The 243793-nt window shown below is 40.0% G+C and overlaps 2 protein-coding genes and 2 pseudogenes across 8 annotated transcripts; 3 read left to right on the forward strand and 1 right to left on the reverse strand.

The window, feature by feature from the left end:
* Nucleotides 1-88513: 88513 nt before the first annotated feature.
* LSM14A (LSM14A mRNA processing body assembly factor) lies at nucleotides 88514-147753 on the forward strand. Of its 5 annotated transcripts, XM_090261075.1 has the most exons (11): nucleotides 88514-88822; nucleotides 112532-112695; nucleotides 116025-116154; nucleotides 124599-124721; nucleotides 129045-129221; nucleotides 129488-129553; nucleotides 131880-132062; nucleotides 132162-132336; nucleotides 133475-133706; nucleotides 139369-139417; nucleotides 147595-147753. In XM_090261075.1, the coding sequence occupies exons 1-10, from the start codon at nucleotides 88702-88704 to the stop codon at nucleotides 139390-139392; spliced, it is 1395 nt and encodes a 464-aa protein (XP_090117201.1). In that variant the 5' UTR covers nucleotides 88514-88701; the 3' UTR covers nucleotides 139393-139417; nucleotides 147595-147753. The 5 variants fall into 5 exon arrangements, with proteins under 5 accessions (XP_090117201.1, XP_090117203.1, XP_090117202.1 ...); XM_090261077.1 differs by lacking the exon at nucleotides 139369-139417; XM_090261076.1 differs by lacking the exon at nucleotides 147595-147753 and having other exon boundaries at nucleotides 132165-132336; nucleotides 139369-139799.
* LOC149994463 (cytochrome c oxidase assembly protein COX20, mitochondrial pseudogene) lies at nucleotides 99978-100497 on the forward strand (annotated as a pseudogene).
* A 6439-nt stretch (nucleotides 147754-154192) lies between the features above and the next one.
* On the reverse strand, nucleotides 154193-155462 carry LOC149994464 (annexin A2 pseudogene; annotated as a pseudogene).
* A 9837-nt stretch (nucleotides 155463-165299) lies between these two features.
* On the forward strand, nucleotides 165300-242928 carry GARRE1 (granule associated Rac and RHOG effector 1). 3 transcript variants are annotated; one of them, XM_090259910.1, is made up of 14 exons: nucleotides 165300-165344; nucleotides 191564-192855; nucleotides 215408-215617; nucleotides 219041-219181; nucleotides 219389-219484; nucleotides 219611-219772; nucleotides 221756-221914; nucleotides 226571-226668; nucleotides 230953-231078; nucleotides 232252-233285; nucleotides 236961-237126; nucleotides 237993-238130; nucleotides 240632-240710; nucleotides 241199-242928. In XM_090259910.1, the coding sequence occupies exons 2-14, from the start codon at nucleotides 192361-192363 to the stop codon at nucleotides 241505-241507; spliced, it is 3213 nt and encodes a 1070-aa protein (XP_090116036.1). In that variant the 5' UTR covers nucleotides 165300-165344; nucleotides 191564-192360; the 3' UTR covers nucleotides 241508-242928. The 3 variants fall into 3 exon arrangements, with proteins under 3 accessions (XP_090116036.1, XP_090116038.1, XP_090116037.1); XM_090259911.1 differs by lacking the exon at nucleotides 165300-165344 and adding an exon at nucleotides 184522-184579; XM_090259912.1 differs by lacking the exons at nucleotides 240632-240710; nucleotides 241199-242928 and adding an exon at nucleotides 239884-240147.
* The last annotated feature ends 865 nt before the right edge of the window (nucleotides 242929-243793 follow it).

The following is a 243793-nucleotide window of genomic DNA, read 5'->3' on the forward strand; positions in this document are numbered from 1 at the left end:
AGTATTTTTTTTTAAGGAAAAAGAACTATAATTTGACACTTGTACATTTTTCCTGCTTTTTGAACTAAGGCCTCACATTTCGTTTTACACTGGGCCCCACAAATTATGTAGTCAGCCTTTGGTTTGCAGGCCTGCACTCAGTCCACCGAGCCACACCAGCCAGGGCTATGTAGTCAGCCCTGATTGCAGATCAAGCTCTCAGTTGAGCAATCCCCCACTCAACCTCCATGCTACCCTCATTTGCAATTCCTGCAGGGCACAGAAAAGTGATTAACACGAGAAATACCCAGCTCTCGCACTGTGGCTCCTAAGGGAAAACAAACTGCACAAATATTGTAGAAAGACTGTGAAGAGAGCTGCAGGCTGGGACCAGTGGAACCATTATAAGGAAACAGAAAAAGAATTGCAAGATGACAGCCTAGGTAGACATGGCCCACCTCTTCTCACAACCACATCAAAATTACAACTAAAATAAAGAACAATCACCACTCAGAACCATCAAAAATCAAGTTGAATGGAAGTCTAACAACTGTGGAATTAAGGAAAGTACATCCATCCAAACTGGTAGAATGGGTGCAGACACACCCACATGTGGTGTGTAAAAACTCAAAAGAGTGATATCTCAGTAGTGAGGAGACCCAGCCCCAGGGTTCCAGTGCCAGGAAGATAAGTACCTACAACTTCTGGCTGTAAAAACCAGTTTGGATTACCAAGCAGTTCTTCTTAAAGAACTCACACATGGACTCACCTACTCAGACTCACTCCTTCTGTGCTCCAGCACTGGGGTAGCAGCTTGAAAGGCACTAGTGGCATGCAGGAATAAACTGAGGTGCCTGGCATCAAGGCCAGTAGAGGCCATCATTCTTTCTCTAAACCCTCCGCTCACAGAGCTGGCAAGCTGGTGTCATATTTTCATTTCCATCAACTTGGCTAACACTGTTTGACCCACGTTGGAGATCCCCAGAGACTTCACCCCACCCAATTTATGGACCCACCAAAGCTGTTTTTCTATATGAATAACTGGCCTTTGCTCATGCTTCACAACTTCCTAAATCCCCTCAAACAAGCAATAGTTGGCCTTAGTGAGCCCCATGCCTGGCACAGACAGCAGCCAACCTAGATTCACAGCTTGGCTTTGCCTGTGAATCTCCAAGCCCAGCACAAGAAGCAGGCATCTCAGACTGCTTTATGGCACACGCAGGGTGACCCCAGGCAGAACACAGGTGAGGGATGACCTTAGTCTGCACCACTTGAGATATTCCAGAGCTTGCATGTCCTGTGAACAACTACAGGCCATGTTGGAGCACCACTACCATGCTCCTGCACAGCTGATCTGACACAGAGGGTGGAGATTGCTGGTAAGCAGTCAAAACCAATCCTTGCAGCTAACTAGACTGGGTAAATACCTCCCATTGACCTGCCAATAGGAACCAAGGCTCAACTACAAGAGGAGAATGTACTCAGCCCACATGAAAGGTGCATCTCAAGTACCTGGCTTGAGTGATAGAGGAGAGGCTGTGCCACTGGACCGTATAGGACACCTACTACATTAGGCCATGCTACCAAGACATGGAGTCAAAGCAGCTCTACTTAATATATAAAAACAAATGCAGGGAGGCTGCCAAAATAAAGAGACAAAGAAACATGGCCCAAATGAAAGAACAATCAAAACTCCAGAAAAAAAGCTAAATGAAACAGAGATAAGCAACCTAACAGATGAGAGCTGAAAAAACTGGTTATAAGCATGCTCAAGGAATTTAGTGAGGACCTCAACAGTATAAAAAAGATCCAGTCAGAAATGATGGATACAAGACTTCCAGCCAAGATTGCGGCCTAGATTGAAATGCTCCGTCTCCCTCCACAACTAAGAAGGAATACAACTATCTCAAAAATAGAGACAACCAGAAGTTCCAGAAAATTGAGCTGCATGGAAGTCTAACAAACAAAGATATAAAGAAGAAATACTTAGCCAGACAGGTAAGAGGGAAGGAGCCAGGGCAGAGAGGAAGCAGTGTGGTGGTGGTGGCAGCAGCAGTGGCAGCAGTGGCAGGCTGGCAGAAAGCACAGCGATGCATTTTAAAAAGTAGGAAGGGACACCTGGGGAATGCTACCAGAATCAGAGCAGACCATGCAGCTCACAGTCCCAGCATTGGGGAAAATAAAGCCTCATTGCTTCTGACTGTGAAAACCAGTGGGGGTTGGGACAGAGAAAGAAGCTGCCAGTCTCTCAGCAGAGTCTGTTTAGAGGCCCCCACAGTCTTAGAACGATGGCCAGGGCAACACTAGAGGGACATTAGTCCCACGCAGGAAGTGGGAGAAGTGCCTGAAAAGGGGGCAAGTGCTGAGCAAGCAGGACTGTTCCCTCTCAGACCCCTCTCTCACATACAGCACTACAACGTGGTGAAGTGGGTCGCCCCATGTTGACAAATAACTTAGGCTCTGCCCCTTACAGCATAACAGGTGCAACAGCTATACCTAAGGCACAGAGGCAAAGAAACACAGAAGCCTGTCAAGATGAGGAGACAGAGAAGTATGGCCCAAAAGAGGGAATGGATCAAGGTTTCAGTGGGAGAACTAAGCAATGAGGAGATAGCCAACCTAACAGATGTAGAGTTCAAAACACTGGTGTTAAAGATGCTCAAAAACTTGAAAGATATGCTTAAGTATGATAAACGTAGAAAGAAAGAAATGAAGGCTATGATAAATGAAGCAAAGGAAAACCCACAAAAAAATCAATGGTGAAGGGAAGGAAACTGGGGTTCAAATCAATGATTTGGAACATAAGGAAAAAAAAACAGTCAACCAGTACAGAATGAGGAAACAAGAATTGAAAAAAATGAGAAGAGGCTTAGGAGCCTCTGGAACAACTTTAAATGTGTCAATATTCGGATCATAGGGGTGCCGGAAGGAAAAGAGAAAGAGCAAGAAACTAAAAACTTATGTAAAAAATAATGAAGAAAAACTTCCCAAATTTGGTGAAGGAAATAGACATACAAGTCCAGGGAGCACAGAGAGTCCCAAACAAGCTAGACCCAAAGAGGACCACACCAAGACACATCATAATTAAAGTGCCAAAAGTTCAAGATAAGGAGAGAATCTTAAAAACAACAAGAGAAAAGTAGAGAGTTACCTACAATGGGTTGCCTATAAGACTATCAGCTGATTTCTCAAAAGAAACTTTGCAGGCAAGAAGAAACTGTCAAGAAATATTCAATGTGGTGAAAACCAAGAACCTAAAACCAAAATTACTCTATCCAGCAGAGCTATCATTTAGAATGGAAGAGCAGATAAAGTGCTTCCAGACAAGGTAAAGCTAAAGGAGTTCATCATCACCAAGCCATTATTATATGAAATGTTAAAGGGACTTATTTAAGAAAAAGAAAATCAAAACTATGAACATTAAAATGACAACAAACTCACAACTATTAACAACTGAATCTAAAAAGTAAAAACAAAATCTAACTAAGCAAACCAGAATGGGAACAGTAACATAGGTATGGGGATCATTTGGAGGGTTATCAGCTGGGAGTGAGAAGGGGGAGGAATGGGGAAACGGTGCAAGGATTAAGAAGCACAATTGGTTGGTATAAAATAAACAGGGGGGAGTTAAGAATAATATAGGAAAGGGTGAAGCCAAAGAACTTATATGCATGACGCATGGATGTGAACTAAGGAGGGTAGGATTTCTGGAGGAAGGGGGATACTGGGAAGAGGGGAGCAAAGAGAAAAGAAGTTGAGACACTTTAACAGCATAATTAATAAAATATATTTAAAATAAAATAAATAAAATTAAATCACAATGAGATACCACCTCACACTGGTAAGAATGGCCATCATTAACAAATCAACAAATAACAAATGCCAGTGAGGAAATGGAGAAAATGGAACCCTAGTGCACTATTGGTGGGAATGTAAACTTTTGCAGCCACTGTGGAAAACAATATGGAATTTCCTCAAAAAACTAAAAATGGAACTCCCTTTGGATCCAGTGATTCCACTGCTGGGATTATACTCCAAGAATCCTGAAACACCTGTTCAAAAGATCCTGTGCACCACTATGTTCATAGCAGCATTACTTACAATAGCAAAGTGCCTGAAACACAATGGAACACTAGGCAGCAGAAAGAAGGAACTCCTACCCTTCATGAAAGCATGGATGGAACTAGAGGGCATTATGTCAGGTTAAATAAGCCATGCAGCAAAAGACAAATATCATATGATCCCACCTGCAAGAGAAACCTAATGAAGAAACAAACATCAAAAATAGAGCCGGAAGCATGGAAACAAGGACAAGACTGACAGTGACCAGAGGGAAAGGGGCAGGGAGATAATAGGGGGAAAAAAGAGGAAGGGTCTAGTCAAGGAACATGTATAAAGGACACACGGACATTGACAAAAAGGTGGGGATTGACTGTGGGAGTATGGGGTAGGTGTGGTAGGGGAGAGCAATGGAGGGAAAATTGGTGCAACTGTAATAGAAAAACAACAACAAAAATTTTGTATCCTGCTAAAAAAAAATTAGTTTCCTCCTATGTCGGTCTCTGATTAGTGTTTCAGAAAGTTTCTCCAGCTTCATTCCAAATGTCAGCAAAGATGATGGTCAAACATATAAAACTAGATGGCAGCACTTGCCCACCTTTTTAGGTCACAAGTATAAGTCACACTGTTATCATCTTTTAAACATCAAAACTAATCAGGGGTCAGAGGAAGATGGTGGAGGAGTGAGGGGAGGCTGTGCTTTCTGGCTCCCGAGACTCATCTGTAGTTTAGACTAATCGCAGACAGAACATCTCAGTGAGCAGCTGTACACTGGCAGGAATCGAGCCTTGGCACTGCTGGATTAGAGAAAACCATCTGGGAATGACCTGTTTGGTGAGGATAGCGGAGGAAAAATGGACAAGACAGAGTTTCTGACTGGGTTGGCTCCCTGACCTGCAACTGGAGGTACACAAAGGCCTTTTGGTGACCACAGGCTTCCCCAGAGAGGAATTGGGAGGAGAGCGGACCTCTGCCCGCTGGCAGAAACAGGACTGGGCCAGGTGGCATCTGGCGCTGAAAGACAAGAAACAGCGCACTGCTGTGCATGTGAGAATGTGATTTTCCTTTATATTTTTCTCTTGGTGCTGTGGAGAGGGGAGGAAAGGTGAGGGGTGATAGGACATTCTTCAGGAGCGCAGGCACAGAAGTGAGCTCGCCCACTTCCCAACCCTTCCCTTGGGTTGTACAGGCGCGCACAGGGAAGTGCCCTTATTCACTGGCCCAGGTGCATGGGGCCGCACATCTGGGTGCCCCTCGGACACACCCCAACAGACATAAGATCAGTGCCCCAACGGGTTCAGGGAGGGCCTGCTGGGCATGCAGACGACCGTGCGCAGACACCCCTGGAGAGCCTCAGTGGGCGCCAGGCCAAAGCACAGACTACTGCACGGACTCTGCTTGTGCCCGCCCAGGCAGATGTGGGAACAGCGGGAAGCTGCAGCACAGGAACAGCGGGCGGCGGTGACTCACAGATGCTCACTTCCACCATGCACAAGTGCTCGGGGCCCTACCCCAAGGGTCGAGAGACCAACTCCCAGGACACAGCTCCACAGGCCTGAGGCTAAGAACGAAGACCACCTTGCGCACACATGTGCGCACGTGCACGAGAACGCTGGCTGGCTCCAGCAGGCGCCAAACAAATGCCGGCCACCGCAGGCGCACACCGCTGCTGAAAGGAACAGGAACCTCTGGCCTGCCTCATTAGACCAGCTGTGGATCCAGAAAAAGAAGACACACAGAAAGGTTGAACTGAGTAAAATTTTCCTTTTATATATTTTTTTAATTTTTATTTGTATTTCAGTTTTTATTTGTATTTTATTTCATTTTAATTATTTTTAATTTTAATTTTTACTTTTATTTCCTTTTTAATTTTTAAAAAACTATCTCTTTAATTTGTTTGATACCATCTCTCCTTCTCATCCTTCCTCTTTAATTTTGTTTATTTGTTTGCCTGTCTAGTTTAGCCTCCCTTTCACACTAAATAAATAGAATATAACTACTAAATAAATCTAATACTATACAATTCCACTTTCTTACTATATTCTGCATTCTTCCCTCTTTTTCTTTTATTATTATTAATATACAATGTAAATATTACCTATTGTCTTGCATAGTCTTGACACTACTTGCTACTATTATTAATCTATCATCCCCTCTCTCAAAAATTATATTTTTCCTCTTTAAAAACAACTCTTATCTATTCTTTCTATAGTATAAAAGCTCTAATCTCTCTACATTTATATTAATACTGGCTCATTTGCTGACGATAGCAGGATAGAGGGTGGGGGATATTTTTGAGGGTGTAAGTTTCCTGCCTGGGCTATGTGTTTATGTTTTTAACAGCATCTCCACAAAAGAACTCAAGACAAAGTGGACAGAGTGACTCTCAATCAACTACCCAGAGGGAAGATCCTACGAAAGAGCATCTGAAATATAACCAGAGAGCCTAAACAAATGACATAAAGGGTATCCAAAGAACATCAGGCTCAGAAGATCAAAGAGACAGCACCATTGAAACCCCCAGATCTCCTATAAAGAATCGCATACCACAAAGGTGGGAAGTCAAAGCAGACAAATCCAAAAAACAAAAACAAACAAGAAGAATTCAACATGGTAAGATGCAGTAATAACCTCTCAATGAAAAGAAAAGAGGAATCCCCAGAAAGTAGGTAGATGGAATAGACATAGCCCAAATGTCAGACACAGAATTCAAAACAATGGTGGTGAGGAAGCTCAATATACTCGACAACCTCAAAAACAACTATGACAACCTCCAAGGAAGTTACAAACAGCTCCAAGAAAATTACAGGGAACTTACGGGGAACTACACCAGCATAAAAAAGGACAAAGAAACTATTAACAAGAACCAGGAAGGAATGAAGAATACAGTCTCTGAACTGAAAAACACAGTAGAATCAATCAAAAGCAGGCTAAATGAAACAGAGGATCAGATCAGTGAGTTAGAGAACAATGTAGAAAAAAATTCCCAGACAATACAACAAAATGAAAAAAGATTGTAAAGATATGAACAAGATGTAAGGGAATTACAGGATAGCATGAGAAAAAGTAATATCAGGATCATCGGAATAAAAGAGGGAGAAGAAGAGGAGCGAGAAATAGAAAAGCTGATAGAAGTAATGACAAAATTTTCCCAACCTGATGAGAGAAAAAGTTATGCAAGTTCAAGAAACATAGAGAGTCCCAATGAAGAGGAACCAAATCAAAAAACAAAAAACCCACTCCAAGGCACATCATAATTAAAATGGCAACATTTAAAGACAAAGAGAGAATCCTAAAAGCAGCAAGAGAAAAACAGCAAATAACATACAAGGGAGCTCCGATAAGGCTATTGACCAATTTCTCAACAGAAGCACTGCAATCCGGAAGGGAATGGTCAAAAATATTTCAAGCAATTAAAAACAAAGGCCTACAACCAAGAATACTCAGCAAGGCTCTCATTCAAAATGGAAGGTGAAATAAGGAGTTTCCCAGACAAAGGAAGACTAAAAGAATACATCTGCACAAAACCAGCATTGCAAGAGATGCTAAAGGGAATGTTTTAAGAAAAAGAAGAAAAAAAGAGGAGAGGAACACAGGTACAAAGGAAAATGAATAAATACATGTCAATAATAACCTTAAATGTAAGTGGATTAAATGCTCCAATTAAAAGACATAGGGTAACGGAATGGATAAGAAAACAAGACCCACATATTTGCTGTCTACAAGAAACACAACTCAAAACAAAAGATTTACACAGACTGAAAGTAAAGGGATATAAAAAAATATTTGAAGCAAATGGACCAGAAAAAAAAGCCGGGGTAGCCGTCCTCTTATCAGACAAAACGGATTTCAAAGCAAGGGCAATAAAGAGAGACAAAGAAGGACATTACATAATACTTAAAAGAACAATCCATCAAGAAGATATAACATTGATAAACATATATGCACCCAACATAGGAGCACCCAAATAAATAAAGCAAATACTAGAAGACCACAAGAAGGATATCAACAACAGCACACTCATAGTAGGGGACTTCAACATTCCATTATCAACAATAGACAGATCATCAAAGCAAAGAAACACCAAGGATATACAGGCATTGAACAACACACTAAACCACACAGACTTAACTGATATATATATATATAGAACTTTCCACCCCAAAGAAGCAAAATATACATTCTTTTCAAATGCACATGGGACATTTTCAAAGACAGACCACATGATAGGACACAGAACAAGCCTCAACAAATTCAAGAAAGTTGAAATTATATCAAGCATCTTTTCAGACCACAATGCCTTGAACTAAAAATCAACCTCAGAGAAAAAAATCAAAGACACCCAAACTCATGGAGAATGAATAACATGCTATTAAATAATGAATGGGTTAACAATGACATCAAAGAAGAAATCAAGAAATTTCTGGAAACTAATAATAATGAACACACAACAGCCCAAAACCTATGGGATACAGCAAAAGCAGTCCTGAGAGGGAAGTTCATAGCAATACAGGCATATCTGAAAAGGATAAAAGAATCTCAAATAAAAAAATCTAACCCTAAAGCTACAAGAACAAGAACAACAACAAACAAAGCCTAGGGCATTAAGAAGGAAGGAAATCATCAAGATCAGAGCAGAATTAAATGGTATAGAAACAAACAAACAATTCAAAAGATCAACGAAACTAGGAGCTGGTACTTTGAAAAAATAAACAAAATTGACAAGCCTCTAGCCAGTCTAATCAAGAAAAAAAGAGAGAAGACCCAAATAAACAAAATCAGAAATGAAAAAGGAGAAATCATGACTGATACCATAGAAATACAAAGGATTGTAAGAAATTACTACAAAGAACTGTATGGCAAGAAATTTGACAACCCAGAAGAAATGGACAAATTTCTAGAAACATATAACCTTCCAAAACTGAATCAAGAAGAAGTGGAAAGTCTCAACAGACCAATAACAAAGAAGGAAATTGAAACAGTAATCAAAAATATCCTGGCACACAAAAGCTCTGGACTGGATGGCTTCACAGGTGAATCTTACAAAATAGTTAGGGAAGAACTAACTTCTACCCTCCTCAAACTATTCCAAAAAATCCAAGAAGAGAGAAAAATCCCAAACTCTTTCTATGAAGCCAGTATTACCCTAATTCCAGAACCAGATCAAGACACAACAAAGAAAGAAAACTACAGGACAATATCACTGATGAACATAGATGCTAAAATTCTCAACAAAATACTGGCAAACAGGATCCAGCAATACATCAAAAAAATCATAAACCGCGATCAAGTGGAATTCATCCCAGGGATGCAAGGATGGTTTAATATTCACAAATCAATAAATAGAATACATCACCTAAACAAAATGAAAGACAAAAATCACATGATCATATCAATAGATGCAGAAAAATCATTTGATAAAATACAACACCCATTTTTGATAAAACACTCAGCAAAATGGAAAAAGAGGGAGCATACCTTAACATAATCAAGGCTGTATATGAGAAGCCTGAAGCCAACATCATACTCAATGGACAAAAACTAAAAGCATTCCCACTGAATTCAGGAACAGGACAAGGCTGTCCACTTTCTCCACTCTTATTCAACATAGTATTAGAAGTCCTAGCCACAGCAATCAGAAAAGAAAAAGAAATAAAAGGCATCCAAATAGGGAAGAAGAAGTAAAACTATTATATGCAGATGACATGATAGTATATATAAAAAACCCTATAAACTCCACTAAAAGACTACTCAATATGGTAAGTGAATTTGGCAAAATAGCAGGATACAAAATAAATATACAGAAATCTAATTATTTCTGTACACCAACAATAAAATATCAGAGACAGAGACAAAAAAAAAAGAAAATACCATTTACTATAGCAACAAGAAAAATAAAGTACCTAGGAATAAACTTAACCAAAGAGATAAAAGACCTGTATTCCAAAAATTATCTAACATTGAAGAAAGAAATTAAGGAAGATACAAATAAATGAAAGCAAATACCATGTTCTTGGATGGGAAAAATCAACATCATTAAAAAGTCCATACTACCCAAAGCAATTTACAGATTCAATGCAATCCCTATTAAAATACCAATGACATATTTCACAGACGTAGAACAAATAATCCAAAAATTCATATGAAACCAAAAAAGACTCTGAATAGCCGAAGCAATCTTGAGACAGAAGAACACAGCAGGAAGAAACCCAATACCAGACATCAAACAATACTACAAAGCCACTGTGATCAAAACAGTCTGGTACTGGTATAAGAACAGACATATAGATCAATGGAACAGAATAGAGAGTCCATAAATAAATCCAGGACTATACGGTCAACTAATATTTGATAAAGGCAGAAGGAACATAAAATGGAGTGAGAAGAGCCTCTTTAACAAATGGTGCTGGGAGAACTGGACAGGGACGTGCAAAAAGAATGAAACTAGGCCACCAACTTACACCACACATGAGAATAAACTCAAGATGGATCAAAGGCTTAAGTGTAAGCCGTGACACCATAAAAGTCCTAGAGGAAAACATAGGCAAGAACATTTCAGATATCCCACATAACAATATGTTCACGAATACATCTCCTAAGGCAAAAGAAATGAAAAATAAAGTAAACAAATGGACTATATCAAATTAAGGAATTTCTGCTCAGCAAAAGAAAACATCAGCAAGATGAAAAGGAAACCAACCATATGGGAAAACATATTTGCCTATGATATCTCAGACAGGGGACTGATTTCCAAAATATATAAAGAGCTTATATGACTCAACATCAAGAAAACAGAGAACCTAATTAAGAAATGGGCAAAGGAACTGAACGAACACTTCTCCAAAGAGGACATACAGAAAGTCCATAGACACATGAAAAAATGCTCAACATCACTAGCCCTCAGAGAGAAGCAAATAAAAACCACAATGAGATAACACTTTACACCAGTCAGAATGGCCATCATCAACAAATCAACAAACAACAAGTGCTGGCGAGGATGTGGAGAAATGGGAACCCTAGTGCACTGTTGGTGCGAATGCAGACTGGTGCAGCCACTATGGAAAACTATGGAATTACGTCAAAAAACTAAAAATGGAACTGCCTTTTGAACCAGCGATTCCATTGCTAGGATTATACCTGAAAAAAATCCTAAAACTCTAATTCAAAAGAACTTATGCACCCCTATGTTCATAGCAGCATTGTTTACAATAGCTAAGTACTGGAAACAGCCTAAGTGCCCATCTGTAGATGAGTGGATCAAAAAACTGTGTTACATTTACACAATGGAATACTATGCAGCATAGAAGGAACTCCTGCCATTTGCGACAACATGGATGGAACTAGAGAGAATTATGCTTAGCGAAATAAGCCAGGTAAAGAAAGAAAAATATCATATGATATCACCTAATACAGGAAACTAAAGAACAACATAAACAAATGAACTAAATAGGACAAGGAGTAAAATAACAGTCATTAGGGGGGAGGGGGAGGGAGAGAAGGGGAATAAGTAAGGGAAGAGTTTAGTCAGGGAACGTGTATAAATGAGTCATGGACATGGACAACGGGGAGGGATATGATTGTTGAAGAAGGGTTGGGCTGGGTGGGGGGGAGAAATGGGGGAAAAATGGGGCAACTGTAATTGAAAAACAAAAATACAATATTAAAAATAAATAAATAAAATAGAGTGTCCTCAAACAGGCCTAGCATGTAAAGTCAATTTTAGTAAGAAAACATCCTGCTAAAGAGTACAAAACTTGAACATTTCTTCTAATTATAACAACAGTTAGAGGTTTCCCCTCTCTGTCATGATGTTGATAGGGTTCATTGTGTGTGATAGTTGCCAGTGGCATTGTGATAGAAGGCAGAAGCACAGATAACGCTTTCAGGAAATATCAGTTTTCTGTGAAGTTTAATGCATATTCTACTGGAAATGCAGATGAAGCTTTTAGAAATGGGGATATTTGATGTTATCCCATTGTTTATGTATGACTTCCATGTGGTTTCTCTTGCAATTACTTGCTAAACTCAGAAAAACTGTGTTCCTCAAAGAGGCAAGCAACAGTTCCCAAGTACAGTTAAGAAAGGTAAAGTTAACATTCTAATGAACACGTACATTTTATAAAATGATTTCAACAGATAGAATTGGCCCCTTGCTGTCTCGTTGTTCTTATGCTTCATTGTATGCTTTAGTCAACATTCAAATTCATAGGATATATAAAAAAACAGACATTGGTTTCAGGTACACTAATGCATTTTGGGTATTCTATTAGAAATGCACCCAGGGAGAAGGTAAGATGGCGGAGGAGTGAGGAGAGGCTGCGGTTTCAGACTCCCGAGACCCATCTGCAGTTTGGGCTAATTGCAGACAGAACATTTCAGTGAGCAGCTGGACATTGGTGGGAGTTGAGCCAAAACACTGCTGGATTAGAGAAAATCCATCTAGGAACAACCTGTTTAGTGAGGATATCAGAGAAAAAGGGGATGAAACGGGATTCCTGACTGGGGCAGCTGCCCGAGCTGCGGCGGGAAGCACACAAAGGATTTTTGGCGACCACAGGCTGCCCCAGAGAGGAGTCAGGCAGAGAGCAGATCTCTGCCCGCTGGCAGAGACGGGACTCGACCAAGTGGCATTGGCGCTGAAGGACAGGAGACAGCGTGCTGCCAGGCAAGTGAGAACATAATTCTCCTTTATATTTTTCTCTAGTGGACGGTGGAGAGGGGAGGAAAGTTTGGGGGTGGTAGGCCGTTTTGGAGGAGCCCAGGCGCAGAGGCGTGCTCATCCACTCCCCAACCCTACCCTTGGGTCACGGGGGCACACATAGGGAAGTGCTCTCACTCACTGGCCCAGGTACGCGGTGCCGTGAGTCCAGGTGTCCCTCAGACACTCCCCAATGGACATAAGATCAATACCCCTACGGGCACAGGGAGGGCCCACTGAACAGGCAGAGAACCGTGCACAGACACCCCTAGACAGCTCCCGTGGGCGCAGGGCCCCAGGCCGGAAAGCAGACCAGTAGCGCAGGCTCTGTTTGTGCCCTTCCAGACGGGTGAGGGAAGGCGGGCGACTGCAGCACGGGAACAGCGGGAGGCGGCGACCCACGGACGCTCGCTTCCACTGAGCACAAGTGTCCCCGGCCCTGCCCTAAGAGGCGAGAGACCAACTCCCGGAGCTCGGCTCAGCGGGACTGAGGGCACGGGGCGGCGCGCGAGCGCGAAAGCACCTCAGCCCGGGGTCAGTGGGCGCCAATCCCGGGGAAAGCGCTCGGGCCGCCCGCGCGGGCAGGGGCGCGGGCAGGGACGCGCGCAGGGACACCTCGGCGCGAACGGGAACCACCGCGGCCTGGCAGCAGTGGGCTCCAACCGCAGGGCAAACTCTTGGGCCGCCCGAGCGCACAGGGGCTCGTGCGCAAGGGCACCTCAACTGGCTCCAGGGGGCAGCAAGGGAGCGCGCCGTGCCAGCAACTGCGGGCGCGAACCATAGTGGCAACTGGGGGCGCACACCAGTCCTGCAAAAAAACAAGAACCTCTGACCTGCCACACTAGACCAGCTGCGGACCCAGAAAAAGAAGGCAACACACCAAGGCTAAAACGGAGTAAAAACATCGCTTTTTTTTTTTTTCCAAATTTTTTCTCCCAAATTTTTTCTCCCTTGTTCTTTCTTTCTTCTTAATTATTTCTTTTCTTTCCTTCTTTCTTTATTCTTTTCCTGGGGTTTTTTGGGGGGGGTTTTGGGGGGTATATATATATATTTTTTTGTTTGTTTGTTCAATTTTTTTCTCTCTTTTTTCTTTCTTTCTTTCTTCTGTATTCTTTCTTTTCTATCTTTCTTTGTTCCTTTCTTTCTTACCTTTTGGGGTTTTTTTGGGGGGGTTGTGGTAAATTTTTTATTTTCTTCTCTTTCTCTCTTTCTTCTTTTCTTTCTTCTATTTTCTTGGGGATTTTTTTGGGGGGTGTTTTTCCTTCACCTCTTCCAATAATAACAAACTTTATCTCTAACGTGTTGCATATAACCTCTCCTTCTCATCCTTCCTCTTTAATCGTTGTTTATTCGTTTGTGTGTCTAGCTTAGCCCCCCTATCACTCTAAATAATATAATATAATTACTATATAAACCCAAATACAATACAATCCCACTTTCTTACTATATTATGTATTTTTCTATCCTTTTCTTCTATTTTTATTAACATACAATGTAAATATTACTAACTGGCTTGCACAGTCTCAAATATTATTAATCTATCACCCCCTCTATCAAAATTTATATTTTTCCTCCCCCAAAACAACTCTTATCTATTCTTCTTATAGTATAAAAGCTCAAATCTCTTTACATTTATATTAATACGGGCTAGTTGGCTAACGATAGCAGGATAGAGTGTGGGATAATTTTTGAGGGTGTGGGTCTCCTGCCTGGGCTGTGTGTTTATGTCTTTAACAGCATATCCACAAAAGAACTCAAGACAAAGCGGATAGAGTGATTCTCAACCAACTAGCCAGAAGGAAGATCCTATCAAAGAACATTTGAAATATAACCGAACAGCATAAACAAACGACATAAAGGGTAACTCAAGAGCATCAGGCTCAGGATATCAAAGAGACTGCACAACTGAAACTCCCAGACCTTCGATAAAGAATATTACACCACAAAGGAGGGAAGTCAAAGCAGACTACCCCCCCCCAAAAAAAAAACCAAATAAATAAATAAATAAATAAAAACAAAAAGAATCCAACATGGTAAGACGCAAAAATAATCCCTCAATGAAAATAAAAGAGGAATCCTCAGAAAGAGAGATAGATGAAATAGACATAGCCCAAATGTCAGACATGGAATTCAAAACAATGGTGGTAAAGAAGCTCAATATACTCGACATCCTTAAAATCAACTATGACAACCTTCAAGGAAGTTACCAACAGCTCCAAGAAAATTACAGGGAACTTGCAGAGAACTACACCAGCATAAAAAAAGACATAGAAATTGTTAACAGGAACCAGGAAGAACTTAAGAATACAATCTCTGAACTGAAAAACACAGTAGAATCAGTCAAAAGCAGACTAAACGAAGCAGAGGATCAGATTAGTGAGTTAGAAGATAATGTAGAGAAAAACTCCCAGACAATACAGCAAAATGAAAAACGATTGAAAAAATATGAACAAGATGTAAGGGAATTACAGGATAGCATTAGAAAAAATAATCTAAGGATCATTGGAATACGAGAGGAAGAAGAAAAGTAACATGGAATTGAAAATCTGATAGGAGAAATAGTGACAGAAAATTTTCCGAACCTGATGAGAGAAAAAGCTATGCAAGTCCAAGAAGCACTGAGAGTTCCAATCAAGAGGAACCCCCAAAAACCCACTCCAAGGCACATCATAGTTAAAATGGCAACATTCCAAGACAAAGAGAGAATCCTAAAAGCAGCAAGAGAAAAGCAGCAAATAACATACAAGGGAGCTCCGATAAGGCTATCAACTGATTTCTCAACAGAAACATTACAAGCCAGAAGGGAATGGTCAAAAATATTTCAAGCAATGAAAAACAAAGGCCTACAACCAAGAATACTCTACCCAGCAAGACTCTCATTCAAAATAGAAGGTGAAATAAGGAGTTTCTCAGACAAAGGAAGACTGAAAGAATACATCTCCACCAAACCAGCATTGCAAGAGATGCTAAAGGGAGTTTTCTAAGAAAAAAGAAGGAAAAAACAAGAGAGGACAGGAACAGAGGTACAAAGGGAAATGAATAAATACACGTCAATAATAACCTTAAATGTAAATGGATTAAATGCTCCAATTAAAAGACATAGGGTAACGGAATGGATAAGAAAACAGGATCCACATATTTGCTGTCTACAAGAAACACACCTCAAAACAAAAGATTTACACAGACTGAAAGTAAAGGGATATAAAAAAATATTCGAAGCCAACGGACCGGAAAAAAAAGCCGGGGTAGCAGTTCTCATATCAGACAAAATGGATTTCAAAGCAAGGACAATAAAAAGAGACAAAGAAGGACATTTCATAATACTTAAAGGAACAATCCATCAAGAAGATATGACTTTGATAAACATATATGCACCCAACATAGGAGCACCCAAATACATAAAGCAAATACTAGAAGACCACAAAAAGGATATCAACAACAACACACTCATAGTAGGGGACTTCAACACTCCATTATCAACAATAGACAGATCATCAAAGCAAAGAAACACCAAGGATATACAGGCATTGAACAACACACTAAACCACACAGATCTAACTGATATATATAGAACTTTTCACCCCAAAGAAGCAAAATATACATTCTTTTCAAGTGCACATGGGACATTTTCAAAGATAGACCACATGATAGGTCACAAAACAAGCCTCAACAAATTCAAGAAAATTGAAATCATATCAAGCATCTTTTCAGATCACAATGCCTTGAAACTAGAAATCAACCTCAGAAAAAAATAATCAAAGACACCCAAACTCATGGAGATTGAATAACATGCTATTAAATAATGAATGGGTTAACAATGACATCAAAGAAGAAATCAAGAAATTTCTAGAAACTAATGATAATGAGCACACAACAGCCCAAAACCTGTGGGACACAGCAAAAGCAGTCCTGAGAGGGAAGTTTATAGCAATACAGGCATATCTGAAAAGGCTAGAAGAATCTCAAATAAAAAACCTAACCACAATGCTACAAGAACTAGAACAACAACAACAAACAAAGCCTAGGGCAAGAAGAAGGAATGAAATCATCAAGATCAGAGCAGAACTAAATGACATAGAGACTAAACAAACAATTCAAAAGATCAACAAAACTAGGAGCTGGTTCTTCGAAAAAATCAACAAAATCGACAAGCCTCTAGCCAGTCTAATCAAGAAAAAAAGAGAGAAGACACAAATAAACAAAATCAGAAATGAAAGTGGAGAAATCACGACTGATACCTCAGAAATACAAATGATAGTTAGAAATTACTTCAGACAACTGTATGACAAGAAATTTGACAATCTAGAACAAATGGACAAATTTCTAGAAACATACAACCTTCCAAAACTGAATCAAGAAGAAGTGGAAAGTCTCAACAGACCAATAACAAAAAAGGAAATTGAAACAGTAATCAAAAATCTCCCTGCACACAAAAGTCCTGGACCGGACGGCTTCACAGGCGAATTCTACAAAACATTCAGGGAAGAACTAACTCCTATCCTCCTCAAACTGTTCCAAAAAATCCAAGAAGAGGGGAAAATCCCAAACTCTTTCTATGAAGCCAGTATTATCCTAATCCCCAAACCAGGTCAAGACACAACAAAGAAAGAAAACTTCAGGCCAATATCACTGATGAACATCGATGCTAAAATCCTCAATAAAATATTGGCAAACAGGATCCAGCAATACATCAAAAAGATCATACATCATGATCAAGTTGGCTTCATTCCAGGGATGCAAGGATGGTTTAATATTCGCAAATTAATAAATATAATACATCACCTAAACAGAATGAAAGACAAAAATTACATGATCATTTCAATAGATGCAGAAAAAGCATTTGATAAAGTACAACACCCATTTATGATGAAAACACTCAACAAAATGGGAATAAAGGGAGCATATCTTAACATAATTAAGGCTATATATGAGAAGCCTGAGGCCAACATCATACTCAATGGACAAAAACTGAAAGCATTCCCCCTGAACTCAGGAACTAGACAAGGTTGTCCACTCTCTCCACTCCTTTTCAACATAGTGTTGGAAGTCCTAGCCACAGCAATCAGACAAGAAAAAGAAATAAAAGGCATCCAAATTGGGAAAGAGGAAGTAAAACTTTCATTATATGCAGATGACATGATAGTATACCTAGAAAATCCTATAAACTCCACTAAAAGACTACTCGATATAATAAGTGAATTTGGCAAAATCGCAGGGTACAAAATAAATATACAGAAATCTAAGGCATTTCTGTACACCAACAATAAAGTAGCAGAGACAGAGACAAAAAAGAAAATACCATTTACTATAGCAACAAGAAAAATAAAGTACCTAGGAGTAAACTTAACCAAAGAGATAAAAGACCTGTACTCTGAAAATTACATAACATTGAAGAAAGAAGTTAAGGAAGATACAAATAAATGGAAGCAAATACCATGTTCTTGGATGGGAAGAATCAACATCATCAAAATGGCCATACTACCCAAAGCAATCTACAGATTCAATGCAATCCCTATTAAAATACCAATGACATATTTCACTGACCTAGAACAAATACTCCATAAATTCATATGGAACCAAAAAAGACCCCGAATAGCAAAAGCAATCTTGAGACAGAAGAACACAGCAGGAGGAATCACAACACCAGACATCAAACAATACTACAAAGCCACTGTGATCAAAACAGTCTGGTACTGGTATAAGAACAGACATATAGATCAATGGAACAGAATAGAGAGTCCAGAAATAAACCCAGGCCTCTATGGTCAACTAATCTTTGATAAAGGAGGAAGGAACATAAAATGGAGTGAGAAGAGCCTCTTTAACAAATGGTGCTGGGAGAACTGGATAGGGACGTGCAAAAAAATGAAACTAGACCACCAACTTACACCACACACAAGAATAAACTCAAGATGGATCAAAGACTTAAATGTAAGCCGTGACACCATAAAAGTCCTAGAGGAAAACATAGGCAAGAAAATATCAGATATCTCACGTAACAATCTCTTCACGGATACATCTCCTAAAGCAATAGAAATAAAGAAAAAAATAAATAAATGGGATTACATCAAACTGAAGAGTTTCTGCTCAGCAAAAGAAAACATCAGCAAGATGAAAAGGAAACCAACCATATGGGAAAACATATTTGCCAATGACATCACAGACAGGGGACTGATTTCCAAAATATATAAAGAGCTTATACGACTCAACATCAAGAAAACAAACAACCCAATTAAAAAATGGGCAAGGGACCTGAACAAACACTTCTCCGAAGAGGACATACAGAAGGTCCATAGACACATGAAAAAATGCTCAGCATCATTAGCCATCAGGGAGATGCAAATAAAAACCACAATGAGATACCATTTTACACCAGTCAGAATGGCCATCATCAACAAATCAACAAGCAACAAGTGCTGGCGAGGATGTGGAGAAACAGGAACCCTACTGCACTGTTGGTGGGAATGCAGACTGGTGCAGCCACTATGGAGAACAGTATGGAATTACCTCAAAAGATTAAAAATGGAACTGCCTTTTGAACCAGCGACTCCACTACTAGGATTATACCCGAAGAATCTTGAAACACCAATTCAAAAGAACTTATGCACTCCTATGTTCATTGCAGCACTGTTTACAATAGCCAAGTGCTGGAAACAGCCTAAGTGCCCATCTGTAGATGAGTGGATCCAAAAACTGTGGTACATTTACACAATGGAATACTATGCAGCAGAAAGAAAGAAGGAACTCCTGCCATTTGCAACAACATGGATGGAACTAGAGAGAATTATGCTTAGTGAAATAAGCCAGGCAAAGAAAGAAAAATACCATATGATATCGCCTAATACAGGAAACTAAAGAACAACACAAAGGAACTAAATAGAACAAAGAGCAGAATAGCAGTCAATAGGGAGGAGGGGAGAGGGAGAGAAGGGGGATAAGTAAGGGAAGGGATTAGTCAAAGAACCCGTATAAAAGACTCATGGACATGGACAACGGGGAGGGATATGATTGCGGGAGAGGGGGTGGGTTGGGTGGGGGAGAAAAATTAGGGGAAAAGGGGACAACTGTAATTGAAAAACCAAAATAAAAAAAATAAAAAATAAAAAAAAAAAGAAATGCACCCAATAAAGGAAGTAGATATGTCAAAAAATAATAATAATAATAATCAGGAATCAAAAAAGAAAATTCTGTGAGACGACACAGCTTAATTCTGTTGATAAATTTCAAATAGAGTAAACATTAGTACATCATTAAGTTTGGGGGGAGTCAAAGGCTATACACAGACTTTTGACTGTGTAGGGGGTCAGCACCCCTCACCCTTGTGTTGCACTAGGGTCAACTGTACATACTTCTTAAAAACTATTATGTTTACCTAAATTAAGTGTAAGTTCATGAGTTTTTAACAATAATACTTTTTTAGATATGAGAAAGAAAAGATCCATAGGTCAAAAGAAGTTTAGTTAAGGAATGTGTAAAAATGACTCATGGACATGGACAATGGGGAGGGATATGATTGTGGGAGAAGGGGTGGGCTGGGGGGCGAGCAATGGGGAAAAAAATGGGACAACTGTAATTGAAAAACCAAAAAATAAAATTAAAAAAAAAGAAGACCCTCAAGAAGAAAAATAAGAAGTTTATTAAAATCATCACGGATCCATAAGAGTCCAGAGCAGAATGCAGATAATAAATGAAGAATTGGTGACTACTCTGCTCCCACTGTGAAAGTCCCCTTAACCTGACCTGTTTTCTGGCAGCTGACAGGCATCTGTCTTCTCAGGAACAGACACCCACAGCTCTCCTGAGAACGCCAGTGGTCTAGAAGCTCATATTGCCCAGGACTCTGCTTTAAGGTCCCACCAAAGGGGTGTGGCTCACAATCATCATTACTGCATGAATTCCAAGCAGTGATCTGAGAAAAGGAGTAACACTATATTTCTGCAGTTCTTTTTTTTAAATCTTTTTAAAGTATAGTAGTTATATAATCTTGTATTGGTTATATTAATTTCATGTGTACAGTATAGTGACTTGACAATTTTATACCTTACCGGGTGATCATCCCACTAATTCTAATAAATCATCTGTCACCCTGTAAACTTAATACATTATTGACTATATTCCTTTCCCGTTTTCTCCCATTCTCTCACCTCCCCCTCTTCTGGCAACCATCCCATTGGTCTGTATTTCTATGAGTCTGTTTTTGTTTTGTTTTGTTTTGTTTTGTTCTCCTATAGTTCTTTTTAGTTACCAAACATTTCATATGCATCATCTTATTTAATTTTCACACCACTATAAGCAGTTATGAATATATTCACTTTAAAAATGAGATACTACAGTCCAGGGATACTGAGAGTTCTACATGGGGTCACAGTGGCTAAGCTGGATAGAATCCAGGACTTCTTGTCTATAAAATCAGGAAGCTCTTCACTTCACAATACTGGACAAAAATAGTTGACCATTTTATCCCTAAGTAGACTCCTGGCCACCATCCCTATTTGATCCCATCCAGTTACTATCCCATCACCCTCTATTTCCTTCCCAAATTATTTTATATATTGTCTGTCTCCTTCTTCCTTCCTCAAGACCTGACAAAATGGACCTGTGTTCACTTGGAACATATCTCTTAGAACATATGTGCCACCAGAGTAGGGACTTCATCTGTCTTGTCCACTACTGAATCACCAACATCTACAGCAGTGTCTGAAACATAGCAGGCAGGTATTGAAAATGAATGAATGAATGAATGAAATACTTCTGGGGCATAAGACTTTTTCAGCTTATAGCATGCCAAGGACTTACAGTCATATAGAGCATTAGAAAGTAATACACTTTTGAGACACTTGGTCAGATCAAGAGATTGACCCAACCTCTGTCTTCCGATAAGACTGGTCTTCCAGAAGACATGGCATCTTCAGCTCAGTGCATCATCACATCATGTCTGGATCCAGAGAAACCAGTTCTGTTTTTCTCATAAAAATCTGATTTTGTAAAATAGTCTTGATTTTTTTGCAATATAGTTTTACTTCTCTTCATTTTTTAATGTGTTTTATTGATTATAATGTTACATTTGTCCCAATTTCCCTTCCCTCTTCTCCCCTCCACCCGGTGGCCCCCCTCCCTCCAGTTGTCCCCCATTTTAGACCATTTCCATTAGTTGGGCATATAGTTCTTCTCAACCTCTCTTTGTCTATTCCATTCCCTCCTACCATGCTACTTAATTCCTATATCATCTCCCTTCCTCTCCCCCTTCCCCCTCCCTGCTGACCTCCCCCCAATATGTTTCCCATACCTATAGTTCTTTTTCCACTCTTGTTGCCTATTTAGTTTGCCTTTGTTTCAATTCCCTAGCTTCTGTTGTTGTTTCTTGTGATGTTTTCATTTTAATGTTCATAGTTTTGATCTTCCTTTTTCTAAACCAGTCCCTTTAACATCTCATATAACAGTGGTTTGGATCTAATGAACTCTTTCAGTTTTATTTTGTCCTGGAAACACTTTCTCTGCCCTTCTATTCTGAATGACAATTTCACTGGATAGAGTATTCGTGGTTGTAGGTTTTGGATTTTCATTACTTTGAATATTTCTTGCCAGTCCCTTACTGCCTGCAGGGTCTCCCTTGAGAAGTCAGCTGATAGTCTAATTGGGACCCCTTTGTAGATGATTCTTTTCTTCTCTCTTGCTGCTTTTAAGATTCTCTCTTTAACTTTTGACATTTTGATTATAATGTGTCTTGGAGTGGTTCTCCCTGGGTCCAGTTTTTTTGGAATTCTCTGTGCTTCCTGGACCTGTAAGTCTATTTCCTTCCCCAAGTTTGGGAAGTTCTGCTTTATTATATTTTCACTTAATTTTTCAATTTCTAGTTCATCTTCTTCGCCCTCTGGCAAACCAATGATTCTTATGTTGGGCCTTTTATAGCTGTCCCAGAGGTTTCTGATCCTCTCATCATTTTCCTTGCTTACCGTTTTTTCTCTCTGCACTGGTTGACTGTTTGTTCCTTCTTTGTGTTCTGGTTTGTTGATTTGAACTCTGGATTTTATTTCCTCACCATCTGTCTCGTATGTGGTTTTGTTCCTTTCAGTATGAGTGTTTTTTGATTCTTTCTCATCTTTTTCCAGATCTTTTGTTAATTCTGTAAGCCACCTGATAACAATGGCCCTGAACTGAGCCTATGACAGGTTTCTTATTTGTTCATCTGTCAAATTCTTCATCTGTTGCCTGGTGAGCTGCGCCACCGGGATTTCTATAGTTGTCTGCCTCATTTTGACAGATGCGTTTTGTTTTCTTGGGCCGGCTATAGGGGGCAGTGCCTGTGTACTCGTCACAACCCAGCGACCTGCGCCGATCCGCAACCTTTCTCGCCCGCGCTTTCTCGTCACTGCCCAGCGACCAGTGGCGATCCGCAACCTATTTCGCAGCCCTGTGGCGGTTTGTGTGGGGGCGGGGGTCCAAGATGGATTCACACAGTTATTTCGCTAGGGAACCGGGATCTGTCCTCCCGCCCCCTGGGTCTCACTGTTCGAGGCGATGTGGTGGCTGCTTCTCCCAGCGTTGGGGTCGCGAGCCGCTGGGGTTTGACTGCAGCCGGGATTGTCCTCCCTGCCACTGGGATTGTTCTCCCTGCTGCTGGGATTGTTCTCCCTGCCGCTGTCCCTGGTGCGACCGCAAACAGCACCACCCACTTTCGCTCTTACCTGCCCAAAGAGCGACGCTGGTTTATAACTTCATATGTTGGGCTTCCGTGTAGTTTTATTTTCTGGAATTTCTAGTTATCTTTTGTTTTGAAGTAGTTGTATTCCTCTGTAGTTGTAGAGGGAGGCCGAGCATGTCCGTCTAAGCCTCCATCTTGGCCGGAAGTCCACTTATCTTCATTTTTAATGTTCAATTAACATACACACATATGCCCTTATTAAGGGCCTATTGCTTGCAAATCATTAGCTTAATACAATGAGACATAAAAAATAACTTAATTTTTTTTTAAGTAACTTGATAGCAGGGACTTTGTCTTTAGGAATTCACAGGTTGATTGAAGAAAAAAAAAACAGTGAAGAGGTAAGCAAAGAGAAAAAAATACAAATAACAGTCCAACATAAAATATCACATAGTGGCACAAGATTAATTGCCAAGTTAAATGTGAACAATTTTTTTTTTTGCTATAGAAACTCACAGGAAGAAAAACACATGAAGCTGGACCGAAAGAAAAAATCTTCATATAATATAGAAAATAAATTTGAATCAGCCCTTGACGACTGAGTAGGTTTTATAAAATCATAAAGAATGAAAAAGTCATGAAAGCTCAAGTAAACTAGTTTTGCTAAATAAAGAAGAGAGCATGGTTTTGTGAATAATCCAAAAGAAGGCTCAACACAATGAGGTCATTAATGCCAAGATGAGAAGTCTTAAATTTTTGTTATAAGCAATAAGAGCCACTTAAAGTTTCAACATAGGCCTTCTCATGATTAGTGTGGTATTAGGAAGATTATTCTGGCATAAAGTGAGACTAAAGGGTGAGAGGAAGCTGTCACTAATCCACTCCACCTTTCTGTAGGGAGCTTTCCTTTTTCTTACATAAGCTTTGAGAAGAGTTATTCTCCAACAACTGTCTCTGGGTGAACATTTCCAAAATGACCACTGCTGCACATACCTTATTCAATTGGAAGAGAACATAGATAACCAAATCGCAGGCTGACACATTCAAACCCTGCTTCACAATGAGGCTAACCAAAGAAGACAGTTGCCTTCTTATATTATATACAAGAATAAACTCAAAATGGATTAAAGACTTAAATGTTAGATTCTAAATCATAAAAATTCTAGAAAAAAAGTCAGTAAAAACTTAGACATTTCTTTTTTTTTTTAATTTATTTGTCTATTTTTAGAGAGAGGGGAAAGGAGAAAGAGAGAGAGAGAAACATCACTGTGTGGTTGCCTCTCACTCGCGCCCCCAACTGGGGACCTGACGTGCAACCTAGTTATGTGCCCTGACTGGGAATTGAACCAGTGAAACTTGGTTCATAGGCCGACGCTCAATCCACTGAGCCACAGCAGCCAGGCAGTAGACATTTCTTGTAACAATACTTTTTCTGATATATCTCTTCAGGCAAGGGAAACAAAAGAAAAAATAATCAAATGAGAGTACATCAAACTAAAAATTTTTTGCACAGCAAAGGAAATGAACAAAATGTAAAGACAACCCACTGAGTGGGAGAACATATTCAACAATGATATATCTGATAAAGGGTTAATATCCAGATTTTGTAAAGAACTTATAAAACTCAATACCAAAAAATCAAATAATCCAATTAAAAAGTGGGCAAGCCCTGACTGCTGTGGCTCAGTGAATCAAGCGTCTGCCTGTGAGCCAAGTGTTGCTGGTTCGATTCCCAGTCAGGGCACATTACTAGGTTGCACGCCAGGTCTCCAGTTGGGGGCATGAGTGAGAGGCAACCACACAGTGATGTTTCTCTCCCTCTCTTTCTCCTTTCCTCTCTCTCTTAAAATAAAAAAATAAAAAACAAACAGACAAATAAATAAATAAATAATTTTTTTAAAAAAAAGTGGGGAAGACTTGAATAAATGTTTCTCCAAAGAAGACATGCAGATGGACAATAGACAAATGAAAAGATGCTCAACATCAGGAATCACCAGAGAAATGCAAATTAAAAACCACAATGAGCTATCACCTCACATATGTCAGAATGGCTAACATCAATAAATCAAAGAATGTTGCTGAGGATGTGGAGAAAAGGGAACCTTCATGCCCTTTTGTTGGGAATGCAGATTGGTGCAGCCACTGTAGAAAGCAGTATGAAGTTACCTCAAAAAATTAGAAATGGAACTGCCTTATGACCCAGCAATTCCACTTCTGGGAATATATCCAAAGGAACCCAAAACACTAATTTGAAAGAATGTCTGTACCCCTGTGTTCATTGCAGTGTTATTTACAACAGCCAAAATTTAGAAGCAGCCCAAGTGCCCATCAGTAGATAAGTGTAGTACATTTACTCAATGGAAGACTACCCAACCATAATTAAAAAGGAAATCTTACCTTTTGCAATAGCATAGGTGGACCTGTGTTAAGCCAATCAGAGAGAAGGACAAGTACTATATGAGTTCACTTATATGTGGTATCTAATAAACAAAATAAACTAACAAACAAATTAGAAACAGACCCATAGAGACAGAACAGACTGACATCTATCAGAGGAGACAGGGGCTCGGGGGCTAGGTGAAAAAGGTGAAGGGATTAAGAAAAAAAACCTCATAGACACAGACAACAGTATGGTGATTACCAGAGAGAAAGTGGGGTGGAGGGAGGTTGAAGAAGGTAAAGAAGGGATAAATGAAAATGGAAGGTGACTTGAGTTGGGGTGGTGAGCACAACACAATATACAGATTGTGTATTATAGTATATACCTGAAAACTCTATAATTTTATTAACAAATGTCACCCAATAAATTTAATTTAAAAAATAATAATAAATAACAAATGTGCATCATGAAAAAAAAAGACAAGTCTTGACTCAGCCTGTGTCCACTGGGCAGACAGGAGGTGTACTCCACTCAACTTCCTCCTCTCCTACACCCAGACAAAACATAAACATCTCCATTTTGTTCCAACCAGGTCCACTTGTTAATTTTTAAATGAGATCTGTGAGTATAATGTAAATATCCTAACACTGTCCTTAATCTTCTTCTTGTACTTGACATCAGTGCTTGTGCTATTAGGTCCTAAGATTTTGGGGCTTTGGATCCTTTTGCTTTGCCTTTTTTTTTTTTGGCTATGACAGCAACAGTCATCTCTTTACAGCTGAGACAAAGCCCAATTATTTGCATCTTGGTCTCTACTCTTTACCTTTTAGGGCTTTATGTCCTGGGATGGATGCAACAGAAAAAAGAATGCAGAAATGCTGTTGTTATGTGATGCCAATAAGTTATTTCTACTCTTCAAAGTACTATAAATATGGGAGCTAGTCTGTGAATTCTGCAAAACAGCATCTTGGGTAAGAAACTTAAAACACACCCACTCCCACCCTGTATTTGGCATAAAATATACCCACCAGCAGAAAACTAGATTGCAACTCTAGCACTTCAGTCTCAGACTTACCTTTATTTTAGTAAAGACTTTAAAGGATATAACACCGAATGATATATCTTCTGCTCAGGTATTATCAATATATCCTAGTATCTCCAAGTGAAATCCTTTGGAAGGAAGGAAATTAATATTTTGGGAGATGTCTTAGGTACCAGATCCTCTTCTCAGCAGTTTTCATACATTACTTATTTAACCTTCAAAACAACTCTTGTAGGTGGGTAATATCCCCATTTTACAGATAAAAAAGCTAAGGCTGAAGACAGTTAAATAACATAGCCAAGGTAGCATAGGGTGTAAGAAGTGGACCTGATTGAATCTTAGCCCCATCCTCATGGTGATATCCAACCCACCTTGCCTTCACATGCATTCAGGCTCCAAACAGTGTTGTCCCAAACTGCTTCTCCAACCCAGTGCACATTTTCACATATTTTATTTTTCTATGTATTCCCTCACTTATCACAGGTATTATGTTCTAGACGCCCCCCCCCACAAAGTAGAAACCTTACATTTATTCTACTCTCTTAACCCTACTTAACTTTAACAAAATACTTATACAGTACCGCAAAATCCCATGATATAGTGAAAAATCTGTGAAAAATAATTAAATATTATATATTTTAAAATCCCACAATACAGTGAGGCCATGATAAGTGAACTGTTATATAGAGAGGGACTACTGTAAATCAAAGTTGTTTCTCCAATCTAATTTCATTATTTCAAAAAATAACGTTGTAGAAAACCAACTAGCAGTAGTTGCTAAAACTGAATATACACATACTTTACAACTAGCAACTGTACTCCTAGGTAAATATCAACAGAAACATGTATATATTCAAGAAAATGTAGGTATAATGCAGATAGCAGCATGACTCACAGGAGACAAAAACAAAAAAATGGGAATGCCCCAATGCTATCCTCAGCAGAAAGGATAAATATTTACACAGGAAAATATAAAGAGCAATGAGAAGGAACAAGCTGCCAAAGACACATAAACGTATGAATATCACAAACATGTTGAGTGAAAGAAGCTTATATGAAGTTCAAAAAAAGGCAAAACTTGTCTATCATATTAGAAGTTAGGATAGGGGTTATCTGCCCTCGGGTGGAAGATAACAGGAGCTGATGATGCCTTAGCACAAATCAAGGCAGTGGCACCAAAGTGTCATTGTCTCACAGGGAAAACCAAAAAAAACTTTAAAAAGTCATTAAAGACTGTTCTTTTTTTCTTTTTTCTTTTCAACCCTCACCTGAGGACATGTTTATTGATTTTAGAGAGGAAGGGAGAGAGAAAGAGACAGAAACACCTATATGAAAGAGAAAGATCAGTCAGTTGTTTCCCATATGCACCCCAACCAGGGATGAAACCTGCAACCTAGATATGTGCCCTGACTAGGAATCGAACTTGCAAACTTTTGATGTATTGGACAATGCTCCAACCAAATGAGCCATCCAGTGAGGGCTCAAGACTCTTCTTGTTGAAGCATAAATACAATTAACTTTGTTTCATCTTGCCCTTGAACAGTTGTTTCTTTTGTTTGTTTGTTTGTTTGTTTTGTTGTTTTTTTAGAGAGAGAGGTAAAGGGAGGGAGAAAGAGAGGGAGAGAACCATCGGTGTGAGAGAGAAACATCAATCAGTTGTCTCCTGCATATGTCTTGACAAGGGACTGAACCCACAACTCAGGCATGTGCCTGGACCAAGAATCAAACTGGTGACCATTTGGCTATGGGATGACACCCAACCAACTGACCCACACCAGTTAGGGCAGCATATACATCTTTTTAATAGTTTGATAAATATGTAATATGTGATTAAAATGACAAGTATAGAAAGCACTTCTGTTATACACTGAGGTACTTTGTCTCAAGGAAAAGTACTTGTGGACAATTTGTGTTGCAAGCTGACCTAGCCACTCTTTTGATGAAATGTCATTTTTAGTTAAAGAGCAACTGACAAACAAGTTATTCAGTCCTGGGTATGTGGCACATATTTTCTCAAAATTGAATTAAATGAGCCTATCACTTCAAGGAAAACAATTGATAGTATTTGTTGGTGATGATAAAATTCAAGCTAACAGCAAAATTATTTGGGAAAACTTATACTTGTTGAAAAGAGTTTGACAGCTTCCCAGTACTTAAGACTCTTCTGATAGGCCACTTCTGGCTAAAATGGAGGTGAACGTAGACACGATTCACCTCCCTCCACAGCCATAACAATAAATAAAGCTTCCTCAAAACTAATACAACCAGAACTACCAGAAAATTGAACTGCATGGAAATCCAACAAAGATATAAAGAAGTAGTACTCATCCAGTTAGGAGGGTTGGAGCTAGGGTGGGGAGGACACATCGAGGTGACAGTGGCAATGGCCTACTGGAGAAAAGTGCAGTCACACATTATAAAAGTCAGGAGGGGCACCTAGGGAGCAATCTCAGCCCCAGACCATACTAAACAGCTCATGGTTCCAGCACTGTGGAAAATAAAGCCTCATTGCTTCTGACTGTGAAAAACAGTGGAGGGCGGGGTGGTGGAAGAAATTGCTAGTTTCTCAGCAGAGTCCATTTGTTTAGAGGACCCCCACAGTCCTAGAACATCCACAAACCCATTCGATTCGGGACCACAACCAGGGCAACAGCTAAAGGGGTGCCAGTCGCTTACGGGATGTGGGTGAAGTGACTGGAAAAGAAGCGAGTGTTGAGCAAATAGCATTGTTCCCTCTCTGACCACTCCCCCACATCCAGCACCACATAGCAGTGAAATGGGTCACCCAGCATTGACAGATTCCTATGGCTCCATCCCTTGCAACATAACAAGTATGGCAGCTCTGCCTAATACACAGAGGCAAACACTGGGAGGCCGTCAAGTTGAGGAGACAGAGAAGTATAGTCCAAAAGAGGGAGCAGCTCAAGGCTCCAGAGGGAGAACTAAGTGAGGAGAAGCTGGCTAACTTAACAGATGCAGAGTTCAAAACACTGATGATAGTGATGCTTAGAAAAATGATTGAGTATGACAGATGCATAAGGAAATAAGTGAAGGCTACACTAAATGAAATGAAGAAAAATCCACAGGGAACCAACAGTGAAGGGAAGGAATCTGGGGTTTGAATCAATGAATTGGAACAAAAGGAAGACATAAACATTCAACCAGTACAGAATGAAGAAATAAGAATTCAAAAAAATGAGTCTTAGGAACCTCTGGACCAACTTTAAACGTACCAACAACCAAATCATAGGGATGCCAGAAGAAGAAGAGGAAGAGCAAGAGGTTGAAAACTTATTTGAAAAAATAATGAAAGAAAACTTCCCTAATTTGGTGAAGGAAATAGACATACAAATCCAGGAAGCACAGAGAGTCCCATACAAATTGGATCCAAAGAGGACCACACCAAGACACATCATAATTAAAATGACAAAAGTAAAAAATAAAGAGAGAATCTTAACAGCAGCAAGAGAAAAGCAGAGAGTTACCTACAAAGGGGTGCCTGTAAGACTATCAGCTGATTTCTCAAAAGAAAGTTTGCAGGCAAGGAGGGACTGGCAAGAAGTATTCAAAGTGTTGAAAAGCAAGAACCTGCAACCAAGATTACTTTATCCAGCAAAGCTATCATTCAGAATGGAAGGGTAGATAAAGTGCTTCCCAGACAAGGCAAAGCTAAAGGAGTTCTCATCACCAAGTTCTTTTTATATGAAATGTTAAAGAGACATATTTAAGAAAATTAAGGAGATCAAAACTATGAACAATAAAATTACAACAAACTCAGAACTATCAACAAATGAATCTAAAAACAAAAACAGACTAAGCAAACAACTAGAACAGGAAGAGAATCATAGATATGGATATCATATGAAGGGTTATCAGCAGGGGTGTGGAAAGGGGAAGAATGGGAGGAAAGGTGCAGGGATCAAGAAGCATAATTGGTAGTTACAAAATAGACAAGGGGATGTTAAGAATAGTAAGGGAAAGGGAGAAGCCAAAGAACTTATATGCATAACCCATGGACATGAACTAAGTGGGGGGAATTGCTGGAGGGAGGGGGAGTACTGCGTGGAGGGGAGGAATGGGGAAAACCATTGGGACAACTGTAATAGCATAAACAATAAACTATACTTAAAAAGAGAAGAGTAAACAAGCTACAAATTGAGGGAAATATTCCCAATACATGTACATATCTGACAAATGACTTGCATCCAGCGTATATGAAGGACTTCTACAACTCCATGACAGACAATCCAATTTTTTAAAGGACTTGAGTAGACAGTTAACAAAAGACATATGATTGGCCAGCGAGCACAGGAAAAAGGTCTCAACATCATAAATTATCAACAAAATTTAAATTAACCACAATGAGATCCTCCTGCATACCCATCAGAACAGATAAAATGAAAAAGATTGACGATACTAAGTGTGACTGAAGATGAGACTCAAAGAGAATGCTCATGTTTTTCTGGTAGTAGAAAATGGTACAAATGCTTTGAAAAACTGTTAGGCACTTTTTAAATTTAAACCCAGCAATCCTACTTCTAGGATTCTATTTCCAAGAGAAATACAAATGTCCACAAAAAGCCTTGTATAAGAATGTTCATAAAAGTTTTATTTATATCAGTGTCAAAATTGAAAACAGCCCACGTGTCCATAGGCAAAGAGATAAACCATGGTATAGTCATATTAAGAGAAAGCTACTCATCAAAAAATTGGAATGAATTATTGATACATCTAACATCATTGGTTGACAACATTATGCTGAGTGAGAAAAGCCAGACACAGAATAGTACAAAGTGCATACTTTCATTCAGAAAGTCTAACACAGGCAAAGATGATCTATGGTGATAGAAATCAGAATAATGGTTGCTTCTGGAGGGGGGATTGACTGAGGAGGCACACAAGGGAACTCTCTGAGGGTGAAGGAATTACTCTTCATCTTGATAGGGCTATGAGTTAGAGTATATGCATCTATCAAAATTGACTGAACTGTACAGTTAAGATCTATGCATTTTATTATGTGTAAAATTGATTGAACTATACATTTAAGATATATGCATTTCATTATATGATTAAGAAAAAGAATCGAATTCATCATTCTTCTTTCCAAACCTTTTCCTCCCACTCTTTATTTAGTTAACACATCACCATCTATTTAGTATTCTTCAAACCCAACACATCCTAGACTTTTTTCTCCCTCTCCCTGACACCTTCATCTATGATATCACCAAACCCTTTAGAGTCCATCTCCTAAATAACTCTCAAATCTGTCCCCTCATTTTTATTACTAATGACATATGGTTAGTTCACAGCCTGAACTTATGAATAGACTTATAATTGGGCCTAGCATTTCCTAATTAATTCTCTACAATGCCTACAGAGTAATCTTCCTAAAATTCTTAATTTATTATGTCACTCCCTCACTAAAATTCCTTCATAGATTTATTCTACCTGTAAAAGAATATTCAAACTCCTGGCAGAACAAGCCAAGAACTACCTGGTCTCATCTATGAATGCGTGCAATGGATTTTCATGTCTGAAGTCATCTAGTCCCCATTAGTCCATGCTAGATTTGCAGCATCTTAGAGATTCCCATTTTCCCTGGATATCACCATAACTGTTGCTTTAATTGAATTTTTATATTACAAACTTCAAAAAGATTAGCTAAAAAATGAGGATTCTTAGTGATCAAATCAACTGTCCATTTTTATGGTTCACTTTATTTCAAAGTTAACATCAGAGGCTGATCTAACACCAAAACAAAGTCTTGCTTTCATCTCTTTGAAAATGTTTGAGAAAATATTGAACTGCTTTTCTTGGGGATATTATTTATAAAAGCAATGTCCAGAGCATGGCAGGTTAAAAGACATTACCTCTTAGATTCCTTCTAATTAAGATATTTTTCTAATATTCTGTGCAGTGAATGAAATATGGTCATAAATTAACACTCCTCCCATTACAGGTGGGGTCTATGTCACCTCCCCTTAAATTTGGGCTGGTTCTACAACTGCTTTGATCAATTGAATGTTACAAGACTGATGCCAGGCCCAGCCCCTAAGGGACAAGCAGCATCCATTTCTTGTGCTTGAAACACTCACTCTTGGAGCCCTCAGCCACCATGTAAGAATTCCAATGACTTTAAGGCCCATGCTGTAGGGAGATCCCAAAACTACATGAATAGAGAGAAATTGCCAGCCAGCCCCCAGATTAGGTCTCAGACATCATAGAGCATAAATGAATCTTCTTCACTGTGTTTTATCTGAATTCCTATCCGACAAAACTGAGAAAAATAACAAAATGATTGTTGTTTTAACTCATTAAATTGTGGGGTAGTTTGTTATGCAGAAATTTATAACTGGTACCATAAAAGCCTGATATCCCCAGCCTGTGTGGCTCAATTGGCTGAAGCGTTGTCTCATGGACCAAAGCAAAGGAGGTCAGGGTACATACAAGAGGCATCAATGCTTCTCTCTCTCTCTCTCTGTCTCTCTCTCTCTGTCTCTCTCTGTCTCTGTCTCTGTCTCTCTCTCTCTCTCTCTCTCTCTCTCTCTCAGTAATTCTGTCAGCAATGAAAAACCTGTCCTCCAGTGAGGATTAAATAAATAATAATGCCTGATAAAATTAGAAGTTTTAAATGGAATTCTTATTCTACAGAAATATGTTGCTAATTAAAAGAATCTGATTATACCTTTCAGATATCTTTATGAAATTATAAAGTAGATCAATTAGAAAAAAACAAAGAGTGAAAAGTTTGTGTGTGTGTGTTTGTTTTTAATGAGAGAATTAGAGGTTAATATTGGAATATTACCACATTTTGCTCTTTAGAATACACATGCTGGAGAACTTCATTTCTGGATGACTTCTAAATTCACACTTGACACACTCTTTAACATTTCATTCGTTTATTTATCCAAGGAATATGTATTGGATTCCTACTATGTGTCAGGTTTTATTCTGAATGCTAGAGACACAGTGATTAACAAAACTGAGTTTCTATCCTCAGGGAGCTTACAATGAGTGATAAAATATAAAAAGAGAAAACCAATAAGCCACACTTGTGCTCAAGAATAAGAAAATCATCTCAATGGGCAAGATACGGATATACACTGTTGTGATAGGAGGGCAACCCCAGGCCTGTTGGGGCCTGGGGATGCAGCCCATCATGGGCAGCCGGGAATTCAGTTCCTATAGGGTAGAGGACTTCCACTCTCTGCAAGACTATAGTGCCCAGCCAAACCTGAGGGTGGCCCTGGGCAGTAGGTGCCCGCAGGGCGAGGTAGGGAGCCCCAGGGTTCCGGGACTAAGACACGCCCACCCAGCCTAGGGGTTGAGCCCTCTCCCGCCCACCTCGCTGCACCTGCGCCTGCGCTCTAAAGCACCGTGCACGTTGGGAGGTGGAGGTGGTGTGGTGGTTGGTGGTTAAGCGGCAGATCTGTTCCACTGTTCGGGCGCTCGATGGAACTCCTGGATATCGGTTTTGCCGCTGCTCCTGTTCCAGCCCTATGATCCTCCCCACCTTCCCAGCCCTCAACCCCAGACACCCCTTCTGTTCCCCTCGGTCTCACTGCTTTCCCTACTTCCGATCTCAGGAACCAGCCAAAGTCTCCCCAGCCAGATCCGTCTACTGCATCCTGCTCTTTCCTAGAACACCACTCGGATTCTCGTCTCCTCACATGTACCTGGCACTACCTAGTTACACATATTGTGTCATTTAATCCCCTCTACAACTGAGACAGTGACACAGAGAAGTTAAGGAATTTGCTTAAAGTCACGGATCCAAAATGCACTAGAGCTTGAAGTTGATTGCAGGCTACCTGCTCCTATTCCACCTTGCATATCACCAAAATTGAATGCTTAGCCAAGTGCCATATGCTTTATTTAAGTTCCACTATATCTTAAACCCTTAGAGGGCGGTATTATTTCGAGAGCTGAGAATCCTAAGTGACTTGTCCAAGAACAACAGCCCAGCTTTTTCAGATGGCAAAACCTGGACAATTTACAATATCACATTGGCCTCTGTGTTTCTCCACACCTTTATTTTTTAAAACAGCTTTACTGGGGTGAACGCTGAGAAGAAATACATTTGCCAAAAAATTCTCCTCGTGGTTAACTGGGTCCAAATTCATAACCAGGATTTAGGGCTGTTGCTAATTGAGGCCTCTCACATTCTGCATTTCAGGAAACGTCATAAACTGAGCTGCCAACCTCCTACTCTGCGCTTGTGCCCCCTGACTCAACCCTTATTAGGGAGTTCCTGGTTTCATCTTTCCACCAATGAACTGAGACCTGCCCTATACTGTTGTAGCAAAACTGGACAACTATATCCTTGTTTGCACCTATACCAGCCAATCAAAACTGCTTCATAATGATGAATGAGAGCACACAATTCTGACCAAACAGGACTGTGCAGATTGGGGTTCCTCATTTGCATGAAAATGTATCAGTTGGGAACTAGGGTGTGAACCTTTCTCCATAAAAGATGGTTCCCCCCTTGTCTTAGTGGCCCACATTTCAATTGAAGCTGCATTTCCCCATTTTGCAAACTGTTCACCCCAATGAAGTTCTTTCTGCACCTCAGATGGGGAATTATTGTTGACATTGATATGACATACAAAAGCCTGCACATGTTTAAAATGTATTATTTGATTTTACAGACATAAAAATCAAATAAGCTCTTGAAATCTTCAGCACAATCATGACAGTGAACATATCCATCACCCTTAAAAGTTTCCTTCTGCCCATTTGTAATCCCTTTTCCCAATCACAGTCTACCATAACTACTGCTTAAATAACCATGATCTGCTTTTGGTCACTATAGATTAGTTTGCAGGACTTCCAGCCAAGATGGAGGTATAGACAGACACCCTGTGTCTCCCTCCACAACTAAGAAGGAACACTACTACCTCAAAACCAGAAGCAACCAGAAAGTCCAGAAAATCAAACTGCATGGAAGTCTGGCAAACAAAGATATAAAGAAGAAATACTCATCCAGCCAGGTAAGAGGGGCAGAGCCAGGGCGGAGAGGACACGGTGTGGTGGCAGCAGCAGCGGCAGCAGTGGCAGCAATACCAGGCCGGCAGAAAGCGCAGTCACACCTTTTAAAGTCAGTGGGGATACCTAGGGAGCATTCCCAGCTCTTCACCGGACCCAGCAGCTCATGGTCCCAGCACCAGGGAAAATCAAGCCTCATTGCTTCTGACTGTACAGACCAGTTGGGGTTGGGGTAGAGGAGGAAACTGCCAGTCTCTCAGCAGAGTCTGCTTGTTTAAAGGGCCCCCACAATCCTAGAACATCCGCAGACCTACCCACTCTGGGAATGACGGCCAGGGCAGCAGCTAGAGGGGCGCCAGTTTGATGCGAAAGTGGAAGAGGTGCCGAGAAAAGGGGCAAGTCCTAGACGAGTGGCATTGTTCCCTCTCGGACCCCTCCCCCACATACAGCGCCACAAAGTGGTGAAACAGGTCGCCCTGTACTGATGAATCCCTAAGGCTCCGCCCCTTACAACCTAACAGAAGCAACAGCTCTACCTAAGACACAGAGGAAAACAAACACAGAAGCCTGTCAGAATGAGGAGACAGAGAAGTATGGCCCAAAAGGGGGAACGGATCAAGGTTCCAGTGGAGAACTAAGCAACGAGGAGATAGTCAACTTAACAGATGAAGAGATAGACAACCTAACAGACACAGAATTCAAAACACTGGTGATAAAGATGCTCACAGGCTTGACAGATTTGCTTGAGTACGGCAAACGCATAAGAAGGGAAGGCTCTGCTAAGTGACATGAAGGAAAATCCACACAAAACCAATGGTGAGGGAAGGAAACCGGGGTTCAAATCAATTATTTGGAACATAAGGAAGAACAAAACAGTCAACCAGTGCAGAATGAGGAAGCAAAAATTGAAAAAAATGAGGAAAACTTCCCAAATTTTGTGAAGGAGATGGACATACAGGTCTGGGAAGCACGGAGGGTCCCAGGCGAGCTGGACCCAGAGGGGAACACACCAGGAAGCATCATGATTGAGATGCCAAAGGTGAAAGATAAAGAGAGAGTCCTGGGGGCAGCAAGAGAGAAGCGGAGAGTTGTCTAAGGGGGTGCCTATAGGACTATCAGCTGATTCTCAGAGGACACTTTGCAGGAAGGAAGGGACTGGCAAGCAGTATTCAATGTGATGAAAGGCAACCTGCAACCAGGACTACTCTATCCAGCAAGGCTATCATTTGGAATGGAAGGGCAGATGAAGTGCTTTCCAGACAAGGTAAGTTAAAGGAGTTCATCATCCCCAAGCCATTATTATATGAAATGTCAAAGGAACTTAAGGAAAAGAAGATCAAAACTATGAACACTAAAATGAGAACAAACTCACAACTATCAACAACTGAAGCTGAAAAATAAAAATATCAGAATAGGAACAGACTCATAGGTATGGGGATCATTTGGAGGATTACCAGGTGGCGAGGGGAATTGGGATATGGTGCAGGGAATAAGAAGCATAATCAATTGGTACAAAATACAGGGAGAAGTTAAGAATAATATAGGAAAGGGTGAAGTCAAAGAACTTATATAGATGACCCATGCACATGAACTAAGGTGGGTGGGATTGCTGGAGGGAAGGTGGGTACTGGGAAGAGGAGAGCAAAGGGGGAAAAAATTGGAACTACTGTAACTACATAATCAATAAAATATAATTTAAAAAATTAGTTTGCATTTTAAAGAATTGCATATAAATGCAATCAGATAATATGTGCTTTGGGGGTGAGGGGAGAATCAGGCTTAATTATTTTGAGATTCATTCATATTGCTGAGTTGTCCAAAGGTTATTTATTTTTATCCTGAGTAGTAGTTCATTATATGGATATACTGTAGGGAATTGCTCCTCGTGGTTTAGGGAATTGTAGCCCCAGCCTGAGCATGACTGCTGCTGGCATTCTGGTTATGCTTGTCTTTAAGTCTCAACATAAGTCTGTGTGTGAAACATAACTGAAGACCACTCAGAGGGGTTCCATGGAAATTGGATTTAAAGAATGCTTATTATGCTTTAGAACTTGCTCTGCTTTCTTTATCTGTAGTATAATATAAACAGTCTCTAGATAGGAATGTATGAAACCTTGCACCTACTGCCAGTGTGGTGTCAAGATGTTTGATAGACCCTGACACAGACTGGTGATTGTACTCTCTGTACTAGTACATGTAATCTGTTACTGTCAACTGTAATCCTAATGCCTCCAAACTATTAATGATTCATGAATCTTGACCTTGTATCTCTCATGTGTATCCTCCTCAATAAAAGGCATGAGGGAAGAAGGTCTAATTGCTGTTCTCCACTAGAGAGGCAGCCACCTTCCTTCCCTCAGACACAATGAAATGTCCTGGGTAAAAGTTTGTTCATTGGACATAATAAAGTCTCCTGGGTTAAGAGTTTGTTCCGCTGTGGTCACTAAGACTCTGCTGGACAGAGCAGCTTCCAACCAAGCCTAGGGTGTGTGAGGCACATCCAGCTCAATATACTGCAGTTTGTTTATCAATACATACATTGTTGGACTTCTAGTTTGTTTCTGTCTCTAGCTATTATAAAGCAATCAATATCGATGTACAAGTCTTTTGTGTGCACATATGCTTTCATTTGGATTAATACATAGGAGTTACAGGACTGTTTTGTTGTAGGTTTATGTTTAACATTTTAAGAAACTACCAAACTACTTTTCAAAGTGGTTCTTCCATTTTACAGTCACTACAGCAATGAGTGAGAGGTCTAGATTCTCCATATTCTCAGCCATACTTGTTAGAGAGTCTAAAAGTGTGTAGTGGTATCTTATTGCAGGTATAATTTGCATTTATATAATGATTAATGATGTTAAACTTCCTTTCATAAGCTTCTTTGCCATTCATATATCTTTTTTAATGATGTGGCAATTCAAATTTTTGCCCACTTTTATTGAAGTATATTTTATTGATTATACTATCACAGTTGTCTCAATTTTATCCCTTTTCCCCCCTCTGCCCAGTACCCCCCTTCCCTCCAGCAACCCCACCCCCCGTAGTCCATGTCCATGGATCATGCATATAAGTTCTTTGGCTTCACCTTTTCCTATATTATTCATAACTTTACTATGTCTATTTTGTACCAACCAATTATGCTTCTTAATCCCTGCACCATTTCCCCATTTCTCCCCCTGCCCCCTCCCAGCTGAAAACCCTCCAAATGATTCCTATACCTACGATTCTGTTCCTATTCTGGTTTGCTTAGTTGGATTTTGTTTTCATTTTTTATTTTTATTTATTTTTTTTTCAGATTTAATGTGTTTTATTGATTAAAATATTACATTTGTGCCAATTTCCCTTCCCTCTGCTCCCCTCCACCCGGTGGCCCCCCTCCCTCCAGTTGTCCCCCCCTTTTAGATTATGTCCATTAGTTGTGCATACAGTTCCTCCCAACCTCTCTCTGTCTATTCCATTCCCTCCTACCATGATCCCCAATTCCTATATCATCTCCCTCCCTCTCCCCACTCCCCCTCCCTGTTGACCTCCCCCCAATATGCTTCCCGTACCCACAGTTCCTTTTCCACTCTCGTTGCCTGTTTAGTTTGCCTTTGTTTCATCTCCCTAGCTTCTGTTTTTTAAACCAGTCCCTTTAACATCTCATATAACAGTGGTTTGGATCTAATGAACTCTTTCAGTTTTATTTTGTCCTGGAAACACTTTCTCTGTCCTTCTATTCTGAATGACAATTTCGCTGGATAGAGTATTCGTGGTTGTAGGTTTTGGATTTTCATTACTTTGAATATTTCTTGCCAGTCCCTTCTTGCCTGTAGGGTCTCCCTTGAGAAGTCAGCTGATAGTCTAATTGGGACCCCTTTGTACATAATTCTTTTCTTCTCTCTTGCTGCTTTTAAGATTCTCTCTTTATCTTTAATTTTTGACATTTTGATTATAATGTGTCTTGGAGTGGTTCTCCCTGGGTCCAGTTTTTTTGGAATTCTCTGTGCTTCCTGGACCTGTAAGTCTATTTCCTTCCCCAAGTTTGGGAAGTTCTGCTTTATTATATTTTCACTTAATTTTTCAATTTCTAGTTCATCTTCTTCGCCCTCTGGCAAACCAATGATTCTTATGTTGGGCCTTTTATAGCTGTCCCAGAGGTTTCTGATCCTCTCATTGTTGCTTCCCATTTCCTCTCTCTGCATTGGTTGACTGCTTGTTCCTTCTCCATATTCCAGTTTGTTGAAATGAACTCTGGATTTTTTTTCCTCACCATCTGTCTCGTATGTGGTTTTGTTCCTTTCATTATGAATGTTTTTCGCTTCTTTCTTATCTTTTTCCTGCTCTTTTGTGAATTCTGTAAGCCACCTGATAACAATGGCCCAGAACTGAGCCTCTGACAGGTTTCTTATCTGTTCATCTGTCAGGTTCTCTATCTGTTGCCTGGTGAGCTGTGCCACCGAGATTTCTATAGTTGCCTGCCTCATTTTGACAGATGCGTTTTGTTTTCTTGGGCCGGCTGTAGGGGGCAGTGCCTGTGTACGCATCACAATTCAGCGACCGGCGCCTGTCCGCGACCTATTTCGCAGCCCTGTGGTGCTTTCTTTGGGGGCGGGGGTCCAAGATGGATTCACACAGTTATTCAGCTAGGAGACCGGGATCCGTCCTCCCGCCCCCAGGTGCGACCGCAAACAGCGCTGCCCTCTTTAACTCTTACCTGCCCAAATGGCACCGCTGGTTTATAACTTCATATGTTGGGCTTCCGTGTAGTTTTATTTTCTGGAATTTCTAGTTATCCTTTGTTTTGAAGTAGTTGTATTCCTCTCTAGTTGTAGAGGGAGACCTAGCGTGTCCGTCTAAGCCTCCATCTTGGCCAGAAGTCCTGTTTTCATTTTTTTAGATTCAGTTGTTGATAGTTGTGAGTTGGTTGTCATTTTAAGGTTAATAATTTTGATCCTCTTTTTCTTAAGTAAATCCCTTTGACATTTCATATAATAGTTTGGTGATGATGAGTTCCTTAAGCTTTACCTTGTCTGGAAAGCAGTTTATCTGCCTTTCCATTCAAAATTATAACTTTGCTAGATAGAGTAATCTTGGCTGTAAGTCCTTGCCATCACGTTGTATACTTCTTCCTAGTCCCTTCTTGCCTGCAAAGTTTCTTTTGAAAAATCAGCTGATAGTCTTATAAGCGCCCCTTTGTAGGTAACTCTCTGCTTTTCTCTTGCTGCTTTGAAGATTCTCTTCTTATCTTCAAGCTTGGCATTTTAATTATGATGTGTCTTGGTGTGGTCCTTTTTGAATCTAGCTTGTTTGGGACTCTCTGTGCTTGATGGATTTGTATGTCGATTTCCTTCGCCAAATTTGGGGAGTTTTTCTTCATTATTTTCTCACGTAAGTTTTCAATTTCTTGCTCTTCCTCTTCTCCTTCTGGCACCACTATGGTTTATATGTTTGCATGTTTAAAGTTGTCCCAGAGGCTCCTAAGCCTCTCCTCATTTTTTCAATTCTTGTTTCCTCAATCTGTACTGGTTGGCTGTTTTTTTCTTCCTGTGTTCCACATAATTCATTTGAACCCCGGTTTCCTCCCCTTCACCACTGGTTTTGTGTGATTTTCCTTCATTTCATTTAGCATAGCTTTCACTTCTTCCCTTATGCGTTTGCCCTACTTAAGGATATCTGTCAAGCTTGTGAGCATCTTTATCACCAGTGTTTTGAACTCTGCATCTGTTAGGTTGGCCATCTCCTCGTCACTTATTTCTCCCACTGGAACCTTGATCCATTCCCCCTTTTGAGCCATACTTCTCTGTCTCCTCATCTTGACAGACTGCTGTGTTTGTTTTCCTCTGTGTCTTAGGCAGAGCTGTTGCTCCTGTTATGTTGTAAGGGGCAGAGCCTTAGGGATTCATCAGTACAGGGAGACCTGTTTCACCACGTTGTGGTGCTGTATGTGGGGGAGGGGTCTGAGAGGGAACAATGCCACTTGCTCAGCACTTGCCCCTTTTCCAAGCACTTCTCCCACTTTCGTATGGGACTGGTGCCTGTCTAGCTATTGCGCTGGCCGATGTTCCCAGAGTAGGTGGGTCTGTGGATGTTCTAGGACCATGGAGGCCCTTTAACCAAGTGACTCTGCTAAGAGACCTACAGTTTCTTCCTCTGCCCTGACCCCCACTGGTTTGCAGAGTCAGAAGCAATGAGGCTTTGTTTTCCCCAGCGCCAGGACCATGAGCTGTGTGGTCTGGTCTGCTGCTGGGAGCGCTCCCCAGGTTTCCCTCCTGACTTTTTAAAATGTGTGACTGCACTTTCCACCAGCCTGCTGCTGCCACTACTGGGGCCACCACCACATCGTTTCTTCTCTGCCCCTCCTACCTGTGTGAATGAGTATTTCTTCTTTATATGTTTGTTTGTTGGACTTCCATGCAGCTCAATTTTCAGGAACTTTTGGTTGTCTTAGTTTTTAGGTAGTTGTATTTCTTCTTAGTTGTGGAGGGAGATACAGTGTGTCTGTCTAGGCCTCCATCTTGGTGGGAAGTCTCTTTATTGTCTTAAATATGTCTCTAACATTTCATGAGGTAATGGCTTGGTGATGATGAACTCCTTTAGCTTTACCTTGTCTGGGAAGCAGTTTATCTGCCCTTCCATTCTAAATGATAGCTTTGCTGGATAGAGTAATCTTGGTTGTAGGTCTTTGCCTTTTCATCACTTTGAATACTTCTTGCCAGTCCCTTCTTGCCTGCAAAGTTCTTTTGAGAAATTATCTGACAGTCTTATGGAAATTCTTTTTTAGGTAACTCTCTGCTTTTCTTTTACTGTTTTTAACATTCTTTATTTTTAACCTCTGGCATTTTAATTATGATGTGTCCTCTTTGGGTTCAACTTGTTTCGGACTCTGTGCTTCCTGGACTTGTATATCTACTTCCTCACCAAATTAGAAAACTTTTCTTTCATTATTTTTTCAAATAAGATTTCAATTTCTTGCTCTTCCTCCTTTGCCTCTGGCATCCCTATGATTCAGATGTTGGTACCAGGAATGATCCGTATCTTGATCTGTGTAGTGGTTAACCACATATATACACATGGAAAAATTCACTGTACTGTACATATAATGGTTATGTGTTTTTATGTGTGTAAGTTGTAGCAACATAAAGAAAACTAAACAAAGTGTCTGTTGGTCATGAACATCCTGGTCCAGATAGTTACTTTGTCATTAACGATGGCAGCTGATCTTCAAGCTGCCAGGGAGGAAAAGGATCTTGTCTTCTTGCACCTGAGAGGTCTGCTACGTAAACTGCTACGAAGATTTCCACTGCTAGGAATATCTGACACTGCCTTACTTCTTGTCCTTTGTCCTTCCAAATAGGCCAGGTCATGTGTAGGCTTCAGTAGCCTTGTGAATCTGAATGTTTAGTTGAATCTAAGAAGACCCTCCCATATGCATTGCAGAGTGGTGGCACAGTAGGGTAGGCTTTCACACCCTCAATTCAATTTGACCAATGGACCATGAGATAAGGAAATAAGAAATGAAATGCTGACAGTGCACTGAATGCCTGTGTGGGAAAGTTCACTTACTTGTTCTCTGATGTTGAAAACTCTGCAGTATATGATGGGATACGTCATCTCCTTGTGGAGCAGGTGTGGGTTGGAGTAAAACCAAATTCACACTGAGAGGAGAAACTGCTTACTGTTCATGAAAGGGACACGGCCGGAAATCCAGCTGCAGTTGGGCTACAGGAACAACTTAATGTCTGGCTGAGTGGGTATTGGACGGTGACTGTGAAGACAAGAGAATGAACCCAAAGACTTCATGCTTGTGATGGGACTGCCACCCAATAAAGCAGGTGGAACACCAAGCTGATTCCAACTCCACTCGAACTTCAATCTTCATGGAGAAATGTTTGGGAGTACCCAAGAGAGTAGAGGGTAAACGCAGACAGATGGCTGTGTGGTGGCCAGCGGATCCAAGAAAAGCTTCAATGAAAACAGTTTAATATGATTCCAAGTCACCAATAAAAGTTTAATGAAAGCTCTTCATGTGTGTTAATGCCAGGTCAACCCCAGTCTGACAAAAGCTATGGACTGAGTATTTGAGTGAATTTAAGGCTACACTGAAGCCTGACTGGTGTCCTCTGCTGCCACCTAGTGAAAAATTAATGGGAATGCAAACATTTCCAAAGTGCCAGATGAGATTTTTAAAGCAGTCTGCTTTAGAGGCCTAACCTGTACTTTCAAACTGAATAAGACCCTTGATTTACACATGGTATAGAGAAAAAAAGACACTTTCTCTAAAAAGTTTAAATATGTTTCACAGTAGTGTCAGGCTGCCTTTGCTCTGAGAAATCATCCAGAGAACAGTCTAGGTTTCCACACCTAAGCTTATTTAGGGAAGAGAAAGAAAGGGGTTAGAAGTAAGAGGGAAACTCCAAGTCCACCTCCAGGGCCTGTAGGTCTACCTCGAGGGCCCATTGGAGTCTCCTGCTTTGCGCTTGCAGGTGCCATCGCCGCATCTTTCTGAACATACATTTTGGTTAGGATGAGTTTTACCCAACCACACATTCAACAAGTTATCTATTTACATTTCCCTGCTTTTCCGCAGTCTATATGTTGTGCTAGGTCCATCAACATTTCTTCTGGGAACAAGCAAAGTTCATTCCCATTTCCCATGGGGGAAGTTGAGACTGGGTTAATTTACAGATGGCTCATTTGCATATGTCAAAAGTCCGGTGGGCGGTTCAGCCACCACCATGTTTTGAAAATGAACAAATGGGAAGTGTAGGCGCAGATGCTCAAAAAAAAAAACTGGGCTGGAGGGAGGAGCCTTTGTGCACAGAACTTGCACAGCTGCAGTAGAAGCTGTGGTAGAAGCTGTACTCCCTCCTGCCAATCGCGCTGACTGGACCGCTGTGTTCTGACATTTTCAGTCTTTTGTTTGTAATAAAAAGAATGATGCTGAGGTCCAGGATCATAGAGGGAGGGTTTTAAGGGAAAAAAGGCATCGCAGTCATTCTGGCTACTTCCTACTGACATAGGGTGTAGTTAGAGTCTATATTTCCCTCCGTGTCTATATCTCTGTTGTTTCTTGTGCTGGCAGGGGTTGGTACTGAGGAGTAGACAGGAGCATGAGGGTGTGGTCTGTCTGTACTGTAGCTGTATTGACAGTTCTTTTGATGAAATTGACAAGGAGTCACAGGATGCAAGGTCCTAGGATGAGAGCTAAAAGTAGTGTTAGCAAAGGTGCAAGGAAGAGAAGGATGGACTTCAGAGGGGCAGTTAAGTCAAACCATGAACCTAATGAGTTGCTTATCTTATTCCTTAATCAGGCAGCTCGATCTGTTAGCCTCTTAACTATGTCTTGTACTATTCCAGATTGGTTGACATAAAAACAGCAGTCTTCCCCCAAAAAAGCACAGGAACCCCCTTTATGTGCAGTAAGGAGGTCTAAAGCCCTTCTATTCTGAAAGATAACTTCAGCTAGGGAGTTTACCTGATATTCTAGTTTGGAAACAGCCTGTGCTGTATCTTCTAGGCACTGTTCAAGCTCAAGGGATAACTGCTGATGATATCTGAGGGAAATTCTCAGCCCTGTTCCTCCCATTGTAACTCCAGTAGTAATGCCAAAAGCTGCCAGAATGGGGATTAGTACAGGAGCTCGCTTTACCCTTATCGCCATAGAAGGGAGAATAGGAATCTCTGAGTTGGGTGGCATCACCTGTAGGGGAAGGGCTAGAAAAGACAATTGTGCAAATCCCTGTCCAATTGGTAGGTAGACAGAGGTAGGCTTGTGAACTACACAGAAAGAAAATGCCAGAATACAAAGGCATACCTGAAGATGAAGGCAGTAGGCAAATCTGAGAGTTGTCAGAGATGTGCCTGTATTGAGTACCTCGTGGATGTACCAGGTACCTCCTAAAGGTATTGTCTGGGTTTCTTTTTCCCACAATGAGATAGTCTCTGCCCAGGTCATTCCCTGGATGGGGTCAGGTACTGAGGAATTTGCTATAAAAGGATGGTGTTGGTTGAGAGTAAGATTAAACCACTGGTTACAGCTGGCCCTCACAGGGGAGCCAGGATTAGAGATGCCAAAGGGGAATAGCATGGGAGAGGGATTTCCAGAACAAGAGGTATGTTAGAAATTCCAGTGAGTTTTAGTAGGGGAGGGGTCATGAACTGGAGAGGGTATGTAAATTTTGACACCAGGTTCAGACAAGAAGCTGGGTGATTCTCATGTTGCTCCTGGCATATTATATTGATCGTGAAGTTGCACAGAAGAGCTGGCAGGTGACCTACCAGGCTAGAAGATCCTGAATGTTGAGTACAAGAAACACAAATGGGTACTTGCTGGCCTTGAGGGACAGAGACCCCAGTGAAGACTGGTCCTGCAATAGATAAGGACTTAGAGACTAAAGTCAAGAAGTTTTTCAGATATTGGTTGGCTAAGGCCTCTGATCTCTGGAGAGCAGGGGGCCAGAGAGTGTTGGGTTTCTGTGAGTCATTGGAGAAAAGAGAAATATTAACAGATCTCCATATTATGACTAGTATAGGAATTGCAGAGTGTGCCTGTGGATTCAGGGTTATGCAAATCCAACACTGAGAATCAGAATAATTGTTAGCCAAATTTCAATAAGCTGAGAGTAGGATGGAGCATAGTCTTGAGAGATCAGGAGTGGATGTTAGGTAGGTAGATGAGAGAATGGTGAGAAGGGGGAGAAATTAAAAAAAAAGGTACACATTATGACTTAAAGATAAGAGAAATTACCAGTCAACTTTTCTACAAGACTTGCTCAACAGCAAATATTCAAAGGCAGATTTCATGAGGGATTGGGCTTCTTATGCCTCTGGGAGATGGTCAGGCAAAGTGGTCCTGAGGGTGTACATACATAGTCAGGGGTTCCAGTGTCCTCAGTGGTGTCTTCAGGGAGGTTGGTACCAAGATGGGCTTGTTTAAGGTAAGAAACGTGTACCCAGGCCACCTGACCCATGAGTTTGGATGCTGTGGGTGTAGTGAATAGGAATAAGTGGGGACCTTTCCTGCGAGGTGTGAGTGGTTTGTGACTGAGTTTCCTAACATAAACCTAGTCCCCAGGATTTATCAGTCCCAGCAAGCAACCTTCTTGGGGTTTGGATAGGGCGTAGTCAACGTGTTCCATAGAACGTGTCCTGTGGCTGTGAGAGCAGGAAGGTAATCTCCTAGGGAAACAAGATTATCTGATAAGTTTCCTAGGATATAAGGTCTCCCATACATGAGTTCAAAGGGACAAAGTAAGTGGGGCTCCTGGGGAGTGGCAGGAATACAAAGAAGAGCCACAGGCAGCAGGTGGGGCCAGGGTTCCTGGACCTGTAAAGCAAGCCGAGTTAAGTGGCTTTTAAAAAGCCCATTCATACGTCCTACCTTTCGTGAGGACTGAGGTCAATAGGGAACATGCAGCTTCCAGGTAATGCCCAAAGTTGTGGTGGCCTGTGAAGTAAATTTAGAAATAAAGGTCAGGCTGTTATCAGATTGTAGGGATCGAGGCAGTCCAACCCTAGGAATAATTTCTGTTAGCAAAACACAAACAACCTCATTTGCTCCTTCCAATATAGTGGGAAAAGCTTCCACCCAACCAGAAAAGGTGTCTATTAGCACTAGTAGATACTTGACCTTTTTAACTGGTGGCATGTGAGTGAAGTCAATTTGCCAACCTTGTCCTGGAGTTTGTCCCTTGGCCTGGTGAGTACGGAACAGTGGAGGTCTAACTCGCCCTTAAGCTGTCTCCTTTTGGCACACTGAGCATTGACAAGTGATCTTGGTGAAAGTGCTAAGAGGTCAGGTGTTATGCAGAGTGGGTGCCAACAGATTAGTGAGAGCGCTAGGTCCCAGGTGGGTCTGTTGGTTTAAAGCACATAGGATGTCTTCTTCGTGGCTCTGGGGCAGGATGACAGATCCATTAAGGGTAAAACATCCATTGCAAAGGGTGGCTCCTAGCTGGGCATAGTTCTGATGTTCCTGGTTCATATACAAGGGTGGGTTATCTGGCAAGAGAAAACATAGTTTAGCAGCTCCTTGTCGAGCCTGTAACCAGGCTTCATAGTCAGCTTTAGCATTACCTTGAGTTATGTGGGTGTTGGCATGCTGATGTCCACGGCAGTGAATGATAGCAGTCTTCTTTGGTAATTGGGCTGCTTGTAAAAGTTTTAGGATCAGCTTCTTGTTGACTACTGAAGATTGCTTAGCTGTGAGATATCCTCGTTCTCTCCAGATTGGAGCATGGGAATGCAAGATATGGAAAGCATACTTAGAGTCAGTATAAATTTTGATTCCCATACCTGCAGCTCTGTGGAGATCCCTGATGAGGGCAATGAGCTCAGCCTGTTGGGAGTTAGTCCCAGGAGGTAAAGGCCCCAACTCTATTACCCTATCAAGGTTCACAATAGCATATCCTGCCCCATGTTCCAGGGCCTTTAGGGAGCTGTCATCAATGTACCAGGTAGGTACAGGCCCAAATAAGGGGAAGTCTTGGAGGTTGGGAAAGGGGATGAGAAAAGAGTCTACAATTTCCATGCAGTCATACAAGGATGTGGTTGGCAAAGTGGTCTGTGCCAGGTGGAGGAACTTGGCAGGGTTGATAAAACTACCACATTCTAAATGGATGTTAGGGTTTTCTAAAAGAGTGGCATGCAGAAATTGGTTGCAGAAAAGTGAGATTGCCACTACCACTTGATGCATGAGCAGATTCTTGAGAGAGTGAGAGGCTACAAGATAGATTACTGCAGAAGGAATTAACTTAAGGGCATCCTGAACCAGCAAAGCTGCTGCCGTAAGGACTTGCAAGCAGGTCAACCATCTGAGCGAGGAAGAGTCTGGGGGCTTGGAGAGATAAGCGATGGCCTGTACTTGGGACCCTGTGCACTGGGTAAAGACACCTAGGACAAAACCATGATTAGAGTCAACATAAAGATAGAATGGAGCCCTGACTGCTGTGGCTCAGTTGATTGAGTATCGGACTGCAAGCCAAGTGTCGCTGGTTCGATTCCCAGTCAGGGCACATGACTAGGTTGCACATCAGGTCCCCAGTTGGGGGCACAAGTGAGAGGCAACCACACAGTGATGTTTCTCTCCCTCACTTTCTCCTTTCCCCTCTTTCTAAAAATAAATAAATAAACAAACAAATAAATTATTTAAAAAAAGAAAGATAGAACGGTTTCTCTGGATGTGGAAGAGCCAGTGCAGGTGCTGAGATCAGAGCCTGTTGTAGTCTGTTAAAGGAAACTTTAAGGTTAAAGGAAGGATCTAAGTGGTCCGTAAGATTGCCTGTTGTTGCCTGACAGAGGGGCTTGGCTATAGCCCCAAAGGCAGGGATCCAAGTCCAGAAAAAATTGGCCAATCCTAGGAAGAAGAGGAGGTCCACCTTGGTATCTGGAAATTGAAGGGTTTCTATAAGCATCTTCTTTCACTCATCACACCTTTGAATGAGGCGTTAAGGTTAGTCCTAAATAAATGACTTGTTGGGTAAATTTCGCCTTATGGAGAGACCCAATATCCCTTGTCAGCCAAAAAGTTGAGAAGGAGGGCTGTGTGCCAATGAGAGTCTTTTTCTGAAGGGCTACACAGCAACAGATCATCTACATATCAGATGAGATGACTGGGAGCCAGTCACTTTGTGCTAAGTCCTGTGCTAATGCCTGTCCGAACAAATGGAGGCTATCTCGAAAGCCTTGTGGGAGGACGGTCCAAGTAAGTTGCTGCATTTTTTGGGTATGTGGGTCCATCTAGGTAAAAACAAAGAGGTTCTGAGAGTCAGAGTTGAGCGGTATTGTGAAAAAGGCATCTTTGAGGTCTAGGATGGTGAAGAATGTTGTGCCAGGTGGGATAGAATTGAGTAAGTTGTATGGGTTGGAGACAATGGGAGTGATTGGGACAGTAACTTCATTGACTGCCTGATGATCTTGTACTAGGTGAAAGGACACATTGGGTTTCTTAACAGCTAGGATGGGAGTTTTGGCAGGAGAGCTTGCTGGTTGTAGGAGTCCAGCTTTGAGCAAGTGGTGAATGACCGGCTGTAGACCCTGCATAGCTTGTGTGCTAAAGGGATACTGAGACTGACTGAGGTATGAAGCCCCAGGCTTGAGGGTGACCTGTACCAGCTGGTGATGTCTGGTTACTACTAGGTTTTATGTGTTCCAAACAAGGGGGTTAACATTCACACTATAATGGTGCAGCTGATGAGGGGTATCCCCTTGAGAAGTTTCTTATGCTAAAGTCAAAAGGAAAACAGAGTCGGCCTTAACCCCTCCAGCTAGTTTAAGAGACAAGGATGCCCCTAGTTTGGCCAGGATGTCTCTTCCCAAGTGGGAGACTAGGCACTCAGGCATAACCAAGAAAGAATGTACAAAGGTTAAGGACCCTAATGTACATGTGAGGGATTTGGTAGCTAAGGTTTTAGTATGGACCCCATTAACTCCAACAACAGAGATGAGGGATGGGTGTAAAACACCCCCATATTCAATAAGGATGGAATAGGTCACTCCTGTGTCTACAATAAAGGAGACCAATGTACCTGCCACCGCCATGATTAACCTGGGTTCAGCTGTTGTGATGGTCAGAGATGGGAGCTCCAAGCCTGGGCACTGTCAGTCATCTGCAGCAAGCCCCAACAGATTGGGGATGCTGAAGTCTTCATCCTTTTGAGGTTGATCTGAATTGGACTGAAGCAGTCTACTGGCCCCCTGGTTAGAGACCAGTGGACAGTCGACCCTCCAATGTCTCTTCTGTCCACAGGATGGACAGGAACCTGGCGGGGGTTGTGGTTGGGGGCATTGTCGTGCCCAATGACCTGTTTGCTTACACCTAAAGCAAGGTTCTGGCAGAGGCTTAGGCAAGTCTGTATTCCCTTGTCCTTTCATGGGCTGACCCCTAATGGCGGTAGCTAACATTAGGTATTTCTGCTGGTCCCTTTTTAATTTTTGTTGTTTTTCCTCCCCCTCTCTGTTATTAAAGACTCAGAAGGCAATCCGAATTAGGTCCCTTTGAGGAGTTTTGGGTCCATCCTCCAGCTTCTGTAACTTTCTTCTAATATTGGGAGCAGAGTGTGTAATAAAATGAGTATTAAGATAGAACTTGCTTTCTTCTGAGTTGGGGTCCAGGTTGGTATATTTGAGAATGGCCTCTGTAAGACAGCTCATGAATGAGACTGGGTTCTCAGAGGCCTCCTGCATAATTTATAGGATTTTGTCATCATTGATGGCCTTAAGGGCAGCCCTACACATGCCTTCAACTAGACATATAACAAAATGAGACATCTTAGTCAAACCGGGGGACCCTGACTGATAGGATAGTTACAGTGAGGATCAGCAGTTGGGACTGCAGTGGGTCCTTCTGGATTTCTAGTAGGATCCCGGACATGTAGGGTGTCCGCAAATGTAGAGGTGGCAGACAGAATACGATCTTTTTCCTGTTGGGTGGTGGAGGAGGTTAGGATGACATAGGCATCTTGATGTGTTAATGAATAGGTCTGAGTTATATATTGGAACTCCTTGAAAAAATGGGTAGGATCTGCAGTATTAAGACCCTAGATGGCACTCAATTTGGGCTAAATCCATGAGGGAAATGGAGACATGTACCCAGACAATGCCCTCAGCTCCTGTCACCTCACGAAAAGGATACAGGCCCGAGGATGGTGGGGAGGAAGATGACACAAGAGCAGCACTAGAACGAGTGCAGAGAGGAGAAATGAGAGGCGCGGAGTCCAGGGGTGGCAATGGCTTGTCTTTGGCCAGCAAGTCAGGAGGGGAGGTAGATAGGGGAGAAGGGTTTACTGCGGGGGGAGCTGTTGACTGAAAGGGGACATAGGGAGGTGGGAAAGGGTGTCCAAGGTTCGAGGGGTCTGCTTCTGTAAAAGACAAGGATGGGGGTGGTCAGGGGAGCTTGTTGATGCAGAGGAAATGCAGGCAGAGATCAGTTGAAGGAGAATAAGTTGGAGGGGGGAGCAGTAGGAGCAAAGGGACGGTCTGCTGCAAAGAATAAAAAAGGCTTCTGCGTATGGAACTTCAGGCCATTTGCTATTATGCCTGAAGTAGTTGTGGTGGTCAGTAAGAATTTGAGGGTCAAATGTTTCATGTTCCAGCCAGCAGCGTTTGTTATCAAGAGGATATTGAGGCCAGGTAACAGTGGAGAGAGAAATTAGCTTTTTCAGCTTTACCTGGGACCCAATTTGACGGTCCGGAGGTTCTGACAGAGACAACCCAAAGGAGAGTCCTTCGGAGGTAGGGATTGATGTGCTACCATGGCACTGAGAGTAATGACCCAGAGGGTGAGCCTGAGACAAAATGAATCAGGAGGGTTTAGGGGTGTCCCCACTTAAGCTGCTGATTCTATGCGGTGCAAAGGCCCTGAGTGAACTGTTCAGGGGGAGGGCGTCCCCAGCCGCCTCTGAAAGTTCAACCGAGCACAAAGGCTCCGATGCACAAAGACCCCAAACTAACTGTCCACGAGGTGGGTGTCCCCAACTGCCGCTGGAAGTCCAACAAGGCGCAAGGCCCCAAGGAAGACAGACCTAGGCCTAGGATTTTCGAGCAGAGCCACAGTAGGCTCAGAAACAAGATGGTCAACCTGATGAGAGACTCACCCAATGAGATGAAACTCGACTAGTTGATGTCCAGTGTGGGTGGAGGGCAGGCCACAGCAAAGGGTCTAAAGATGGAGGTCGTTAGATGCGCAGATCTCTTGAGAAGGCGGGGGAGGCGAGACAGTACCTACAGACAGGATCAGGGGGTAAACCTGCAATGTGCTGCTGCAGCTCACTGCTCCCCTGCCTGCAAGCTGCCATTGACCGCTCCCAGAGAGAAGGGTGTCAGGCTGGCAGATCTCTCCAGCAAAGTGGAAGAGGAGGTGGGTGGCGAGAGGGTACCAACAGACAGGATCAGAGGGTAAACCCGGGATGTGCTGCCACTGCCCACTGCTCCCCTTGCCTGCAAGCTGCCAGTGATCACTCTCAGAGCCCCTCCCGGGTTTTGGCACCAAACTGTCCAGCTGCCCTTGTTCTGAGAAATCACCCAGAGAAAAGTCTAGGTTTTCACACCTAGGTTTATGGAGGGAAGTTGGAGAGAGGGGTTAGAGGTAAGAGGGAAACTCCTGATCCATCTCAAGGGACCATAGGAGCAAGGAAAGGGAGAGAGCGGAACTCCCAGTCCACCTTGAGGGACCGCCAGAGTATCTTGCTTTGCTCTTACAGGCACCATCTCCATAACTCTCCAAACATACATTTTGGTTAGGGTAAGTTTTACCCATCAACACATTCAACAAGTTATTTACAAGTAGTATTTTAGTTTTTCCAAAAACTATCATGTGATATCATTTGATGTAAAATGTCTAAAATTCTCATAATAAAAGTGGCATTATAAAGACAGATGACCAAAGACTATTTCAGTCACATAGGATATTGAGGAAACAGTCTTACTCCACTGGGTAATAGAAATTTTGGTGATTGCAAAAATCCCTAACATCATTTTTTGTGTAAAAGTGTTATCCAGGAGACTTCCAGTCAAGATGGTAGTATAGGTAAACACAGTACTTGAATCCTCCCATGAACACATTAAAATTACAACTAAACTACAGAGTATCCATCTTTCAGAACCCTATGAAAACTAGCTGAATGGAAGTCCTACTAGGGATTTAAAGAAGAAGCCACATCAAGGCTGATAGGAGGGGTGGAGACACGGAATAGGCTGGTCCCACACCCATATGTAGTGGTTTAAAGTTGGTAGGGATATCTTGGCTGCAGAAGTCTCCCCAGAGGAGCAAGGAATCCCAGCCCCACATTAGGCCCCCAAGCCCAGGGTTCCAGTGCCAGGAAGAGAAGTCTCCATAACTTCTGGCTGTAAATATCAGCAGGAATTAAGGCTGAGAAAGACAGAGGGCTTCCAGAGTCCCAGACAGTTCCTTTTAAAGGGCTCATGCACAGACTTACTGGAACTCACTCCCTCTGAGCTCCAGTGCTGGGTCAACAGCTTACAAAAACCAGGGACATATGGAGAAAAACTAAACTATATATCAGGGCAAGAGTTTTCTGCCAGACACAAGTGCTGGCAGAGGCCATTGCTCTTTTTCTGAGAACTCCTTACCACAAAGCTGACAGACAGATGCCATGTCTGAGTCACCATCAACCTGGCCCACATTTTTTGCCCCACCTTGGTATCCCCTAAGACATCACCCCCACCCAACTTGCAGACCCACACAAACCATTCTCAGTGGCTTTTTCATACAACTGGCTTCTCTTGCCTCATGCTTTAGACTTTTTAAAAAATCTCTCAAACAAGCACCATCTGGCCTCTGCATACACCGTACCTCTAAGTGGCCCCAGGCCTGACACTAGCAGCAGCCATCCTTGGTTCACAGCTTAGCTTCTGCTAGACATCTCCATGCCTAGCCCAAGTAACAGCCATCTGCAGATCACTCTGTAGCTCATGCTGACTGGCTCCAGGCAAGGCACAGGCAGTGGCTGACCTTGAACCTCCTGGGAGGTCCCAGAACCAGTGAACCTGGTGGACAGCTTCAGACCACTCCAGGTACAGAGCACAACAAGACACACTCAAGGGGTGGAATCAGTGACCACCAAAGCCCCACTGAAATACATCCTGCTCCATAGGGTTGACTCTTACACAGCAGTTCCCCTGCTGTAGTCACAGCCAGCCCTCCCAGCCAATCAACATGGGATCAATTCCTCCCAGTGACAACAACAGCAATAAAGGCTCAACTACAACAGGACAGTGCAGACAGCCCACACAGGTAAACACTGGAGTACCCAGCTCTAGTAACTGGGGAGTCTGTGCCACTGGGCTTTATAGGATACCTCCTACATAAAGCCACTCTACCCAGTCCAGGAGATACAGCAACTCTACTTATTTCATAGAAATAAACACATGGAAGCAGCCAAAATGAGGTGAAAAAGAAATAGGTCCCAAATGAAAACAAACCAAAAAATGAGAAATCTCCAAAAAACTAACTAAATTAAATGGAGACAAACAAACCACCAGATACACAGTTCAAAACAATGGTTATAAGGATGCTTAAAGAACTTAGAACTTCAACAGCATGAAAAAGGACATAGAAACCATAGAAAAAAAGTCAGTCAGAAATGAAGGATACACTGACTAAAGTGAATCAGCAGTAAAGTAGCTGGTGCCAAGAATCAAAACAGAAAACACCCAATCAGAACAGCAAATAGAAAAAAGAATCCAAAAGAAATGAAGATAGAGTAAGAGGCCTGTGAGACAACTTCAAGCATCCCCACATTCACATCGTGGGGGTGTCAGAAGTAGGAGAGAATGAACAATAAATCGAAAATTATTTTTAAAAATAATAAAGAGAAACCTACTTTGGCAAAGGAAGTAGACATACAAGTCTAGGAAGCACAGAGAGTCCCAAACAGGTTAGACCCAAAGAGGACCACACCAAGACACATCATATTAAAATGCCAAAGGTTAAAGACAAAGAGAGAATCTTAAAAGCAGCAAGAGAAATCAGTTAGTTACCTCCAAGGGAGCTCCCATAAGACAGTCAGGTCATTCCTCAACAGAAACTTTGCAGGACAGAAGGAACTGGCACAAAATATTCAAAGTGTTGAAGAGCAAGGATTTATCCAAGATTACTCTACCCAGCAAAGCTATTATTTAGAATCAAAGGAGAGATAAAGAGCTTCCCAAACAAGAAAAATGGAAAAGAATTCATCATCACCAAACCAGTATTATATGAGATGTTAAAGGGTCTTTTTTAAGAATAAGAAAAAAGGTAAAACATATGAACAATAAAATGGCAATAAATACATATCTAGCAACAATTGAATCTAAAAATCAAGCAGAACTGAAACAGAATCATAGACACAGAGAACATTTTGATGGTTGCCAGATGGGACGGGGGTTGAGAGAATAGATAAAAAAGGTGAAGGGATTAAGAAGTACAAATTGGTTGTATTCTCTATAGAGAATACAATCAATGATATTCTAATAACTATGTATGGTATCAGATGAGTATGAGATTTACTGAGATGGTCATTTAGTTATACAATGTCTAATCACTGGCGTGTACACCTGAAGCTAATATAATATTGTATATCAACTATAATTTAAAAATTAAAAAATTATTTAAAAATAAATAAATGGGCACCAAAAACAGATTAATAACAAAAAAGAACAGCCCTGACCAGTGTGGCTTAGTTGGTTGGGTGTCATCCCCCAAAGCAAAAGGTCACCAGTTCAGTTCCTGGTTAGAGCACATACCTAGGTTGCAGGTTTGGTCCTTGGTTAGGATGTGTATGAGAGACAACCAATCAATGTTTCGCTTTCACATTGAAGTTTCTTTCCCTCTCTTTCTCCTTCCCTTCCCCTCTCTCTAAAAATAAATAAATAAGTAAATAAGAACAACTGGATATTCACAGGGAAAAAGGACTTAGCCTCAACTGATTTCACACCACAGATAAAAAATGTATTTGAGGACTTCTGGCTAAGATGGAGGCCTAGACTGACACACTCCATCTTCCTCCACAACTAAGAAGGAATACAACTACCGCAAAACCAGAAATAACCAAAAGTTCCAGAAAATAAATGAAAGTCCAAAGTATGAAGTTGTAGAAAGGTGGTGCTCATTCAGACAGGTAGGAGGGGCGAAGCTAGGGTGGAGAGGTCAAGCTGTGCTGGTGGCAGCAGCAGCGTCGATGGAAGCAGGATGGCGGTAAGCACAGACACCCGTATTTAAGGGGAGGTGAGAAGCGCCTGAGGAGCACCCCTGGCTGCAGACCAGACCCGTCAGCTTGCGATTCCAATGCTGGGGAAGGCAGACCCCCATTGCCTTGGACTGTGAGGCCTGGAGGGGGTAAGGAAGGAGGAGGAGGCTCTCAGTCTCTCAGTGGAGAGTGAATGGCAGGAATCCATCTTGGACCCACACCCCCACAAAAAACACCACAGCATTCTGAGAAGGGCTGCCCAGTCGTGATGAGTGCACGGGGCTCCACCCCCTATAGCATAGGAGTTGTGATATCCCTGCCCAGGAAGCAAAGTTAACACAAAGCTGTCAGTATGGCACAGATTACGATAGAGATCCCAGTAATGCAGCTGACCAGACAGCAAATATGTAATCTAACAAAACAGCAGATAGGAAGTATTTCTGAGGCATACATCAGAGCTTTGGTTATAAAAATGCTTATAGACCTAACAGGAGATCTTAAATAAGATGGGGAAGGAGTGAAGGCTAGTCCTGCTGAAAATGAACAAAAATACATACAAAACTAGTGGTGAGGGAAAGAAAACCAGGGAGCAAATCAACAAATAGGAACATAAGGAAGGAACAAATAGTCGACCAGTGCAGAAAGAGGAAATGAAAAGTGAGGAAAATGAGGAGAGGCTCATAAACCTGTGAGACAATAAGCGGGCCAACATCTGAATCATAGGGTTGCCAGAAGGTGAAGAAAAAGAACTAGAAATTAAAAAATTATCTGAAAAAATAATGAAGCAGAACTTCCCTAACTTGGGGAAGGAAATAGACTTACAGGTCCAGGAAGAACAGAGAGTTCAAAAAAAAAAAAAACTGAACCTAGGGAGAACCACACCAAGACACATTATAATCAAAATGTCAAAAATTAAGGATTAAAAGGAAATCTTAAAAGCAGCAAGAGAGAAGAAGAGAATTATGTACAAAGGGGTCCCAATAAGATTGTCAGATGATTTCTCAAAAGAAACTCTGCAGGCAAGAAGGGACTGGCAAGAAATATTCAAAAGAATGAAAAGCAAAAACCTACAACCACGATTACTCTATCCAGTGAAGCTGTCATTCAGAATAAACAGGCAGAGAAAGTGCTTCCAAGACAAAGTAAAACTGAAGGAGTTCATCAGATCCAAACCACTGTTATATAAAATGTTAAAGGGACTTGTTTAGGAGAAAGAGGATCAAAACTATGAACATTAAAATGAAAACTGTATCACAACAACCAACAGCAGAAGGTAGGGAACCGAAACAATGGCAAACTAAGTAGGCAACGAGAGTGGGAAAAGAATTATGGGCATGGGGAACATTATGGGGGGAGGTCAGCAGGGAGAGGGAAGGGGGGAAAGGGAGGGAGATGGTTCAGGAATTAAGAAGCATAGGAGGAGGGAGTGGAGTAGGAAGGAAGATGTTGAGAAGAACTATATGCACAACCAATGGGCATGGACTAAGGGGGAGAGATAACTGAAGGGAGGAGGGTCACTGGGTGGAGGGGAACAAAGGGAAAAGAAATTGGGACAGACGTAACAGCATAATCAATAAAGTGTATTTTAAAACAATTATTTGAGCCCTGGCTGGCATGGCTAAGTGGGTTGAGTGCCAGCCTGTGAACCAAAAGGTCACCAGTTCAATTCCCAGTCAGAGCACACACCTGGGTGACAGGCCAGGTCCCCAGTTGGGAGTGTGCAAGAGGCAACTGATAGATGTATCTCTCACCCATTAATGTTTCTCTTCCTCTCTTTCTCTCTCCCTTTCCATCTCTCTAAAAATAAATAAATAAAATCTTTTTAAAAATGTAGTTGAAAGTGGAAGGAATTGTGAAAGAGATTAATTAGCTTTAAAATGTTTATGATATAATAAGATGCAAATATATGTAATGATTGTAATCATATTAAAACATTTATGCACTATAACAAAGACAAACAGGAATTAAAAATGAAAATGGATAAGAATACTGCGTTCACAGATTATTTGTTTTTCCCTGTTTTCCCAAACTTTGAATTTATTTGTTATATAATGTTTGATCTGGAGCATAATAAAGTTTGACATCAGTCAGTGTAAAGTTCCAGGATAACTAACCTCCAGTCCCTTAAAACTAAACGGTGCTTACTAAATTCTTCATGACATATCCATATGGTAGAATGCTATGCAGACAGTCTTTTGAAATTAGAAAAATATATAATGGCAGGGAGAAGTATTGATGGCATATGGTTAAATGTATGATTCCAATTTTACTTGGGCAAATAGACTGTTGGCTCATTGATAGATAGACATGTGACAGAGCACTATGACTATTGGGATATGTACCAAAAGCTAATATCTCTAAACAATACAATTACATATAAGTTTTATTTAGCTCTGTTGTAGCTGATCCTCGATTGCTGTTCATATGTCAATGGAAGGGATTAATTCTCATCTGACTGGCAAACATTGGCTGCTACCACTGTGGAGGATCTGCTTTGCACAAGCCAACTCTACAGAGCAGGACTTGCTTCAGGGGGGCTATCATGAGACCGTCCCTTGAGTGTATTGCTTGTGGAGGTGGTTGAGTGGTGCTTCTGTGTGGTCTGAAGCTATTCACTGGGTCCACTGACCCTGAGTCCTACTAGTTAGTGCAGGCCAATGTCAGCTTCCACTTTTGCCCTACCCGGGGCCACTGAGCATAAGCTACAGAGAGATCCACAGATGCTGCTACTTGTGCTGGGCCTAGGAGTGCCCAAGAGAGCCCAAGCTGTGAACAATGGCAGCCGTGGCTAGTGCTACACCTTAGGCCACTTACAAAGCAGTACAAGGCACACCAAGGCCAGATGCTGCTTGTTTGCAGGATTTTAGAAAAGTTCACAGTGTAAGCCAAGACAGGCCATTTGTATGGAAAAGCCGCTGGTAATAGCTTGGATGGGCCCACAATTTGGGTGGGGTGGGATGGGGTTTCAGGGAATCACTGGGGTGGGGGAAACAGTGTTAGCCAAGTTGATAGAGAATCAGACATGGCACCTGCCAGCCAGCTCTGTGGGGGCAGGGCTCAGCAAAGGAATAATGGCCTCAGCCAGCACTTCTGTCTGGGATAAAACTGCTCTTTTAGGCCTCACCTTAAAGCCAAACTATTCAGTTCCTCCAATATGTCCTGGTGACTTCCCAGATGGTGTCTCAGTGCTAGCACTCAGAGAATGTGAGTTCAAGTAAGTCTGCGCATGGACACTTAAGAGGAATGCCTGGCATTTCAGAATAACTCTGTCTTATTCAGCCACAATCCCCTCTGGTTTTCATAGCCAGAAGTTATGGTTACATCTCTTCCTGGCACTGGATACCCTAGTTGGAGGGCCTGATGTAGAGCTGGGACCCCTGGATCCTCAGCAAGGACCTCCACAGCTGAATAGCCCTCCTAATTTTAACTGCCATATGTGGATGTGGGGCCAGTCCATTTCACGTCTCTGCTCCTCCTACCAGCCCCATGTGGCTTCTTTTTTATATCCTTAGTTATAGGACTTCTATTCAGCTAGACTTCAGTCAGTTCTAAATCATGGTTGTTCTGTAGTTTAGACATAACCTTGGTGTGGTTGTGGAGAATGTGAGTACCCTGTTTGCCTACTCCACCATATTCTAAAATTTCTGTTTTTCTCTACCTCAAATCTTGACTAATTAAGTGGTCTAATGGTTAACCTGATTTATTGAGATATAAGTAAATTATGATGATAAGGACAACTATTGGCAAATAAAAGTGATAGTGTAAGCCAATATATTATTACAAAACACCTCTATAAAAATTGCCTTTTTTCTTTATAAAGATTTTATTTACTTAGTGGCAGAAAAAGTAGAAGGGAAAAAGAAAAAGAGAGGGAGAAAAACATCAATATGAGAGAGAAACAGTTCAAGTGGAGATAACTGGGGAGGCTGTGCCACTGGGCCCTACAGAAAACCTACTACATAAGGCCACTCTACCAATATCAGGAGACACAGCAGCTTTACCTAATACATAGAAGCAAACACAGGGACTTTCAGCCAAGATGGAGGAGTAGGGAGACATGCTTCACCACCCTCCACAGCAATAAGAGAAGTACAATTACTTCAAAACTAAAAACAACCAGAACTACCAGAAAATTGAACTACATGGAAGTTCAACAAAGATATAAAGAAGCAATACTCATCCAGACAGGCAGGAAGGGCAAAGAAGGAGCAGAGAATGGGGCAGAGAGGATGCGGTGTGGTGGCAGTGGTGGCAGCGGTGGCAGCGGTGGCAGCAGCAACAGCAGCGAGGCAGTGGCTATGACCAGCTGTCAGAAAGCTCAATCACACATTATAAAAGTCAGGAGGGGTACCTGGGGAGTGATCTCAGCCCCAGATAAGGCCATGTGGCTCACAGTGCCAATGCCAGGGAAAATAAAGCCTCATTGCTTCTGACTGTGAAAACCAGTGGGGGTTGGAGTGGCAGAAGAAACTGCTGGTCTCTCAGCAGAGTCTGTTTGTTTAGAGGGCCCCCACAGTCCTAGAATATATGAAAATCCACCCACTCTGGAAACCACAACCAGGGCAACAGCTAGAGGAGCACCAATCACATATGGGAAGTGGGAGAAGTGCCTGAAGAGGGGTGAGTGCTGAGCAAGCCAAACTGTTCCTTCTCAAACCCATCACCCACATACAGTGCCACGACATGGTGAAATGGGTCACTCCATACTGACAAACATCTAAGGCTCCGCCCCTTGTGACATAACAGGTGAGACAGCTCTACCTAAGACACAGGCAAACACAAGAAGCAGTCAAGTTGAGAAGGCAGAGAAGCATGGCCCAAAAGAGGAAGCAGATCAAGTTTCCAGTGGGAGAACTAAGAGACAAGCAGATAGCCAACCTAACAGACACAGAGTTCAAAACACTGGTGATAACAATGCTGACAGATTTGACAGACAATATTAAATACAACAAACACATAAAGAAATAAATTAAGGTTAAGATAAACACATAACGAAAGAAGTGAAGGCTAAATTAGGTAAAACTATGGAAAATCCACACAAAACCAATGATGAAGGGAAGGAAGCCAGGGTTCAAATCAGTGATTTAGGACATAAGGAAGAAATAAACAGTCAACCAGTACAGAATGAGAAAAAAAAAATTGAAAAAAGCAAAGAGAGACTTAGGAACATCAGGGACAACTTTAAACATGCCAACATCCGAATCATAGTGGTACCAAAAGGAGAAGAAGAAGAGCAAGAAATTGAAAACTCATGTGAAAAAATAATGAAGGAAAACTTCCCAAATTTGGCAAAAGAAATAGACATAGCAGTCCAGGAAACACATAGAGTCCCAAACAAGCTAGACCCAAAGAGGACCACATCAAGACACATCATAATTAAAATGTCAAAGGTTCAAGATAAGGAGAGAATCTTAAAAGCAGCAGGAGAAAAGCAGAGAGTTACATACAAAGGGTTGCCTATAAGACTATCAGCTGATTTCTCAAAAGAAACTTTGCAGGAAAAAAGGGACTGGCAAGAAGTATTCAAAGTAGTGAAAAGCGAGGACCTACAACCAGGATTACTGTATCCAGCAAGCTATGATTTAGAATGGAAGGATAGATAAAGTGCTTCCCAGACAAGGTAAAACTAAAGGAGTTCATCATCACCAAACTATGATTATATGAAATGTTAAAGGGACTTATTTAAGAAAAAGAAGAAGATCAAAACTATGAACAGGAAAATGACAATAAACTCAGAACTATCAAAAACAGAATCTAAAAAATAAAAACAAAAACAAACTAAGCTAACAAGCAGAATAGGAACAAAATCATAGGTATTCGGATCATTTGGAGGGTTATCACCTGGGAGGGGGAAGGGGAAGAAATGGGAAAATGGAAAATAGTGCAGGAATTAAGAAGCATAATTGGTAAATACAAAACAGATGGGGGATATTAAGAATAGTATAGGAAAGAGTGAAGCCAAAGAACTTATAGGCACAACCCATGGACTTGAACTAAGGGAGTGTGGAATTGCTGAAGGGAAGGGGGGTACTGGATGGAGGGGAGCAAAGGGAAAATATTGGGACAACTGTAACAGTATAACAAATAAAATATAATTTTTAAAAAACACAGGGAGGCAGCCAAAGTGAAGTAACAAAGAAACATCGCAAATGAAAGAACAGAACAAAACTTCAGAAAAAGAACAAACAAAATGAAGACAAGCAGTCTACAGATGGGGAGTACAAAATACTGCCTATAAGGATGCTCAACGAACTTAAGAGGAAGAGTAGAGTAACAGTGAAAACTTCAACAACAACAAAAAAGAAAAGAAAAGAAAAATAGAAGTAGAAAACCTAAAAAATAACCTGTCAGAAATATAGACTGCAATAACTGAAATGAAATATTATTATAGGGTATCAAAAGTAGAGTAGGTTAAGCAAAGTGTTTAATCAACAATTTCAAAGATAAGGAAACAGAAAACACCCATTCAGAACATCAAAAAAATAACAATCCAAATATATGAGGATAGTGTAGGTTGCCTTGGGACAACTTCAAGCATACCAACATTTGCATCATAGGGGTGCCAGAACAAGAAAAGAAAGAGCAAGGAATTGAAAACTTATTTGAAAAAATAATGCTGAAAAACTTCCCTAACCTGGTGAAGAAAATAGACTCACAAGTCCATGAAGTGCAGAGAGTTCCAAATAAGATTAACCCAAAGAGGCCCACACTAAGACACATCATAATTTACATACCAAAGATTAAAGACAAAGAGAGAATCTCAAATGCAGCAAGAGGAAACAGTTAGTTGCCTACAAGTGAGTTCCTGTAAGACCGTCAGCTGATTTCTCAGCAGAAACTTTGCAGGCCAGAAATGATTGGCACAAAATATTCAAAATGATGAAAAACAAGGACCTACAACCAAGATTACTCTATCCAGCAAAGCTATCATTTACAGAGGACAGATAAAAAGCGTCCCAGACAATAAAAAGCTAAAGGAGTACATTACCACAAAACCAGAATTAAAAGAAATGTTTAAGGTTTTTTTCAAGAGAGAGAAGAAAAAAATAAAAAATATGAATAATAAAATGGCAATAAATGCATATCTATCAATAATTACTTTAATTGCAAATAGATTAAATACTCTAATCAAAAAGCCTACAGTGGCTCATTGGATAACAAAACAATACCCTTACATATGCTGTACACAAGAAAACCACTTCAGATCAAAAGACACACATAGGCTGAAAGTAAAGCGCTAGAAAAAGATATTTTATAAAAATTGAAACAAAAACACTGGGGTAGCAATACTTATACCAGATAATATATACTTTAAAACAAAGGCTATAACAAGAGATGAAGAAAGATCCAGAAATTTCACTTCTGAGTATTTATTTGAGAAACCCCAAAACACTGAATTGAAGACATGTACATCCATATGTGCATTGCAGCATTATTTCCAATAGCCAAGACATAGAAGCAATCCATATGTCCATCAATAGATGAATGGCTGAAGAAGTAGTACATATATACAATGGAATATGACTCAGCCATTTAAAAGAATGAAATCTTGCCATCTGCAACAAGATGGTTGGACCTAGATGGTATTGTGCCATGTAAAATAAGTCAGAGAAAGACAAACACCAGATGATTTCACTTACACATGTAATCTTTAAAACAAAATAGAGAAGAAATGGACTCATAGATTCAGAGAAACTTTTGACAGTTTCTATATGGAATGGGATTAGAAGGGGTGAGTGAAAAGATGACGGGATTAAGAAGTACAAATTGGTAGTTACAGAATAGTCCCAGGGATGTAAAGGACAACAAGGAATATAGTCAATAATATTGTAATAACTATGTATGCTGTCAGCTGTGTACTAAATTTATTGAAGTGATCATTTTATAAGTTATATAAATGTCTAATATACCTGAAACTAACATATTATACATCAAAAAAAAAGAAAAGAAATTTTGCACACAACAAAGTAGAGCTGAATTAGTTATTGAGTAGATTACTTTCTCTTCTAGTTATAATAGAGCTGAGATTTGGAATAAAAAGACTTGAGTACTAGTCTTAGCATAGTTACTGGCTACCTGAGGTCAAAACCATCACCTACCCTGGTCTTACTTTCCCACTGTAAAGAGAGGAGCATGATATTATACTTGTCCTCTGCTCTACAACACTGGTTATATGAAGATCACAAATGACAAAATGCTTTGGGTATTTTTTGTTTGGTTTATAATTTTTTATTTTACTTTTTCCATTACCATTTAGTCCCCTTATATTACTCCCCCCGACCCTCGCCACAATCACCACACTGTTGCCCATGATCATGAGTGCTTTTTTCCCTCCACCCCTAAGCTCCCCCAACCGTAGCTGTCATCTTGCTTTCAATCTATGAGTTTGTCTGGATTTTGTCTGTTAGTTCAGTTTGTTCCTTAGATTCCACATATGAGTGAAATCATATAGTATTTGTCTTTCTCTGACAGTCTTATTTCACTTGACAAAATGTTCTCCAGGTCCATCCATACTGTTGCCAAGATGGAGGCGTAGACAGACACGCTGTGTCTCCCTCCACAACTAAGAAGGAATACAACTACCTCAAAACTAGAAACAACCAGAAGTTCCAGAAAATCAAACTGCATGGAAGTCCAGCAAACAAAGATATAAGGAAGAAATACTCATCCAGACAGGTAGGAGGAGCCGAGCCAGGGTGGAGAGGATGTGGTGTGGTGGCGGCGGCAGCAGCAGCAGCAGCGGCAGGCCGGCATAAAATGCAGTCACACCGTTTAAAGTCAGGAAGGACACCTGGGGAGTGTTCCAAGCACCTAACCAGACCTAGCAGCTCACGGTCCCAGCACCAGGGAAAATCAAGCCTCATTGCTTCTGACTGTGCAGACCAATGGGGTTAGGGGTGGAGGGAGAAACTGCCGGTCTAACAGCGGAGTCCACTTGTTTAAAGGGCCCCCACAGTCCTAAAACATCCACAGACCCACCTACTCTGGGAATAACAGCCAGGGAAGAAGCTAGAGGGGTGCCAGGCTGGTGTGGAAGTAGGACAGGTGCCGGGAAAGGGGGCAAGTGCTGGGCAGATGGCATTGTTCCCCCACATACAGCGCCACAACGTGGTGAAACAGGTCGCCCTGTACCGACAAATCCCTAAGGGTCTGCCCCTTACAACCTAACAGGAGCAACAGCTCTACCTCGGATGTGGAGGCTAACAAACACAGGAGCCTGTCAGAATAAGGAGACAGAGAAATATGGCCCCAAAGTGGGAACTGATCAAGTTTCCAGTGGGATAACTAAGCGGTGAGAAGATAGCCAACCTAACAGATGAGGAGATAGCCAGCCTAACAGATGCAGAATTCAAAACACTGATGATAAAGTTGCTCACAGGCTTGAACAGATATGCTTGAGTATGGCAAACGCATAAGAGAAGAAGTGAAGGCTGTGCTAAGTGAAACGAAGGAAAATCCACACAAAACCAATGGTCAAGGGAAGAAAATGGGTTCAAATCAATGATTTGGAACATAAGGAAGAAAAAAACAGCCAACCAGTGCAGAATGAGGAAGCAAGAATTGAAAAAAATGAGGAAAACTTCCTAAATTTTGTGAAGGAGATGGACATACAGGTCTGGGAAGCACGGAGGGTCTCAGTCTAGCTGGACCCAGAGGGGACCACACCAGGAAACATCATGATTGAGGTGACAAAGGTGAAAGATAAAGACAGAGTCCTGGGGGCAGCAAGAGAGAGGAGGAGAGTTGCCTAAAGTGGGGTGCCTATAGGACTATCAGCTGATTTCTCAGAGGACACTTTGCAGGAAGGAAGGGACTGGCAAGCAGTATTCAATGTGATGAAAGGCAACCTGCAACCAGGACTACTCTATCCAGCAAGGCTATCATTTGGAATGGAAGGGCAGATGAAGTGCTTTCCAGACAAGGTAAGTTAAAGGAGTTCATCATCCCCAAGCCATTATTATATGAAATGTCAAGGGGACTTACTTAAGAAAAAGAAGATCAAAACTATGAACACTAAAATGACAACAAACTCACAACTATCAGCAACCAAATCTAAAAAATAAAAACAAAATCGAACTAAGCAAAGCAGAATAGGAAGAGAATCATAGGTATTGGGATCATTTGGAAGATTATCAGCTGGGAGGGGGAAGGGGAGAAATGGGGATATGGTGCAGGAATTAAGAAGCATAATTGGTTGGTACAAAATAAACAGGGAGAAGTTAAGAATAATATAGGAAAGGGTGAAGTCAACGAACTTACATGGATGACCCATGGGACATGAACTAAGGGGAATGGGATTGCTGGATGGAAGGAGGGTACTGGGCAGAGGGGAGCAAAGGGGGAAAAAATTGGAACTACTGTAACAACATAATCAATAAAATATACTTAAAATTTTTTTCTTCTTTTTTATGGCCTATTAGTATTCCATTGTGTAAATATCCCACAGTTGTTTTATCCATTCACTACTAATGAACAGTTGGGCTGCTTCCATATCTTAGTGATTGTAAATGATGCTTCAACAGACATAGGGGTTTTTATGTTCTTTCAAATTAGTGTTTTGTGTTATTTTGGATATATACCCAGAAGTGGGATTGCTGGGTCAAAAGGCAAATCCATCTTTAACTTTTTGAGGTATCTCTATACTGTTTCCAGTTAAAATGTTTTGTTAACAATACATTAATATGCTAGTTGTTATCATCTTATAAATCCAAAGTCTGTTTGTTGGATCATAATTCCTAATGTTGTAGTCATATTGTTTTCCTTTGACAGATTATCTAGACTTCCCTAAACAGGTAGCCATGTGCTGGAAAAGCCCTCTCTCTCATTATTGGAATTGTACCTTAAATGTTGTAGTCATATTGTTTTCCTTTGACAGATTTTATCTAGACTTCCCTAAACAGGTAGCCATGTGCTGGAAAAGCCCTCTCTCTCATTATTGGAATTGTACCTTAACAATAAGTTCTTCCTTAAATTTTGCACCTTAAGTGCCTACCTTATCTCACCCTAGCCCTGGCCCTGGTGCCTTGGAGAGAGATACTTACAAAGCCATTATAATTTCTTCCTGGCCTATTTTGCTCTGGTTACTGAAGTTCCATCATGGTGGGTTTGGCCCTCAACATTCCTCTGCATGGAGCTGACAGTAGGCCTAGAAATCATAGGATTTTTTTTTTAAAGGTTTTATTTATTTATTTTTAGAGAAGGGAAGGGAGGGAGATGTATTTGAGAGAAACATCGACTGGTTACCTCTCGCATGCACCCAACCAGGGACCTGGTCCTCAATCCAGGCATGTCGCCTGACCAGGAATCAAATTGGTGACCTTTCAGTTTGTGAAAGAATGCCCAACACATTGGGCCACACCAGTGAGGACTAGAAATCATTGGATTTTTACTCATGTCCCAATTGTAGCTTCCCACAGAAACTGTTTCCCTATGCAAACTTCACATCTGCACATACACTTCAGGGGGAAAAAGGTACAGAACAGCTATGAAGCCCTCCTGTAGGTTCCCTTTTGAGTCTTGAACATGTGGGTCCATGTATCTCACTGAATTGGGGGAATTTTGAAATACTAATCTTTGAAATATTTTTTCTGTTCCATTCTTTTTCTCCTTTTTTTAGGACTCTAAATACATACATATTAGACCACTTGATATTGTCCCATAGGTTCCTGAGAATGTGCATCTTTTTCAATGATTTTCTCCATATACTTTATTGAATAATTTCTACTTACCTGTCTTCAAGTTGACTCTCCTGTATTCGACAGTTCCAGTCTACAATTAAAACTATCCATGGATGTTTTTACTTCTGGTAACCCTTAGCCCTGAGCTTAATTGTAAGACATGGCCATTTGGGTTTCAATAGAAAGCTTTAGGAGCTCACCAAGTCCCTCCTATTTGTCAGAACTTAAACTTCAAACTAGTACTGAAATTTCTGCCTAAAATTCTAGGTAAAACTTGCAGTTGGGTTCCCTGGGGTCTTGCCCTGAGCTTATTCCCTTTAGGAGCCAGCCAGGGATTTGAAGGGAATTTATATGCATATTTTATAGCTTCTCCCTATGACTCCCTCCTTTCTGGAATCCCCCCCTCAATTTCCAGCTATTTTGGCAACCCTAAAATCAAACCCCAATCTCCAACTAGTAAGATCACTGCTTTATATTTTAGCTCCATTTTACCATGTGTTATGTGTTGCTGATAACTGGAAGTGCCCTCAGAGGAAATGTCTGGTAAATTATAGATAACCCAGTTTCCTTCCCTTCTTACAAAACTCAAAGTCCCTTCAATTCCTACCTGCTTTAGATTGTTCATCATTGCCTTCAAGCAATAGCATTTTTTTTTTTTTTTGGCCCAGGGTTAATCATTGTTATCAGCAATTATATAGGTCCAATACAAGATATTGTCATTTCCAGAATTAAATCCCCATCTTTCACAGAATTTTGAAGAAGTGACTTTCCCTCAAACACTTGATTATAGTAAAATGATATATAGTAAAGATAGAAATCTTAATTATTCCCTTTCTTTAAAAAAAGTTTTCAGCTTCTGGCCAAGATGGAAGCATAGGTAGACATGCTTTGCCTCCTTGCACAACCATAAGAAGAATTATATCTACCTCAAAACAAAAAATAACCAGAACTACATGGAAGCCCAACAAACAAAGATATAAAAAAGTAATACTTATCCAGACAGTGCCACAAGGCTGTGAAACCAGTCACCCAGCACTGACGAATACCTAAGGCTCTTCCCCTTACAACATAACAGGTGCCACAGCTCTACCTAATACACAGAGGCAAACAAAAGAGGCTGTCAAATTGAGGAGACAGTGAAGTATGGCCCAAAAGAGGGAGCAGCTCAAGGCTCCAGAGAGAGAACTAAGCGATGAGGAGGTAGCCAACCCAACAGATGCAGAGTTCAAAATACTGGTGACAACAATGCTCAGGGAAGTAATTGAGTACAGCAAATACATGACGTAAGAAGTGAAGGCTACACTAAGGGAAATGAAGAAAAATCCACAGGGAACCAAAGTGAAGGGAAGGAAGCTGGGGTTCAAATCAATGATTTGAGACATAAGGAAGAAATAAATAGTCAACCAGTACAGATTGAAGAAATAAGAATTGAAAAAAATGAGAATAGAACTTCTGGCCAAGATGGAGGCGTAGACAGACACTCTGCATCTCCCTCCACAACTAAGAAGGAATACAACTATCTCATAACTAGAGACAACCAGAAGCTCCAGAAAATCGAGCTGCATGAAAGTCCAGCAAACAAAGATATAAAGAAGAAATACTCATCCAGACAGGTAGAAGGGGCGGAGCCAGGGTGGAGAGGACATGGTGTGGTGGTGGCAGCAGCGATGGCAGCAGCAGGCTGGCAGAAAGCATAATCAAACTTTTTAAAAAGTTGAGAGGGACCCTGGGGAGCACTCCCAGCACCAGACCAGACCATACAGCTCACAGTTCCAGAGCTGGGGACAATAAAGCCTCATTGCTTCTGACCAGCAAACCAGTGGGGGTTGGGGAGGAGGAAGAAATTGCCAGTCTCTCCGTAGAGTCTGCTTGTTTAAAGGGCCCCCATGTCCTAGAGTGTCCGCAGACCCACCCACTCTGGGAACAATGGCCATGGCAACAGCTAGAGAGGTGCCAGGCCCATACGGAGGTGGGAGAAGTACCTGGAAAAGGGGCAAGTGCTGAGCAAATGGCATTGTTCTCTCTCAGACCCCTCCCCCCCCACACAGTGCCACAACATGGTGAAACGGGTCACCCATACTGACGAATACCTAAGGCTCCACACCCTACAACATAACAGGTATGACAGCTCTGCCTAAGACACAGAAACAAACAAACACAAGAGCCTGACAAAATGAGGAGACAGAGAAGTATGGCCCAAAAGAGGGAATGGATCAAGGTTTCAGTGGGAGAACTAAATGATTAGGAGATAGCCAACCTAACAGACATAGAGTTCAAAACACTGGTGAGAAAGATGCTCACAGACTTGACAGATATGCTTGAGTATGGCAAACGGATAAGGGAAGAAGTGAAACGAAGGAAAATCCACACAAAACCAATGGTGAAGAGAAGGAAACTGGGGTTCAAATCAATGATTTGGAACATAAGGAAGAAAAAAAGTCAACCAGTAAAAAGTGAGGGAACAAGAATCAAAAAAAAAAAAAAAAGAAAATGAAGAGAAGCTTAGGAACCTCTAGGACAACTTTAGACATGCCAACATCCAGATCATAGGGGTGCCAGAAGGAAAAGAGGAAGAGCAAGAAACTGAAAGCTTATGTGAAAAAATAATGAAGGGAAACTTCCAAAATTTAACCAAGGAAATAGACATACAAGTCCAAGAATCACAGAGAGTCCCAAACAAGTTAGACCCAAAGAGGACCACACCAAGACACATGATAATTAAAATGCCAAAGGTTCAAGATAAGGAGAGAATCTTAAAAACAGCAGGAGAAAGGCAGAGAGTTACATACAAAAGAGTCCCCATAAGACTATAAGCTGATTTCTCAGAAGAAACTTTGCAGGCAAGAAGGGACTGGCAAGAAGTATTCAAAGTTATGAAAAGCAGGGACATACAACCAAGATTACTCTAACCAGCAAAGCTATCATTTAGAATGCAAGGGCAGAGAAAGTGCTTCCCAGACAAGATAATACTAGAGGAGTTCATCGTCACCAGCCCTTATTATATGAAATGTTAAAGGGACTTATTTAAGAAAAAGAAGATAAAAAATATAAACAGTAAAATGACAACAAACTTACAACTATTAATAAAGGAACCTAAAAAACAAAAACAAACAAAGCAAACAACTAGAACAGGAACAGAACCATATGGAGATCATATGGAGGGTTATCAGCAGGGAGAGGAAAGGGGAAGAATGGGGGGAAAGGTGCCAGGATCAAGAAGCATAACTGGTAGGTACAAAATAGATGTGGGGGGCTGTGTTAAGAATAATAAAGTAATTGGAGAAGCCAAAAAGCTTATAGGCATGACCCATGGACATGAACTAAGGAGGGTGGGATTGCTGAAGGGAAGGGAGGTGACAGACAGAGGGGGACTAGGGGGGGGAAATTGAGACAATTGTAATAGCATAATCAATAAAATAAACTTAAAATAAATAAATAAAAATTAAAAAGTTTTTGTTGTGATAAAACACGTATAGCATAACATTTTTACCATTTCACCACCAGCCCACCTCCAGAACTTTATTACCCCAAACTAAGATTCCATACCCCTGAAACAATAAAATTCCCACAACTCCCTACCCCCAGCTTCTGGTCACCACTATTCCACTTTCTGCCTCTATAAATTTGACTATTCTAGATACCTCATATAACTGTAATCATACAGTATTTATCCTTTTGTTGGAATATTCCTTTTTCAAAATTAGTAAACTCCTAGTAGAAGATGGCTCTTTAACCCCAGATTTTATCTCCATGCCCTCTACCTGCTAAAATAATAGTAAAGGAGGTAAAAGTGCAAATCTACAAGAGATGGGCATTTCAACAGAAATCAAGAGATGATAAATTTCAACAGACTTATTAAAGATGTACAGTAGAGAGTGGACACAAAGAATAAATGTTGTATAATTTCACTAAGATGAGGTATCTAGAGTAGTCAGATTCATAGAGACAGAAAGTAGGGTGGTGATTTCCAGAAGGTGTTGGGAGAGGAAAACAGGGACAGAGTTTCAGTTTGAGTGACAAAAAAGTTTTAGAGGTGGATGGTGGTGATGGTTGCACAACAATGTGAGTGTAGTTTATACCTCTAAAATGTATACTTAAAAATGGTGAAAATTGTAATTTTTATGTTATATATATTTTACTAAATACACAAAAATAGGGGGAGGAGGGGGAGGGGAACAGCAGCCAAATGGGAGCAAATTATTCTTTGGACCCCTATTAGAGTCTACTACAGCAAAGGGTAGGAAAAAGACATGAGGGTGAATCTTAGATGCACCCCCCAGAAAAATTGCAGAGGTTATTGTGTGATAAATAACTGGACACCCCAAAACTTGCACAATCTGACATTTAGAGGTTCACCAGTTAAATGTCTAAAGAGTGGCTTCCCACCTGATTCTCTTAAGTGAAGTCTCTCAATCAGCGAGACTGCTACAAACACAGAGGCCTCATTACAGAGATGATTTATGATCTCATTCTCATATATGCTCCAATGAAAGCCTCCAACATGAAAGACTACAATAAGCAAATAAAAAAACATAAGCAAGAAAGAGGCATCTGCGTATATGGAACTGTCTGTATAGCAAAGTCCTTACATAGAACAGGCACCACCTGGGCCTAACAGGCACACCTTACAGTGCATACAACCTAAACCTCAGTCCTGCTTGGACAAAATAAAAGCAACTCAGGAATGGAAAAGAACTTTAAAATATCTCTAAGTACTTATCCTGTGAAATAAACCTTCTTTATTATAGCTGAAAATTAATAGATAATTTTTAAAGTGGATGAATCAAGAACTGATCATGTAAGCATATTATTTAGAAACAAAGATAACCACCAAGAGAAACAGCTGAAAGAATTAAAAGTGGTTGTCTCCATAGGACCACAGTTGGGGAGAGGAAGGCTGGTAATAATTGGTATGCATCATAAGCCCTTCTGCATGACTTGATGATTTAACCTTATGCATGTATTAGCTGCACTTTGATTTTTTTGCTGTTGTTAGTTTTTTCCAAAGAAAATGACTGGAAGGTTTTTTTCTTGTGTAGCATTGTTTCATTCTGGAATCCTCCAATTAAGCTTTTGGCTAAACACATACATATGATAATGATAACTATTCAAGAACAGAGGGGTTTGTAAAAACATTGTGTGCCATTAGAGTAATCAAGCTCAGTTCTAACACATCTTGCCTTCTTAGAATAATTAGACCACACTGGAGGCCCAGATGGTGTGTTTAAGAAAGCCATGGGTGTCTTCCATAATAGTAACAAGAAAACATCATGCAGAACTACTCAACTAACAATTGAAATTTGCATGTTAACTTAGTATAAAACAAGAAATGAATAAAAATGCTTAGATTGGGGCAAAACATTTCACTTTAAAAACCAAACATAGAACATAGGTGCAGTAATGAATGTACTACACAACTTATTTTAAGCACTCATGTACGAAAATACAATCTTGAAAGCTAGAAGAAGTCCCCTCTATAACTTCTTTTTTAAAGATTTTATTTATTTATTTTTAGAGAAAGGGAAAGAGGGGGAGAAAAACATCAACGTGAGATAGAAGCATCAATAGGCTGCCTGTCCTACATGTCCTGACGGGTGACCAAACCTGCAACCCAAGCATGTGCCCGGACTGGAAATCAAACCTGCAACCTTTCCCTTTGCAGAACAACACCCAACCAACTAAGACACACTGTTCAGGGCATATACCTTCTATTTTTAATAAAGGTCACCTCCTACTGTGAGCATCTCTGTTGTAAATGCACAATTTTTAAAAAATCATTAATTATTAATTCATCAGACAGATATATTGCAAGTCTACTCTGTGCAAGTGTTGGCATAGGTAGGTAGTTAGCTAATTATTAATAAACTAAAGAAGCAAAGGGAATCAGATATTAAGAAACCTGCTTGCTTCACCAGGAAGCTACAGCTTCACACACTCCATAGGATAGTGCATTTCCCTGCCAAGGGGTTTAACACCCCTCCCTCCTCCATATAGGAAGGAAAAACCGGCTTTTCAATCTTCCTGGTCCACCCGTTCAGACTATGGAGGGGAGCGAAACACATGCACAATGGGAGCCAAAATGGCAACCATAGAGGTCTGTCAGTCTGACCTGGGTAGAGAATAAATACATTGGTGAGGAGGTGGACCCATCAGAAGCCCATGAAAGCTTGGGAAGTTGATTGGTTAGTTTGAAAAAGTGCCTGGTCATTCCTAAACCCGAGATAATATAATATAATCCCAGCTAACAAAGCCCTTCTCTCTCACCCAGTAACACTCCCCTGTTTGTTCATGCGTTCTCCCCATAGCAACCATATGGATCTAGCAGCCACCAGGGGCCAGGGGCCAACCACTCAGGCTCCAAGGACTAAGCTCTAATATGACACAGAAATGCTGGACACTGGCCTTTGTTTTGGCCTTGATGAAGACAAGAGTGGACTTTTTCCATGGCATAACAAACAGAGGTGGAACATTTGGAACCCAGGAGGGACACTCTTTTGGCTTTACAACTAGTGCCATAAATAAATCTTACCACACCACAATCTTCCATATTGGGTCTCCTTGAAATGCTTTCCTTGCGACAATGCAAGAACCCTACTTCCACCAGCAACTCAAGGTCCTAAGTTGGAGCTAAGAATGCAATGGTGGAAGGCACATACAGTCCCTGCTCTCAGCACAATTTACAGACTAGTGTAGAATACAGATAAGCAGCAGCAATTTCACTACAATGTGACTAGCACAATGGCAGAGTTAGTACAAGTTGGATAGAATTGTGTGGAAAGAGCATCTCAGATGGCGGCTCTCAGGACAGTAGTGAGATGGCTCCTGGATGAAATGGTATGTAGGCTGAAAGCTCCAGGAGGAGAATCTGAGATACAGTTAATACAGCTTCTGGAATGAAGGACAAAGGCTGAGGGTAGGAGGGAGATGGGGGAAAGTGAGGTGGCATGGCAAGAGGAGAGAGTTAAGCAGGATCCCATTCATACATTTATGTTTTGAAAATGACATACCTCAGGTAATTCGAAGAACACAGAGCAATAATAAGACACTGAAGGTTTTTGGTGGGGCTTGATAGCCAGGTATGGAATCATCAGACTTTCATTTTTAAATGTACAAATTCATTATAAATGAATCGCCATTATTTCACTTACTTTCCAATCACCCACGCTTCTTAAGCATTTCTATCATTTTTTGTTAAGATCGTTGGACAAATATTTGAATAATGGTAAAAATAATATAATTATAGACAGTTATTAGGCTTACAAAGCACTTTGCCATATGTACTCCTACTGCATATACTTAGAAGGCAGATGGAATAGAGAGAGCTTTGAGCATGGTTTCATCACTCTTCCATCCTGTGTCCATGGAAGATACTGATAATTGATCATGATACAAGGTCCTGATTGTCTCAGACACAATCTCAAAATTCTCAACACAGATCTCCAGGCAAGCAGTATCATCTGCTTGAGCTGTCACTTGAAAAGTTCAATTTGCTGTCCTAAAATAGCGTAAAGCACATACATTATGAAATCGTACAGACTGTGTTGAAATTCATGATTTTCCACCTCACTCCTGGGTCAAAATTATTTGACTCCTCTAAGCTTCAGTTTCATTATTTTAAAATTAGGAGTAAAAACATATATTTCTGAAGACTACTGTTAATTAAAAGGCAGTAAAAAATGAAATTATATAATCTGTGCATTTAACTATGTAAACTCAATAATTGTGCTCTGAAAAGAAACAGTGAGACAGAAATCAGTAACAATTCCACTCAATGTGCATGCACTCCAGAGCAAATAAGAGGTGGGAGACATCCTCCACTGCACCATTAATTAGTCTCTATTTCAGTGTGTTTCTCATAGCATGAGCATCTCATTGCACCGAGAGTGGTTCTGGTGTTTGAAGGGCTGTGTTTTCAAGAAAGAAAAAAAAAAAACAAAAAAACCCTTAATTGCAAGCCAACCCTGTCATATATTATTTAACTAAAGGACTAAGCAGACTATCCCAACTTTAGAGGAAAACTGGTTGTGAGGGCATTACCAGGGATGAAATGGATATCACCTTAATGGCTATAAACATGACCAAAAAATCTTCCAAATTCCTCTTCCAAGTAGGCTGTAATAATAGGGAAAAAATGGATAAAGTATCATATTTATTTTTACAAAGATCATAAAGTAGTTTAAAGGAACTAAATTCTAGAGCAAGGGGCAAGACTTCGTAAATGAGAAAAGATTAGTGGTGACTGGGGGAATTTGTCAAGTCTGGGCATAGGCAGCCAGATGATGGTGCCTGCCACAGTCAGGGGGCTCTGCTTCATTAAGAAGAAACAGCTGATACATTTTCTTTCTTTCTTTTTTCTTTTTTTATTATTTACTTTATTACAGATGTCCCCACTCCCCCTCCCCCTACTTCCCTCTGGACATCATCACACAATTTCTATGTCTACAGATTATACATACATGTTCTTTGGCTAATCCTTGGTACTTTATAAACATTTGTATGAGCTAAAGCAACAGGTGAGAACATATAAGAACCCAAAACACAGAGCTATTCCTCTTCTTTGGTTAAATGGGTGGCAGGATAGGAGGCTAGGGCCCAGACTGAAAGACAGAGAGAGATCTCCTTTAATTCCCAATGCTTGAGTCCAAGTCCCACTAGAAGGAGGGGTCCCTGAGGCTCTCAGAATATGTAATATCTTGCCCTTAAGACATTGGAAGCCCAGTTGAACTGAAATTAACTAAAGCTGCACTCCAACCCTAATTCAGCTCAGCTCTTGTTTGGATCAGAATTATCAGCTGTTCTTTCTAGCTGACTGGCAGAGGAAAAGGTATGTCCTCTCTGGGGGAAAAAAAAAAATTGCTCCAGTCATTTTGGTTCTTTTAAATACAATGTCCAAACATACAATTAAAAACTAGGAGATTCAGAGAAGCATGGAATTGTGACCCATAATCAAGAGGAAAAAAACAATATGTGCAGATTCTCTTGACCCAGGTGCAAGAATTAGCAGAAAAGAACTTTAAAATAGCTATTATAAATATGTTAAAGTAATCAGAGCATAAGAGGGACAGAGTGAAAAAAATGCAATTTCAACAACAGGGAAGGATATGATTGTGGGAGAAGGGGTGGGCTAGGTGGGGGGAGCAATGGGAGAAAAATAGGACAACTGTAATTGAAAATTCAAAAAATAAAATTTAAAAAAATGCAATTTCAAAAGAAAAAAAATAGATGTTCTTAAGAAGATCCAAATGGACATTCTAGACTGAAAAAGATAATACTGGGTGAGCTAAATAGATTATTGGGAAAGCAGAGAAAGGATCTGTGAGCTTAAAAACAGGTCGATGGAAACCACACAAAATGAAGCAAAGAGGAAAAAGAAAGAAAACAGAACAGAGTATGAGAGCCATGTAGAACAATATCAAAAGGTCTAACATATACCCCACAAGGAAAAAGAGAGAAGGTGGGCAGAACAAATATAACAAGAAGAGCTAATTATAGAAAAACTTCCAAATTTATAAAAAGTATAAACCCACAGATTCAATAAGCACAGCAAACCACAAGAGAACAATAAAAAACGTAAAGAAGATATCTAAGTACATCGCAGACAACCTTCTGTAAACCACAGATAAAATCTTAATTCAGCCTGAAAAGAAAACTCATCACATTCAGGGGAATAAAAATAAGACTGGCTAGTCATTGAAAGGATAACTATGGATAAACATAAAAGGCTATTTTTAAATTATATTTAAAATACATTGGCTCTTTAAAACAAAAAAGCAATAATTCTTATAGGGGTGTATAATATCTGTAGAAGTAAAATACATGACTATTGTGAGGAACATAGGCAGCTCTTCCTTAAAGCTAATCCACCCTCTTGACATCTGGGTGAATCTAGATTTTTGACCCCTTCCTTTAACTTGGTGAGTTCTGGAATATGTACACAGAGCTCTCAGTTGATCACAGGATTCCATTAGTTCTCTTTCCAGGGCCAGTCATACCGGATATTATCTGTCTCTTAACTCTCTCTGATACCAGAGCCTCCTGGCACCTGATCTTGATTATTCACATATTCTCACTATTTAGGAGATATAAATTTATGACCTGGGGTGGGAGGTATTAGAAGGTGCAGGGATAAATTTGTATTGCTGCCACCCAGGACAGTGTTTCTGTACATAAGCTCCCTATTAAACCAATTAAGGCACAAGCTGGATTGTCTGCCTCATTCTCTGGCTGTCATCCTCTTTGGTGTTTGGGGCTGCTTTGCATATATGGCCCTCTTACTAAACAACAATAACACATAGGAAAAATGTGAATAGAATGATAATGTTTTAGGTCCCTACATTGTTTATAAAATAGTAAAAAGCTAATTTAGTCTAGACTACAGTAAATTGTGTGTGTGTGTGTGTATAATCTTAGGGCAACTGTTAATATAATTGGAAAAAGGTAGAGCTAAAAACTCAATAGAAGAGGAAAAAAGAGAATAATAAAAAATACTTGATTAATGCAAAAGAAAGCAGAAAAGGAGGAATAAAGAAACAATAAGCAGAACAGTGGAAAACAAATAGCAAGATAGTTAATGCAAATGTAGCCATATCAGTAATTATATTAAATATAAATGGGCTAAATGCTCCAGATGAAAGTTAGAACTTGTCAAATTAAATAAAAACACAACATTTAATTATAAACTATTACAAAGCATACATAAATAAAAAGATACACATAGGTGAAAGTTAAAGAATTAAAAGATATACCAAGCAAACACTAGTCATGAGAAAGCAATTAGATTTATGTTAGTATCAGGCAAAGTAGACTTCAAAGCAAGGAGCAGATAGAAAGACATTTCATAATGATAAAAGGGTTGATTCATTGGGAAAGGGTAGCAATCCAAACTCCATGCACCTAACAACGTAAGTGAAGCAAAAATGGATAGACATAAAAAGAGAAATAGAGATTTTTAGTATACTCTCTCTGTAACTGATAGAACAGACAAAACAGTTAGAAGATTTGAAGAATACTTTCAACCAATTTGACTTAACACTTACAGAACGCTACACCCAATAACTGCAGAATACATATTCTTTTCAAGTGTACATCCAACAGTCATCAGGATATCAGACTGCAAAATGAATCTCAATAAATTTAAAGGATTGCATGCAGAGCATACTCTTTCACCATAATGGAAATAAATTATAAATTATTAACAAAAGACAACTAGAAAATTCTCCAAAGTTTGGAAATTATGCCACACAATAAAATAACTTTATGGGTCAAAGAAGAAATCACAACAGAAAATTAGAAAATACGTTCAACAATAATAATGAAAACAATACATGTTAAATTGTGTGGGATGCAGCTGAAGTACTGGTTAGAAAGAAAGCTACAGGTTTAAATGCTTATACTAGAAAAGAGGAGTGTTTTAACACCTATAATTTAAGCTTCTATCTTAAGAAGCTGGGAAGGGAAGTGCACATTAAACCCAAAATAAGTAGAAGAAAGGAAATAATAAAGGTAACAGCAAAAGTCAATGAAATGGGAGAAAACTAAATCTGGTTCTTTGAAAAGATTAATAAAATGGAAAACATCTAGCAAGACTAATCAAGGGAAAAAAGAAAGAAGACCTAAATTATAGGGGAAAAATCACTACAAAGGCTTTTAGACATTAAAAAGACATACACAGGATATTATGAGCAAATTTATGCCAACACATTTCACAACTTAGATCAAATTAACAAATTCCTTTAAAAAACAAATAACTTAATGAAACTGATATAAGAAGAAACTGGAAATTTTAAAAATTCTATTCTAAGAATGTAAAGCTTTATGAACGAGAAACTCATGAATCTGGGGATCAAGTACATTAACACTTGTAAAAGTGAGATGTGTTTTCAGGAAGATACCGTGTATTGACATTACGGCTGGCTCTACCTAATTTTTACTTGCTTCAAGAAAAAAATGCCAAGCTGCTAATAGGAGTGCAGTTAGCCGACAGCTTTCAATCCGGTCCTTGCTCTTCATGGGCAGCCTCAGCCAATGAGGGAGCACAGCAGGGGAACTAGGTCCTGACAATTTCTGCCTAATGGATGTTTTTTCTATAGTAAATCTAAGAAATCTTGGCTCCAGGACTCCCTGTGAGGTTGGTGGATACGTTGTCAGACCTGCAATACATTTTGAGACTCCTGCTCAGTCCTTTTCCCTTTTCCCTTTCACTGCTCTCTGTTTCAACATTCATATCTGAGAAGAACCAACTGATACACGTGCTGAGTTTACAACTCAACCCTGTGTAAGACATGGCTTTCCCAATGTGTATAAAATGATTGACCCACCATCCTGATACACCAAGATTGCAGGCTTGATCCCCAGTCAGGGCTCATACAAGAGTCAACCAATGAATGCATAAATAAGTGGAACAACTAATCAATGTTTCTCTTTGTAGGGCAGAAGCTCCAGCTCCAGGCACTTTGGATTCCGCGAGACTGGAAAATGACAGCGGAGCATTGGAAAGGGAATTCATACCAATTTATTCTTGTGGCGGTAGGTGAGAACAGGAATCAAAGCATCCGAGAATACAGGAATCATGGGAGTCAAAATTATCGACGCTGCCTGAACAACAGAGGCTTGTATGTATGAAACTGGAAAATGGAATGCGGCCAACAGGAATTGTGAGATAGCGTAACGCGCATTAAGAAATTCTCTTAGATAAGGTTGACTTGGGAAAATACCTACATGTGGAGGCAAGGATACTGACTATGGTCACTCTGACATGACGCTCTCGAAAGAAAGAAAGAAAGAAAGAAAGAAAGAAAGAAAGAAAGAAAGAAAGAAAGAAAGAAAGAAAGAAAGAAAGAAAGAAAGAAAGAAAGAAAGAAAGAAAGAAAGAAAGAAAGAGAAAGAAAATGATTGACCCAATATTTTATACAAAGTAGATCTTCAGTAGATGTCATTTCCTTTCTTTTAAGATTTCATTTATTTATTTAGTATGTTTTATTGATTATGTTGTTACAGTTGTTCCAATTTCTTTTCCCTTTGCTCCCCTCTGCTCTGTACCCCCATCTGCTCCAGCAATCCCACCCCGCTTAGCTCATGTCCGTGGGTCGTGCATGTAAGTTCTTTGGCTTCACTCTTTCTTATATTATTCTTAACTTCCCCCTGTTTTTTTTGGTACCAACGAATTATACTTCTTAATCCCTACACCATTTTCCCATTTCTCCCTTTTCCCTCTCCCAGCTGATAAGCCTCCAAATGATCCCCATTCCTATGATTCTGTTCCTATTCTGGTTTGCTTAGCTGGATTTTGTTTTTATTTTTTAGATTCAGTTGATGATAGTTGCAAGTTTGTTTTCCTTTTAATGTTCATAGTTTTTATCTTCTTTTTCTTAAATAAGTCCCTTTAACATTTCATCATTTCCTTTTCTTTTTTGCATCATTTAGGACATGCATGAACTGGAATAAGCAGGTGGAAAAGAATGATCTAACTTATTTTTAATTAATTGTTCTTAAGTGTATGGTTAACTCACATTTATTTTGACGTTTAATATCAGAAGTGTTTTAGGTCTTTATTTAGAAGTTTTGTGACCAGAAATATGCCATAGGAAGTTACTCTTGTTTATATCAATTAGCCTTTGGTAAAATTGTTTTTATTATGTCCTTTCTCTTAGTCATAGTTTCCAAAACCCTCTTAACAACATTAAGTAAGGGTTTACTGTATAATAAAATGGTTTTTGTCTTAAATTATGAAATTTTGGGGTGGTTTGTTACACAGCAATAAATAACCAGAGCACATTCCCAAATGAATACAGAGAGAAAAGAACTTCCATATAACTTTATACCTAATACTTTGATAAAATAGCATTTGAAAGTTATTATTTTTCTAATTCATTTATGCTGCCTGATTTTTTCTTTTAAAAATCTGTTATACCCATACAATTTTGTATTTAGCGTTTTAATTTAAATATTATAATCATGGGCCCATGTCACTATATAACCTTGGTCATAATATGAGGAGACATTGAATGTTTTTAAGTATATTTTATTGATTATGCTATTATAGTTGTCCCATTTTTTCCCTTTGCTCCACTCTGCCCAGTACCCCCCTTCACTCAGCAATCACCCCCTTAGTTCATGTCCATGGGCCAAGCATACAAATTCTTAGGTTTTTCCCTTTCCTTTACAATTCTTAAAATCCCCCTGTCTATTTTGTACCTACCAATTATGCTTAATCCTTGTACCTTTTCTCTCACTCTCCCCTTCCCCCTCCCCACTGATAACCCTCCATATGATTTCCATATCTATGATTCTGTTTCTGTTCTAGTTGTTTGCTTAGTTTTTTTTTGTTTTGTTTTTTAGATTCAGTTGTTGATAGTTGTGAGTTTGTTGTTATTTTAATGTTCATAGTTTTGATCTTCTTTTTCTTAAATAGTCCCCTTAACATTTTATATAATAAGGGCTTGGTGATGATGAACTCCTTTAGATTTACCTTGTCTAGGAAGCACTTTATCTGCCCTTCCATTCTAAATGATAGCTTTGCTGGATAGAGTAATTTTGGTTATAGGTCCTTGCTTTTGATCACTTGGAATACTTCTTGCCAGTCCCTTCTTCCATGCAAAATTTCTTTTGAGAAATCAGCTGTTACTCTTATAGGCACCCCTTTGTAGGTAATTCTCTGATTTTTTCTTGCTGCTTTTAAGATTGTCTCCTCATCTTTAACCTTTGGCATTTTATGTGTCTTGGTGTGGTCCTCCTTGGGTCTAGCTTGTTCGGGACTCTCTGTGCTTCCTGGACTTGTATGTCTATTTCCTTCACCAAATTGGGGAACTTTTCTTTCATTACTTTTTTCACATGTTTTCAATTTCTTACTCTTACTCTTCTCCTGGCATCCCTATGATTCAGATGTTGGTACTTTTGGAGATGTCCCAGAGTCCTCATTCTCTCTTCATTTTGTTTGTTTGTTTGTTTGTTTTTTGTCTTTGTTTGTTTTTATTCTTGTTTACTCATTCAATTCTGGTTAAATGTTTATTTCTTCCTTATGTTCCAAATTGTTGACTGGAACTCCAGCTTCCTTCCCTTCATTGTTGGTTTCCTGTGGATTTTTCTTTACTTCACTTAGTGTAGCCTTCATTTCTTCCATTATGCTTTTGCCATACTCAGTGAGTTCTCTGAGCATCCTTATCACCAGTGTTCTGAACTCTGTATATGATAGTTTGACTATCTCAGTTTTATTTAGTTCTTTTTCTGGGGTTTTATTCTGTTCTTTCATCTGGACCATATTTCTTTGTCTCCTCAATTTGGCAGCCCCCCTGTGTTTGTTTCTGTGTGTTAGGTAGCGCTGCTTTAATGTCCTGTCTTAGCACACCTGTTAAATAGATGAGGCAAAACCTTAGGTATTTGTCAGGGCGGGGCAACCCACTTCACCTGTCGGTGCGGGAGGGATCAGAGAGGAGATGATGCTGCTCCCTGGCTGCTGGAGGCTTACTCAGCATTTGCCCCATTTCCAGTCACCTAACCTTCTTCCTATATGCTGCTGGCACCTCTCTAGGTGCTGGCTCAGTGGTGGTTCCCAGAATGGGTGGGTTTACATAAGTTTTAGGATGATGTGGGCCCTTTAAGCGGACTCTCTCCAGAGACAGCAGTTTCTTCTGTCACCCGAACTCCCACTGGTTTTTACAGTCAGAAGTTACGAGGCTTTATTTTCTCTGCATTGGAACCTTGGGCTGCATGGTCTGGCCTGGGGCTGGGATCTCTCACTCTCATGGTATCCCTCCCAATTTTTATCCACCATGTGCGAATGTGGAACTGCCCATTCCACCTGCCACTGCCTCCTCACTGCCACCACACTGCATTCCTTCCACCCTGGCTCCCCAGCTCTGCCCATCCTACCAATGTGGATGAATATGGCTTCTTTAAATTCTTGGTTGTCAGACTTCCATACAGTCCAATTTTCTGGCAGTTCTGGGTGGTTTTTGTTTTGAGGTTAGCTGTGACCCTTCTTATTGTTGTGCAAGAGGCAAAGCATGTCTACCTACGCCTCCAACTTGACCGGAAGTCTGCATATTTTTTATTGACATACATTCACAGATCATAAAATGCATCTTTTTAAAGTGTATAATTCATAATGTAGTGCAATCATCACCACTAATTTAAGACATTTCATCACCCTAAAAAGAAACCTTACCCTGGTTGGTGTGGCTCAGTTGACTGAGCACCGGCCTGCAAACCAAAGGGTCGCCAGTTCGATTCCCAGTCAGAGCACATGCCAGAGTTGTGGGCCAGGTCCCCAGTTGGGGGTGTGCAAGAGAAACCACACATTGATGTTTCTCTCCCTCTCTTTCTTATTCCTTTCCCCTCTCTCTAAAAATAAATAAATTCTTTATAAAATTCCATCAGACTTTTTTTTTTAAGAAAGGAAAAAAGAAACCTGGTACCCACTAGCATTCACCCACCATTCCTACTTCCCAACCCTACCTCTCAGCCCTTTGCAATCACTAATCTATTTTATGTCTCTATGAATTTTCCTATTCTGCACATTTCATATCAATGGAACTATGCAATATGTGGCCTTTGTGTCTGATTTCTTTCACTTAGTATAACATGTAGCAGTACTCCATCTCTTTTTATGGCTAAATAATATCCCATTTATGAACATACCATATTTTGTTTATCCATCAGCTGATGGATATTTTGGTTATTTTCACTTTGGCTACTAATAAATGATAAATAAATAATATTGCTGTAAACATCTATGTAAAAGGTTTTTTGGGGGCATCTTTTTAATTCTCCTGAGAATATACCTAGAAATAGAACAGTTGCATCATATGATAACTCTATGTTTAACTTTTTGAGAAACTGTCAAACTTTTTTTCGAAGTGGCACAAGCAATATGTGAGGGTTTCAACTCCTTCACATCCTAACACTTATGATTGTCTTTTTGATTACAGCCATCCTAGTAAGTATGAAGTAGTGTTTTATTGTGTTTTTGATTTGCATTTCCCTAATGATAAATGCTGTTAAGCATGTTTTTCTTTGTTTATTTAGCCATTTACATATCTTCTTTGGTGAAATGTCTATACAAATCTTTTACCCATTTCTTTTTTAAAGATTGCATTTATTTTTAGAAAGAGGAGGAAGGAGGGAGAATGGGAGGGAGAGAAACTCGATGTGAGAAACATCAGCGCCCCAACCAGCGACTGACCATGCAACCCAAAAATGTACTTTGACTAGGAGTCGAACCGGCGATCTTTCACTTCACAGGACTGTGTCCAACCAACTGAGCCACACCAGACAGGGCCTTTTACCCACTTATAAATTGGGCAACTTAATTTGTGTTTTTATTGTTGACTGTTAAGAATTCTTTGCATATTCCAGACACAAGACCCTTATTATATTTGCAAATTATGCTTGCTCTGATTGGCAAATATTTTCTCCCATTTTATGGGTTATGTTTTCACTCTATCTCTAGAGTCCTTTGAAGCACAAAATTTTATGTAAGTCCAATTTACTATTTTTTTCTTTGATTGCTTAAGCTTTTGGTGCTATATCTAATAATCCATTACCTAATCCAGGTCACAAAGATTTACTCCAATGCTTTCTTCTAAGAGTTTTATAATTTTAACTCATACACTTAGGTCTTTGATCTATTCTGAGCTAATTTTTATCTCTAGTATGAGAGTGACTGTGAATCTTGCCTGTCAAGTGGAGATAAGGATAGACTCTTTCATATCAAGTTGGAGATGAAGGAATGAGTAAAGGAGGAAGAGTGAGATGTATGTTCTGGGAAGCAATTAATTCAGTGTGACCACAGCCTAAGGCATGCAGATAGTATGTTGGGAGTTACAATGAATAACTGTGACTGTGCCAAAGGATGATGAGGGGCAGGAGGCTTGTTTCCTCCTATTCTTCATCAGCCACTCTCCTGCCTCATTAAGCAAAGAAAAATGTAAGAAAAAATAGTATACTAGCTAGAAAATTAGCTTTGGACAAGCTTCCAATCCTCCCCATCTCCTCTTCCAAACAGATTGCCTCTCCATAACCCCCTCCAAAGTAGAAATTCTAGAGCATCTATTTCTGAAAACAGTCAATGGGAGGGAGTTGTTTTTTTTCCTGTAGGCTACCAGAAGTCATTAATGGCTCTTAATCTAAGAAGCAACATGGGATTTGGCTTTTAGGAAGCCATGGTAGTGAAATGTGTCACATTTCTCAACTTTTTTTCTGGCACATAAAATGAAAAGTCACATAGATAATACACTATGGGCTTCCACACTGATTAGCTGCATGTGTGCATAGTTTCTGGTGCCCTAGGGTGCAGGAAGCCACGAATTACAAAATGTAAAGTAGAATCAACAAGATTGGTGATTCATTGGGTATAAGCAGATAAGGACTCCTGATTTCAGGATTAGACACCTGGGTGAGTCCTGAGGCTAGTTATGGGGATGGGGAGCATGGATAGAGAACAGGTTTGTTTTGGGGAAGGAGGGGAGTAGACATAGATAATTTTAAATATGTTGCCTTCGAAGTGCCAATAGGACACCCAAGCAATTTCATATGGTAAATATGTAATTAATGTGACTCTGGAAGTCAGGAGATCTGGAATAAAGATATAAATTTAGAAACTTTCAAGTTATATCAATAAATGGAAAAAAATTAGCTCACTCAGCAAGCATGAGAAAGTAAGCTAGGTTTCAGGCCTGGAAGGTGGAGGAAAGAACAGAAATAAGAGTGCAACTCTCTGGCCACAATCTTGCACCTAACCAGGTATTTCACAGCATTCCTTTGAAGCCACTGTGTATCAGCTCCAACACAGCTTCTAGTGCTTTCCTTTTTCTCCTGCTTCCCCTCCTTGGTGTTGCCAGGCTTTTCACCATTTGTTCACTCAGCTTACCAGACATCCTGTCTATGCTCTCCCTTCCTCTAACTGTTCATTCATACAGCCATTTACTGAGCAGCTTCTCTATGCCAGGTACTGTACTTGGTCCTGACCATCCAGCAGTGACCAAAACAAAGTCCCTGCTTCAAAGCATCTACATTCCAGTGAAGAAAACAGATACACAGAAATAAATTCTCTGAACAAAATGCAAGCAGAGTAAGAGGAAGTAGAGTGATGCAGGTGTTCTTATTTTAAGTAGGACAGTAGAGAAAGTCATCTCTGGAGGAGACATTTGAGCAGAGATCTGAATGAATTGTGAAAGCGCTGAGTAAAGAAGAGGTGGCTGAAACAGAACGGGGGAAGCAGAGTAACCAGGGGCTAAATCATTTATGTCTTTATAAAGACAAAGTAAGGAGTGTGGTTTTCACTCTGTGTGGCGTGGGATTATGGGGGAGAGTATTGAGTAGAGGAAGGAAATGATCTGACTTAGATTTTAACAATACCCTTCTGGTTGTTGTGTTGAAAATAAACTATTGGGGGCAAGTGCAGAAGTTGAAGAACCTTTTCGGCCATTGCAATAATCCTGACCAGAATAACTGTGGCGTGTTACAGAGAAGTAGTTAAGATTCAGGTGGGCAGTTATAAACAAAAGTCCATTGGACGAGAGTAAAAGTTCAGGATGGTGGGGGCTTCTCATTGGCTGAGTGTGGTTGTTTCTCATTTGCTGGGCTGTTACTTGGACAAGGAGAAAAAACTTCCTCCTGCTAGGGTAGTAAAATAAGCATTTTCATGCCCATATTTGTAAAGTAAGCTGTGATGGGTGGTACCTCCCAGAAATTTCCCCTTCAGGGCTTCTGCACTCCTACTTTCAATAAAGTTTTCCTTTATTCATTTTCACAATTCAATGGGGAGCCGTGGGGAATGTTAGGTTTAGAGAAGAAACCAGGACTAGGGCTTTGGAAACACAACGTTGCCAATTAGACATCCAACTAGAGAGACTGAGTATATTGTTTATATGAATCCAGATTTCACAGAGTTGATCAAAGCTAAATACTCAGGATTGGTATGTGTATAATGACTTAGAAAGCTGTGAGCCTGAATGGGACCATCTAAAAGGGTTGGGAAGTCCCAGCTCAATGAACACTGAAGTGGGGGGACACAGTTGCCTCAACGGGTAAAGGACCAGGTCTTAAAGGAAATCGTCAGGAGTTTGGGGCGGGTGGGCAACTTTCAGGCAGAGAGATCGGGGTTTGCAAAGACAGAGGACTCGGGACAAAACACAACGCGTACTAAGGCCACAGCTGAGGTTAACAGGGCCGCGCGAACCCACAGTGTCAGGGCGGCACGAAGCACTTCGCATGTCTTCAAACTCTTCTCAGCCGGCGCAAGTAGGGTCGCCCTAGGCCAGGCCAAGCGACGCTGCAGACACAACGGACCTGGCGGAGAACTGCGGCGCCCCCAGCAGCTTGCTGAGTCTCGCGAGAGTGCGGCCTCGCTGGCCCAGCATACCCCGCGCCGTCACCGCTGCTGCCGCCGCCGCCGCCGCCGCGCCGCGGCTTGAGGGCGGAAGGCTGGGGGAGGGTAGCGGAGCCGGCGCTGCCGCCATGTTGAGTCTGAAGCGGCTGCTGTAGGCACCGACGGAGCGAGCGGGCGTGGGGAGCCGGAACCGCGGCGTGGGTTCTGTCTCTGGGAGCAGCCCGGAGCGGCGGCGGCGCCATGAGTGGGGGAACCCCTTACATCGGCAGCAAGATCAGCCTCATCTCCAAGGCGGAGATCCGCTACGAGGGCATCCTCTACACCATCGACACCGAGAACTCCACCGTAGCCCTCGCAAAAGGTACTTGGGGTGGCGTGTCGGGCCTCGCGCTCTGCTCCCGGTCTGCGTCCTCTTTGCTCCCTCCCTGTCGCCTCTGTCGTCCGCTGGGGGGCCGCTCCCTTCCCTCCCTCCGGGTCCTAGTGTCGCGGGCCGGGCCGCGGCCTCCCCCAGGGCTCCCTGGCTTCCGTGCCGAGATCCGTGCCTTCCATCCGGGAACTACGCGACCGAGAGCGGGGCGGGCGGGGCGACCCTGAAGTCCCAGAACGGGCAGGAGAACGCGGAGAGATGTGTCTTCCAACTCTGAAATTCGGTGGTCTGTCTTCTCACCACGAAACAAAGCCTGAGTAGTCAAAGAATTTTTCCGCCTCGCTTGAGTATCGTGCTGATTTCGTGATTCTACAGCACCATTTTCTCAACGTTCTCAGTTTCCGTTTGTTGTGGTATTCCTCAGGTGAACTGTAAATAATGTGCTAAAACTTTGGGTTTGCTCTGCGATACAGACAACCTCGAGCAGATCACATCCCTCTTGTCTCCTCTGTGGTATTTACCTGTTAAGGCGGAATCCTTCTCAAAAGCTTGTTGTTCAACCATTTCTTTAGCAATGCTTGCTGCACTCGAGTTGACCCTGTTTCTGGAAACCCGGTGGGGAGGAGGGGGTCAAGCTTGAACCAGGACCCTTGTTCCAAAGGCAGAACTGAGTGGGCCGTCGGTGGGCGCTGCCTGACCCTTCGGAAGGCTCGCTGGGACAGGGCGTTCTGGACGTTGAGAAGGGAGCTGTCCTACCCCAGTATTCAGCATCGCCACTGTGTGTGTGGGTTTTGCTTCCTTTCCACACGCGCTGGGCCTTCCTTCCGCCAGGAACCAGGAGTAAAACTTTTTCGCTCTTGATCTTAAAAAGAAATCTCACAGGTTTGGCATACTTATGAGAGGGAAGCGCAAAAACTAAGGTTATTTTCCCAGCACATCTAATAGACTTATTCGTAGACTTACGGAATAAGTAGCTTGGTAGGGACAGAGGTCCCAGAAGTCCCAGAGGTCCAGGGCTAGGAAGGAATTTTCTAAATCTGTTAAAGATAAATAAATCTTTAACTGGTAGGAGAGCCATTTCACAGTATAAAACAAGTATTTAATGACATTTTTTGAATGCTCTGGTAGATCTTTTTTAATAGCACTTGTGCTGGGACAAATTTTATACCTGTGTAAGGAGTCTTACTTTGCTTAGTTTCCTTTTCTGATTTTTTTTTTTCCCCAGATGGGTATTTAACTGTATAGTGTTTTAGTTTTAATGACTTTATGAAAAAGGCTCTCTAAAAGTTTTTGATGAGAGCCACATATAGATTGAAAACAGTATTCCTTAGTAAAGTGGTTTAATAGCTTTTTAAAAACCACCGTTTCACCTAATCTGAATTTTAAGGTATCTTGTTAGTTTAGTGACTGGTCAGTTAGTTGGCTATGCCACCTTTACTTCTCTCAAAAGAAAAAATTATACATTTTTAAGATTTCTAATGTGTTCATTCTATTAAAAATTATGAATATACTCTTCTATGCAAAAACCTAAAACATCTATGTTTTGTTACTAGCCCACATTTTTGTTTAAAAAGTTTTTTAAGCCGCTTCTAGAGTCAATTAGTTCATGTGCCAAACAAAATTTTAATCTTGTATCATGACTTAATAAATATAATGATATATTTATAGTGATATAAGGACAGCAGTAAAAATATTTTTTATCATTTAATTTATATGGCTTTGATATAAAATCCCACATACATAATATAATATAAGCTTTTTAAAAATTGATGTGTTATTTAATGTGTTTGGGAATTGGTGTTTGCAAAAAATCAGTTATCAAATTGGCTTACGTATTACTCAGCAGTATCTAATCTAAAACTGCTTTATAACTGCAGTTGACACTGGACACTTATTTCAAATTTCAAAATTAGAAGTGGGGTGTTTGGTATTAAAATTTTAGAATTTACATGATTTCTTCAGTAACTTGATTACTGAAATTCCACCTTTATTTGGATGAAGAATGACATTCCAGCACTAAAGCTCAAAGTTTATTCATGGAGTTTAGAATATAGTATGTATTTGGATTTAGAGATCCCAGTTAGTTTAGTTTTTTTTAAACTATAGATTGAGTTGATCTCTTTGAGTAACATACTTAGAATTCTCTTTAAGATGTTAATTTTTTTATCCTCTCTGAGGGAAATATTTGCCTTTTTTTATTGCAAATTATAACCAGACATATTAAAAAGATATATAGCCTTGACTGGGTGCCTCTGTGGATTGGAGTGTCATTCCCTACACCAAAAGGTTGTGGTTTGGATCCCTGGTCAGGGCACATACCTAGGTTATTGGGTTTGAGCCCCGTTTGGGGCTTATGGGAGGCAACTGATTGATGTGTCTCTGTCTCTGTTGCTGTCTGTCTTTCTCTCTCTCTCTCCTTCCCTCCCCCTTCTCTCTAAAAATCAGTGAAAACATATCCTCAGGTAAGGATTAAAAGAAAAAAGATACATAGATAAAAATGAAATATTTTAAAACAAAGATCCTTGTAAATACCTCCCAGGGCAAAACAGACATTGCCAGAATCCCAGGAGCCTCTCACCCCCTCCATCTGCCCATCATGACTAGTAGTACCCTTTTGGGCCAGTAAATGTTATTCTGACATTCACAGTTTTGTCACTGAAGTTCACATTCCTAAATAATAGTTTAGTTTTGTCCATTTTTGAACTTTACATTAGTGGAATTATCCTGTATATAAAGGGGTGGGCAAAAGGAGGTTTACAGTTGTTCATATGAAAAAATATATAACACAAGAATAAATAATAATACAGGAATAAACTCTTGTGTTTCACATACTCACACCTATAAACCTAGTTCTGCCCACCCCTGTATTTCATTTTGGGTTTTATTGTGGCATAGGATGCCATCATAAATATAACACAGGTTTATCTATTCTGCAGTCCTTTTGGGTATTCTGCAATTGATATTTAAATTCTTACAGGTTTTGGCTGCTATGAACAATGCCTTTATGAACATTGGATTTAAGTGCACTGATGTACATTTATGTAATTCCTTGAGGGTATATACCTTGAATTGCAGGATCATGAGGAATGTGTCTTTATTACATAATGTCAAGTAGTTTTCTAAAGTACTTATTTACTAGTTTTTGTTTCAGTTATTAGTATATGAGAAAGATTCTAATTGTTCCACATCCCTCACCAACAACAGTGCTTAGTATCAGATATTTTAATCCTAGTCAATCTGGTGGGCATGTAGTTGTACTGTCCCTTATTACTAATGAAATACACATCTTCTCATATCTTGGTCATTTGGATTTCATCTTTCATGAAGTGCCTTTGACTTCTTTTTGCCCATTTTTCTATTGAAATGCATGTTCAGTCTTCTTAAAATGAATCTTTTGCTGGATATATCTGTTGCAAATAAGTTTTCTCATTTAATGGTTTCTTTTGGTGAACAGAGAAGTTCTTCATTTTGATGTAAAGATGTTCATCACTCTATCTTTATGGCTAGTATTTCTTTTCTTGTTTATGTTAAGGACTTTTTCTCTACCCCAAGATCATGGAGATATTTTGATGGTCTTTTCAAAACTTCTTTGCTTTGTCTTTTTACATTTAGGTCTATAATGCACCTGAAATTGTTTTTGTGTATGATGTGAGGTATTTAAATCTTTAAATTTAGTAAGGGATTCATTACCTTTATATGGTCCAGATTATAATTTAGATCCTTTACTTCGATATTACTTACAATTTAAATTCACCTGGAACTCTAAAATACTCTTGAAATTTTGGGCTAGTCCCATTTGATGTGGTATATAATTAGGGTGACCATATGGCCTTGTTTGCCCCAGTGGAAAGTCCTTGTCTGTGCCTATGGTCTGGCATAATTATTAGAACATCCCTTTTCTCTCTGGAAAGTATTTTAGTTTAGGTGATAAATTGTATGGTCACGCTATATCTAATCAAAAACCCAATCCCAAAGATATTGCTAAATGTGTGATGCCCTTTATTTTCTGCTAGAGATTTCACAGATTAGCTTTTAATTTGGTAAAAGTGAAATTGAGGTAAATTTGATAGGCTTTGATTCTCAGAATCTTCTACTAAATGAATGTCAGGAAGTCTTATAGGCAGCCTCAAAAGACTTTGATGTCAATCTAAATTGTCGTTTGTCATCACATCTCTGAGTTTATTTTATTCCTAACACGTAATCTTCTTTGCTTATTTGCATGTGTTTATTTTCTGTCTTCACCTTCTCTCCCACATAGAGTGAGCTCCTGGGATGAACAAATCTTTATTTAATGAATGGGTAAATGGAAATTATTTGTTATTTTAGTTTATTAACCTTGTAGAATTCTCTTGGGCATATCTCTAAATAATGCTTTTTTATGTTCACAATTGTACTTCTCTTTAAAATTAAAATACCTAACATGTTCCCTCCCCACCCCCCCCAAAAAGTAAGCACTTTTGGAGAATTGGGATACAAGAGTATAAAATCTTAAGACAAAATTGATATTGTTGGGGAGACAGCTTTATCTTATGGCTCAAGCTCAACTATAATTTTCAAGAATCAGTTCAGGGTATTTGAGAGAATGGCAAGGTTATGACCCGCGTGAATAGTTTGTGGACTATTTCCAATTATATGTGTGAATATGATGCCCAAGCACATACTAGATCATGGATACCAAGAGATTCCCCACAGAATGGAAGCTCCGTGAAGTCAGGGTTTTTGTCTCATTCATTGCTTTATCCTTAGTGCCTAGAAACAGTGCCTTGCGGGCACATAGCAGGCTCTTGGTAAATATTTGAGTAAATGAAAGGATATTTGTAGTTATTGAAGGTTTCTAATTATGGGAATTTCAAAGTTCGGGAAAGTACACATTTCCTATAAACAATATAGATTTTAACACTGTTTAAGTAAAATGGACTAAAATGAATAAAATGTATATCTACATAGTTAGATCTAACTAGTTAGTTAGGTATAACTGGATAATTCATTTCTCAAATGAAAACCAGATTGCTGCTGTATTAGGAAAAGAAACTTTGTGAACAAGAATGATTATATAAGCTATCTGCTTTTAAAATAGTTTTTCCTTCAAATCAAAGGGTTGCTGGAGGAATATAAAAATAGGTAAATTGGTAATAGAATATTTCTTTAATTATCTTTGAAGTGTTGCCCATCAGCATTGCTTACTCACACTTCTTGATTGTTAATTAATCACTTAGTCATAAATTCCAGTGAGAGAGTGGGAGAGCTTTGTATTATGAATGAAATACCTGTGAAGTGCTGTGTTGGTTTCTTGCATTCTCACTAGTTGGGGACCTAAAATTAGCAATTCATAAAATCACTACCTAGTATGTCAAAGATCTAGTGAAAATTAAAGCTATAATTTCTTTTGGTTGCCCTATTTAATCAGGTAGTATTGGAAACAGTTTATTTCTGTGTAGTCCACAGAAATACTTGGCAAATTATGGGAGTCCGAAGTTAGGTATCAAAAACTAACTGCATTTTCCAGTGGAGTAAGATAAGCCATGACTTTCTGAATCAGAGTAGACAAAACGACACAAAGCCTGAAGAAAATAATAGAAGGCAGGAAGTATGGAGAATAAAGAACTCTAATGTTGATATGTGCATGACATAATAGCAGTAAGTGCAGGTAGTTTAACTTGAATTTATTACTCCATGGTAGAAGATGGTCCTCTATAGGTATAATCTACCTTTTATTTTATCTATGATGCTTTAAAGTAATATTTCAGTTAACCATTTTAAAATCTGGATGTCATAATTTATGTTCACTAACACTGTAGTCATATCATATTTCCATAGTTTGTTCATTCTATTTTTCTGCTTGACTATTCCATTCATTCTGTTTTCCTCAGACCTTCCAACACCTTCTCCCCCATCTTCACGTTTAGCCTGTGAACCTTGCTTCCTATTTAATTGAGAAAAAATGGCAAACAGAAGAGAATTTTAGTCAACTCATCCTGTATGTACCCAGTTACCTGCATCTGTGCCCCAAACCTCAGCCTTTTCTCTCAAAATAGATAAACTGTTCTTTCTTCTTTCTAACGCCACTCTTCACTTGTGCAGTAGTTTTAATCTCCTCTTGATGATTCAAGGACACTGTTCCATCAATTCCCTATTCTCTTTCTTGTATATTCAGTTTTTCTTTCTCTACCAGATCTTTTCTGCTTAGTTTCACCCATTTTACAAATAGCAGCAGCAAAAGGGCGCTACTACTCTTAACTGCATTTCCTCTTTTCGACCTTTCATTTTTTATCCTTCCTTTATACCAAAACTTCTTGAAGGCGTTTTCTGCACCTGTTTATTTTTTGAACATACTTTATTTAGGTTTCTGTTCCCACAAATGAGAAACTGTTCTTATCAAGGTTACCAAAGACTTTTTTGTTGCTAGATCCAGTGGTTGCTTATTATCCTCAGTCTTCTTGACTGATCAATAATATACTGCACAATTTGTCTTTTCACCTTGAAACACTTTCTTCACTTGACATCATCCTGATTTTCTTTTAGGCCTCACTGGTTGCACTCTCAGTTTCTTTTGTTGATTCTTCAACTCCTAAACCTATAAATGTTGGAGAGCTCCAAGGCTTAGTTCTCCCTCTCTGTCTTTAAAAATTATTTACTCATTTTATCATCTTCACTCTTTTCTTGATGATTCCATCTAATTCATGGCTCCGAATACTATCTATACATTACTGACTATTATCTCTAACCGAAACCTCTTCTCTTATCTACTGACTTGTACAGTAAGTCCTCACTTAAACCATTACTGGGTTCTGCCACTTGAGAAGTGAAACAACATGTAGTGAAACCAGTTTTATGGTAGGCTAGTTGATAGAAACAAGAGTTAAATTCCTACAGCATCGATGTTATAATGAAAAGATGTCATTCTAGAACCTGCTATATATCCAACTGCTTCACTAACATCACCTGGAGGAATGTTTGCTGGGCATGTACCTTTCTATGTGTCCCAAACCTGTTTCTCCATCAGGCTTCTCCATCTAATTGAATGACAACTTATTCTTTTAGTTGCTAAAATCAGAACCTCTGAGTCATCCTTAATTCTGTTGTTCCTCTCATACCTTGTGTTTCTGAACCTATCAGCTAGCTCTTCTTTCAAAATATTCAGATTTGACTTCTTACCACCTCTCCTGTTCTACTGTGGTCCATCATCTTTCACTAGTCTATTTATAGATACCCAGGGGTTCCTGTTTCTTGTTTACAGTGTGGACCTCTCACTTGATCCCTCCCCTCCCCAAGTTGCCTTAGTGAATCTTTGTCATCATATAAGCAAAAAATATAGAATGTGTGGATGGCAAATTTTCTTAATGAAGCTGTGGTTTTCTTGATTACTTGATTGATTGGTTGACCGTATTATTCCAAATTCAGAACCTTTTTTTCTATGGAACTTTGAAGTTTGGTTTGTTGTCTTCTGACATTCTAGTGTTACTGATACCAATGTAATTCTCAGTCATTTTTCTCTCTGGAACTTTTACTCTCGGATTTCAGAAGTGTTAAAACACTGCTGTATTTTTTTTTTTTTTTTTCCCACTGAGGTTCTCTGTGGACCTTGTACATCTGAAGACACAAGTCATTTTATTTTTATTCTTATTTTTAAGATTTTATTTATTTTTAGAGAAGAAGGGAGGACGAAAGAGAGGGAAACATAAGTGTGTTGTTGCCTCTCACACACCCTCAACTGGGGACCTGGCCCACAACCCAGGCATGTGCCCTGACTGGGAATCAAAGTGGTGACCCTTTGGGTAAGTCTTTTTAACCTAGTACATTCATTCTCATTCTCATCCTCTCTCTCTCTCTCTCTCTCTCTCTCTCTCTTTCTCTCTCTCTCTCTCTCTCTTTTTCTTTCTCTTTCTCTCTTTTTCTCTCTATCTCTGTCTTTGTGACTCAGATTAATTTCTGTCCTGCCCACCCCCTGTGTTTGTTTTGTTTTTTAATTCCTATTGGCTGCTTTTATATTCTTTCTTTATGTCATATTTTCATATCTCTGTCTCTTGGTTTTATAGTTTTGAAGATTAAAATATAAAACCAACCAGAAGGAAGAATGCCTAAATGAAAGCAGTTTTAAAGTCAAGATTAAATTTAGACTGAAGATTGGACATGCTTTTACTTTTCCTTCTTGTTGATAAATCCTAGTAAAACTACATGAGAGGGACTTCTTTTAAAGGGCATAAACCCATAATAAACAAAGTTAATTTTGAAAGGAGACAACAACAACAAAATTTTGGAAGCTGAAAAGCAAATGGATGAGTATAAACGACTTCTTAGCAGAACTGAGAAATATGCAATCTAAGTAGGCAGTCTTAGCAGAACTGAGAAATATGCAATCTAAGTAGGCAGTGGGTAAAGCCAATAAGTAACTTGATTTGCACCCAGTCTCCTAAAAGGCTCAGGAATTGGCATCACCAGCTGCTACAAAAACTAGAAGACTGTGAAGTAATTAGGGGTGAAGATGGAACTAAAAACTGGAAGATTAACTCAAAATTTGTTTCAACAGTGGTGATGTTTCCAATTCCCTTTTACGTTTTATACAATTGGATAGCTATTCTTCAACTCTGATACTCTGGAGAGGATGAGATAGAGGTTCTGGAGAAATGTAGACACAGTTGAGAGCAGAGGTTACCTATTACACTAAAGACAGCATGAAGCAAATGGGACAAATTGAGGGGAAGCTTGTATCTGCCTGTTGCCTATTATTTGATAAGCTATTAACTCAGTAGAATTATTGAGTGCCTGCTATGACTACATGCTAGATACAATGCTAGGTGCTAGGAAACAAAAGAGAGCAATACAGACAAGGTTTTTGAGGACACAGCATTTAAGCTAAGGTCTGACAGATAAGTCACAACTTGCTACATGAACAAGATAATAAGAGAGACTTGTTCAGTCCCAGGCCACAGGGAGTTTGCAATCTATCAGGGAAGCAAATACACAAACAATCACAAAGTCCAAAGTCTTATGCTGGTTCACAACACCTTGCAATTCACTTAAGGTGGGACCACACTAGCTGTCATTTAGGTCTTCAGGTCAGTCAAATTTCTTCAGATCTGGGACTTTTTTTTTTTTTTTTTAAGATTATTTATTGTTAGAGAGATGAAAAGGGAGGGCGAAAGAGAGGGAGAGAAATATTGATTGGTTGCCTCTCAAAGGCCCCCAGCTGGGGTCCTGGCCTGCAACCCAGGCATGTTCCCTGACTGGGAATTGAACCGGTGACCTTTTGGTTCACAGGCCAGTGCTCAATCCACTGAGCCATACCAGCCAGGGCCAGATCTGGGACTTTTTTATAAGGTTCCCTTGAATTATAATTGAAACTGGAGAAGCCAGTGTTCGTGCTGCCCAATAAGTAGAGACAGGGATTGAATCTTTATGGGCACTTTATTCAAATGGTCTGCAATCTGAGAAGATGGTGGGTTTCCACCCTAACAGACTGTCTTAAATTCCATTTTAAACGGACCCTCTTTATAGGAGACGAAAAGTGTAGGTAAGAGGTTTGGAATTCAGGGAAAAGGTTAATTGGATAAAAGCTGCAGCATTCCTTCATCTGTGTCCTGGGCGTGTGGTCTTTGTGTTCTGGGTGGTTGTCATCCCACTCTGGAGTATAATAACTCAGATACCATCATGATTGCTTGCATTCCTCCTGAGGCATAAAGGTGGAACTGCTTATGGTCTCCTGGAGTCAAGGTGGGTCATACCTTCAGTTCCTGAAACAATAGCTTTATACATACATTGGTTACTAAGTTTATTAGCTATTACCTGAAACTAAAATTTTCTGACATTTGAGTACTGCATCATAATGTTCTTCCCCTACTCTTTACGTGGCTGTGTTGAAGAATTGAGCAATGCAACATATTGAGATAGGAGTCACAAGGGAAAGAGAACCAACAGTTCTGCAAAGCTCCAGTGCCAATGAAAATGTGTCACTCAGGACCACACCCCTGCCCATTCCCTTTTCTTAGCTTCCTTTGCTAAATTGATCTTAATTTGTTCCTTGTTCGTTTGTTCTTTTGAACAGCAGGCTAGCAAGTCTTGAGTTTACTTGGTGGGCTGTAGGGAGCCATTGAAAGTTTTAGCCAATAAAGTGGCACACCAGAGTCCAGCTTTAGGAAGTTTATGCTGACAGCATGGTAGGAAAATTGTGTGTGAGGGAAGAAGCTGACAATATGAGGTCAGTTGGAATCTTTTAAGAGTTTGGAAAAGAGAAAAGTGTAGGCTAAACTAATTAAAATACAGAGGAAGAAACAGATACATGAGAAATTAGGAGAATGGGTTGGACTTTTAAAAATTGCCTGGACAAGGAACAGGGAGGACATGGGCAATGGTCCATATAGATTAGTTTCTATCAACCAGAACTGGGTATGGATCAGGAGGGAATCAGGTTTATCCTTTTGGATTTTGTGTGCTTATCAAGCTTTTCTTATTGTTTCACTACTAGACATCAGCATCTTTTCCTCCCTTATGTCCCTTGTACACAGCAAATTAACTATTTGTTGAACACATGAAGGGTTATTATTTCTGAAAAGTTGTCTTGTTCAGAAAATGCATAGTTGAATAACTTAATAAAAAATGATAAAAACATTATTAAAGATAGTGTATTCTCAGATTAGTAATAATGAGTATAAATCACTTTTCTTTTGCTGTCCTGTGACATACAGAAATGTGTCAAGATCTTTCTTATCCTGATTTCAGAGAAGTTCTTACAAATGTGTTTCGATTATTTTGTTATCGTGTCACCATCTAAATTTGTAAATAGCTTTTTTGGTTTTACAATTCTTTTTTCATGCCATTCTCCCTAAATTGTTTTCTTTTTTCTTGTTTTAAGATTTTATTTATTTTTTAGAGAGAGGGGAAGGAAGGGAGAAAGAGGGAAACAACAATGTGCAAGAGAAACATTGATTGGTTGCCTTTCACATGCCCCCCCAACCAGGGACCTGGCCCACAGCCTTTGGGTTCACAGGTTGGCGCTCAAACCACTGAGCCACACCAGCCAGGACAACTCTTCCTAAATTCTTATTCTCACTAGTAATTATTCCCTTACATTTAGCCTGAAATTCTCATGGTTGAGGAAAGATATGTCTGAGTAAATCTACATGTATTAGTAATCCAAGCGGAGGAATCTGGCATGGAGGAAGCTAGTGAAGTTGCAAATGAGATAATTAACTGCGAAAGGTCTCAAACCTGTAATTGTGGGAGGTGACTTTGGGTGAAAAGAAATAAGGGTTCTGCTGGCAGCAGCTTGCACTGGAGCAGGGAAGAGCTGGAGGCATCAGCATAACCCCATGGCCACCCGCCAGAACCTGGTGAGCTGGGAAGGGGAAGCTCCTAGGAATTTTAGATATCGAGAACATTCCTTGTGCACAGAACATGCTATTATGTGTGATTCATTAGTATCTGTTGTGGTTGGCTTTAGACATTTTTTGTTAGCTGATAGAATTAGAAGATCATGTGATACTGGAGTAAGAGGATTTGTTTTGGTGACTTTAGGATGCTGGTTCCATTGTAGGTATAATAATGTAAAGCTCAGAATTCAGGAAAGAATCGCAAGAGAAGGAATTAAAAATAAGATTTTATATGAAAGTACCTACCTTGATCCTAAAAGAAAACAAACCAGCAACAGCAGCAATTGAGCAGAATCTTGAGCATAGAAGCTCAAATACAACTTAATAAAGTCACTGTGAACAAAGTAGAGATCAACTATGTAAAATGTGTACTATAAGAAGACTTTCAATCAAGTAAATAATGTGTAAGTTGTAAAAAAGGAAGAGAACGAAAGAAATATAAGGGTCTTTCTTCCCCCCAAGACTGTAAGAAAGCATAAAGAACATATTATTTCTACCTGGGAATATCACTGGTAGAGTTATGTGATAGTAAATTTTGTGTCAACTTGGCTGGGTCTCAGTGTCTAGATATTTAATCAGATATTCTGGATATTTCTGTAAAGCTGTTTTTTGGATGATATTGAGTCTGTGGGCTTTGAGTAAAGCAGATTGCGCTCCATGGTGAGAATAGGCCTCATCCAATCAGTTGAAGGTCATACTAGAATAAAGACTAACTTCCTCAGAGAAAGGAAGAGTTCTGCCAGCAGACCATCTTTGGACTCCAAACTCTTTCTTAGGTCTCCAGCCTCCCACCCTACTATGCGTATTTGTGGTTTTCACTGCCAGTTCCTTAAAATAAGTGTGTGTGTGTGTGTGTGTGTGTGCGCGCGCGCGCGCGCATCACATTGGTTCTGTTTCTCTGGAGAACCCTGACAGATATAAGTAGTAAAGTATATCTAAGCTGAAATTTAGGATAGGTTGGATATGGGGAGGAGCTATATTAGTGGAGAGAAAACCCGCTCTGTGTTTTGAAAATAATGAGCATGGTTGAAACTTGAGTATAAATAGGTTTGGACTAGGTCTTACAAGTAATATTTGACAGGAGTTTTAACTTTAAAACTACATCATGCATTTTATTTTAACTTTTTGTTTGAATTTAGCCTTAGTCTCCTTACTTTGGTGCATTTCTTCACTAATTCAATTCAGTCTTTTGTTTATTGCTGTACATTTTGGTATTCAACAGACTTGTTTTTCTATATCAGTTGATGTTAGAATCTAATTTTTAATTTGTGGCAAAAATTAAGGCTTTTGGCCCTGGCTAGTGTGGCTCACTTCATTGGAGCGTCATCCCATACACCGAAGGGTTACAGGTTTGATTCGCAGTCAGGGCATATGCCCGGATAGTGGGTTCAGTTCCTGGTCAGGGTGCACAAAGGAGGTGGCCGATAGATATTTCTCGACTTGATGTCTGTGCCCCCCTCCCTCTCTCCCTCCCTCTCTGTCTAAAATCAATAAATGTGTCTTCGAGGGAGGATTTTAAAAAAAATTCCTGTTTGTGGAAAATAATAATTAATTTGGGGGTACTACGTATACTTAACTATGTATATGTTTATCATATTAAACTTAGAAAGCTTTGGTTTTTTATAATATAGATACTATATTGGAAGTTGGTCACTACAGCTCTTTCCTCTAGCCATGACTATATATACAGCTGTTAGTACACTGGTAATCATCAAGGAACTAGTATAAATGACCCGTGGACATGGACAGTGGGGTGGCGATTGACTGGGAGAAGGTGGGGGGAAAAGTGGGACAACTGTAATAGAAAAACAATAATAAAAAAAATACACTGGTAACCAGGTTTGATTAGTGTGATGTTTGAACTTGCCTTTATCTTCAAATAAAGGTTTTTTAAATGAATGATTTTGCCAGAAGTTTGACCCTATGTATGAGCCTATGTATTTTTTTAAGGACATGTATCTGATGCATTTCTATTAATAAGCCTTTGCTATTTGTAGCCATACCAGGGAATTATATTCTTTATTTTTTAAGTATATTTTATTGATTATGTTGTTACAGTTGTCCCAATTTCTTTTCCCTTTGCTCCTCTCTGCCCAGTACCCTACTTCCCTCCAGCAATCCTATTCCCCTTAGTTCATGTCCATGGGATGTGCATATAAGTTCTTTGGCTTCATTCTTTCCTATATTATTCTTAACCTCCCCCTGTCTATTTTGTACTAACCAATTATGCTTCTTAATCCCTGCACCATTTCCCCATTTCTCCCACTTCCTGCTCCCAGGTGATAACCCTTCAAATGATCCCCATGCTTATGATTCTGTTCCTATTCTAGTTGCTTGCTTAGTTTGTTTTTATTTTTAGATTCAGTTGTTGATAGTTGTGAGTTTGTTGTCATTTTAGTGTTCATAGTTCTGATCTTTTAAATAATTTCTTTAACATTTCATATAATAATGGCTTGGTGATGATGAACTCCTTTAGCTTTACCTTGTCTGGGAAGCACTTTTTCTCCCCTTCCATTTTAAATGATAGCTAGGTTGTAGATCCTTGCTTTTCATCACTTCAAATATTTCTTGCCAGCTCCTTCTTTCCTGCAAAGTTTGTTTTGAGAAATCAGCTGATAGTCTTAAAGGGACTCCTTTGTAGATAATGCTCTTATTTTCTCTTGCTGCTTTTAAGATTCTCTCTCTATCTTTAACCTTTGGCATTTTAATTATGATGTGTCTTGATGTGGTCCTCTTTAGGTCTAGCTTTTTTGGGACTCTGTGCTTCTTGGACTGGTATGTCTATTTCCTTTACCAAATTAGGGAAGTTTTCCTTCATTATTTTTACACATGAGTTTTCAATTTCTTGCTCTTTCTGTTCTCTTTCTGGCATCTCTTATTCGGTTGTTGGGATTTTTAAAGTTGTCCCAGAGGTTCCTAAGCCTCTCTTCATTTTTTTAAATTCTTGTTTCTTCATCTGTACTGGTTGACTGTTTTATTTCTTCCTTATGTTCCAAATCATTGAACCCCAGCTTCCTTCCCTTCACCATTGGTCTTGTGTGCGTTTTCCTTCATTTCACTCAGCTTAGCCTTCGCTTCTTCCATTATGCATTTGTTATACTCATTTACCTGAACATCATTATCACCAGTGTTTTGAACTCTGCACCTATTAGGTTGGCTGTCTCCTCATCACTTAGTTCTCCCCTTGAAACCTTGATCTGCTCCCTCTTATGGGCCATGCTTCTCTGACTCCTCAACTTGACTGCCTCGTGTTTGTGTCTGTATATTAGGTAGAGCTGTCACACTTGTTACATTGTAAGGGGCGGAGCCTTAGGTATTTGTCATACGGACAACCCTTTTCACCAACACTTGCTTCTTTTTCAGTCACTTCTGCTCCCTGTATGGGATAGGTGCCCCTCTACCTGTTGCCCTGGTTGTGGTTCCCAGAGTGGGTGGGTCTGTGGACATTCTAGGACTGTGGGGGCCTCTAAACAAATAGACTCTGCTCAGAGACAAGCAATTTCTTCTGCTCCCTCAACCCCCACTGGTTTTCACAGTCAGAAGCAATTAGGCTTTAATTTCCCCTGTGTAGGAGCTGTGAACTGTGGGGCTTGTTCTGGGGCTGGGTTCACTCCCCTGGTGTCCCTCCTGACTTTTATAATGTGTGACTGCACTGCCCACAGGCTGGCCACAGCCACTACCTTGCTGCCGTCACCACACCACATCCTCTCTAGCCCTTTTGTGCCCCTCCTGCCTGTCTGAATGAGTATTGCTTCTTTATATCTTTGTTTGTTGGACTTCCATGCTGTTCAATTTTCCAGTAGTTCTGGTTGTTTTTAGTTTTGAGGTAGCTGTATTTCTTCTTCTTGTTGTGGAGGGTGTTGAAACATGTCTACCTACCCTCACTCTCTTTTCTTAAACATTGACCTAAAGGTAGGCTTTTCTAGTTTGGGGAATAAGAAAATGTAGAATACTTGTTAAAGCAATGCGGCAGCTTGATCAAGTTTACAATGTAGAGGACAACCACCCATAGTTTCAACAGTCTAACCTAACTATTACCATTTTGTGTGTTCTCTTCCAGGCTGTATTTGTAAGGAGGGGCACATGTATGTGGTTTATTGAGGTGAAATTTATATGATATACAATAACTGTTATAAAGTATATGATATAAAGTGTGTGATTCAGTGGCATTTAGTCCAGTTACAATGTTGTGCAACCACCACCTCTTCTTAGTTTCAAATTTTTTCTTCTCTTTAGGATACCCCTACCCATTAAGTACTTTCTCTCCATTACCCCCTAGTAACCACTAATCTTTCTGTATGGCTTTTCTTATTCTAGATATACTCTGTAATATTTAAGGGATCATACAATATGTGACATTTTGTGTCTCGCTTCTTTCACTTGGTATAATGGCTTTGTAACTTCATTCTAATTATCATATGTATTAGCATCTCATTCCTTTTTATGGCTGAGTAATAATGTTCTTGTGTGTGTCTGTGTGTATAAATATTTTAAAAAACAATTTGTTTATCCACTCATCTGTTGATGGGTGTTTGGGTTGTTTCCACCTTTTGGCTACTATGAGTAATACTACTTTAAACATTCATGTGCAAGCTTCTTTGTGGACATAGATTTTCATATATGTAAGTAAAATTGTTGAATCATTTGGTAATTCTGTGTTTAATTTTTTGAGGAACCACCAAGCTGATTTCCACAGCAGCTACACCGTTTTACACTTCCACCAGCAATGTGCAAGGATTGCTATTTCTCCATATCCTTGCCACTATTTATTTTCGGTTTTTATTATTAAAGATATCTTAATAGTAGTGAAGTGGTATTTTATTATGGTTTTGATTTGCATTTCCATAGTGACCACAGATTAAACATTTTCCCCTGAGACTGGCTGTTTGTATATCTTTTTTTGAGAAGTATTTCCAAGTTTTTGTACTTTTTAAATTGGGTTGTTTGTCTTTTTGTTGTTAAGAATTCTTTATATAGTCTAGATATTAAACCCTTATATGTGGCTTGCAGATATTTCTCCTATTCCATAGATTGTCTTTTAACGTTCTCGATGTTGTTCTTTGGTGCCCAGGAGGTTTTAAGTTTTGTGAAGTCAAGTGCATTTATTTTTTCTTTTGTTGCTCATTCTTTTAGTGTTAAGTGTTAAGAATTTATTCTCAAATTCAAGGTCTTAAGACATTCCTATGCTTTCTTTTAATAGTTTTATAGTTTTGGCTCTTATTTAGGTCATTAAACCACTAAAAGAAAAATCTGTGGTTCTCCTCTACTCACCAGTTTACTCTCGGTACATCTTGTTATCGAATGTGTGAGGGTTTTACCCATATCAACCAATTCTCTAACTCCCTAGATACCAACTGGGTGCCCTACTGGTCAGTTCAATTCTGACACTATAACAACCTTTTGGTGTATGGGACGACACTCCAGTCCACTGAGCAACCTGGCCACGCCTAGATATTTTATTCTTTCGGATACTGTTATAAGTGGAATTGTTTTCTTACTTTCTGTTTTGGATTTATCATTGTTAGTATGTAGAAACGCAGCTGATTGTATGTGTTGGTGTTGTAACTTGTTCTTTTTTATGAATTTGATGTCTTTTCTATATATGAAATCCTATCATCTTCAAAAAAGATATTTTACTTCTTCCTCTCCAATTTGGATACCTATTATTTCTCTTGCCTAATTGGGCTGGCTAGAATTTCTGATCCATTGTTGAATATCAGTGGTGAAAGTGGGCATCCTTGTCTTGTTTCTGATCTTAGGGGTAAACTTTCAATCTTTCACTGTTGAATATATTAGCTGTTGGTTTTCCATATATGCCCTTCATGTTAAGTTTCCTTCTATTCCAAGTTCATTAAGAGTTTTTATCATGAAAGGGTGTTAAGTTTTGTCAAACGTTTTTGTTTTTTTCTGGATCTTTTGAGATAATCGTGGTGTTCCCCCTTTCAGTCTATTAATGTGGTATATTACACTAAATTTTTTTATTAACCACCATTATATATTTAGCATAAAATCCCAATTCATCATGGTATGTAACTTTTTTAATGTACTATAGAATTCAGTTTGCTAACGTTTTGAGAATTTGTGCAGTCATATTCATAAGAGAGATTGATCTGTAGAATGTGTTAGAAAGTGTTTCGTTTTCTTTTTAGAGGAGTTTGGGTAATTCTTTTTTTAAATGTTTAGTAAAATTCACTAGTGAAACCATCTGGCCCTGGTTCTTGTTTTTATTTTTATTTTTTGAGTTGACTTTTTAAATTAAATTTATTAGGATGACATTGCTTAATAGATTAAGGGTCATATATTTCATGTGTACATTACTGTGCTACATGATCTGTGTATCACAAATGTACCCACCACCTATAGTCAAATCATCTTCTGTCACTGTGTGTTTGGCCCCCTTACCTCTTTACCCCCTTTGCTCTAGTAACCATCATACTGTTATCTGTCTGATCTCCTGAGTTTTCATTTTATATCCCACATATGAGTGAAATCATATGGTTCTTAGTTTTTTCTGACTGACTTATTTAACTTAGCATGATATTCTCAAGGTCCATCCATGTTGTTGCAAATGGCAATATTTCATCTTTTCACATGGCTGAGTAGTATTCCATTGTATATATGTACCACATCCTCTTTAGTCAGTCCTCTGAAAGGACACCGTGGTAGTCCCCATGTGTTGGTCACTATGAATAATGCTGTAATGAATATAGGGTGCATATATCTTTGTGAATAAATGTTTTGAGGTTTTCAGGTAGATACCCAGAAGAGGATCGCTGGGTCATACATTAACTCTCTATTTTTAGTTTTTTGAGGAACCACCATACTGTTTTCCATACTGGTTGAACCAGTTTACATTCCCACCAGTAGTGAATGAGGCATTCCTTTTTTTCTCTACAATGCCTGCAGCACTTGTTATTACCTGTCTTGTTAATATAGCAATTATAACAGGTGTGAGGTGGTATCTTGTAGTTTTGATTTGCATTTCCCTAATATCTAGTGAAGTCGAACATCTTTTTATATATCTGATGGCCATTTGTATGTCTTCCTGGGAGAGGTGTCTGTTCAGATCCTCTGCCCATTTTTTAATTGAATTGTTTGTTTGGTGTTGAGTTTTATGAGTTCTTCATAAATTTTGGATATTAGCCCCTTGTCTGAGCTGTTGTTTGTGAATAACATCTCCCATTCAGTAGGTTGCCTTTTTGTTTTTATTATTGGTTTCTTTTGCTCTGCAGAAGCTTTAAATGGTCCTGGTTTTGAGGGGAGGTTTTTGATTACTGGTCCAACCTCCTGTTGTAGGTCTGTTGAAGTTTTCTATTTCCTCTTGAATCACTTCTGGTTAACTAGGAGATTTTCTGTTTCATCTGGATTATCTAGTTTGTTTTAGCACGCAGTTATTATGTAAGCCTTTTAATTTCCATAATGTTGGTAGTGGTGTCTTTGTTTTCATTTCTGATTTTAATTATTTGCCTCTTCTCACCTCTATGCTTAGTCACTCTAGCTAAAAGTTTGTCAATTTTGTTGATCTTTTGAGAGAACCAACTTTTGGTTTTGTTGATTCTGTTTTTCTATTCTCTGTGTTGTTTGCTCTAATATTATTTCCTTCTGCTGTATTTGGGTTTAGTTCCTTTTCTAGCTTCTTAAGGTGTAACACATTTTTTTAAGGTAGCATTCACAAATATAACTTCCCCTCTTGAGTATAGCATTCTTTGCACCCCATAATTTTGGCATGTTGTATTTTCTTCATTTGCCTCAAAAATTTTTTATTTCCCTAGTGATTCCCTCTTTGACTCATTGGTTGTTTAAAAATGTGTTGTTTAATTTCCATGTACTTGTGAATTCCTAGCTTTATTCCAGTGTGGTCAAAGAAAATTTCGATCTTTTTCAGTTTGTTGAGAGTTTTGCTGTAACATGGTCCTAAAGAATGTTCCATGTGCAATTGAGAATAATGTGTATTCTGTTGTTGAGGGTGAAAAAAAAGAGTATTCTAGCTCTCTTAAAAGCCTTCACCAACACTCCAGGGGAAGCTGCTTTTGCCTTTTGAGGGTTAAGACATGGCCATCCTCTGCGCTGGCCCCTCAGTGAATTGCCAGGCAGGTCAATTTATGCAACTCCGATTTTTGGAGGACAAGGCTTTTATTGCCCACCTCTCACCAACCAGCTGCACCTAGGAACATGGGCTGCTGTACCCATAACTGCCTGTCCTGGAGATGGGAAGTTATGAATGATAACAGCCATCCACAATGCAAAATGTCAAAATTAACCAAAAGTTACCAGCGTGTGTCTTTTTGAAGTACTCCCATGGATGCTACAAGTATTTGACTAGACTCCATAATTCCAAAATGGTTTACAGACTGTTTGTCAGCTTAATAGTTGTTTTTGATGTTGCAAATAACATAGTAGTCTACTTTAGGGGTGTGTGTGGCCAGGGTTGTAGAATTTTAAGTAAGAAATTTTATTCAATAAGTCAGATTATTTTGGTGAGCTTGAATCTGTAAGACTGACCCCCATTTCTTGAATTACCTCTTCATCACTTGCCCAGTAACTTCCAAACTGGTCTTCTGCTTCCATTTATTTTCTGGTTACAGAAGGACAAACACTATAGAATGGTGGTTACCAGGGGGTAGAGGGAAAGAAGAGTTGTGGTTCAGCATGTATAAAGTTTCAGTTAAGCAAGACGATAACGTTCTAGAGCTCTACTTTTCAATATATTGCTTGTAGATACGATTCTGTACTGTACACTTAGAAATTTAAGAGGGTCTATCTCATGTTATATGTTCTACCACAATTAAAAAAAATAATTGAAATGAAAACATTAACAAAAATGCTGGTGAAATATACCCAGCAATTAAGTTGTTGGTCAGCTTAAAAGAAAAAAATTGATGGAAAGGGGTATGAGGAAGAATTGAGGCTGCTGCTGGAAGAGTGCATCAAGATCAGGGAGAACTGTGCAATCAGTACTTTTAAGACTAAATGTGTAGGCAGATTGAGCCAAGAGGAAGTTGGGTGTGCGTGAGCATCATATACTGTTCTTCCATGCCTTGCTGTTTTTAGCTCCTGTTACCTACAAGTGCAAAAAGTAAACAGGTTAGGGAAAACTGGGTGAACCAGTGTGATTTCTGACTGTGCTGACATGATTTTTTATCAAGTGACTCCCTATAAAAGATGAGAGTATTAGTTTATGCTTTGTGTTTTTCTCTTTTCTCATCTTCATCTCCCAGTTCTTATTAGAATATTATGTGATACTGTGACTTAGGATTCAGAAGTTTCCCTAGACTGTCCTGACTTGTCTTGTCACACTTTTGTAACTGTAGCCTTTTTTCAGAACTATTAAATATAGATTTTGTTCTAGGACTATAGTAAATTGTCACATACATTTATGTGATTAAATGGGTATATTCATCTCTTAATCTTTTGATACCACTGTTTCTGTGAGTTATTTATTTGGATACAGCAAAGTCTATGTCTTACAGTGCACTAAATTTTTTTCTGGGAGTACAATGAAAGCTTTTGATCAAATTTTGGTTTTCATATAAAGAAATTTCTGCTATATCTTTCATTGTGTTTTTTCTTATTTATTCTTGTTGTCTTTCTCAGAGATAGCAATTAACTGTTAGGTCTGAGACTTCCCGCCAAGATGGAGGCTTAGACTGACACGCTTGGTCTCCCTCTACAACTAGAAAGGAACACAACTACCTCAAAACAAAAGATAACTAGAAATTTCAGAAAATAAAACTACACGGAAGCCCAACGTACGAAGTTATAAACCAGCAGCTCTGGTGGGACAGGTAGGAAGAGCAAAAGTGGGCGGTGCTCTTTGCGGTAGCACCAGGGACAGCGGCAAGGAGAGCAATTCTGGCTGCAGTCTAGCCCCGGCAGCTTGCGACCCAGTGCTGGGAAAGGCAGCCCCCGCATTGCCTCAGACGGTGAGGCCCAGAGGGCGGGAGGATGGATCCTGGTCTCCCAGTGGAGAATAACAGCAGGAATCCATCTTGGACCTCCGCCCCCACACGAACAGCCACAGTGCCTCGAAATAGGTTGCAGATCACCGCTGGTGGCCGGGTTGTGACGAGAACATGGGCTCTGCCCTCTATAGCCTGCCCAAGAAGCAAAGCAAAACACAAATCTATCAAAATGAGGCAGACAACTATAGAAATCCCGGTGACGCAGCTCACCAGGCAGCAGATGAAGAATCTGACAGATGAACAAATAAGAAACCTATCAGAGGCTCAGTTCAGAGCTATAGTCATTAGGTGCCTTACAGAATTAACAAAAGATTTGGAACAAGATGAGAAAGGATTGAAAGACACTCATACTCAAAAGAACGAAAACATATACGAGACAAGTGGTGAGGAAAAAAATCCAGAGATCAAATCAACAAACCGGAATATGGGGAAGGAACAAACAATCAACCAGTGCGGAAAGAGGAAACAGAAAGCAAGGAAAGTGAGGAGAAGATCAGAAACCTCTGGGACAGCTATAAGAGATCGAACATACGGATTATAGGATTGCCAAAGGGCAAAGAACAAGAACTAGAAATTGAAAAATTAAGTGAAAATATAATAAAACAGAACTTCCCAAACTTGGGGAAGGAAATAGACTTACAGGTCCAGGAAGCACAGAGAGTTCCAGAAAAACTGGACCCAGGGAGAACCACTCCAAGACACATTATAATCAAATTGTCAAACATTAAAGATAGAGAATCTTAAAAGCAGCAAGAGAGAAAAGAATCATGTACAAAGGGGTCCCAATTAGACTATCAGCTGACTTCTCAAGGGAGACCCTGCAGGCAGTAAGGGACTGGCAAGAAATATTCAAATTAATGAAAATCCAAAACCTATAACCATGAATACTGTATCCAGCAAAACTGTCATTCAGAATAGAAGGGCAGAGAAAGTGCTTCCAGGACAAAGTAAAACTGAAAGAGTTCATTAGATCCAAACCACTGTTATATGAGATGTTAAAGGGACTGGTTTAGAAGACGGAGGATCAAAACTATGGACATTAAAATGAAAACTGCATCACAAGAACCAACAACAGAAGATAGGGAATTGAAACAAAGGCAAACTAAATAGGCAACAAGCGTGGAAAAAGAACTATAGGTATGAGGAACATATTGGGGGGAGGTCAGCAGGGAGGGGGACGGGGGTAAGTGAGGGAGATGGTACAGGAATTAAGAAGCATAGTAGGAGGGAATGTAGTAGACAGGAAGAGGTTGAGAAGAACTATATGCACAACCAATGGATATGGACTAAAAGAGGGGGACAACTGGAGGGAGAGGGGCCACCGGGTGGAAGGGAGCAAAGGGAAGGGAAATTGGGACAACAGTAACAGCATAATCAATAAAACATTTTAAAAAGAGAACTGTTAGGTTTACAGAAAATCATTTTCTAACCATTTGATTGCTGTACTTTTTCTTTACATCTTGTTTGCTTTTCTCAACACTGTTCGTGCATTGGTTTTACTGCTTTGACTGCTCTGTTTGTTGTTGATGTATTTATTAATTCTGCTGTTACAGTTGTGTTGTCTATTTTTCTCTTTCCTTAACTCTGTATGCTGTCTTTTCATTTCAGTGTTATTTTGGTCATAAAAGTTTTTTCATAAGAATATAAAGTATTCTTCTGACTATGTGGGTATAGTTTTGATGGTTTTGTTATGCTATGGAAAGCTATTGGAGCTTCTCTGATTTTGTAGAAGGGAAGCCTTTGACCTTTCCCTTGCTCTGCTTCAGAATGAGCTAATCTATTACTTGGAGGGACCCTGGCTGGTTTGGCTCAGTGGATTGAGCGTCAGCCTGCGAGCTAAGTGTCGCTGGTTCGATCTTCCAGTCAGGGCACATCAGAGAAGGAAAACTCTGACTCCAAAAAACCTCCGCTGCCTTGCGGAATACCTCTTCAGGGGAAAGGCTAAGGGAGTAAACCCCGACAGAAAATCCGGAGCCGGAGTCCCTAAGGCGGTTTGACGTTGTAGTCAACACCGGCAACTCCTGCGGCGCACCTGAAGCCAAGCTGTATTGACTCCGTCTTTCCCTTGGACCCTTCAGCTGCGAAGAGAGGGGGGGGTCTGCTGCATGGGCAACAGCAGACCCTCCATATCACCCTGCCCAGGCTCTGTAGCTTCAGCTTCACTGGAGAGGACACTCCAGCGTCATCGCAAGATGTCGATTCAACACGGGAGGAGACAGATACCGTGTCACTCCCGAGTCGGACTGCACAGCCATTCTCGGCGGTGCTGATAGACTCTTAAGAAGCTACACCATCGTCTCTCGAGACGGACGGCTGCCGAGAGACCTGAATAAAATGAGTAGGCACATATCTCATATCCTTTGTTTTCTTGCCAGTTCGGTCCTTTGGTACAGAAGACAGACCAACAGATCGTCCCATACCACCTCGAGATGAAGTCTTTGAATACATTATATTCCGTGGAAGTGATATTAAAGACCTCACTGTTTGTGAACCACCAAAACCACAGTGTTCTTTGCCTCAAGACCCAGCTATTGTTCAGGTAACTGATAGTAAATTTGTCTTGGAGTTCAACTAAATTTAATGCACATGGTTAGCCCTGGCTTTTTCCCCTCCCTGGGTTTTCAGGTTCTTTAATTTTTGCAGTTGAATGCTCATATGCCTTACCATTTTCTAGTTCCCTAGATACCTCAAATATCTGGATAATATTTTCATCTAGGTTTTTCTCTTAAGATCATAAGGGACTAAATAAGAAATAGCTGAGGAATTTATTTTTATCATAATATATTTTCTTATTTCAAAAACAGTTAAAATAGCTAATATTTATTGAGATCTGATTATATGAGAAACACTAGTAAAACTGGTGCACATACATCAATACTCACAACACCCTCTTACCTTGGTATTATAATTATTGTCAGTTTTTACAAGTGAGATTGCAGTAGAGCCACAATTTAAACACACCCAGGCAGTTTGACTCTGGAATCCAGGATTCATGCCACTATATTCATTCTCATGTGGTACATATTACAAACCAGGGTGGTGATGGCTACTTTTAGGTAAGATTATTAGGTTTAAGGGAGTTGGGGGAGCTAAATCACATTATGTTGTTTATTTTTTGTGTGTTTGTATTATATGTAACATTTTATAAGATAGTGAAGCATAAAAAAAGTTTTAACATACAGACACATTCAATTCCCTAAATAAGGTATTAAAAAAGAAGGCTGTAAGTATTCTTAGTACGAGAGCTAAAAGAATTATATATTTTATTAAAAACAAAAGCACATGATGTCTAAAAGATTTTAAATTATGGATGAAAGAGGATGTCCATTATAATACCTGTTTACATTTTAATTGAAAGCATATAGAAATTCTCTCTTGTGGCTGAGAGAGCCAGCTCTTTCTCTTGGATTCCTGCACAGAAGACAAACCCAGGTTTCAGGTCTTATAACAGAATATACACTGACTACCCTTTGGCATTTGTGGTTGGAAAAAATAGCCTTTAAATCTGTGCAGTCTTTTTTTTTTTTAACTCATTGGTTTGTTTTTCCAGATCAAGTATAAACCTGTTGAAGGCAGGACCACCTATATGTAACATGACCTAACTTTTTAGCCTAATCTCCTTATTTTGTCTAATCTTTACAGCATCAGTCAATCACTTAATGAGATTTAAGCTATGAAACCTTAATGTTAAAATAGAAGAGACTAATAAAAGGGTTTATGGATGAAAAAGAATTGTCAGTCAACTATAACAGCAGAGGAAGCAGGTTCACATAAGAGTATTTTTATTTGACGGCTTTGCTGATTAAAAGCTTGTGGCCCCTTTGGTTTTTCTCTGAATCCGTTTTCTTCTCAGCTTTTTTCTTCTTAGAAGTCTGTGCACTAAAAATTTGCACTAAACTATGTTTGTTGATTTATCAGTATAATACTTTTAAATTAACTTCCCTTTTTTCGCTATGAGTGATAAAATCTTAGTTTTCCACAAAACAGATTCTTAAAATACATGTTATCTTGCATAAGCTTTGTCTTCTAGTTATTAAAATGCCTCATGAACTCTTCTAATATGAAATCAAAGCAGAAAAAAGAACCTTTGAACATTTATTTACTAATCATTTTTTCTGAATATAAGATAAACTTTTTAATAAGAAGTGGTAAATTTGTTGTAACTTAAACTGGAGAAATTCTTTACTCTCATTTATCCTCTCCTTAAGTCTTACTTTTGAGAAAGTAAGTCTGAAGGAATCCTGAGAAAATATGAACTTTTTAAATGGAGGGAGAAGAGACACATTCTAATAGAAATAGCTGTCTACACCAGCGCTTTTCAACTGGTGTGCCACAAGAATTTTTAAAACTTGCAATACTTGACTTAGGGGCACTGACCTCTTTTTCCTTAGATTCTCAAATTAAAAAATGACAACAGCTAACACAATACTAGCTGTCCGGTGTGAATGGATCAATTGTTTTTTCGGTCAGATATGCAAAAAATACATATTTTTGGTGTGCTGCAGAATTTGAGTAATTAGTGTATGTGTGCCATGAGATGAAAAAGATTGAAAATCTCTGGTCTCCACCAAAGAGCAGTGGTATCTGTCACATAGATAGGTAGGTAGATAGATGGATAGATAGGTAGATGGATAGGTAAATCAATTGATCGATGAGTGTAAATATGGTAATTCTCCAGCAAACCAGTTATTTAAATAATCAGCTTTATGGAATGAGAAAAATCAAGAAAGCACAGATCAAAATGGTATTGAATAACGTCTTCTAACTACCATAGATTCTGAATTTTCATCTTTTGATTCATCCTTTTCGGTAGTATTTATTGTGAGCACCTGCCATGTGCCTAATACTAGCAGTGAATATGCATAAAAGCTCTTGCCATCAGTGAGCTTATATCCCGGTAGTTAATAGTATACTTCATATTTACATTATAGAATATTTTATACTAAGATAAATTAATATGTAAACTTTGTGTGTATATATATATATATTAGATTATATTTTAGGCTTAGTAAGTTAAGGTTTTTAAAGTTTTTTAACTTAATTATTTAAAAATGTAAATTTTTGTGTGGGATAGTTTGTTTTTGCATCTCTACCCTGTAAACTTAATAGTACATCTCAAATCATCAAAAATAAGAGTAAAATCAAAACTGAGATGTTTTATTTGTTAGCACTAGACTTAAAACTCAATTATAACCAATTGTGATTTTTTAAAATATATTTAAGCAAAGTTACTTTACTTGTTATTCAAGTAACTTTTCTTCAAGTTCTTTCTAAATCTGCTATAACACTCTACTCGAAGAATTTATTGTAGAAAAAATGTTTTTATAAATCATATTGAGTATAATTGGCACATACAGTTGACCCTTGAACAGCGCAGAACTCAGGGCACCAACCCCCACACAGTCAGAAATCCACATGTAACTTTTGACTCCCCCCAGAACTTAAGTACAGTTGTCCCTCAGGTTGTACAGGGGGCTGGTCCCAGAACCACCTGTAGATACCAAAGTCCATAAATGCTCAAGTTCTTTATATAAAATGGCTTACAACAATACATACAGTTGGCCCTCTCCAGTTGTGGTTTCAACCAACCAGGGATATGGAGGGACAGCCATATTTATTAAAAAAATTTTGCATATAAGTGGACCCTCACAGTTTAAACCCATGTTTTTCAAGGGTCAACTGTATACATAAATTGTGAAATTAGAAGGTTATTCAACTGTTATAATGTTAAATGTATGTTATTATAATTGCTTTTGTATCTAGTAGTTATAATTTAATAGTTTTCTTAAAAATGTAAATATCCACATTTCTTTCCATTATATGTGTGTTGTTTAGAGCCTGGAAAAATAACCTGGGGTTTTTCTTCAGTCTTCACTAGGCTCGTCTACTTCTTCATTCCAGTCAGTGGGTTCCTATGGGCCTTTTGGCAGGATGTCAACTTACAGTCAGTTCAGTTCAAGTTCATTAGTCGGGCAGCAGTTTGGTGCTGTTGGTGTTGGTACGTTTAGCTTTTTTCTTCCTTTTTTTTTTTTTCTTACCACAAGTTTTCAGTCATCTTGTTTGGTGTTCCTTTATATTAAAGCCTGTTATATTAAAGGCTTTATTTAATGTCCTTATTGACTAGTGGTTCTAAAATGGTCATCTCTCAGCCCTGGTCAGGTATCTCAGTTGGTTAGAGCATCATCCTGATGCACCAAATTTGTGACCAATGAATACATAAATAAGTGGAACAACAAAATTGATGTTTCTCTTTCAAATCAATAAATAAAATGGTCATCTCTCAGAAGTCACTTTTTAAATAAACCTAGATATAGCCAATTACAAATTTCAATGAATTTTATTTTAAGTTTATATTAGATATATACATTTAAAATAAGTATTTTTCCAACAGGATGGGTTTTCAAAAAGGGTATTGGAGATAGTGCCATTATTATTATGAAATAATAATGCTATTAAGGAGTATTTATATTATGTTAAATGTGGATGCTTATCTTATTAATACCACCTATGAGAGAATCTCACATTTAGCATATTTGGGGACTTGGTACTTTGTTTATAGTAACTAAATGTTTTAGAAATATGATTCGATAAGGAGAAGGGTACTATAAGGATGGCTGGGCTAATAATAGTCCTACTTATGATTGGTGGACAGAGGCTATTCATTGCTTGTAAAAGGTAGGTGTAATCAGATCAACTCATTATTGCTCATTTTTATAGCTCTGCATTTTGGTTTTTAAGTACACCTGTATTAAAATTCCCACAGTAGACTTTATATGTCAAACTAGCCCTTAATCTGTTTTAGTTCCATTGAAATAACCACTTATCAGTTTACTTTGTCTCACTGATTCACAAATTCAGTTACAAATGTACCTTAGGGTGCTAATAAGTTTTATTAAAGCTAATTCCTTTTTTATATAGTTGTAACTTTTCAAATATGTAAATAGCTTATTCACACACCAAAAAAAGGATAGGGATTCAATATTGTGCAATACAGAGAAACTTGGGGAGACTAGAGTGACATAGCGTTCAAATGTGTGATTGGATCTGGATTTTTGTGAAAAGTTGATATAAAGAACGTCATAGGGATTGCTGAGAACCTCTGAGTACAGACTAAATGTTGGATGGTGTTATTGTTGATTTTCTTAGATGTGGTAATGGTGTTGTGGTTAACCATATAGGAGAATGCTTTTGTTTGGGAGTGATGGTTTTGAAATGATTAAGAATGACTGTACTCTATCTAGACAAAAGAGAAGTGTGTATCTCATGATATAAAGAAATGAAGAAGCAGAATAGTCCTGGGAAGATATTAGCAGTTGATGAATCCAGATAAAGAATATATCAGTATTCAAGTGTACACTTTCAGTTTTGACATAGGTTTGACATTTTTCACAATTAAAAACTGTAAATATTTAATTCCTTTTAGACTTACTCTTGGATAGGTGAAATAATGTAATTTTGGTTCATGAACCTCCCAAACCTATTCAAGTAGTAAGACCAATGTTAATTATACATGTTAAATCTGGATATATCCTATGTTAGCTATAACTGTTAAAATCCTAATCTTAGGATTCAAATAAGAGGCATTTGCTAATTATATTACCCTTTTGAAATTTACTTCACTAAATCAAATAGTTGGCTAACACTAGAATTATTATTATATTGGATAGGCCAAAAAGTTCATTTTGTTTTTTTCATACGATGGCTCTAATAGTGCTTAGTTGTCTTTAACTTCATTCAAAACAATTTTGTTAGATTGTATTGTAACAGCGGTCATATCAACATGCATTTTAAAAAACCTTACCAAAATTGGTGAATTTTTGTGCAGCCATTTTAATATTGAAGATGGAAGAAAATACACAACATTTTCGGCATGTTATGCTTTATTTCAAAAAGGTAAAAATGGAACTGAAACGCAAAAAAAGATTTGTGCAATATATGGAGAAGGTGCTGTGACTGATCAGATATGTCAAAAGTGATGTGCAAATTCTTGGTACTATTGACATTTTGGCCAAATAATTCTTTACTGTGGGGCTGTCTTGTGCACTGGAAGATGTTTAGCAGCACCCGAGGCCTCTATCCACAAGAAGCCAATAGCGGGAGATACTGACATACTCAGAATATCCAAATCAGTAGTTATTGGTGAAAATGAAAAATGTGTCTTATTTTACAGGTAAAACTTAATGGACTTTTTGGCCAACCCAATACTTACCTCCTCTATTACTGTGCAGTTTGCATGACTTAATATATATATGTATAAAGCATTTGAACAGGGTCTAGCACATGGTGTTCTACATGGTAAATACTGCTCTGTCATTCTTCAGAGCCTGCTCCTCTAATCAAAGTATTTTGTGGTGGTGAAATATATGTACCTTGTGAGTGCGTTTCTCTAATTTTAATATTAGGGGTTGCTCGTTTAGTATTCTTTAGGTATCACAGAGGCAGAAGATTTTAGTTGTGCTTTTTATATTAGTAGGGTAATTTTTGCAGTGGCAGATTCTTTTTAGAATCTTTTTAGAAATCTGTTTGATTTCTGTATTGATAGGATAATTTGTGGAGTGGCTAATTTGAGAATATATATTTAAAACTTGTTAAATGAGGAGGAGGAAAACTGTAGTGTTGATTAAGGTGACAGATGTTTTCTAGGAAACAATTTAACTCAAAATAGAGTTTGCATTAGCACAAATTAAGCCAGATTTTAAACCGTGTCTCTTGTTTTCGTTTTTGGTCCCTAGTATTCTTATTTTTTTTAAATTTATTGATTTGAGGAGGGGAGGTGGAGAGAAACATTTATTTGTTGTTCCACTTATTTATGCATTCATTGCTTGAATTCTTGTATGTATCCTGACCAGGGATCAAACCTACTACAACCTTGGCGTATCAGAACGATACTCTATCCAACTGAGCTACCCAGTCAGGCCTAGTATTCTGATTTCAAATAGAAGTTTCAGTAAATCAGGATTACACTCTTGCTATTTGATTAGGAAAAATTTTTCCACTTTAATTTTCATATATTATAGTTTTTTTATAGTTTCATTTGCAATTTATATCATGAAGAATTAATATCCTTATAGAGCTTTTAAAAATAAAGGACTACAACCAAAGAGAAAAATAGGAAAGGGTTAGAACTAATTTTGCCTTTTTCAGAAAAAAGAAATACAAATGGCCTTTAAACAGGGAGAGATGCTTATCTCTTGCTTATAATAAGAGATTTACAAATTAAATCTACACCAAGACACCATTTTTCATTATAATTTTGGCAAAACTCAAAAGTTGGAGTATATTTTCTTTTGGCAAGATTGTGGGGAAACAGATACTATGACACATTGAAAGGAATGATGTACCAAATGGAATTAAAGCACTATTTCTTTTAAACTAAAATTTTAATTCTTATGTGCAAATATTAGGTCATTGTTGATTTTAATAATTTATGGATGCTTAGGAAAAATTAATTATCTCCCAATATATCAAGCAGCAAAGCAGTCATAGCATGCTATCAAAGTCTCATAATACTGTTATGGGCAAGATGAAGGAATATTGAATGAACAGATGGATAGGTACATTTTAGCTGGTTAAATAGTCAAACTGTATTGCATGATGATTCTTCTAGGTCTTCAGTGTTTTGTACAAGATAATTTTTAATCTGAGTTTGATTGATACTTAAAAGGCAAGCTTATGAATTTTATAGTTAGCATAAAACCAAGAGGGTATTTCATGCATTATGGGTGACACACTAAAGGATTGTTAAAGATGTATTTTGGTGGCCTTGGCCAGGTAGTTCAGTTGGTTAGAGCGTCATCCTGATATGCCAAGGCTGCAGATTTAACGCCCCCATCAGGGCACGTACAAGAATCAATGAATGCATAAATAAGTGGAATGACAAATCTCTTTCTCTCTCTCTCTCTCTCTCTCTCAAATCAGTAAATTAAAAAAAAAAATACAAACAAACTAAGATGTACTTTGGTAAAATATAAAGGAATTAAACATTTTACTTAAAAGGCAGAGGTTATCAAACTGAATTTTAAAAAACAAGATCAGGCTATAGGATGCTTATAAGAGATGCACTGAAAGATAGAAAGTAAAAGAAATAGGTATGACATACCATACAAATGCTATAACAAGAAAACCATGTTAGATAAATGAACATCAGACAAAACAGCTTAAAGATCAGGGGTACTATCAGAGATAAAGAGCGATTCTTCATAATGGCACAAGGGGCAGTTGATTAGGAAGCTGTAGCAATCCTAAATGTATGATTAACTTATAAAAATAGAATGACCAACTATTGCAGAAAATAATTTCTTTTCAAGTAAAAATAGACTGCTCAGTGGGATAGATCAAATTTATTAAATTCAGAAGAATTGAAAACATACAAGGTCTGTCCAGAAAGTATCCAGCAATGCACTATGAAAAATAGGGGTATTTACTGAAGAAGATACAAAATACAAAAGCATTGTACATAGGACAATGATGCCTCAGTCCCCTTCAAACTAGGCACCTTGGGACCTCACACAGTTCTCCCAATCGCTATCAGCTGCCTCATTGTATTTTCCTGAATCTCATTGACAGTCTGAAATTTCTTCCCTTTCAAAGGTGACTTTAGTTTTGGGAAAAGCCAGAAGTTGTAGGGCTCCAAATCTGGGCTGTGGGGAAGATGAGTCACCTGGGTTATTTGATGTTTTGCCATAAAACTCCGCAGGGGCAGTGATGAAACTGCCAATCACCAGTTGCCCATAGCTGCAGCCTTCTGAATTATCTGAATAGTTTCTGTGGAGCATTGTGCAGGTTTAATGGAAAATACGATGCAGATTCATTGTTCTACTTGTTCAGTCATTTTGAAATCGAGGACCGCACAATAACACATGCTTACTCAAAGGCGGCGTCTACTGCCCCCACTGACTAGTCCAGTGAAGTCATCATTGTTCATGCATGCGCATTTCAGTCTACTTTCCTTGGGTGCCGGGTTACACCTATGTTGTGCAAACCGTTCTTGTTATATTAACAATGGTTGGACTTTTTCTGGACAGACCTCTCAAATCACAAAGAAATTAAATTTGGAATTCATAATAAAGATAACTTGAAAATACCCAAATAATTAGAAATTGAGCAAACTTGTAAATCACTAGTGAATCAAAGAAGAAATTATATGGGAAATTAGAAAATAGTTTTTAATTTAATGATTATAAAATGCAACATAACAGAGTGAAGCTTAAACATTGCTTAGGGAAAATTTCATACTTTTAAGTACATATACAGTATTCCCTCACTTATTGTGGGTATTACGTTCTAGACCGCCCCCCCACCGCCCGTCCCCGCGGTAGGTGAAAATCCGTGAGGTAGGAACCTTACATTTATTTTAGTATTTATATATATTTTAAGGCTTTATAAACCCTTTCCACACACTTATAAACCGTTCCCAGTCCCTTATTAACCTTTCCCACTCCCTTATTAACCATTTCCACACTTTTATAAACGCTACTTATGTTCTTAAACATATTCTACACTCTTAAACCTACGTAACTTTAACAACATACGTATACAGTACCATAAAATCCCGTGGTATAGCGAAAAATCCGCAATAAATAATTAAATATAATATTTTTTAAAATCCCGTGATACAGTGAGGCTGCGATAAGTGAACTGCGATATAGAGAGGGACTACTGTACTAGAAAACAGATATGTTTTAAAATCAGTTTCCTAAGCTGTCAGCTTAAGAAGCTAGAAAAAAAAGGAGAGAAATTTAGCCCAAAAGTTGTAGAAGGAAGAAAAAATTTTAAAGCAGAAATCAAGAAACTAGAAACAGGCCAAAATATGTATAACATCAACAAAGCCAGGAGTCGGTTCATTGAAAAATTTCATAAAATTTGGTGATGTACAGAGACATTTTTTGCTGTCACAGCTGAAGGCTGCTACCAGTGTCTTGTGGGTAGAATCCAGGCATACTGTAACATCCTACAATGCATAGGACAACCCCTCACAGCAAAGAATTATCTGGCCCAAAATGTCAGAAGTGTTGAAGTTAAGAAGCCTGCTCTGCAATGAAAACCACAGAACATTGCTGAGAGAAATTGAAGATCTAAATGAATGGAAAGTTAATTCATGCTTATGTGTGTTGGAAGATTCAATATTTTTAAGATGACTTTTTCCCCAAAATTGATTTACAGATTGAACATAACCCTGATCAAAATCCCATCAGATATTTTTAAAATAGTAATTGAGATACTGATTCTAATAATTATAAGGAAATATAAAACCTTTAGATAACCAAAACAGTCTTGAAGAGGAAGAAAATTTGAAATTTTTACTATTAAAGTTATATTAATCAGAACAGTGAATTACTGACACAGATATATCAGGAGTAAAGAATAACGAGTACAGAAATAGACCTACTTAAATACTGATTTAAAACAAAGATGCCAGTACAGTACAATGGAGAAGGGGATATCTTTTTCTTTTCCTTTTTTTAGAGAGAAACAGTGATTCGTTGTTCTACTTATTTATGTATTCATTGGTTGCTTCTTGTATGTGCCCTGACCAGAGATCAAACCTTTAGCCTTGGCATATAGGGATAATACTCTAACCAAACGGAGCTACCCAGCTAGGCCCCTGGAGAGGGAGATATCTTAATTTGTAATAAATAAATAGCAGAATTGGGGGAAGGGAGGCAGGTTTGATGTGACCAGGAACTCAGAGAAGTGATGGAGGATATAGAAGAGTTTGCTAACCAGCGGGCAAGTAGCAGGAGGTTGAGTCAGGTGAATGATATATGAATATATTCATCAAAGTGACTTATGTCTTGATCATTGCCCAGAAATAGTAGGAATAATGGAATGGATTTAACTTCCCACAGAATTACTAAAAAGCACTGTCCCAACATTTCTGGGGATGTAGTGGGAGGTTATGGTAGGCCTCTCCTGGGCTAGCCGGGGCTGCAGCCTGACTGGATCGCACCTCCAAGAGAGTCCCATTAGTTCTCATCTGAGATACTGTGCTAGGCCCTGATGCCCTATTTTAGGATGGATATTCATTAAACTAGGAGACAAAGGGTGGGGGGTAAATATCATGTGAAGATGAGTAATGGTTGAAGGCACTGGAGTTGCTTAGCTTAGAAATGAGAAGATTGTGATGGGCATGATCATAGTCTTCAAATATAGTAGTCCCTTACTATATCGTGGTTCACTTATCTTGGCCTTACTATATCACAGGATTTAAAATATATATATTTAATTATTTATCGCAGATTTTTCGCTATATAGCAGGATTTTACGGGACTGTATACGTATGTTATTAAAGTTACATAGGTTTAAGAGTGTAGAATAAATCACGGGGGGGTCTGGAACGTAATACCCATGATAAGTGAGGGAATACTGTATTTTAAGAGTATGACTGCAAGAAGGGGGTGGTGGGTGGGGTAGGGGAGAGCAACGGGGAAAATGGGACAGCTGTAATAGAACAGCAATAGAAAATAGAAGAAAGTAATTAAAAATTGGAAAAAAGTAATAAAAAAGAAAAAATGTAGTTCCAAATCTATAAATAAAGGATTGTAACCCTTTAAAAATACATAGATATTTTAAGAGTAGATGGATAAACTTAGGTGGAGTAGACTGGTGAAAATCAGGAAAGTGGTGAGAGAAGAAGTAGGCATAGAAGAGGAGGTGTGTAGGTAGTTTGAATTTTTATCTTGAGAGCAGTGGATGGAAAGCCATCAGTATTGTGATAATGTGATTATACGATATTTGAATTCCATAAAAGATTATTCTGGCTATCATCTTTAGATTGGATTTAGGGGAGGGAGAAGGGCTATGGAAATAGTTCGTCCTAGAGAAAACCTACATAGATTAAATAGTAAGAGGAGAGCACAGCATATGAAAAGTGACTGATCCATAAGTACTTTAGAAACTTAAAGATTGTCATAACCTAGCATAGCAAAGAATTGGGCCCTTTCTAGGAATTTGTTACTTGCATTACCAAAACTGTGGTTGCTGTAGACAGAATGCAGCCCCACAGTGCCATCCTGAGTAGAAGCATTAAAATTGACTGCAGTCCATTGTCTGTTGCCTTGGAAATACTGGGAAGGCACTTCATAGACCTGTCTGCCAATTTGGCTGTTTGTGCAGATGCTTGGTATTAAAATAATTGAACCTTAATGTTGGTGTTGAATGTACCATTTCTGCTCCGTCTGTCTGATGTGGGCCCCTGCTGTCTCATTTGCACAACTGCTTAGGACAGTGTTGCATGTTAGGAAAATTTTTGCTTTTTCCTATACAGTATTGTCAGAGATTTCTCAAACTAATTTTTTATACACTTTCATTAATTTCTAGGATGATTAATTTGTGTGATATAGGAGGGTAGTGAAAATTATAAAAATGGTATATTACTTTATAAAATTGAAAGGTTTAAATTTTTTAAAAAGATTTTTTGTCATTAAAAAAAATCTCTTAAAGCTGGAAGCTCCTTGACATCATTTGGAACAGAAACATCAAACAGCGGTACCTTAAACCAAAGTAGTGCAATTGGTTCAGCCTTTACACAGGATACAAGATCTGTAAAAACACAGTTATCTCAAGGTAAGCTGTTTTTTCCTTCAAATATTTTCATTCTAAGCTTCTATTGTGATTTTGTCTTTCTCTGAATGTAAGAACTTTTGCAGCTTGTAAATCACATATGTATAATTTCTATTTGATTTTTTAAAAGTTTTTCTAATTGCTGTTGCAATTGAATGACTTCCACTATTTAGACTTTTCCCAATTTTTAGATCATAAAATGGAAGTAGTGAACTTTCTGTAAGTTTGACATTTTTTTTTGCAAAGCAAGTGTAAAATAAATTGTATACTTAAGTATATCAAATTAATCCCAGAGTCATTGCAGAAGATGAACTCTCCTTAATGAATTTGAAATAACAGCTTAAAACACAAAGTATTCACTATGCTCTTGCATCTTTCTAGCATCCTCACAGTATTTAGAGCAGTGCTTTTCAGCTGGTGTGCTGCAAGAATCTTAGGCCCTGGCCAGGTAGTTCTGTTGGTTAGAGCGTTGTCCTCATACACCAAGGTTGCAGGGTTGATCACCTATCAGGGCACATACAAGGATCAATCAATGAATGCATAAATAAGTGGAACAACAAATTGATGTTTCTCGCTCTTGCTCTCTTCCTCTCACCAAAAAAAAAATAATAATAATAATAATTAAAAACAGAACTTTAAAAACATGCAATACCTTACTGTTTAGTTAGGGACACTGACCCCTTTTCCCTAAAAAAATAATAATAACAACAGTCAAGACAATAGCTGTCCCAAAGTGAATGGATCAAAATTATACATATTTTTTGTCAGATTGGCAAAAATTGATTTTTTGATGTCCTACAGAATTTTGGTAATTAGTTTATGTGTACCATGAGATGAAAAAAATTGAAGGTCACCAATCTAGAGCAATAGTTCTCAGTGTGGACCACCCATAACTGAATCATCTAGAGTGCCTAAAAATGTAGATCCTGAGAACTGCTACAGCACAATCCCTGGAGTTTGTGGGGCCTGCATTTAAATACGCTTCTTAAACTATCCTGTTTCTCCTCCCCCCAACCGCCAATAGCTTTCACTGGTCCCAAGGTTTCATACCTATTTTTATCTGCTGCCAAAGTGGATGTTATTGGCACACTGCTTTACATGGATGTTTACTTTTTTTTTTTAGTATAGAGAGAAGGGAAGGGTGGGAGAAAAAGAGGGAGAGAAACATAGATCAGTCGCCTCTCACACACCCCCAACTGGGGACCTGGCCCACAGCCTAGGCATGTGCCCTGACTGGGAATCAAACCAGCAACCTTTAGGTTCTCAAGCCACCACTCAATCCACTGAGCCACACCAGTCAGGGCTGGATGTTTACTTTTAAATAAAACAATGTGAAGTCATTTCAGAAAGATGCTATAATCACAAGACAATATTTTTAAAAGCTGTCGAAGGTAAAATGAAGCCAATGCTAAACATGATTCTATCCATCTCACTGTAGATATTTTGAAATAGTTGTAGTTAACTATTATTTATATTGATTTAAAATAATTTTCTTTTAAAATATTCTAAAGTTTTGTTGTAGGTGAATTAGAAATACAGTAAGCATAAGAAAGAAAATTAAAATACCACAATCTCACTACCCAAAAATAAGCAATATTTACATTTTATTGTGCATACTTCCAGACTTTTTTTCTGTGTTAATTTCAGTGTGTTTTTATGTATATTGGTTTGTTGTTTTATTTTTTAAATTTTTCTTAGGGAAGATATTTAATCTTTTTAAGCATTAATTTCCCAAACTATAAAATGAGACTTTACTGGTAACTAACAGACTTATTATGAGGATTTTTTTTTGTAATGTATGCAGTGCCCTTAGTATAGTGCCTACCACGTAGAACATGATCAGCAGATGTTAGCTTGTAATCAGTAATCAGCATTAACCTTAATATGAAAACACCAGAAGAATTCTTATTGAAACCATAAATAAGGATGCCTAGTATCATTGTTATTTAGCATTGTTCTGGAATTTTTAGCTTAATTAGGAACACATGAAAAAGGAATGAGGCATAGATATTAAAATTAGCATTATTTGTCAATGCAATAGAGAAACATTTTATTCCTAGGTACAGAGGTAAGGTATTAGGAAGGCTTTACTTATCATATTTATTAATTAAATTTACTTTAGTTTAATAAATATAAATGGAATTATATGAGAACTTAAACACATATACATACTATCTTAAATATAAACGTTGATGCCGTGGCCAGTGTGGCTCAGTTGATTGGGTGTCGTCAAGCAAAGCAAAACAATGCGGGTTCAATTCCTGGTCAGAGCACATTCCATGGGTTCCTGGTTTGGACCCCAGTCAGGGAACATAGGAGAGGTGTCCAGTCCATGTCTCTCTCCCTTTCTTTCTCCTTCCCTTCCCCTCTTTCTAAAAATAAATAAATAAAATCTTTAAAAAACAACAACATGGAAGTATAGCTAGACATTTAAAAAATAAGTAATAAGATAGGGCTTACTTACTCAGTGATAAAGTATGCATAAAATAAAGCAGTGCAGGAATAAATTAAGAGATGAATGGAATAAAAGTCAGAAACAGATCCAAGTATAAATAAGTAATTAGTAGATGATAGAGATATTATTTTTAAATTAGAAAAAGGCTGGCTGTTCAATAAATAATGTTGGGACAGTTAGCTCTTGATCATTTGAGGAAAATAACTAGATTCCTTCCCTCATACTTAGGACTAGACTAAATTTTAAGTAAAATTTTTAAATTTTAAGTACATATTTATTAGAAGAAGGGGGTATATTTGTACAAAGGATGACAGAGAAGACCTGGGAATTTGCATTTTAATTTTACCAGCTATAATTTCTTAGTTTTACAAAATCTAAACACCTAGAGTATTAAGAATGTAAAGCTAGCTCAAGGGGTGTGTTTTTATTATTCTAAAATAGCTATTGTGTTTATTCCTAATAATATGTCCAGTATTGCCTGCATTTCCATATTTATAACAAAATTGCCATTATGACTAGTAGGCTTTAATTACAACGGTTTTAAAGTACACAAAAAATGAATTCTTACTTGCTGCGATTGCCCTATTGCTTGTGGTTCTGCAGTACCTGTCATAGGGTCTTTTCTCAAAGAAAAACCTAATGAAGTAAGTTTTATAAACTTAGAAGATCATTTAATGTAGAATTACAAAACTAAGCAAGAGTATTTTAAAAAACTTAGTACTTAATTTATAAATTAAATCTCTTTGTAAGGTCATAAGTGATTATAAAATGTCTTCTCATAGGCCAAAACTTATGTAAGCTGCCATGATTTCCCATTTTAACCAGTGGGAAAGTTACAGTGTTTCTATTAATGGCAGAGTAAACTTTGGCATTAATAGCTGGAAACGATGATGCACATTTGCAATTGCATACTTTAGATAACCATAAACTTGGAGAGTAATACTAATAAATGGTCCCTGAAGCATCCAGTGCACAACAACCAATGCTCTGTCAGCACGCACCTGTTCAATTGTTTGGAGCCTGTGCAGATATGCACAGGTGGGTAGTGACATATGCAGCATATTTGGGATTTTTTTAAATAAAGTGAGCATAATTTATTTTAAGCAAAATATTTTGGTGCAGTATCATGGGATATGAGAGCATCTTGGACAGATTTATCATAAACATTATAGGGACAAATATGATGGGAGCATCTAATATTGTATTGTTTTGTTCACTTTGTAAATTCAAAACCTATATTAAGCAAAAACTTGACAAGAGATCTTTTAAATGGCGAAGAATGGGTATCACTGCTGTGTAATTATCCGAAGGGCATTTTAGTATTGATGTTTACCCAAGCCCCTCAAGTATTGAAGAACTTCACCTTACTTTCTAGTTCTTTACTTCCTTTGCATTAGTAATTTATTGGAGCTAGTACCTGGAGATATAAAGGTATCACTTTAGATGTATCTTCAGAAAGAACTAAAAATATTAAAGCCTCTAGAAATAAAGGCTAAAGTATCAAGAGAATCTTGTGGTTATGGTTACTGGGGGAAACTGGCATCAGACCTACAGCATATTTGGTAGTATTCCTAGGGAATCTTGTACCAGGCAGAAATTTTTGAAAAACTTAAACCTTATTTCAATGGGTAGAAATACAGATAAAATTTCAGTTTTTTGGTGTTTTTTTGTTTTTTTTGTTTTTTGTTTTTTTTTAGTGATCAGCCCACTAAAGATAATCAGTTTTAAATTCTGGTCTAGTATGTAGATGGATTCAAATTTGTGCTAAGGATTTGAATTGGTAGAAGTAAAACTAGATTTCTCTTAGGGTCTAGTTTATTTTGAAATCCCCAAAGGATAGCGTAGTTTCTTATCTTTTGGTTACGTTTTAGGTCGTTCAAGCCCTCAGTTAGATCCTTTGAGAAAAAGCCCTACCATGGAACAAGCAGTACAGACCGCCTCGGCCCACTTACCTGCTCCAGCACCTGTTGGGAGAAGGAGCCCTGTATCAACCAGGCCTTTACCATCTACCAGCCAAAAAGCAATAGAGAATCAAGAGCACAGGCGAGGTAGAACTTTAGCTATTTACTAATTCCTTAATTGACTCATCAGCATTTTCCATTCACCTTATTTTCATTAAAAAGATATACTATATATGATGATCCTAGAAAGTTGAAACTGAACTTGATAGAATTTTCATTCTTTGAAATTTGGCTCAAAGTAGTGATGGTGGTGGGGATATAGATTTGGGGGTGGTTGTTTTGGGTTTTCTTCCTCAATTCCAATTTTACAGAAGTGTCCTGAGTTAATTTGTTACTTTATATGTCTTTTATAGCTGAAGTACACAAAGTTTCAAGACCAGAAAATGAGCAACTCAGAAATGATAGCAAGAGACAAATAAGTAAGTTACTTGGATCTGAAACCCATATTTTATGTTTCTCAATAGAGAGAGCATTTGAAAAGTATGATGAATTATTACTATAAAAAAATGAATGGCAAGGGTTGGTGGCTATAAAGAAGTAGCACTGGGGAGTTTCGTTGTGGTAACAGAACGGTGTATTTTTTGGTGATAGTTTGGCGGATCTGTATGTATGTTATATACTGTTGAAATGTGAATGAGATCTGTAATGTGTTTAATTTCAGTTTCCTGGTTTTGATAATATATAGTAGTTAACTAAAATGTTAGCTTTGGAGGAGAAGCTGGGTGATGGGGTGTAGGACCATTCTGTACTGTGTTTTAAGGTTTTTTTTTTTCTAATTATTTCACAATAAAACTTTCTTTTAAGCATCATTACATTTCTGGAATAAACCCTGCTTGGTGGTAGGCATTTTTGTCTTTTAATATATTCTTGAATATTAATCTGCTAGTAGGATTTGGACACATATTTACATTGTTGTTTGGCTCCTTTTTTGTTCTCTTCTGTATTTTTTACAGTTTTGTGTCAGTTTCCTATTACCATAAAATTGTTTTCTATGCTTTTAAGAATGGATTATATGTACCTTTCATGGTTACTGATTTAATAAGGTTGTATACTTTATCTGTTTTGTAATCTATACTATCCCAAATTTATCTATTTTATTAATATTTTATAATTTATTAGTAGAGAACAAATTGTAATTTAAAACTTTCAAATTAAAAAATTAAGGCAACATGTAATCACCTTATATAAGAATTGGGAAGTGATCTTTTACTTAGGTTTTTATTTTTCTTTTACTTAGTTTTAGAATGCTAGATATATTTTAAATGTATAAATACCTCATTTGTCCTGTACATTTTGTGTTTTTGTTAGTGCTGTGTGCCATAGAATACAGTTTCTGGTTTGATTTATTATATTTCACTATTTTTTAATTTGGGAAAAGAGAGAACCCCTTCTCTCCAAATAAAATAATTACTATACTTTCATCATTTAAAAATTATATAAAATATTGAAAAGATAAAAATTATATAAAATAGTCCTGGCCGGGCGGCTTCGTTTGTTGGAGCTTCGTCCCATGTTTTCATGTACCAAGGGGTTGCGGGTTCAATCCCCTTTTGGGGTGCCTGTGGAAAGCAACCAACTGATGTTCCTCTCTTGCATCTGTGTTGCATTTATGTTTCTGCATCTATTATGCCCCCCGTCTCCCCACCCCCTCCGCTCTTTAAAAATAATTATATAAAATACTAAATAAAAGTATCTTTCACTCCTCTTCAAAATTCATTGCCCAGAGGCTCATTAACAGAGCAGTGGTTATTCTAAGACAGAAATTTCATGCTGTACTTCCTGGCTTCTGGCCAAGGCATTTTTAATAGTAAAGTTTAATTTTTAAATATCCTGCTTAACTTGATTTAAGTGTCTGGATATGCTGCTGGAGGGGGTTGTAATTTGTTTTCGCAAACTTGGACAGTTTGCCAAACTTCAGTGAATTCAAAACTCATTCTAGTCACTTCTGATATTTGTCAGTATGTATTAAACATTACACATAATTCTAATCCTTGAATTCATACTGCTTTGTGCTCTGAATGTTTCTGTTTATACACATCAAGTACTATTCCATGTTCCTGTTTTGTTTTGTATTTTTTAACTATTACTCTTGCATTAGATATTTGGGTTCTCAAGTTTTCACTGTAATTCATGATGCTTTGGTGTTGCTTTATCATACTTTATAAACCTGTTACATTGCAGGAAAAGACTAGATACTGGACGACTTGAATAATATGGAGCCACTTAAAGGGAGACAATAAAGATGGAATAGGAAGTGGTTGGAGTGGTTGAAACCTGTGCTTCTTGTCTTTTGTGTTGTGATGTAGAAATAACACCTCCTACCTTGCAGTTTGTTCTTATTGATGTTCATTTATTTTTCTTACTATAAATCTTGGTCCCTGTGATCCTTCCCATAAAAGGCTTCCTAAATTTTGAGAACCTACTTTGTGTTTGGTATTCTCTAGGTATTAGGGATATGAGCAAAACATAGCTTCTGCCCTCAAAGGAGTATACAGTAATTTTGTATCAAAGTCTGCCAAAGTGTTTGGCTATGCATTTTATCAGTTACATATACGACTATGGACCCCATAAATATAAATATCATGTGTGCTGTATATTAAATGTGACACTTCAATTCTTATATAAAAAGTACAAATATAATAATGTATAGAAATTTATAAGCATTTCTGTTGTTGATCATTTAATATAAAAACCACAGTAATACCTTCTGTCTTAAACTGGCTTATTTTTTCTTTATTAACATAGTTCCAGGTGCTCCATCAGCTCCAAGGAGAGGGCGTGGAGGTCATCGAGGTGGCAGGGGAAGATTTGGTATTCGGCGAGATGGTCCTATGAAATTTGAGAAAGACTTTGACTTTGAAAGTGCAAATGCACAATTTAATAAGGAAGAGATTGACAGAGAGTTTCATAATAAACTTAAATTGAAAGGTGAATTTTTATTTCTACTCAGAAAATACTCTTATTTGACTTGTAAATCATTGATGTTTAGTACAAGTCTTAACTTTATGGTATGTGCCTTTTTTTCAGTAGAAGATAAACTTGAGAAACAGGAGAAGCCTGTAAATGGTGAAGATAAAGGAGACTCAGGAGTTGATACTCAAAACAGTGAAGGAAATGCAGATGAAGAAGATCCACTTGGACCTAATTGTTATTATGACAAAACTAAATCCTTCTTTGATAATATTTCTTGTGATGATAATAGGTACAGTCTTTTAAGCTGCTCTTAAGCTCTTAGGTTGAAATGTGACATAATTTCTTATAAATTCACCAAGTTTAATAACTACTTAAAAATATCTAATGACATATATTTTTTAAATTGTTTGTTTATTTTTAGAGAGAGGGAAAAGGAGAAAGGGAGAGAAACATCACTGTGTGGTTGCCTCTCACTCGCGCCCCCAACTGGGGACCTGACGTGCAACCTAGTCTTGTGCCCTGACTGGGAATTGAACCAATGACACTTAGTTCACAGGCCGACGCTCAATCCACTGAACCAGAGCAGCCAGGGTGTAATGACTTTTATTTTAATGTTTTATTTTGCTAAAAGAAAATAATTGTACTAAAATTAAAATTAGTTATTAAAATAGAAGTGTTCATCTAATATCTAAGTAAGACCTTTTACTTGACCCCTCTACAATGTAGTTCAAATAAAGCCAGGGCCAAAAGTACTAATGTTACTTTGAAGTTTGCGGATGTAGTAAAACTGCCACATTTCAGCAAAGGTGGATCCAGAAAATTGTCAGGTTAATCAGAGGACCTAGCATAACACACTAAAGAGATCCAGGGTTTCTGCTGACCAATCCAAATTGTCCTCCTGGCTGCAGTTTAGTGCCACCTAGTGGCAGTTGTCTACTTCACATTAAAAATGAAGGAATAATTCTGAACCCTGTGATTGATTGGGGTCTATAATAGCAGCAATTCAGACACTTGCTTCAGGCATCAGGTCCAGGAATTGGGCTAGGATCATTCTGGGAATTCAGGAACCTACCCTCCTACTCCCAGATTCCTGAGACAGGGTTTCCTTTACTGGCTTGGCCTCCCACTGAGGCTGAGTGGAGGGTGGAGTTAATTGCCAGACCCATTATATTGGTGTTATCATGTTTCTTTGTTTTATCAACTGTATTTGCAAGAATCTAAATACCAGTCATATTATCACATGAAATTTAACAGTCTTATAGGAAATATTGCCATGGACAGCTTATGATGACTTAGGTAAGGTGCTTATTCTTATTTAATCTTTAGAAATTGCTTCATCTTAATTTGGGGATTAGTGCCACATAGTTTTGCTTGAAAATGTCCTTTAACACTTGATATACGCTAAAGATTATTTGTTCTTATAATAGAGAACGGAGACCAACCTGGGCTGAAGAAAGAAGATTAAATGCTGAAACATTTGGAATCCCACTTCGTCCAAACCGTGGCCGTGGGGGGTACAGAGGCAGAGGAAGTCTTGGTTTCCGTGGTAGCCGAGGGCGTGGTGGTGGTAGAGGTGGTACCTTCACCACCCCTCGAGGATTTCGTGGTGGATTCAGAGGAGCTCGTGGGGGCAGGGAGTTTGCTGATTTTGAATATAGGGTAAATATAAGCTTTTCTTAAAACTATATGTCAAACAGCATGCATTTAAGTGAAACTCACAATGATTTTACTCACACATTTTGGGTAAATGTTTTTAGGGCATTTGTATAACTTATTTTTACCTGATTAGGATATTTATATAATTTTACAGAGCAGTAACTTCTTAGCTAATAAGTTCTTTTTGTCTGTTAGGGAACTATGGTTTTAGATTTTATTGTCTGGTAAAATTTACCCCCAAAAACTATAAGAGACTGACTTGAAATTATTTTCTTTTTTTTTTATTTCTTCTTTTACAATGATTTTTTTTGCTGGAGGCTCAGAGGATCATTAAAGGCATTATCCAAAAAAGGATTATATACCATCTACATTTCAGATTACAAATTATGCTTTAACACCAAAAGGGTCTAGGAAGGTCATACTTCACAATGGAAGACAAACCTATACATTTAATTAGCAGCTAACACTTATATAGTATTTTTTGTGTACTAGGCATTGTTCTAAATGTTTTTCATACATTATTTCACTTAAACCTCATAGAAGCTTTATGGTATGGGTTTTATTTTTAATCCCCATTTTACAAATGAGGAAATAGGTATAGAGATATTAAATAATTTGCCCAAGGTCATCTAGTAAGTGATGATGCTAAATCTTGAACTTCGTAAATTTGTTCCTCAGTCAGTGCTCTTAAGTTGGTTTTGTGGAAAACTCAACTATGTTTTTTTATTTTGCCGTGGTCTTGAAAATCTCATGATATATTGACATTTGGGAACTGCTGCTAGGAAATCATATAGCTCTGTATGGTGTGTTTATATTTATTGTTTATTTAAAGGGATTTGTAAATCAATGTCATTGTCCTAGTTTATTGATGTTTAGGGATAGTGGGGAAGGCGCCATATAATCACAGAAAGGATCAAAATCCCCTTGTAAAGAGGTCTACTAGGAATTGCCATGGGCCTCCAGAAACAAAAAGACCTTCTGGCAGGAATTTCATTGTCCAGTATTTAAAACTGACTATTATTGAGATCTTTCTTAAGTGTTCAATTTTAGTGGCTTTGGGTATGGTCTGTTAATTTTCATGCCTTTGATAATTGTTTCATCACAGCCAAGACTGCCTCATCATTAGCTCAGTCTGTCCAGCCATGGTGGCCTAATGGAGCACAGCACTTCTAACTTGCCAAGTAGCCATTATAGCTGGGAGACTAGAAAATATCTTCTGCTTGTCACTATTACTGTTCTTGCCAGTGACATTTTGCTTACAGAATTCAGTAGCCTTTTCACAGATATTTGCCCTTAACTCCTCTGCAATATTTGACACTGGTGACCATCCACCCAACTTGAAGTCTTTCTTTCTAGTTTTTTTAATATTCTTGATTTTTTAAATACAACAACATGTTTCTCAACACAGCCTATAAGGTGCTTCATGATCTTCCTGCTTTTCCAGTTTATGTCTAGTGCTGTCTCTAGTCCTTTTTGCCATTGGGTCTCCCCTTCATTCACTCTGCTACAGGTAATGTGGGCCTTCTTGCTCTTGTTTAGTAGCTTATTCCTATCTCAGAACCTTTTTATATATTCCTCCTGCCTGGAATATTCAGTCTGCTTCTTGTTGCAAACATTCATGCTCATATTTGTACACTGGCAAGTGCCCTTGTGTGCTTGACTGCATTTCCTCTCTCTCTTTCTCTTTCTCCTTCCCCTCCACCCCCCACTCCATTTCTCTCTCCATCTCTTTTGCACTCCCCTGCCCTTACCCCTTCCCTCCTCCCTCTCTCTTTTCCTTCCCCTTTTCCCTTTGTGAGTTTGTGGATGCATATAGCTTCTAATCAGTTTTTCAGCTTGGACCTTGTATGCTTCCACCTTGCATTGCTCCATCTCATCTGCTTTGTGTCTGTGATTCACTTAAACTTAACCGTCCTCAGAATGACCTTGTAATCTTCTTGCCTTCCCATCATCTCAGCTTTGCCTCTTCCCAGTGTTTGATTGGCTAGTAATATACCATATTTTTTGTTTCCCAGATGGTGGTAGTATCCACAGTCATGGCCCATTTCCACATCATTACATTCATTCCATTGATATGTCCCTGCGAGCTACCACAGTAACCCACTGACTGATCTTCAGACCTTCAGTCTCTCTACCTCACTTAAGACATATCAGCTACCTGTTTAAGAACTTAAAACAACTCCTTGTTGAAGATTACATTGAGTCAGTTTGGTTTGAGAAAAACTACACTTAAATTAGACTTGGGTCCCAATGAGAATTTTAGTAATTATTGCTAGCATGACCTCAATTGAGTTGTTAAATCAGGCTCTCAATTTTGACGTTTGTGGAAAGAGAGTTGCATAGTCCTATCTCAGATACACCTTTTGAAGATAATTAAAAATCTCAGAGTTGGAAAGTGAGAGGTCTGACCTCCTAGCCAAACTGTATACCACGTCTATAGTATCCCTTATAGGAGCTGGGACCTTACTCTTCTTGAGGGCATCATCCCACTCCAGGAATGCTCTAATTATGTGGATTTCATAGACACACACACACAATCTGAGTGAAAATCTTTTTCCTCTATGTTCAAACTATTAGTTTAACTCTGTCCTTGTAAACACGCAGAATATATATACTCTTCTAATTTTTTATATATTTGAAAGAATAGCTGTAATGTTGTTGGTGTAAGACTGGACTGTTATTTCACTTTATACTTTGAGTAACCACTGTACACATGATACATGCACTTATGAGTGCAAACATTTTTTTTGAAGCCATGTCTCACTGTTCAGTCATTTTGAGCCTTTAGTTAAAACCCATATCACATACAGGGTGGGGCAAAAGTAGGTTTGCAGTTTTGAGTACAGAAAACACAGAGTTTATTCTTATTTATTAATTATTGTATTATTTTCCATATGAACAACTGTAAACCTACTTTTGCCTCACCTTGTATATTGCACAATTTGAATGCATTGTAGAGGTTATCTGCATGAGTCTTTATCTGTACTAGTGTATCCCTGACAAAATCTTCTTGGGTGGTTCAAGGAGTGACAGATTCCTGGACACTAAGGCATTGCCCTAGTGATTAAAAGATTTTAATGTGATATTGCACTGCCCACTCTTCATACCGTGAGGGTTCCACTTGACATATCCAGCCCCATTTCTCATTACTCTTTAGCTTACTCAAGAAAGCTGGGTCATGTGCCCTGGCTGCTGTGGCTCAGTGGATTGAGTGTCGGCCTGCAAACCATGTGTCGTTGGTTCAGTTCCCAGTCAGGGCACATGACTAGGTTGCACGTCAGGTCCCCAGTTGGGGGTGCGAGTGAGAGGCAACCACACAGTGATGTTTCTGTCCCTCTCTTTCTCCTTTCCCCTCTCTCTAAAATAAAAGGAAGGAAGGAAGGAAAGCTGACTCGTGGTCAACTCTGACGTCATTTGTTGACCAAATATATTGAATTCTTCATATATGCCAAGCACTGAGCTGGACGTTGGTGCTAAGCAAAACATACTTAGTCCTGGCTTCTTGGTGTTTATAGTACAGGGGAAGTCAGACACAGCCAAAAGTTGGGCTCCCTTTCACTTACCTTTCACATTCTTGCCCAAGGTTTCCTCTATCCTTGGAAACTTGTTCCTTCCTCCACAGATTTCTTCCTTTTCTCACCTCCTGTAGTATCTGCGTTCATCAGCATGCATTTTAAATAGATTCATGTTTCCTATTTCATGTGTTTTTTTCTACATCACCAGCCAGATGCAAGCCTCTTGGTATCAATGAATGTATTCTACATTTTTCACCAAAACGCCTTGCTCAGCATGGGGCCATTAATGGTCTTGAAGTAAATGCTTAGCATATGTTAATTAGAAGTACACTACTAGCCTTTAATGATGCCAAAGGTCCATTCGTTGTGCTAGCCCTTGATTGTCCATTCCAAAGTGGAATGACCCTTCTGTCTGCCGTGAGAGCCCTGGCCTCTCAGCAGCCTATGCCTTCTAAATGATACTGTCTGGCACCTATAAAGGTAGAAATAGTGAGTGATTACTCTTACATAAAGGAGATTTACCTGTAGGGATTAAACTCATTTCTCAAACATAGAATTCCTCTCTGAGGTAGATGTCATTGGCATTTGCAGCAGCCTTCATGTAATGGTTGGCTTTGTTTTTTATGGCATGAAGCATTACATTTTTAGGGTAAACATAAACAAATCTGATTGTTTAATGACAACATGTGTTTGATAGAATTATTGATTTTTAGACCTCTTTAAAAATGTCAGCCAAACTTGAAACTCTCGCCCACCCCACCCCAATACATAATTAGGAAACTAAGGACCCAGAGAGGTTAACGCTTGATACTGGTACAAGCTAATATATACAATAAAACCAAAACTCACTGACTTCAAGCCCAATTTTCCTTAAGAATAATGTCAGAAACATAAACCTTTGATGAGTTTGGTCCTATGGTGCATTTTTTTCTTTCCTTTTGGGGGAGGGGAGAAATCAGGCCAAGGATAATAAGAGGACAGCCACTTCCTGTTTTATATGCTGCTGCTAAGAGGTTAAGCCACCGGGGTGTATAAGACAGACTGCCTCGCATTTGAGTATGTGTTTCTTCAGAGACTGTTCAGAGATACTGGGGTGTCCCACATGACTCAATGTGGCTCTTTCTATTCCTTTCATTCTTTCTACCACCTCTGTCTCTTTCCCTCTCTCCCTGCTTTTTTTTTTTCCTTTCAGAAAACCACAGCTTTTGGACTCTTAATAGGTCTGGATTAATCAAACAGCTTTCTAAAAGATTTTTTTAAATTGGAGCATGTGAAGGTTGGCTTTGGTGGAGGGTGGCAGTATCATCTTCAGCTTAATTCTTTCAGCACCAACTTAACTCCATGCTATATGTATTCCAATTTAATAACCTTGTACAAATGGTTTGGTGTTGTGTGCAGAGATAAAGTTGTCTTGAACAGGAAATGTGTATTTCTAATAGGGTGAGAATCAGCAGTAAAAGCCAGGTATGTGGTAGCCCCTGGCTCTGATACTGTGTGTGTACAGGCCCTTAGTTTAGGGTTAGTCTCACTGGAAAGCTAGAAACTCCTTGAGATTTTTACTGCTTTTTCCTTAGTTACTTTTTAAAATTTCCCAGTCAACTCTGATTTTCAAAACTCATTTCAAATGTAAAACTTATCCTTAAAAAGAATTTCTAAATCATTGCTTCTCCTGGCATGACCCTTTGGAGAGAAATGTTATTTTACTGTCTGGATATTTTATTACTTAGTAAAGACATCAAAGACTTAGATTTTATTAATCTTCTTTCAAAATATGTTGTTGGTTGTACTTGATGAATTTGACTAGTATGTTGAATGTTGAAGTTTTGTCGTCGTTTTTAAAGATTATTAGGATGGCAACCAAAGATAGTGGGGTACACCTGTATCTTAGAGGGAGGAGCTTCTTGCTGGGACCAGCCCATAACACCACTGCTTTTAACTTTACTAATTAGAAAATGCAGTTAACAAATAATGAGCTCCTGTGGAAGTTGTAAAAAGTGTTTCCTGGAACTCAGTGGTACATATTTGTACATGAAAGTAAAAGGAGGGTATATTTAAAGGTCATGTAAATTATACTTAAGCAAATTAGAAAGAAATAATTATTAATTAACCAATAATTTGAAGCATGAGCTAATTTTCTTTTCCTTTTTTAGAAAGACAACAAAGTTGCTGCATAGTCTACAAACAAGTCTTTGAAAATAGGTGAATTTCTAGCTCTTCATGGTCCTGAGAATTGGTTTCAGTCTTTACCAAGAATGAAGAAGTGAATTTGCTGTATATTTGTCACCAGCACTGGTTTTTTTTGTTGTTGTTTGTTTGTTTGTTTTTCTGCTTAATTTCAAAGATACAATGCAGTTATATTGGGCAAGGGGGAACAGCTCATCTTTAAAAATGAGCATTAAATATATTTGAAATAGCAGAAGGTTAAGTAATTTCTTATGTATAGTTAAACTAAAGCAGTACTGCAGTGGAACTTACAAGTATTTTTTCATTACTGAAAGGATTTTTCTTATCGCTAAATTGTATTTGGCAATTATTGCAAGTTGCCTGCAGATAGGGCCGTGATACTGTGTTTTGAACCACAGAAGATTTTGTGTGTGTGTGTGTGTGTGTGTGTGTGTGTGTGCGCGCGCGTGCGTGTGTCTTTTGCCCTTCCCTTCTTTCTTTTTGGAAATACTGTAATATCCCTTTTGAGCTAGCTTATTTCATCAATTAATTAGGTTGCTGGATGGTAGAGAATTTTGTCAGTCAACTATGTACACACAGTAAATACTGTTTCTTAGGCAAAGGTAACTTTTTATATAGTTGTAAAATTCCATTATATCCCATTGCCAAAGAAACATTAAGAACTTTGTATAGCTGTATAAAAAGCAACTAATTTTTTAAAGAATAAACATTTTAAAGTCAGCAAACATACTGTGTCCTTGCAGAAGTTGATGTGCTGAGGAGCAGAGCTATTGGTGGGACTTTTCATAGCTTTCCAGGCTTAAGATTTTTTATTTTATTTTTCTTTTTTAATGTTTGGAACACAAATGAAGATTTGATACATTCTTTCATTACATAAAAGGATAAATTACTCATGCTCGTTGTAAGACCTTCATTTGATAGTAAATGGCATATCACGATTTGTCCAAATAATAGATATTTTCAGTATATGAATGTAAATAATCATAGATAAGAATGTACTTAGCTGTATTTTCAAATAAGTAACACCCCCCCCCTTTTTTTTAAGACAGTAAGACTCAGCATCAATTAACCTGTTTTTCAGATAATGCCTGGAATTTTTGTCATGATAAGTTGACTCCTTCCATTATATTTCAAGAGGAGTCAGAGTCTTAGAAATTATTTTAGCAACCTATGCGATACCATAACACTGGTTTTAAGCCTATAATCCAAAAATGATTCAGAATAGAGTTTATTGCTTATATAAATTACTAGTAAATCTTTTTTGATATTTTAAGCTATAGTGGGGGGGGGGATCTGGCCACTTGCGTTTTTATGAAGGCCATGGAATAAAGGAATCCAAAGATTTAAATTTTTTTATCTCTTTTAATTTTATTAACTTTCTCCTTAAACTATTTAGTAGTGATAATGATGTGGAAAATGGCACTGTAGGAGAATTGGAATGTTTAAAGATGGTTGATATTTTTAACTTTATATCTTTTGTATAGTTGTACAAGAATGTTTTGTAATTTGGTTTCATTATTAAGCTTCAGTACTTGGCAGCCGTAATTTAGATAATATTGCTTAATACTGTTTGTCTGCATGTTAACAACAAAACCTTTTGGAGGACTCTGAAATCATGATATTGAGCACATTTTTGAGGCATTCTGAACATCAAAGCAACTGCTGTGGCATACCTATAGACAGTTTCAGATGTCCTTGGCTGCTTTCAAGAAGAACTGTAAATACCAGTTCTACATTCTCTAAAAGTATGAATTCACACATTTTCCAAGCCCTCTGGGTCACTGACTAGGGCCTTTGGTGCCCCAGTAGTAGTAACTGGCAGCATGGCATACCTGCAGTGCACCGTACAATATTGAAGCAAGGTTCTTATTCTGAGACAGAATAAAACTCTTCAATAAAAAATGTTCGTCAAAGTTCTTTCTCCTTAAACAGTGATATTCTCTTACAATAGAAAGGTAATGAAAGGCATCTTTAAAATGTCAGAGTAGAGTTATGGTCATGTTTATATTCCTTAAAAAACTAAATTAATTTCTCTTATTCTAAGGTTTATTTATTGTTGTAGGAATTTAGGTAACGGTAGAAGCTCCCTTTTCCCCCTCTAGAGTGAAGACCACACCTAAATCAGATCTGACAGGATGAGACAGCCAAGTGGGAAACCTCAGTCTAGAATGCTCCCTCTGTGGGCAGGTATGTGCAAAAGAGAATAGAAGGAAGGACTGACTACTCTTAAAATCACCTATTGGACAGACTCTCCCTCCAAAAGTAGAACTTAATGTGAAGAGTAGGGAGATAGGACTGTTAATCCAGCTCAGTGGCTCAATCAGAAGCTGAACTGACATCCAGGAGTATTTAGGAATGTGAGAGATGTGTTTTTGGTTGTCCCAATGACTAGGAACCACCATTGGCATTTAAGAGTAAGGGTCAGAGATGGTAAATGTCCTACACTATGCCAGATAGTAATAGTACCACATAATCAATCATTCAGCCCAAAGTGCAGAAGTCGCCTGTCCACTTGGAGAACTACTAGCCAAGTTCCCTCCATGTAGGAAGACAATCAGTGGGGAATTAATTCTACTCACCCCCCTCCCCAACTTACTTAACTTACTTTACATAGAACATGAAAGAACAGGGATAACGGGATATTACTTCCAATAGCAGTGTCAACATTTTGGAAACCAGTTATCACAGTAGGAGTTAATCACTCCATCCAGTTCTTTCTTGTAGGTTCACAAATCTCTTATCAGAATCATCTGAGAAGCATTTTTAAAGTACAAATTTCCATATTCCACACCTTAAGCTCTGATTCTGAAGTTTTATTGTAGAGCCTGGATATCAGTTGGAAGTCCCACAGGTAGTTCTAATCAGCCAGGTTTAGAAAGACAGCTTTTTAATTTATTTTTTTAACTTTATTGTTGACACTATTACAGATATCCCCATTTTCCCCATCTTTGCCCATCTCCACCGAGCCTCCCTTCCCTCTTCCATTACCACACTGTTGTCTATGTGTGTTATGCATATATTTTCTTAGGCTAATCCCTTCACCTTTCATCCAATCCCCCCACCTCCTTCCGCTCTGACAGTCTTCCATGTATCCATGCCTATTTCCATCCTCTTCATCAGTTTATTTTATTCATTAGGTTCCACATATAAGTGAGATCATCGGTATTTGTAGAAAGTTTAAAACATCACAGCTGGGTCATCTAATCTAGCCCCCTCGTTTAAGGGCCTTAGTGATGTTTTCTCAGTAGGATTATTTTTTCATTTCCCCTATCCTTCCAAATCCAGTATATTCAGGTTGTGACTGGGTTGTGAAGAGAGGGAAATGAGTAAGTGTGGGGGATGAGGGAGGACACATCTGCAAGACAGAGTCTGGGGCAAACAGAGATTGAGACTTAAGTTTCCTACAGGGTTTGGCTGCTTTGAGTACTGGGATTGAGTTTTTTGTTCCTAGCGTACAGGGAATGGATGTGTATAGTGTCTGTGTCTCACATTTACGTGGCTGTTGTCCTTGCTTCTGGGTTATCTGCCTGAAAAAGATTCTCATTCTGTAAGCCCCTGTGTTAATAGTTCAGATCTAATCATGTCTGGATTCAGTGTTGCAGAATACTGCCCTGTTAGATTAGAGCCTATAAATTGGTTTTAAGCTGACGGTGGGGAGAGTATCATAATGTAATCAAGATGTGTAATCTATTAAAGGAGCTCAGAAGTCTCCAGTTTGCTTAGGTTACCTGTTTTGACTTTGTTTTTAAACGATGACAGGTATTAATACAGTTGGACTCAAACTTATGGAAGTAAAGTAGCACCATTTATCCCTGGATGCTAAGTGGGCTTTTGTCCAGAGCAGGCTGCTTTAGCTTCTCTCAAGATGAAGACACAGGAAAAACTTCTTAAAAGAGGTATTCCCTGAGTAGGAGTTGAGCAAGTGAAGGAAGTATGGGAGAGTGTAGCTTTGAGCATCAGAGGCTTGCAGAGGCCAGCAGCAGCCAGCCAGCCAGCCAGGGTGCACTAGGAAGCTAGGGATGCAGGCCCCAGTCACTACTCTTGGGGTAATTCCAGCCTTCTGAGGAGGAGCACATCAAACATCCTGTTTCTTAGAGCCAGTATTCATAAAAACAAGATTCTGGTTTTGGGACATTTATAAACCTGGCTTCAAGAGCACGTGGTGAGACTATGAACCTAATATGGTTTCGTTCTCAGTGATGGTGCAGAGCTGTGAGCCAGTAGTATGAATATCTTTTAAATTCCAACTGTCTTCATATTTAATGCACTTGGCTGACTGATAAAAATGTTCTTAGATTTAGCTCATAAACATATCAAAATAGATCTGAATCTGATTCCAGTTCATAATGAATGTTAGTTTCAAAATGCACTGATGTCCAATGTTGTGGTTTATAAAGAAACAAAGCAGCTCTGTGAAAGCAAAGCATATCTCAGGTCAAAAATGAGGCTTTCATAGAGTGATTCATATTTTAGGTGCACAGAGACAACTGAGAGCAGCCAGCAAGGAGCTCATGGCCCAGAAAGTTACCTTTACCTCCAGACTTGAAGAGCAATCTGGGAGTAAAAGGGGGAGAGAGCAAAGAATGCCAAACTTGAGGGGGTGTGAGAAGCCTGGGCCCAGGCAAGATTAAAGTGATTATAAATGGTTTACAGTCATCCTAGTACAGAGGACATTGACATGTTTACTAGATGTCTGCAGTGTGCTTCTATAATCCTGGTACTCACCTAATCCTGATAATTCTTGGGTGTTAGGGTAGCTGCACACAGGATTGCTGTGAATGCAAATCCCAGTGTTGCAATTCAGGATTTTGATTGTGCTGAAATTGTTCTGTACATTTTTTTTTATGGAATGGTTGGGTAATGGGTTATCCCTTTCTCCATTCCCCAGTATATAATAGCATTTCTTTTTCCCAAAGTGGGTGTGGAGTCTTACATGTTGCAGTTTATAAAATGCAACTAGGTTTTGTTTTGTTTTTGTAAAAGTAATACACTGTAGTCCTGGCCAGGTGGCTTAGTTGGTTGGAGTCCTCTATACACTGAAAGGTTGCAGGTTTGACCGTATAAGAGGCAACCTATCAATGTTTCTCTCTCCCTTCCTCTAAAATCAATTTAAAAACACATCCTTGGGTGACGATTTAAAAAAGAAAAAGTTAATATATTGTAAAAAGAATATGGAAAATATGGAAGATGGTTTTTTTTAAATAGGGGAAAAAATTACCCAGGGCTAACTGTTGTTAACACTATTTGAGTGTATATTCTGCCTAGCATTGTTCTGTACAGTCATGTGCTTTCCAACAAAAATGGATCTATGGTAAATGTATTGTTGTAAAATATATACTTGCTTTTTTCACATATATTGAGTATCACTGTTTTGTTTTAAAATATATGCACACAGAAAAGTACACATGCGTAGTTACCCATGTAACAAGCACCCAGATTAGGAGTCAAAATACCAGTAGTACTTCCATCACGTAAGCTGCCCCAACACACACACCCTCACTGGGGGGCTTCCAGTAGCCCTCTTCATCCTCAAGGATAACTACTCTCCTGACTTCTAAAGGCATAGATTGCTTTTGCTTGTTTTTTGTTCTTTATATAAATGGAATTATATAGTATATACTTTTGTCGTGCTTAGCTTCTTTGCTCAACATTGTCTTTGGGGGAGTTGACCGTATTGTTGCATTTGGCTGTGGACTGTTCATTTTCATTGCAGTATAATATTTCATTGTGTTAATAGACAACAATTTATCCATTCTGAGGATGTCATATTTGGGTAATTTCTGTCTTTTGGCTGTTAAAATAATGCTGGCAATGTCTTTTCCTTCGTGAGAGAAGCCAAAGCTGGAGCGAGTGAAAAAGTGAACTTAGAATATAGTGAAAGATAGTGCCCAGCTATAGTGCCACTCCACACCAGTGTGCTCAGCAAGTAATTTGTTACCATAAAGTATCAGACAACCCTGAAATACTGTCAGTGTAGACACAGGTAGATGTATATTTTAGAGCAGATTCAGGGTTAATCCTCTATATGCCCAACTTTTGACCCCTAAGGAGACTGCTCCCACCACCACCTTTCCCAGGGGTAGCACTGGAGGTTTTTTGCCCTACAAACCTATGTTCAGATGTGGGCTTGATGTCTTTGTTCCCTTCCCTTTTCTGGTAAAACCTCTGTTACTCTTTTGAGGCTCATATTATCCTCTCACTCTCCTGATTTGATCATCTAATTACCTGATTACTGTCCATAATCTTGAAAAACCTGATATCTGCCTCCTCCTTCCTCTATGCTGCTATCCTTCCAAATGACTTCAATTTCTATGTAGTTTACCCATGATAACCATACTCTTGGCTATGATTTCTTAAAGCAAAGAGATAGAAAGCAAAATTAGTAAAGGGAAAAGATGAATGGGCAAAGTCTGGGGGAAACCAGGCTCAGACTTTCAGAGGGGTCTTTGAAAGGAGTCGTACATGACATACAAACAGTTCAGGCTCAGTCAGCCACTCTTACTAGTTTGGGGAATGGTGGAAAAACCTGAAATCCAGGTTTCCAGATTTGTCCAAGGGCCAAATTTGTATCCAGGCCTTATATAAAGGATAGCAGTCGAGCCTGCTTTGTTAACTCTCCTGGACCCACCCTGGTTCTCGTTCCTTGCTCTGTGACTTTCCTTTCATTCCCTCCCGCCCAAAACCATATACACCCGCACCTTGTCCATCAGCTTCAACTGCAGAACCTCTGAATCATGGATTTGGACACCCCATACTTTGATCTTCCAACTGACTTGCTCAAGAAATAACTTAAAAAACTGAGCTTTCTTCTTAGGATTCATTAGTTCCCTTCTTCCTTTTGCTTTCCCTGCCACTTATATCCAGCCAGCCTAGACTCCGTGATCCTCCATCTGTCTTGCAAATACCCTAAAATCCCTTGTTCCTCTTTTGAGCTGCTTCCTGCCTAAAGACTTCAGCCCTGAAAGCATCTGCCCATCCACATGTCAGTATTCACCCAGAGGGCTCAGTCCAATGGAAGAGAATCACAAATGAGTAAATTAAAACAACTGTAAATCTGATTACCGCTCTTTACTGGGCCCTCAACATTGCCAACAAAACTTAGTCCTTTTTTGTAATCGTTTTTCTGCAGAAGGCAAATGGCCTTGCCATCGATTTCAACAAGAACTAGAAGACATTAAATGGAAACTGGATCAAGCACTTACTATACTCTAAACCAACCTCATATGCAGTCCAGCCTATTCCTGGCAGCCCAATAAAAATAGAGGAAAAACCACTTATCAGAAAATGGCTTGTGCTCCTGCTTCCTAACTCCTAGACCTAAAATACTGATTATCTCTTTTTCTCCTTATATCTTCAACTCCTTCCTTGATAATGGGTCCTTTCTATTCACATTTAATTTTTAAGCTGGCATACTATATAGCATATTAATGTGTTGATATTCATATAAAATTACAATTATGTAGCATGTTTAGTAATTATGAACTTGAATCCTACATCCTGTTAGTGCCTACTTAGCTCTATCAAGATGCCTGATCTCCCTTTCATTAATGCACTTGGTCTGCTCCTTGAGTGAGCCTTTCCAGTTTTCTCTCATTTGCTTTGCAGAAGCATTCCATAGTGTTGTCCTCTTCCTTCTTAAAATAGTCTTATCTTCCTGGCTGCTATGTTCATCTGGTTTTACTCTTCCCCTCTCTAGCTGCTGTTCCTCAGTCTGTTTACCTGATTCCTCCACCATCCCACCTTGAACTAATTGTGTTCCTCAGAGTTCCTTCCACATGAGGTTTTTTTCTCCTTTTTTAAGCTATATACTCTCTGGCATCAACCCCTATGGTCTTAACTATATGAAATTATTTTTAAAATCACATATCTAGCACAGTTCTCTTCTGAAACTAGATCAGACCTCTTTTAAAAAAAACCTCATCCAAGGATTATTGATTTTAGAGAGAGAAACCAATGTGAGAAACGTCAATCAGTTGCCTCCTGTAGGTGCCCTAACCAGGGATCGAACTCACAACCTATGTATGTGCCCGACCTGGGATTGAACATGCCACCTTTTGGTGCATGGGATGACTCACCAACCAACTGAGCCACCCAGCCAGGGCTAGATCTGACTTTCTGATATCGGTACTTGAAGGCCTCTCAAATTTAATTTTTCCCAAACTGAAGTAATCTCCCCTTTACTTTTCTTCTAGTGTTCTTGATCCCAGGATGTAGCTGTATCACCATCTACTAACCTGAGTATGCCAGAAATATGGAAGTTATTTTTGACACTGCTTCAGTTGTGTACCAGCTTCACACCTGTTACCAAGTTCTGTTAATTCTACTTCCTGAATATATCTAATACCTATTTTTTATTAAAATTTTAAAAAATTATTTAGATAGGGGGTATGTGTATACGTATGTGTTTTAATTTAAGTCCCTTGGAAGGTTTTTTTTTTTTTTAATCCTCACCTAAAGAATTTGTTTTCTAAGAGAGGAAGGGAGGGAGAGAGGGAGAGAAACATCAGTTACCAGGGATCAAACACACAACCCTTTGGTGTACAACATGACCTCCAACCAACTGAGCCACCGGCCAGGGCCCTCAGAAAGGTTATAAAGAAAGGCAGCAGTCATGCTAACAGTCTTATTCTTTCCTACCTCTAGTATCCTGTTTTTAGTTTTGCTGATTTACTATGGAAAAGGGAAAACCATTTATTCAACAAATATTTGAGTCCTTACTGTGGAAGAGGTATAGCTCCAATTGCAGGGTAAGCAGTAGCAAAAAGAAACAAAACCCAGCCCTTATTAGAACTTGTATTTTGGAGGTAAAATATGTAATATTCTAAGATTATTAAGTGCTTGGAGAAAAAGCCAGTAAGGGGGGTGGGAATTGTTGCTTCCAATTTAAAATAGGTTAGGATATACTCTGATTTCTCTTCAGCAAGTATAAATCTTTTGCCTTTTAAAATAGGTTAGGGAAGCTGACGTTTGAGAAGTAACTCAAAAAGGTGATTGGTTATTCAAGCAAAAGAAATTGTGGCTGCAAAGATCCTGAAGCAGGAGTGAACCTAGTATAGCTGGAGTGGAGTGAGGGAGGTGTAGTAGAGTATGAGGTTAGAGAGGGGGCAGTGGGGGCAACTGTAATGATTGTCGTTTATTCTGAGGTAGAGGCAATTATAGGATCTTGAACAGAGGAGTGACAGTCCAACTTAATTTAAAAGAATCTCTGGCTGCTGTGTTGAGAATAAACTATATAGTAGAGCAAGAAGCAGGGAGGTCAGGAAGGAGGCCAGTGTGCTAATCCAGAGTGATTCACCCTGCTCCCTGGCAGTTGGAACTGGGCTTAGACTCCCAATACTGAATCTGTTGCAGAGGCCTTTGTGGTTGAGTCCTGTGGTATGGGGACCATTGTGGTATCCTCAGCAGATTGTTCCTCTGGCCAGGGTTTTAATGTATGCATTCACACCATTCAGAATTAAATAACAGGATACAGTCAAAAGTCTTCCTCTTCTCATTATCCCTCAGACTTACACATAGAATAGAGTGAGGTTGTTTCCGATTTTTGCTAGTACAAACAGTGCCATGATGAAGACCCTTCATGAATCATTTCACAAATGTGTGAATTTATCTGTAAAATAAATCCAGTAACTGAAAATTCTGGATAGCAGGAGACATAGCCTTTGTAATTCTAATAAATATTGCTATGTCTCTCTTAGAGATTATAGCAGTTTACACTTTAACCAGTTTTTGAGAGGGTGTCTGTTACCCCATATTCACCAATACGATGCTACCAAACTTTAGAAAATTTTTGCCAGTCTTATAACTGAAAAATGTTACCTCAGTACCCCATGCATTTCGCTTTGTGTGAGGTTGAACTTTTTTTCATAAGTTTAAGTTAGTACTTTTTGTGAATTGCATATAAATATTGTTTGATTATTTTTCTCCCTGGATGTTAGTTCTTATTTATAGGAGCTCTTTTTTTCATTAGGGAAAATTTTGGTTTTTTGTTTGTTTCACTGAATAATACCTGTATATAGTTACTGCAAATGAAACAAAATAGTGTACATTTAGCCTACTTTTCCTTAAAGGCAAATACTATTAACTGTTTTATCTGTATTCTAGAAAGTGTTACTCTCCAAATTGTGTGTGTGTGCGCGAGAAAGAGAGAGAGAGATACCCACATCCCACTTTTTACTAATATATCAGTAGGAAGAGCCTGTATAAACTTCTTTATTTTGTTTCTTTCACCTGTTTGTCAACTACAGGTCTCCTGATGCAAAGATACACTGTTTTAACCCACACACACAGACTCACACATCATTGCTCTCTATTTTATTAATATATTTACCATAATACGTGGTTACAGTTAATATGTATTACATATTACAGCTAAGTAAACATCATTATGAATGACCCAAGTAGTATAAACCCCACCTATATTTCCTTTCTTACAAAATGTTATTCTTCCTGCCATTAAAAATTGCCTTATTTACATGGTTGATTTTAAAAGCAGAAAACTAATAAACAGTATTCTGCTATGATTTCATAAGAATTCTTCAGCACAGAACCAAAGGGTATGCCTTCCCTACAGTTCTAATCATAAATACTATACCTTTAAAAAATATATACTATGATCCAAATTAAATGGATTGTCTTAGGTTCAAAATCATCTACACATTTTAATTTGTTTTGTAATTGGATCTTGTCCAATTTTTAAATTGTTTTTCTTTATATTTTTCCTTTTGTACTTTTAATATATGCACCAGAATATGTGGCCCATAATATGATGAGTAACTGTGAACCTGTCACTTAACCCAAAAACTATAGTGTTTCCAACAACCTGCATCTATGCATTACAGCTCCTGTATTCTGTTTCTGCCTCACCCAAAAGGAAACTGCTCTCCTGAATTTTGTATGTATTTTTATCTTGATTTTGGTTTTATTTACAAGATTTTTCCCTAGAATTTCTGATTGGCTCTTAACACATGCTTTCTCATGTGTTTTCTTCCTCCCCCTCTCCTCCTCCCCCTCCTCCTCCTCTCTCTGACTCTCTTTCACATCTCTATCTTTCATATTCTCTATTACTTGGAAGGTATTTCATTTTTCTTCAGTTCACCGGTTTTCTTAATCTAATTTAGACAATTTTTTCTTGGACCATTATTTTCTCTACAGTTTTTTGTTTGTTTTTCCTGGAGTTTCTGAATGTTCTTTTTTGCTTGTATTTGTTTCCTTTATCATATAATAAAGATTTACTAACCCTCAACCATGCTATTTATTTTATTTAGTCTGTGAAGCCTCCTTTATTCCCTAGTTATCCTATAACCTTCTGCCATCCTGCTAAAAGTCAAACATGTTGCTTTCAAAATCTTCAGCAAAGTTAGTATCCTGGGATTTCTCTTCATTGCTCTTAAGAGTCATAGTTGCCTGGATGCCATATTTTCCATTCCCTTGTTTCTAGACCCCTTCCTTAGTTCTAAGGGCCAGATAGTAAGGTTTCTGTTACATCTTCCTCTCCCTTTTAGTTAACAACCCTTTAAAAATATAAAAAGTATTCTTAATTGCTTATCCTTCATCTAACATACAGTGGTGCTAAAATCAATGCCAGTTTAATTCTTTAAAGATGATGGGTCACTCTCTTTCTCTCTCTCTCTCTCTCTCTCTCTCTCTCTCTCTCTCTCTCTCTCTCTCTCTCTCTCCCTCTCTCTCTCACCTTAGCACTGTCTTTTGTGTTAAAATTTTTTATTCTGATTTCTTTGGGTATGGGTCTTTATTTTATCCCAGTGTCATGCTGGGTAGTTCATAGACCCTTTGATTTGAAGATCTGTGTCTTTAGCTCATTCTTTTATTATTTCATAGGTAATTTCTTTGATACCATCCACCATGTCCTTTTACTCAAATATAAGAGCTGTTGGGTCCATCTTTTGTGTCTTACTTAGTTTTATCCTCATTTTCTGGTGGTTAATCTTGGTCTCCTAACTATCTTGGGCAAAATAGTTAGTTGCCTTAGAGCTCTGTATGTGGCCAGGATTTGTCATTGGCAGGGTTTGCTTTAAGGTAATAATCTTTATCCTTGAGATCTCTAAACTCCAGAGGGCTTTGTTTAAAGGTGCCAGTATTTCCAGATCTCACTGATACCTGCAGAGAAGAGTCTTCCTTTTACTTGTTTGTGTTTCCCAGGAGTGTGTTGCCTAATTATAGGTCATTCTAATTGCAGCAGTGAGAAACAGGATTGTTCATTGCTTGTGCAGACAGATCTTTAACATTAGTTTTCCTGTTTTCAAGCCTCCTCCTCAACTCTTGCCCTCTCTCATATCTGCTGCAGACTGAAGCACTTCCGAGTTCCAGGCAAGTGGCTCCTGCACACTAGCACTGCAGGCCTGTTGCAGGTGGCAGCACCCTCTGCTCTGCCCTGGACCACCGTTCTGCCATCTACTCTTATCGGTCTAGAAATTTGTTGGAAGTTACTTCACAGATTCCTCCCTGCCCAATTTTATTTATATTATAAATATCATTTTTCTCATTTATTGACATTTTAATGTAGCCTTTTAAAAAGGTAAACATTTGTAGTTGTTTACCATCTTAAAGCAGCTATCTGTTTGCTTCTAGTGTGAAGCACCTTCAATTCTTGCCTGTACTACTACCTCTTCATTGGTCACCCTCTATCTATACTGCACTCCTCCAAATCGTTTCCTATGCAGTAGTAGCTAGAATGAACCTTTGGGAACACAAATACGTCAAATTATATCACATGTCTTAAAGAAGACATCTAATATGGAGGCCTCAAGAGATAGTGTCCTACTGGAAGTTGTATCACTGCAACTGTGGTCTGATATGGATGTGATCATAATGTCAAAAAGCAAGACCTGTACTCAAAAAAGCCAGCCCCTGAACAGGGCCTCTTCTCTCCCCAAGACCTCAGCCCTGGTCTAGGCCTTTGAGTCACAGATCTAAAAATAAGTCACAGGGCTGTGAGCTAGCAGGGCAGCTGCACACCTCTGGTTCTGTGACTAGCTGCTACTTGCTCAGCACTGCCACTGCTCTGGACAGGCTAGAGATCCGGCTCTGCTTTTGACCTGGCCTCAGAGCTGCCCATAATCTGGTGCTGGGCTTCTCTCTAGGTATGAATGATCAGAACCCCACACTATTACCTGCAAGTGTTTAAAAGGGCTTCTTAATAAATCAAGAAATGCCAGGCCAACCCATACTTAGTATAACCTCTCCCTGGATGTATCTCTGAATCAGATGCCTCCCTGTGTCTCCATTCCAGACTCCGCGGTTTTCATCTTAGGTCATTACTTCTGCTCAAAGTATACCTAGTGTCTGGGCCAGCTTTTCTCTTCCAGCTACTACTTGGTTTAAATCTGGAAATTCTGGAGACTTCGGATTTCTATTGAAGTGAGATGGGACTGTCAGAACATAGCTGCCTTTTTCCAGAAGTGGAAAGGAGCTGTCAGACACGTTCATTTTTGCATTATGCCAACTTGAATTTACCTTCTTTCTAAAGGAGTTAGGAAGTATACGACCAAATATTAGCACAAGTAATGTCTGCCACAGCCAGATGACCTGGTAATGACAAGCGCACAGAGACTTGTGGAAAGCCTGGCAGTATGCCAACAATTGTTGGCATGATCGCCAGGGTGTCTCCTGGAGGAGGCTGACATCTTGTCACAGTTGATTTACCCATGCCACCAACATCAAATGAACAAACTGGTTGTGCACACAGTCTTCAGCCTTTCAAAAACAAAGATTAAAAAAACAGCAAAGTAGGTATAGATGAAAATTTCCCTAATTTAGTAAAGGATATTTACCCCCAACATGTACAGCCAACATGTATAATGGTGAAATATTACTCTTTCCTCTTGAGACTGGTGTGAAATCTACAAACTACTACAATTAATAAGTGAACTATCAACATATAAGAAAATCACATTTCTATGTACAAGCAAAATAATTGGAAAATGAAAAGTTAAAATACCATTTATAATAGTACCCTGCCAAAAATCGAAATACCTAGCAATCTAATGAAAGATATGCAAGACATCTACACTGAAAACTACAAAACATTTCTGAGTAAAAGCATGTCTTCAGAAACTTGGACTAGACAAAGAGGACACAAGAAGTGATAACAATGAAAGACAAAAGAAAATACTGATAAACTAGACTTCATTAAGACTAAAAATTTGTTGATCAACATACATCAAAAGCCCTGACCATGGCTCAGTGAGTTGGGCATCGTCCCACAAACCAAAAGGTTGCTGGTTTGATTCCCAATCAGAGCACATTCCTGGGTTGCAGGATAGGGACCCAGTTGAGGTTGTGCAAGTGGCAACCAATGGATATTTTCCTCTCTTCCCTTCCCCTCTATAGATAGATTAGATAGGCAGAAAGATAGACATCAAGAGAGTGAAAATGAGCCACAACCTGGGAGAAAACGAGCTCATAATTCAGAATATATAGAAAATAAAAATCAGTTTTTTCAAGAAAAAGAACAATTTTTAAAAACCTTTAACATAATAGAGGAAGATATTCGAGTATAATAAACATGAAAAGTTCTTGACATTTTGTCATCAAAGAAATACAAATTAAAAGCACAAAGATACCATTCTACCCCGAGAGCAATGACTGAAACAAGACCATAGTGTCAAGTGTTGCTGAGGAAGTGGAAGAACTGGGACTTAATATTGATTTGTTGTTCCACTTATTTATACATTCATTAGTTGATTTTTTTTTATTTTTATTGGTTCTAAAGTAAAAATTTAGTTTATTAATTTGTTTACGACACAGTACACAAGAGGCAAAGTGTTTCACATCATAGATCTCACTTCCAATTCCTTGGAATGTTCATTTCTTTGGCTAAAAGGAGAGACTAGACGGGAAAGCCAGGCAACACTTGGGCAACTGAAATAAGGTCAGGGCAGGGGCAATGCTGACACCTTCCTCACGGGGATGGGCAAAGGTGGCTATTAGTTGCAAGGTGATTTTCTAGAATCATTAGCTGGAAGCACAGGAGCACCTCTCCTGGACGCTTGAGCCGCCTTGGCCTCAGTCATCCCCACCACACAGGTATAGCAGCGCTTTCTGGTAGTCACCCTTCGTGTCTTGCTGGATGTAATAGTACAGGGACTTGCCGTACTTTTTCTTGAATTCAGACCTGATTTTCAACATGTCCACTTCACTGCGGGAGATCATGATTCTGATCAAGACCTTGTCGCGTGTCCCCTTGCCCTTCATGGAGTCATACAGTCGGTCAGCAAAATACAGAGGCTTGTTCTGGATGCACTGGACCAGGTTCAGGAAAGCATTTTCCAGGTCTCCCTTGACTTCCTTCTTGATGCTCTCCAGCATGTCATAAGGGCTATAGCTCTTGTACCTTTCAAATACTTTCTGGAGGTGACACACGCTCCGCTCAGTCATGATGCTGATCCACTTGGGAACATCAGTTCCTTTCCTCTTCACTCCAGCATCATAGAGATCCCGGGCATCTTGGTCAATCAGCTCATAGTCAATGACAGAGCCATCTTCTGCTCTTCTACCCTTTGCAAGGGCAACCATCAGCTTGCGGAAGTCACCAGATGTGTCAGGAATAATGTCCTTCTCCAGGTCAGTCTTGTACATCTCCTTGTAGACTCTGTTAATTTCCTGCAGCTCCTGGTTGGTCCTGGAGCAGATGATCTCGATGAGAGAGTCCTCATCAGTCCCCAGCCCCTTCATGGAGGCCTTCAGTTCGCTAGCGTCATACCGAGCAGGTATTTTCAACAGGCCCAGAATCACTGTCTCCAGGTGGCCGGACAAGGCTGACTTCAGTGCTGACGCAAGATCCTTTTTGGTCCTTCTCTGGTAGGTGAAGGCGATATCCTGCCTCTGCTCATTGCTGCGGTTGGTCAGAATGTTGACGATGGTGACCTCATCCACACCTTTGGTCTTGATGGCTGTTTCGATGTTCAAAGCATCCCGCTCAGCATCAAAGTTGGTGTAGGCTTTGACTGACCCGTATGCATTTGGGGGTGTCGAGTGATCACCCTCCAAGCTGAGCTTGCACAGAATTTCATGAACAGTAGACATTTTGAAAGAAGCTGGGCCAGGCGCTCAGAACCGCGAGAGTCCCCTGATGCAGAACCCATTAGTTGATTCTTGAATGTGCCCTGACATGGAACCAAACCTACCACCTTGGTGAATGAGGATGGTTCTCTAACCAACTGAGCCATTTGGCCAGGGCAGAGCTGGGACTTACTTTAATGGTGGGAGTGTAGATAGGTACAGTTACTTTGGGAAACTAATGGGCAATATCTACTAAAGCTAAATACATTTATGACCCAGCAGTTTCCTTGTTGGGTATATGTCCAATAGAAGTGATTGGCTTATGTCCACCAAAAGACTTGTACAAAAACGTTCATAGTAGTCATAATAGCCCAAACTTGGAAATAATTTGAATGTCCAATAACAGTAGAATGAATCAATACTGGTATATTTATCAGTGGAACACCAGTGAGGAGGGAAGGAGCTTGTTCCACACAACATAAGTGAATCTCAGACATGATGACTGGAAGAAGCCAGACCCCCAAAAAAGTACATACTGTATGATTCCATTTACATGAAACACACTGGCAAAACTAACCTATGGCAATAGAGATGAAATAGTAATCATCTTCAGGGGAGGAGGGTCTGCTAAAGTATTTTCTATCTTTATTGGGATGGTGGGTATAGTATGTATGTATACATAACATTTCAACTGTATACATAAAATTTGTGTATGCAAATTAAATGTCAATATAAAAGATACATGGAGGCGGGGCCTTGATTCTCTCCATTGCTCTGCCCCTCTGCCTTGCTAACTCCCTGTGCTTCTGCCTCCTGACTTCAGTTCTATAAAAACACAAATATTTACATCAGAGTCTTCAGTGATTTTGTTTCTCTTACAAAAGGAGTTTCATCCTTCCCATCCTGCCTTGTAAGATCTATTCTCCAAGGAGCTCTCCCTGGCCTCCCTCACTGCCTAAAGTGAGCCAACTCCCTTCTTGCTTCAGGGCTTTTGCACAAGCAGTTTCACCCACAGGTCTCCTTCCCAACTACATAACTGCTGCTCATTCTACAAATGTTAATTTAATCATTCCCTTTTCAGGGATGCCTTCCAGAATGCTGTGAGTTCTTACAGGAGTCTAGCACTGTTACTTCTTCACTAAACATGTCCTAATTGTGCTTGCATGTTTATGTTACAATTATCTTTTTAAAAATTATTATTTGTTTAAATCTGTGCCCCACCAAGTGAGTTTAAGGATCACTTTTGTCTTATCCATTGCTTAATCCCTAGTACCTGGCACAGTGCCTTGCGCATAGTAGGTGCTCAGAAAGTCACTTAGTGAATGCTTGCTGTTAGCTATATGCAACACCAGGTGCTGGAGATAGAGTTGAGTATGGGATCGTTATCATCCAAGCTCACAGTCCAGAAGGGGCAAAATATTTTTGTGAGAGACCTACTATGACTGGGAAAGTATAGAGCTGGGGATTTCAGAGAAGACTTACTGAAGGAGGAGTCTCATGAGGTCTGTTTTCGAACAACTTAAAGAGCCCCCCAAACTACAGAGAACAGAGGAGATTGGGGTTGAGGGACTGGGTGAAAAAAGGTGAAGGGATTGAGAAGTACAGATTGGTAGTTACAAAATAGTCATGGGGATGTAAATGAAAGCAGAGGAAATATAAAATAATATTGTAATCACAATGTATGGTACCAGGTGGGTACTAGAAATATCGGAGTGGGGGGGCAATTTGTAAAATATATGATTGTCCAACCACTATGCTGTGCACCTAAAACTAATAGAAAATAATATTAAATGTAAACCGTAATTGAAAAAATATAATGTTAAAAACACCTCCAAGCCAGAGGCCCGTTCTGTGACAGTTTTGGGACTTGTTCTCCTGGACCTGCCTGTGACTGTGCCTGTGCAGACACAAACAGCTTGACTTGCTAATTTTATGAGATCACAGGATTTTTGAGAAGTAATCTCATATCTTCTTACTGAGCTGATAGGCTTTATGTGAGGTGATTTTTTTTTTAATTTTTTTTTCCTGGAGCAAGTACTCAACTTTATTTCTGCCTCCCCAAACATCTGAGGTGCCTGGCCACACTGGAACAGTGTTCTCTCCCACCCCAGGTCACAGAACAGTGCCACCAGGGGGAGGTGATGTTTTACATTCAGAGTTTCTCCATATATTTTTAAGGCCACCTGGCTCCCTGTCAGTAAATCTAGTCTTCCTGGTGTGTTTTTGTTGTTGTTGTTGTTGTTGTTGTTGTTGTTGTTTAGTATATTTTATTATGTTATTACAGTTGTCCTAATTTCTTTCCCTTTGCTCCCCTCTTGCCAGTACCCCACTTCCCTCCAGCAATCCCACCCCCTTTAGTTCATGTCCATGACTCATGCATATAAGTTCTTTGGCTTCACCATTTCCTATATTATTCTTAACTTTCCTGTCTTTTTTTAATTACCAACCAATTATGCTTAGTCCCTGCACCATTTCCCCATTTCTCCCCCACCCCCCTCCCAGCTGATAACCCTCCAAATGATCTCCATACTTATGATTCTGTTCCTGGTCTGGTTTGCTTAGTTTGTTTTTGTTTTTATTTTTTAGATTCACTTGTTGATGGTTGTGGGTTTTTTGTCATTTTAGTGTTCATAGTTTTGATTTTCTTTTTCTTAAATAAGTCCCTTTAACATTTCTTATAATAATGGGTTGGTAATGATGAACTCCTTTAGCTTTACCTTGTCTGGGAAGCACTTTCTCTGCCCTTCCATTCTAAATGATAGCTTTGCTGGGTAGAGTAGCCTTGGTTGTAGGTCCTTGCTTTTCATCACATTGACTACTTTTTGCCAGTCCCTTCTTGCCTGTAAAGTTTCTTTTGAGAAATCAGCTGATAGTCTTATAGGCACCCCTTTGTAGGTAACTCTCTTCTTTTCTCTTGATGCTTTTAAGATTCTCTCCTTATCTTTAACCTTTGGATTTTAATTATGCTGTGTCTTGGTGTAGTCCTCCTTGGCTCTAGCTTGTTTGGGACTCTGTGCTTCCTGGACTTGTACGTCTATTCCCTTCACCAAAATTGGGAAGTTTTCCTTCATTATTTTTTCACATAAGCTTTCGATTTCTTGCTCTTCCTCTTCTCCTTCTGGCACCCCTGTGTTTCGGATATTGGCACGTTTAAAGTTGTTCCAGAGGTTCCTAAGCTTCTCCTCATTTTTTTCAATTCTTGTCTCCTCATTCTGTTCCGATTGACTGTTTTTCTTCTTCCTTATATCCCAAATCATTGATTTGAACCCTAGTGTCTTTCCCTTCACGATTGGTTTTGTGTGGATTTTCCTTAGTTTTATTTAGCATAGCCTTCACTTCTTCCCTTATGTGTCTGCCATAGTTAAGCATATCTGTCAAGTCTGTGGGCATCTTTATCACCAGTGTTTTGAACTCTTCGTATGTTAGGTTGGTTATCTCCTCGTCACTCAGTTCTCCCACTGGAACCTTGATTTGTTCCCTCTTTTGGGCCATACTTCTCTGTCTCTTCATCTTAACAGGCTCCTGTGTTTGTTTGCCTCTGTGTCTTAGGTAGAGCTGTCCCACTTGTTACGTTGTAAGGTGCAGAGCCTTAGGTATTCCTCAGAACAGGGCAACCCATTTCACCACATTGTTGTGCTGTGTGGGGGTGAGGAGTCAGAGGGAACAATGCCACTTGTTTAGCACTCGCCCCTTTTCCAGGCACTTCTCCCACTTCTGTATGGGACTGGCGCCTCTCTACCTGTTTCCCTGGCAATTGTTCCCAGAGTGGGTGTGTTTTCAGACGTTCTAGGACCATGGGGGCCCTTAAACAAGCAGACTCTGCTGAGAGACCAGCAGTTTCTGCCTCTGCCCCAACCCGCACTGGTTTGCACAGTCAGAAGCAATGAGGCTTTATTTTCCCCAGCGCTGTGACAGTGAGCTGCGTGGTCTGGTCTGGTGCTGGGAGCACTCCCCAGGTGTCTCTCTTGACTTTTATAAATGTTTGACTGCACTTTCAACTGGCTGCTGCTGCCGCCGCTGCTGCCACCACCACCCCGCGTCCTCTCCGCCCTGACTCCGCCTCTCCTACCTGTCTGGATGAGTATTTCTTATTTATATCTTTATTGGACTTCCATGCAGCTCAATTTTCTGGAACTTCTGATTGTCTCTAGTTTTGAGGTAGTTGTATTCCTTCTTAGTTGTGGAGGGAGATGCAGCGTGTCCTTCTAGACCTCCATGTTGGCCGAAAGTCCCCTCCTTGGTGATTCTTGTAAGTGTTGGCTGGTAGGAAGCTCAGAGCTAAGGCAAGTCAAAGGTGGCTTTTAGTTTTCTCTGCTTCCTATTCTCATTTTTAGAATTGGATAGTGTTGCACAGTATAGTGATCATGGTTCATTATTTTGCACTTTAACAGCAATGTTTCATGGTAGTGAAACCATTGTTGGTTAAAAGCCAAATTTTAGTTTATTTCTAGTAACCTGGCTTTAAAATGTTATTTAGTTCTGCCGAGCTTTGCCCCTACATGGAAGGTATGAGTATTTGGCAGCTCTGAGGGTTAGGTTTAAGTTTAGGCACAACATTGGAGGGCAATGAGAAGGCTAGAGGTCTGGGCCCTGAGCCCATCTTTCTTAGTGTAGTGAGTCAGGGGAGAAACTCCTTTCACCATTCACCACTCACTCACACACTGCTCTCTGACCTAGCTGGAACACACGGTTCCCTGAATTCCACATGGGAGGCAGCCAGCTGTTTTATGAAGGGGGAGTCTATTGTGTGTGGTTCTGCCATCCGAAACCTACATCAAACATGAGTTGAGTATCACAGATCTCTTTGGAGGGAGTCCAGGCTCTGACCAGTCCCCAAGGTTGCACATCATCAACCAATGCCACTAGAAACTCAGCTTGTGGCAGCTTTTACTCTTCCTGCTTGCTAGTAATTGAAGACCCAGTTGGGATGCTAACTATAACTAGGGGCAAATACATGTAAAAACCTCTGATTGGAGCCATATAGCAACTTGAGAGTTGTTGGGTTGGAGGACTCTGGCACTATGTGTTGAAGAAATGAAGACCCAGCCCCTGAGGCCCTCCTTTCCACTGTACCCAGAGGGAGCAGGCAAGTAGCAGGGTAGCAGTCTGTAAGTCATTCGCAGGCATCAGGACTGCAGCCAAGGACGGCCACAGTGCTTTTTTGTTGTTGTTAGGGCTAAAAAATCCCCTCTTGTTCCCGTGACAAGGTGTTGGAGTCATTACATTTTGATAACCAAAAGGAGAGTTGGCCCACATTCAGGAAAGAGGACAGGGTTCTAATTTCTTCAACCAGATGACTTGAGATGATTTCTCATGCCCCTTAATTTTGGCCCCTGGAGGGTTTGCAAATCTGAGGGATTGATCATGAATTTAATTGTTCAGAACTCCAACAAGTGTTTAAGTCTTAACTCTTGACAAAATTTACTCTGCAAGCTATCCTTTCACAATTCTTGGGAGACACGTCTTGCTGGACCAAGACCACAGTATAGACACTCTGAGCTAGGGTGGTGCCTGTGGCCACATCCACATACTTGAACCTGAGGAGTGCAGGATTTGGCTCTGTTGGCTGTGAAATAGACTGGAGCTGCCCTGGCTTTCAAGGTAGCTTGACCTCAAGGTCACAGGCCCCAACACAAGAACTTTGTCTGGTTTCCTCCCCAGCACACCTTTCTTTCCTTTTCTGGTCATAATCCCTTGGACCCCCGACAGTCTAGGGGGCCTGGAAAATATCCCTCTCCACTGTGTAGACCTTCATAGCAGATAAGTGGTGGCTGTAGCCTCCAAGGTGGTCCCTAGTCCATCCAACAGCTCCCTGTGCATCAAGATACCTCTGCTTCATCTAGCTCCGGAGAGCCCTCTGGGAGTCCCTCAACAGCTCCTCCTGCCTGTATCTTATGTGTTTCCTAAGGCAATACCAGGCATCCTGTCCTGGTTCCAGAAGAAGGGGCCTGACGTCCCGCAGTCCAGCCCACCATCAGGGATCTCCCAGGCCCCTGGCAAGCCCCAAACCTTCAAAATGATCAAAGACAACGTGGGATCTTAGAAGGAGGTGTGAGACAGAAGCTGATGGTTCTGCCTGACAAGGTCCTCTTGGCCACAGCACAGCCATTTCCAGCCAATAGAGGGTGAAATGGAGAAAGGATAACAGGATGCTCAAATGGTTACATTCAGGGGAGAGAGATGGGTAGGGCGTGTCTTCCTCAGGGAGGCAATCTGGAGAACAGGGAAGAAGTTTCCTCTTCAGCACATGACCCACACCGCCCTCACCCCCTTTCCTGCCTGAGCCATACCACCCGAGCTAGACTGGACTGGCCTCATCCCAGCTTCTTCATACTCAGCGGACAGCCAGCTACTCTGTATGCAGAATGTCTGGCCAACCCTCTCCAGACTTTCTCCCAAAGCCTGTTGATTCTGGAATGGAGTTACTGTTTCTGGGGCTCACAGCCCATCTTGCAGCTTCTGCACCCTGCCCAAGGGAGACCAATAAGGTAAAGTAGAAAAGTTATTCTCTCCAAACTCAAGTTCATTGCTCCTTTCCATCTCCACTTGACTGTAAAAATTCCTTCCCTGAAAGCTCTCCTTTCAGACAGGCCCACTAAAGACTAACATGTAAGAGCCCAGCCTAGAAGCCCTGGCTTTTACATCCATGAAGACTGCATAAACCAACAGTAAGAACTTTGCTTGCTTAAGAAAATCATTCTCTAATCCCTTATGAGCCCCTCTAGGCAGGATGTTTGTATTCTGCAGCTCTTCTGACGTTGGGAATGTGAAGCCCTCATAAAAGCTAGCTGTAGCAAATCTGCTTTTATTTTCTCAGTAAGAGAAGACATCTCACACCAAGGTCAAGGTGCACCTCTGGCCCATCTCACTAATGCAGGACTCTTCTGTCTCTGAGGAGCTCTTGAAACTTTATTCTGCTCTCTTCTCATGGGCAGGGACCACCAAGACTCTCATCCTTTCCACAAGATCTGGCTCCAACTCTGCCTCTAACCAGATACACAAGGTGCCGAGTGAATTCAAGGAAAGACCCTATTCTTTGGCCTGGCCCTTCTTGGTGTCCTAAGTGGTACACTGAAGTGTTGATCTGGTGACCTCTAGGGTATCATCTCATCCCTGTATGCATGTTGAAGCTTCAATCATAGACCTCTCTGCAGAGCTGGAGGATCACAACTTGTCCCTGAAGAGGGGGGCTCCAGGAGTGCCCAGCCTCCATTTCTAGACCCTGTGGGTTCCATTCTTTTCTTGGCACTCTGGTGCAAGAGAGCTTGAAATAGAGTTGACATGAAATGACAAATAACTCCAACCTGTATTGTGGGTACATGGGTATTTTTTCCTCCTCCTCTATATGAATGTGTGTTTGATAAATGAATAGGTAAAATAACTATAGGTGTGCTCACAAAGAAGACATGATATACCCGCAATACAGAATGTCCTCAGGTAAGCTTGAGAGGTCAGAGCTTCAAAGAGGCCACCCATGGTTGACATCATAATGGGCTCAAATAAAAACTGTACATATGGCTGAATGGGTCTCCAGAATCCCCTGGCTCTGGATTGAAGTCTAGAGAAGGGGCCTAGGTGGTGCCAGGCATGAGTGGTTTCTAGCATGTTACTCTGCAATCGTGACATTTGCAGTGAAGTGAGCAGCAGTGATTGGGCATGTGGATCAGAGCCTGCCACATGGGGAAGGAACCTCTTTAAAGTCCCATCCAGTGTTTAGCATGTGCCTCTAGGTATGGACACTGGAGGCTTCTGGGGCCTGGAGTAGGAGCTAGGAGGACCTCCAAATAGACAAGATTGTCCTGAGACTGCAGGAGCCAGAGTTGGCCCATTCAGAAGCCAGCCAACATCATCTCTAGTCCCTGTCCCAGCCTACATAAGATGACACTAGCACCTAGGAACACTTCCTACAACCCCGCTGTTCTCTTTCACCCCACATCCCACCTCCCATAGCTTTGGTTCCATGGCCCATCACATCAATAACAGTCTTCCCCTCTCTCTGGTGATTCCTCAGGTGAATCCTTGCTCCGCCTTCTTCACTTTTACCTGAAAGTTGCTGGGGCAAGCCATTTAATCAGAAAGAAGGTTCTATTCTGAATTAATGGTTATCAACCTGAAATCAATTTTTAGTACAATTTAGAAATTCTAACGCATTTCTCTTATCAGGTTACCTTTCTGCTAAATTTTAGACCATTTCCACTCTCCTCACACCTCTGTCCCCAAGTTTCCCTCACTCTTTGCTGCAGCTGAAGGTAAACCCATTGTCAACTAGTATAGATCCCCCTCCAGCCTATTCAAAAACTCACAAGATGAACCAGATCATCTCTCCCTGTACACGTCCAACTCCAGAACTTTTTCATCTTCCTACCTGAAACTCTGTACCCATTAAATACAAACTCCCTATGCCCCTCTGCCCTGGCAACTAACATTCTACTTTGTCTTTGTGAACTTGACTATTCCATGTATCTCAAATAAATGGAATTATAGAATATTTGTTTTATGTGACTAGATTTTTCACTTGTTTATGTCTTTACAGTTTATTCTTTTGTAGCATATGTCAGAATGTCCTTTATTAAAAATATTTGGTATTAAAGAATGTTTCATTTTTAAAAATATTTATTTTTAGGGAGAGGGGAAGGGAGGGAGAAAGAGAAACATCAATGTGGTGATTGCCTCTCGTGCACCCATGTGCCCTGACTGGGAATTGAACTGGTGACCCTTTACTTTGAAGGCTGGCGCTCAATCCACTGAGCCACACCAGCCAAGGCAGAATGTCCTTTTTTAAGGCTAAATAATATTCCACTGTGTGGATATACCGCTCTTTATCCATTTGTCCATTGGTGGACACTTGGTTGCTTCTACCTTTATATTATGAATAATGCTCTTAACATAGGCATACAAATCTACATCCACTCTTGCCTCCCATAATATAGCCAAAGTAATCCCTTTAAATCGACAGGTATGGTAAAATCACCCCTTGCTTAAAGCTCTGATTTTTAATGCTCTTAGGTAAGCTTTCACCACCGTAGTTTTACTTGTTTATTTATTTATTGCTGGATTGATTGATTGAGAGCAGAAGGGAGGGAGAAAGAAGGAGAGAAACATCCATGTGTGAGAGAAATTTATTGGTTGCCTCTCATATGCACCTTGACCAAACCCACAACCCAGGCATGTGCCGACAGGGATTCAAACCAGCGACCTTTTGCTTTGCGGGATGATGCCGAACCAACTGAGCCACACGATTTAGGGCACCACCCTAGTTTCTTGAACACAAAGCCCTTGAGGACACCTGTTGTTTCTTCTGCAGAAATGTCCTTTCCTCCCAGTTTCTCCAACTTTTCTTCCCCTCCTTTTCTCCTTCTCCTTTTTTCCTTTAGGACCTTAACTCCTGCTAATTTCCTGGGTGAAGAATTTCCTGATCACCCGCCTTTACTAGGTCAGGGGACGCTCACCCTCCCTCTTCCCCTCTCCCCTCCCACCACTTGTCACAACTGGCAATATATCATCACGCGTATTTGTGATAATTTTATTGTTTCTACCATCCGAGAATAAACCCATGAGGGTGAGGGCATTAACCGGCCCTACAGGTCCTGTCAGGGCCTGGCATCTAATAAGCGACCAATATTTCAGTAATCAGTTTCAATAATAAATCCGTGAAGATGCAGTTGACCCCTCCCGTCCGGAGGCCAAGACATTGGGCCTGGCTATCCTCATTCAGTGCGCGAGCTGTCCCACATGAAGGTCCTCAGTCCCTAGGGAAGGAGGTTAGGGACTGCCTCGGCCCGACTCACGGAAGGTGGGGTCTACTAGGAGCCGCTGGGTCTGCAGCCACACCGGCGTCCTCCGGGGGCGGAGACGGCCTCGACACGTCACTTCCGGTGTACACAGCCGGTCCGGGCGCTGCGCTGGAGGCCGGGGCGCGTCGCAGGTGAGGAGCGGGCGCGAGCGGGCACTGCCTGGCGCAGGCGAGATGGGTAGAGGATGGCCGGTGGCCGGTGGGTTGCGGGCGGGTCTGGAAGGTGGACGAACTCGGTGGAGCGCCGCTCTGCTGGGGGCCACAGGGCTCAGAGCCGTAGGCTTCCGCCCCTTGTCTGTCCGCTGTGGAGGACGCCGGGCTCTGGGGGCGCTGGCCGGGCGGACGGAAGCCCGAAGGGCCCTCCTGGCTTGTGCCTGGGCCCTGCCAGCGGCGGGGACCCCGAGGACCCGGGGCCGGGGGCGGGGCGAGGAGTTCCCACGGCCGGCGCGGAGGCCGGCTCCGGAATCCCTCGGAGTGGTCGGCGTAGGGACAGCGGCCTGTGGGAGGCCGGGGTCCACCGGGGCCGGCTGGGGACGTGGCCCTCACGCCGCCCTGCGGCTGAGCGGCCGGCTGCAAGCACCGTCCCCGCGGTGGGCCGCCGAAGAAGACGGTTTTCTGACGCTGCTCAGCACCCCCGGGAGGTTCCGCGGGGACCCCTGAAAGACCGGGGCTGAGGACGATGAAGGACTCGCGCGCGTGCGGCCAGTGCAGGGTCAGGGGTGTGTCTTCCTGCTCCGCTCGGAGCAAGGAAAGAAGCACGCCTGCTTGGCATGATAAGAATTTTGTTTATAGTCCTTACAAAATTTGCCACATAAACACTTAGCTTGGGGAGGGGGCAACTTAGAAATTTCTCGTTCCTGCCTCTTACCTCCATTATAAAAGCAATGCATTCTCTCCTCACATTAAAGACCACACAAAAAAGTGTTGTGATAATACTTTTAAAAAAGACAGTCATTCGCCAGCCTATCACTCAGTGATACCATTGCTAACGTTTTGGTGGTATCAATAAGTACAGGCCTGTATTACCATTTTTATGGACTTAATAAGTATACCGTTGTATATCAAAAACTTAACCAAGCCTTACCTACAGTTGAACATTTAGATTGTTTCCAATTTGTTACAATATAAACAGTTATGCCAAAAGGATTTGTCTGATTGTGGTAATAGGATAAATTTACAAATGAGGGGAAAGGTAACATTCATTTTTTAAAAATACTATTTTTTTTCACAGTGTTGACATGTTTAAAAAAATTCTTCATGCCAGTTTTAAATTCCATTGATGTTTACTTCTCGTTTCACAGGGAGTTTTTTTTGTTTTGTTTTTTTGTTTTTGTTGTTTTGTTTTTACATTTAGCTATTTAATCTACTTAAAATTTGGTTTTGGTTTAAGATATGGAATATTTTCCAAATGGGTTAGTTGTCCCAATTTTATTGAAAAGTTATAACTGCCACTTTATCATATTTTAGACCTAAAATTCTAAGTATGTGTTTGTAAAAGGATTACTTAACACATTTGATACTTAGATTTTGTGTATGCTGTTCTTTAAATTCTATTTACAGTATTTAAAGTCATGTTCCTTTTCAAATCCAGGGAACATTTCATGTTCGAGATTTTTTTTCCTTTTTAAAGTAAAAGGTTTAGTTTATTGCTGTTTCATTTGCTTTCTTGCTGACAAGATAACAAACCATATGAAGAGTTCAGGTTTGTTGTGGCAACTTTTCAGTCTGGTATTTGAGATTCTAATCTTCCTCTATTTTTGCACACGAGTTCGTAGGTTAAGCATTGGAGACCAAGATAGAAAAGCTCTCAGATTCCCTTGGCAAGCCTAGATTTTTCGATCTAAAATTATCTCTGGATTTTTGGAAGACAGCATGTTTTAAGCATCTTCTTCTAAAAAAATTTTGAACAAGTTGCACGTGATTCTGTTGAAAATTTTACTAAATGTTTATTCTGTTGAAAACCTGACATCTAAGTGAGTCTTCCAAGTCTGTAGGAAAATAATTGTATCTGAGAGTTAGGAGGCTGGGGCGTCAGATGGGTTGGATGTCCACTCTCTCCCTTTTCCTCCTGTGACTTTTTCTTAGTGGGAGATAATGACCTTCTTAGTAGACAGGGAATGTTAGCTTGAACAAGAAATTACTTCATTTTAGAATTACTGAAAAGACAGGTTGCCATTTTTTCTTAGTACAAATTCACAGAGAGCCTGAATGTGTCAAGGGTTGTGCTTCAGATATCTTCATCTCTACTGAAACTGCCCTCTTGATGGTTCCCTGATTGATAGATGCAGTGGCTGCTGCTTACTCATTTCCCTTGACCTTGTCCATAAATATTTGGCATGGTGAGCCATACTGTCTTGCTGTTGTGAGCCTCCTCTTGGTTGGCCTTCTTGACTTGGAGCTCTTGTGGTCATTTTCTTAACTTTGTGCCTGTGCTTTTTCACTTGTCTTTGCTGCTTCTCTTCTTCCTGCATGTGCCTGGGAGCATTTTCTAAGGCCTAGCTTTGTGTCTGTGTCCTTGTCCCCCAGTACATGCTCCTTCCCACTCATTTGTTATGTGACTTCTAGGTAGAGATGCACTTCACGCCCTCATCCTGCCTCCACTCAGTAACCCCAGGTCAGACTTTGCTGCAAGTGATTTCTTTATTTCCCTGTAACTGACCCTGGACATGTTCCTGAGGCCATACTTTCTCCAAGTGATGGAGCCCTTCACTGCTTCCCAAGGTGGCCTGTCTTTCATGACTCAGGCTCTTGTTAGCTGACATATCACATCTCTTCTTCCTTCCTGACTTGGGTTGTATTTGCCATATGCTTTCTGTCCCTACAAGTTGTTTTAAACTTTGTACCTTTGCTCAGGCACTTTAGACATAATCTGGTTCTGCCCTGGATAAGAAAGATGAAATCCAGTGAATTTAGTCTTGAATTTAGTTAGCTTATATTTATGAAGTTTTTGCAGTATAGGCCAGTTACTGTACTGGGAGATTGGAATACAGAGCTGCAAAGCCCAGTCTGGGGGGGAAAACCAAATAAGTGATTGCCATAAAGCGTTGCGTTTAGAGAAGCAGGAGACACATAAGCTCAACCAGGTTTTAGAGATCTTGCCTGTTTTGTTCACTGCTGTTATCTCCAGGGCCTAGAACATAATGTTCTGGGAATAATTATGTTTTTGTTAAATGAATGAATCAATGATCATTTAAGAATGAAATCAGAATAAATGCTATATAAAGCAGCTAACTATAGAAAAGATACAAGCCAAGAGACATTTTGTAAACGTAGTTTGGGGAATTTCAGAGAAAACTTTTAACTTCAACCAAAATGACCCAGTTATAACCCCAGGGAAGCATGACTGGAATGCTTTGTAGCCTGAATGCTTTAACTTAATTTTGTATCCTCAGAAGAAAGATTGCGGTTCTAGAAAGAAGGAATTGGGATGGTGTCTATGGAAACTGGGGTGGTGGGTCCAAGAAAGAGATTGGGTGTTGTGTCTGTAGCACTGTCTGGGTACTTTGAGCAGGGGAGCTGGGTGTAGTTCCCCAATGGGCCTCTGCACTACCAGATAGGTGCATCCCCCTTGATGCCTTTAGCCAAGAGAAACTTTACTTTGCTTCCATGCTCTAATACCCTTTGAGTAGAACGTGGCTTCACATGAAGATTTCCTGCAAAGGAGAGACTGTGAGTTATTGAGACCTTTGCATCCAGGTTGCTTTGGTCATATCCTGGGGATGCTGGCTAATCTCTGTTTCCCCCTCTGTAAAATGGGGATAATAGTGACACCTTCACCTTTCTGCCTTGGCACCTGTTAAATGCTCAATAAGTGGTCTCATTAGTATTTATAATGTAGTGACTGGCCTTCTGGATAATACATCAGTCATCTTTGAGCTTAGGTAGCTTGAATCAGTCCCGCTGAACCTGGGTTCACTGACAAAGCTGAGCACCAGAAGGTGGAAGTCATGACCGATAGGCTCCCAAACTGCTCATCCAGAGAATCCAGTGGCAGTTGTCAGGAAAGGCTTTCCTAGAGAAGGTTGTGCTTGACCTGGATACTGTGAGAACAAGTTAGTGAGTCCAGCATGACAGTAAGGGGAGAAAACTTAGGGTGATGACAGGTACAAAAGTGTAGATGGGAGCAAGCCTGAGGTATGTGACCTACAGTAGCTTTAAGGTAAAGAGAGGACAGGTATGAATGAAAGAGTAGAGGAAAATGAGATTGGAGAGGAAAGCGGGGCCAGCTCTTGAAGAAATAATAACTAACTTATTGGGCACTAACAATGTCTCAGTTGTGATATTACTCTCTAAGATTCACTGTGCTAGCCAGGTTTTGTGCTAAGTGCTTTGTGTGTATTACCTTGTTTAGTCTTCATAACAACTCTGGGATGTAGGTATTTGCTATTACTATTATAGGAGAAGTGACATATTGAATATTACCTGTCAGGTCTCTCTCGATTCAGCATGCACATTTCTTTTGTACATTTAAAAGCCTTTTGTGACTCCTATTATCTGATGAATCCCAAGCCCACCAAGACCCTTTGACTTCATGAAACCATCTTGGAGTAAAGTGTGAAAATATGTGCATCTTAAAATTGAATAAAGCAGCTGGGTGCAGATAGGCATCAAGCTCAGAGTAATACTATTCAATAAAAAAGGCAAGATGCAGAACAATATGTATGTGTGCCCATTTCTATTTTTTAAAAAAGGAAGAAAGCCCTGGCCCATGTGACTCAGTGGTTGGAGTGTCATCCCCTGGACCAAAAGATTGCAGGTTCGATTCCCAGTGAGGACACATACCTAGGTTGCAGGTTTGATCCCCAGTCAGGCTACATGGGAGAACACAAGCAGTCAAGGTTTCTTTCTCTCTCTCTCCCTCCCTCCCTACCTCTCTCTCTAAAAGCAATGAAAAAAAATGTCCTCAGGTGAGGGTAGAAAGAAAGAGAGAGGGGGAGAGAGAAAGAGAAAGAAAGAGACCTGAAATAGGTTTCTAAGTGCAAAAATTTCTGGAATAATATAAAAGAAACAGTGGTTGGCTTTGAGATGAGGCCTCAGAAATCTAGGCTGTTAGACTGACCTATCTTTTCTTGTATACTCTTGTAGTATGAATTTTTTCACTCTGTATGTGTGTTTAATTTCAATTAAAAGTTAATAAAAATAAAATTAAAAATGTCTGCTGTGTAGATGGGAGACATTTAGAGAAAGAATGTAGCCTAGAGGTTAAGAGCAAGGACTGTGTCCAGATTGCTTGGGTTTCAGTCCTGCCTCTGGCATTTACTAGTCACTAACCTCCAAGTTATAACCTTTATTTACCTCATTTGACCCTGTCTGAAAATGGGGAGGTAATAAATAGTACCTACCCACTGGGGTTATAGTGAGGGTTAAATGAGTTAATATTTGTGACGTCTTTAGAACAGTTCCTGATAGATGTGGGGTTTTTTGTTATTGGTGGTGCTGGTGCTGGTGTTCTGTGCACTGCAGTGAATGTGAAGATGGGTCCAGCCTCTGTCTCTGTGTGCTTACAATTCATTTGGAAAGGGAAGGCATACAAAGCTAAAAGGAGCAATGGCAGTGGAAGCTGCACAAACTCAGGAAAGGCTCCACAGTCACTGAAGGGGCCTAGGATGGTTTCAGTCAAACAGTGAATCTTAAATAGGGTAACTTCTAGAAAAAGTGAAAAGAGAAAAAAGGGCACAAAGGGACTTGTTCCAAAGCTGATGTGTGTTCCAGATGGACTGAGGTAGAGGAATGAGACTGGAAAGAGCCTCAAAGGAGACTGAAATTGGGATATGCTGTGCAACTGCCAGGTACCATTATATGGCAATTCTTCTTAGCACATACAAAATAATGATAAGATTTATAAATGATAAAATCTTGGGCTTGTGAAATGTGGTTTTTACCTTGATCTTTCAGATGGTAAGGGGTTTCTGTGTAATTTATTTAATGACCCCCTTAATGCAAGGCATTTGGGTTACTTGCAAGTTGATGCTTATAGACAGGGCTGCCAGTGAGCTTCCTGGATGCAGGCCCTATTTCCCAAGTCTGTTTCTAAGATTCATTCCTAGGCGTTATTGATTTTTTGTTTAAACCATTTTGACTATGTTCCTTATGTGTGGGCCACTGTCAGATATGTGCTTTTTAAATTGGTAGTTGAAAAGAATAATAATGGAAAAGTTTTTGAGTATGGAATGAAAGTTAAATATTACCTGAAAAAATTAATTTTTTATTAAAAATGATTTGAGGATTATGTGCTAGTGAGATGGTAATTATGATTGGGGAACCTCGGGATACTTGAGTCTTTCCCCACCCCACTCCCAGGTCCCAGAGGTGGATGTGTGTGCCTGAGAGCACAGGCAGAGGAAAGCTGGCCTGGCTCCTTGACTTGAGTACTTGCTGCAGGCTGTGGTAACCTAGGCTGGGAGAGGCAAAAGTGGTCCCTCACCAGCTCACAAGGACCTACCTATGCCACCCCTGGGTCTCAGTGTAGGAGAGAATACACACACCTCATCCTAGTACTTAAGTAACTTTGTAATTCCCCGTGATCCCTACCTCAGCAGTGTCCTTATTCTTCTAGCCCAGGCCTAAAAGAGGAGGGAGTAGAGCAGGGAAATGGGAGGAGCTGTGACCTCTTTCCTCTCTGGAGCGCACAGGGCAGCACTCCTTTTAGTTTGTTTCCAGGACTTTGGGATTTCAGGACAGAACTGCAGGAAGTTAAGTAATATTTTTGAAAGTTGTTATAACTAAGCAGTAGTTTGGAGCAAGAGGAGTTTGTTTGTGTTTGTTTGTTTGTTTTACTAATGGTCAGAAGGAAGAATTTCAGTAGAAGATAAAATGCTGCCCTCTGACTAGTTCCTGGCCCCTTCAGAGCAATAGCTTCCATTTACTGAGTGAGACTCAGGATATGCCAAGTGCTGTGCTTTATGGATTTAATCCTCAGCACAGTACTGAGGAAATTGAGGCACAAGAGTTCAAGTATCTTGCCTAAGGTCCTAGAGTTAATAAGTGCCATTATTCCACTGATATTTACTGAGAGAGGAATTCTTCTCTAGGTCAGTCTGACTCCCAAACCCATAACCATAACTACTGCACTTTGGCAGTGCCTGTTTCCATGAAATCTCTTTGTATTGGAGCATCTTACCTACAAGGTAAGAACATGAGCGTTTTCTGTTTTTTTCATCGTTAAGGATAGAAGTAAGCTCCTAGAGAGCAAGAATTGTGTGTCTCATTCACCATTGCATTCCCAGTGCCTGGAGCAGTGCCATGCACGTAGTAGGACCTTGGTAAATACTTAATTATGTGAAGGCTCATGGCCTAGATAAGTGACAGATCATGGAAGCCAGTCTGGTGAGCCACTGCAGGACTACTCTCTGAGGCTGTCATCCCTGCCTGTGGGAGTGGTGGGGAGGAGACTCCTCGAATGTCCTCATTGCTAAATATTTGACCTGCTGGAATGTTTGTGGGGAAGAATGGGCTCTCTAGCTGTTGCTGTGACTCTTGACTTGCTGCTGTTTTTCAGGGATGGGCAGGCTTGCTGGGTGTATAAAATTGGAGTCAGTGTTCCCAGCCTGGAGGAGGAATCTGTTACAATTACCCATTGATAAAATTTTTTAGGGGTGTCTAACTTTTCAGAAATGGTCCTGGATCTGAAGTGTACTTATTTAAAATTTATATAATTCCTCCATGTAGTAAGATAATTTCCAAACTACACTTTGATTTACCCATTTGTGTATATGCTTCTTGATAAATACTTGTTTTTCCCGTTTGAGGTTAATTTTGGGGTAGGTTTCACAGTGCAAATTGTTAAGAATGAGTAGCACTATAGAATTTTAAGTTTTCTTAAATAACATTTTCTTTTTAAAGATTTTATTTATTTATTTTTAGAGAGAGAGGAAGGGAGGGAGAAAGAGCGGGAGAGAAACATAATGTGTGGTTGCCTCTTGAATGCCCCCAACTGGGGACCTGGCCTGCAACCCAGGCATGTGCCCTGACTGGAAATTGACCGGCAAACCTTTAGTTCACAGGCTGGTGCTCAATCCACTGAGCCACACAAGCCAGGGCATTAAATAACTTTCTGATGTATACATTAGTTTTCACTAGTTCAGCTTGCTTTGACACATTTGGAAACTTTGGATAATAACTGGGCTAAAGCTAGCTTTAAACAAAGCTAAGTGGATTTTTCACACTGTAACAAAAATAAACTAGGTTTTTAATATATGTAGATTTTTTGGAATTTCTTTTTTAACAGATTGGGTTTGAAAAATTACATCATTGCTCTGTGGTTTTAAAAAATGATTTACTTTAAAGTTATTCTCATTCTTGATTTACACTTGAATTTCCATCAAGCAGCACAGTTTGTTGTTGGGAATGTTTTCATAGTGCTTGGGCGCATTTGATGTAAAAAATTTTAATGGTCCAAAGCCATTTTAGTTTATAGATAAAAACTTCATTTTACCTGAGAAAACTTTTTCAGAAGTTTAAGAGCCAGCTTTGTTGAACCTTTGGTGATGTGTAGTTGTTTATAGATAAATCTTGTCTTGGCAAGGCTTTGTCTCCCAATCCTCTCTTTTTGTCTTTTGAAGATTTCTGTTTAACAAAGATATTTTGCACTCAGTATTTCTCTAATAAAATTCTTTCAAAAGTTTTAATACTTGTTTTGTTTTAATGGCAGCAGACTTTGAGTGTTAGTCTTTTGACTTCATAAGAAGACTAAACTGAGTCTTTGGGATACAGTAAGTTGATTTATTACCATAAATCAGACAGATAGCTAGATCTGTCCTCAGCAGGACCAAGTAATGATTTTTAGAAAACTAAATGAAATGGAAAGTAATCACCATATATTCAATTTCATACAAAAAACTGTGAACATTACCCTCAATACCCTCAGTTTAATCAAATTAAACTGCCCTTCACCTATATTACTATTTAACAAATTTGACCTATTCTTTTAACCTGTATTGTTTTGAAACTAAGTTTCAATTCTATTGACTTGTGGTTAGAAATTTTTTTTCTTCTGCTTAAATGGAAGTATCAGTTGTTTGTAGATTACCAAATGTAAAAGCTCTTCAGATCCGGCAATGACTTGCTTTGTCTTGTAGAGGAATGTCATATTTTGTGGTGATAAATTGTTATAGAGTAAGTGTCAACACAAAAGGCAGTCAGGTGTCACATGTGGAGGCAGACCAGAAGCTCCTTGACAGCAGGCACTGTTAGCCTCTGCATACCAGGGGCCTAAAGCATTCAGGTCCAACTCAACAGTGTGACTGTGTCGGTGGGGGACGGGATGTAGGAGCACCTTTATTTTAACTATTATAGATTCAGGCTCTGATTAGAATTATTTAGAATTCTATGATTGGAGTTTTTATTTAGTAGTGTTATTTTCTATCTAGTTGAGTTTTCGTAGCTCAATGTAGGATAACATAGGCTTCCCAATTTTTGTCAACCAACCAGTTATTTAGTAACTTTCTATTTTGTTTTATTTTGTTTTAATAGCAGTTTTAGAAGCTATTTCTTGACTAGAAGGAAAAAAATAGTTTAATCTTGGGCTTTTTAAAACCTTTTCATTGATGTTTTTTTCCTCTGATAGGAATTTAGTGTTTCAGGAATTTTCACATGATTCTTTAAATTAACATGCTTTTAATTAATTTATTAATTTTTGAATTCCTTGGAAACTGTTCTGTATTATAGGCTAGTGTCCAGTTTTGCACCTATTTTTCTTTGGGGGCAATCTAGGTTTGGTTGACCCAGAAGTGTCACTTCCTTTCTCTGGCCTTGGCTCTCAGTGCCTGTCTTCTGTTTTGATGTTTTAATGATATCGTCCCTGTTTAGTGATTTGTGTTCAGGAAGCTGGGCAGTGATTACTTTTGTTTCTGCATTGTGAACTTCCTCCCCCACTTCCTATTTTTACTGAGCAGCTACCGGAAATGAGGCAGCTCCTGGCTGGCTGCTGCTAAGCACTGATTTTAGGTGGGAGAGGACAAGGCCTTAGGGCCTGAGTCATTTGAAGCATTTTCTGTGGGAACACCATTGGGTTGATATGACAATATATCCTCCTCAGCTTTGGTGGGGGTTGGGGGGGCAGGTGCTGCTCAGCTGAAGGGCAGAGTTTTTGTGAAGTTATCTTTAGGTGGACAGGGAGCTATACTGTGCATTGTAGGATATTTAACAGCATTTCTGGCCTTACCCACTAGCACTTCCCCAGTTATGAAAACTAAAAAATGCTTCCAGACATTGCCAGAGGTCCCCTAGGCATGCATGAATGTTAATAATCTCCACTGTTGAAAACCACTGTGTTAATAGATTGAATGCTGATTTACTAATTTTGTAAAATGGAGTAAAATAGAATGTTTTGTTCCTTGGGATTGGAGCCATCTATTAGTTTCTAATTCCAGTATCTGATATTCTCATACATTTTTAGTTTGCTACTTAGATTTTGCTCTTGCCTGTCATCCAGCTTTGACATGTACCTCTGTGTGCTTTCATTGAATGAGCTGGGGCCTGAGCATCTGACAGCCTAGCTTCTGGTCCTCATAAATGGCATTCTCGGCTTTAAATGCTTGCTCTGAAAGGCCAGTTCCTGAGAAGCCAAGTTCTGAGGGTGTAAAAGAGAGGATGAGAGGCATTTAGGAGGTAACAGTAACAACAGCTAACAGAGTAGTTGCTGTAGAACAGGTGAACTGTGGTGAGCAAGATTGGCAGGATTGAATATAAAGGATAGAAAGGTTCGGGAATAGGGACAGGGGTAACAACTTAGGTTTAGGCTCAGGGTTGGCAATAAATACAGCAGGGGGAGCAAGGATGACTAGGTAAATCTGAAGGACCTGAGGAGATGTTTTATGCGTCTAGTCTTGGGAGAGAGAGTTCTTGACTGGAGGGTTGAATTTGGGTATCATCGACAGTGCAATGGGTATGATCTTCCAAAGAGAGATAGGTTACTTTTCATTGCTCCAGCTCAACTTCCTATCAATTCCAAGAATCCTACAGCTTATTTAAATCATCTCCTAAGAGTGAAAAACATCTTTGGCTAGATGTTTGACAGTTGGAATAGTACAGTGATGGAGCACTCAGCCTCTGTTGGGCAGACTAGCAGGCCCCAAATTCGCTCTGTTGGTGACTACTACCTTGTCCAGTGGCAAGAACTTGAAGAACTCAACCTCTTTAGGTGTCTCACCTACCTCACAGCGTCATTGTGAGCATTAAATTACGTAGCAAGTGTGAAGTGCATAGCACAATGCCTGACACTTAGTTCCCATTCAGTTAATGTCAGCTGTTTTTATTTTACAGTTCTAGTGAGCATTAAATGAGATTAAATGAGGTCCAGGTTTAATGCTTGACCCAGTGTGTAGGCATTTAATGAATGGTTCATTTGGTTGAGGATTACTTATGTAAACATATGTGATCACTAGCTTTCTTTTTCTTATAAAGCAGAACCTTATATCTAGCATTTAACTGCTGCTTCTGTGGATGGCAAAGCTGTGTGAATGCTGTGAAGCAGTGGTCATTAAATAATACTAATGTACTAAACATTCAACAGGTATCTACGTTTAGCACTCTCGAATATCTTGAATGAACTTGGTAATATTAGGGGTTGAAGGTGGAAGGGAAACACGAAGGAAACTGGCAGTTGTGAACGGTATGGTACAGCAAAGATAATGCTAAGACAAGACTGAAAAACAAGGGAGGAGGCATTTCTGGCCAAGATGGAGGCATAAACAGATGCACTGCATCTCTCTCCACAACTGAGAAGGAATACAACTACCTCAAAACTAGAGACAGCCAGAAGTTCCAGAAAATCGAGCTGTATGGAAGTCCAACAAACAAAGACATAAAGAAGAAATACTCATCCAGACAGGTAGGAGTGGCGGGGCCATGGCAGAGAGGACCAGGTGTGGTAGCAGCAGCAGAGGCGGAAGGTGAGTCACATGTTTTAAAAGTCAGGAGGGACACCTGGGGAGCGTTCCCAGCCCCAGACCAGATAGTACAGCTCAGGGTCCCAGCACCAGGTAAAATAAAGCCTCATTGCTTCTGACTGTGCAAACCAGTGGGGATTGGGGCAGAGCCAGAAACTACTGGTCTCTCAGAAGAGTCCGCTTCTTTAAAAGGCCCCCATGGTCCTAGAATGTCCTCACATCCACCCACTCTGGGAACAGCGGCCAGGGCAAAAGCTAGAGCAGGTGCCAGTCTCATATGGAAGTGGGAGAAGTGCCTGGACAAGGGGCAAGTGCTGAGGAAGTGGCATTGTTCCCTCTCAGACCCCTCACCCCGACACAGCACAACAACATAGTGAAATGGGTCGTCCTGTACTGAGGAATACCTAAGGCTCCGCCCCTTACAACGTAACAGCTGAGACAGCTCTACCTAAGACACAGAGACAAACAAACACAGAAAGTATGGCTCAAAAGAGGAAACAGATCAAGGTTCCCATGGGAGAACTAAGCGATGAGGAGATAGCCAACCTAACAGATGTAGAGTTCAAAACACTGGTGAAAAAGATGCTCACAGGCTTGAAAGATAATGCTTAAGTACAGCAAATGCATAAGGGAAGAAGTGAAGGCTATGCTAAGTGAAACGAAGGAAAATCCACACAAAACCAATGGTAAAGGGAAGGAAACCGGGATTCAAATCAATGATTTGGAACATAAGGAAGAAAAAGCAGTCAACCAGTACAGAATGAGGAAACAAAAATTGAAAAAATGAGGAGAGGATTAGGAACCTCTGGGACAACTTAAACCTGCCAACATCCGAATCATAGGGGTGTCTGAAGGAGAAGAGGAAGAGCAAGAAGTTGAAAGCTTATGTGAAGAAATAATGAAAGAAAACTTCCCAAATTTGGCGAAGGAAAGAGATATACAAGTCCAGGAAGCACAGAGAGTCCCAAAGAAGCTAGACCCAAGGAGGACCACAGCAAGACACATCATAATTAAAATTCAAAATGTTAAAGATAAAGAAAGAATCCTAAAAGCAGCAAGAGAAAAGCAGAGAACTACCTACAAAGGGGTCCCTATAAGACTCAGCTGATTTCTCAAAAGAAACTTTGCAGGCTAGAAGGGACTGGCAAGAATTAGTCAATGTAATGAAAAGCAAGGACCTAGAACCAAGATTACTCTATCCAGCAAAGCTATCATTTAGAATGGAAGGGCAGAGAAAGTGCTTCCCAGACAAGGTAAAGTTAAAGGAGTTCGTCATCACCAAGCCCTTATTATATGAAATGTCAAAAGAACTTAAGAAAAAGAAAATCAAAATTCTGAACATTAAAATGACAAAAAACTCACAACTATCAACAAGTGAATCTAAAAATAAAAACAAAATCCAACTAAGCAAACCAGAAAAGGAACAGAATCATAGGTATTGGAGATCATTTGGAGGGTTATCAGTTGGGCGGGTGAAGGGATTAAGAAGCATAATTGGTAGGTAAAAAATAAGGCGAAGTTAAGAATAATATAGGAAAGGGTGAAGCCAAGGAACTTATATGCACAACCCAGGGACATGAATTAAGGGAGGTGGGACTGCTGGAGGGAAGGGAGGTACTGGGCAGAGGGGAGCAAAGGGAAAAAATTGGGACTACTGTAACAACATAATCAATAAAATACACTTAAGAAAAAAAAAGACTAAAAACAGGTTGTTATGAAGTGGCACACAGTTCCTCCTAACTCAATCTTTGTCAAGGTGGCTACCCAAGGAGGTGATGTTTACCTTAGAACTCCAGGAGGAGTGAGAGTAAGCCAAGAAAGCTTTCCAGACACAGGGAACTGAAGGTGTAGATGGTGAGAAGGAAGATGGCACAGCAAGAACCAGACAGTGCTAGGCAGAGATTGGGGATGGTGGTTTAAGGAAGTTGATAAGTGTAGTGGAGAGCCATATGTGTTTTAAGCAGGAGAGTGGCATGAATAAATTGACTCTAGAACAATCACAGAGCAACAAGAGGGAGCAGTCCAGGCATTTGGAAAATCACTGAGGAAGCTCTCTGTAATTTAGGTAAGAGGCGAAGATGGTCTGAACTTTGGATTGTCAGTGAAGATAGAGAGAAGGGAAAAGACCTGAGAGATATTAAGAAGGCAGGAAGAATATGACTAAATGATTAACTAGATGTAAAGGTGGCTTGTTCGGGTAGGTAGGTGGTGATGCCATTCACCAACACAGGGTAGGAACCCTGAAAGACTAGGGAGAGTGGGTTTTAGACATTTTTACCTTGAGACCTGTTTAGTAAGGATCTGGATATTTGGGAGCTGGAGCATGGGAGAAAGATCTCAGTTAGAGAGATGGATTGGGGAGCCCTGCCCAGAGAATATGTTGATCTTAGGGCACAGCACAGAGCTCTGAGGAACCACACACAGCACTTCAGGTCCATCAGAGGAGGCAGGCAGGTGGCAGGGGCTGGGGCTGTCTTGCTCATAGAGACAACTAAGGATGGCCAGAGGGGAAGGAGGAAAGCTAGGAAAACTACCATTTTTTCATATCACTCTTTTTAAATGTGATAATGTAGAAGGGGAGCCAAAAAAAGGATAGTCCTAAGAAGAAAGAGAACTGAATTTATTCAGGCATTTTCTCTCTTGCCTGGGTAGGTATTTTTAATTTATGAATATTAAGAATAGAAGTCTTCAAAGCATTTTTCTGGAGTGCATTTCTAAATATGGTTGTGTCATTCTGAACAGACCAAAAAACAAAAACAAATATAGAAATTGTTGGACTTTGAACTTCATAGGCAATAACTTAACCAATCTCCCTAAAGAATTTCCTGTAGTGTCTCCACATTATGAAGGATAGATATTTAAATTTACATTATTGTGGACCAGCGAGGAAAAAATTTTCTGCATTTTTTTTCCTCTGAAGTGGTATTTGTTTATGGAGTCGTTCATCTTTTTTAAATAACAACTTTATTGAAATATAACTCACATACATATAATTTATCCATTTAAAGTGTCTAATTCAGTGGTTTTCAGCATATTCACAGTTATACAACTAACATTACAATTAATTTCAGAACATTTCATTACTCTTAAAAAAAAAAGTATTCATTAGCAGTCATTCCTCATCTTCCCATCCACCCCAGCCCTACAAAACCATTAATCTACTTTCTGTTTCAATGGATTTGCTTATTTTGGACATTGCATATTGCTGTAATCATATAATATGTGGCCTTTTATGTCTGGCTTCCTTCAGCATAATGTTTTCAGGGCTTTATGTTGTAGCATGTATCAGTACTTTATTTGTTTTTATGCCTGAGTGATATTCCATTATATGCATATATTACATTATATTCATTTATCTGTTGATAGACATTTGGGTTGTTTCCTCTTTTTCACTATTTTGAATAATATTGCTCTGAACTTTTAATTGCAGGTTTTTATGTAGACATGTTTTGTTACTTCTCTTAGGTATGTACATGTTGTGGAATTACTTGATTATATGGTAATTCTGTGTTATAACCTTTTTAAAATTTTTTATTTATTTTATTTTATTTATTTGTTTTTAGAGAGAGGGGGAAAGGAGAAAAAGAGGGAGAGAAACCTAAGCGCATGGTTGCCTCTCATGCGCCCCCAACTGGGGACCTGGCATGCAACACAGGCATGTGCCCTGACTGGAAATCAAACCAGTGACACTTGGTTCGCAGGCCGACACTCAATCCACTGAGCCACAGCAGCCCGGGGCTTGTCTGTCTTTTTTATTATAGCCATTCTAGTGGTTGTGAAGTGGTATGTTGTGGTTTTAATTTGCATTTTTCTGATAACTAATGATTTCAGCATCTTTTCTTGTGCTTGATAGCCATTTTGTATATCTTCTTCAAAGAGTTGATCTATATTTGATCATCAGTTTTGGCATTTAGTTGCAAAATCTGAAACTAAATGAACAGATGAACATATTTAACTAGAGAAATGAAAGAAAAGTGTTTGTGTGTGTGTGTGTGTGTGTGTGTAGTAAAAGATGCTGTAAACATATAAATGGTAAAGGAAAGCTCCCCAGAGAAACAGCCAGCACTCTCCATCCAGATCCAGCCTGAGCTTGAGAAACAGGATGCTTGATGATCCTGTTATTTAGCTGTGACTTTGGAAGTAGAGACCATGATCTCTGCTTTCTTTTCCAGAGCTGCTATCCTAAGGTCACAGATACTGCAACCACTGCCAGGTTTCTGCAGACCAGTGACCTGACAAGTAGAGAGGTAGCTTACCACGTGGATGAATGTAGGCTCATCCATACTGAAGCATGTATCAGATTTTCCTTCCTTTTGGGGCTAAATAATAGACCATTGTATGGTTATACTACATTTTGTTTATCCATTCTTTCATTGATGGATATTTGGCTTAATTCCACCTTTTGGCTACTATGAATAATTCTGCTATGAGCCTTGGTGTACAAACAACTGTTTGAGCTTCTGCTTTCCGTTCTTTTGGGTGTATACCCAGGATTGGAGTTGCTGGATCGTATGGTAATTATATGTTTTAATTTTTTGAGAAATTGCCATACTATTTTCTACAGTGGCTGTACCATTTTACATTCCCACCACTAATATACAGAGTTCCAATTTCTTCACATCCTTGACAACATGTTAGTTTCTGTGCTTCGCCCCCCTCCCCACTTTTTATAATAGCCATCCTTGTGGATATGAAGTGGTATCTTGTTGTGGTTTTGCATTGCATTTCCCTAATGATTAGTGATGTTAAGCATCTTTTCATGTGCTATTTGGCTCTTTGTCTATTTCTTTGAACACATTTCTATTCAAGTCCTTTACCCATTTTACAATGGACTGATTGGTTTTTTGATCCAATGGCCTGTGCTGAGGAGTTGTAGAAGTTCTTTATATATTCTGAATATTAATTCCTTTTCAAATATGTGATTTACAAATTTTTTCTCCCATTTTACAGGCTGCCTTTTCAGTCTGTTGATAATGTCCTTTGATGTACAAAAATTTTAATTTTGATAGTCTAATCAGTCTAATTTTTCTTCTGTTGCCTATGCTTATCTTATCCAAGAAGTCATTGCCAAGACCAAACTCACTAATTTTTATATATTTAATGAATTTTTCTCCAGAAGAGTTATTCTTTTTGATGCTTAAATTGTCCCATTATTCTCCATTAGTAGAGCTCTTTCTTCAGGTTGACCCTGGGTCCTTTTGACATGAGCCAGGTAGTAGTAAATGGGTTCCATGCTTTTAGCCTGATAAAAATTCCTGGAATGCTCTGGCCAACTGACTCAGTTGTTTGGAGCGTTGTCCCATACAGAAAAGGTTGCAGGTTCGATTCCCAATCAGAGCATATACTTAGGTTATAGGTTCAATCCCTGGTTGAGATGCGAACGGGATATCCAATCGATGTTTCTCACATCAGTGTTTGTCTCTCTGTCTGTCTCTGTGTGTGTGTGTGTGTGTCTCTCAAATTAATAAGCATCCTTGGGTGAGAGTTAAAAAAATAAATAAATATATTCTGGGTTTATCTTGTTTCTGACCCCAGATATAGAATCAGCCATTTATGTAAGGAGCTCTTATTCTTTTTGGCGGGAAATTGTATTAGGAGCATTTGTTGCAATTGGGATGTGAAGTCTAGTCTATTCTATAAAGTAAGTAAATATGTATTTTTTGGAAAGAGAAAGATAAATCATGATTTCAGACTAATTCAAATTCAGATAAAGGATTAAAAGATTTTTATTTCTTTAATTTTTATATTTATGTATCCTCTCGTTTGTTGACAATAATAGCAGAGACGTACAGAGAAAACCCTGTTTTAACTTGAAATTAACCTTCTCTGTGGTTATACCACCTACTTGATAAATAGTTTGGGTTCGTTTGTCTTTTTTTTTTTAAGGATTGTTTTCTTTTTTATTTACTTTTTAGGAGTTATATACAGTATTTACATGGTTCTGAAGATAAAACTATAAAGCAAGGTAGACTGAGAGAAGTTATGGCTTCCTTCCCTGCTTTTGATCTTTTCTTTACCTCATAGGTAAACATTTTTATTGGTTTTTGGTTTATTCTTCCATTGCTTAATTTAAAAAAAATATAAGCAAATGTGTTTGTATACCCCCTATTCCTTACTTCACTCCCATTTTATTTCTTTCCTTGTTTTTTATCTGGGCAATCATATTTCTTATTTCCAAGAATTCTTTCCTGATTTCTGCTTCCTTTATGATTTTAATTGCTTCTCAAATCTCTCTGCAGATATCAGTTAGAATTTCTTTTCAGGTGTTTTTTGGGGACCTAAAGTGTGTTTCTTCTGGGGTCGGATCTGCTTTTTTTTTTTTTTTTTTTAAATTAAAAAATGTCTATTTTTTACTATATACTTTACATTGAGTGCTTCAGAAAATATAGTTACAATGATTTCAAAATGCAATCCCTGGATTCAATAAATATCCTCTATAATTATCTTTAGTCGATACTTAGAAATGTGTGTAAACACTGAGTCAGCTAACAAATAAAATGAGTAATGAGCTGCTTTTCATCCTAGTTGTCCTTTTGGTCCTCTTGGTTTTCTTTCAAACTCTCTGGTGATCCTTGTCAATGAAGAACTGAGCTGATTATATAAGTAATTGAGAAGAGGTTCCTGTTCTTCCAACAGTCCTCTTGCCTTAACAAGAGTCAGGTGATTCATTGACCAGAGTGAGAAGTATGGAAGAGCTGAGGTAGATGAACCCATTTCCCACTCCTGATTTCTGTACCTGCTCACGCAAAGCTGGGTGTTTATCCAGCTCCTCCAGGAAAAGCAGTTCTGCCTTTATGCCCACTTTTGACTCTGCGTGTTCTGGGAAGTATCCAGCTCTGCTCTGGTCTGTCTTGCCATACAATTAACTGCTTTCTCTCCATCTTCTAGAAAGTGGACAACATTAAGTCCCTCAGCCCTTCTCATTACTGTTATGCTATGGTTCCCTTTGTGAACATATTTACTGTTATGTCATTGCAGTTTGGGGAGGATGGGGAGGTAAGTACATGTGCCTATTTATTTAGCTTGTCATCTTGAAGTGAAGGTACTTTGTGCCATTCATGGCTGTCAACAGGACTGCTTTTCACTCCAATATGTCTGTTGGCTTAATAACTGAAATGGATTTAAAATTTGTTCTCTATGATCACCAGTTAGAACTATCATTTCACTGAAACATGATGCCACCCACCCTAGGATATATAGATTTCTACCCAGTTCAGGGATTGGGTGATTTTACAAGACATTTCTTGTTTGTCAGTAACTTTTTTTTCAGAAAAGCAGAGATCACAAGGCCTTATTATATGGGATCGATAATAAGATCAAACATACGGTGCTTAATATGTGCCAGACATGATTCTAAGTGCTTTATGTGTATAAATTTATTAAACTCAATAACAGTAGTTACTGTTATTATATCTATTTTACAGACGATGACACTGAGGCAGAGAGAGGTTAAAGAACTTGCCCAAGGTCACATAGCTGGTAAGTGGCAGAGCCAGGATTTCAACCAGTTAGTCCACCCCAAGGCCACCTTTTATCCACTGGACTCTAGGGAAGATCTTCAGATTTTTTCAGGATGACAACTTTTAATATCTTATCAGTTATGGGTATAAGAAATCTATCTTTACTTTAACTTTATGTAGTTTCAAGCATGTTATTTGTTGTTTGAAATAGAAATTGCTGATAATTTTGATAGCAGAAAGGAGTGTTTCAAATGATGTAAGCAGGTCTGAATTCAATTTTAATCTACTGAGAATTTTTGCAAATTATTGTCTTGAAAAGATGTGACATCTACTAAAGTGTCCTTTTCTGCTCTGTATTTGAGAATTTTAGGCAGCAGTAAAATTTATTAATATGTTTAGCATTTCAGGCAGATAAATATTGGGTGGGGGAAGCATTAAAAATACAGTTAAGACCAACATTGAGAAGAATTTTACTTAAAAAAAAAAAAAGTGATATATCTAGGTGCTCGGATACATGTTTGTGTGCCTTTTAAACTTTATTATGAAAAGGTTCAGTCAAATACAACAGTAGAGCAAATAATATGATGAACCTCAGTTTTCAACAGTATTTTGTCGGAATATTATGCTCACCACTGTGAAGACTCCTTAGGTGGCTGTCACCTCCTTCTCTGCATATTGTTTCTTGGCAAAATCCGATCTGAAATTGAAAGAACTTGAATATTTTATTTATAGTTCCATAATATTTCCTTGAATTCAACACTTTAGTTTTTTTAAAAATATTTTTTTTACTTATTTTCAGAGAGACTGGGGAAGGGCGGGAGAAAGAAGAGAGAAACATTGATTGGTTGCCTCTTCCACGCTCCCAACCAGGGACCTGGCCTGCAACCCAGGCATGTGCCCTGACTGGAAATTGAGTGGGTGACCTTTTGCTTTGCGGGGGCGATGCCCAACCCACTGAGCCAGGCCAGTCAGGGCTCAACACTGTCTAGTTTTGATTACAGCAAAGTCCAGCATAGGAATGCCAGATCTGTTAAAATAAATTAAAACCAATTTTTATCTTAAGGAGTTTGTTCTCTCTGCCTGGAGGAGAACCCCAGGCTTGACTATGGGATTTACATGGTCTTGTTAGAAGTAATTATGATCCAAACGGAAGTTTTCATTGAATTGTTTGACCAGCCCCTTGGTTCTCAGAAATAGTCATTTAACACATGAGGGAAGTGGGTTCCCTTTCTGGATTCTTGAATGAATAGGATTATTGGTGAAATACCTGAGTTGCATTAAGTGGTGTCCATACTCAGTTGCCTTCACTCCTTATCACTTTCAACAGGTTTTCAACTGAGCATTTTGATTCTCAAATTATAGCATGCATCAGAATCACCTGGGAAGCTTTTGAAAAAATGCATCTTTCCTGCTTCTACCCCAAAAGATTGATTCTTTAGATTTGGATTGTACCCAGGGATCTGCCTTTGAATAATCATTCTATTAGCCCAAGCTGGTGTGGCTCAGTGGATTGAGCTCTGGTCTGTAGACTAAAAGCTTGCTGGTTCGATTCCCAGTTGAGGCATATGCCTGGGTTGCCGGCCAGGTCCCCAGTTGGAGGCATGCAGGAGGCAACCAATCAATGTTTCTCTCCCTTTCTTTCTCCCTCCTTTCCCCTCTCTCTAAAAATAAATTTTTTAAATATTTTTAAGAAAGTCATTATATTAAGAGTAGTACTCTGACTCCAAAAAACCTCCGCTGCCTTGCGGCATACCTCTTCAGGGGAAAGGCTAAGGGAGTAAACCCCGACAGAAAATCCGGAGCCGGAGTCCCTAAGGCGGTTTGATGTTGTAGTCAACACCGGCAACTCCTGCGGCGCACCTGAACCCAAGCTGTATCGACTCCGTCTTTCCCTTGGACCCTTCAGCTGCGAAGAGAGGGGGGGTCTGCTGCATGGGCAACAGCAGACCCTCCATATTACCCTGCCCAGGCTCTGTAGCTTCAGCGTCATCGCAAGATGTCGATTCAACACGGGAGGAGACAGATACCATGTCACTCCCGAGTCGGACTGCACAGCCATTCTCGGCGGTGCAGATAGGACTCTTAAGAAGCTACACCATCGTCTCTCGAGACGGATGGCTGCCGACGGAGTCTGATTCTATTATCAGCGAAGGAAGCCCTTCATGATTGGTTTTCATTGACTTCTTTTTTCTTTTCATCCTAGTTGATAAGGTTAACATTGATATGGCATCTTGTGAAAAACTTGCTTAAAAAGGTTTCATTCTTAATAACATGTTTAGTGGCCATTATGACCACCCCTGTACACTGATTTGACCTATAGACAGACTTATCCCCATGCAGGTGCACCTTTGGTCCTGGACGATTCAGTTCTAATGCTCATGGTCTAAGGACCACACCTTGAGAATATATGGATGTAGGAAATGAGTGGTATTGGGTGCAAGGGGTCCCAGGTGTATTTCTCTTTGGTTCCCTTTAATGCATTAGTCTGAGCCTTAGGCCTCTGATGCTTAGTTACCTGCTGGACCAACACCAGATGAACCAGTGAGGCTCAGTTTTCACCAAGTCACCTATTGCCTATAGCTCTATGTAGGGGAAGGGAAGCCCAGGTAGTGTATCGGGCAGGTGATTCTTCACTTGGGGCTCCAATGCCAAAAATGAATGGAAACTTTGATGTTTTGGATATGTGTTTGACTAAGGAGTGTTCTTTCATCAACTTCTCAAAGGAATCTGTGACCTGTCCCTCCCCACCACTTTCACTCCCTCGCTCTGTGTACATACATACAACAAAAAAATCATGTCCTGGAGCAGCCTGTATAAGAATCCCCTGGCCTCTAGAAAGCAACTGTAGGGACTCCACTTTATAATACTGCCTTTTCAAGGTGGAATCAGAATTGCTTTCGCCATCTGGTCAGAACCTTGCAACACGCAGCTGTGCTGGATGGACAGCTGTGACCGACTGTACTGCTTTGTCATTATCCCATGTCCTCCTACATTTCCCAGCCTCTCTGTAGTTACATTGGCACCAAGTGACTAATTCTGGTCGAAAGGCTTTGAGGGGAAATAATGTGTGTCACTCCAGTGGGAAGCAGTAAAGAATGGGTATAAGTTTCCTGTTTTATGCTAAGGTGACTCTGGAAAACACAAGTTCCAGTGATGTTCCTACAAGTTGAAGGAGGGCTGCCAGACCCATATTGAACTTCATGTGATCAAGAAATAAATCTTTATTAGGTTAGGTCTCTTGTTGAAGGATTTGTGACTACAATTTAGCTTAATCTATCTCCAGTCTGGATAGTCCAGAACAGAACATTTATGGATATGTTTAGCGTTCTGAGACTCAAGATACCCAAGTTTAGTTCTTCCACTGTGTGGTCTATACAAGAAATACAGTATCCTGGGATTTTCCCCCCTCATCTATAAATTGAAGGGCTTAAATTAGATGATCTTTAAGGGACAAGTCCTGTATAGCAGCATTTAAATACAGATTTCTAGTTGGAAGTGAAAAGGACATTAAGTCTGACATTAAAGGTATCCTTGGGAAACTTATTTTTATGTACTTGTTTTTAGTTACAAAAGGAATCGTGTCTTTTGCTGTTAAATAAGAAGTTACATAAGAAAAATGGCAATGAAAGATGGAATAATTTTTTTTTAAATAAGCTTTATGGAGATAAAACTCACATGCCATATGTGTTTTAGTGTATTCAGAGTTGTGCAACCATCACCACTACCTGACTTCAGAATCTTGTCATCATCCCCCAAAAGGAAACCCATTAGCAGTTACACTCCATTCCACAAATCTACTTCGTTTCTGTGGATTTGCTTATTCTGGACATTTCATGTCAATGGGATCATATAATATATGAGACTTCACGTGTCTGGCTTCTTAAGAGTAGACTTGCTAGGTCATATGGCAGTTCTCTGTTTAACATTTTAAGGAACTGCCAAACTGCTTTTCAAAGTGGCAGCATCGTTTTGCATTTCCGCCAGCACTGTATGAAGATTCCAGTTTTTCCACATTCTCGCCCACACTTATCTTCTGTTTTGTTTCTTGTTTGTTTTAATTGTAGCCATTCTAGTGTTGTGTGAGATGGTGTCTTATTGTGGTTTTGATTTGTATTTCCCTAATGACTAATCGTGTTGGGCATTTTTTCATTTGCTTGTTGGCCAGTTTTATATGTTTGAAGAAATGTCTGGTAGTATCCTTTGTCCACTTTTTAATTGGGTCATTTGTCATTTTATTGTTGAGTTTTAAGAGTTCTTTATATAATCTGGATACTAGACCCTTAAGAAATACATGATTTTCTAATATTTTTGCCCATACTGTGGGTTGTCTCTTCACCTCAGTAGTGACCTTTGATGTATGAATATTTTAATTTTATTTTTAATTTTTTTTAAAGATTTTATTTATTTATTTTTAGAGGGAAAGAGAGGGAGAGAAATATCAGTGTGTGATTGCCTCTCACTCACCCACAGCTGGGGACCTGACTCATAACCCAAGCATGTGCCATGACTGGGAATCGAACTGGCAACCCTTTAATTTGCAGACTGGTACTCAGTCCACTGAGCCACACCAGCCAAGGCATGATGTACAAAGATTTTTAATTTTGAAGCCCAGTTATCTATTTTTTTCTTTTGTTGCTTGTGCTTTAGATGTCATGCCTAAGAAACTATTGCCTAATCCAAGATCACAAAGATTTATGCCTTTTTTTTTGTAAAAGTTTTATAGTTTTAACTCTTACATTTAGGTCTTTCATCCATTTGAGTTAATTTTTATGATATAAGATAGGGAACCATATTCATTCTTTTGCATGTGGATATATAGTTTTCCTGGCATTATTTATTGAAAAAAAAAACTATTCTTTTCCAGCTGAATGGTTTTGGCACCCCTGTCTTGAGGTCAATTGACCATAGATATATGGGTTTATTCTAAACTCTGGATTCTTAAATAAATAAATAAATAAATAATTTTTTTTCTTCTTATGCCAGTATTCCACTATATTGATTACTATAGCTTTATAGTAGGTTTCCAATGAGGAAGTGTGACTCCTCTGACATTTTTTCAATATTTGTTTGACCCTCTTGGGTCTCTTGCATTTTCATATGATTTTTAAGATTAGCTTGCTCATTTCTATAAAAATATGTTTAGATTTTGATAGAGATTGCATTGAATTTGTAGATGAATTTGGTGATGTAATATATTTTTAAGTATTACAAGTTTCATTTAAATAAACTTTGGAAACATAAAAACAATTTATATTGCTTTAAAAAAATTAGTTAAGTATATGGTTTTTATTTGGCCTTCTAGGACCGTCTGGCAGAGTAATGGGGGCGGACAAAGAAGGAGGGCTCAGGGCTGCCCAAGACTCACTATGGCCACTCAAGGCAGTAGTTCTCCTTCACAGACCACATGGTTTTTATGGGAACAGCCTTCCTCTTCAGCATTCCTGCTGAGCACTTCCGTTGCACGTCAGAGTTTATAAAGCCACATTGATTCTAATAGAGCACTTGGGTAGGGATAGATATGATTGCCTTATTGCCACGGATTTGAAAAGAAGAACACTTGGGAATATATTTCTTACAAGTAGCTATTTAATATGTTGTTTTTTGAAAAGTTTATGAGATTTTAGGGGTTAAGATTCTCTTGAACACAGAGCTACAATGGTGGCCAGTTCAGTTTAATGTATATCCTTGGTTAGGATTGCTATACTGCTAGCGTATATGTCTATATCCATAGCACTTTTCTCATCTCTTGTTTTTGTTACATAATTGGCTTCCTGGGTTACTTATGCAATCACAGAACCATGAAGGAGGCATGGTATATTGGCCATGATGAATGACAAAGTGTGATTTTTATTTTTATCTACAAAATAAAGAAAAGAAAAAGAAAAACCCAGTTAAGAATAAGTAGACAGCCCTGGCTGATGTGGCTTAGTGGATTGAGCACTGGCCTGTGAACCAAAGGGTCATCGGTTCAATTCCTAGTTAGGGCACATGCCTGGGTTGCAGACCCGGTCCCCAGTTGGGGGTGCATGACAAACAACCACACATTGTTGCAAGAAGAAAAGAAAAAGAATAAGTAGACAAAACTATATATAGGCATCATACAAGTTGAAGTTTAATATGTACTAAGTATAGCTCAGTAAAATATATTTGAACTGTTGTTATGTTTGGGAGAACAGAGAGTTCAGGCAGCTATTAACCCCGATTAGCTATGTGAGAATTACACTACTCCACTGTTGTAAGTATCAATAACTACAACCAGAAATGTCTAGACATTTTTATTTGAACCTATCCAGAGCCAGAGTTTCTACAGAAGCTACCCCATGGTGTAAGCCAGCACACTCTGCCAGGCCTCCCTTTGAGCATCCAGAGGGGAAATTGGTACCTGAGTGAGGATGGGAAGAATCCTGTCTGCAAACCTTCTCCCAGCCACTCACCTCTCCAGGCTCTGTCTTTCTGTAAGCTGCACTTTGGCCACTGGGTATCCTGAGTAGACCACGTGCCATCCTGCTGTAGGGCCTTTGCTATGGTGGTCCTTTAACCTGTTGAGCCCCACCCGTCCCTTTTACACTTGTAAAAACCTATCCTACAGTCAAGGTCTACATCAAAGTAACATTTTCTTCATAATAACTTTCCTGATTTCTTTCAGTCTTTGCTTATCACTCCCTTTTCCAAATCCCCTTAAAGTTTTGTGAGTGTTGTACTTGTCAGCATGAATCCAGGCCCTGCTCAATGTGTCAGTTACTAGCCTTGGCTTTGGAGTGGTTGGTGTGGAATTAAACTTCTTGTTGCGTTATTTTTATACTACAACTCAAGGAATTTTCTAGCAATCATCATGTCATAGTTCAGATCTCACTGTGGTACCTACTCTTGTAAAGGTTACAATATGATTACTTATGTATTTATAGCCCACCTTTGTGGATAATAGCATTTCAGGAGTTAATATTCCAGAATTAGTCATTGTCCTGTAACTTTCCTAACTTTATCTTATTTTTCCCCCTTACAGGAAATGACTTAGAGGCCTTACAATTACAGTTGTGCATTCTTGCTTCGGACTTTACAGTTGAGGGCCAACCCAATCTGGAAGCACCTCTTATTAATGTTACAAGGAAACCGCTACCTCAGCAAACAAAAGGAAAGGAACAGACTTATAATAACAAATGCCATTTAAAAAAAAAAAAAAAACACTTGTTTTCACAAAATATTAAAGGAAATTTGGAAAAGATTTGCATTCAAAAGGAGCTTTACAGGTAAATGGATTTGGCAGGCAGGCTCTGTCAAAATTCTGCAGAGGTTTGATCTTCCATCTTAAGGACTTAGTGTGAAGTAATTCTGTACTGCTTTTTAAATTGCTGTTGATCAGCTTGTGGGTTTTTGGGCTCTAACTTTTCTGGTATATTGAAGATACATTATATTACATTTTTTAAAGTTTTAAGTTATTTTTCTGCCATTGTAAATAAACGTATCAAAATATTCTTGCAAAATAATTATAGGTAAGCATTTTTTCTCAGCAAGTGTATCTTTTTATTAAGTGAGTGGAATGCTAACAGTTCTTATACAGCATTTTGGACACACTTTTATTTTTTGTCAGAGGTCCTGCCTACACTGAAAATATTAATTATATAAACCTGTTGTCTTCTTACATCTACATTGGATCACATGGTCACCTGCCTCATGGAAATGCCTTTTTTAAAACTTAGATTTTCAGAACTGCACTATTTTTATACCTAGCTTCAATTATAGGGGAAAGGAAACTCAGAACCCTGACCCTCTCACGGTCAGTGGGACAATTCTCTCTCCCGCATGTATTGCTGCAGTGCCCAGGACAGTAAAATGGACTACAAGCGACGCTTCCTGCTTGGCGGGTCCAAGCAGAAGGTGCAGCAGCACCAGCAGTACCCGATGCCTGAGCTGGGCCGAGCACTGAGTGCTTCCCTGGCATCTACGGCAACCACTGCCCCCCTGGGCAGCCTGACCGCTGCAGGCAGCTGCCACCATGCCATGCCTCACTCCACTCCCATCGCTGACATCCAGCAGGGTATCTCCAAGTACCTGGACGCCCTCAATGTCTTCTGCCGTGCCAGTACTTTCCTCACAGATCTCTTTAGCACTGTGTTCAGGAACTCTCACTACTCCAAGGCAGCCATGCAGCTCAAAGATGTGCAGGAGCATGTCATGGAAGCAGCCAGTCGCCTGACTTCAGCCATAAAGCCCGAGATCGCCAAGATGTTGATGGAACTTAGTGCCGGGGCTGCAAACTTTACAGATCAGAAGGAATTCAGTCTCCAAGACATTGAGGTAATGTATCTTCTTTGTCATAATTGAGTAAGAAAAATGTATTCCAGAAGTAAGTAACAATGCTGTCTTAGTTTTCCCCATATCACCATAGTAATGGTCTTTATCCTCTTTCTGTTGATACTCTCTCCTTATAAAAAATTTGTGTATGCTAGATTCTGAATTGCTTTCATTGCTAATTAAGTAGGTTAAAAGATTACTAAACAAACAGAATCAACCTATATTTGATGTTCTTTAAATTTTCAAATTGTAACTTAATTTCCAGATAATATACTGTTAAAAGTACAGGGTGGAGACTGATAATTCTAAATATGGTTACGAGCTTTATTTGTGAATTATCATTATATTGAACAATTGGTTTAACATAGAAAGTTCCACACATATTTAAATTGTTTTTCCAGTTCAATTCACAGCTGTTCATAATTGGATACATTTGATTCTTATTCAGTACATTTGTTTTGGTCTTTGATAATCAAAATGAAATATTTTTCCTCTTTCAAGGCTCTAGATTAGAATGTCAGGTTAGAATACAAATTTCGTTCAGAATAAAGATGACCTTTTTCTCCATTCATTTAGAAAATGATTTATTAAACTGTGATCTGTTATATTAGTGTCACTGCTTGATTTTTTAAATCATTCTTATCTGCACAGAGTTCTTCTGAGCTTGAGTTTTCTATTGTACATTTTAGGAGCACATCATAGATTAGGTTCCTGGATGTTAGCAGAGAGAGAGAGAGAGCGTCCTTTTCCCCATCCTAGGAATGAATTTGATTTTAGGAAATCACCAGTCTTCTGAGGCAAATCTGAGGATTGAGTTGGCTGAATAAGCTATTAAGCTATCTTATACTACAGTGGGTTTAGGGGGTAAGAAAAGGTAAGCTATTAAGTAATACAATTAATTTTTATTGTGTTTAAAAGTGATTTTGATGACATTTCCAAGAGGAATTTAAAACTGTTTTTGAAAAGGCACAGTGTTCTTAGTGTAATTCAGGAATCATCCAAATTTTTATGTAGAGAGGAAATAGTAAATTTTAGGCTTCGTGGGCCACATGTGATCTGTCCCCTTCTCTTCCTCCTGCTCCTTCTCCTCCTTCTTGTGTGTATGTGTGTGTGTGTGTGTGTGTGTGTTTAAAATATATGTAACCCTTTAAAAATGTTAAAACCAGTTTTATCTGTGTTTGTCTATTGAATTGTTTTTGGCCCATGAGCTATAGTTTGCTGAACCTACTAGTATAAATGTAAAACTTCCTTGGGTGGTTCTGTTTTGAATCTACCTAACTATATTTATAACTTCTGATTATTTCTATGATCACATTTTATGTTCAGGAAAATTATCATTTTTAAGTCTTTTTTTTTTAAAGTATATTTTATTGATTATATTGTACAGTCGTCCCATTTTTTCCCCCTTTGCTCCCCTTTGCCCAATACCCTCTTCTCTCCAGAAATTCCACCACCCTTAGTTCATGTCCATGGGTCGTGCATATAAGTTCTTTGGCTTCACCCTTTCCTATGTTATTCTTAACTTCCTCCTGCCTATTTTGTACCAACCGATTATGCTTCTTAATTCCTGCATCATTTCCCCATTTCTTCCCTTTCCCCCTCGCAGCTGATAACCCTCCAAATGATCCCCATACCTATGATTCTGTTCCTATTCTGGTTTGCTTAGTTGGATTTTGTTTTTATTTTTTAGATTCAGTTATTGGTAGTTGTGAGTTTGTTGTCAGTTTAATGTTCATAATTTTGATCTTCTTTTTCTTAAGTCCCTTTGACATTTTATATAATAATGGCTTGGTGATGATGAACTCCTTTAGCTTTACCATGTCTGGGAAGCACTTCATTTGTCCCTCCATTCTAAATGATAGCTTTGCTGAATAGAGTAATCTTGGTTCTAAGTTCTTGCTTTTCATCACATTGACTACTTCTTGCCAGTCCCTTCTTGCCTGCCAAGTTTCTTTTGAGAAATCAGCTGATGGTCTTACAGGTACCCCTTTGTAGGTAACTCTGCTTTTCTCTTGCTGCTTTTAAGATTATCTCTTTATCTTTCACCTTTGGCATTTTAATTATGATGTGTCTTGGTGTGTTCCTTTTTGGGTCTAGCTTGTTTGGGACTCTCTGTGCTTCCTGGACTTGTATGTCTCTTTCCTTTGCTAAATTTGGGAAGTTTTCCTTCATTATTTTTTCACATAAGCTTTCGATTTCTTGCTCTTCCTCTTCTCCTTCTGGCACCTCTATTATTCAGATATTGGCACGTTTAAAGTTGTTCCAGAGGTTCCTAAGCCTCTCATTTTTTTCAATTCTTGTCCTCATTCTGTACTGGTTGACTATTTTTTTCTTCCTTATGTTCCAAATCATTGATGTGAGCCCTGGTTTCCTTCCCTTCACCGTTGGTTTTGTGTGGATTTTCCTTCGTTTCACTTAGCATAGCCTTCACTTCTTCCTTTATGTGTTGCCATACTCAAGCATATCTGTCAAGCTAGTGAGCATCTTTATCACCAGTGTTTTGAATTCTGCATTTGTTAGGTTGGCTATGTCCTCATCTCTTAGTTCTCCCACTGGAACCTTGATCTATTCCCTCTTTTGGGCCATACTTCTCCATCTCCTCATCTTGACAGACTCCTGTGTTTGTCTCTGTGTCTTAGGTAGAACTGTTGCTCCTGTTATGTTGTAAGGGGCGGAGCCTTAGATAATCATCAGTACAGGATGACCCGTTCCACCACATGTGGTGCTTTGTGTGGGGGAGGGGTCTGAGAGGGAACCATGCCACTTGCTCAGCACTCGCCACTTTTCCAGGCACTTCTCCCACTTCTGTATGGGACTGGTGCCTTTCTAGCTGTTGCGCTGACCGTTGTTCCCAGAGTGGGTGGGTGTGCGGATATTTTAGGACCGTGGGGGCCCTTCAAACAAGCGGACTCTGCTGAGAGACTGGCATTTTCTTCTTCTGCCCAAGCCCCCACTGGTCTGCACAGTCAGAAGCAATGAGGCTTGATTTTTCGTGCTGGGACCGTGAGCTGCAATGTCCAGTGAGGAGCTGGGAGCACTCCCCAGGTGTCCCTCCTGACTTTTTTAAACGTGTCACTGTGCTTTCTGCTGGCCTGCTGCTGCTGCCACCACCACACCGTGTTTTCTCCCCCTGGCTCCACCCCTCCTGCCTGTCTGGATGAGTATTTCTTCTTTATTTATTTCTTTGTTGGACTTCCATGCAGCTTGGTTTTCTGGAACTTATGGTTGTCTCTAGTTTTGAGGTAGTTGTATTCCTTCTTAGTTGTGGAGAGAGATGCAGTGCATCTGTCTATGCCTCCATCTTGACCAGAAGTCTTTAAGTGTTTTTAAAATAGTTTGTCATAGCTTAAACTACATAGTTTTTAAATTACACACGTAAAGCATATTTTTTTAAAATGTACTTCTTAAAAGAAATTAAAGGAAAGCTGTTCCTTTGCTCTCCCATCCCATCCTTTTTCCCAGACGACGACGACCACCATTAACTGGTTGGTGTTTGTGCCATTCCAGGTTGTTGTGTTTGCTTGCATAGATTGAGTGCATGGGCAAATATACAGCTTGAGCTTTTATTTGTTTTACAGGAAGAACCATGTTGTTCAGCCAACAGTGTGCCTGGTCACTGCTTTGCAGAGATATGGCAAGAGCAATTAAGGACTCTTTGCGTTCTGTTGAACAATATTAGATCCATACTGTTACAGCTATCATCCTTTAATGACATAAGCACTTTTAGGTTTATTTAGAATTTTAGACAAGAGTAGTTTGAAAAATATGGAAAGCTTTTATTTTAACCTACACATTATTGAGCTCTTTCTCAAGCCAAGCCTCCAGGTGTTAGAGGAGACAGAGCTAAACCTGCAAGGCCATTTGCCCTCCAGCCCTGCAGGGCAAGTGCTGTTGTTTCCCAAGTCACTACAATGAGAGGATGAACCAGCCATGAGGAGTAGGCATTTAGTAAGCCACTGAGAACAGTAGCACCTATCTTGTCCTTTCTTCTTTCCTGGAGAAGGAGAATATTTCATTACAGTTGATGGTTTGGAATTTTGACTTGGCTTTCCCCACTGAAATATGATTAGGATAGCTAGAATGCTACCATGTTTTTGTTCCTAATGGGGTAAACAGAATTTCGGAGCTAGTTTTGAAACTAAGTGCTATTGATGGGTTTTAGAATCTATGATTGTATTTTAAGTTGCAAACAGCTGACCTCTAAGTTAATTCTAAAATGTGATTGCCAAGTGCAGGCCTGTAGACTTAGCATTTTGCTTTTTCCACAGAGCAGTATTTGTTGTGTCTGGAATTTATGTACTGCTACAGTCCGATAAGCGTCTCTCTCTCTCTCTCTCTCAGAATATTTATCAACTCAAATGGACTGGCTGGGTTTTTTTCTGTTGTTCTTATTAGGGTTTCATTAACAAGGTCCTGAAAGGGCTTTTTAACATTCATCCCTGGGGAAAGAAGTCTGTGGCCTAACATTGCTGAACTTGACTGGCTAGGTAAGGACTACTCAGGAGCTGAGCCTAGGACAGTGGGTAAGAAAAGCACTGAATTCAGAATTCAAATGCTTTGGTAAGACAAAGTACCAATCCCATTGTCCCACCCTGAAGATGCCCAAAGCGTGCTTTTAATGCTCCCTTATTTACAGCCAGGTTTGGGATATGCTCATTGATTGACAGGTTCTGAACTTCACTTGTCTGCTGTGTGCTCTGGGGCAAGACATGGTATATGTGAGCCTTTTCTTGTCTGTACTCATCAGTGACTTTGTCTCTTACTCTGGGTGGTTCACCCTCACAATCTCATTGTTAAGATAGTGAGTCTTGACTATGGTGTTTCGCTAGTCAACTAGGGTCTGTGACATTTTGTATGGAGCATGGAGTCAGAAGATCTGGGTTTAAAATATAACTCTGCTTCTTACTGACTGATAGCCTTTAGCAAATCTAACATCTCTAAGTCTTGGCTTGCCCATCTATAAAGTGGAATTACCACCCACCTTCCAGAGTTCTTGTGAAGATCAGAAGCAATTGGTGTGTGTAAAACTATCCAGTTAGTTGTCATCATCATCATCATTTATTATTATTGCTTCCATCATGGCTTGAAAGGTGCTATTAGCCCTTGTCTGAAGTGCAGCGCACAGTATGTACAAAACCAACATCAGAGAAAACTGTGCCCTAAATTACTCTCTTAGGTGTAAAAATCTACCACTCCCAGAGCATTTGCTCTGTTTGCTTCTTTCCTGATTCCTGAAATAGGCACCTTCCTTTTCTCTCTGTGTTATCTTCTCTTTTGGTGATATAAAGCAGCAGTAGTATTACCTGCCTGATGTAGGAACTTGCAGGACCTTTTCAATATAAAGGCCTGAGAGAACCACTTCCACCGATAGTCACTGCTCTATTTACTTTGCATCTAGAATGGGGCATGGGAAAAGGAGTGTGGGGTGGGGGGTGGGGGTTAATTGAATGCACTTGTAGTAGCTGATAATATTTGAACAAGCCAATGGACATTTTTCCTTCACTGGAGTTCCATAAAATGTGTAGTTTACATAGTATATGGACAGTTTTGTCTAAAATAAGAAATATGATCTTAATGGGATTTCCTTTGTATAAGTCTCACACTGTCCAGACAAAAATGTTAATTCTGGAAAAATATGCTTTCCTTTCTTTGTACAAAATGTTGACATCCTACCCAAATGTTTTTTAGAGGTAGACTGCATAGGACCAGCTCTCTGTGTCTTTCCTTTTTGAGTCTAGAAGCATCTCCACCAGTGGTTTTTGTGATTCTGTGAATTCCAGTGTTCCTGTAAAATGCCAGACTAGCTGGATTGAGTGGCTGATTTCTCTTGATTTTGTCTACTTAACTTTCATTTGTCCTAGAAATCCTAACTAAGGATCATTTTCAATTAAAATATGTAGTTCATATTAAAACAGATAGCCCTGTAACTTGGTTTTCTATTCATTAGAAAGTCACAAATGTCCATCTCTTTTTACAAACATCTGTCATTTGTCCTAAGTAAAATTACTTTTTCAGTGAAAATATAAATAAAAGAATCAAATGGACTTGTGATTCATGTGTTCATTCCATAAATATCCATTGTACACTTTATTTGTGCCAGGTACTGTTCCAGGCACAGGATACAGTGATGAACAAGACAGAAATTCCTGCCTTTGTATGGATAGAAGAGGGCTGCAGTCTTAGCTAAGGTGACATTTGAGTAAAGACATAAAGGAGGTGAAGGAATAAGCCATGTTCATAACCAGGAAAAGAGGACTGTAGGCAGAGAGAACAGCTAGTGCCAAGTTCCTGCGGCAGGAGTGACCCTGGCTGTTTGAAGAGCAGTGAGGACCTATGATGGCTGAAACAGCCAAAGAAAGTAGTACTGGAGGTGAGGTCAGAAAGGTAAAGAGGTCAGCTTCTAAAGGGAAGTGATGGGAGGGCAGCAAGACAGGGTCTGCTGTCCTTGTCCAGTGAGCAGTGATGCCACATGTCCCCTTGCTTGCTTGCTTGCTTTCTTCATTTCCTGGCTGCTCTGGGGCTCTGGTGTCACGTTGGGGCCTCACTGTTGGGAGGCCTTAGCCCTCTGGGCAGGTGCTCTGTACAGGTATCTAGAAGCCAGGGCAGCTACAGGGCTCCCAGGAGTTTTATGTCTTTAAGGGGACTATATTTTATACCTTCCAGCATTTTTAGTGGCTTTCTAAGCATCGCCACCTTATAAATGGGCAGGCAGACTTTAAATTGAATCTTTAATTGAACCTTGGCTTTCAGTTTGATACACTGACAGATGTCTTTTGTATACTATGTGATTACCTATGAAACTGAAATAATTAGTGAGCACTAATTGACTCTTAAGTACCTTAGTTCAGCCTTATTAACATTTATTTGGGATAGAAATATATGCCAAAAATACTATAGAGTTACAATAATGGAAAATATTAGAAGCTTGTTTCAAAATGTGTTTTTCCTTAATATTAATGGAATTAAATCTGCATACTGTTCCCTTTTTTTTTTTTTTTGGCCGAAAGGTAAGATTTTTTTCATGTTTTGACTAGTATATCTTCCATAACAGATTATGGAGTAAATATTTCCTAACTATATGAATGTCCAAATTGCTGCTTTTAATCAAAAAACATACTTTGGGGGGGAAAAAAATTGGAACTACTATAACATAATCTACTTCAAAAAAACCATACTTCACTTTATAAAAGGCTTGTATGAATCCAGTTTTCAGGCTGTTGCTAATTTCTAGTCACTCTTTTTGGCTTTTCTTATTGAGGTGAATCTTCTGTAATCTAAATGGTCTTCTGAATTGCCTTTAGAAGAAGCTATAATTAATTAAGTAGTTGGAATTGGGTGAGTCTGTAAACTTCATTGTGAACAACAAACAAGATTTACTGTCTGCCCAGCCCACTCTTGTGGGTAGAAGCCAGTGAAGCCAGAGGGCATATGCCACGCTGGGGGACTGGACCCTTTGGCTTTGATTTGTCAAGACATGCTGTGCAACCAACTTACTATCCTGAAAATTGCTAACAAAAGGAGAAAAATAAGAAATTAAGCAAATGCCCTGATTCTCCAGTACAGACTGTTTCTCAGGGTAACCAAATAGCTATAATGAATGTGATTCTCCTGTTTAGAATATACTACAGTATATTCTACAGTATGCTATATAGTATATGAGGTCATAAAAAATAGTTTTTTTAAAATTATTTTTTCATGATTATGCTATTACAGTTGTCCCAATTTTTCCCACTTTGCCCCTCTCTACCCAGCACCCCCCACTCCCTCAGGCAATTCCCACACCGCTGTCCATGTCAATGTCCGTGCCTCATGCGTATAAGTTCTTTGGCTACACCATTTCCTATGCTGTACTTTACATCCCCATGGTTGTTCTGTAACCACCTATTTGTTCTTCTTAATCCGCTCACCTCTTCACCTATTTCCCCACACCTGCCCTCCTATATGGCAAAAATCAAAACTCTGTGTCCATGATTCTGTCTCTGTTCTTCTTGTTTGCTTAATTTGTTTTTTAGATTCAGTTGTTGATATGTATTTATTGCCATTTTGTTCACCGTTTAGGTCTTTTTCTTAAATAAGTCCCATTAACAGTTCATGTAATAATGGTTACATTGTACATAGCACAATGACACTTCATTCCCCTTTAAAGTAGGCACCTTGGGACCTCACACAGTTCTCCCAATCGCCATCAGATGCCCCATCGTATTCTTATGAATCTCATTGACAGTTTGAAATCTCTTCCCTTTCAAGGGTGATTTTAGTTTTGGGAAAAGCCAGAAGTTGCAGGGTGCCAAATCTGGTGTGTAGGGAGGCTGAGTCACCTGGGTGATTTGATGTTTTGCCAAAAGACTCTGCAGGGGACGTGATGTATGAGCAGACATGTTGTTGTGATAAAGCTGCCAATCACCGGTTGTCCATAGCTGCAACCTTCTGAATCTGAATAGTTTCCTCAGAGGAATGTTCAAGTTTAATGCAAAATTTTCTGCAGATTGGTTACTCTTCTTGCTCAGTCATTTTGAATGCCACGGCCCCACAGTACATATGCTCACTCAGTGGTATCTACTGCCCCCACTGACTAGTACAGTGAAGTTGTCATTGTTCACGTATATACATTCCAGCCCATTCTCCTCGGCTGCCAGGTTACATCAATGTCGTGCAAACTGTTCTTGTTATGTTAACAATGGTTGGACTTTTTCTGAACAGACCTCATACAATATACAGAATATAGTATGCCACTATAATATACCAGACAGACTGATACTGAGGCTCTTCTATTTAGAAATGGAAGATAAAACCATTTGGTGAAAGGTCATACGGGAATTTCATACAGGAGAGATCAACCTTTCCCAGCCAAATCCATTGGTCAGGCTCAGCATTACTGAATAGGATCATGTCTCCGGATAAGAACTGCATAGCAGCGCTCCCACAATATATTCTTGTATTTCTTCTTTTCCCTCCCCCCCATGGGGAAAGAAAACAAACTAATTAAGCCTCTAGAATGAAATGTGAAGCATAGTGGAACGAGTTATACAACACCACAAGGAAGCAATCAGATAAATCCAGAATGTGGCACATTCTACAGGCAGTTAACCTGATTCATTCAGCAAGTCAAGTAGCATGAAAAAAATTAGGTAGAAGGTACCTAAATACAATAACAACCAAATAAAATGTGCCTTTTGGGGTTGAGAGTCAAACAAAAATAAAAGACATTTTAGGGGTAATTGGGAAGTTTGAACATGTACTAGGTCTTGGTTGATTGAGATTCAAAACATGTCAGTAAAAAGTGGAGCTGGGGAGGATAAAAAATGCACAATGTTGGTGGTTATTGAAGCTTTTTGATGGGTATATGAAGGTTTGTTATACTCTGCTTCTGTGTATGTTTGGACATTTTTCAAGTTTAAAAAGGAGAGAAAACTTTCGGTTACATAACAGGAGTAATATATCAGGAATACCCAATAAGGGATTTCATTTCATGGAGGGGTTTGTGCATGTGAAGTGGTCTTCTAACAGAAAGGGGAGTGTTTAGGGAAACTTCATTGTTTTCTGTCTACTCACAGAATACTCCACTTCTGGCACTTCTCATTACCAAATGTGTGGTGGAGATTTTCCCCGCACCAAACAAATCTGGGTCATTTCTGACACTATTTATCCACAAGTTAAGGGTTCACTGCTACAAGACTGCCCCCTGCCTTTAGATGTCAATCACAAGTTCAGGGTGTTGTTACCTGTCCTTCCTGTCAACCGGCTGTGAATCAGAGGTTCCCATGACTCCTACAGATTTGATTTACTTACTAGGTTATAAAAGGATACAACTCAGAAACAGCCAGGTGGAAGAGATGCATAGGACAAGGTATGTGGGAAGAATGTGGAGCTTCCATGCCCTTTCCAGGCATGTCACCCTCCTGGCACCTCCATATGTTCACCAATTTGAATGTTCTCTGAATCCCTTACTTTGGGCCTTTGGGCTTTTTTGAGGCTTCATTACATAGGTGTGGTTTGATTAAGTCATTGTCCATGGGTGATTGATTCCCCCTCCAGCCCCTTCTCCCCAGAGGGGTGGACTGAAAGTTCCAAACCTCTAATCCTTTGGTTGGTTCCCCTAGCAAAAAGTCATCAGCATAAACTCAGGTTTGGATGAGAGGTTTGCTATGAATAACAAGATACTTTATCTCTCTTATTACTTAGAAAATTTCAAGTGTCTTAGGCAGCTGTGTGCTAGGAACCTTGGAAGAAGAACAAATATATATATTTCTTACCATAAATCACAATATCACATGGAGTATTATGGAGTACGGTAGAGTGATGAAAAGCAGAAAAATGAAAATAGTAAATCAAGTTTTTTTAAAGCTTTCTCTGACTAATTTCGCTTAGCATAGAACTATACGATTTCACTCACATGGGATATAAAACGGAAACTTAGAGACACAGACAACAGTATGGTGGTTACCAGAGGTTAAGGGGTTCGGGGGGTGAAAGGGTAAAGGGGGCCAAATATATGATGACAGAAAATGATTTGACATTGGATGGTGGGCACACAATGCAATATACAGGTCATGTGTTATAGTAATTCATATTTGAAACCTATACAACCCTGTTAATGTCACCCCAGTAAATTTAATTTAAAAAGGTAATGTAATTTCTGTGGTTTCTTTGGCAAATTAACAGTGCTATATACCACCTTGATAATATCACTTTCTAAAATCTGCCTGAGGTTTAAGTTACTGACTTTAGTATCTTATTGATCTAATACTTGCATTTCAGTTTGCTTTGGGAAAGCATGCCTGGATTAATGGAGTTGCCATAGTTAAAATTGGTAATAAGTAATAATAGGAGATATTTGTTTAAATTCTGTTATTGCCTTTAACCATTTTGAATTATTAAACCATTTATTTTTTAAAAAGTGATTCAAGTAAGAAAATGAGAACAGAGAAAAGATACCTCTGAAGGCAGGACCCCAGCAGCTTCTAGAAGTCAAGGAAAGAATGGTGTGGTCCTGATTTTGGTGACTAAAATGGCAATGTTGCTTTCTTTTGGAGAATATAACTTAAAATTTCATAGTTGCTAAAGAGATTTGAATGGACATAAGAAGAAAATTAGGTTTGGTGGGCAAATTAAAAGGAAACAAAAGTTCATGAAATGTTAATTTTATGTAGAACTAACATTCCTGAATTATTTCCTATTCTAAATTTTTATGGTTGCAGGTCAGCTTGTGAGATTTCACAGGATTCTTTTGGCAGCCTTTTCATCTTTACAAATCAGGAATCTGAGTGTCTGAAAAACGACATTTGCCTAAAATCCTTCTGAGACCAGCGTACACAGTGGTTGTGTCCTGAACGTCAGGTCAATGCAGTCTTTCTGCAGAGGGGCTTGTTTGCAGTGTCCATCCCTCCATGAGACTGGGCTTTCTCACCTCTAACTAATGCTGAAGTGTTCGGAGCCAGGAAAGTAGAACTATCCTGATGTTGTGGAACCCCTGTGAGTCGTTGGTCACTCCAGGACTCTTTCTGAGGCCCCACTAACTCCGGGAGTGGGCTCCAGTTGCCTGCACTGCTTTCCTCTTTACCTAGCTGCTACCACCTGAATCAAGTACAGGTGAGCTGGCTGCACACTGGCAGAGGTGAGTGAGGACAATCAGGGCGAGACAGATAAAGAAGTAGACTTACACTAGTTATGATGAGTGCTGTGATGCATGGAAAATAGCCTCAAGTGTGACTGTTGATTGGTTCAGCTTGCTATGACAGAACTCAGGCCCATACCAGAACCTCCTACCTACATGGTAGGTAAGGGTAGGGCAGAGAACCTATAGACCCTTGTAAGAGCTTATATTTTATATAGAATGAAATGGAATTTTTTTAAGGGTGATTTTAAGCAAGACGCTGATACTTAAATTGTTTTAAGAAATCACTGTGGCTGCCCTTATCAGCATGACTCAGTTGGTTGGGCGTCATCCTGCAAAGCAAAAGTTCGCCGATTGTATTCCTGGTCAGGGTACATGCCTAGATTGTGGGTTCAGTCCCCAGTTGGAGTGCATGGGAGAAGCAACCAATTGATGTCTCTCACATCAATGTTTCTCTCTCTCTCTTTCTCCCTCCATTCCTCTCAAGTAAATATTTTATTTTTTAAGATTTTATTTATTTATTTTTAGAGAGAGGAGAAGGGAAAGAGAAAGAGGGAGAGCTACATCAATGTGTGGTTGCCTGTCACACGCTCCCCCAACTGGGGGCCTGGCCTGCAACCCAGGCATGTGTCCTGACTGGGAATTGAACTGGCGACCCTTTGGTTCGCAGGCTAGTGCTCAGTCCACTGAACCACACCAGCCAGGGCTTCAAATAAATAAATATTTTAAAAATTACTATGGCTACAAGTGACAGAAACCAAACTCAAAATACCTTAAACAACAACAATAAAAGCAAAAATAAACTAATATTCTCTACACATTTTTTCTTCCTTTTTTTTCACATTAAAAAATTTTTTATTAAATTTATTGGGGTTAATAAGATTATATAGGCTTCAGGTATACAATTCTGGAATGCATCATCTGTATATTGCATTATGTGTTCACCACCCAAAGACCCCAAAGCTGTCTCCTCTCGTCACCATATATTTGATAAGACTACACAGTAACTCACAGAATTCTGTTAATAACCTTATGAGTTAGATACTGTTCACATTCCCATTTTATCGATGTGGAGACTGAAGTTAAGCAATTTATCAAGTCTCATGGCAGATCCAGACTTTAGACCCAGGCAGTCTGACTTACAGAGTACAAACTCGACTGTAGCACTATACATATTGCATGTCAACAAAACAATGTATGGTAATCCCCTGTTATACATGATTTCATCTTCTGCAGTTTTAGTTACCTTTGGTCCAAGATATTACATGGAAAATTCCAGAAATAAACAAGTCCACAAGTTTTAAATAGCATTTCATTCTGAGTGGCCTGATTAAATCTCCTGCCTTCCACTCCATCCTGCCCAGTATGCGAATCATTCCTTTGTCCATAGTATCCACCCTTGATATGCTCCCCACTGATTAGTCACTTAGTAGCCATCTCAGTTATCAGATGGACTGTGTAGTCTCACAGTGCTTGTGTTCCGGTCCCTTATATTACTTCTTAGTGGTCCCAAAGCACAAGAGGAGGGATGCTGGCACTTTGGGCTTGCCACAGTGAAGCTGTCAAGTGCTATTATGTATAGTCAGAATGTCAGTTGTAGCCACAAGGCCTGTGTCATTCGGCTCACTTCATCTTGGCATGTAGATATTTCATCAGAAGTCACCAGAGGAGGAATTACTCTCTGCTCTTTTTTTTTTTTAACAAGTATTTCAAAATTTATTCAAAACAGTATGATCTGAGTGATTGTGGTGGTTGCATCTCCCAGCCAGTGCTTCTGACATCTAGTAAGTGGAGGCCAGGGCTGCTGCTAACAACATCCTAGTGCATAGGACAGCCCCCCGCCCCCCGCCACACACACAACAGGATTCTCTGGCTCCAAATGTCAGTAGTGCTGAAGTTGAGAAACCCTGAAGTAGTGGAAATTGCTTGTGCAAAAAGCTTGAGATGGGAGCTGTTCTTAAAAATGTGAGGAACAGCAAGAAAGCCAGTGTAGCCAGAGCAGAGAGAGGAGGGAAAGGAATAAGTTCAGAGAATAGTCGGGGGCCAAATCATGTAGGATATTGTAGGACACAATGAGGAGTTTGGATTTTACTCTTTTTAAAAAAAATCTTCACTCGAGATAATGTCTATTGATTTTGGAGAGAGAGAAACACTGATGTCAGAGAGAAACATCAGTCAATTGTCTCCCTTACGCAGGGATCAAACCTGTGACCTTTTTTGGTGCATCAGACAACTCTCCAACCAACTGGGCCACCCTGCTGGGACTGGATTTTATTCCGATTATAATGGAAGGGCATTGGAAGATTTTGAGCAGGGAGTGAAATCTGATTTCTGTTTTATAAGATTTCCTTATAAAAGGAAAGTAGCCTGCAGGGGAGAGAGGAGAGACCCTGCTAGTTTCCTCCAGTCTACCTTTCTACCTTAGAAAACTCCAAGCCAAGGGAAGTAAGTGGTTCAAGAAGGCCGACCATCTCAGATGCTGCTGGGAGTAGATGTGAGACCCCCTTCCCTACCTCAGTCCAAGACTTGCTACAGTTATCACCAATTGGAATACCATGTGAATGAAAGTGGCTGGGAGTGTCCCTGTCAAATGGGGATGGTATTCCCTATTCAATGAGTTAACACCTGTGAGGCATCTAGTACCATGTCACCTAAGATACAGAGAGCCCCTCTCCTAAGTGATGAGAATGTTTATGGAGTCAAATTTCCATTTGTGAATTCCTTTTGTCTTTTAGTCAGTTTATTAGCTTAGATAGTTTAGTATTTACTTCTTGATTGAAGTGACAATTTTTAATAAATATATTCACATTAACAAAAAGAATTTCCTAAACTCTAGTAGGCTTCTTAGGCCTTATGCTATCTGGGTGTGACTTAAATATATTTTTATCCCTGCCCTATATAAACCCCCAGAATTTGCTCATCTACTATAATTAATGTGCACCTAGTTACTTTGGGTTGCATTTAACTTTTTCGTGTCGTGACGATATTTTGTTATCCTTATGAGTTATGTTAAGATTTATAGCAATGTAAATGAAATACAAGACTTTCTACGTGTGTTGACATGGTTAATAAATGTTTAACATATTTATTTTATTTTGCAAAGCAGGCCGAATGTAAGCTATATAGAAAACATGTCATCGGTGGTTATTCTATTTAGTAGTATTTGTTGCATTTATTTATGTAGCTGATCATTTTTCCCCTAATTTATGCAAATAAATTATGTATTACTGATGTAAAATGTTTTGTCCACCACAGCGCTTGGCACATTTAAGTAGGCACTCAGAAACTGTCTGTTGATATTTTCACCAGCAGTAAAGTAGCATGTCCAGCGGTAGAGTGATTATCATTTGGTATTGGCTCAGCCACACTTGGGCACGTGACAGCTTCTTTGTTTTGTTTGTTGCTTTTTTATTTTTAAGTACTTAAGCACTCACTGTAGTCAGTTTTTAGGTCAGACTATACAGATTAGTTTCTACAAGCTTGTTTTTTACATTTTTACACTGTAATCTCATCTACGTAAGGTACTTTCCATGGTCTAGGCATTCTCTAACTCTGGAGACACATATAGGTCTCTGTATCACATTCTGGTTTTTTGGTTAGGTCATTATGTAATGGCTCTGGAATGGTCATAAGAACAAAAGAGCAAGGTTGAGGACACTTGGAAACAAATGTAATGTTTAAGGTATAATTAAGGATTGAAGAGAAAGAAATGATTGAATGACTTTGGAATTTCTAATAAAAGTAACCTATTCAAATCAACTTCATTTCATTCACTCTAGACTTTTAACACTGATGAGAAATAAATGCTAGAATCCCTGGAAATGTTTGACACTGTGGCACATGTGTCACTTACTTCTTCACTCTGTGGGGATATGAAAAAGACAAATTGTTGTGAGGTTGAGCAGAAGTATTGACTTAAAGATCACAAGGTGTGCAGGGATATAGGATGGCCTTAGACACTCCATAATTCCAACATATAGATATTAAGGGCTGAGTCAGGCCCAGCTCTAGGAGAGGAAAAGTGAAAAACAGGTTTTGAAATATTCTAGGAAGTATAATTGAGTCAGTCCTCAAACACTATGGTATTGTGGAAAGGATGATCTTTTGGGGCTCAAAATAAGGTGACCTTCAACTAAAATCTGTTTTGGTTTGTTTTTTTAATTTAATCTTTATTATATCTTTTCCCATTACCATTTAGTCCCCTTATATCCCCTCCTCCCCAGCAAAATCTGTTTTAATTAATGAAATATAAAAATTACCGAAAAGAAAAGGTTTTCTGATTATATTCATGAATGTAACAACCTTAGCAGCAGATGTACTACATATATAGGGAGGTGGATAAATGAATCTGTACTATTTCCCTCCACCATCAGGGATTCCCAAAAAAGTTCTTTTTTTGTTCGTTTGTTTTTAATCTTTATTGTATTTCCCCCATTTTTATTTATTTATTATTTTTTTACATTTTAAAAGTATTTTATTGATCATGTTGTTATAGTAGTTCCAATATTTCCCCCTTCGCTTTCCTCTGCCCAGTACCCCCCTTTCTTCCAGCAAACCGACCCCCCTTAGTTCATGTCCATGGGTTGTGCATATAAGTTCTTTGGCTTCACCCTTTCCTATATTATTCTTAACTCCCCCCTGTCTATTTTGTACTAACCAATTATGCTTCTTAATTTCTGCACCATTTCTCCATTTCTCCCTCTTCCCCCTCCTAGCTGATAACCCTCCAAATGATCCCCATACCTATGATTCTGTTCCTATTCTGGTTTGCTTAGTTGGATTTTGTTTTTATTTTTTAGATTCAGTTGTTGATAGTTGTGAGTTTGTTGCCATTTTAGTGCTTATAGTTTTGATCTTCTTTTTCTTAAGTAAGTCCCTTTGACATTTCATATCATAATGGCTTGGTGATGATGAACTCCTTTAGCTTTCCCTTGTCTGGGAAGCACTTCATCTGCCCTTCCATTCCAAATGATAGCTTTGCTGGATAGAGTAGTCCTGGTTGCAGGTTGCCTTTCATCACATTGAATACTGCTTGCCAGTCCCTTCCTGCCTGCAAAGTGTCCTCTGAGAAATCAGCTGATAGTTCTATAGGCACCCCCCTGTAGGCAACTCTCTGCCTCTCTCTTGCTGCCCCAGGACTCTCTCTTTAGCTTTCACCTTTGGCATCTCAGTCATGATGCGTCCTGGTGTGGTCTCCTCTGATCGAGCTCGCCCAGGGCCCTCCGTGCTTCCCAGACCTGTATGTCCATCTCCTTCACAAAATTTGGGAAGTTTTCCTCATTTTTTTCAATTCTTGCTTCCTCATTCTGCACTGGTTGACTGTTTTTTTCTTCCTTATGTTCCAAATCATTGATTTGAACCCCGGTTTCTTTCCCCTCACCATTGGTTTTGTGTGGATTTTACTTCATTTCACTTAGCACAACCTTCACTTCTTCTCTTATACATCAGCCATACTCAAGCATCTCTGTCAAGCCTGTGAACATCTTAATCACCAGTGTTTTGAATTCTTTGTCTCTTAGGTTGTCGATCTCCTCATCTGTTAAATTGGCTATCTCCTCATCACTTAGTTCTCCCACTGGAACCTTGATCCGTTCCCCGTTTTGGGCCATACTTCTCTGTCTCCTCATTCTGACAGGCTCCTGTGTTTGTTTGCCTCTGCATCCCAGGTAGAGCTGTCACTCCTGTTACGTTGTAAGGGACAGAGCCTTAGAGATTTGTCAGTACATTGACCTGTTTCACCACGTTGTGGTGCTGTATGTGGGGGAGGGGTCCGAGAGGGAGCAATGCCACCTGCCCAGCACTTGCCCCTTTTCCAGGCACCTCTCCCACTTCCACACCAGACTGGCACCCCTCTAGCTGCTGCCCTGGCCGTCGTTCCCCCAGTGGGTGGGTCTGTGGACATTCTAGGACCGTGGGGCCCTTTAAAGAAGCGGACTCTGCTGAGACCGGTAGTTTCTGCCTCCGCCCCAACCCCCACTGGTCTGCACAGTCAGAAGCAATGAGGCTTGATATTCCCCAGTGCTGGGACCGTGAGCTGCGTGGTCCAGTGAGGAGCTGGACACGCTCCCCAGGTGTCCCTTCTGACTTTAAAACGTGTGACTGCACTTTCTGCCAGCCTGCCGCTGCTGCTGCCACCACACCATGTCCTCTCCACCCCTGCTCTACCCCTCCTACCTGTCTGGATGAGTGTTTCTTCTTTATATCTTTGTTTGCTGGACTTCCATGCAGTTTGATTTTCTGGAACTTCTGGTTGTCTCTAGTTTTGAGGTAGTTGTATTCCTTCTTAGTTGTGGAGGGAGACGCAGCGTGTCTGTCTACGCCTCCATCTTGGCCAGAAGTCCAAAAGTTTCATTTTGGTAGATCCTTCATTACTGTTTATAATCCAGAATGTTTTATGGAGGCAGAAGTGATGGTCATCGATTGTCTACAATCTGGAATTGGGCCTTTATGAGGAGTTTTAAGTCACAGCAAAAGATTTCTCCTAATGCAAAGTCTGTTAATGGCCTGTTGTTACCTGAATTCCGTCAACTAGGGATGCATTGGGGTGAACGGATTTATATTTAATGCAAATGCGAAGGGTAAAATTAAATCCAGTTGCTTTCTTCATAATTTTTATTTTTATTTTAGGGGGATTTTTTTGTATTTTTATTTATTTTTAGAGAGAGGGGAAGGGAGGAAGAAAGAGAGGGAGAGCAATATCAATGTGTGGTTGCCTCTCATGGGCCTCCAGTTGGGGACCTGGCCCGCAACCCAGGCATGTGCCCTGACTGGAAATTGAACCGGCGACCCTTTGGTTGACAGGCTGGTGCTCAATCCACTGAGTCACACCAGCCAGGGCTTCCACATAATTTTTAAATGAGACTGATATGCTGAATGACTGGACAGATGTTTGTTTAGAATTTCTCAGGAGGCAGGTGAAGTTTCTCTTTTTCCCCAAGCCCCGTGTGCCTTCCCCCTTTCTCATTGCTTTTTCCAGCCAGTCTTAGTAGCTATTCTCGACTGTGGAGAGTGTAAACATTGAGACTCACCCCACACAGGAGCACTACAGGCCACCCCACTTGTTGCTCTCGCCCCAGTGTCTTTCCCGTGTCGGAGAAGACTGAGCCATGCGTCTCAGTCTTTATTCCCATCCCAAGGCCTGACACTGTGTTGACAACGTCAGGGTTCCTCTCCTCTTCTTAATATACACCCACTGTTGTGGCTGCATCTTGGATCTTGTCATAGGAACTAAGAGCAGCCTTGTGGTTAGAAATACACCCTTTGGAGTCAAACAGACCTAGAATTGGATTTCTACTGCACCACTCTTTACCTGCTTGACATTGGGTCAAGTTTCTGTAAGCCTCAGTGGTGTCATCTATAAATGGATGAATTGCTGTCACCCCACAGTTTCTTCACTGCATATGAAGTGCTTGGTATGGGCTAAGCCTTCAATAAATGGTAGTTGTTGATAGAGCTGTAACTATAGCTCCACTGGTGTTTTAAACTCAAACGTTTCTCTCTTTGACCACTCCACTCATTCGTTCCCCGGCGTGCCACATCTGTTTTGCTACCTCACTGAATCCCCTAGTCTGGGAAATGTTGTCCATGTGAAAAACAGCTGCCCACTGCCCTGAGATTGCTTCCAAGTTGATAACTTTAGAGTGTATTTCCTTCCAGGTTTCTCAGGAAGACCCCAAGGACTAATGCATCTTTGGGTCAGGGTCGGGGGGTATCTGTTACTGGAGGGGAGCATTGGCTGGAGGTTGAGCTCTGTCCTCTCAGAAGGTGCTGTTTATGCATCTGTTACTTTATGCAAACTTTTAGAGCAGATATTCTGTGAAATGGCTTTTTTGAGGTCCAGAATAACAATTGGTTTTATTGGTGTTTTTGTTTGTTTAAGATTTTATTTATTTATTTTTAGAGGGGGAAGAGAGGGAGAGAAACAATGTGTGAGAAAAACATGGATCAGTTTCCTCTCGCACGCCTCCAAATAGGGACCTGGACCGCAACCCAGGCATGTGCCCTGATCAGGAATTGAACTGGCAACCCTTCAGTTCACAGGCCAGTGCTCAATCCACTGAACCACATCAGCCAGGGCTGATTGGCTTTTAATGAATTGTTTACAATGCAAATATTTTGTCACAAACTTATTTGGATTAACGTTCCATGCATCATGTATAGGAGGAAGGAGGTGCTGAGTTCCTGTTCTCACCAGTCCTTATATAGACGGAAGAAATTTAGATTCAACGATTCATCCAAGGTCAAACATGTAGTTGGTTTGTAGAGACAACATACCAAATATCTGTCTTTTAAAACTGTGCAGCATTTTTCCCCCCACTTTGTCCTCCAGCAGTACCCTCCTCCTTTCCCCATTCCACCACTCAACGATAAAAGGACACTCTCTACCCCATCCTACCATTGACCAGCACTGTCAGAAAATAGCCTATTCTGCACTCTGCATCAGGGCATCAGGCCTCCAGAGCCCTTTCCTGAATTTTCTCTTTTAGGAGGTAGGATAACTGTTCCCTTGGTCCTTCCCACCTCGCATCTTAGTGTTCCTTCTCCAGTAGCCCCTAACCTTGCATATCTACTACTGGTTTGTTCTGCACCATTAGAAATTAACTCTCATGAAGACGGGGACTTGCTCATTGTCTTTCTTGTAGTATCTTCTGGCCTTCTTTACACTTTGTACATAACAGGCATTCACATAATGACATATTTTTGAAAAAATGAATGACTCAGTTGTATGGGTCAGATGCTGTGAGAGTGTTACCCCAGAGCAAATGGTGCATGGCATCTCCCTGCCCCCTCCTTCTCCCTTTGCCATAGCCTGCTGAGAGGCTGAGGAGGGAGGAGGAGGAGGAGAAGGAGGAAGAGGAAGAGTGTGTGTGCCTGAGGACTCAGCTTTGCTCCTCCTCCTGTGTTTTACTGTGTGGAGCTTTGGAACACCTCTTTCTAGCACAAGCCAGTTCAGGTTGAGTTTTGTCATGTCCCTGGTCTCAGTACAACCAACCACAGCTGTATTCCGCTGTTTAGAACCTGTTGAAGGCACTGGGGCACACTGACTAAGGGCATAGACATTTGAGTCATGTTCCTTGACAAAGTTTCATAACCTTTTTGTGTCTTGGCCTTATTGTCTGTAAAGTGGGAATGACCTCATGCAGTTGTTCCCAGGAGTAAATTATATGATCCATGTGAAATCTGTAGTATAGGAGAAATACATGTTAGGTGTTCAATTAAAGCTGGCTATTACTATGTACAGTACTAAATAAGTGCCGTTTATTCTATTCATGTCACATGTCTCTAGGTTCAAAGTCCACTTTCTCTGTGTCCCTCACCCTGCCCCATATGGCACAGATCATTGATGGAGTAGCAGCTTTGAGAAAGGTGTGAGGTCAAACCCAGGAGGTTTGGGTGGGATTTTAGCCTGTAATTCTAATTGTTCACTATAGAGGGTGGATGCTCGGGTGTGAGATTTCTGTGAGTTTGTTTCACTTTGGTCCTGGTGATTTCCACAGGGGGAAATAATTCAGAGGGATTAAGTGTCACCATTGGGAACTTGCCTGACTCTTTCTCCAGAAAGCAGAACTCCGATCAGTGGAGACAGAAAAGGGCAGCATCTGAAATGTGCACTAGGAAGTGAGTGGTCTAAGGATGAGTCTTATTTGTGGCTGCTCCGAGAGACAGGACTGGGCCAGAAGGTGGGCATTGGGTCAGATTTTAGTTCCTTGTAAAAGGCAATGGAAACAGTTCCCCAACCTTCACCGCCTCCACTGAGTGCTGACAGTGAGTGGGCCCTCTCAGCTCTGCTCCTACCAGTTGGGTAAATTGCAAACTCAGTAAGTAAAGTAAATTTTTGTAAGTAACATACTATATAAGCCAGTGAAATATGAAATACATTCCATGAAAAGAATTTGAATGTCACGGAACATAAAAGTTGCAAAAAGTTTTTGTTAAATTTGGTATGAGCAAAACAACTGTAAAAGATTAGGGGAAAACGTCAATAATCTGGAGGGTCTCTGCTCAAATTGCTTTTCAAGTGGCAAGTTCTTGCCCTCCTTTAAAGAAACAGAAACAGTTAATAATAGAGAACACCTTACAGCTGGGGTTAACACAAGCAAGCAAACGGGGACTAGCAAGATCAGAAAACAGCTTTAACCAGTGCCAGAAGCTCATAAAGACACATTTATATCTTAAAATAAAATTTTTGTGGTATATAATATTTTAATATATATTATTATAATTACATATTAACAGTGCAGTATATGTTAAGATAGTGTTATGCATATGGTATTTTTTAAGTGAATTTTCTACTTTAATGGACTACTCTGTCAACCAATCAACTAATATAGGTCAGGAGAGGGTTTCTACTGACCTAACAAATGGAGCTGTCCAGTAGGTTTTCTTGGCTCCTAGAAGACTGGTCTGTCAGCTCTGTTTCATAAGACTAGAAATATGACATACAGCTACGTTAATAAGTATGTTGATAACAGTGTTACCGAAAGAACCTGTATCTTTGGATTCCATTTCCAATGGAATGTCTTGTTATAGTCAAACTGACTTTTCAGATTTTTAATCACATGGCTTTTACTCTGCCTCCTGAATACTGTGTAGACACAATTGGAATTGTGGGTTGCCCTGGTTTAGCCAGAGCTCACAGACAGGCAGGATTGATGTGAGTCAGTCCAGATGAGGGGAATGGAGAGCAGGAATGGCAGAGGTTAGGTTGAAAGGCCCATTTAAACCTCGGGCCTTGCTATTTGGTTGACTTGTAGGCATCAAGCAGCCAGGTCCTAAGATGAGAACAAAGGCAAATCCTTCAAAAGCATGTGACTTTAATTTCATATAATTTCGCATTTCCAATTAGTTGTTACCTTGTACTCAGATTGATGGCTGAGAAATATTGCACTAATGCAGTAGCAACCCATTGTCTAAAAATGCCTCTCTCTCTTGTTTTCACAGGTGTTGGGGCGATGTTTCCTGACTGTGGTGCAGGTCCATTTCCAGTTTTTGACCCAGGCATTACAGAAGGTCCAGCCAGTGGCTCACTCTTGCTTTGCTGAGGTGGTTGTACCTGAAAAAAAGAACAGCAACAGTGGCGGCTGCTTATCTGGCATGGGCCACACACCTGAACTAGAGGAAGCTGTGCGATCCTGGCGGGGCGCTGCTGAGGTAACCCTGACCTTGAGGGAGATTGCTGCCCTGTGTTCAAACAGGAGAGGCCTTTGCCTGTTGGTTCTTACAAGAGCCTTTTTATTTAGAAATGTGAGTTTTAAACTGTTATCAGTAGCTTGTTCATTCATTTAACAGTGAATGTCTTTGTAAATGCCCACTTTTTGTCAGACGTGCACCAGGCACTGGGGTGACACTCTACTCACGCCCTCCTTGGAAAAAGGGCTTAGAGAAACCAGTTCAGGGGCTGTGATGGAGGAGTGTGGGAACCCAGAGGAAGGGGCCTGCCTCCAACTAGGATCAGTGCAGCAAAGCTTCTAAAAGAGGGACCAGGGAGAAAAAGATGGAGCCTCAATCTGTAAAGACAGCTAGAGCTGGCTGCAGAGGGTAAGTAGTCAGCCAGGCAGCTTGGTGGGGATGTAGTTGGTGACATTTCTTGTAGGCATTTTAATATTTCTTTGTTTCCAAGGCAGGGGTATAAAAGCCTCTTGAAGTCGAGGCTTTAACTAGCACTTAGTTTTGTTTTACAGAGTAAAAGATAATTTATAGTTAAAGAGTAGTATATTGATTTATCATATAATGTTTAGTTTGAATCATTCCAGAATTAAATTGGTGAAATATTTCATTTTGTGTTTTAGAAATCTTCTTTAATCAAATTTTTAAACATGATTTTTTTTTACACCTTAACATTTTACATTCTGTAATTTTCTTAATTCATTTTTATGCTGTTCTGCTGCATTATTGTTATTTCTTGTGAATTTTCTTTCAATTTTTTTCCTGTTTGTTTTGGTCTCCCTTTTGTGTTAAGGGCTTTTCTTGGCTTTCTTGGTGTTTATCAGAGCAGCCCCAAAATGCTAATTGGGGGTCAAATTTGAGAGTGGGACCTGTTGACTTTTTTGCGGGTGGCTGGGCATTGCGGTCCAGATCTTTATGTTGTCATCTTACAATCCTGTGTGTCCTCCTGGCTGCTGGGCTTCAACCTCCTGATCTCGCAGCTGCCATTCATACTATTAGTACCTGGCTCATGTCTTCTCCACTCCACCTGTGGGCATCATTCATGCTGGGAATCCAACCCACATGAAACCTCCTGGTAGTCCCTTGACATCCTCACCTTGACCTTTTTCTTCACCCACTTCAGTCTGCCCAGGCCTTTCTGCCTTTCTTATTTTGCTTGCAGCCAGTGACAGTCCTCCACAGTACACTGAGAAAATAGAATCCACCCAGCAGCAGCCCCTCCATTAACACATCATCAAAATGACACCCTCTTCCCTCATTCAGACTCTCTTCCGTTCCTTCCCCTTCATTACGAGTGGAGGAAGTACCCTCCCCTCCTGTCCAGGTCCTGCCCTGTCTCCACTGCAAGATTTCTGTAGTGGAACCCTGTGTTTTCTCCCTGTCAGCGTGCTCCAGCATCATGCAACCATGCTTACAAACCTAAAAGTCCACCCTGGCCTACCCTGTTTCTCTGCTGTTTTCATAGCCAATTTTCTTTTTAATTTGAGAGAGAGAGGAAGGCGAGAGGAGGGAGAAAAATGTCGATTTGTTGTTACACTTACACATTCATTGGTTGTTTCTTATATGTGCCCTGTCTAGGGATTGAACCCACAACCTTGGCGTATTGGGATAATGCTTTAATCAACTAAGCTACCTGGCCAGGACCTGTCATATGAATCTTGACTTTTTTCCACATTTGTTTTATATCTTTTATTTTTCATAGAAAAGTATCATTACAAATTCAAATGAATCTTCTTCGTACTGTGTATTGGGTGCCCTCAAGTGTGTGTGACCAGTCCCCTTCTCTCTCCTGTGGGCTCATGGCCCCTGTATTCAGCTTCTGTCTACCTCAGGTGTAGAGGTGGCACAGGCTTAAGTTTCCCCTGTAATCCCGTTCCTCCTGAAATCTTACCCATGCTAGCAAGTGGTGCCATTCCACATTGGGTCATTCATGCAAGCCTGAGATTTATCCTCCAGTTTTTCTGCCATGTTTACATCTGATCCATAAGAAAGGCTAACAGGTCCCACCCCCAAAATATTATTCCAGATCTGTCCCTTTCTTTCCATGTACACCATCAGTACCCTGGTTTATTGCTCTCTCCTGATTCCTATAGTAGTTGGACTTCTTTTTCCCTTTGCTATCTGGATCCTTCCACGACCTGCCTAATCCTGTCTAGTCTGGCTTCTACTTTGCTCACTAGCCTTACCTGTCCTCCTCACTCACTGGGTTCTAGTTTCTTTGCTGACATGTCTCCCTGTCCTACCGCCACCCCACACTTAAACACCTCCTTCTACTCAAACTTTCAGCCTAAAATGCTGATTTCTCAGTGTCTAGAGTGCTCCCATTATAGTTCTCTGTTCCCCTCTGTATGTTTTCAACCATATTAAATTTTTTAATATTTTATTTGTTTGCCTTTTAGCCCATGAGGCTTTCGGCTCCAAGATGGTAGGATCTGGTTTTGTGCTTCATTGTCTATCCAGTGACACCTAACAAGGCCTTGTGGGCTAAATGTTTGACTGAAAGGTTCTTAGAAAGAGACTGTTAGGGTTCAGGGAATGGTTGGAGTGGTATATATACATACTCAGCTTTGGAACTTCATAGTTGCTAGTTACTTTCCCTTAATCCTGCAATTTTGGTAAACATTAAAACTCCTACACTACCCTAGAAGAACAAAAATTAACTGCTTAAAAATGTTATTTGTTGCATAAATATTATTACAACAGAAATAGATATTAGAGAATTGAGAGTTCAAGCTAAAGCTCTCCTCTTATCTAATAAATCAAATACATATTTTTCTGTATTCTCTAGCCCTGAACCATATATAGATAACTTATATTTTATCACACACAGATTAGTTTTTTCTTGTTTTTTCTCTTGTTTATGTACTCTTCATAAACATATTTAATGACTGAACAATAAGTATTTAATTTTTCTGTGTATATTTCAAAAGCTCTGCTTTTCCTTAAATGTTCCAATGTATTTTTTTTTTTTCTTGTTCTGTATTGGTGCATCTTTTTACTTTGGTGTATAGGAACACCCAACTATACACATTCTTTTTATTTATTTATTTTAATTCTGGAAACTCCAACTGCCAGTACTCTAGGTTATCTGTCTTTTTAAAGCAGAGAAATTTTAAATGCAAATATTTTTCATATATAAAAAATAAATAACAGCTGGGGAAGAATTATTTTTCGTAGGGTTTCTTAAATAAGGTAGTCCTATGTCAGGTTCGCTTTTTCTTCAGGATGCTTGATTATTTTTTCAAAATTTCTGGCTGCCCATTTTGTAATATGAACAGTCCAGAATGTCTGTTTTGTGTCTAATCCTTAGATGGTTCCTTGCTTTATTTCAGTGTTTTTTTATTTTTTTAAATTTTCCTAGTATCTGTAACATTCTCTTTTACTTACCAGTAACTATTTATGTTGCAGGCAACATCTAGACTAAGAGAAAGAGGCTGTGATGGCCGCCTGGCAGGAATTGAAGTTCAGCAGCTCTTCTGTTCTCAAAGTGCAGCAATTCCTGAGCACCAACTAAAAGAGCTGAACATAAAAATTGACAGTGCTTTGCAAGTAAGTTTTCAGAACTGACACAGTGACACCTGAGGGATAGGAACAAAGGAAGGAGTTAAAGTTGTGATATTGAGCCATGTGGAAAGAGTAATAAGATAGTAGTTGGCCATAAGTGTTTTTAAAACTATAGAAATTTTAAATTTCTATTTTCATTGCACTTTTCTGTAATCTACATAACCTTGATTCTTGAAAACAATTTCTTTGCAGGCATATAAAATAGCTCTGGAAAGCTTAGGCCACTGTGAATATGCAATGAAAGCTGGTTTCCACTTGAATCCAAAGGCAATTGAAGCCAGTTTGCAGGTACACTTTTCCTTCTGATAGCTCTTGGGAGCTGTGGCATGGCGCTCTCCCCATACCAAGTGAACTCAAGTTTCTTGTCAGGTGAGCTGTGGGACACCTCTTTTCTCCCCTCCACATATTTTCCAGGGCTGCTGCAGTGAAGCAGAAGCACAGCAAACAGGGCGGAGGCAGACGCCCCCACAGCCCATGCAGTGTGAGCTCCCCACCGTCCCTGTGCAGATCGGACCACACTTCCTGAAGGGTGTCTCCTTCAACGAGTCAGCTGCTGACAATCTGAAACTTAAGACGGTAGCTTTCCATGGGGTTCCAACAACTGGGTGTGAACTTGGAAACAGAGTTCTTAAGGAAACTTGAGGGCTCATAAAGAATATAGATGAAGCTCCTGTTGATGTGGCTCAATTGGTTGAGCGTCATCCCATACACCAAAAGGCTGGGGGTACGATTCCCAGTCAGGGTGCATATGGGAGGCAGCCAATCAATGTTTCTCTCTCACATCAATGTTTTTCTCTCTCCCCCTTCCTCTCCTTCCAAAATTAATAAAGATATTTTTAAAAATTAAAAAATATATATATTAATCTATAAACAAAACTGAAGTTAAGGCAGGAGGCATCAACCTTTCTCTGTAAACTGGTATCTAAAAGCAGACTATGAGGACTTTTGGTGTTTTTTTAATTTTTAGAGGAAAAGAGGAAGAAGGAGAAACATTTATGTATGAGAGAAACATCTGTTGGCTGCCTCCCACATGCTCCCAACTGGGAACCGGGCCCACAACCCAGGCATGAGTCCTGATTGGGACTCAAACTGTGACTTTTTGGTTCGCAGACCAGTCAGTGCTCAATTCACTGGCCATACCAGCCAGGGCTGTAGTGACTTTTGTTTTTAATATATATATTTTTAAGACTTTATTTAATTTTAGAGAGAGGGGAAGTGAAAGACAGGGGGAGAAACATCAGTGTGTGGTTGCCTCTCATGCTCCCCCAAGTGGGGACCTGGCCCGAAACCCAGGCACTAGTGACCCTTTGGTTTGCAGGCCGGTGCTCAGTCCACTGGAGCCACACCAGCCAGGGCTACAGTGACTTTTTTAATTAGACATTTGCCAAGTTAGTTTTACTTATAATTTGTTCAAATGTTTAACATAAAGGGTTTTGAAAGTACATTATAAAATACTGTTTATGATTGATGCTTTAGTGGACTTTCATGAAAAAATAAGAGGAGAAATCTTGCCATAATATGGCAGTAATTATGACCATTTGTGGAGCATCATGTGTGCCAGGCATTGTCTCCCTGAGCACACCCTTTTTCCCCATTGGAGAGACAGAGGAACTAAGGCCCAAGGTCACACAGCTAGAAAGTAGTAGTTGGAATTTGAGCTTATGCAGCCTGTTTCCAGAGCTTGCATACCTGACCACTTGGTCATCCAAAATAAAGTTGAGGTTTTCATTGGTATTTACTTCTACCAGATGATTTTGTCTCCTTATTTAGAGGGATTTAGAATTCAAAATCCCTTAACCCGTTTGCATTAGCAGATTGCTAAATAATGCTGCATTTTTAGCAATAACCACATGTGTACTTTTAAGATTTTTATTTATTTTTACAGAGAGGGTAAGGGAGGAAGAAAGGGAGGAAGAAAGAGAGGGAGAGAAACATCAGTGTGTGAGACTGTTGCGTTTCGCCCTTCCCCAGTTCGGGTCCTGGCCCACAACCCAGGCATGTGCCCTGACTGAGAATCGAACCAGCAACCTTTTGGTTTGCAGGTTGGCGCTCAATTTAGTGAGCCACCCAGCCAGAGCCCACGTGTGTATTAATGCATGTGTATCCATATCTAACCATTCACTATACAGGATCAAGAAAATCTCTGAGGGTGTCTGATGATAATTACTTAGGAAATTAAATTCCAGTCCTGGTTAGTGTGGCTTAGATGGTTGGAGCATTGTCCTGTAACAAAAGGTTACAGGTTTGATTCCTAGTCAGGGCACGTACCTATGTTGGAGGTTCAATCCTTGATCCCCAATCTCTGGTCTGGGTGCTTCTCTCTTGCATCAGTGTTTCTCTCTCTACCTTTCTCCCTCTCTAAAAGCAATGAAAAAACAAATGTCCCTGGGTGAGGAAGAAAAAAATAAAATAAAAAATTTTGATTCCATTATTTGGGGTTCTTAAAATGCTTTTTTTTTGAGGACTATTGTGTACCTGTAAATGCATTTCAGTCTACAAATTTCAGAACCTTGTGTGGCTTTATCGTGAGCTATGAACTCTCTTGTTATCAATCTATAGCATACAATGTTACAGCTGATCAAGGAGGCAGGTTGCTATAATGGAATCACATCAAGGGACGATTTTCCTGTAACTGAAGTTCTGAACCAGGTATGCCCGTCCACGTGGCGAGGCACCTGCAAGACTGCCGTACAGCTGCTGTTTGGCCAGGCTGGACTGGTGAGTGAATGTTTGTAATAGATGGGATTGAGAGAGTAGAGACAGGTGACGTTTCAAGCATGTGAGGATGTGGTGTGGGCATGTGGGGAAATACTGAATTATTTTATTTTATTTTTAAATTCAATTTTATTGATTATGCTATTACAGTTGTCCTGACTTTTTCCCTTTTGCCCCACTCCATGCAGTGGCCCCTACTTCCTCAGGCAATCCACCCACCATTGTTCATGTCCATGGGCATGTGTATAAGTCCTGTGGCTATACCATTTTCTATGCTGTACTTTACATCCCCATGGCTGTTCTGTAACCACCTATTTGTACTTCATAATCCCCTCAGCTCTTCACCCATTCCCCCACACCCCTCTCCCATCTGGCAACCATCAAAACGTTCTCTGTGTCCATGAATCTGTCTCTGTTCTTGTTTGTTTAGTTTGTTTTTTAGATTCAATTGTTGATAGGTTTGTATTTTTTGCCATTTTATTGTTCATGGTTATGATCATCTTTTTCTTAAATAAGTCCCTTTAACATTTCATATCATAATGGTTTGGTGATGATGACTCCTTTAGTTTTTTCTTGTCTGGGAAGATCTTTATCTGCCCTTAAATTCTAAATTATATCTTTGTTGGGTAGAGCAATCTTGGCTGTAGGTCCCCCTGCTTTTCATGACTTTGAATATTCCTTGCCAGTCCCTTCTAGCCTGCAAAGTTTCTTTAGAGAAATCAGCTGACAGTCTTATGGGAACTCCCCTGTAGGTAACTAACTTCTTTTCTCTTGCTGCTTTTAAGATTCTCTCTTTAACTTTTGTCATTTTAATTATAATGTGTCTTGGAGTGGGCCTCTTTGCATCCATCTTGTTTGGGACTCTCTGTGCTTCCTACAATTGTATGTCTATTTCCTTCACTAAATTAGGGAAGTTTTCTTTCATTATTTTTTCAAATCAATTTCCAGTTTCTTGCTCTTTCTCTTTTCCTTCTGGCACCCCTATGACACGAATATGGACCTCTTGAAGTTGTCCCATAAGCTGCTTACACTGTCTTCGTTTTTTTGGATTCTTTTTTCTTCCTGTCATTTTGATTGGTTGTTTTTTGCTTCCTTGTGTTCCACATCATTAGTTTGATTCTTGTCTTCATTCACTCTACTGTGTCTCCCTGTAAATTGTTCTTTATTTCAGTTAGTGAATTGTTCATTTCTGACTGGATCTTTTCTACGCTGTTGAGGTCCTCACTAAGTTCCTTGAGCATCCTTAAAGCTAATGTTTTAAACTCTACATCTGATAGATTGCTTAGCTCCATTTCATTTAGCTCTTTTTCTGGAGTTTTGATCTGTTTTTTTATTTGGACCATGTTTCTTTTTCTTTGTCTCCTCATTTTGGCAGCCTCCCTGTGTTTATTTTTCTGTATTGAGTAGAGCTGCTTTGACTCTATGTCTTGATAGTGTGACCTAATGTAGTATATGTCCTGTAAGGTCCAGTGGCACAGCCTCCCCTATCACCCAAGCTGGATACTCGAGGTGTGCCCTTTGTGTGGGCTGAGTACATCCTCCTCTTGTAGTTGAGGCTTGGCTGCTGTTGGCAGATCAGTGGGAGGGATTTACCCAGGCCAGTCAGCTGCAAGGACTGGCTGTGACCGCCTACCACCAACCTCTGCCCTCTGTAGAGGATCAGCTGTGCAGGGCAGGGTGGTGGTGCTCTGATGTGGTCTATAAGCTGTTCACTGGGTGCTCTGGCTCTGGGGTTTCCAGGTGGTGCAAGCCAAGGTCAGCTCCCACATGTATTTTGCCTGGGGCACCCTGCCTGAGCTGTAAAGCAATGTGACATGGCTGCTACTTATGCTGGGCTTGGAGATTCCCAGGCGAAGACAAGCTGTAAACCTAAGCTGACTGCTGCTAGTGCTGGGCCTGGGGCTCACTGAGGCCAGCTGTTGCTTATTTCAGAGGATTTAGGAAATTATGAAGCATGAGCCAAGGCCAGCCATTCATATGGAAAAGCAGCTTGAGTGGGGCGGAGTCTCTGGGGATCTCCAAGGTGGGTCAAACAGTGTTAGCCAGGCTGATGGAGTCTCAGATAGGGCACCAGCTGGCCAGCTCTATTTGGGGAGGGTTTAGAAAAGAGACAATGGCCTCTGCTGGCCTTGATGCCAGACACTTCAGTTTCTCCCTGTATACCACTGGAGCCTTTGAAGCTGTTACCCTGGTTAGGAGCTCAGAGGGAGTGAATCTGAATGAGTCCAAGTTCTTTAAGAAGAATTTCTTGGGGCTCCAACAGTTTCTTCCACCAACTCAATCCCTGCTGGTTTTTGCAGCCAGGAGTTCTGGGGACTTATCTTCCTGCCACTGGATCCCTTGCCTGGTGTGGGGCTGGGTCTCCTTGATCCCGAGATATCCCTCCCGACATCCATCACTCCATCACACGTGGATGAGGGACCATCCCTTTCTGTATCTGTGCTACTCCTACTTTTCTGGATGAATATGGTTTCTTTAATTCCATAGTTATCAGACTTCCATTCAACTTGAGTTCTGATGGTTCCGAGTGATAGTTGTTCTGCATTTCAGTTGTAATTTTTATGTGGTTTTGCAAAGAGGTGAGCCATGTCTGCCTATGCTGCCATCTTGACTGGAAGTCTAATAGTAAATAATTCTATAAGTTCTTTGGTGCTACAGAGTTTAGACCAAATAGAAAAAGTAAAGAAAGAGCAGCATGAAAAAGCCTTTTTACCTTCTTCAATAGATTGATAATATGTATTGGCAAGGAACCTAGTTGCAGAATGATGTTGCAGGCTTTCCTCATTTTAAGGAAACCATTACATTAGTAATTATTTGATAGGATCCTTTGACCTGGCATGACTACTCTGGTGGTACAGTGGATGTCTTTCTGTTGCTCCAACACATCAAGCTTCTGTCTGTCTTAGCCTTTGCACTTGATGCTCTTTTTACCCGAGAATACTCCTCTCTGACTATCACATAACTCACTTCCTCTCATCTTCCTAATGTCAGCTTAAATATCACCTCTGAGAGACCTCAGTGGTGTAAGTAATGCCCCCATGTAGTCGCTACGTATCCAATCTCTGTTTCCTTCTTAGCAATAAAATAACAGTATCAACTCAGAAATAAGTTTGGTCTTTATTACCTTTGGAGAGAATAACTTTTGCAAAACTTGGATGGGGCCAACAACTGAAGTCGCCATTTAGCTTTTTGTTTGACCCCACTGTCTCCCACATAACCTTATGTATTTGGTTCCACTTTCTAAAATTAAATGACTACTTTTTGAAAAGATAACAGTATTTTAGTCAGAGGCTGAAGGAAGGTAGTAAGAAATTAAGAAAATTAAAGAACTGTTTGTTAGCCTAATTCCTATTTTATGAAAGGGATGATGCTGTCCTTTTTTTTCCATGTAGGTGAAGGCCCCAGTGGCTGAGCTCCAAATAGAGCTGCCTTTTAGAGAGGGCCAAATGAGGGCGTGTGCAGAGTGGTGAATTACACTTCCTTTGGGATCTACTCCTTAGTATAGGAGCCCTTAAGAGAGGCGTAAACTGGAGACCCCCTGCTGAAGTATAAAAGAGCCCACTGTTTTTAGGAGACTGAGACATACTCCCAAAGACCTAGATGAAACTAGGAGAACATGTCAATAAGTTCTCCAGAAAGGAGTGTGCAAAATAAGGCAGAAGGACACACAGGCTATTCTGAGAGAACACTGTGGGCTTTAAAAAAAAAAGTTTATGTTATTCAAATGTCAGAAACTTTTTTCTAGATCCCTACGCCTTGATCCCAGGTCACCTTGTAAGTGGCTGACAAAGAATCTTTAGATTATGGTTCTGGGGATGGGAGGAGAGAGGAAACACCTGCCTGGTCCAACAATGGCTATTACTTGGACCGGAAGTTTTTCCAAAGGATGTTACAGGCCAGCTGTGGGAACTCTTGTTAACAGCAATGGAAATTAGTTCCATTACATGCTGAGTTTGGAATCATAATAAGCAATTCTGCATGACTTTACCCCTTCTGATATGTTATAGATTTGATTTTAAAGTGTTTTGTGATTATTTTCTTAAAATCCTTTTAGTTATTTGAAAATATATTCGTCACTTTGTCAAACTCTAAGTTATGTAGGATACTGTGTCATCTGTGTAATATTGAAGACTGTCCTCTAAATAAGAGGGAATCATTGAAGGAAGGCTTGATTCTTTATCTTTCCTGGAGAAGTTCTGTTTTTATTGATGGTTGAGAATAAAATGATCTTTAAAAAAAGCTTCATCCACTTTTGACTTGTAATTCAGCCATTGCAAATGGGATTTTCTGAAGCATTGGTTTGACTTTTTTGTGATATTTTTACTTCTTTCAAGTGTATATATTTTAAAAATACTAGAATAAAGGAAACAAAGTATTCCTAACCAACATTTATAATTTGGAAGAAGTGCCACGTGTGCTTGCAAAGTTCAGCACATCCTGTACCCAGAGGTTGGTTTCTGTTTATTGAAGTATTACTGTATCCACTCATCTTTATTACTTACTATTGTCTCCATGGGGCTCCTGACTAGCCTCTGCATAACTGTCTTGCTGGAGCAATGGTTCTTGCCAGAGTCACTTAGCATCAGTTGGTTCATGTACTGGATTTGCGATGCATTTTTTTCTTTGAATGCCAATTATTATTTTTTGTTTCTCTCTTAGGTGGTAGTTGACACGGCACAGATAGAAAATAAAGAGGCCTATGCCCCTCAAATCAGTTTAGAAGGCTCCAGAATCGTGGTTCAAGTCCCATCCACATGGTAATGTGACTCTTACATTAATACAAGCCTAAGCTCTGATAGAAGAATGCACATCTTTGAAAAGATTGCTGTGTTGTGGACAAACCCCATGCTAGCTGATGGAACATGTGTTCTGCTTGTGCAGGTTTATGGGTAACGGAGGTAATGACATATCATGATTACCAACTCATGATGAGGAAGCCAAGATGCCTGAAGCCAAGTCTTGTTGACCAATAATATAACTAAAACGTTATATACTCATGAATCAAAATGAGCAGTATTATCTTTTCTTTGTTATTGCATCCACAGCTTTTAAACGGAGTATATCATTTTCTTGAAGTCACCCAGTGTTTCTGAAAAGCTGAGTCCAGAACGTAGAATTCCTTCTCTTTTGTCTGTACCAGCAACAGCCCTGATGATCTTAAGTTCATGTCATTACATACCCAGTGTCATTACAAATCAGGGGACAGATTGAACCATTTTTATTTTTACTTTATTCTTTTTTTTTTTTTTTTAGAGAGGGGAAGGGAGGGAGAAAGGGAGAGAAACATTAATGTGACAGAGAAACATTGATCGGTTGCCTCTCGTATGTGCCCCAAAACAGGGATCAGACCCACAACTTAGGCATGTGCCCTGACCAGGAATCAAACCTGCAACCTTGCGCCCAACCAACTGAGCCACACTGGCCAGGGCTGGACCATTTTTATTTTAAATTATTTAATTATATTTATAAACTTATAATAAATTATTTTTAATTTATTAAAACTAAAGCGCCTGCCCTGATTGATATGGCTCAGTGGGTTGAGCGTCATCCCACAAACCAAAAGGTTGCTGGTTTGATTCCCTGTCAGGTCACATGCCTCTGTTGCAGGCCAGGTCCCCGGTTGGAGGCATGCAAGAGGCAACTGATCGATGTTTCTCTTCCTCTCTTTTTCCCTCCCTTCTCCTCTCTAAATAAATAAATAAATAATTTAAAACGAAAGCTCCTACAGATGAGTAAAAAAATGGGCAAGGTATATGAACAGGTAAATCAAAACATATGACCAACAAACACATGAAGAAAATGTGTAACCTCACTTAATAAAGAAAAGTAAAGTAAGGAAACAATATGATGCTATTGTACCCATCGTATTAAATTATTTTAGAATAATAATACTACATTTTGGGCCAGACTATACAACAATAAACACAGAAGTTGTTAAATAAATTACACAGCCTTTCTGGAGGGCAGTTTAATATATCATACACCTAAAATATGAGATATTGATCTCAGCAATTCCACAATTCCCCCTGTAGGGATTTATCCTGGTGATAACTTTATCAGTAAGTACCAAAAATTAAGCATATATATTGGAAGACTTTTGCATTTAACTATATAGAAAACATTTAAAGCATGTAGGTAGGAACAGATAGAGATAGTAAAGAACATTGGCACTGTTGGTGCCTGGGTAAACTTAAGTGAGATCTGGATAATGCAAATTGTATTTAAACAATTTCTCCTTGAAATGTGAGAGTGCATTGATAGAGTCTGCCCGGAGTTTTAGAACAAGTTGACATATCAACTAGGGGTTGGCCATTTAGATTCTGCTCAAAGTTTTAGAGCAAGTTGATATATCAGTTAGGGGTTGGCCATTCACTTCATGTCCCTAAATCTCCCATCTGTGAGTCCCCCCCCCCAAAAATCTTTTTAAAATATTTTACTTATTTTCAGAGAGAGGGGATGGAAGGGAGAAAGAGAGAGAGAGAAAAACATCAATGTGAGAGAGGAACATCAGTTGACCCGCAACCCAGGCATGTGCCCTGACCAGGAACCGAACCGGCGAACTTTTGGTTCAGAGGCTTATGTCCAACCTACTGAACCACATCAGCCAGGGCCAAAATTCTTAATTTGATTATTTAAATTGTATACCGTTTTCTGTAATGAACAGTAATTTATATACATATTTTTTCTATCAAATAATAAATTTGAAGCTCACTCCTCTGTAAGATTTTTGTGTTCTCGAATTCTTAATTTGTTTTTCTATTCAAGTTCTTACTGAAAAATATTTAATTTAACCAGGATTCTCATATTGAAGAAAACTTTTGGATAACTAGGTTAATATAAATGGCTAATACTGAAATGATTAACACTCAGTTTACTTTCAAAACTGTCTGTATGGTTGATTTCCTTTATAATTCATTGTACCGCCACTACTGACCTTCTGGACTATGATTCCTTAGGAAGGCTCTCTCTGCTGGTTGTTTTTGGTAAAAATACAAAGTCCTCATTATTTCTTTTAAATTATGAAATATGTGCTTGTTGATACAAATTAACTCAAACAAAAGTGATTACTTCACCTTCAGAAAAATAAAATTGTAAGCAAAGTCAGTTAAGAATTTTTTATATCCTTTGCTGCATATTTTTTTCCAAACAAAGTAATTTTACTTATATTTTTAAACTGTCATACTTAAGCTATCTATTTTTCTTTCCACAAATACTAAATACCTACTATGTGACAGACACTGCCTACACTCCAGTAATTTAATCATGAGCAAGAAAGACAAGGTCTCTGCTCTTAACTGAGCTGACTTTATAATGGGCACAGGAAGGAAAGCTAATAAGCATGAGTTAAGTTCAAACACCGACAAGTGTATGAAGAGTATAAGAGTAGAATAATGTCATATGATAGAGAATAACTGGGGTAGACATGGGTAAGGGAGGCTATTTTGGATGAGGAGGTCAGTCATGAAAGGCCTTTTCAGGATGTGACATTTAAGAGTAGCTGGCCATGTGGACAATAGATGGGGAAAGCATTCCAGGCAGAAGGAGCAGCAAAGGCCTGAGGAATAGTCCAGCATGGCTGGAATGATATGGTAGATAATGAAGAAGGGGGTGGAGGGAAAACAATTTATAGAAGCCAGGACTGACTTGTAAGGTCCCTAAGAGACTTGGGTTTTTATCTAAGAACAGGTAAAGCAAATCTCAGGGATCTATGAAAATAATGGGTTTAGTCTCTTAAGGGGACTGCTCTCCAGACTGATAAATAAAATAAAAAATGTCAATTTGTAGATTTTCAGAAAGAGAAATTATTATCAAGGAAACTGTAGTACTCCTTTCTGCATGACCAGCATTTGCTCTCCTTGTAGACAAACATATGTGACCAACCAAATCATAAGCAGAAGTTGACTTGGGAGCATAGGGCAAGTGGGTCCAAATAAAAGCAGTTTCAGGCTGAGAGAATTTGGTGCATGGACCTTGACTAGGTCTGCTGGCCAAGATTCTCTCCTAGGAGTCTGGGGTCTGGTGGGGCATTGTCAGAGCTTGCCTTCTTTCCTTTTCCAGCATTTCTGAAACTGGTCAGCTCACAGTCTCACAGATGTATTTCTCATGCCAAAGTCACGTTGGAGAGTGCTATTGTCTTAGGGTTGCTTCACAAGTGTTGCTAAAGTGGGGAGCAGAGAATTGGGAAAGTATCTGGAGGGGAATGTGTGATGAAGAGAAGGTAGTTGGTAAGACTGGTTTGTTTGCCAAAGTGAGTATCACAGGGGAGAAAGCGGTGATTGCATGAAAGAGGCCCTTGAGAAAGCCAGAAGGTGGCCTGCAGCGCTCAGGTGGTCAGCCCATGCTCAGAGCAGGGCCTGTGTTCTGCTAGAACCAGAGGGCTTTATATGGTGTGTGGGCAGGCACACAGGTGAGGTGGTGGAATTAGTGGTGAGGGGAGATCTCATGTTCGTGTTTTCTCCGTTAGGTGACAGTTGAAATAGGAAGGAATGAGTGAGGTGGCAGGGAGAGCAGAGCTTTGAGGAGAGACAAGGAGGGGTGGAACAGTCATCTTGGAAAAGGAAAATATTAACTTATGGGAAGACCATGTTTGTTGCTTACCTAAAATTTGTAGTGAGTCCAGGGCACATACTGTGAGGGTCTTTTCCTTCTGTCGACCCTCAGTTTCTTGGGTACAGGTGTGAAGAACAGTAGAAGGGAGGGGCAGGGGTGTCATGGAAAGAGTTTATAAAGGGTTAGATATTGTGCCACACTATAGAGTCTTAGCAGGGTAGGGAGGAAAGTCAGGTCTGGAGCCAGTGCTGGGCATTAGAAACTCTAGGTAGTTAGAAAACTATAGACACTCCAGACCCTAGTGCTTCCTCCTCCTTTTGCAGAGCAACAGGTTTCAGTGTTAGCCCTGTCATTCTCTAAATGTTCTTAAAATTACTGAATTTTTATTCAGTGCAGAAGTACATAAAATTATAGCCTTTTGTATGAGGCCTGCTTGAAACACCTTTATAGAGAAGTGAAGCCCAGACTAACGTCTCCTGGTTTGTGCCTAGGTGTCTGAAAGAAGACCCCGCTACCATGTCCCTGCTGCAGAGAAGCCTGGATCCTGAGAAGACCCTGGGTCTTGTGGACGTGCTCTACACGGCTGTTCTGGACCTCACCCGCTGGAGGGCAGGGAGGTTGGTGTCCCTGCTAGTCACTTGAATTGGTTTGCATTCAGGTCCACACCAAGGGACAGTTAGCCACATAAAATTTCCTGTGTGCTCATGTCACTGATAGTATGTGCATACATAAGACAAGAAAGGAAACTTTTTGGTAACTTTTTATTTTGGAATATTTTCAAACTTACAGAAAAATTACAAGACTATCCAGAGAATTGCTCTGCATTCTTTACTCAGACTCCCCATTTTGTTAATAGTTTTGCCTTCATTTATATTATCATTTGAGAGTAAGTCCATCAAAAGGATTTTTATCCTTTATGAACTAAGAGCAAAGCAGTGTTTAGAAAATTTATTCATGTCCTGCATGAACTTTATTTATATCTGAAAGTAGCTGACAGTTGCAAGATTATCTCTCTGTGAATTGTTAACTTTAGACTGGGTAGGGACCTTAAGCATCTAGCCATGTGTCCTCCCTCTTTTCTTAACTCGGGAACACACAGAGGCCCAGAACAGTGTGGTGGCTTATCCAGGGTTGCACCAGCCGTCACCCACCTCAGCTCACACCCAGTGCCCTTTCTTGTCTTAAGGGCTCTTTCAGCACTGGAAAAGAGTGCTTGGAAAGCTTTGGAAGTAACAATCACATGTTCTTGGTACTGTCTGTAAATTATTTCCAAGGACAACAGTGCTGCCTAGTGTTCCTGAGTCCTACCCACCCACCCCTCTTTGCTGTGTAGATTTGTCCATTGTCCCTCTGCTGGATTTGCCAGACTCTCAGTCTCTATACTCCAGGCACACAGCAGGCCTCTGCCAGTTACGTCCCCGACTCTGGCCGTGCTCTGCTATCCTGATCTGCGGTTAGTTTTGCTCAAACTCCTCAGACCAGAATCCTGATGTAGTGTTCATAGCCTTCTGTTAGACACTGTTGATTTCGTTGTAATAAAAGTAGATAGTAAATACTTAAGTTATGTACACATAAAACTTATCTATAAAATAATGAACCTAATATCACTCAGTGAGGTCTTTTTCTTCTTTAAGTCTTTCTAAGAGATCCATTTCATTGTCCAGTGTGTGTGTGTGTGTGTGTGTGTGCGCGCGCGCGCGCACTTTTATTTAAGCCAAAATGCCGGGAAGCAAGGTCTTAAATGATCTCTTGTCTTTTTAATTTTTTTTAATACATTTCTGTTTAAATAGGGAACAAGCTTTACCCTGCATTCAGATCCAGCTCCAAAGGGAGATCTGTGATTTTGGGAACCAGGCCGACCTGCCTTCTGGAAATGGAAACAAACCTTCAGGTGGTCTACAGAAGACATTCTCCAAACTGACATCCCGGTTCACTAAGAAAGCTTCGTGCACCAGCTCTAGCAGCAGCACAAATTATTCCATCCTAAATACGCCTTCCAAAAACATCTTCATAGCTGGGTGTTCAGAAGAGAAAGCCAAAATGCCCAGTAATATTGATTCAAGATTACAAAGCATTTTGAACATTGGTAATTTCCCTAGGATTACAGAGCCTTCACAGTCAGCTCAGAATTCCAGTAATCAAATGGCCAATGGTTTTCTCATGGAGCAGCGTGACGGCTTTCTACAAGGGGACGATGGCAAGGATGAGAAGGGTATGAACTTACCAACTGATCAGGAAATGCAGGAGGTGATAGATTTTCTCTCGGGCTTTAATATGGGCCAGTCACATCAGGGCTCCCCATTAGTGACAAGGCGTAATTCTGCTGCCACAGCCATGGTGACTGAACAGAAGGCAGGAGCCATGCAGCCACAGCAGCTGCCACTGCCCGTGCCGCCTGCACCGCGGCCACCCCCGGCTGGGACACACACACCTCTGACACCCCAGCCAGGCCTGGCACCTCAGCAGCAGTCCCCAAAGCAACAACAACCCCAGGTCCAATACTACCAACACCTGCTCCAACCCATTGGACCACAGCAGCCCCCACCCCAGCCTCGGGCCCCTGGAAAATGGGTACATGGCTCATCCCAGCAGCCAGCACAGCCTGTTGGAGCAGGTCTGTCTCCTCTTGGCCAGTGGCCTGGCATATCTGATCTCAGCTCTGACTTGTACAGCTTGGGTCTGGTGAGCAGCTATATGGATAATGTGATGTCAGAGGTTTTGGGGCAGAAGCCACAGGGACCTAGAAATAATACCTGGCCAAACCGCGACCAAAGTGAAGGAGTCTTTGGAATGTTGGGAGAGATTCTACCTTTTGATCCTGCAGGTACGTGCGTTCCCCTCCCCATTGCAAGGTTTTAACATAAATGTAATCATTTAGGACTTCATAGGGTCAGCCTTCCACAGTGTTACCTGTGGGAGAAAGTGACTTTATAGACCCTTTCTCACTGCCTAATGGCAAATATGGGACAGACCCAGCAAGACAGGAAGCAGTGAGAAGGAGCCTGAGGAGGTAAGGGGAGCTCTTTTTCTCACGTTGCAGAGGACAGGATAGAAGCATAAGAAAAGTTACTTGAATGGCTCAAAGTCCCATAGTGCAATGGGCCCCAGTCTGGGCCCTCCCATTCATGGGAGCCAGACAGCTGGCTCTTTGTAGCCTGCTTTTTCCTGTTCTATGATTCTTCTTTTCCTAAACTCCAGGACCTATGAAAGGTGGTAGGGTGCCCTCCTGCCTTCAGAGAATACCTAGACAGTGTGAAAATTCCATCAGAGTTGTCTTAGGAAATTAGAAAAAGAAATTAGAAACTAAACAAAAATAAACTAGGAGGAGGAATTAAGGATAAGAATAACAAACAAATTTAAAAGAAAAACATAGTAAAAATTATAAATAAATCTAAAAGAAGTGTCTTTGGAGGACCAATAAAGTAGATAAACCAATTTTTATAAGCCTGATTAAGAGAGAGCAAAGAGAGCCCTGGCTGGTGTGGCTCAGTGGATTGAACGCTGGCCTGCAAATCAAAAGGTCACCAGTTCAATTATTTAGGGCACATGCCTGGGTTGTGGGCCAGGTCCCCAGTTGAGGGGCGTGCGAAAGGCAACAAATCAATGTCTCTCTCACATATCGATGTTTATCTCCCTTTCTCCCTTTTACCCTGCCTTCCCCACTCTCTGAAAATAAATAAATAAAATCTAAAAAAGAAAAAAAAAAGGCAAGGAGAAACAAGATTAGGAAAGAGGAAGGAGACATAACAACTACAGCTACAGGAGAGATAAAAAGAATTTGAAGAAAGCCCTGGCTGCTGTGGCTTAGTGGATTGAGCGTTGGCCTGCGAGCCAAGTGTCGCTGGTTTGATTCCCAGTCAGGGCACATGACTAGGTTGCACATCAGGTCCCCAGTTGGGGGCGTGAGTAAGAGGTAACCACACAGTGAGGAGGAAAAAAAAAAAGAACTTGAAGACATTACTACATATGTCTTGCTGACAACACATTTGAAAACTTAATGGCAAAAGATTTTTTTTCTAATAAAATATACATTACCAAGATTGCACCAAAAAGTAGAAAACCTGCCTGGATCAATTTTAGTAGAAGAGATTGGAAAAGTAATTATGAAGCCAACATGATTTTTAGCATAAAGACTATAAGGATTATACAAAAAGCAAACTATAGTGTATCTTAATGAGTATGGATAGATATGAGAAAATTCAGCAGTGCATAAAAGAGTAATATGTTACGTTACTTCAGGGGTGTAAGGTGGTTCACTACAGGGAACTTTACTTTTGTACAGTAACCCATCAGATCAACCAATTGTGAGAAAAATTCAGCAATAGGTGCTGTGAAGACATTTCATAAAAGATAGCAATTCTTTAAAAATAAATTAATCTCTCAAAGTAAAACATGAATAGAAGGAAATTCCTTGAATGTAAAAAAAGACTATCTATCAAAAGCCAATAGCATGTAGCACTTTGTATAGTAAAACAAAACTCCAGTTAAAATCTAGACCCAGACAGGGTGGTGATGTCACTAGCAATAGCATGTAACTTTGTCTTGAACTTTCTAGCAAATACAAGACAAAAACATGGGAAATAAGAGGTATAAGCTTTAGAAAAGGATAGTTTATAAAGCACATCTCTTTGCTGGCAACAGAATTGGAAAAAAACAAGACTCAGTAAAAAAAAACTTCTAGAATGAGTAAGCGAATTTGGTAAGGTGGATAGTTGCAAGATAAATATATAGAAATTAATTACTTTTTTCCCTTATTTAGCAAAAGGTATACAGAAGTAGAAAATATATATCATTCACAAGGAAAGTACTGTGAAATATTGTAAATAAGTGTAGTGAATATTTCCATAATCACCAGGAGAGGAGATTCCCAGTAAAACAATCCAGCATTAACTGTTAAAGGGCAGAAATGTTTTCTTATGTCTTCTAAAAATTTCAAGCTGCTGCTTATGCTTTCTTGTTCTTGCTCTCCTTGGGTGGGTGGATGTGGGGAACTTTATATCCTAGGGTACAGGAAGGGCAAACAGTTTCACCTGCTATGCAGGAGCAAGCCAACCTTGGCACTTGCTGGAGTAGGCATGGCACATTTTCTTGATTGCCAATAAACAGTGTATATATTTTTTGACAGTCATGTAATTTAAACCAGAGTATAAATGGTGTTTGGCAAAATTATATCACTGTGATACCTTTTGAGGCCCAGGCAGTCTTTTTTTGTTTTTGTTTTTTTTTAATTAATTATTTATTTGTTTGTTAGTTTTGTTTACTTATTTATTTTTAGAGAGAGGGGAAAGGAGAAAGGGAGAGAAACATCACTGTGCGGTTGCCTCTCACTTGTGCCCCCAACTGGGGACCTGAAGTGCAACCTAGTCATGTGCCTTGACTGGGAATCGAACCAGCGACACTTGGCTCGCAGGCCGACGCTCAACCCACTGAGCCACAGCAGCCAGGGCGAGGCCCAGGCAGTCTTTATGTCCTTAGCCTGTGAATCCTACCAGCTTTTTCTTCTGGGTGTTTCTGACCTTCAAGTCTTTAATGTAGCTTTCTGCAGCACTCGACAGGGGAAGTACGGAAGGCACTATCTGGGCAAGCACACACACAGCCCTGGAGGCCTGGCTTGATTCACTGGGATGGCCTTGATTTCAGCCCCTACTCTCCCGTCTTGCAGGATGGCCCAGTTTCATGCAGTGTTCCTATGGGAGTGCTCTGAGAACAAGCTAACAGTGGGACTATGCTTTAGTATCTTCCCTAGCCTGAAACTAAAATGTACACACTGTTGAGTCATATTCAGTTCGTAACCCATAGATATTTTTCTTTCATGGCTTTTTGACTCTCTCTAAATACCTTTTGTGCTGTTTTTTATCTCCCACTTTTATTGCCCTGCACATCTTTACTCAGTTCTTTCCAGTATGGTTCCAGCCACCTCTTAATACATTCTGAAATTTCATGTTATTCATTACCACTCTTACTATCTGCAGACTAAATAAATAGGTTTTCCATCCATTATCCAGGAAAATACTTGATCGGAGTTGGGCCCAAGTGGGGATGGCATACATTCTCTTACCTGGCTAATCCTTATGCTTTGATAACTCTAGGTTATCAGTTGGTGGAAATCATCGTTTGATTTTCCAGGTTGTTACATACGTAGCATTAGACCATAGAAAATTTTAAAGTATTTGCCTTTAATATTTAGTCGTGGATAAAATAAACCTTTTGTGTTCTGTTTTTCTGTCTTCCATTCACATTGAGCCTGCCTCTGTCCTGGGCATCAGCCATCCTGACAGTCCCTATGCACACAACATGCATGAACTTCAGCCCTTGGTGCTGGAAGCCCCATCTCACCATTGCAGACTGCTCGGCAAGCCCTGCAGCCAACTCTGGGCCACAGGCCTGGCAGCTCCTCACCACTTTTCACTGTGTATGTGACCAGTACATCCTCAGAAGGTAGCAAAGGAAACAAGGCTAATTTGACTCCAAACCTGTTTATCCCTTTGTCTTAACACAGTGGGTTCAGACCCTGAGTTTGCACGCTATGTGGCTGGAGTGAGCCAGGCAATGCAGCAGAAGCGGCAGGTCCAACATGGTCGCCGCCCAGGCAACCCCCGGGGACACTGGCCACCCATGGATGATGCCCATCGGACCTGGCCTTTCCCAGAGTTCTTCACAGAAGGGTGAGTTCAGGGTGTGGCCGTAGAACCAAGTTTGAGATCTGGGTGTCCCCCAGGGGGCCTTTCTGCACTCTTATCAAGCAGTTCAATCCCAAGCCTGCGTGTGAGAGTGACGCAGGGTCAGATCTGCAGGGTTCAGAGTTTTGTGATTGACTGTGGGGGGCCAGGTGCCGTGATGTGCCCTGTAAACACACAACTGGGATAAAAGTGGTTTTCAAGACAAACTCTTCTGTCCTAGCCAAGGATCTTACCTGATAGTATTTGTGAAGTAATTGCGTGTTTAACATAAAGTCTTTATGCTGAAATGAGCATGTCTTTGAATCCTGTGGGATTTATGGAATGTGCTCCTTACAGTCTACAAAAGGCATTGGTATATGGTTCAGATTCCAATATATGGGGTAATTGTTGATTTTCATCATAAAGACAACTGGGAATTGATTTTGCACATCTCTTATTGCTACCTGGTTAATAAATCTGGACACCTAAAGAACACCTCAACTTTTTGTTTGCTCTAAAATAAATTTCATAGATAAACCACAGGCTTCTGAGAGGAATAAAGGGCAGTGATGCGTATGTGTTACCGTTGACCCTTGAACAACACAGGGATTAGGGACACAAACCCACCATGCATTCAAAAATCTGCATATAATTTAAGTTGGCTGTCTTCATATATGGATTCCTAACCAGGGCCACTTACACGAAGATCTGCACGTAAAAGACAAGGAACCACTGTTTGGTTGTGAGATGGGTGCAGGGTAAAGACTTCTTTTAGAGCTTGGGTGGGGGTTGCGGGCTGCCCTCAGGCTGTCCGGCCAGTGTCCAGGCTGGCTATAGCAGGCCTGGGACCAGCTTTTCTCTTTGGCTTTCAGGGATGGCCTGCACAGTGGCTGGTCGGGTACTCAGGGAGACTCAGCCAGCTCGAGTGATGAGACATCCTCCGCCAATGGAGACAGCTTGTTCTCCATGTTTTCAGGGCCTGACCTCGTTGCTGCTGTCAAGCAGAGAAGGTATGAAGAGATTTCTAAATCACAGGACAGAGGGGCACATGAATGTGATTCACAGCTTATTCCTTTGGAAAGCTCAGGAGCCCTATTGTTCCCAGACGGCCTTGTGTGGGAAAGGCAGAGGGCCTTTGTGGGCCCACCACATAGGCTTGTAGTCCAGGTGGCTTAACAGTAGGATGAGTTTTGCTGACAGAACAGTCTCATGCCAGTGGTAGCCCAAAAATACCAGTATGTCAGACAAGGAAGGATTCTGAGACTGGATCTGCTGATGTTGGTCTGCACCTTGCCGCCCTTTGTTTGGGGGGAGGAGGGCCAGGACAACCAATTTCTAGTCAGGACTCACCAATTGGCTTTGCAGTTCTAAACAAAGACCTAGCCCAGACTGACTCTCAGTTTCTTTGTCAAAGGGGAAACTGGATAAAATGACCTCTGAATGGTATTTCAAAGTTGAATAAAATAGTCACAAATTAAAATGGGCTCTGAACCCTGACTGGTGTGAGTCAGTGGGTTAAGTGCCGACCTATGAACCGAAAAGTCACTGGTTCAATTCCCAGTCAGGGCACATGCCCGAGTTGTGGGCCAGGTCCCCAGTTGGTGGCGCGTGAGAGGCAACCAATCGATGTATCTCTCACACACTGCTGTTTCTCTCCCTCTCTTTCTCCCTCCCTTCCCCTATCTCTAAAAGTAAATAAATAAAATCTTTTAAAAATATTAAAAATATATTTAAAAATGGGCCCTGAAATAAGAGGAGAATTTGGTTACAAAGAAATAGGAAGACTTTGCAGGTATGAGGAAGCAGAATCCCAGAGGTGGCAGTCTAAAGGATGTGGGCAGGAAGCAACATGCAGGGCTGCCTGGGCATCAGAAGTCATGCTGTGGAGCAGAAAGGGAGGCCAGGTTATATGGCCTTCGTGTGACGGGGTCAGACTTCAATGGATAAGCAGTGGGCAGTGGGTAGATGAAGAGGGAAGGGCACCTGAGTCAGGATACACAGAGTAGTAATAGTTGTGATGGCAGCAATTTATGTACATTTTCTCATTCAGTTCTCATACCCACTGTATTTTTTTGCTAGGGCCACCATAATAAAGTACCACAGACTGGTACTAATTTTTTGTACTTAAACAAGAAAAATTTTATTTTCTCACTGCTGGAGGCTGGAAGTCTGAGATCAAGGTGTCAGCAAGTTTGATTTCCTCTAAGACCTCTCTCCTTGCCTTGCAGATTACCATCTTCTCCCCATGTCCTCACATGGTCATCCCTAGATGTGTGTCTGTGTCCTAATCTCTTCTTATAAGGATACCAGTCATATTGGGTCCTAATGACTTCATTTTAACTTAATTACTTGTTCAGACACCTTATCTGAATACACTCACAGTATGAGGTACTGGGAGTTAGGACTTCAACATATGAATTGAGGAGAGGGTGACAAAATTCAGCCCATAGCAACCACCTTATTATATAAGGACTATTTTGCTCCCAATTAACAGGTGAAGAAACTGAGACTCAGTTAAAATCATCCGTTCATTTGTTTGCTCGTTCAGTCATTCATTCATTCATTGGCACCTATCGTGTACCAGGCAAGCACTGGTGATGTAGCAGCAAACAAAGCAAAGTTTCCTTCCTTGTTGAATTTATATTCTGTTGCAGGAAAGCAGATTAAAATACAATAGGTCAAATTGGATTCCATGCTTGAAGAAAAATAAAGCAGGGTTTGAGGGCAGAGAATGTAGGGGACAGGTAGATTTTCTGTTTTCAGAATGGGAGTTAGGGAGGCCTCTGATAAGCAGAAAACTGAACACAGTGAAGGAGCAACTGGTGAGGTATTGGCAGAGAGAAGAATCCAGGATTACAGGCAAGTTTTTGGCCTGAGCATCTATTTGTGTAAAAGGGGGTGCCATGAACCAAGACTGAGAGGACTGCAGCAGAAGCCAGATGAAGCCAGGGGTGGAGTTTAAGTCTTCTGCTCGAGACATGGGAAGTTGTAAGGCCGATCAGACATCGAAGAAGTCGCCTGTTGCACCCCCCCCCCCCCTGCAGAGACTGCTGTACATAAGGAGTGTTGATAGACTGCTTTACCTGGCCCTAAGCCTGCTAGCTACATCTTGTCTTCTTCATTCAACATTATAACAAATTTTCTCATGTTACTTGTGAAACTTAACAGCCTTTTAGCTTTTAGTCAGATATCCACACTTCATAGTAAATAATCAGTCAGTGTCTGTTGAATAAATTAACAGAAGGCCATAGCTTGTGGATTCAGGGCAGCTAAACCAGTCAGTGCCTGTCCTCATGCCTGCCACCACTATCCTTCCCCAGCCCTGTGATGGCTTGGAAGAGTGCAGCATTTGATGGCGACTCATTCTCCTGCAGGCAGTGTACCCAAGCCCCCTCACCCCACACCTAGAATCAGTGTCCCAGACGCCAGAGCCAAGTAGATTGGGTGACCCCTGGAGGTAAGCTGGGCAGGAAGCCAGGCCACCACTGCACTGAGCTCTCGGTTCTTTCAGGAAACACAGCAGTGGAGAGCAAGAGACCAGCACACTGTCCTCACCACCTCTCCTTACCACAGTGGAGGACGTGAATCAGGTATTGTGGGCTCTGCTCTGGCCACGGGGGGCTGGCTCTATGGGATACAGACCATGAGCAAGATTCCAAAGCTGAAGTTTTAAAAGGGCCTCAAAGAAATGATGGGTTCTTTGCTTGTGGTGAACAACTTTTTTCCCCACGATTCTGTCTCAATGATTGGTCGGCTCAGATGACTCATAGCTGCATGTAGAGGAAGCTCTGGAACTATGCTGTCCAATGTAGCTATTTGAAATGAAATTAATTAAATGTAAATAAAAATTGAATTTCTCGGTTGCACTAGCCATAACTGGCAAGTGGCTGCTGTACTTAACATTTCAGACAGGACATTTCTGTCACTGCAAGCTCTGTTGGACAGTGCTGTTCCAGGGCTGTGGGACAGCAAAGCTCTCACCCTGTCTCCCAGGTGAGAATAGGGCCAGACATCTGGGGAGGTGGGAAAGATGAGAAATTGCCATAAATGCCACTAAGAACCTTCTTCTGTCTCTCAGGATAACAAAACCAAGACATGGCCACCCAAAGCACCCTGGCAACACCCTTCTCCACTGCCCAGCACACTGCCCAGCCCAAGCGCACCACTCTATGCAGTCGCCAGCCCTGGTGGCCAGTGGAACGACACCATGCAGATGCTGCAGTCGCCGGTGTGGGCTGCGACCAGCGATTGCAGCACCACCTCCTTCACCTATGTGCAGACCCCACCGCAGCCCCCACCCCCACCAACACATAAGGCAGCACCCAAGGGCTTCAAGGCCTTCCCTGGGAAGGCTGAGCGTAGGCCGGCCTACTTACCCCAGTACTGACCCAGGCCAGCCTGCCTGCCCAAAGCTATTGGGTCCAGTGTCCCCATCCCAGGGCTGGCCAGCTGGCACCATCCCCCCAGAGGACCAATGCACCCCTGTCCCAGGCAGGGATCCTTGGGGATGGGGGTGGTTGGCAGCTCCAAGCCTTTAAAGGCCTGGCTTCTCAAACCTTGGAGGCGTCAGACCCCTGGAGGGCCAGCTGAAGACAGAGATCTCTCACCCTCCTTAGGGAAATGCTGGGATCTTTGAGCTTAATAAGCACTTCCGGTGATTCTCATGCAGTTGGGTCACAGGCCACACTCTAAGAAACACAGCTCTCAAGTTTGTAGTCTCACTGTATTTGCTGTGAAGGCATCAGGCCTGAAGGCTGACTGCAAAACTGACCATTCTTCTGAAACCTTCCCCTTCTCCTTCTTAACATGTTGAGTGATGACCACACCAGTCACTGTATTTTCATATAGGTTTTTAATTAATACATCTTCTGCCTAAAATGCATTGAAGTTTTAAAGATAACAAATATAGCAGCTGGAGGTTTGTTCAACACTATTTTATTTAAGCTTATAAAAAATGGGCCACATATAGAATGTTTATGATCAGAAGCAATCACTGGGTTTTCTGTGCGTGGGCAGCCCTTCAGCACCCCAGCAGCACCCAGCGGTTGCAGTCTTTATTGGATTTACAAAAGCAGCATCAGAAAACTGATGTCGGAGGCATATTCCTGATGGTGCATGGAGGTGAGTCAGCTGGCTGCCATCTGTGTGGGATAAAGATACACCTATTGCCCTCAGATCCTTTCTCACACGGCTGGAGGCTTCAGTACAGTCTCAGACGTGGGGTGTGGTCAAGGGGTTGCACAGAGACACCTGCACTTGAAATTGCAGTAACTTGTGAGCTGGCTCAAAACAAACCAATTAAGATGTAGCTAGGAACTAATTTAAAGTATTTTCTAAAAATAAAAACACCTCATTTTCAGTTAACATGTGCCATTATATAGATAACATCCTGTGGATTTAGGGATATTTTCCAGCCAGAACGGATCCAGAAGAATTGAATGGTGCTTCAATTGAGAATAATAAATATACCTATATAGAATAGATGTCCCACTGTATATTAATTGAGGTTACAGAAGTTCTTTATATAAAACTTATTTAAATTTTTCATATTTCATCTTTGAAAAAGTGAGAAAAATCCATAATATTTTCTGGTATAAAAGTTTGACAGTATTAATATTTTTTTTATATTTTCTTAAATCATTAAGCCATTTTAATATATGTTAACTACTAATAAATGGTTTATTCTTTCTAACTCCATATAACCTTTTCCAGCAAAGATTGTAATAATACATTTATGTTCTCATTTTTCTAAAGATATAAGTACATTTATATTTAAAAATACCAAAAAGGAAATATATATATATATATATGTATGTATACACACTAAATATAGAGGGTCCTTCGGGTGTCTGAGCCCAGCCATCTGAATTTGCAGTACTGTGTTGCCAGGCTCTTTCCAGGCCTCGGGTGTTGTCTTGTGCTGTGTGGAGATGCCATTGCTGCCTGTACTTATGACCCTTTCACCATGGGTTCTGAACATTCACCTCACCACGTTTACAGAGAACTATTTTGTACATAGACTTTTTCAGGCACGTGCTTTGCACCAACCCTGCGTGGCTCTTGTCTGTGTTAGCTGTCACAGTGTGTGCACTAATCTCTGTTGAAGTTGTTTGTGACTGTTTGACATGTAAGATAATTTCCTATTTCTTTCAATAATGTGTCCACAGTACCCCGTATTTTGAGTTCTGTTATACTGAAGTACTCTTGTTTTAATAGTGCCTCCCCAAGAGCTTACCCTGGTCAGAGGTCAGTCCTTGATGCCCCAGCGCAGCTGACATCAACATTGCTGATTGTCCCATTCTAGTCTTTTTCTTAAGACATTTGTAATTACATCTCCATGGGCTGTGAGACTGTGTGAAGCTGTTTGTGTGGTTTTCTGGTAGGTGCTGTGTTCTCAACACCGCCTTGCTCTGAACACTGGTAATTCCAGGTGCTGCGCTTGGCAGAGGAGTCTCTCCAAAGCGCATGTGTGTGCTTGTGTGAGTGTGTGTGTCCTTTGCGTGGCCAGGCATAGCTGCCTTGCTCAGGCATCAGCAGGACATTGTGTGAATAGTTACAGCGCTTCCAAACTGGAACTCTACATTTTGTATCTTACTTTTAAAGCTCCTATAAGTAAATTAACTATTGGCTTTATTAAAAATATACATTTAATAATATATTTTGTATGTTTGTT

Source organism: Furipterus horrens, unplaced genomic scaffold, assembly GCF_987537825.1.
Source record: "Furipterus horrens unplaced genomic scaffold, mFurHor1.1.pri manual_scaffold_13, whole genome shotgun sequence".
Lineage (NCBI taxonomy): Eukaryota > Metazoa > Chordata > Mammalia > Chiroptera > Furipteridae > Furipterus > Furipterus horrens.

Coding starts and splice junctions, on each gene's coding strand:
- GARRE1 (XM_090259910.1), top strand. CDS start 192,361: ATGTATTGCTGCAGTGCCCAGGACAGTAAAATGGACTACAAGCGACGC. Junction 219,182..219,388: donor AAATTGACAGTGCTTTGCAA/GTAAGTTTTCAG, acceptor ATTTCTTTGCAG/GCATATAAAATAGCTCTGGA. Junction 238,131..240,631: donor GCTGCTGTCAAGCAGAGAAG/GTATGAAGAGAT, acceptor CGGTTCTTTCAG/GAAACACAGCAGTGGAGAGC.
- LSM14A (XM_090261075.1), top strand. CDS start 88,702: ATGAGTGGGGGAACCCCTTACATCGGCAGCAAGATCAGCCTCATCTCC. Junction 116,155..124,598: donor GTTTGGTGCTGTTGGTGTTG/GTACGTTTAGCT, acceptor AATCTCTTAAAG/CTGGAAGCTCCTTGACATCA. Junction 133,707..139,368: donor TTGCTGATTTTGAATATAGG/GTAAATATAAGC, acceptor TTCCTTTTTTAG/AAAGACAACAAAGTTGCTGC.